At 39.2% G+C, this 285,032-nt stretch overlaps 9 protein-coding genes, 1 long non-coding RNA gene and 1 pseudogene across 15 annotated transcripts; 4 read left to right on the plus strand and 7 right to left on the minus strand.

Moving 5' to 3' along the window:
* Window positions 1-938: 938 nt before the first annotated feature.
* On the minus strand, window positions 939-39,523 carry MMUT (methylmalonyl-CoA mutase). 2 transcript variants are annotated; one of them, XM_055406513.2, is made up of 13 exons: window positions 39,387-39,523; window positions 32,048-32,472; window positions 30,839-31,206; window positions 26,962-27,119; window positions 26,313-26,484; window positions 24,734-24,982; window positions 15,884-15,995; window positions 15,096-15,211; window positions 12,809-12,924; window positions 11,073-11,204; window positions 9,550-9,697; window positions 6,943-7,110; window positions 939-1,407 (listed from the first exon to the last, which is right to left on the minus strand). In XM_055406513.2, exons 2-13 carry the CDS (start codon window positions 32,430-32,432, stop codon window positions 1,279-1,281), a joined length of 2,253 nt encoding a protein of 750 aa, XP_055262488.2. In that variant the 5' UTR covers window positions 32,433-32,472; window positions 39,387-39,523; the 3' UTR covers window positions 939-1,278. The 2 variants fall into 2 exon arrangements, with proteins under 2 accessions (XP_055262488.2, XP_055262487.2); XM_055406512.2 differs by having other exon boundaries at window positions 39,363-39,495.
* Window positions 39,524-39,609: 86 nt separating this feature from the next.
* On the plus strand, window positions 39,610-65,192 carry CENPQ (centromere protein Q). Of its 2 annotated transcripts, XM_088831115.1 has the most exons (10): window positions 39,610-39,735; window positions 45,745-45,884; window positions 46,666-46,720; window positions 47,761-47,887; window positions 51,497-51,565; window positions 55,714-55,843; window positions 59,052-59,171; window positions 59,330-59,404; window positions 60,434-60,568; window positions 62,357-65,192. In XM_088831115.1, exons 2-9 carry the CDS (start codon window positions 45,783-45,785, stop codon window positions 60,563-60,565), a joined length of 810 nt encoding a protein of 269 aa, XP_088687241.1. In that variant the 5' UTR covers window positions 39,610-39,735; window positions 45,745-45,782; the 3' UTR covers window positions 60,566-60,568; window positions 62,357-65,192. The 2 variants fall into 2 exon arrangements, with proteins under 2 accessions (XP_088687241.1, XP_055262774.2); XM_055406799.2 differs by lacking the exon at window positions 62,357-65,192 and having other exon boundaries at window positions 60,434-61,205.
* GLYATL3 (glycine-N-acyltransferase like 3) lies at window positions 60,504-87,240 on the plus strand. The gene is made up of 6 exons (XM_055406874.2): window positions 60,504-60,568; window positions 73,465-73,577; window positions 77,344-77,451; window positions 77,912-78,038; window positions 82,147-82,270; window positions 86,729-87,240. The coding sequence occupies exons 2-6, from the start codon at window positions 73,500-73,502 to the stop codon at window positions 87,153-87,155; spliced, it is 864 nt and encodes a 287-aa protein (XP_055262849.1). The 5' UTR covers window positions 60,504-60,568; window positions 73,465-73,499; the 3' UTR covers window positions 87,156-87,240.
* Window positions 87,241-103,169: 15,929 nt separating this feature from the next.
* Window positions 103,170-107,520, plus strand: C23H6orf141 (chromosome 23 C6orf141 homolog). The gene is made up of 2 exons (XM_055406839.2): window positions 103,170-104,222; window positions 106,960-107,520. Exon 1 carries the CDS (start codon window positions 103,300-103,302, stop codon window positions 103,936-103,938), a length of 639 nt encoding a protein of 212 aa, XP_055262814.2. The 5' UTR covers window positions 103,170-103,299; the 3' UTR covers window positions 103,939-104,222; window positions 106,960-107,520.
* LOC129543353 (cytochrome P450 2K6-like) lies at window positions 104,026-127,206 on the minus strand. The gene is given in 11 exon segments (XM_088831239.1): window positions 104,026-104,134; window positions 104,238-104,280; window positions 107,206-107,375; window positions 115,914-116,253; window positions 117,336-117,477; window positions 118,191-118,375; window positions 118,735-118,876; window positions 119,467-119,640; window positions 121,425-121,573; window positions 123,538-123,684; window positions 127,116-127,206. Coding segments are annotated over 11 exon segments (1,692 nt in total).
* Window positions 127,207-130,604: 3,398 nt separating this feature from the next.
* LOC129543936 (U6 spliceosomal RNA) lies at window positions 130,605-130,700 on the minus strand (annotated as a pseudogene).
* A 3,154-nt stretch (window positions 130,701-133,854) lies between these two features.
* Window positions 133,855-154,065, minus strand: RHAG (Rh associated glycoprotein). Its single transcript, XM_055406843.2, has 10 exons — window positions 153,903-154,065; window positions 142,773-142,956; window positions 142,012-142,162; window positions 140,251-140,398; window positions 139,893-140,059; window positions 137,954-138,091; window positions 137,285-137,406; window positions 135,294-135,367; window positions 135,011-135,084; window positions 133,855-134,292 (listed from the first exon to the last, which is right to left on the minus strand). The coding sequence occupies exons 1-10, from the start codon at window positions 154,063-154,065 to the stop codon at window positions 134,218-134,220; spliced, it is 1,296 nt and encodes a 431-aa protein (XP_055262818.2). The 3' UTR covers window positions 133,855-134,217.
* A 4,959-nt stretch (window positions 154,066-159,024) lies between these two features.
* Window positions 159,025-188,255, plus strand: LOC148774129 (uncharacterized). Its single transcript, XR_016036030.1, has 5 exons — window positions 159,025-159,173; window positions 174,612-174,720; window positions 183,459-183,607; window positions 185,767-185,855; window positions 187,993-188,255. It is a non-coding gene; the product is annotated as an uncharacterized LOC148774129 (long non-coding RNA).
* CRISP2 (cysteine rich secretory protein 2) lies at window positions 174,945-191,716 on the minus strand. Of its 2 annotated transcripts, none has more exons than XM_088831153.1 (8): window positions 191,689-191,716; window positions 188,605-188,675; window positions 185,309-185,425; window positions 184,396-184,483; window positions 180,341-180,486; window positions 179,842-179,939; window positions 177,234-177,322; window positions 174,945-175,072 (listed from the first exon to the last, which is right to left on the minus strand). In XM_088831153.1, exons 2-8 carry the CDS (start codon window positions 188,671-188,673, stop codon window positions 174,945-174,947), a joined length of 735 nt encoding a protein of 244 aa, XP_088687279.1. In that variant the 5' UTR covers window positions 188,674-188,675; window positions 191,689-191,716. The 2 variants fall into 2 exon arrangements, with proteins under 2 accessions (XP_088687279.1, XP_088687278.1); XM_088831152.1 differs by having other exon boundaries at window positions 188,605-188,730.
* Window positions 191,717-202,509: 10,793 nt separating this feature from the next.
* On the minus strand, window positions 202,510-227,017 carry LOC129543776 (cysteine-rich secretory protein 3-like). 3 transcript variants are annotated; one of them, XM_055407072.2, is made up of 9 exons: window positions 226,928-226,963; window positions 217,117-217,188; window positions 216,149-216,219; window positions 211,337-211,453; window positions 209,808-209,895; window positions 208,213-208,361; window positions 207,568-207,662; window positions 206,441-206,529; window positions 202,510-204,391 (listed from the first exon to the last, which is right to left on the minus strand). In XM_055407072.2, the coding sequence occupies exons 3-9, from the start codon at window positions 216,215-216,217 to the stop codon at window positions 204,264-204,266; spliced, it is 735 nt and encodes a 244-aa protein (XP_055263047.2). In that variant the 5' UTR covers window positions 216,218-216,219; window positions 217,117-217,188; window positions 226,928-226,963; the 3' UTR covers window positions 202,510-204,263. The 3 variants fall into 3 exon arrangements, with proteins under 3 accessions (XP_055263047.2, XP_055263046.2, XP_088687340.1); XM_055407071.2 differs by lacking the exon at window positions 217,117-217,188 and having other exon boundaries at window positions 226,928-227,017; XM_088831214.1 differs by lacking the exons at window positions 217,117-217,188; window positions 226,928-226,963 and adding an exon at window positions 222,138-222,764.
* Window positions 227,018-260,754: 33,737 nt separating this feature from the next.
* On the minus strand, window positions 260,755-262,008 carry PGK2 (phosphoglycerate kinase 2). The gene has a single exon (XM_055407207.2). The coding sequence runs from the start codon at window positions 262,006-262,008 to the stop codon at window positions 260,755-260,757; it is 1,254 nt and encodes a 417-aa protein (XP_055263182.1).
* Window positions 262,009-285,032: the final 23,024 nt, after the last annotated feature.

The following is a 285,032-nucleotide window of genomic DNA, read 5'->3' on the forward strand; positions in this document are numbered from 1 at the left end:
ACTTTCACACATTGGAGAAGGAAATGGCAACCCACTGCAGTGTTCTTGCCTGGAGAATCCCAGGGACGGGGGAGCCTGGCAGGCTGCCGTCTATGGGGTCGCACAGAGTCAGACACAACTGAAGCGACTTAGCAGCAGCAGCAGCAGCAGCATGAGATCCACTCTCCTGGGTCTTAAGCCAAGTCCAGAAATAACAGGGTCACATGTTCATAGTCTAAGATGAAAGCAAAGTCACCTGAAGAAGTTCTGTCATTTCTTTCCTGCCTCCCCATTCCAACTTCGGGTCTGACTTAATAACTGTATCAAAATAATTCTGGTAGAATTTGGCTGAGGATCACAATCACAATATATTCCCTTCATAAACACTCCTACTGTTTTTTCCAAAATAGGTATAATTATTTTATTTACATATAGATTATATCTTCTGGTGTTTAAGTCGATTAAAACTAAATTAAAGAATAGGAGTAGTCAAGGCTATGGTTTTTCCAGTAGTCATGTATGAATGTGAGAGTTGGACTACAAAGAAAGCTGGGGGCGAAGAATTGATGCTTTCGAACTGTGGTGTTGAAGACTCTTGAGAGTCCCTTGGACTGCAAGGAGATCCAACCAGTCCATCCTAAAGGAGATCAGTCCTGGGTATTCATTGGAAAGACTGATGCTGAAGCTAAAACTCCAATACTTTGCCCACCTGATGCGAAGAGTTGACTCATTTGAAAAGACCCTGATGCTGGGAAAGACTGAGGGCAGGAGGAGAAGGGGACGACAGAGGATGAGGTGGTTGGATGGCTTCACCCACTCGAAGGACATGAGTTTGGGTGAACTCCGGGAGCTGGTGATGGACAGGGAGGCCTGGTGTGCTGCGGTTCATGGGGTCACAAAGAGTCGGACACAACTGAGCGACTAAACTGAACTAAACTGAAAGAACAGCACTAGTCAGATTGCTTTAGGTATTGTTTAATTCTTAAAATAGAAAGTAAACAGATTTATAAGAAATATTTCAAAGAAATATCACAATTGTTAAAAATAATACCTTTCTCTCGAGTTTCTGACAAAGCATGTATTACAGAGAGTTTTTAAGGATAATGTTAATTTTTTAAAATTAAAATTAAAGTGAAACTATACACACACACATAGCATGACAGCATTCTTAGAAGTCAGGTATTTTAATGTAAAGCTTTCAGGAAAGCACATATTAGGTATTGAATAATCTGAAGACATGGCCTCTTTGATCATTACTGAAAGAACAGATTAGAAAAAAGCTAACCCCAAAATAGGATGTTATATAGACTGTTGCTTCTTTTCCAAACACTTCTCAATATCATCAAGTACTTGAACGGCAGCCTTTGGAATTCGAGTCCCAGGACCAAATACATTGGAAACACCAACTTCAAACAGAAATTCATAATCCTGTTGAAAGAATTTATTTTATTAATAGAAGAGACAATATTTCTATTTCAAGAAAGTGAAACAAAAGGACAATGAATGCTGTCCTTTCTTCTTTATCCGCAGTGCTGCAAACTTCCTCATCTGATACACTATTGGCATTTGGGGCTGAAAAACTCCTCCATGACTGGGCCTGCCCTAACCCTAACCCTGATACTCCAAGATATTAAAAGAATAAAAGACATTCTGCTCATTTCCCAAATACCTCAGGGTACTGTTTGTGGTGGGAAGCTGTATGGTCCACCAGCTGAGAAATTCTGGACCCTACACCATATTACCTTACCTAAATTTTTACTATTGGCCATTATTTGTGTTAAATTTAGTATCACATTATAGGTTCATATTTACAAGGCTATTTATTTCCTCCAAGGTGCTTTGTCTGCAGCTAGTGAACGGCAGTACTTTGAATTTGGCTTCATGCCGGAATTAGATTTTCTCTAAATGAAAATTGTTGTTGTTCGTCACTCAGCTGTGTCCGACTATTTTTGACCCCATGGACTACAGCACGTCAGGCTTCCCTATCCTTCACTGTTTCCTGGAGTTTGTTCAAACTCTTGTTAACTCATTGAAAAAAATTCTCTGTTATTGTTGCTCCTGTTTATTAGTGTGTTTTAAAGGCAAAGTTTGAGTGAAAAGATTCCCAGGGCACAAATATTGTTCCAGGCTTTAGATTGTTTTAACATCAGAGTATTTGTAGCTATAATATCAAGTTTAGGAGATGCTTTAAAGCCCTAATCCTCATTCACTAGGGTGATCATATTTCCAAGACATCCTGGCTTGTGCTTTCTATTGCAATACCTTTTTTTTTCATGAGTCTTTTTTTTTTTTAGCTATAATTGACACTAGTTTCAGGTGTACAATCTAATGATTCAATATGTGTATACATTGTAAGATGATCACTATGGTAGACCTAGTTAACATCTATTACCATAAATAAGTAAAAAAATTTTGTGTGTACACATATGAGTTTAGAACTTTTAAGATTTACTGAAAACTATGTAACAGTGTGAGCTCTTGGTAACTCTCTTAGTGTCTTAGTACTATGTCCTTGAGGGTTTCCCTGGTGGCTCAGTGGTAAAGAATCCCTCTGCCAATGCAGGAGACGTGGGTTCAGTCCCTGGGTTGGGAAGATCTCCTGGAGAAGGAAATGGCAACCCACTCCAGTATTCCTGCCTGAGAAATCTCATGGACAGAGGAGCCTGGAAGTCTACAGTCAAGGGGAAGCAAAAGAATCAGACACTACCTAGCAACCAAACAACAATGTCCTTAGTCCTTGGTCTCTAAGTTACTACTTAGTTACTTAGCTATATACTACTCTTAGTTACTCTCAAATACGCAGTACAGTAATCTTAACCATGGTCACCACACTGCACATATATTCCCAGAACTTATTTATAACTGAAAGTCTGTACCTTTTGGCCCCCTTTGTTCGTTTCACCTACCCTCTACCCACTGCCTCTAACAACCACCAATCTGTTCTTTCACATATAAGTAAGATCATGCCATATTTGTATTTCTCTGTCTGACTTATTTCACTTAGTATAAAGCCCTCAAGGTCCACCCATATTGTTATCAATGGCAAGAATTTTTTATGGCTGAATAATATTCCTCTGTGTACATGCGTGTGTCACATTTTCTTTATTCATTCATCCACTGATGGACATTTAGGTTATTTCCATGTCTTCGCTACTGTAAATAATGCTGCTATGAACATGGGAGGGGGTGAATATATATCAAGCTAGTGTTTTTGTTTTCTTCAGATAAATATCCAGCATTAGAATTGCTGGATCATACGTAGCTCTATTTTTAACTTTTTGAAAAATCTCTGTACTGTTCACCATAGTGGCTGCACCAATTTACACTCCCACCAACAGTGCATAAAAGTTCCCTTTTCTACATATCCTCGACAACACCTGTTATTTCGTGTCTTTTTGATGACAGCTATTCTAACAGATATGAGGTGATATCTCATTGTGGTTTTGATATGCACATCCTTGATAATTAGTAATGCTGAGCATCTTTTCATGTACCTGTTGACCATTTGTCTTCTTTGAAAAAATGTCTATTCAGATCTTCTGCCCAGTTTTTAATTGAATTGTTTGTTTTTGCAACACCCTTTTTAGTAGTATCCATTTTTCATTCTCAAAATTGATCACATGAGATGATAAATTACATGGTCATGCTAATTATCCCCCAACTACTTCTTTTCTGTCTCTATTATTTCCTTGTAATATTTTTATACCATAATTCTGCAGTGACACTTTACATGTCTTATTGCTATAAGCTCCACAATGACAATGGTTAAATCATTTTGATTAACAGTCATACATTAGTGCTCTCTAATTTAAAAGCTAAGAGACTTTCAGTTGAATAATAGCAACATTTTATATATTTACTGAAGACAAGTAATGAGAAAAATGCATGGGTGTTAACTGATATCATTATATTAAAAAATATGCCCATATTAACACACAAGTATGTCATTATAAAAAATGATCCTTAATCTTTAAACTCAAGAGGAAAAGCATGGCAAACAGCTACAGGTGTTCTAGGTAATTTAAATATCCAGAGACTTCCATGATATATACGTCTTGAAAATGTCAGCCCTTTGTATTACAGACTTGCATTTCTTCTCAATTTGTTTTTCCTTAACATTAAAAACATTTTGTATTGGGGTATAACCAATTAAGAATGTTGTGGTAGTTTCAGATGAACAGCAAAGGGACTCAGCCATGCATATACATATATCCATTCTCCCCCAAACCCCCTACCATCCAGGCTGGCATCAATTTGTATTTCAATGCCACTACTTTGTACTGCCTAATTATTTTGAGTCTTACATTTTAATATCATGCCTAAGAGCTTAGGTATTAATATTCTTGGCTCTAAAACTGCAATACAGATAGAAGTGTTCCATAGTCAGACAGTAATAAAGAATTAAAGCCCTTTATATTCTCAAATAATAAACTATATTTATCAAATAAGAGGCAAAGATGCTAACAAAAACAGTTTTGTGTTGACTAATAAATAAAAATTAAATAGTCACTCAGTCGTATCTGACTCTGTGACCCCATGGACTGTGCCCACCAGGCTCGTCTGTCCATGGAATTCTCCAGGCAAGAATACTAGAGAGGGTAGGCATTCTCTTCTCTAGAAATGCTAGAGTGGGTAGGCATTCTCTTCTCCAGAAATACTGGAGTGGGTAGGCATTCTCTTCTCCAGGGGATCTTCCCCATCCAGGGGCTAAACCTGGGTCTCCTGCACTGCAGGTGGACTCTTTACCATTTGAGCCACCAGGGAACAAAACCACTTTTGTGTTGAAGCAGAGACATTACTTTGCCAACCAAGGTCCGTCTAGTCAAGGCAATGGTTTTTCCCGTGGTCATGTATGGATGTGAGAGTTGGACTGTGAAGAAAGCTGATCGCCGAAGAATCGGTGCTTTTGAACTGTGGTGTTGGAGAAGACTCTTGAGAGTCCCTTATACTGCAAGGAGATCCAACCAGTCCATTCTAAAGGAGATCAATCCTGGATGTTCATTGGAGGGACTGATGCTAAAGCTGAAACTGCAATACTTTGGCCACCTCATGCGACGAGTTGACTCACTGGAAAAGACTCTGATGCTGGGAAAGGTTGGGGGCGGGAGGAGAAGGGGACGACAGAGAATGAGATGGCTGGATGGCATCACCGACTCTGTGGACATGAGTCTGAGTGTACTCCGGGAGTTGGTGATGGACAGGGAGGCCTGGCGTGCTGTGATTCATGGGGTCGCGGAGAGTCGGACACGACTGAGCGACTGAACTGAACTGAACTGAACTGATACCACATTAAGTACTGCATTGTTAGAAAGAAATAATATACAGCTTGGTTGCCAGTCCCACGTTATAACCAACCTCACAAGCTCATACATATGTATTTTCTCATTTCATAAGTAATGTATACATTCATTATTTTATATTCTGAATTGTAACAGAAGGAGAAAAACTGTAGACATGGGCACAAGGTCTCATTTCACTGATAGATTCCTGCTTATAGTGGTGGGGCCTTTGTAGTACGTATGGTCATTTACTTAGGAGCAATCCCATATACAGTTCTTGTAACTCAATATTTTTTCCATTCTCAGTAAAAACACAATATGATATTATTAAAAACTGAACTGGAAATAGACTCAGGTTATATCTTAACTATTTTAACTGATTGGTAAGGTCATATATTTGGGTCGGGAAGATCCCCTGGAAAAGGGATAGGCTACCCACTCCAGTATTCACAGGCTTCCCTGGTGACTCAGATGGTGAAGAATCTACCTGCAATGAAGGAGACCTGGGTTTGATCCCTGGGTTGGGAAGATCCCTGGAAGGAGGGTATGGCAACTCACTCCAGTATTCTTGCCTGGAGAATCCCCATGGACAGAGGAGTCTGGTGGGCTACAGTCCACAGGGTCACAGAGTCAGACATGACTGAGCAACTACGCACACACAGCACAAGGTCATATACGGACAGCGTCCCTGTCTCCTTAATAAACTAATTAAATTATTGTTTCCTAGCATCCATTGATCTTTTCCTAAGAGGATCCACATTCTTGTTCTAGAATCCACATCTTCTCCATTCAGCCATAATTTTCAGGACAGGTTGATTCTATTTATGTCTGAATTAGGTGTTTTTGGCTCTCAGAAAACTATATCCCAATTGAATTAGCTTCATGAAAAAGGGGGTTTTATAGGACTATGTAACTGATACAGTGCTAAGTTAGGGCAGCATTCAGGGATGGGGACACAGAGGGAATGAACAAGGTAGCAACTCTGAAACAACAGAAGTAAGTGCTACAGACTGATCAATTAAAGAACTGACTCCACTGCCAGGACGAGGGGTGTTCACTCCTTTCCTGGGGAGGGCTGATATCCTCACTGTGTGTTTACCATTCTTCTCTATTCCAGTTGTGAGATTTTATTACTTTCAGCCTGTTCCTTTTCCATCAGTGCTTACTGAATATGAAGAAGACAGATCTCTATCTAGGTGACTAATTTGTAGGGAGGCAACTCTCTCACAGAAGCATTATATATCATTAAATTATGCATACTGAGGGCTTCCCAGGTGATGCTTGTGGTGAAGAACCCACCTACCAACGCAGGTAGACTTAAGAGACACAGGTTCGATCCCTGGTCGGGAAGATTCCCTGAAGGAGGTAATGGCAACCACTCCAGTGTTCTTGCCTAGAGAATCCCATAGACTACAGTCCACGGGGTTGCAAAAAGTTGGACACGACTGAAGCAACTTAGCATGCATGCATACTGAATTATAATATAGTCTAAAGAGAAAACAACATTGACCACTTTTGTAGAATTTATTTAGTAGAAGCACTAGGAAATAATTTGGCTCTAATTTGGCTCTAACTCTGCAACACATTTTTAGAAAAAATATACAGTAAATTAAATAATTACATACAAACTACTGTTACTCAGCAGTCCCAGTACAGTACTAGAAAATGTAGGAGATGAAAATACCTGCGGTGGTATCACTCCCCCACACATGACAAGAATATCTGGCCGTCCAAGGGCGTTGAGCTCCTTGATGAGCTCAGGAACCAGGGTCTTGTGCCCAGCGGCGAGGGTGCTCACACCCACAGTGTGCACATCTGCATCCACAGCCTGCTGGGCCACCTCCCGGGGAGTCTGAACAGTTACAAAGTAAAGATGCAAATCACCGTTAATCCCAAAAAGTGTTTCTAAAGTGTTATGACTACTTCAGTGGACATTCCAAAATTTTCCTCATTAAAAATCTTGATGTGACTATAACGTCATATTTCACCATTCTCAAATACCACCTCATCCAACTGTTGTAATAAATATCAGTGCTATGTCCGCTTCAAGCTCTACCATTTATCAATTAAGTTATATCAAGATGAAGTTCCCCACAAAACCCTTAAGATAGAGATATAGGCAAAATATAGTATCTCTTCATTATAATTTTTTAAAAAATACATCTGTTGTCTTCATTACCAACATTAACTGAGAGATAACATGTGATAGGATCTAAAGAATTAAAGACTGAACTTACAATGCAACATAAAAAAGTGAACCTTAGGATCAAAAATTGAAAGAAAAGACACAAGATGGTGGACTGCGAAGCACCAGGACCTTGTTCTCCCATGGAAATATGAAATTAATGGTAACATATGGAGCAAAATAGGGCTTCCCTGGTGGCTCAGATAGTAAAAGAATCTGCCTGCAATGCAGGAGATGCACATTCAATCCCTGGGTCAGGAAGATCTCAGGGAGAAGGGAATGGCTACTCACTCTAGTATTCTTGCCTAGAGAATTCCATGGACAGAGGAGCCAGGCAAGCAACAATCCATGGGGTCAAAAAGAGTCAGACACATCTGAGCGACTGACAATCTCACTTTCACTTCATGGAACAAAATAATAGGAGAACTGTAGAAACTAGTTAAGGGGCTATAGCATCCAGGGAAGTGCATAAACAAGAGAAGGGATGGTTCAGGTGAGACCATGTCTCTCATTTATTATCTTAGTTTACTACTTGGATATAAAATTATAAAGGATGTTTTCAAACATTCAATTATGAATTAACAAAGATCATATCTCCTTTGTTATGAGTTCATGACATTGCTTTGATAATGTTCAAGAATTTAAATCATTTCATATTTTAAAATGTCCCTACACGTCTCTGATGGTACATATAATGTAAATCAAGACAACTGGGAAGGATAAGGCCATCTGAGAAACCACTGCATAATTACAAGCAGAAAAAATACTATAAAAATTTGTGAATTTTCTTGGAGTTTGGCAAGATTTTAAGACTCATAATTTTAGTGCAAAAACAAAGGATTCTATACTCATTAATGGAACTACATTTAAGAAGACCCCAAGAAAAGTCATGTAACATATTGGTAAAACCTTGAGTCTGTGAAAAATATTAACATGAAATTAAAACCTTTTAAAAATATGCATATTCTTGCTATTGATTTCTTAAAGATAAGGCATTTAATTTAAGCATGATTTGTTATTCATATCATCCATGCTACCAAAATTTATTAGATTAAAATTCCATTTGAATAATTCAGTTCCATGCCTTATGTTTATATAAGTCAAACTGGAAATTATCAAATGTTGCAGTTTTAAAAATATCAAATCTATTATTTTTATTAAATCAGTCGTCAGAGTACTGCATGATTGTACCTTCAGCCACAGATAACTATAACTATTTTTTTAAATGATGCAGAATTATGGTAACAAAGCTGATGGTACTAAAAGACAAATTAAATTTTTAGATATGGTATTTAATGGGGAAATGAACTTTCAGTTATTTGGAAAATTCCTTTAGGTTCCAATGGCTGACAAAATTTTTTTTTATTTCTTTTGTTTTATGAAAAAAACATTTCCCAAAAGCTAACCACTAAATAATTGCATTATATTTGATCACTATTTAAAATAAGCAAACAAATAAACTAAAGCTAAGGGATAGCAAAGTGTGAGTAAGAAGTAGAATGGAAAATTATTCAACTTAGAAGACTGAAAGTAAACTAAATACATTGTATACGATTTATTTAATCTTAAATATATTTGAGATTCTTAACAAAACTCACCTTAAATGTGTGAGACTCTAAACACATTTACATATTTATCTACCAACACAGTTTAAGAACACATACCCAGAAGAGTCTGATGCTAGGAAGGATTGGGGGTGGGAGGAGTCGGGGACGACAGAGAATGAGATGGCTGGATGGCATCACCGACTCAATGGATATGAGTTTGAATGAACTCTGGGAGTTGGTGATGGACAGGGAGGCCTGGCGTGCTGTGATTCATGGGGTCGCAAAGAGTCGGACACGACTGAGCGACTGAACTGAACTGAACTGAACCCAGAAGTCTGGGCTAACTCTAACGTAAGAATTTTTTCTAGCTTTTCTGAGTAATATCTTAAAATCTGAAATGGGAAAACTCTAATGGGAGACTCTAGAAAGACTGGGCCTCTTGAATAAAGTGTACTTCTTTCCCAGTAAAAATTCAATGAATACTCTTTAGTCTTCATTTCAGTTGACCTATCTGCAGCATATAACAGGACTTGAAATTCCTCCCAACAGTTTTCAATACCTGAAAAAGAGGACCAATATCCACATCAAAACCAAGATCAGCAAATCCTGTAGCAATAACTTTTGCTCCTCTGTCATGTCCATCTTGTCCCATTTTTGCCACAAGAAGACGAGGTCTGCGACCTTCACGTTCCATGAACTTCTCAACCCTAAGGAACATTTTAAAATATATTTTAAGGCTTAAGAGTCCTAAAAAAAAAGAAAAGAAAAGACAGTTTAGTGTTAGCAGGTGTAGGTATCACTTCTAGAAAGAAACCTTCAGGACAGGAAGTCAGTAAAGAAATAGCATCACAGACTTTCAAGATTATGATGTTGTAGAAGAGTTACATTTAAGGGGCTAGCAAATAAAAATGAGAATAAAGGCATTAGATACCAAAAATTAAATAAAATATAACAGTTATACAATAATTGCCCAAAGGTAAGATATAAAACTATAATTTACTTGCAGCAAATCTTTCAAGTTTATATAAAAACACCTAATCTGTTTATTCATATTTTATTAATACCTTTGTTTTACATCAAGAACTCAATTAAAGTCTGAATATGTCTACCAGCTCCCACCCTAGAAGAAAATTTGAAAGACTGTAAGCCTGTAACACTGAGAACATCACAGTGAAGCAAGATGAGAAAACAACTTTACAACTTCTTGAGACAGTCTCCAGAGTATAATATGCAGAAATAGTAAAATATTAACTAAAAAATGCCTTCAGAATTATTTGTACATATACTCGACTCACTAGATGTTTTGGACTGTCCATATCTCACTTACCATTCACAAGTGTTAACTCCTCCAAGTGGCCTCAATGTGATATCTTATGATAATGTATAATCAAAATAGTTTCTTGCTTAAGTCAATAAATGTATGCCCCAGATGAAAAAGCACTAAGAAACAAATTTACTTTTGTTAAAAGAAAAAAACACATTCCATTTTGATGACTTTCACCTTGGTTGCTTTGATATTTATCTCATATATGAGTAGCGACATAATTGTGGAAAATTTATTACAGGCATTGAGGAAACCAATCATCAGGAAAGTACTACTCACTACAGAAACATGATCAATTTATATTAATTCCTATTTCCAACTCATGTTGGACTGTGTTACTTACTGTCAGCTCAGTAACGACTGACTTTAACTTATTCATAGATGACAACCAAATATTTACTTTCAAATAGGAAAAGTAAGGATTTTATAATTATTTGAGTGATTACACAATGTAAATAAAATTTAAGCAAATATAAAAGTGTACCATCTTAAGGAGATTGAAATCTAAGTCCCTGGAGGATGTGAAGCAATATCAACATTAGTTAAACTAACATTTGCTTTAAATGAGAAACTCCTAAACGGGACTATGGTCAAAGTTCAAAATATTATTATAGTAAAGCTACAGATTAAGGAGGAAAGTATAAGTCAAGTATCAATATTTTCCAGTTGTATGTGAGAAAATTAAGCCCAGAGTAGATACATGAGGATTGTGTTAACAGAAAAGATGACATTCTGGTTTAAGAAATCTCACACATTACCTTTTGATAGCAAATGATATCTCTTTACTTTCTCCAAATTCCTGGCGATAGGCTCCACTCACCATACGATCATTAGCTTTATGTTCACCAAATACTTTTTTCATGGCGTCTGTGATTTCTCCAACTGTACATCTAAAATATTAAGTGGAGGTTCTGATAACATCACTATCTGGGATATAACAGTTATCTTAATATTCAATATACTTAGACATATTTTATTACCTCTGTCAAAAATAGGCTGTCAAAATCCTAAATCTGAATGCTCTTTACTTCATTCATGACTGTATCTTTCCTCAGAATACTTATGAAAAAAAAATACTCTGGATGCTTTTATACAATGTGATCTCTTTTCAACATTTGTCAACATAAAAATTACTGAATGACCTAAAAACTACTAATAGACAAGTATGTAAAGGTTACTGAGCAATTCACTGCTTAGCAATATAAATGGGCCAAGAGCAATATTCCCAGTGAGATTTTTTTAACAAAAAGTAAATCTTTTATTAATAGCTTATTCCATTTTTGCTTATTAATTCATTCAACATGTACTGAGTACCTAATATGGGCAAGCACTGGTAAGTGCTAGAGATATAGTGGTAAATACAACCCAAAAAAAAAAAAACAACAACCTACTCTTGCAGAGCATATCAACCAGTCAGAGTATACACACAGAACACTAACAAACAAATAAGATAATTTCATATGGTAATAAGTACTATGAAGACATTAAAATAGGCAAAATAGAATGAGGTGCTTGGGAAAGCTGTTTTAAAGCAGTTGAAAACATGACGATACTGCTTTTGAACTAAGAGCTAAATGAGATGAGAAAGAGAAACTCAAGGGAACTTAAGAGGGAAAAGTGCTTGAAAAGGAAATGCTAAATGAAATGACTCTGAGAAGTAGGAAAATATATTTTATGTGCTAAAAATAGAAAGAAAGAAATTGGGGACACTAATAAAGGAAGCGGGATAAGAAAAGGTCAGAGAAGTAGGCAAGAGTTATGTTCAGCCGTTTTACAAGCCATAGTAAGATTAGGTTTTAATTTAAAAGGAATGGGAGACCATTGAAGGATTTTAAGCAGAGAAGTCACCTTATTTCTTTTAAGAAATTAAAACGGAAAAACAAACAAAAAAGTAACATACTATTCATTCTATCCCTTAAGCAGCTAAAACAACTTAAAAGTTCATTATATTAATTATATTAAGAAATAAACAAAGCAAAACCAATTTCTTTAGTGATATTATCATATATTGGGAGAAAAGATTTTGCGGGTCACTTGCTTTTCTGCATGTTCTGTAAGGCAAAGGACTAACTGCCTTTATTCTAGTCTATCTTTTCAAAGATGTCTACATACTACACAGCTCAGGAAGAGCAAGATACTGTCTACCTTTGACAAAGGGCAGGTTTGCTTACTGTGAGCATAATAATGTCTTCCTATATTTGAAAGAACATCAAATTTGAACCTGTAAATCAGTGACATAGGTTTATGACAAGAGCTTCAAATGTCCTGAGCCACGGGGAAATACAGCTATTAATATACTCCTTGCAAAATGGATGAATATTGTTAAAGCACAGATATTTAAAAAAAAAAAGAATTAATTTTATTTTGGTTTCCAATTATTTTCTTTTAGGTTCACATGGTTTACGGAATCAATCTCTTATTTAAGACTGATTCTGAAAAGCTAAACTGGTCAACTTTTAGTATTTGGAAAACTTCAAACTTACATATCCTTTACCTTGCTCGAGTTGCATCTACAGCAAGAGCGAGAATATTCCCATCTCCACTGGCAGCACATGCAGTCAGAGCATTGAGACACCGTTCAGCCAAAGCCTGATCCCTAGTGGATTTGACCTTACAGAAACAGGTAAGGAAAGGGACAGTTTGTGTGATTAGAAAATAAAACAGAGATCAGATTATACATACACACACACACACACATACACACACATATTTCATATGGAAACTGTTCCAAAATCCTAACTTTAAAAACAAAAGAAAAAAAAAAGAGAGAGAGATAACATATATCCTATATTTGGTATTCATTTCATTTATTCACTCCCTCAACATTTAAGAACTTCCTAAGCAGAGACATTACTTTGCCAACAAAGGTCCATCTAGTCAAGGCTATGGTTTTTCCAGTGGTCATGTATGGATGTGAGAGTTGGACTGTGAAGAAAGCTGATCGCCAAAGAGTTGATGCTTTTGAACTGTGGTGCTGAAGAAGACTCTCCAGAGTCCCTTGGACTGCAAGGAGATCCAACCAGTCCATTCTAAAGGAGATCAGTCCTGGGTGTTCACTGGAAGGACTGATGCTAAAGCTGAAACTCCAATACTTTGGCCACTTCATGTGATGAGCTGACTCACTGGAAAAGACTCTGATGCTGGGAAGGTTTGGGGGTGGGAGGAGAAGGGGACGACAGAGAATGAGATGGCAGGATGGCATCACCGACTCAATGGACATGAGTTTGAGTGAACTCCGGGAGTTGGTGATGGACAGGGAGGTCTGGTGTGCTGTGATTCATGGGGTCGCAAAGAATTGGACACGACTGAGCGACTGAACTGAACTGAACTGAAAGTAATGCCAAATTCTATATAACACTGATAATTCAGAAACAAGCAGGGCAATAATAAATAATAGTGCTGACCCTCCCAGGTACTTAAAAGATCAAACTTAGAAATATCTTAGTTATATAATACTTTATTAGCTCTGGACCCAACCACATGCCTAAACACAGTTACCTAAAATTCAACTTTTTACAAGTTTTCACATTGTATGAATCTAAAATATGATACTGCTTAAGACGCCACTAAAATTTTATATTTATAAGCAGAGGTTGATTAGAAAATTTACATTAAATGCAAAGAACAAACCAAATCCATTATCATTACTGAATTTCTCACTCTCATCTAAAAATGTTATATTATTATTTACGGTAACTGTATGCCCTCAAGCTGTGAGTTTAAGAAAGTTTAAGTACAAGAGAGGAAACAAGGAGTTTTCCAAATATAATAAAAATTGAGATTTTTGGTCACTGGAAATATAATGCTACATCCTAAATAAGACTCTTTTAAAAAAAAGCAAAAATGTGGGAGAGGAACAGTTAACTCCTGAATGAGGGTGTAAAAAGAAATAATATCATTAAACATCGGCCATTAACTCTAATAGAAAAAACAAATGGAAGACGAATGTTGTGCAGTCTAACTGAACAAAGTCTACTAGATTCTTAAAAGAATACTTAAACTGAGGGGGGGAAGTCCTATCTTAATCACAAGGATAGTAAACAGAGAAAATCATCAAGGAACTTAAACTTTCCTGCCTTAGAAATAGCAGTAATTACGAAAGTCAGAGATTATGAGACAAAGTAGCTCCATACAATAGAAATATATAGGTTACAACAAAAAGAATTAATATGTGTTATCTATTTTAGTACTTCATATACTTTAGTTCATCTCAGTAAGAAACTGGAAATAAAAAATTATACCAGTACTCTAGTTCCAATCAAAATAAACATCTTTCATTCTAAATTATATCTTACTGAAACACTATTCAAATATATTTGAATTTTTTTAAAAAATTTGAAAGTAAATAATTCTTTCATAGTAGTATCAGAACACAAAAATAAATTACAGTGAGAAGACCTGGGTTCAAATATGGACTCTGAACTTAATCTTGTTTTTAACTTTGAGCTGTCCAACCATCTAAGCCTTACTTCAAATCAATAAATTATTGATTTATTATTATGGAGCAGTTTTTAATAAGAACATACAAGTTTCACAAAAGTAGATATTATGATTAAAAAGGTGAAAGTTTAATATCAACAGACTTAGATTTGAGTCTTGCTTAATTATTTATCCTGGGCAAGTTTCTCAATCTCCCTTATCTTTAGTTTCTTTATCTCTAAAATGTTAAGAAATAATACACACCTCACATGGTTGTTGTAACAATACAGCAGGACACATGAGGACTTGGACAGTGCCCAGCATACCAAAAAAAACACTCAAAATATGATACCTGTTATTACCTTCTTAAGTTTTTCAATCTGCTTATTACGCACTGAAGTATTATCAATTGCCAAAACGTCCACAGATTCTTCTTTTTCCAACTGGTACTTATTTACTCCAACAATTACTTCAGAACCTGTCAATTTCCCAGAGGAAAATAATATGTAGATTGTATTCACAAATAATTGTCTAACAGTAATGCTCTGACCACATACTTTTCTCATAAGTTTGATTTTTTTTAAGTTTTATTCTTAACTCTTAATAGACATCAATAAAGATCAGCAAATACCAATTTGGAATAGGGGTAGACGGGGAAAAGACAAGTATATATCAGAATATCTGTAAGGGAGGGCTTTTATTACTCTCCCAAACTTTCCCAGAGCTTCTGATAAACTCTCTTCTAACACTACAAAATTAAGACAGTAGTAGCAGCTACCATCTAAGTTTTATAAGGTGGAAGATAAATGTGCAAGAGCTTTTCTAGTAGTTTAATTCCCTTACAGCTAACCACTTTTAAACAACAACAAAATAAAAGAAAACTTTAAAATTTATAAACAATAAACTGGAATTACAAACTCTGTTTTACAATGCCTCCAAATATACTTTATACATGTTTTCTCATGTGTATCCAGGCATGCAAAAATACAACACAGAGATAGATACACATAGATTCATGAGAAACATTTTATGCAAGTTTCACTTATCCATAACTTTTGTTCTATTAACTATATATGCTATCTTCAAATAGAAATTAATATTTCTTTTTAAATACCGCATTTCACATAAAACCTTTTCTACTTTGTCTTACCAGAATCTATTCTAGCCTGTCTTCGGGCAGCACATTCCTCAATTCGAAGCTTAGGTATTCCCTCTGCTACAGCTTTGGCCATTCCACCCATCTCCTCAATTTCATTAATGAGCTAATAAGAAAAACACATTAATAAAACTAGAAGAGAATATGAAATATTTTAATAAATAGTACAAACACATTATACTATGTAAATACTAAAGTTAATAAAATTATAAATTATTTCAGTGGTAAATTTAATGTTTCTTGAGAAAAGAAGTTAACAAGAGCACTGATTAGAAAATCTGCAGAGCTAACAATACTGTGTGATAGATTTGAAAGTTGCTAACAGTGTAGATCTTAAAAGTTCTCATTACAAGCAAAACTATCTGTAACTATGTGTAGTGATGGATGTTAACCAAACTTACTCAGATAACTCTTTAACAATATATACAAATATTAAATCCTTACACTGTACACTTTAAACTAACACAATGCAAATATGCAAATTACATCAATTAAAAAGGACATTCTGCATTTAAAATCATTTAAAAAGACAACAGAAGGGGAGAGAGGACCCAAGATGGTGGAGGAATAGGGCTTTCTCCCCAACAAATTCATCAAAAGATCATTTGAATGCTGAGCAACTTCCACAAAACACCTTCTGAATGCTGGCGGAGGATACCAGGCACCCAGAAAGGCAGCCCATTTTCCTCAAAAGGAGGTAGGACAAACTTTAAAGGACAAAAAGTAAGACAAGAGTTAGGGATGGAGACCGGTCCTAGGGAGGTAGCATGAAGAAGAAATTTCCAAACAGTAAGAAACTCTCTCACAGGCGGGTCTGTGGGGAGTTTTGGAATCTCAGAGAGCAACATAACCGGGAGAAAAAAAAAAACACACAGAATATGCGCCTAACTCCAACTGCCAGTGGAGAAGTAGCCCAGACACTTGCATCTGCCACCACCAAGCGGGGGCTGGACAGGGAGACATGGGCTGCATAATTGGTGCTTAGGTTAAGGACCCGGCATGAATGCCCTGAGGACAATCTGAGGGAGCTAACGTGAGATAGCAACCTAAACTGTGGGATCTCCAGAGAGAAAAAAAAAAAAGAGAGAACTTGACTGCGAAAGGCTCTAACATGCAGACTGGCCCGTTCACACAACAAAGGCTTGAGCGAATACCAAAGGATAGCTAGTCGGCTGGATACAGGCCCCTACCCACTGCCAGAGGCAGAGAGGCAGGCATGCGACAGCCTGAACCAGAAGGCAAGGGGCTGCTGCAACCTCGGCCCCAGAGACTGGCATCCTCCACCAAACTGTGAGCAGGCTCCCAGCTGCTAACCACATCTTCCTGGGATCCTGGACGGTTGACATCTGCCAGGAGGGTCACAGCCTGAGATTAGCTCCCCAGAGGAGACACACAGCACACCTGAGACAATGCTCTGTGGCACACCCAGGAAACCAAGCAGCCAAGACCGGGGAGGTGATTAAGACGCTCGGCCCACCTGGGACAGTGCACTCGCCAAGCACCTGGTCGCCTGAGCTGCTCAGACCTGGGAAGGGCACAAAACACATGCCCAGCCGAGTCTGTGCACTTGCAGAGTACCCCAGAACGTGAGCGGTTTAGACCTGGGAAGCGCACACTGCCTTGAGCTGAAGCAAACCCAGTGTGGTCCATACAGGGCAAGCACTCCCCACACATGCCAGCGATATTTGTTTGCAGTATCCCTCCCTCCCCATAACACAACTGACCACCTTTGCACCCTTGTGTCAGGATGGAATTTAGACACTGAAAAAACTTGCAAACAGAGGAAGCCAAAATAAACAAGAGGGGACCGCTCTGGAAGTGACAGGTGCAGCAGATTAAAACCCTGTAGTTAACACTGACTAAGCACTGGAGGCGGCCTAAAGAACTTGAGAACAAGTGCAAGCTGAACAAGGAACTATCTGAAACTGAACTGACCCCACACTGCTCACAACAGCTCCAAAGAAATCCCTAGATATATTTTTACTATGATCACTTTTTAATTTTTTTAAATTATTTATTACTCCTTTAATTTTCATTTTTATAACCTATAATTACCTTGCAAAAAAAATAAAAAGACCCTATTTTTAAAGCAAGTTTCATATATATATATATACTTTATAATTTTTATGATTGGTTTTGTTTTGTATTTTTGAGAGTCTAACCTCCACTCTTGATTTTTAATCTTTGCTTTTTGGTATTTGTTATCAGTTTTGTACCTTTAAGAATCTAATCTTCAGTACCCATTTTCACTTAGGAATGTGATTAATGCCTTGACTGCTCCCTTGTCTTCTCTGCTTAACTCCGTGAATCTCTCTGGGTGTTCCGGGCTGTGGAGAACACTTAGGGGAGTGATTACTGGCTAGACTGCTCTCTCCCCTTTTGACTACCTCCTTCTCCTCTTGGTCCCCTCTATCTCCCTCCTCCCTCTTCTCTTCTCTATGTAACTCTGAATCTCTCTGGGTGTTCCAGACTGTGGCGAGCACTTAGGGGAGTGATTACTGACTAGACTGCTCTCTCCCCTTTTGACTCCCCCTTTCTCCTCCTGGTCCCCTCTATCTCCCTCCTCCCTCTTCTCTTCTCCATGTAACTCTGTGAACCTCTCTGGGTGTCCCTCACTGTGGAGAATTGTTTTGCCATCAACGTAGACGTTTTATCATCTAGGATTTTTTATCATGTGCTGTATGGATGCAGATGTCTTGAGGCTACTGTAAGAATATGACTGAAAGCCAGAGGCAGGAGGCTTAAATCCAAAACTTGAGAACATCAGAGAACTCCTGACTCCATGGAATACTAATAGACAAGAACTCACCCAAAAGCCTCCAGACCTACACTGAAACCAAACTCCACCCAAGAGCCAACAATTCCAGAGCAAGACATACCATACTAATTCTCCAGCAACAGGAACATAGCCCTGAGCATTAATATACAGGCTGCCAAAGTCACACCAAACCCACAGATACTCCAAAACTCACTACTGAACACTCTATTGCACTTCAGAGAGAAGAGATCCAGCTCCACCCACCAGAACACAGACACAAGCTCCCCTAAACCAGGAAACCTTGACAAGCCACTAGTCCAACCCCGTCCACAGGGAGAAGGCTCCACAATAAAAAGGAACCACAAACTTCCAGCCTACAGAAAGGGCACCACAAACATAGCAATCTAAACAAAATGAAAAGGCAGAGAAATATTCAGCAGGTAAAGGAACATGATAAATGCTCACCAAACCAAATCAAAGAAGAGGAGATAGGGAGTCTACCTGAAAAATAATTCAGAATAATGATAGTAAAGATGATGCAAAATCTTGAAAACAAAATGGAGTTACAGCTAAATAGACTAGAGACAAGGATTGAGAAGATGCAAGAAAGGTTTAACAAGGACCTAGAAGAAATAAAGAAGAGTGGATCGATAAGGAATAATGCAATAACTGAGATCAAAAGCAGTCTGGAGGGAACCAACAGTAGAATAACTGAGGCAAAAGATAAGATAAGTGAGGTGGAAGATATAATGGTGGAAATAAATGAAGTAGAGAGAAAAAAAGAAAAAAGAATTAAAAGAAGTGAGAACAACCTCAGAGACCTCTGGGACAATGTTAAATGCCCCAATATTCAAAACATAGGAGTCCCAGAAGAAATAGACAAAAAGAAAGGGCATGAGAAAATACTTGAGGAGATAATAGTTGAAAATGTCCCTAAAATGGCGAAGGAAATAGCCACCCAAGTCCAAGAAACCCAGAGTCCCCAACAGGATAAACCCAAGGTGAAACACCCCAAGACACACATTAATCAAACTAATGAAGATCAAACAGAAAGAGCAAATATTAAAAGCAGCAAAGGAAAAGCACAAATAACAAACAAGGGAATCCCCATAGGGATAACAGCTGATCTCTCAACAGAAACTCTTCAGGACATAAGGGAATGGCAGGACATATTTAAAGTGATGAAAGAGAAAAACCTACAACCCAGATTATGATACCCAGCAATGATCTCATTCAAATATAAAGGAGAAATCAAAAGCTTTACAGACAAGCAAAAGCTGAGAGAATTCAGCACCACCAAACCAGCTCTTCAACAAATGCTAAAGGACCTTCTCTAGACAGAAAACACAGAAAAGGTTTATAAACTTGAACCCAAAACAACAAAGTAAATGGCAACAGGATCTACTTATCAATAATTACCTTAAATGTAAATGGATTGAATGCCCCAACCAAAAGACAAAGACTCGCTGAATGGATACAAAAACAAGACCCCATATATGTTGTCTACAAGAGACCCACCTGAAACCAAGGGACACATACAGACTGAAAGTGAAGGGCTGGAAAAAGATATTTCATGCAAATGGAGACCAAAAGGAAGCAGGAGTAGCAATACTCATATTAGATAAAATAGACTTTGAAATAACGGCCATGAAAAGAAGGACACTACATAATGATCAAAGGATTAATCCAAGAAGATATAACAATTATAAATATATATGCATCCAACATAGGAGCACCTCAATATGTAAGGCAAATGTTAACAAGTATGAAAGGGGAAATTAACAGTAACACAATAATAATGGGAGACTATATCCCACTCACACCTAAAGATAGATCAACCAAACATAAAATTACCAAGGAAACATAAACTTTAAACGATACAATGGGCCAGTTAGACCTAACTGATATCTATAGGACATTTTACCCCCAAACAATGAATTTCACCTTTTTCTCAAGCACACATGAAATATTCTCCAGTATAGATCACATCCTGGCCTATAAATCTAGCCTTGGTAAATTCAAAAAATTTGAAATCATTTCAAACATCTTTTCTGATTACAATGTGGTAAGATTAGATGTCAACTACAGGAAAAAAAACTATTAAAAATATAAACATGGAGGCTAAACAACATGCTTCTGAATAACCAACAAATCATGGAAAAAATCAAAAAGGAAATCAAAATATCCATAGAAACAAACAAATATGAAAACACAGCAACCCAAAACCTATGGGATTCAATAAAAGCAATGCTAAGGGAAAGGTTCATAGCAATACAAGCTTACTTCAAGAAATAAGAGAAAAATCAAATAAATAACCTAACTTTACACCTAAAGCAACGAGAAAAAGAAGAAATGACAAACCCCAGGGTTAGCAGAAGGAAAGAAATCTGAAAAATTAGAGCAGAAATAAATGAAAAAGAAACAAAGGAGGCTCTAGCAAAAATCAACAAAACTAAAAATTGGTTCTTTGAGACGATAAATAAAATAGACAGACCATTAGCCAGACTCATCAAGGAAAAAAGGAAGAATCAAATCAACAAAATTAGAAGTGAAAATGGAGAAATCACAACAGACAACACAGAAATACAAAGGATCCTAAGAGACTACTATCAGCAACTATATGCCAATAAAAAAATGCCCAGAGATAAATCCACACACCTATGGACACCTTATCTTTGACAAAGGAGGCAAAAACATACAATGGAGAAAAGATAATCTCTTTAACAAGTGGTGCTGGGGAAACTGGTCAACCACCTGTAAAAGAATGAAACTAGAACACTTTCTAACACCATACACAAAAATAAACTCAAAATGGATTAAAGACCTAAATGTAAGACCAGAAACTATAAAACTCCTAGAAGAAAACATAGGCAAAACACTGTCTGACATAAATCACAGCAGGATCCTCCATGACCCACCTCCCAGAGTAATGGAAATAAAAGCAAAAATAAACAAATGAGACCTAATTAAACTTAAAAGTTTTTGCACAACGAAGGAAACTATAAGCAAGTTGAAAAGACAGCCTTCAGAATGGGAGAAAATAATAGCAAATGAAGCAACTGACAAAGAACCAATCACAAAAATATACAAGCAGCTCATGCAACCCAATACCAGAAAAATAAATGACCCAATCAAAAAATGGGCCAAAGAACTGAACAGATATTTATCCAAAGAAGACATAGATGGCTAACAAACACATGAAAAGATGCTCAACATCACTCATTATCAGAGAAATGCAAATCAAAACCACAATGAGGTAACATTTCACGCCAGTCAGAATGGCTGCTATCCAAAAGTCTACAAGCAATAAACACTGGAGAGGGTGTGGAGAAAAGGTAACCCTCTTACACTGTTGGTGGGAATGCAAACTAGTACAGCCACTATGGAGAACAGTGTGGAGATTCCTTAAAAAACTGGAAACAGAACTGCCATACGACCCAGCAATCATACTACTGGGCATACACACCGAGGAAACCAGAATTGAAAGAGACACATGTACCCCAGTGTTCATCGCAGCAATGTTTACAATAGCCAGGACATGGAAGTAACCTAGATATCCATCGGCAGACAAATGGATAAGAAATCTGTGGTACATATACACAATAGAATATTACTCAGCTATTAAAAAAGAATGCATTGAATCAGTTCTAATGAGGTGGATGAAACTGGAGCGTATTATACAGAGTGAAGTCAGAAAGAAAAACACCAATACAGTATATTAATGTATATATATGGTATTTAGAAAGATGGTAACGATGACCCTATATGTGAGACAGCAAAAGAGACACAGATATAAAGAACAGACTTTTGGACCTTTTGGAAGAAGGAAAGGGTGGGATGATTTGAGAGAATAGCATTGAAACATGTATATTACCATATGTGAAATAGATAGATGACCAGTCCAAGTTTGATGCGTGAAACAGGTTACTCAAAGCTGGTGCACTGGGATAACCCAGAGGGATGGGATGGGGAGGGATGTGGGAAGGGGGTTCGGGATGGGGGACACATGTACACCCGTGGCTGATTCATGTCAATGTATGGCAAAAACCACAATATTGTAATTAGCTTCCAATTAAAATAAATTAATTAATTTAAAAAACCGAAACAAAATCAAGAAAAAAACAAAACAAAAAAGACAAGAGAAGAACTAACAAGTCCATTTTGGAAAACATAACCTCTCACTTGTTTTAGAAGCCAACTAAAGATAACACTAATTGTGGAGTCTTTAATTTTAGTTATATAAATAAAGTTTCCATGCTTACATAAATAAAGACTCTAAAAACAATTTCAAAATGCCATTTTATTTTTGATTTGAGGAATAATGATATAACTCTATCTTTACTGACATCAAGAAACATCTAAACCTTCAATCACAGCCTCATATATATCATGAGATAGTGGAAGATGGATGGTGGAATGGGATATGACTTCTTAGAAAGGAGCAAGGTCAAACTGGCTTTCCCCTGACAAATTTAAGACAAAGAAACCTATACTAGATTCAACAGAAGCCGAGAATCTTTTAGGAAGCTAAAAAGACAGAAACTACTTGAGAGTTTGCAACTACCTTTTCCGTTTCTGTCAGGAAAACCGAAACTTACTAGACTAGAGAATCAATGGACTATGAAACATCAAGTACCAGAAGAGGCAAGGGTAAGATGTGTATGAAACAAAACCCTGCATTCTGAATAAAACTACAAACAAAAAGGCGCACAGAGGAAACAGTGACAACATAGGATACGTAAGAAAACTTCAAAAGACGTAATTATCCTCAGAAAAGGAAGAAGAGACTCTGTATTAATGAAATGAACAATGTGACATGCAAGCAGAAAAAGTAGAATATAAAGGTGACCTCTTAGAAATTAAAAACATGATATATGAATTTTAAAGTATTTAAGTAGAAAGATAAAGCTGAGGACTCTTCAAAAAAACAGAAAAAAAACCCTCAAAGATACATTATAGAATGTCAAAATATGATTTCTAAAGTTCTAAAAAAGAGAAACCACAGAAAAATGACAGGAAAGAAATTACCAAAGAGATAACATAGGACAATTTCCCAGAGCCATGAAAACATAAAAAAACAGCCAGGTGAAAAAATGTCCACCTACATTGGACACCCTACATTGTCAAGGACGATGTAGGAAAAAATACACATACCAAAGATAAATCAATACAAAAATAAAGAAGAGATCCTAAAGCTTTCAGAAAGAAAGAGCCTGGGTGAGAATGGCATCCGATTTCTGAACAGAAATATTGGAAGCTGGAATAAAAAGTAGGTGAATGCTTACAGATTTGCTTAAAAAATCCCAAATGAAAAATTCTAAACCCAGACTATCAAATATGAAAGTAGAATAAATAAAGACATTTTCAAGCGTCCAAAATTTCAAATAATTCATTTCCCATGCACCATTTTTAGGAGGTTCTCATAAGATGTGCTTCAGAACAACAAGGGATAATTGACAAAGAGACAGGATTCAGGATACAGATTCAACATATCAGAGGTGAAAAGAATTCCCAGAGTAATGACAAAGGGAAAACCAAGGATAGTAATGGTCCAGAGAGAAACCAGTCTAAATCAAACGAGAATTTAGAGGGCTTCAGGAAGGTTTTACACTGAGATATAATTATAATACATGAGTATCATGGTATGATGGGAAAGAAGGGGCAAGATCCAGCTAAAATACCACACCACCATACTAGCAAAGCAATAGATAAGGTCTAAAACTGACTGAGTTAGGACAAACAGTATACACATGTAATTTTTAAATATGGAGACAAAAACAAACAAAAAATGTAGCTAACTCAAGGAAGCATGAAAACAACAAGTGGAGGACAAAAGATTGCTTATTTTGTTATAGCCTTTTAACATTAGTTGTTTTTTTAACTCTTTGAATAAAATAATATAAACAAAAATACACTTTTAAATTAAATTTCAGTTTTAAATAAAGTCAAATCTAAAATTCCCCTTTTCTCTCACTTTATAAATCCTGATACAAATCTATAAATGATCTCATTTATAAATCAAAAATCTATAAATCTTCATAAATCTGTAAATCTTGAAAGCAAAGTTTCAAAGAGAAGAAACTCACCTTCAAGGCAGCATCATAAATATCATTTGTGAGAGATTCCATCATATATGAACCTCCCCAAGGATCAGCCACTTTGGGAATCCCAGATTCTTCTTGAATAATGATTTGTGTGTTCCTGGCAATTCGAGCACTTTTCACAGTCGGCAAACCCAGGGCTTCATCAAAAGAATTTGTGTGCAAAGACTGAGTACCTCCAAACACCGCTGCCATTGCTTCTATTGTGGTACGAATGATGTTATTGTAAGGATCCTAAAACATTTAGTAAAGCGCAAAACAAGTCAATTGATATATACTGCAGCTGTAAATGATGATACGATTAGGTGTGCCTGATGGATACTTTCTTAGCCAAAATTTGCCTTAGTCTTTAGAATATCAAATAAATTTAAACAAATTAGGAAACAAACTAGACTTAGAATTAAGAGCCCAGGTGCCTCGTCTGTACTTAAGCAATAAAACATTGCCTCTTATAATCACTTGAAATATTAAATATTTGTTGTGCTTATTTTTTATCACCTAAATAATCTTCTATACAAGCATCATGAATGTAATACATTGTCTACCTAGATTATTAATATCCTTCATCTCATAATTCACTATTTCCTAATTACTGTATACCTTTAAGTATCTACTCTAATGAGGTGGCCAAAACTGGCGATGATTTATTAATAAAACAGATAAAGAATGGACTATGAGGCAGGAAATATGACTTCTAGTTTATTCTGTTCCTAACTGTGATCTGGGCAAGTCACTAGATCTTTCTGAACTTTAGTTTACTTAGCTGTAAAAATGAGGGGATTAAGACAAAAATGATTACTGAAATTCTTTCCAACACTGAAATCTGTATTTTTCCACTTATAAGTACCTGAAGTCATATGTAATATGGATACTTCTAGTTTTTATTTGCTTTTAAATGTATAAAAGCAATGTAACTTTAAAGTTATACCTTATTTTTAATATATCAAAATAATTCAATACATTAAGAAAATGCATGTGAAAAAGATCACCACTATGTAATTTTTTAATTAACTAAAATTAAAATAGATTATCCAAGTGACAATAGTTTTTAAGTGGTTTATTTGCATGGATGTTTACTTAAACATATAACATGTACATAAAATGTATAACACCAACTTTAATGAAGTTTTGTGTTAAGAATTTTAATCATTAAAATTACTTAAGATGATATTAAATTATAACTGTACTTCTTCCTCATCATCACTTATTTTTTACTGTTGAAAAAGTAAAACACACAGCCATACAAGTAAGCGCCATACAAGTAAGCTAAGATTTAAATGATTTTATATTGTTAACCACTAGAGGGAGCAAATTTTATTATAATTTGTGTAAAAACAAATACTAAATATGCATTATGGAGTTGGTGATGGACAGGGAGGCCTGGCGTGCTGTGATTCATGGGGTTGCAAAGAGTCGCACATGACTGAGCAACTGAACTGAACTGAACTGATGCTTCAGAACAATTGTGATTTTCAAATATTAGCAGAAAAATTCTTAAATACATTTCTTGCCTAGGTCAAGTTGCTTAGAAGAAAATAAATGACTTCTTAAAATTCATACATACTTGCTCAGTAAGTGACCATCCTGATGTCTGACAATGTGCTCTTAGGAGAAGAGATTTAGAGTTTTTAGGCTGAAACATTTTCTCTATTAAGTGAGCCCAGAGTCTTCTCCCAGCTCTCATTTTTGCTATTTCCATATAAAAGTTCATTCCAATTCCCCAGAAGAAAGACAACCTAAAATAGTAATGTTAAGTCCAAAATCTGATTATAAAATGGAAAATAAAACTAAATGCATTACACACACACACACAGAAGCTCAGATTTTAATTTCAAATAATTTAATTTAGATTAAAATCAAAGCATATGTACTTCAATAACCTTAAATCTATAATAGAAGACTTGTCTTTTAAAAGAACAAAAACAAATCTGTCTTGAAAATTATATTTACATTTTTCAATTATTTTTCAAAATGTGTCAGTTAATTATTTTCAGAATAGCAGAGAACAAAATTCCTCTAATTTACAAAGAAGTATGGTCAAACTTAACTCTGAATTTTATTAATAATTACAAAGTGTACAAGCTTATTCCCTAAAAGAATCTGGTATATTTATATGCACAAATTCATTTTATCAATATATTTTGCTATACACTCATAAAATAGTCCTAAAAACTTTTTAATGTTGAGGTAATATTTGAGTTTAATTCACTCACCTTGGTGCAAATTCATCAATGGTCAGGCCAGCTTGGAGTCCAGTTCTACAGTACTCCAACCCATCTGCTATAGTATAGGCCAGTTCCAGAATAGCATCAGCCCCTGCTTCCTGCATATGGTATCCACTAATTGAAATTGAATTAAATTTTGGCATGTGCTATATAAAATAATAAAAAACACAACTTTAAATAAAAATATTAAAAAGGTTCTATTAAATTTATTTTCTATGAGACAATACTACTTGAAAATGATGTTCAATTCAGATATAACATTAACTGAAAATATTTAATGTTTAGTTCCATTAATTTTTCAATTTAAATGGTTCATCCAATGAACCACAAAGACCATTGATCAGCACCAAAAGTTAAACATTGAAATTAGTTGGCTGAAATTAGGAATGTAACCTTTGGCCCAAGAACTGAATGATAACATCTTTAATTAGAAATTGATGCCTCTGACCTCATAAAAGGTCCTAAGACCTCAAGTCTTTGGGCATATGTGCTGAAGATGTATAAATTTAATTATTGTTAACTAGTTATTAATTATCTCATTTAAACATGAGTAAGTACACAGTGGGAGGAAAAAGAAAATGATTCAGTGCTAGTACTATATATGAAAACTAAACAGGAAAAACGCATGACTTAAAATTCAAAGATTTCAGTTTGATTTACTATGACATTTACTGCTTAGGATATCTCAGACAGGTTCCTTCTACCACAATCACTAATCCACTATTCCCCTAAAATGTCATGTTAGGTAGGGTACATATCACACAGAACCTGCAGAACCAAAAAAAAAAAAACTATTATCCTTCCAAGAATTAATCAAAAATAAATAATAAATACTAAATCACAGACACTCATTACAGCAGGCTCAGAATGTGAACTCAAGTCAGAGTACTCATATTCTAGTCATATCACTTAACTAGCCAGAGGACTGTAGGCAAGTTTCTCAACCTTGTTATCCCTTGGCTTCCTAAAGTATAAAATAGATATCATAATTCTATCTTCCTCATAGAGTTGTAGGATTAAAAGAAATGACTCACCAAAACCACTTAGTATTATGCCTATATATAAAGTATTCAAAAAAAGTTAGTTGTTGGTATGGTATGGATTATCTGTATTTTACACTTGCAAATACTTTTTATAACTAACCAAAAGCCTCTTGATGAAAGTGAAAGAGGAGAGTGAAAAGGTTGGCTTGAAGCTCAACAATCAGAAAACAAAGATCATGGCATCTGGTCCCATCACTTCATGGGAAATAGATGGAAAAACAGTGGAAACAGTGTCAGACTTTATTTTGGGGGGCTCCAAAATCACTGCAGATGCTGATTGCAGCCATGAAATTAAAAGACGCTTACTCCTTGGAAGGAAAGTTATGACCAACCTTGATAGTATATTAAAAAGCAGAGACGTTACTTTGCCAACAAAGGTCCGTCTAGTCAAGGCTATGGTTTTTCCCACGGTCATGTATGGATGTGAGAGTCGGACTGTGAAGAAAGCTGATCGCCGAAGAATTGATGCTTTTGAACTGTGGTGTTAGAGAAGACTCAAGAGTCCCTTGGACTGCAAGGAGATCCAACCAGTCCATCCTAAAGGAGATCAATCCTGGGTGTTCATTGGAAGGACTGATGCTAAAGCTGAAACTGCAATACTTTGGCCACCTCATGCAACGAGTTGACTCACTGGAAAAGACTCTGATGCTAGGAAAGGTTGGGGGCGGGAGGAGAAGGGGACGACAGAGAATGAGATGGCTGGATGGCATCACCGACTCTGTGGACATGAGTTTGAGTGAACTCCGGGAGTTGGTGATGGACAGGGAGGCCTGACATGCTGTGATTCATGGGGTCGCGGACAGTCGGACACGACTGAGCGACTGAACTGAACTGAACAACTCTTGAAAAATGTTCAACACAAAGTAATAAGGGGGCTGAATTACATAGCATTGACAGACTACTTGAGTATATTTAGAGTTACAAAGAAAGCAGCAAGGAAACAAACAGGTGCTTCCCTACTGAGAGCAGTTTAATAGAATTTCTTTAAGAATAACAGAAATACTAGAATCCTGGAATATTATTCAGTCTTAAAAAGGAAGCAAATTCTGACACAAGCTACAATGTAGATGAACCTGGAGGACATTATGCTAAGTGAAATAAGCCAGACACAAAAAGATAAATACTCTATGATTCCACTTATAAGTACAAACAGAAAGTAGAAAGGTGTCTGCCAGAGGCCAAAGGGAGGGGAGAATGGAAAGCATTTAGCAGACACAGAGATTCACTTTTGCAAGATGAAAACAATCCTGGAGATGGATGATGGTGATGGTTACACAACAAAGTGAATGGACTTAAAGCCACTGAATGGTTCATTTGGAAATGATTCAGATGGTAAATTTTATGTTATATGTATTTTGCCACAAGTACATTTTTTTAAAGGAATAACATAAAAGTTTACAAAGTACTTTAATGTAACATATTTCATCAATATCTGAAACTAGTACATTTATCACTTACATGAAGAATTCTGTAAAGCAATTTTGAACTTGCAGGTGACATTAGAGTCTTTCACAAGGTTAAAAGTCCAAGTCCATAATAGCAGATTGCTACTATCTACCCTAAGAACCATTCTCCACTCTACTCTTGGATATGAACCATGCATTCAGAGTGCCAACGTGTTCTACATTTCCAATCTCCTCTCTGTGTGTCCACTGAGATATAAGTGTTTCTTCCAGAAGGAAGAAACCAGAGGGGTGGAGTCCCTCTCCCCAAACAAAGTCCGCCTCCCTACTTCCTTAATCATGAGTTGGCACACTAAAAATAGAGGAGAAAGCCAAATGAAAGGAGACCGGAATCCTTATGGCTGTGGAGCTTCCATATAACCAAGACCTTGACAGCCTACCTTCCAACTTCTCTTAGATGAAAGAGAACTTCTCTTAGTATTTTTATTTACTTAAAGATACTGCTATTTGTGTGTGTGTTTGTCATATACTGCTCCACTAAATCCTCCTATGCATGTTTGTGAAATTGAAAAAAGGTGATAGGCATGTGTAATTCTAAACAATTCACATGGGCAGATGGAATCTATGAAAAATAAATAAAATGGAAAAGTGTAAAGGCTAAACATCAAATGAGGAGAGTAGGCAATACTAGCAAGGGTACTGACAGAATGGCAATTATAAGGGGTAAAGAGATTAAAAAAAAAAAAGATTTGATGACAGAATGATTTGCCCTTTACTGTGAAATAATGGTCTAATTTTAAGGTAGATAAGACAAAAGCATTGTCAGCAAAAAGTAAAGTGTGACTGATGGGGGAAGTATAAATGAATTACTTAGAGGAAATGAAGAAGCTTTATATTTCCCTGTGGAAAGACTGCTGCTAATATAGAAATACTATAAGAACCTTCTTTTCCTACCACTCTGGGGAAAATGAACCTACTTCAGGGGTGAAATATTAGGGTTGCAGATACAAGTGATATCTTCTAATCCAGTTTTCTTGCAGAAACAAAGCTGCTATTTTGATTCCCATCTATCTGACACCAGTTTCTATTCACAACTGATTCTGAAATCTGGAGAGAAAGAAATGTAAATAATGAGCCCTCCCTGATTCTAACAATTATCAGAGAACAAAAATTTTAACAATAAAGAAAATACAATAAAGGCCTACTGTTCAGACTCCTATAGGTAATGACAGACCATAAAACTAGTACATTAAAGACTAAAACATAAAAACTAACAATATACATACAAACACAAATCCCACATCCTGACTATACTATACCCTCTACTCAGACTCAATTACCAAATTCAAATTAGGTTATGGCATTTTATAAAAATTCCTACATTCTAAGTATAGTAAAACCTATAATAACAAAGGATACCTTTGCTGTATATTGGAAGATGTCAGCAATAATTTTCATGGATGGTTCTGGAGGAAAAATATAGGTATTTCTGACCATAAACTCCTTTAGTATATCATTTTGGATTGTACCAGTAAGTTTCTCTTTAGGTACACCTTGCTCTTCTCCAGTTACTATAAAAGTTGCAAGAACTGGAATAACTGCTCCATTCATGGTCATGGAAACTGACATTTTTTCTAAAGGAATTCCATCAAAAAGAATTTTGGTATCTTCCACGGTGTCAATAGCAACTCCAGCCATTCCAACATCACCACGAACTCGAGGGTTGTCTGAATCATAGCCACGATGTGTTGCCAGATCAAAGGCAACTGATAATCCTTGCTGACCAGCTAAATATATAAAGAAAAATAAGGTAGGATTAAACTGTCTGGCATCAAAGTAAACTGATTTTAACACTACTAAAAGTACTGATTCATCTCATCACAGTCTACTTTGATAATAAACAGTCTTTATGCTCAAAACAAACTTACATAAAGATACTTTAATTCCTAAGAGTCTGCTGTTTCCCATGTACTAAAAAACACACAAAGTGAATTCCAGACTTCACTATAATAAAGAATAGAAGGAATAAAACATATTGATCTCATGTCTATCTGAGGATTTTTTTATCTTAACAATTTTTGATAGAAATATTTTTAAGATTCATAGGAAGATATAGCTGTTTATATACAGTTAACATAATTTAGTACTTGTATGCTCATTTATTTTTGCTCTTGTCTTGGCCATTCAAATTTAATGGGAAATAAAATTATAAAAACCAAGCAAAAAACAAAAATCTGTACCACATTATTTGTTTATTCCTTTCTTTGATCGTCTTATAAACCATTTTCCCCTCCCATTCCTATCCTGACAGTTTTAATTAAAAGCTTTTCAGAGGCAAAGCCAATGTCTCAGGATTCTCTTCATATAACTTTACCTAATTCCTTTTCTACAATGTGCATTTAGGTATTGTTTTCTTTCAAGAATTGAGCAGTTTATTCTGGGTTATCTATTTTTTTGACTATGTAAATTAAAAAACATTCTTTTTTTTTTTTTGAGAGGATAGCCTTGACTACTAGATTATAAAGTGACTATTAGCTCTATAGAGATTAACTAGCCTCCCTTCAAAACGCCAAGATGAAGAAGTGTTATGTTTGATCATAAATACTATGTCTCATGTTAAAATCTCACCCTTAATATTGTCCTTATAGAACTTATTGCTCTCTTCCACAGTACTGAAACCAGCATACTGGCGGATGGTCCAGGGCCTAAAAGTGTACATGGTGGGATACGGTCCGCGTGTGAATGGCTTCATTCCTGGAAGTTCCTCAGGGAAGTCTTTGGTATCCCGGCTGGAATATAAGGGCTTTATGGAGATCCCCTCCGGGGTGTGCCACATTAGTTCTTCTGGGTTTTTGCCTTTCAACTGCTTTTTAGCCAGGGCAGCCCATTCTGGATGAAGGGGTTGTTGCTGATGCAGAAGTCGTTGCGAAATAAGCCTGGAGCCTGATGACCCTTTCAGCTGCCTCAGGTGATGAGGTGAAAGCAAAAGAAGCCGAGTCTTAGCCCTCAACATGATGGAACATGGAACACACCAAACAAGAACAAGAACTGACCTAGAAAAAGAAGCACAGTGCATAGGCATTCGAGAGACTGGCAAAACAGGAGCTTACTGGTGAGAAAGGAAAAGAGAAACAAGAGTGTATGAGTATGATTTCATCTCTGCTTTTCTGTTCCCTGCACGTAGTACTTTATAACTTTGGTCCCTCGTGTCCACAGCTACTATCATTGCTCTAGTCTAGTCCTCTTCGTCAAGAGCCTCTCAGTTGGTTGTGCTGACCAGTGCTGGCCTCCTCTCATCCATTCTGCACACTGACACAACAGAGATGATCATGTCACACTTCTTTGAAGATTTTTCAAAGGCTGTGCATCATGTAGATGATGCAGCATAGCCTCCTAATTAATTTTTCACTCAGAAGGTTTTTATTTAACATCTGTATTATGACAGACATTGTATTGGATGCTGGAGAAAAAAAGTGGTGAATAAAACAGACATTTAAGCCCCCTATGCCCTGATCCGTGCTTATCTCAGAATTACCTCTGCCTTTGACCTCTACACATTTTGTAATCTAGAAATTCTGGATTACCTACAGTGCCCTGCATGTGTGAAAGTTCCGTGACTTGCCCTTGCTCTTCCACTGACCTAGAATGCACTACTTTGCCTAAGGCATAACCTCTGGTATGCAGGGCTTTCTATGTGACAGGTACTGTTTAAGGAATTTATGTAGAGCAGCAATTTTAAGCCTCAAAACACCACCAAGAAATAGGAATTTATATTAATATTATCCCCATTATACAGATGAGGAAACTGAGGTACAGAGAGCTACTATGTAATCCTGGAAAGCAAAGCCTTTAACTAATACATTCACAGCCTATCCCTGAAACTACAAGCTGGATTACATGGCCTCTTCAGTATTCCATACCACAGAGCTGTTTCCTTCTTTATAAATCAAATCTATCATCTCCCACACTTCAATAGATTAGAACACTGCTTTTTATGCATATAAGATATATTTCTTTATATGTTTTGTTTATGCAAAATATATATGTATAAAATTTCATATATATATATTCTCTTCTATAAACTGATCTAATATCAGAGCTATATATTCCTGATAATTACTCAGAGTTTTATACTACATAACTAACTCCAATTTCATCATTTTACAGATGTAGAAATTAAAGTCCAAAGAAATACAGAAATAAACAAGATTATCAAAATTCCACACAGAAAAGCAGTACTGAAAGTTCTGAATTATTTAATGCTTATCAGAGTCATACAGTCGCAACATGTAGAGCCTAGTATTTAAAAGGATTTTGAGTGGAAAATTTTATTAATATATTCATGATTCCCTACAATAGGTAAGAAGTATAGTGAGTTCAAAATTCTATTTTCCATACCATTTCTCAACTATCAATTTAGTGAATTTTAAACAAAAATAAGAATACCCAACATTTGTTGCTGCTGCTGCTGCTAAGTCACTTCAGTCGTGTCCGACTCTGTGTGACCCCATAGACGGAAGCCCATCAGGCTCTCCCGTCCCTGGGACTCTCCAGGCAAGAACACTGGAGTGGGTTGCCATTTCCTTCTCCAATGTGTAAAAGTGGAAAGTGAAAAGTGAAAGTGAAGTCGCTCAGCCGCATCCGACCCCTAGCGACCCCACGGACTGCAGCCTACCAGGCTCCTCCACCCATGGGATTTTCTAGGCAAGAGTACTGGAGTGGCTTGCCATTGCCTTCTCCGACCCAACATTTGTAGGGAATTACAAAACAAAAGGGAGTCCAATTGGTGGGAGTATTAACTGAGTTTAACTATTTAAAAAAGCAAATTGGTAACATGCACAAACAATCTCTGAAATGGTCATGCCATTCCACTGAGGATGATTACTCCTGGAAAAATTATTAGATTAAAATACACATTCCCTAGTAGTTTTACTTATAGTTAGGAAAACTCAGAAACATAGTCAATGAAAAAATAAATAAGTTCAGTATTTAAAAATTTAGAATTCTATGTAGCTGTAAAAATTTGTTTAGGAATTAGGCAAAACTAATCTTTGATGTCAGAAGTCAGAAGAGTGGTTATGTGTGGTGACTAGCTGAGAAAGGAAGAAAGAAAGGAGCTCTAGGGTGATGGTCTTGATCTGAATTCCTATTACATAGATGTGTTCAGTTTGTAGAAATTCATCAAATTTTATAATTATGATACATGCACTTACCTATAAGTATATTATACATAATATATTATACATAAGTTAAAATTTAAAATATGCACAGTGTCTTTAAAAAGGAGATAGGCTCAAGAAGCATTAAAAGATAAAAAACTGTAAGTGCAATGTGTCCTAGGTAAAAATTGCACAGAACAAAGTCTAAGCAGAAATACTACAAAAACAATTCCTATTTTTTTAAACTAGTATACCTTTTATTCTATTAAACTCATGGGGTCCTACACATCCATCTTCTGAGCCACAAACTACAGGTACTAGCTTAAAAGGCGGATGAGAAGAAATAATTTATAACTGAACTACTAGGGTAGTAATGCTATAAAAAGTAATCTAATAGAATGGATAAAAAACAAGGTCCTACTGTATAGCACGTGGAACTATTTTCAATATTCTGTGATACACCATAATGAAAAGAAAATAAAAAAATGTACATGTATGTATAACTGACAGGCTTCACTATACAGCAGTTTATTAACACTCAGGGCAACTCTAGTGGTAAAGAATTTGCCTGCCAATGCAGGAGACACAGAAATGTGGGTCTGATCCCTGCAGAAGGAAATGGAACCCATTCCAGGATCTTGCCTGGGAAATCCCATGGACAGAGAAGCCTGGTGGGCTACAATCCATGGCATCACAAATAGTAGGATGCAACTGAGCCCGCATGCAGAGTACACAGTAATTAACATAACATTGTAATTCAACTATACTTCAATAAGAAATACATTTTTAAGAAAGCAATCTGAAAACTGCCTGAGACTAGGTTGCAGAAGATAATATCACACTCATTTCATGCAAAATGCAGGTTCAGTTCAGTCCCTTAGTTGTGTCCAACTCTGCAACCCCATGGACTGCAGCACAGCAGGCCTCCCTGTCCATCACCAATGCCCGGAGCTTACTCAAACTCATGTCCATTGAGTCGGTGATGCCATCCAACCATCTCATCCTCTGTCATCTCCTTGTCCTCCCGCCTTCAATCTTTCCCAGCATCAGGGTCTTTTCAAATGAGTCAGTTCTTCACATCAGGTGGCCAAAGTATTGAAATTTCAGCCTCAGCATCAGTCCTTCCAAAGAATATTCAGGACTGATTTCCCTTAGGATGGAATACTTGGATCTCCTTGCAGTACAAGGCACTCTCAAGAGTCTTCTCCAACACCACAGTTCAAAAGCATCAATTCTTTGATGCTCAGCTTTCTTTATGGTCCAACTCTCACATCCATACATGACTACTGGAAAAACCATAGCTTTGACTAGGTGGACCTTTGTTGGCAGTAATGTCTCTGCTTTTTAAAAGCTGTCTAGGTTGGTCGTAACTTTTCTTCCAAGGAGCAAGCATCTCTTAATTTCATGGCTTCAACCACCATCTGCAGTGATTTTGGAGCCCAAAAAAATAGTCTGTCACTGTTTCCACTGTTGCCCCATCTATTTGCCATGAAGTGATGGGACCTGATGCCATGATCTTAGTTTTCTGAATGTTGAGCTTTAAGCCAACTTTTTCACTCTCCTCTTCCACTTTCATCAAGAGTCTCTTTAGTTCTTCTTCCTTTCTGTCACGAGGGTGTGTCATCTGCATATCTGAGGTTATTGATATTTCTCCCAGAAATCTTGATTCCAGCTTGTGCTTCTTCCAGCCCAGTGTTCCTCATGATGTACTCTGCATAGAAGTTAAATAAGCAGGGTGACAATATACAACCTTGATGCACTCCTTTTCCTATTTAGAACCAGTCTGTTGTTCCATGTCCAGTTCTAACTGTTGCTTCCTGACCTGCATACAGGTTTCTCAAGAGGCAGGTCAGGTGGTCTGGGATTCCCATCTCTTTCAGTATGTTCCACAGTTTATTGTGATCCACACAGTCAAAGGCTTTGGCATAGTCAATGAAGCAGAAATAGATGCTCTTCTGGAACTCTCTTGCTTTCTCCATGATCCAGCGGATGTTGGCAATTTGATCTCTGGTGCCTCTGCCTTTTCTAAAACCTGCTTGAACATCTGGGAGTTCACGGTTCACATATTGCTGAAGCCTGGCTTGGAGAATTTTGAGCATGACTTTACTAGCGTGTGAGATGAGTGCAATTGTGTGGTAGTTTGAGCATTCTTTGGCATTGCCTTTCTTTGGGATTGGAATGAAGACTGACCTCTTCCAGTCCTGTGGCCACTGCTGAGTTTTCCAAATTTGCTGGCAAATTGAGTGCAGTACTTTCACACTATCATCTTTCAGGATCTGAAATAGCTCAACTGGATTCCATCACCTCCACTACTTTTGTTCATAGTGATGCTTCCTAAGGCCCACTTGACTTCACATTCCAGGCTGTCTGGCTCTAGGTGAGTGATCACACCATTGTGATGATCTGGGTCAAGAAGATCTTTTTTGTATAGTCCTTCTGTGTATTACTGCCACCTCTTCTTAATATCTTCTGCTTCTGTTAGGTCCCTATCATTTCTGTCCTTTATTGTGCCCATCTTTGCATGAAATGTTCCCTTAGTATCTCTAATTTTCTTGAAGAGATCTCTAGTCTTTCCTATTCTATTGTTTTCCTCTATTTCTTTGCATTGATCACTTGAGGAAGGCTTTCTTATCTCTCCTTGCTATTCTTTGGAACTTTGCATTCAAATGGGTATATCTTTCCTTTTCTCTTTTGCCTTTAGCTTCTCTTCTTTTCAAAGCTGTTTGTAAGGCCTCCTCAGACAACCATTTTGCCCTTTTGCATTTCTTTTTCTTGGGGATGGTCTTGGTCACTGCCTCCTGCACAATGTCACAAACCTCCAAACCTCCATCCATAGTCCTTCAGGCAACTCTGTCTATCAGATCTAATCCCTTGAATCTATTTGTCACTTCCACTGTAAGGGATTGATTTAGGTCATACCTGAATGGTCTAGTGGTTTCCCCCACTTTCTTCAATTTAAGTCTGAATTTGGCAATAAGGAGTTCATGATTTGAGCCACAGTCAGCTCCTGGTCTTGTTTTTGCTGACTGTATAGAGCTTCATCTTTGGCTTCCAAGAATATAAGCAATCTGATTTTGGTGTTGACCATCTGGTGATGTCCATGTGTAGAGTCTTCCCCTGTGTTGTTGGAAGAGGGTGTTTGCTATGACCAGTGCATTCTCTTGGCAAAACTCTATTAGTCTTTGCCCTGCTTCATTCTGTACTCCAGGGCCAAATTTGCCCGTTACTCCAGGTATTTCTTGACTTCCTACTTTTGCATTCCAGTCCCCTATAATGGAAAGGACATCTTTTTTGGGTGTTAGTTCTAAAAGGTCTTATAGGTCTTCATAGAACCGTTCAGCTTCAGCTTCTTCAGCATTACTGGTTGGGGCATAGACTTGGATCACTGTGATATTGAATGGTTTGCCTTGGAAACAAACAGAGATCATTCTGTCGTTTTTGAGATTGCATCCAAGTACTGCATTTCAGACTCTTTAGTTTACAGTGATGGCTACTCCATTTCTTCTAAGGGATTCTTGCCCACAGCAGTAGACAAAACAGTCATCTGAGTTAAATTCACCCATTCCAGTCCATTTTAGTTCACTATTCCTAAAATGTCGATGTTCACTTTTGCCATCTCCTGTTTGACCACTTCCAATTTACCTTAATTCATGGACCTAACATTCCAGGTTTCTATACAATATATTGCTCTTTACAACATTGCAGGTAGGGCTTTACAAAATGCAGGTAGGGCTTTCCTAAACCTGGATAAGTGATAGGAAAGAGCCCTATTTAGGTGACTTACTGAAAATCACATGGAAAATTTGTAAAGACTGGAAATAGACATCATTTTTAGATAAGAACAGAACTTCAGCTAATGGAAACAGGATTTCTGAATTTTTCTCAAAATATCCATCAAGAGACACTTTCAGCAACCAAAGAACTAACATGCAAAGCAAATATAATAAATTATGGGTGATTAAAAATCTGTGAAAGAGCAACAATGAAGCAACATTTGCCCTAATGATGAAGCAACATCTGCCACACCCTCAAAAAAATATGGGTAAAACACCTATAGTTTTGAATCAAATCACTTTCAAATTTGTTTACACGAGATTCTACTTTAAAAGCGAGCCGCCTCCAACGTTCGGCCAATTTAGGTGAGAGAGGACAACACGGAGCATGCAAATTAAATTTAGTATCAGCATAAATAAGTCATTAAACATAAAACACTGGGAGAAAAATCATCAAGTGATTTAAAATTTGACACACACAAACATATTCCTCAGAGTTTGGTGCGTATAAAAGATTGCTCTCTTTCCAGATAAAAACGAGAACAAGTTAGCAATTTACACTTCCATGTTTTCCACCTGTCACCATCACCTTCATCTGTACACAGAAAGAAACTTCCAATTCCGCCACCTCTCACAAAAAAAACCTCACAACCACCGCGGCCTCGAAGGAGGCAGCTCTGGAGAGGGCACAGTCCTCTGGAATCCTACAATCGCTCTCTGCCCAAAGGAACTTTGGGGTTCCTGGGTAGCCAGGGAAGATGGCAATATGGCCTCTGGGACATTAAAAGCACCTTGTTTTCTGCAGTACCTCCGAACTTCCACGGACCTCACTGAAAGAGAGAGGCCACTGGAGCACCTAAACCTAAGAAGAGGGTAGAGCAGAGTGGGATCCCTTCTCAGCAGTAAAGGAGGAAGTTGGGAGTTGCGAAGACAGAAAGGACAACTTTCTCCGGGGACCACTAAGGGTGGGGAGGAGTCTGAAGAATGGAGGGATCTGAAAGGCAAACGTGCCTCTGGGTGCACGGTCCTACTCACGGGTCGGCCTGTCTCGGACCGAGGCCTTGGAAAAAGACGGCTGGAGCTCAGCACCCCGAGCTCCGCAAGTCAGAAGTCCCCAAAGCAGGGCCAGGGACCAAGCGAGCGCAAAGGCCAATGGGATGGGATGAAATGGGGGCGGCGGCCGACCGCCCCCGTTCCAACCAATCCCGTCACGTTCTCGTGGGCGCGCTCCTGATGACGTTAGGGGGCGTGGATAGCTGCCCGCCACTCCCCATAGGCGTTTCCGGTTTCTCTGTGCTTACTTCCGGGCCTCCGCAGTTTGGGATGGTTTGGGCGCGAAGAGCTCTGAGCGCAGCTCCTGAAAGGATTCAAGGATCAGTTTTTGGTGAGTAGTGAGAGTGCTTCGCTCGCCGGTGGCTCCAGTTTGGCGGATGAGTTTTTCAGCCAACACGTTTGTGGCAGACTTGGCGGCTTGTGTTTGAGGAGTTTCAGGTAGTTTTCTCCCAGGAGGGTGGGAGATCCGAACAGATTTGCCTTTCGCAGCCCGGGATAAACAAAGCACTGTTTGATTCGCCAAGAGGGAGTGAAGCCACGCATGTTTCCTCCCTCCCTTCCCCGAATCATCCTCATCTTCGTCATGCTTCCTAACTCTTTCCCGCAGTCAGTCGTGGAGCGAAGTGCAGCGTTAGTGATGAGTGCCTTTGAACCTTAAGGAAACTGCGGGTTGGCAGCGTCGCTACCGCTAGGCATCAGGCTATGGTTTTTCCCGTGGTCATGTATGGATGTGAGAGTTGGACTGTGAAGAAAGCTAATTGCCAAAGAATTGATGCTTTTGAACTGTGGTGTTGGAGAAGACTCTTGAGAGTCCCTTGGACTGCAAGGAGATCCAACCAGTCCATCCTAAAGGAGATCAATCCTGGGTGTTCATTGGAAGGTCTAATGCTGAAGCTGAAGCTCCAATACTTTGGCCACCTCATGCGACGAGTTAACTCACTGGAAAAAACTCTGATGCTGGGAAAGGTTGTGGGCGGGAGGAGAAGGGGACGACAGAGAATGAAATGGCTGGATGGCATCACCGGCTCTGTGGACATGAGTTTGGGTGAACTCCGGGAGTTGGTGATGGACAGGGAGGCCTGGCGTGCTGTGATTCATGCGGTCGCGGAGAGTCGGACACGACTGAGCGACTGAACTGAAACATTGCGTATTTATAAGTTTTGGCAGACGTCGTGTTCACTTATTGTACCCACATAGAGATTTAGATTGGTGGTTTCCACGAGTTTCAGCAAGCTGACAAAGAAAAACAAGACAACCTAGAATGCTTCCCTGTTTTCTACAGGGTAAAGAGTACATTCTTTACTGCAGTATGTAGTCTGGCCGCAAACCGCAGTTCGGGTCTGTCTTCTGCCCGTTGCTTCTGCACATGTCAAAGCCTCTCTAAATTTTCCCTGAACAGACTGACTTCTTTTCAGCTGTCCTGCCAATGGGCCTTTTCTCCTCTCAGATACTTTACTTCCCTTTCTTCTGGCTAAATATTTCAAAATGTAATTCATATACTACTTTTTTCTCTGAGTACCGTATATCTCCCCATGCACGAACGAGTTTGAGATATGCACTCGTCTAACAGGCAATGGCAAGCCACTCCAGTACTCTTGCCTAGAAAATTCCATGGACGGAGGAGCCTGGTAGGCTGCAGTCCATGGGGTCGCGAGTCAGACACGACTGAGCGACTTCACTTTCACTTTTCACTTTCACACATTGGAGAAGGAAATGGCAACCCACTCCAGTGTTCTTGCCTGGAGAATCCCAGGGACGGGGGAGCCTGGTGGGCTGCCGTCTGTGGGGTCACACAGAGTCGGACACGACTGAAGCGACTTAGCAGCAGCATTTGTTGCACAGTGTGTAACTGACTATGCACGGGAACAGTTTTCATATCTGTGTCTGCCTACTACCACTTGTGGTTGTTACTCAGTCACTAAGTCGTGTCCATCCGACTCTTTAATACCCCAGGGACTGCAGCACACCAGGCTCCCCTGTCCTTCCCTATCTCCTGGAGTTTGCTCAAATTCCTGTCTGTTGAGTCAGTGATGCTATCCAACCATCTCATCCTCTGCCTCCCCCTTCTTCTTTTGCCTTCAGTCTTGCCCAGCATCAGGGTCTTTTCCAATGAATCAGCTCTTCACATTAGGTTGCCAAAGTACTGGAGCTTTAACTTCAGCGTCAGTCCTTCCAATGAATATTAGGGTTGATTTTCTTTAGCATTGACTGGTTGGATCTCCTTGCAGTTCAAGGGACTCTCAAACGTCTTCTTCAACACCACAGTTCAAAAGCATCAGTTCTTCAGTGCTCAACCTTGTGACTACCAGAAAAAACATAGCTTGACTGCACGGACCTTTGTCAGCAAAGTGATGTCTGCTTTTTAATAGGCTGTGTAGGTTTATCATAGCTTTTCTTCCAAGGAGCAAGCATCTTTTAATGTCGTGGCAGGAAAGATCATCCTCAGTGATTTTGGAGCCCAAGAAAATAAAATCTGTCACTGCTTCCATTTTTTCCCCTCTGTTTGCCATAAAGTGATGGGACTAGAAGCCATGATCTTAGTTTTTTGTATGTTGAGTTTCAAACCAACTTTTTCACTCTCCTCTTTTATCCTCATCAGGAAGCTCTTTAGTTTCTTTGCTGTATGGCTTATTGCTTCAAGTATGTATCAATGAAAATAGAGCTTTTCAGATGGTCTGTGGTAAAGGACCAATTTTGTTGTTATTGTTGCTTTAATTTTTAATCAGTCACCACAACTGCTACTTTTGTAAAATAAAATTTAAAAAAATTACTAGTCAAATCCATGAAACATACAAGGGAGAACCTCGGCGTAAGCCATAAATTTTGGGTGATGTGATGTGTCATTGTAGGTTCATGGATTGTAGTAAATGCACTGCTCTGGTAAGGGATATTGATAGTAGGGAAGGTGGGGTGGATATATTCAAATTTTGTATTCAAATTCTGCTTAATTTCTCTAAAACTTATCTTAAGAAGTCTCTTTTTAAATGAATTACCAGAAAAATTAAATTAAAAAAATAATAAAGCCAGTTATTTTTTGACCAGACCTAACATACTTAAAATTGTTGTCAAGTTGCTATAAAAGTTTCTAAATGAATATTTTTAATTTCTGTACTTTAAAAGACTGTAACAGTATGTGAATCAAATTTGGCGTAGCACTGAATTACATGTTATTGAATAAAGAATATCAAGAAAAATGATTAACAAACCCAAACTATAAATAAGTGCCAAATGAGAGAGACCATAAGAGCCCACAGACTTTTAGAGAGCATTGAGGGAAAGTGGTTAGGAAGGTTTTCAGAAGCAGATGGCTCACAATCTGAGGAGGGTGGGCACAGACAGAAGAGTGAAGCTCAGGTAGAACTAATACATTATTCACAGTGTGTTCAGAAAATCAAGTCTAGCTGGTGAGGGAGATTCATTTGAGGAGTCGTGGGAGAGAAATACGGAAAGCTTGGCAAGGCTAGATTGTTGAGGACTGCAAATGTCACGGTAAAGAGTCTGGGTATTATGAGGTCGGTATTATTTAAGGGTTTTTATTTTTTAATTTAAAAACAAATCACTTATTTTCTTCTTGAATTTGGAATTGGAAACAGCTGCTGCTGCTAGGTCGCTTCAGTTGTGTCCGACTCTGTGCGACCCCATAGATGGTAGCCCACCAGGCTCTGCCATCCCTGGGGTTCTCCAGGCAAGAACACTGGAGTGGGTTGCCATTTCCTTCTCCAATGCATGAAAGTGAAAAGCGAAAGTGAAGTTGCTCAATCGTGTCCGACTCTTTACAACCCCATGGACTGCAGCCTACCAGGCTCCTCCTTCCATGGGATTTTCCAGGCAAGAGTACTAGAGTAGGTTGCCATTGCCTTCTCCATTGGAAACAGCTGGTAGCGTTGATTGATGACTTTTCCATGCAGTATCAGCTGCAGCCTGTTGGCTCAGGTATATGCACGAGGCTGGCAAGTTGATGCTAGTTATTGGTTGGAAATTCAGCTGGAGCTTTTGGCTACGTCCTCAGTTCCTCTCCATGTTGACTTTCCTCATAGAGTGTTAGCTGGGTTTCAAGAGCAAATATTCCAAGCAAGGGGTAGTAGCAGCTACTAATCTGTTCATATTTGGCCAGGAAACTAATACAGAATCATTTCCACCATATTCTACCACATAAACTGCTGCAGAGTCTATGAGATTTAAGACAAGGGGACATAGACTTCACCTCTCAATAACAGGAGTGAGAAGGAATTTGTACCATTTTTAGTCTCCTGAATGGAATGAGGAGTAAATCTTAGCCCTCAATAGTTCCTTCACCTGGATGCTTTTTTCCAGTGAACAGCCTGAACTCCTGGACATGGCAGCCTTTCCTAGAGAGGTCCACAAGCAAAGCTGTCATATGGATTGGTTTCTAAGTAGGGGAAGTAAAGGGCATGAGTGTTCAGTTAAGAGAATTAGACATTTCAAGAATGAAGCAGAGGAGACTGGTATAGCATTGTTCAAGAGCAGAGTAAAGTGTACTTTAGTTTGCACTGCATTTTGTGAATGTGAGAGTTGGACCATAAAGAAGGCTGAGTGCCGAAGTGTTGATGCTTTTGAACTGTGGTGTTGTAGAAGACTCTTGAGAGTCCCTTGGACTGCAGGGAGATCAAACTAGTCAATCCTAAAGGATATCAATCCTGAATATTCATTGGAGGGACTGATGCTGAGTCTGAAGCTCCAATACTTTGGTCACTTGATGCAAAGAGTTGACTCACTGTATAAGACCCTGATACTGGGAAAGATTGAAGGCAGGAGAAGGGCGCAACAGAGGACGAGATGCTTGGATGGCATCACCAACTCAATGGACGTGACTTTCAGCAAGCTCCAGGAGATGGTGAAGAACCGGGAAGCCAGGCGTTCTGCAGTCCATGGGGTTGCAAAGAGTCGGACAGGACTGAGCAACTGAACAACAACTGTGTTTTGTAATTGATTTGACGTGTAGTCCCTAAGTATAGTTCATGATCTTTCAGTTGATTCTACCCACCATTTTTGGGGTGGGGGGAAAGCTTGAACTTTTCCTTTTAAAATTTGAGGGAATAGGTTTATTCAGAGTACCTACTTTGTCTGTCGAAGAAAGCTGATCGCCGAAGAATCGATGCTTTTAAACTGTGGTGTTGGAGAAAACTCTTGAGAGTCCCTTATACTGCAAGGAGATCCAACCAGTCCATTCTAAAGGAGATCAATCCTGGATGTTCATTGGAGGGACTGATGCTAAAGCTGAAACTGCAATACTTTGGCCACCTCATGCGACGAGTTGACTCACTGGAAAAGACTCTGATGCTGGGAAAGGTTGGGGGCGGGAGGAGAAGGGGACGGAGGAGAATGAGATGGCTGTATGGCATCACCGACTCTGTGGACATGAATTTGAGTGTACTCCGGGAGTTGGTGATGGACAGGGAGGCCTGGCGTGCTGTGATTCATGGGGTCGCGGAGAGTCGGACACGACTGAGCGACTGAACTGAACTGAACTGAACTGAAATCTACATATATAACTATTAATGTAATTAACTTTGAATTTTTAGAAAAGAAATGGTGACTGATTTATCTGTATATCTAATTGTGTGTCTGTGTGTGTATGTAATGTACACACCACACATATTTAAGGGGGGTGTGTACATATCCACATACTGTTCCTAACAGGTACCTGACTCTAAACTGTCTACTCCTTATGGTCTAATGCAGAAATGAATATTTTATTCCTCTGTTTCTTTTAGCAGAGATGAGTTTGGTGCGAAGAATCTTTGTTATAATTCTTGCAACCTAGCAAGAATTATAGTTTAAATCCTTAAGAGGTTTTATCATATGAAATTTCTACAGTGTAGACTCATGGTATAATCCTAAAAGTTATCTCCTCCCATCTTTGGCATAAATCTGTCTGTGTGTGTGCTGAGTCACATAGAATGATGAATCCATTAAGCCTTAAATAAGAAGACCTGAATGTTACTCTGAGTTGACATTATCTGTGACCAGAAAAAAACAATTCAGCACTTTATTTTCCCTTTTCTTGGATTTAAGCATGGAGATAACATTTCTGTATGGGGGAATATAAAGTAAGAAATGTGAAAGTGGTTTTATATGACTTTTTAAGGCCATACAAATGGTAGAAATTTTTTAATGAAATTGAATTAGACATCTTTAATGAGAACCAACATTATTTATTTTAAAATATGTTTAAATGCTTTAAAAACACACAATACTATCGCAAAACTTCCTGATTATTTAAAGGCAAACTTAGAACACTTATAGGTAGTCCTTTTAACAAATTATTTGTAATAAAACAAATCTTAAGCATTTTTCTGTGTCCTTTTCATCTTTACAGATTTGAAAAACTGTTCCAGTTGTTCTGTTTAAATCAAGATGTCTAGCAAAGCAAATGCTTCCAAGAAAAAGTCTCAACACTTAAAAAGAAATCCAAAAAGAAAAATTGATGATGAAGAAGCAGAATTATCAGAGAAAAAGGTAATCATTCAGGACTCATTCAAAGAATTTGTCATTCAGGACTCTGGTAAAAATGTTCATCTGTTCTGTATAAAGGAGTATGTGAAGACTAAAGGTCAGCTTTACTACAAATTATAGTAATTTATATTCCATATATATGGTTATGTGGGAGCTACTGCAACATGATTTATAAAAACTTGCAGATAAAGATTTTTTACTTTTCTAAAATATTAATCTGAGAATTCTTTAGGGAAGATGCTATGGGACATAGATAAGGTATTCAAATGGCAATACTGGTAATAAAGCATAATAAAGTGAATATGGCATTCGTATATTAAAAGACAAGAGAATCTGTCAGTTAGTGGAAGAGACTTTTATTAACATAGAGAAAAATTAGTCGGAGGGGAATTAGCTTCTTCCTGCCATAATTTTGTGCCTCTCTTATAAAGGAAATAATCAGCATTTTTTTTTCTGTATTAGGTAATGCCTATATTTTTTGTTTTGCAGGAAAAGTATTTAACACTATTTCACAGGCAAATGAGTAATGATTTCTTTAAAACATTCTTTAGTACCATGTGAAATTCTGTTATACATTATCACCATTGTTTGGGAGTTGCTTTAGTGTATCCTCCACTTGTGATAAATACACATCTTTTGCTGCAGAAGTAGCAATATACTTTTTTTCATCTTTCCAGAAGGTTTATTAATTCACTCCAACATACATGACAAATCAATTGCAAAAGCAGTATCTTTTTATCTAGTGCTTAATTGCGTGTGCATGTTTGTGTGTTTTTTTCTCTAGGTTAGAAACACAGTGAAAAAAAATAAAAATCATCCAAAACATCTGTCTTCTGAAGGTATTTCTTGTCTATGTTTTGTTTCACCATATCTTTCTCAAGCTATATCTATTTATAAAAAAGTTCTCAGCATCTTGTTTATGAATTCTGCATAAGCAAAACATGGTAATAAATGGTAGCATTCTCCTTTTTGCACGAATACGAAGTGCTGGTTAGTCAGATACCTAGGTCAGTTGAAATTTTACTTACCACCACTAGCAAAATACTGTGTGGGTTTCTAAACTGAAAGGAACTAGAGAAATTCAAAGTATACAACACTCTGACTTATTCTGATTTGTGATATAGAGATACACCTACTGATTTCTCTTTGAGACAAATACCCTGTTCTGCTACCACTGTTTAGATTAGATTGGAGCTAAGTTTGTCTGGAGTAAATTAGTTTGGAGTGATCATCTTTACTTAAATATCACTTCATCATGGAAGTATTTTCTACCTCCTCACCCAGAAACAGGTTAGGTCATCTGGTTTTATACTTACATAATGAACAGTGCTTTTTCTTTTGTAATGCTTTGTATACCTGTAACTATAATTATTTAATCTCCCTTCTCTCCAAAATAAATTTTCATGTAAGCCAGTAGTGCATCTCCTTTGTTTATTTATTATAAGGAGAACAATGTCAGTAACCTACCAGACACTCGGTATCTGTTCTTGGTTTGGTTAATTGCCTTTGTTCCAGTTGCCGTCCAACGTAATTTTCCTAGTCTTCTCAAGAAGTCCTTTAATTCAGGTCATTTCTGAGAACCAAACTTTTATGCTGAATCCTAATAATTGCAGCTTGGTTCTTCACTTAAAATTGTCTTGCTTTTGTGTCTGCAATATCAATTAATAGTAGTTAAGTTAACACAATAACAACATATTCATATTCAACACCTGGCATTTTATGACTGCAATAAAAAAAGAAATTAAACAGCTAATACAGCTTTATAGTATTGTGGTTTTCATAATTCTATTAGCTCTTTTTAGATAAATTTGTCCTCGAATGATTTTATAAATAAAAATATACATATTTCTAGATTAACCATAGTCTCTTCTTTGACCAGAGACAAGACAAACAAAGCATACTACTCTCAAACAGGTAAAGATAGCATCCAACAAGAGAAAAACCTGGCAACCTCTTTCAAAGAGTAGCAGAGAACATTTGCAAACTATGATGGAATCGGTAGTAATGTGAGTATGAAATTTTCTCCATTTCACTGTTTTCATTTCTACTTATGTTTCCTACAAACAGTATCCTTTTAAATATTTTTGTCTATTTTATGGTGATAATGTTTTTCTCTTTCGCAAGAAGGTTTTTTTAATGTCTTTTGATGGCTTTAGCCTTCAGTTAAAAAAAGCCATTATTAATGTCAGAAACTTAGAATTTTATCACTGAAATAAAAATGAAATCTACATGGCCTAATCTGCTCTCTGTAAACTTATAACGTTTTTCTGTCAAGAGGGATACTTTAGGAAGAAGTTTGCTCAAATTGATACTTTATATGGAAGCAGGGAAGGAATACAGAGATAGGACTCAGCCATCAAGGTGCTGAAATCAATGAGAAGAGGCTTATAAATTGGTTACAATGATATAATGTGAAAAAAGAACTTAGATTTTTCAGTTCAGTTCAGTCACTCAGTCGTGTCCAACTCTTTGCAACCCCGTGAACCGCAGCATGCCAGGCCTCCCTGTCCATCACCAACTCCCGGAGTCCACCCAAACCCATGTCCATTGAGTCGGTGATGCCATCCAACCATCTCATCCTCTGTCGTCCCAATCTCCTCCTGCCCTCAATCTTTCCCAGCATCAGGGTCTTTTCAAATGAGTCAGCTCTTCGCATCAGGTAGTCAAAGTATTGCAGTTTCAGCTTCAACATCAGTCTTTCCAATGAACACCCAGGACTGATCTCCTTTAGGATGGACTGGTTGTATCTACTTGCAGTCCAAGGCACTCTCAAGAGTCTTCTCCAACACCACAGTTCAAAAGCATCGATTCTTCGGCTCTCAGCTTTCTTTATAGTCCAACTCACATCCATACATGACCACGGGAAAAACCATAGCCTTGACTAGATGGACCTTTGTTGGCAAAGTAATGTCTCTGCTTTTTAATATGCTGCCTAGGTTGGTCATAACTTTCCTTCCAAAGAGTAAGCATCCTTTAATTTCATGGCTGCAATCACCATCTGCAGTGATTTTGGAGCCCAGAAAAATAAAGTCAGCCACTGTTTCCACTGTTGCCCCATCTGTTTGCCATGAAGTGATGGGACTGGATGCCATGATCTTAGTTTTCTGAATGTTGAACTTTAAGCTAACTTTTTCACTCTCCTCTTTCACTTTCATCAAGAGGCTCTTTAGTTCTTCTTCCTTTCTGCCATAAGGGTGGTATCATCTGCATATCTGAGGTTATTGATATTTCTCCCAGCAATCTTGATTCCAGCTTGTGCTTCCTCCAACCCAGCGTTTCTTATGATGTTCTCTGCTGCTGGTGCTACTGCTGCTGCTAAGTCACTTCAGTCATGTCCGACTCTGTGTGACCCCATAGATGGAAGCCCACCAGGCTCCCCCGTCCCTGGGATTCTCCAGGCAAGAACACAGGAGTGGGTTGCCATTTCCTTCTCCAATGTGTGAAAGTGAAGTTGCTCAGCCGTGTCTGACCCTCAGCAACCCCACGGACTGCAGCCTACCAGGCTCCTCCATCCATGGGATTTTCTAGGCAACAGTACTGGAGTGGCTTGCCATTGCCTTCTCCGATGATGTTCTCTGCATAGAAGTTAAATAAGCAGATGACAGTATACAGCCTTGACATACTCCTTTTCTTACTTGGAACCAGTCTGTTGTTCCATGTCCAGTTCTAACTGTTGCTTTCTGACCTGCATGCAGGTTTCTCAAGAGGCCGGTCAGGTGGTCTGGCATTCCCATCTCTTTCAGAATTTTCCACAATTTATTGTCATCCACACAGTGAAAGGCTTTGGCATAGTCAATAAAGCAGAGGCAGATGTTTTTCTGGAACTCTCTTGCTTTTTCTATGATCCATCGGATGTTGTCAATTTGATCTCTGGTTCCTCTGCCTTTTCTACAGCCAGCTTGAACATCTGGAAGTTCACGGTTCACGTATTGCTGAAGCCTGGCTTAGAGAATTTTAAGCATTACTTTACTAGTGTGTGAGATGAATGCAATTGTGCGGTTGTTTGAGCATTCTTTGGCATTGCCTTTCTTTGGGATTGGAATGAAAACTGACCTTTTCCAGTCCTGTGGCCACTGCTGAGTTTTCCAAATTTGCTGGCATATTGAGTGCAGCACTTTCACAGCATCATCTTTCAGGATTTGAAATAGCTCAACTGGTATTACATCACCTCCACTAGCTTTGTTTGTAGTGATGCTTTCTAAGGCCCACTTGACTTCACATTCCAGGATGTCTGGCTCTAGGTGAGTCATCACACCATCATGATTTTCTTGGTCGTGAAGATCTTTTTTTTTTTACAGTTCTTCTGTGTATTCTTGCCACCTCTTCTTAATATCTTCTGCTTCTGTTATGTCCATACCATTTCTGTCCTTTATTGAGCCCATCTTTGCAGGAAATATTCCCTTGGCATCTTTAATTTTCTTGAAGAGATCTCTAGTCTTTCCCATTGTATTGTTGTCTTCTATTTCTTTGCATTGATCACTTGAGGAAGGCTTTCTTATCTCTTCCTTGCTATTCTTTGGAACTCTGCGTTCAAATGGGAATATCTTTCCTTTTCTCCTTTGCTTTTCGCTTCCCTTCTTGTCACTTTTTGTAAGGCCTCCTCAGACAGCCATTTTGCTTCTTTGCATTTCTTTTTCTTGGGGATGATCTTGATTCTTGTCTCCTGTACAATGTCATGAACCTCCATCCATAGTTCATCAGGCACTCTATCTATCAAATCTAGTCCCTTAAATCTATTTCTCACTTCCACTGTATAGTCATAAGGGATTTGATTTAGGTCATACCTGAATGGTCTAGTGGTTTTCCCTACTTTCTTCAATTTAAGTCTGAATTTCGCAATAAGGAGTTCATGATCTGAGCCACAGTCAGCTCCTGGTCTTGTTTTTGCTGACTGTATAGAGCTTCTCCATTTTTGGCTGCAAAGAATATAATCAATCTGATTTCGGTGTCGACCATCTGGTATTGTCCATATGTAGAGTCTTCTCTTGTGTTGTTGGAAGAGGGTGTTTGCTATGACCAGTGCGTTCTCTTGGCAGAACTTTATTAGCCTTTGCCCTGCTTCATTCTGTATTCCAAGGCCAAATTTACCTTTTACACCAGGTGTTTCTTGACTTCCTACTTTTGCATTCCAGTCCCCTATAATGAAAAGGACATTTTTTTTAGGTGTTAGTTCTAGAAGGTCTTTTAGGTCTTCATAGAACTGTTCAACTTCAGCTTCTTCAGAATTACTGGTCAGGTCATAGACTTGGATTACCGTGATACTGAATGGTTTGCCTTGGAAACGAACAAAGATCATTCTGTCGTTTTTGAGATTGCATCCAAGTACTGCATTTCAGACTCTTTTGTTGACCATGATGGCTACTCCATTTCTTCTAAGGGATTCCTGCCCACAGTAGTAGATATAATGGTTATCTGAGTTAAATTCACCCATTCCAGTCCATCTTAGTTCACTTAGATTATTCCTCTACTTTAAATATCCTTGACATAAAATAAAGTGATTGATTCTTTCTGGTTAGTAAGAAGGGGCACTTGAAAGAAATTAGAAAAAGTAAACAGATTATATTAGTGATGTTTCAAACTAATATGTATTCAATCCCTCTTTTTTTCTTTTCTAGATCAATTCTGAGTAACAGTATTAGAGAAAATGAACAAATTCAATATCATCTGAATTTCCTAAAGGCAAGGTAATATAGTTACACAATTAAAAAAACAGTTGAAACATAATTGGTAAAAGTCCAGTCTGTTCTTGTGTTACCAGAACAGATATTTATGGAATATAAAAGTTTTTTATTTGGGGTATTCATTCTTTTGTTGTTGTTGTCATTTTAAGAAGATGAATGTTTTGGGAATATGTATTCTACTCTAAGCTGCTGCCGCATGGAATTCTGAAGTAAGTTAAATTTAAGAGAATTTCTAAAGAATCTCAAAATCAAAGAGCCTACTTCCAAAGTTCACTTTTCTGTGTTGAGGTTTGAAAAAAAATTGTCAGCTGTAACACCGCTCAAGTTTGTTTTGAACAATTGCATGTTAACAGTTCACCGCTCTCATTTGAACTTACCCTTTTGCCCTGTTTTCTCCTCACTTCATATTATATAACATCATCTGTAACAAGTATAATTTTCCTGGATACTATTGCTCTTTATTTCTGGCAGGTCACAGATGGAGGTTTCTTTTCAAGTGTTTTTTGTTTTGTTTAAGTAATTTTGTTTATTTATTTATGGCTATGCTGTGCTGGGTCTTCGTTGCTGTGTGGGCTTTTCTCTAGCCATGGCCAGTGGGGGCTACTCTCTAGCTACAGGACATGGGCTTCTCATTGTGGTGGCTTCCCTTGTTGCAGAGCTCATGCTCTAGGGCACACAGGCTTTAGTAGCTGCAGCTCCCAGGCTGTAGAGCACATTCTCAATAGTTGTGGCACAGGAGCTGAGTTGCCCCAAGGCACGTGGGGAATCTTCCCCATCAGGATCAAACCTGCCTCTCCAGCATTGTCAGGCAGATTCTTTACTACTGAGCCACCAGGGAAGCCCCCAAGTGTTCTTTAAAGTCACCACTGCCAATAATTTTCAGTGACTTCTTTCTTCCTACTATCTGCCCTAAGCTGCTGCTGCATGGGGTTTTGAAGTAAGTTAAACTTAAGAGAATTTATAAAGAATCTGAAAATCAAAAGCACCTACTTCCAGCTTTCTTTTTATAGAAGAATGTTCTGCATCTTAGTTTCCTCAGGTTTGCCTGGAAATGTTTGTGACCTAGTACTTTATTCTTGGGAAGTGTGAGCACAAATACTGCTTTTTTAAATATAATTCTCAATGGTATTAATAGTAAGAAAATAGAAAGGGTAAGATGGGATGGAGTGGATGGGTGTGAGAGTTTGTGGAGACAGGTTGAAGAGATTAAAGAAAGACAACTAGTAGTGAACTTGTAAACTGTTTACAGGAATGACAACCTGTTAGTAAAGAAGGAGTGACTAAAACTTTAGTAGATAATACATAATAAAAGTGCAGTAAAAATAAAGTATAGCTATTTATGATCTTTTTAATATGGGGCAGGTAGCCATGTTTGGTGTGTATGAATGAGAATATTTTAGTATGTAATAGCTATTCTTCACAGCGATCACACTGGATCATCAGAAAAGATTAAATTCTGTTCAACAGATAACCTATTGTTTTCACAATACAGCAGCCATGGAGATACATATTTCAAAGACTGCTTATTATTTCCTCATTTTTGCTTTCACAGCTCACTTTCTTTAGTTCCCAAAGTAGCGATACTCAAGATACTTTCCCTTCTACTGATGTGACAGAGTGTAGCCTTACCAAATTGATTCTAATTAGAATCTGAACAAATTTTCCTCTCGCAACATTTCTGTCGGCTTCCCTGGTAGCTCAGCTGGTAAAGAATCCACCTACAGTGCAGGAGACCCCAGTTCTAGCCCTGAGTTGGGAAGATCCCCTGGAGGAGGGCATGACAACCCACTCCAGTATTCTTGCCTGGAGAATCCCCATGGACAGAGGAGCCTGGCAGGGGCTACAGTCCACGAGGTCACTAAGAGTCGGACATGACTGGCAACTAGGCACAGCACAGCATGTCTCCAAATATAGTTGAAACACTTGTGCTTAGAGATACTTTGTGAATAAAAGTGATAGAGAATTATGTTTTCTGATATATTAACATATTAAAATCCCACAGTAAATAAATCTGTTTCATTTTGTTTAACCTGGTGGTAGAGGTTTAGTCACTAAGTCATGTCCAACTCTTGAGACCCTATACACTGTAGCCCGCCAGGCCTCTCTGTCCATGGGATTTCCCAGACAAGAATACTGGAGTGGGTTGCCATTTCCTTCTCCAGGGGATTTTCCCAACCCAGCATCTTCCAAGTTTACCACAGGAACTCTTTATTTTATAATTAGTCTCGTCTCTGCTTCTGTCTGCATGTTGTCTTCATTCTTTTAGACAAGTTGCCCTCAGTAGATTAGAACTGTATATATAGATAGCTTCTTGTTTATCTTTTAAGCCTTGTGAAGAAGCAAAAGAAAGCTCTTAGCCTCTTAGCTTCAGTTAGAATATTCTGGGTGATGGGTTCTGATTGACTTGGGTGATTTGCCTCTCGTTGTACTGATTTTGTGGCAAGAGCTGTTATGATTGATATAGATTGAATCATATAAGATTTTCCTTGTCATGAAACAATAGAGATGCTAGTCAATAAAAATTAGCCACTACAGTTTCTAGAGGAACATATTTTGGGGAATTCTGACTTATGCAATGTTGTAAATGGTGCTTAGATGTTGTTGACATAGTATTATGATAGGTATATTGTAACATGAAAAACACTGGTTATATTTTTAGTTTAATAAGATTTTGTAGAATAACCTACAAATTTAGAACATTTGGAACAGTGAATGACCTTTCTGCAGAACAGGTTTGATAAAGTTTTAGGAAAAAACTGTTTATAAAGGGCATCTTTATTTAACTTAAACCAAAAAATTCAGACAGTTTTTGTGCTTATGGGCTAATGATGATTTGGGGAATAGCTGAAGTTTATCCTGACAGTTTAATGAAAAGTATGATTGAGAGTTTAAACAACCTACTTTTTTCTTTATAAAAATTAATATTTTGAGAAAGATCCTGGGAAGACAAATCTTGGGTTCCACTGTTCTTCTAATTGCGTGCAAATCTCAAGTAGTAGGATTTTTTTAGGATCTAGATACACTGTTATTACACAGAAGGAACCAAATTTAGATTTTGCTTCTTGATTTCTTCCTCTTGGAACTCAAGAATCAAATCTGGGAAAGCTGTATTGCTGTCTGCTGGAAGTGAGTTAGTCATAGGTCAGTTTCTGTTGGTGACTTAACCAGATTTGAAGGGGATTTTTTTTCTTAACTTTTTAAAAAAAACACTCTAATCTCTGTTTTGTTTGTGTTAAACTCCATGGGATTAAGTGTTCTCCGGGAGTTGGTGATGGACAGGGAGGCCTGACGTGCTGTGATTCATGGGGTCGCGGAGAGTCGGACACGACTGAGCAACTGAACTGAACTGAAAATCATTAAGTTAGGAAAAAATCATTAACTTAGAGTAACTGATACAGGCATTCTCTTTTAGTGGTCACACACTGTGAAACAACTGAGAGTCACAGTTAAGACTAACAGAATAATGTTTCATCTCTTACCAGAAATTCACATTAAATGATAGACTTATGTACTGTAATAGTCCAGGAAACACATGCAGAAGATACAAGGAAATTTTTAGTTTATTTTAAACTGTGTATAAATAGTCAATTGTTAAATGTGTAAAATAGAAACTTTCCCTTTTATAAAGCAACCTAGGTACCCCATGTGGAGAAGGCAATGGCAAGCCACTCTAGTACTATTGCCTAGGAAATCCCATGGATGGAGGAGCCTGGTAGGCTGCAGTCCGTGGGGTCGCTAAGGGTCGGACACGACAGAGCGACTTCACTTTCACTTTTCACTTTCACACATTGGAGAAGGAAATGGCAACCCCTCCAGTGTTCTTGCCTGGAGAATCCCAGGGACGGGGGAGCGTGGTGGGCTTCCGTCATGGGGTCACACAGAGTCGGACACGACTGAAGTGACTTAGCAGCAGCAGCAGCAGGTACCCCATGATTTGTGGTAAATCTTAATCAGTCGAAAGACTTAATGAAGACTTGTCAGGGCTTTTGGTGGGGGGGAGGCTTACCGCTAAGATTAGCCACTGTTAATAAAAGAATATTTCAGCCTTTAGAAATATGAGGGAAAGAAAAAGGGGACTACAGTATTTCAAAACAAAAACAATACTAATGGTACTCAAAAATAAGCAGTTATGTTTTTATTCTGTCCCAAAGATTGCTGCAACTGTGTGAAACCCTGAAAGTCCCTCCCAAAAAGCTGCAAGATTTATCTCATGTGTCAAGTCTACTGAAAATGGAAAGGGCACAGCACAGAGCTAATGAGGAAGGTCTGGCATCATTGCAGGTATTAAGTTTGAAAAGGGAATTCATTATTAGGGGAAAGGGGAAGAGATTTAATTTAATTAAAAGTTTTTTAAATTATGTTATTCTTCTAATAACTAGTACTACATCTTGGTGCAGGTTTTTTATTAACTTTTTTTTTTAATCAAAACAAAACCTTTCAATTTTGGTCCTCTAAAGTTAAGACTATTCCTAATATATTTGTAATTAAGTAGCAGCCTTATTTTTTTTTATCAGACTTTAAATATAATGAACTGTCTTCTTATTTTTGATTAGCAAGTTACAGGAATTCATCACTAAATGCAGTAGAATTTAAAAACATTAGTTTTTCTGTCCTTCAGTGCTACTTTATTGACAAGAAGAGCACAATCATTATCATTATTTTTATAATCATTATAGATAACATGTAACAAGAGCCTTCTATGTTCTTCCAGTCACTGTTCTAAGCACTTTACAGTTATAGCCCTTAATGACTTAAAGAGGCCTGCGCTATATTTCATGTTTTACAAATGTGAAAAAGAGAAATATTGGCACTTTTAGCTGAACCTTAGACAGACTGCTCACAGTTATGATGCAGTCCTATTAGTCCAACTTTAGGGCATGTGATTTTTGATCTTTATCCTGTGGAAGATAGTGGGAGATAATATTTGCTATTAGGATAAACAACAGGCTTTTAATTATTGGATACTTTAGCAATTAAGCAATCTTAAGGGGCTTATCCAGAAGAAGGCAATGGCAAGCCACACCAGTACTATTGCCTAGAAAATCCCATGGATGGAGGAGCTGCAGTCCATGGGGTCGCTGAGGGTCGGACACGGCTGAGCAACCTCACTTTCACTTTTCAATTTCACACATTGGAGAAGGAAATGGCAACCCACTCCAGCGTTCTTGCCTGGACAATCCCAGGGACGGGGGAACCTGGTGGGCTTCCGTCTATGGGATCACACAGAGTCGGACACGACTGAAGTGACTTAGCAGCAGTAGCAGCAGCAAGGGGCTTATTAAATAATTATTAAAACTAAAACAGATTGGACCGTATATCCCTTTGTTGTTTTGAAGTAGTTTGTAGATCTGGTCTTTGTCAGCAGGTCAACTTTGTAAAGTAATAAGTCTGTTAATTTGTTACCAGGTGGTGATAGTTTAAACAGGGGATGCATCCCCAATGAGTTCTAATAAGTCAGCATTCACAAATAGGTCATTCCAGCTTTTCCATGTGATTGAAAATAAAAATGGAAGGGTTTATCTGTAAGCAGCAGATCTACTTGTAGATCTGTAAATTACAGATTTATAAATCTGTAATTTATATATTGTAAATATATTGTAAACTTAATATATTTTGTAAATTTATATATATTGTAAATTCACGTTGTTGTTGTTCCGTCACCAAGTCATGTCCTACTCTTGGAGACCCCATGGACTGTAGCACACAAGGATTCCCTTCCTCACCATCTCCCGGAATTTGCCCAGTGATGCCATCCAACCATCTCATCCTCTGTTACCTTCCTCTCCTTCTGCCTTCAGTCTTTCCCAGCACCACAGTCTTTTCCAGTGAGTCAGCTGTTTGCATCAAGTGGCCAAATACTGGAGCTTTAGTTTCAGCATCAGTCCTTCCAAAGAGTATTCAGGGTTGATTTCCTTTAAGATTGACTGGTTTGATCTCCTTGCTTTCCAAGAGACTCTCAAGAGTCTTCTCCAACACCAAAGTTCAAAAGCTCTGCCTTCTTTATTGTCCAGCTTTCACATCCATACATGACTACTGTAAATTTATAGAGTGGTGTTTTTTAGTGGTTTTCTCACTTTCTTCATTGTGTGAGATTATATTTAACTTTCATTTCAGTGTTACTTTGCAAGAGTATATTTTCAGTACTGTCACTTGCTCCCCTACTTAATGAACAGTTGGGCAGCATAATATGGTTTTTTGTTTTTTTTTTAATTTCCGCTTTGTTTGAGATATAAGTAGCAAAATGGTAAGATATCTAAAGTGTCCATCATGGTGATTTAATGTATATATACATTGTGAAAGGATTTCCCCCTATCTTATTAATTAATGCATCTGTCACCTCACTGTTTTTTGTTTTTTCGGTAAGGACATTTAAGTTCGACTTTTAATTATATAATACAAATTTCAGTTATATAATACATTGTTCTCCATGTTTTGTATCAGATCCCATGACCTTGTTTGGCCTAGTAAATGGAGCTCACAGACCTAGAGTTTTGGGTACTCAGGAATCAACACCTTTCTGTAAGGGTCAGATGATAAACATATTGCTCTTTATGAGTCGTGTTGGTTTTCATTGCACGGTCTTTTTTGTTTTTTTAACATCCTTTAGAAATGTAAAAATCATTCATCACTCTTGAAGCAATCAAAAGCAGCCCATGAGCAGTTGCAGACCTCTGCAGATACCCTTTCTAATGGTTTCTAGTAGCCATGATATATTTGTTAAGGAAGATTACTATAATTGACAGTAACAATCCTGCTTTCAGTATTTGGAAAATGATGTTAAATGTAAATACCAACCATATTGCTCATCAGGATTTCAGAGTTATTACTTCATTACTTTTTGCGTGGCTTCTGTGTGGCTTGTTTACTTGTTCCCTGATCCCCAGAGGCCGCACTGTCCTTTGCCGTTGCTAGGACTAGATCTGAAAGCAATGCAGTACTTAATACCATTTAGAAACGCAGAAGTGGGCTGACTCTATGTGTGGCCTGCAGTCAGTACACCCCTGGTATTTCCATATTTATTTCATTCATTTGTTTTCTCTTTTGTTTTCCTCCATACGTTTTATGTTCTTTTTATGTGAGAAACTACCACTCATTTTCTGTTATTATCTTTGCCCTAATGTTCAGCACTTTTTCTTTTGGCAAATGAAAATAGCACTCAGAAGTTCCTAAATTAGAGTTTCTCTGCTATTACATACTGCTTAAGGAATGCTGCTGTACCTGCTGCTGTGAATCCTTGGGTTCTGCTAAGTTCACATAGGTCTTCCAGGATCTCTGATACCAGCAGCTTTGGTAAGTTTTTGAGGAAAGGTTCATGTACATCTTTGTTTCCATTGGTAAATCAATCCCTGGAGAGACTTTTTTGAAAGAAAAATGAAAATTACCGGTTTCTTCCAGAAGTGTTTCAATATGTAAGATGTTTTTTAAAATGTTTGGGTTTTACTTAATAGTAGATTTAATTTAAAACATTAGCTTTCTCTTTCTGATGCAGGAAGAAACAGATAAAATGGTAGCGACTATAGAGTCAATGACAGGAGATATTCACAGCCTAAAGAACAAAGTTCATGTTCTGACAAGTGAGGTGGAAGAAGAAGAAAAGAAGATAAAACAGGTAATTATTCAAAAAAAGAAAAGGTATTACTAGAATCTGGATATAATTTTTCATTATTAGATTTTACCCAGACAACTTTTGAGTATAATAAGAGAAATCAACTTTTTGAAACAGTCTAGCTTTACAAAATAATCTATAGCTTTCTTTTTCTATTTTAGATGTTTCAAATAGATAGTGGGGTACTCTCTCTTCCTGAACTTTCTCAAAAGAGTCTCAGAGCACCCATCCTTCAGGTAAGTACTTACAATTTACCACATTAACTGCATCACCAGTTATAAATTTCATATATGTAAAAACATTATATGCTACTTCTTCTTCTTTTAAACAAATGAAATCTATGATTAAACTGTAAGGGAAAATTATTTTTCTTATATGATGGTATAGTTTGAACATCTGATGCTTGTCAGTTGCTGTATAACATTCCATTATATAGATGTGCCATAATATAATTTGTGGAGATTTTAGAAATAATTTTTCTAGTACAGGTAATGCTATGTACACCTTTGTATATGCATTATTACACATTTGTATAGTCATGGCTATAGGATAGATTTCTGGAAGTAAATTCTGACAGCTGCTTTGTTTATGCTTCTAATAATGGCATGTAACTTTTCCTAAAATAGTATACTATGTCCTGTTCATAGTAGGCTGCACACCAGTAACTTATCTTTTTTCAAAGGACCCCAGTAGATACTGTTGTCACTGTTTACCCTGGTAGAAAGCGTATGTTTTCTCAAAAAGTAACAAAAGTTTTCCTATCTAAAATCTACATAGGGTGAGAGGAATGGGATTGGGCAGAGAGCAAACATAATAATACAGATTTAAAAAAAGAATGGCAATTAGTTGATAGATAATTGCAGTCGAGTGATTATATAAGATTATTATTATTATCATTCTCTCTAAATAACATATCAATACATATAACATTTACCAATTACATGGGTAAAGTCAAAAGGTACACACTTCCAGTTACTTATAAATAAGTCATGGGATGTAATGTATAAGCTGGTGCCTAGAATTAATACTATATTGTATATTTGGAAGTTGCTAAGAAGGTAGATCTGAAAGTTCTCACCACAAGGAAAAAATTTGTAACATGTTTGGTGATAGATGTTAACTAGACTTACTGCAGTGATCATTTTGCAGTGTATGCAAATATCAAATCATTATGTTGTATGCCTGAAGCTAACATAATGTTCATGTTAATTATATATCAATAAAAAATAAAATTTAATAAACGAATTATTCTATCATGCCCACAGAGAGAAATTCTGACGCTAATTCCTAATCAGAACAGTCTTATGAAGGACTTGGAAGTTCTCCATAATTCATCCCAGATGAAGCACATGTTCACCTTCATTGAAGAAGTCTATAAAAGACTGGATGCCTCTTAAAGAGTTGGTTTTTTTTTTTTTTTGGTAGATTTTCCCATATTAATTTAATGTTTATGAATTTGTAAAAATGTTAATCTATGTGATATTGCAGAGGCTGAGGCTCCTTCAGATACGCACTTTAAAATTAACCTGTGTAGATCTACTGTTAGCATCTAATGTAGGCCTTAAAGACTGTTTTTATCAGTTCACAAGTCTAGAAACTCACATTTATGTTACTGTATCTCCAGTTATGTGCCCATAACCATAAAGTGAGAATAGCCACAATCTGATGGTTTGTAATGGCTGGATAGAGCTTATTTATCGTTTAATGCAAAGCAGGTGTGATACTATGATTTAATATATGTAAATTGTTTATAGTGCCTAGCACATAAAAACATAAGCGTTTGCTATCCTTCTTGTTCTTTAGCTGATGACTTGCATTTTCTGTCTGGTCATGTGGAACTGGCAACATCCCCAAATGCCTTTGCTCTTTTACATAACACCCTGGACTTTTTGTGGCATTATTACAATTTGCCAGGTGTCTTTAACTTTAAAGGCAGCATGAATGTTTTGTTTCTTTGTTTACGTTAGTGAATAGATGTTGAATATTTTCTACTCTGATCAGAACATACCTTTACTTAATAAAATTGTTAAAAAGAAACCCAAGCTCATTTACTCCCTTAAAACAAATGCCAAACCAAAAAAAAAAAACTTCTTTCTAAACCTTTCCTCATGATAATAAGCATATACATGTGAAGAAATTATCATTTAAATACATTAAAAATCATTTTTAACCAATCACAGGATATCATCTGGGTTGCTCTTAAGTATTTGTAGAATAAAATAACTAATTTAATTACTTTTCTGTCTAACCTAGGATGTTTAGTCAGTTAATTTAAAAGGTGCAATAATTCTGGTAATGCCCTCCAGGCTGAGACCACCAGGAAGACAGCTTGGGTTAAACAAGTTGGGTTTAGTGCTCACTGTAGTCATTGGGAACCTTGAACAGCTCAGCAAAAGGGTCAGAAGCAATATCCTCTTAGGAAATAATGGTCAAGAAGGACATTAATAGATTTTAAGGGAAGGAAGGTCTTCGAGAAAGGAAACCTGTAGTGCAGCATTTAAAGAGAACATGATTGTATATGCTTTGGACTGTCTACTGTGTGCTAGGAAAAGCAACTAAAAAAGATTTTACAAAACGTCTTAAGACTTAAAAAAACATCACTGAGAAATTTATAATCTTGTGTTTCTTAGAATGCTAGAAGAGCCCCAACTCACTAATTTTTGTCATTAGTCATGATGTTTATAATAGCTTTGGATGGGATGAAGGAGTTACTAAGTCTACTGTTCTGTCAGAACATCTGTTTAACAGATGATTGAACGTCAACAAGAATTTCAGTTCACCATTGTTGCTAAGGGGTAGTTCTTTATTACACATAAACTGGTCATACTACCCTCTTATAGCTTAGAAATGGAGAAGGAAATGGCAACTCACTCCAGTATTCTTCCCTGGAGAATCCCAGGGACAGAGGACCCTGGTGGGCTGCTGTCTATGGAGTCGCACAGGGCCAGACACGACTGAAGCGACTTAGTATGCATGCATGCATGCATAGCTTAAAAAAGTACATGATCTAAATCTACAGTGTCTTCTGGCAGGTAGGCAAAATATACAGTATTTTCTTCAAAGGCTGAATTTTGGTGTACTCTTTGTGAAGAATTTAAGAGTTAGTAACAGACCCAAGTAAAATTGAAATTCAACTACACAAGGTCCCAGTAATGAAGATAGTCATCCGTTGAAATATTCTTGTCTAGATTCTCACATACAACTGCTGCTACTGCTAAGTCACTTCAGTCATGTCCAGCTCTGTGTGACTCCGTAGATGGCAGCCCACCAGGCTCCCCCGTCCCTGGGATACTCCAGGCAAGAACAGTGGAGTGGGTTGCCATTTCCTTCTCCAATGCATGAAAGTGAAAGTGAAGTTGCTCAGTTGTGTCCGACTCCTCGCGACCCCATGGACTGCAGCCTACCAGGCTCCTCCACCCATGGGATTTTCCAGGCAAGAGTACTGAAGTGGGGTGCCATTGCCTTCTCAGATTCTCACATACAGAGGCCATGCCAAATATGATACACGTTCTTTTCAGTGACTGATAAGTACCGATGGCAGAAACTTCTAAAAGATAAATATTTTGGAACAAAGGATATATGGTATAAAAATGTAGCCTGTGTTAAAGATAGCATATCAAATAAAATGTAGAGAAAATATATTCAGTAAATGATCTTGAAGAAACTATCTAACTCCACTGGGGAGAGAGCTAGAACATGGGTGCATACATACTAAGTCACTTCAGTTGTGTCTGACTGTGCAACATATGGACTGTAGCCCATCAGACTCCTCTGTCAAAGGATTCTTCAGGCAAGAATACTGGAGTGGTTGCCTTGCCCTCCTTCAGGGGATCTTCTCGACCCAGGAATCAAACCCATGTCTCTTTACATCTCCTGCATTGACCGGGTGGGGGGGCCAGGGATTCTTTACCACTAGCACCACCTGGAAAGCCCAGGGGGTGGAGGAGTGGTGGTGGTAAATATTCCCACTTTATGACAGAATAGATCCAAAGTAAATAAAATTGAATGAAAAATAGAAACTGAAAAGGATTTATGAATGAATTACTGATGTTCGTGTGTCTAAACCCCTACAGACATACTCCTCTTGTAGTACTTTATTGCATTTTGCAGATACTGCATTTTTTACAAACATTTGTGGCCACCCTGTATCGAGCAATATTGATGCCATTTTCCGAATACCGTTATTTTTTAATTAAGGTGTCTACATTGTTTTTTAAGATATAATACTGTTGTACAGTTAATAGACTTATAATGTAAATGGAACTTTTATATCCGCCATAAAGTAAAAAAATTGGTGTGAAGATTTGCTTTATTGTGATCTGGAACTGAGCCTGCAGAATCTATGAGGTATGCCTGTATTATGCATATAAACAAAGATAAAACCATAAAGGAAAAAAAATCAGTAGATCACTACATAAGATTGAAATTTTTAAGATAAAATTTTTAAAAAAATAAGCCAAAGGCACAGCACAGACTGAAAAATATCTGCAACATATATAAAATATAGTATTTTTATTCATAAAGCTCTAAAATCCAGTAGCAGGTTAAATACCAATAGGGAAATGGGCAGTTCTCAAACGAAATAACCAGTCAATAAGTATCAATACTTGAAAGATTTTTCAACCTTAAAAATCATGTAAATGCAAATGAAGACACAACTTTTTCAGCTATTGGATTGGGAAAGATTGAAAAAGACTTAAGGAAAAGTTGCTGAACATACAGGGAAATGGATACCCAGTAATGCTGCTGAAGGGAGGAGGGCAAATAGTGTCATTTGGCGGGGGCTGGGGGGAGTGCAACCTGCACAGATACGTTAACAGAAATACAGTTTACGGTCAGTCGTTTAAAGTCATTATTTTATATTAATTCTCCCATTCTCACAACTTTCAGTAGGGCATATGTTTAACAAACAGGTTCTGCCTAAATATGACACACCTGCTCAGTGACCTAAAATTAAAGGATTTGCTTTCTTTTATTTGGTTAGATAGAATATCTTGGCATTGTTTACTGAAAATACATGCAGGTGCACCTGTCAAAATTAATACCTGAGTCATTCAGATTGGTGTAGTTTCCAAACAGAAGTCTCCTAAATCCTCTCAGATTTCATTCACTGTCAAGAACTATTCAGCTTTAAGGAAGAAAGAAGGAAAGCAAAAACAGAGAAATTCACATTTCCCATGTGCACTTTATTCTTTCTAAAGTGACTGATGTATTTTTCTGTCCTAACTAGTTTTCTTGTTAAGAGTTGCTGCCCTTTCTTTCTGACTAACTTCACTCTGTAGGACAGTCTCTGGGTCCATCCACGTCTACGAATGACCCAATTTCATTCCTTTTCATTCCATTGTATGTATGTATGACATCTTTACCCATTCTTCTGTTGATGGATGTTTCAGTTGCTTCCATGTTCTGGCTATTGTAAATAGTAATGCAGTGAACTTTGGGGTATGCTCTGTGGTGATCGAAATGGGAAGGAAATGAAAAAGAGAAGGGATATATGTATATATATAGCTGATTGATTCAGTTTATCATACAGGAAAAACTAATACAACATTGCAAAGCAACTATACCCCAATAAAAATTAATTAAAAACATCAAAAAGAGTTGCTGTCCTTGAATGTATTTCTTGCCATTCACTGCCATACAACCACTTTCATTAAAGTGGCTGCTGCTTTTAGAAACCATATCCAAACACTGGTCATATTTGTTAAAATTGGACAAAGAGGAAGATAAAGGAGGGACATTTTCCAAATACAACGAAGTGGGAATTCGTTGGTAGTCCAGTGGTTAAGACTTGGTGCTTTCACAGCCAAGGGCCCAGATTCCATCCTAGGTCTCAGGGGTTTAAGCTACCACAAGCTGCATGGCGAGGCCAAAAAAAAATAAACTATTATACTTTTTTAAAAATGAACTTCTTCTTAACTAATAGAAACAAATGTGCCTTAATATCAGTTTTAATCATTTCCGCCCCAAGGAGTTCCTTAAAATTAAGGTAGATTTTCAAATGGAATGAAAGCTATATAACGAAAATAACAGTGATAAATAATAGTAAACAGTGGCTGATATTTATTGATCTGTGCTACATGCCAGGCACTGTTGTAAGCCCATTACATGTATACATGTATTTATACCAATATTTAATCCTAATTATAGGGATCAAACCCTGTATAATCAGTATTATTCACATCCTGCATAATCTGAGGCAAAGCTAAGTAACTGAGATCACTCAAATAGTAAGTGATAGAGCTAGAACGTGAAAAAGCATTATAATTTTGACTTCTTAGGCATTTGCTGATAAGCTACAAATAGAAGGTAGTGCTAAAACTAATGAGTGAATTCTAATACACCAATGTACAAATATTTGATAATATGTATTATGAATTTGTTCAGTTGGATTTCTAGAAGAAAATCTTAAATTTACATTAGAAACCTTTTCCCCCCTTCTTTTCTTTTTTTCCTTTTAATTTCAAGAGTCAAAAGTTTAGGTTAGGATAGGGAGAGAGGCGGGTCAGCGTTTCAGGATGGGGGGACACATGTGCACCCATGACTGATTCATGTCAATGTATGGCAAGAACCATTACAATATTGTAAAGTAATTAGCCTCCAATTAAATTAATTTTAAAAAATTTCTTTCACTTGGCAATGGATATTTGGTAACCTATCATTCCACTGTAGAATTAAATGTATTTGAAAAAAATTTTCTTTACACCCAAAGATATATATATATATACACCCAAATTCTCACATTTTGTGGGATTTTGTCATCAATGTTTCATTTTGATTTTTTTTTTGTCTTGTTCTACCCATTCTTGTTTCTGATTGTTTCACTTAGCTTCTGCTTCAGATAACTTGCATTAAAATTTGTCTTTAAGTTTCTACTTGCTTAATGACTGTACAGAAATAAAGTAAAAAAAAGTTTAGGTTAACTTGATGAACCTATTTCAACTTTAATTATCCAATGCAGTTTTCCTGGAAAAGGTATATTTTTCCTTTTTAGCTATTTTTCCTATGGCAAAAAGCTACTATTCTAGTTAGTTCAGATGTTTAATAGAGAGCAAAGAACTTTGTAAAAAGAATAGAAGTTCTGTTCTGGAGCATGTACCCTAAACCTGGGACGACAGGTATATGTCCCTCCAAGTCCATAAATAACTTGGCCCCTGACTTTTTGAGGTTTTCTCTGATACTGTACTTCATACCTAAAATAGTTTCTGTTCTATAAATAACAGCTTCTGTTCATTTTTTAAAATCCATTTTCATCAAATAATGTACAAGAAAGATTAGATTTATATAGGCCCCTTAGAACCATGCATGGGTATAGGTTGTCCTGGGTAACATCATTTTTAAAACATTATCAGTATACTAGGATCAAAAATGCTCTTACTTTGACATCCGGTAATTGTCCTCTAAAACAATTTCCTCCAGTCACTTTCAACTACCAACTACCCATTGTATTATTACTTAAACAAACATCTTCAAATAAGAATGCCCTAACATCTAGTTTGCCGACCAAGGTCCGTCTAGTCAAGGCAATGGTTTTTCCCGTGGTCATGTATGGATGTGAGAGTTGGACTGTGAAGAAAGCTGATCGCCGAAGAATCGATGCTTTTGAACTGTGGTGTTGGAGAAGACTCTTGAGAGTCCCTTATACTGCAAGGAGATCCAACCAATCCATTCTAAAGGAGATTAATCCTGGATGTTCATTGGAGGGACTGATGCTAAAGCTGAAACTCCAATACTTTGGCCACCTCATGAGACGAGTTGACTCACTGGAAAAGACTCTGATGCTGGGAAAGGTTGGGGGCGGGAGGAGAAGGGGACGACGGAGAATGAGATGGCTGGATGGCATCACCGACTCTGTGGACATGAGTTTGAGTGTACTCCGGGAGTTAGTGATGGACAGGGAGGGCTGGCGTGCTGTGATTCATGGGGTCGCGGAGAGTCGGACACGACTGAGCGACTGAACTGAACTGAACTGAACATCTCTAGGTTTGATCTTGACTTTGTCAGACTTAAACATGGTAACAGTATCATCCCAAGTGACCACATTCAAACTGAAATTATCTCTCTATACTGCTGAGACATTCGTACTGTTTATTATCCTAAGGCTCAGGTATTGTGTGCTGAGATGCCCATGGTGCTTGAAATTGCAGCCAGTGGAGCCAAGTAAATTCTGAATGAATTTTCATTTGGAAGACCAAGGAAAAGGAATGAAAATTCTCAAAAAATACTCTGTTCCGTGAGGGGCCTCCTTAGAGATCACTCTCTTTCAGACTTGGAAGTTTAGAGCAGCAAAATCATTTTCTTCAGAATAGATAAAAATATATAAACAGTATATATATATATACTGTCTTCCTATTGTATCCTATTTGTCTGGGTCCCATTCCTTTTTATTCTTTTCCATTGCATCCTGTCAGAAAGATAGGTTTTGTGTCTAGAAAACATCCATCTCTAAATCAAGATGGGTATTCAGTGCCTTTTACACCATAAAATAAATGTGGTAGAAAGAGGAGGAATGAAAATACTCATGGTAATTTTTTTCACCTGACGTCATAAACTCCTCCTCTCCTTCTGTTGTGGATACCCTTTCTCTTGCCCTCCTCTTTCTGCGTAGAACTAATTAGGGAAGGTAGGGTTGAAGAATTAACCAGCCTTGGACGGAGAAGGCACTACACTGCCACACGGTTTAAGACCTCAGTTCCAGACTGAACTCTCAACATTAGGTAAGCATTTATTCATTAAAATAACAAGTATCAAGTCATTGGTTATAATTACAAGCAGAAATGGGAGACACAGAAAGAGGAGAGATGAAATACAACATTGTATACGAAGACCAAACTATATTTAGGTTTAGAGGAAAAGATAATTTCTTGCTGTTGTTTTGGGGTTTGGAGGTGCTTTTGTTTCTTTGCTCTCTTAAGTTGTGATATGGAGAAAAAAACCTTACGAAATATAAAATTATTTGCATTGTGACATGGGCACACTAGAGAAACAGACAAGAATCTCTCTAAATCTCTCTAAACAGAAAACCTATCATCTGAAAAATAATCAGTATTATTGGATTACAAGTACTGTAAAAAGTTCTTTATTTCCTCCTTAACAAACATTCACTATTGTATTATAAATGGTGTGTGTTGTGCTAGCCACTCAGTCATGTCCGACTGTTTGTGACTGTAGCATCCCAGGCTCCTCTGTCCATAGGATTCTGCAGGCAAGAATACTGGAGTGGGTTGCCATTCACTTCTCCAGGAGATCTTCCCAACCCAGGGATCAAACCCAGTCTCCCACATTGCAGTCGGATTCTTTACCATCTGAGCCACCAGGGAAGCCCATAAATGGCATGTTACACCATAAAAACAGACTTTATGTTTCATTTATTTATAAGAATGAATTCTAGGAGTGTGTCATGCCTTCCTTGTCTGATTAACATTAATAACATTTTAGCTGCTTGCTGTGTCCTGATGGGCACCCAAATGTCTCAAGAAACCTCAGTTCCTAAAACTTATGTTGGTATAATTATTTTCGTTGAAATGGTGACTCTGCTAGTGATAAAATTTTGGCTAAAGGAGGTACAAACCTTTACTTTCCTATTCAAGAACAGGTGTTTATTCAGAAACAAACTCACAAACAGAACAGACTTGTGATTGCTAAGAGGTGGCGGTGGGGAGGGATGAATTGGGAGTTGGGGATTAGTAGGTACAAGCTATCGTATATAAAACAGATAAACAAAGGTCCTACTGTATAGCACAGGGAACTGTATTCAATATCCTGTGATAAACCATAATGAAAAATAATGTATATATTTATATATATATGTGTGTGTGTAATGAATCACTTTGCTGTACAGCAGAATTTAGCACATTATAATCAACTATACTTCAAAAAAATAATTTTTTAAAGGACATTTGCTTATTATAGGGAATTTATAATTAAGTCATGAGGATATAACATTCTGACCTTACACTTTTCAGATTTAATAGTTGTCATTATGACTTTCTAATGGGATTCCAAATGTTAAAAAATATTTTATGAGACTATTTTTCATTCTTATTCTCTGAGAATTTCTGTCTTCTTTTTTGTGAGCTTTAAAATTTATCTTTGTCTTTAATAAAGGAAAGATCCTTTGAAATTTATCACTGTTTTCACTAAAGGATATTGTCTAGTGTTGTATATTAATTACAATGTCCTCTTTGTGTGAACCCATGGGAGAACTGTCCCTCTGATTTTAATGTCACCAATCTGTGACCCTGCAAAATTTGTGAGTCAAAAAAGCTGCTTAGCCTAGAAGGATAAACTGAAGCCGAAGCAAGTTAGGTTTTGATTATATAGGAGCTAAAGAACTGGACTTAATTTAGAAAGGAATAAGTGAAATTTGAGCAAATGCTCTGGTAAAAAGTATAAAGATAATTTTATGGGCAGTCTAAATCATGTAACTAATCATGTTTATTTCTCTTTGTGTTAGCTTGCTAGAAAGCTTAGAGTAAAATACAGCCTGTTACCTGCAAGTATAGTTGATTTTCATTGTTCGTGGTAAGATTCAAAAAGTCACCTGTGAACACTGTCTTAATTATTTTTGAACCATTGCTCCTAAGGAAAATTCAAGATTAGGTTCCTGCAAGCCTCTGTTCACAAGGTTTTTATCGGCAAATCAATATATAACCTTGTTACATGTGTATTTTCATTTAAAGACACATTACTTAATGTATCTTGTTGATTATCACTGAACTTACAATCAAGAGCATTATAACCCATGCCTAAAAGAAACTTATCCAATATGTGTATTTTCTCTAGGAAGGCACGTGACAGCCTTTTTGCACTTAGGAACACCAAACAGCACTTAAGCATTTGCTTCAGGGCCACTTTAAACAGTGAAATAGCCAACAAAAAGCAAAAATTGCAAAAGAACATGGCACTGGGACTTCCCTGGTGGTCCAATGGTTAAGATTCCACGCTTCCAATGCAGGGGGCTGCAAGTTCCATCCCTGGTGCAGGAACTAAATCCCAACTAAGACTAACCAAAAAAAAACAAAACACGGCACTAACTAGACGTGTAAAGGATTTGTTTGTAGTAGAAGAGCTTGAACAAGAAGTCAGCTTCTTCAGCTTCAACTGACTGAAAATGTGGGCATTGGGAGGCTCCAATTTTTTACTGTCCTGTCCATGTCCACAGATGACCTCAGGATCACTGTCAGTACAGATTTGAAGTTACAAATAAATTTCAACAAGTAGGTGAATTCACAAATATGAAATCCATGAATAAAGAGGATCAACCCTACATGCAAGATTGTACCTCTATATGCCTTGCCTGCCTACTTCACTCGTAACTCCATATTTCTTTTGTATCTTTGTGTTTCTGGTAGCCTGGATTTTTATTTTAATTTCATTTTTTATGTATTTTTCCTGTGTGTATAAGTGGTTTTGAATCCTTCGGGGAACAAACCAAGCAATTAATAAGCAAATCAGCTACAATCATTTTAGAATTCCTCTTCTTTACACTAGCAACCTAACTGCATATTTATCTCTGAACATCAAACCTAGTAAGAGAAACATGATCAACCTCCCATTAAAATCATTTCATTTCATTTTCTCTCAAAAGATGCTGAATTAGAATTAGTGAATGTGTTTAACCTAAGGATTTACTTAGAAGCTAAGATTGCATTTAGAGATGAGGTGAGTGAGTGAAAAGTCAAGCAGATACAAGGATGAGGAGATAGTGGCTATAAGTCTTTCTCTGTTCAACCTCAACTCTGAAAACTTCCTCTTTTCAGTTTCCAATGTTAGCTCAGACTACGAGTATTAAGGCCCAGAAGCCTGATTTGCTGACTGCCTCAGTCCTTCATATCTCTTCCAATTCTTGCTGGGAATGCAAACACCTCAGACATGCCACTTAGTGGACTGGAGCCTAGGGGGCTTGATTATAAGAAACATGCTTCTTAGAAGTTCAGACTCACATAAACTATATGACAGAGTTTTATGATGATGGATTTTAAATAAATCTATGGTCATACATTCTGAGTATCTCATAGCCACACAGAGATGCCGCATAGAGAAGTCGAGTAGCTTTCTCTGTCTGGAAAATGTATTGTAAAGAAATAATCCAGCAGAAGTCCAGGTTCTCAACATATAGTTATCTTTACATCCAAGTGCCTGGCTGCTCAGGGTAGGGAACAAGAGTACGTTGGATAAGCTCTATCACACTATTTTTAAATTTTAAAAATTAAAATTAAAAAAATTAAAAATTTTTTTTTTCTCTAATTCAGTCAAGACCTGATTGGAAATATGGGGAAAAAATTTTCTTGGAAACAAAAAGCCATGGGACAGAGCCCCCAAAATCTACAAAATGCAATTATTTGAGAATGCATGGAGTTGCATATATTACATTTAGGCCCTCTACATCCCTTAATTTTATCAGACTAAAATGAGCCTCAGCCTTAGCTCACATCTGATTCATCTTTAAGCTAGGTATTTCTCTCCTTTTAACCACCTGACCCACTCAAGTTTTTCTCTGGTTTTTGCCCCACATCTTGAAAAGAAGTTTTCCCTTCTTCTTAGGTTAAGAAGAATCTTAACCTAAGACTCTTCCTCTGAGCTTCATATCATTTGTTCAACAACTACTTTCAGCGACCCTTACTGTGCCAGGCCCTGTGGTAGGTGCTGGGCATACAGTGGAGCACAGAGCAGACATGGGTCTTTCTTCATGCAGCTCACAGGCTACTTAAGACAGGCTTCTACCAAAGAAAACACAAATAAATGTAAAGTTACAACTGCTGGCATGTCCTGAAGGAAGAATTCAGAGTACAGTGAGCATGTGTAATGGAAGGCTTAACCCAGTGTAGACACTCACATCTCCCCAGGATCCAGTTTTGTGAACTTTCCATTTCCAGTGGTTCTGATTGACACATCCCAGGGCTTCCTTCTCTCTCTCTTTCTTCCCTCTTCAGAGGAAGATGGCATTCAGAATTAATCTTTAAAAAGAACCATGGTACTGATGAACCTATTTGCAGGGCAGGTCTAGAGACCCAAAGGTAGAAAATAGACATGGAGACACAGCAGGGGGAAGGGAAGGGTGAGATGATTTGGAAGATTAGAATTGACATACACACTGTGCTGTGCTTAGCTACTCAGAGTTGTCTGACTCTTTGTGACCCCATGGACTGTAGGCCGCCAGGCTCCTCTGTCCACGGGGATTCTCCAGGCAAGAATACTGGAGTGGGTTGCCATGCCCTCCTCCAGAGGATCTTCCCAACCCAGGGATTGAACCCAGGTCTCCCGCATTGCAGGCAAATGCTTTACCATCTGAGCCACCAGGGAAGCCCAAGAATACTGGGGTGGGTAGCCTATCCCTTCTCCAGGGGATTTTCCTGACCCAGGAATAGAACTGGGGTCCCCTCCGTTGCAGGCGGATTCTTTACCAGCTGAGCTACCAGGGAAGCCCAACATATATACACTACCATATGTAAATAGATAGCTAGTGGGAACCTGCGGTAGGGCACAGGAAGCTCAGCTCAGTGCTGTGATGACTTAAATGGGTGGGATTGAGGGGTTGAGAGGGAGGTCCAAGAGGGAGGGGATAATGTATACATACAGCTGATTCACTTCATTATATGGCAGAAACTAACACAACATTGTAAAGCAACACTCCAATTAACAAAAGAAAAAAAAAAAAAGAATTACACTCTTATCCCTATGCAGTGAGGCTACTGGGGAGATTGACAACCCCCATACCAACCCTTGCAAGGTGGCTGGCTGCTGTGGCTTTGTCCTGGAGTACCACATCCCTGTCCCCAGTGGCACTAGCATCATCCCAGCCCCTGTGTCTAAGAAGTTACTTGAACTGGTGACTTTCTGTACTTCTGCCAGGGGCTGTACTGCCTCCATGGGCAACTTTCCCAAGGCCTTTTTTTTTTTTGGATGCACTTGCTGAATCTTATTTACCTGAGCAAAGATTGAACCCACATCCTTGGCAGTGAAAGCAGGGAGTTCTAACCACTGAATAACTTTTGATGCCATTTCCAAGACCTATAGCTAGCTCACTCCTAAAAGAGATGGTATTCACCAAGTATTCATATTAAGAATTCACCGACCATCTTAAGACCCACACCAGAGTTTCTCTGCGGAAGACCCCGACTCCAGTTGTAGCCACCGTATCATTTTATATGAGAAAAAGTGAATGAAGCCCAGTTTAAAAAGACAAACAAATGAACAAACCAAAAAGACAAACAAAAAGCTTCAAGGATCTTTCTGGGTAGATTTAAATATTAACAGACAAAAATTAAATACATCCTTTCATGCTTTCAATTAGGGGTGGAATTACTAGCTCTCCACTCTCCAGAGAAGATGCTGATTCTTAACAGTTCTACCAAATTACTGATCCTGGAAAAAATGCTGAAGAGTCACTTTCCTGAATCACTCAAGGTATGAAACATTGACTGGTTCTATCTTCATTTTATTAATCTGTGAAATAGCATCAGACTTATAGCTGTTTCCCAAATTTTCCTGATGGTAAAACTCTGGGAGTACTTTAAAACACAGTTTCCCAGTCCCCTCCTGCTACAGACTGAGTCAATGGATTGGGGATACAATGCAGTTAGTTATATTTTTGACAGCCTTCCTAGGTACCATCTAGGAAAATTCAGGCTGTGCTGGACTGGACTATTTATGAAATAAATTTCAGTTCTAACTTTTATTAAATGGCAGAAGGGTAATTTCTTACTTGTGAAAATTTTATTTTTTAAAGACTTCTAAATTCAGATTAGTTGACTTGGCCTGAATGGTATGTATAATTTTTTTCAAATATCTTTCACATTATCTCATTTGAGCTTCAAAAACATCTAATCAATCCCTCTCTAAAATTAATTCCTCTGTAATATTAAAACCTCTGAATATTTTTACAGATAATATTACTAAATAAATTCCCCATTTCCAGGTGCTAGAATTCAGATTTAAATGCAGATTATCACGTTTCAAATTGAGTGTTCTTTGGAAATGCTTGCCTCTCACAGAACCATCTGAAGTAAGAATTAAGGAAATGAACCGTATAGGCACAGATAGATGCCTTTCTGAGAAATCTCCTCTTTCATAGCTGCTTAGCTCTTTGCTCCTAATTTCTTATTTCTCCTACCATGAGTCTTTTTATCCCTGAATCTCTTTATCCTCCTTTAATGATTTCATTGTTATATAACGTCTGGCTCTGTTCTTTGACCATTGTTTCAAAATACCTTTTTAGTAAACACTAAGTCCTTTAGTGAATAAAAAAAGATAAAGAAAAGATAGTCTCAGTTGTTTCCTCTTCCTCCATCCACTGGAATTAATAGCTGCGCATTTTATAATCTCACTTTAGGCTTAAAGTTTAGTTTAGTCACTCAGTTGTGTCCGACTCTTTGCGACCCCGTGGATTGTAGGCTACCAGGCTCCTTGGTCCATGGGATTTTCCAGGCAAGAGTACTGGAGTGGGTTGCCATTTCCTTCTCCAGAGGATCTTCCTGACCCAGGGATCGAACCCAGGTTTCCCACGCTGTAGGCAGACACTTTACTGTCTGAGCCACCAGGGAGGTCTTCAGGCTTAAATGTTTAAGTATCCTTCCAGATTTCCTTCACAAGCTCTACCTGCTCATTTCTCCAGCATTTTAACTCCCTCCTAGCCACTTTACACAAGCCACTCCAGTACTCTTGCCTAGAAAATCCCATGGACGGAGGAGCCTGGTAGGCTGCAGTCCATGGGGTCGCTACAAGTCAGACATGACTGAGCAACTTCACTTTCACACATTTAGAAGGAAATGGCAACCCACTCCAGTGTTCTTTCCTGGAGAATCCCAAGGACGGGGGAGCCTGGTGGGCTGGCGTCTATGGGGTCGCACAGAGTCGGACACGACTGAAGTGACTTAGCAGTAGCAGCCACTTTACATCTCCTCTCAACACTCACTCTTTGGATAAATAAATTATTGAAAGGATTTATTTGTATTCTTATTGGAGGACAGTTGCTTTACAGAGTTGTGTTGGTGTCTGCCATACAACAACACAAACCAGTCATAGTATAGACTGATTCTGTATTATACAGACTGATTCTTTAGGGGCCCTCCCTGTAAAGCCTTCCTCCCCTATCCCATCCCACACCTCTAGGTTGTCACAGAGCACCAGTATGGGCTCCCTGTGTTACACTGCAGCTTCCCATTAGTTATCTGTTTTACATATGATAACATATATATGTCAATGCTACTTTCTCAATTTATCCTACCCTCTCCTTCCCCCTGTGGTTTCAACCAATGCCAAAGCTTTCAGCTGGTTCTGATCTTTTACAAACTAGTTATTTTTTCGGAATCTGAATACTGTAAAGAGTTTTTTTTTCCTCTTAACCTTGTGAACATTTCAATCATGTTTAAGTTCCATACTTGAATAAGGATTATGCTTTCCTCATGTGAAACCATTTTAATAAATGTATTACGCTGTACACACAAGATCATCAATTCCAGAATTTAATCATGAAGAGAACAAGCATGACCCTTCCAGGTTACTTTAGTTTGTGGATTTTCACTAAGTGTGATCCATGTTGCACATTAGTATTAGACTACATTTGGAAAGGTACAGTCTATGAGAAAATTTGAGTGAGGTCCCCGTTTGGGTAAGACAGAAGAGAGTTGGATCATCTTCTAGGCATTGAGATGAGGGGAGTGATTTGAATTAAGATAGTAATAAAGGAGATAAAATGTAGACTCTGAAGCCCTTATAATTTAACTTTTTTCATTGAAGTATAACACTAGAAGGGGCTTGCCAGGTGGTGCTAGTGGTAAAGAAACTGCCTGCCAATGCAGTAGACATAAGAGACTCTGGGTTGGGAAGATCCCCTGGAGGATTTCTTCACTCCAGTATTCTTGCCTGGAGAATCCCATGGACAGAGGAGCCTGGAGAGCTGTGTCCATAGGGTCACAAAGAGTCAGATAGGACGGAAGCAACTTTGCACACACCCACATAACACTAGAAAGTGCACAAAACATAATGATAGAGCTCGGTGAATTTTCTCAAAGTGAATATCTATGTGACTTCTACTCCATTCGTGAAAGAACAGTACATCAAACACCATTCTTCCCCCACTCCATACTCTTTTCCTGTCAGTATCTTTCCCTGCTCTCCCATAGTAACCACTATCAACTTCTCAAGTCATCATTTAATTCTGACTGTCTTTGACATGTAATATAAATTGAATCACACAGTAAGTATCTTTTTGAACTTAGCTTCTTTGGCTAGACAAGTTAGATACCATGTTGCTCTTTTGTAATCCATGGTAGGAATATGCCACAATTTATTTATTTATTCCACTGTTGCTGGATATTGTTTCCAGTTTCTGTCTACAGTATTATAAAAATGCTGCTGTGAACACTGGTCTATAGCTTAGCTCTCCTCCTTACCATCACAACTTTGTCTTCTCTAAAAGCACAGAGATAACATATGAAAGTTGCTTTGTGGGACAGATATCTTTGATTCTTAGTGGAGAAACAAATGTGAAAAGTCACAGAACAGAATTCTAACGATACTTCAGTATTGTTTAGTCAATAAGCATTTGGTCAGCTCTGTCAGACTCCATGGATATAACGGTGAATAAGACATAGTTACAACCCTCAGGGAATGTTTATACAGACCTGCTCTATCAAGTCTGAAATGCAGGGTGTGCTTTTTGGCTTTTTTTCTGGGAGATAGTATCTCAGTCTCAAGTGATATTTACTTGTAATTCAGGGTTGAAGGAGTAGTTGTACTTCACATATGATTTTAAGATAGTGTAGTAAACTTCAAAAGCAGCTGCACATAAAAATTATCCATAGAACTTTTAAAAGGTATATGAACTCTAAATCTAGATATCAGATGCTGATTCATTAAGTATTACTGACCTATGTTCCAAGTCCCTGTCTGGTAAGCCTATTGATTTGGTACCTCTCGCCATTGTGCTGAAAAAACACTAAGCTTTGGGAGCATTTTCACAGACTCTCATAGACACTTTAACAGTTTTCATGTGCACTGATAAAATATCAAGGGAGAAGTCTATATGCGTGTGGGTTGTGAATATATGTGTATATATTTATAATTTCCCCTCATGGCCATAGCTTTGCAGTAGTACAAGAAATGAAAAGAGCAATAAACATCTTAAATGGTTAATAATATGACTAGCTATTCCTCTGGGTTCTTGCCTCAGGTTTATGGAGCAGTGATGAACATAAATCGTGGGAATCCCTTTCAAAAGGAAGTGGTGTTGGATTCATGGCCTGACTTCAAAGCCATCATCACACGGCGGCAGAAAGAGGTACAGTTTTAAAAGGCAAAAAAGAATTGGTACCAACTGAAATGAAAAGATGAAGTAAAGGGGAAATCGTAACCATCATATAGCTTAACAAGCTATATACCTCACTATTAGCTTCTAATTTGACTGGCTTTGGAGTATCAGACATATGGAAACCTCCAGTCTAAATGTGTTCACTAGGATGATTTCTCTAGTGTTTGATAATCCCTAGAAGCATGAAGCAGATACGCTTGTACATACTAGTTTTCCCACTGGGTTGATGATTCCTTATGATCATTGACTTTGGTCATATGGATAAATATGAAAGAAGATTGAACAAGACAGCATCCTCCCCATTCTGCCTCTGAGACAAAGGAGAGGCTCACGTGATCAAAGCTGGTGTCCTGACCACATTAGGAAAATACTGGAGTTCTCTATCTAGAGGATGTGTTTTATGTGTTTGTGATTATGTCTTCTGTCCTAGACTGAGACAGACAACCTGGACCATTATACTAATGCCTATGCTGTGTTCTACAAAGATGTCAATGCTTACCGACAGCTGTTGGAAGAACATGGTGTTATCAACTGGGACCAAGTTTTTCAAATACAGGGTGGGTCAAGTACAAGACACTAGACAGGCATTTTTTTTCTCCTTTCTGTCATATCTTTCATATATATAAATATGGCACACTTTTCACACATATAAACCCACATATGTACAAATACAGTTACATATATTTTATATATTAACAGCTTATATATCACAGTCTTGTAGCAATACTTTTTTTTTTATTTCTAATGAGGTTTGACCTTTGTGGTTGGCAGAGGCCATTTAAAGGAGGCTGTTTTTAAGCAATTATTTTTCCAAAAAATGGTATCAGTGAATATCATAGGATATTTCTCCTTATTATTTCTAACCCTTTCCTATCATAATCTTTTAAAGTAAATCTAATTTAAGTCTAAGCCAATAGGTAAGCGTTTCTTCTTTCTAAAGCAAATAATTCTCGAAAAAGATAATCAACTGGTCTGCATAGGATAAACTGAAATTATTTTATAAGGAAAGAGTATATGTGGGCTCCAAGGAGATAATTGCATAGCCATCAACGCTTCTGAAAGAACTTTAGGCCAAGACCAAAACAGATTAAGACTTTTGCTTGTTTGGATGGATAGCTTTGGCTTCAGTGTATCACTTGCTCTCTCAACTTTTTATAATGATTGGGAGTTGATATAGGCAATGAAGTTATTGTGTGTAGCTCTTCCAGTGAAATGAGTTCCTTAATCATTTGACTCTGGGAGTTGGTGATGGACAGGGAGGCCTGGCGTGCTGTGATTCATGGGGTCGCAAAGAGTCGGACACGACTGAGCGATTGAACTGAACTGAACTGAACTGAGTCATTTGACAAGAAGGTAGGAACCCCCATGTTAGATATATAAATTCTGGTAATTTTTATCAGCCAGAAGTAGCTGAAGCCCTCTACAAGAAAAGTTTCTGTCCACCTATAATGATTTATGTAAATTCATAACCTAAAAACTTGGGATGTTGTATATATATTAAAAAAAATCCCCTTGCAAATGCTCAAAAAGACTTTATAGAGGCAGTTCTAAACTCTCTCACACATTTACAGATTTACCCCTGTTTTGCTGGTTAGAAGTGAGGCATAATTCAACCATTTGCTTATCTACTTAACAATTCAGAAAAATCTCACCAGGATTACTTTAATGTGGAAATGAGTATATCTCCTCCTTGATGTGAAAAGTCATGGCAGTAACTGGATGGATTTTGGTATTATTGGTTCAGTTCAGTTCAGTTCAGTCACTCAGTTGTGTCTGACTCTTTGCGACCCCATGAATCACAGCACACCAGGCCTCCCTGTCCATCACCAACTCCCGGAGTTCATCCTCAAATCCCCTGAATTCATCATTATGGAGAAACCATCCCTCTAATTGCCAATACTTTCTTTCAGAAGGCTGAGCTATTAGTTGTGAGTTATACTCATTTTAATTGATAGTCATCTTTCCTCAGGGTTTGGTGGGGAGAGATGAGAATAATAGCACCTAGTATAGCTGGAATGGTAAAACCCCTCATTTACCTTGTAGAGCAGTACCGGCTTTTGACTTCTGATGTGGTCTCAAGTGTAGGTTTCTGTGGTAAGAACTGTAATCTCTTTAGGACACTGAATAGCTTCTGTCATCAGGGTCTTTACTATTCTTATTCAGAGAACCTAAAAAGGTGCCATTTCTATAACATCTCTAAATCATGAGCCTCCCTAAAATCCTATCAGCTAGACATAAACAGCCTTTTACTTTCTGCCACAGTGCAGGCTAGGTCAGAACTACTAGTTGGGCTGCTGGATAGATCAGGATTTAGGCAGTGAAGCTGCTTCAGTACTGGGTGTTCAGAGCAAGAACACACCCTGAATGGGAATGCCTTTGTCATTTTTAATCTAAGAACCATCCATAAACAATTTTAAATCAGGGTTAATCCTCTAACAGACTCAGAGGAGCCAAACTCCTTGTGTTTGCGTACCGAAGGCGGGAAACAAAAACATGCATAGTTGCCCAGACAGGCCCTGCTCGCTGCTCACTGACAGCTGCATGGACGAGAGAGCTTGTCTACATGAGCACCAGCCTGAAAGTTTCAAAGGCCTGCTCCCTGGAAACTATGAACCAAAAAAATGTCCCGAGTTCTGGCTTATTCAGTTAGCAACCCTACCCCTTCTAAGGAGGTGGAGTAGTCAGTAGCAGAACGAGAAGTGGAGATTCCTTTCTCCTTGAGAAAGGAGAAAATCATTTGTTAAAAATGATACCCTCTCAGCAGATAGAAGGACATGATCCACAGCACCATGGAGAGATGATTGGCAAAATCTAAACAGCAAATCCTGTTGTTTGGTGGTTAGAGGGGCCTAACCACCAGGATTCTCCGACAAAAGAAGTTTTGAAAGGTGACAGAGAGGAGTTTAGTGGGACTCGAAAGAAGGTCTGTTGATGAAAAGACTCACAAGACAAAAAGTGGGCAAAATCAAACTACGGTGTTTAAGGAGGTAGGCTTGGATAATAAAACTGTAAAGAAAACAAGAAAATGATTATCTTAAAAATTATTATAATGATTATTTTTGGAGGAGAGAGAAGGAATTGTGATTAAAAGATCTGGAGAGTTATACATAGAAGGGAGCTCATCAAATTCTATTATTCTGTGGCTTTAGAAGTAGTTAAAATGTATGTAATTAATTCTAATTAAGCTATCCTTTTTATGCAGTTTTTGTTACCAGTTACATCTTATAAGTCTAAAAGGTTTTGTTTTAACGTTAGGATGACCTTTAGAAAGAACTGACTCAGTCTAAGTTAGAAGAAGTTGGTGATGGACAGGGAGGCCTGGCGTGCTGTGATTCATGGGGTTGCAAAGAGTCAGACATGACTGAGCGACTGAACTGAACTAAACTGAACTGGAGTTAGAAGAAAAAAATTCTGTTGGAACTACCATCCACACCTTGAGTCAGCATAGCTCACTACCACTTAGATGTAACTCAGTGTTTTAATATGGAGTGCTAGCCATAGCATCTATAATTTTAATAGCATTAACTTGAAGACTTGCTTATCTTTTCTGAGACTTAACTCCCTGATGGAGAAACCAAGGCTCAGAGCACAGTCTGTGTTCACTAGGACCTGCCATTCATGTTTTCTTCAGGAGGAAGTGATTTCCTAGGAGAAGGAAACAAGCGATTAGATATGAAATGAAGTAGGAAAGTCAATTTCCAGAGAATTCAAGCAATCAGCAGCCAGAATGGAAAGGACAGAGCAGATCAGGATCTGGAGAAGCAGTCAGTTCTAAGTAAACAAGCCCCTTGTCATGCTGTAATTACTATCAGAACAGAGACCATGCCATTCTGTGTCCCACTCTGAAGCTATGACCAACACACTACTTTACATACAACAAGTACTGAATAAGGGTCTATAAAGAATACAGTATGGCTACGACAAATGAGTGAGTGCTGGATAAGTTAAGTTCGGAATAAACCTCACCAGTCTAAGTTTATATATTGACATTGCCATGATGGGCATTTAGGCAGGAGACTAAAAGACAGTCTTTAAAATAAGATTGCTCTGCCAAATAAACTGAAGCTCTTTCATACTTCCAGAGCATCCCTTACCCTCAGGGGCTTAAGATCAATCTGAGAAGTCAGGAAAATAAAAAGTTCCCATGCTGCTGCTGCTGCTGCTGCTAAGTCGCTTCAGTTGTGTCCGACTCTGTGCGACCCCATAGATGGCAGCCCACCAGGCTCCACCATCCCTGGGATTCTCCAGGCAAGAACACTGGAGTGGGTTGCCATTTCCTTCTCCAATGTGTGAAAGTGAAAAGTGAAAGTGAAGTCGCTCAGTCTTGTCCGACTAGTAGCGACCCCATGGACTATAGCCCACCAGGCTCCTCCATCCATGGGATTTTCTATAAGGCATTACAAATTCTCAAGGGATAGTCCCATCAGAAATTCCCATGGAAGATCATGATCAACATGGAAATTTGAAAATCTCATACAAGACTTGAAAATCAGACAAAGGAGTAGCTCTGATAATATATGTATGAATACAAAGTGGTTAGGATAATACAAGGTGGGAAGCTGGTGGTATTGATGATACCAGTATAAAAATACTATAGCAAATTTCCTTTTGGCATTTTCAGATAAAGCGTCCACTTTTTTTTTCATTGTATGTTTCCACATACAGGGCTGCAGAGTGAATTATATGATGTTTCCAAAGCTGTTGCTGACTCAAAGCAGGTGAATGTAAAGCCAGCTTCCTTCAAGGCCACTTGCATGCCTCTGATTTCAACTGCAGACACCAGTTTATTGTACGTAAACCAAGCTTCTCCTTCTGGGGGAAAACTTATGCTATGGCAGTACAAACTGCAGTACCTGGAGTACTTAACACCATTAAGGAATATTCTGGGATATTGGATTTAGGTGACTGAATCTAAATGTGTCTCTGTGTTAACTCTTTTCGTTTTTGCTGTGTTTGACTGCTCATAATATCCGGCAAAATCAAATCTATATCTCTGTCCATAGTAATTAACTATGGACAGTTTTTTCACAGAATACACAGAAAAATCATTTCTTGGGCATCCTCCTCCTCCAAGTAATTCTAAATAACTTCTGCTGCTTGCGCCCAAGGTGGTTATAATTGTTTTTTGTTGTTTCAGGGATGAAGGTGTTTAACTGACTTACGTGCCTTTTATGCCAGGCACTAAATGTTTTAAAGTTTTAAATACATTGCCTCTTGAATCCTTTCTACAACCCTGTAAAGCAGTACCATTATTATTCCCTTTTTGAACAGAATTGAAATAACACACAGGAGCAAACTTTAGAGCCAGAAACAATCAAAAGAAGTCTAATTCCAGAATCCAGCCCTTCAGAACATGTGTTAGTTTGTATCTGCATTCTTTTACTTTGTGATCCCTGATCTGTCATTCACTAGTTACTTTTCTTTTTGCCTTACCTTTCTCTGTGTGTGTGTGTGTGTGTGTGTGTGTGTGTCGCTCAGTGTGTCTAACTCTTTGCAACCCCATGGACTCTAGCCTGCCAGCCTCCTCTGTCCATGGGATTCTCCAGGCAAGAATACTGGAGAGAGTTGCAGTTTCTTCTCCAGGTTACCCTTCTGAGCCTCAATCAATTTGTAAAAACTAATGTATAATATCTTCTTTGCATGTTTATTGTAAGCAAATGAAACTTGATACCTGAAAAGTAACCACTTCAGTGAATGTTACTTTTCTCCACTTCTGTGACCTATGTTGAAGTAATTATTGAGCAAAACAAGACTAAACCTAGAAAAGAAGGGACACTTTAAGTCACATAAAGCAACTGGATTTTATTGTTACTTTTTCAGTCATGCAAATTTTCAAACATAAGAGTTGATAAACTAGTGTAATTAACCTCCAAAAAAAATATACTTTTAAAAAAATCTTAAGCACCTGCCTCTTTCAATCACAAAATAATGCAGTTCTCAATTTTGTTGGCCTTTGGTCAATTCCAACTGTAACCTTTTCAACAATACATTTTCTTATTAATTGAATTAAAAAAAATATAACCAAGCTCGTGCTCATTAAATATACATGTATATTTTTTAAATGTACAAAAAGTACAAGATTTATTATGTTAGGAATCTTTTATCCAGACCTCTATCTTTCCCATGCCCTGATTTATTCTAAAGGAAATATCTTAGACATTATTCCATTATACTTAAATATTATATCTCCAAAAGAATTATTATTATTATTATTGGCCAGGCCTCACGGCTTGTGGGATCTTATTAATCCCTGGTGATTCAGATGGTAAAGAATCCGCCTGCAATGCGCAAGACCTGGGTTTGATCCCTGGGTTGGGAAGATCCCCTGGAGGAGCACATGGCAACCCACTCCAGTATTCTTGCCTGGAGAATCCCCATGGACAGAGAAGCCTGGTGGGCTACAGTCCATGGGGTCGCAAAGAATCAGACATGACTGAGCAACTAAGCATAGCATTGCATGGCTTGTGGGATCTTATTAATAGCTCCCCCATCAGGCATCAAACCCTGGCCCCAAAAGTGAGCACATTGAATTTACTCAGGGAATTCTCAATAATTTTTTTTATTGAAGTGCTATAGTAACATCACCTCTGTGTCAGGAGTCCCCCAGACCACCCACAAGTTCAGTGATTGGCTAAGAGGACTCACAGGACTCAATATATTTAGTCGTGGCTACCCACTCCAGTACTCTTGCCTGGAGAGTCCCATGGCGGGAGCCTGGTAGGCTCAGTCCATCCGGTCGTTTAGAGTCAGACGCGGCTGAGTGGCTTCACTTTCACTTTTCACTTTCATGCATTGGAGAAGGAAATGGCAACCCAGTCCAGTGTTCTTGCCTGGAGAATCCCAGGGACGGGGGAGCCTGGTGGGCTGCCGTCTATGGGGTCGCACAGAGTCGAACACAACTGAAGCGACTTAGCAGCAGCAGCAGCAGCATAACTTATTATAATGAAAAGATACAAAGCAAAATCAGCACAGAGGGGAAATGGGCTTTGGCAAAATCCCGAGGAAACCAGGCACAAGCTTCCCAGAGGCCTCCCTGAGCAGAGTCACACAGTATGCATTTGATTCCCAGCAATGAGTTGTGACAACACAGATAAGATGTTTTTACTGGAGGTACCGTCTGCCAAGCACACACCAATTTCCTAGACTCCCAGGAGGAAAACAGTTGTTCAGCATAAATTACATCGATTGTACAAACAGGCCAAGCTAACCACTCTTACCAGTTCTGGGAATGGCAGGACTCCTCCAGAAATTCAAATTACCAGACACCTAGCCAAAGGCCAACCTGGCAAGCAGGTTCTCTAAAAACAGTGGCCTCGAGCCTGCTTTGTTAGCTCTTTCCTTAAAATTTGTGAACACTATTTCCTAAATATAAAATGACCTGTTAGTAGTTGCATTTCCCCAATTATCATAAAACTTTTAGCACTTTGTTTTGAATAAGCACCTGATTAGTATATACAACTGGCTAATATCTCTCTTTAAGTTTCTTTTGACAAACAGGTACCCCTTCCATCATTTTTTATTTCTTATGTTACTTTTGGTTGTAAAAAAAAATCATGCTATTTGTCCTTTAGAGTTTCCCGCAGTCTGTCCAATTCAATAGACATAAGTTTGAGCAAAATTCAGGAGATAGTGAACGACAAGGAGGCCTGACATGTTGCAGTCCATGGGGTTGCAAAGAGCCACTCATGACTGAACTACTCAACAAGAAGTCTGTTTGCTGTCATATCCCTGAGATGTTATTTAAAATTTTCTTCAATCCCCCGTCAGACTTTTTTAAATCAAGTTTTTACTTGAATTGCTCCTTTCTGCATAGGAAGTTAGACAATTTGTCTTTAAAACCTAAATCATTGCCCAGATTTGTACACTTTATTTTGGATACCTGCCCTTCACATACAAGGTCATTGTCTCGAATGTCCCTCCTGAAACACGTGGTTTAGTGTTTTTATTTGTAGTGACATCACTACCTGAAGCTTCTTTGACTTTGTTCGAAAGTTTATTTTAGAGAATTAAATGAAAAAAATCCTGTTAAGCCAGTTATTGCTTGCATTTATTTATGTTCTTTCCCCCTGCTTAGTGGTTAGGCGAATGGCTCAGTTCCAGGTCTCACAGAATACCTGAAATATGAGCTAACATTGCCTAACCACTAATAAAAGAAAACACAAACTTGTACTTCATAAAGAAGGACATAGTACAGGATCTCCCTGGTGGTCCAGTGGCTAAGACTTCATGCTCCCAGTTCAGGGTGCCCAGGTTCAATCCCTGCTTGGGAACTAGATCTCACCTGCTGCAACTAAAACATCCAACATGCTGAAACTAAGACTTGGTGCAGTCAAACACATATTTGAAAAAAGGATGTAGTGAGAATGACATCAGTGGCCTCTTCACTGGGGATGATCTTAGGATATTGATAACTTCAAGCATGAAAGAAAATTCAAAACAAACAGCCCCCAGAGACTTGCAACTAAGTAACCTGTCTCAGTTCTTAGAAACTGCAACAATTTCTGTACTTTTTGTTTTTTTGGTCTTAATGCCCATGGATTTTTAAATATTTTTCCGGAATGCTTAGGGAAAGGTCTGAAAGAACTAGCATTTCTTAAGCACCTACAAATGCCTAGAACATTAAGCAGTTTATATTTCTTTTGTGGATGTGGTTGCATAAATGTAGGAGTCCTATCCTAGAACATTTATTGTTATCAAGAAAAAGATTAGGGGCCCAAGTATCTGGACTTGATCAAGGGCTCAGAGAGGGTGTCAGCAGACTCGGGACTTAATAAGAACAAGTCTGAGGTTTGTTTTCCAGAAAAATGAAATCCTTGCCTTCATCTATTCTGAGGACAATAACAAATGGGCATAAATTTTGAAGGAAAGACTTAGACTCAATATAATGATGTTTTGTCCTGTTAGAAATGAAATCCTAAAAAAAAAAAAAGGAAAGAAATGAAATCCTAAAAGATGTTTGTAAGTGGTAAGTGATGGATTCTTATTCGTGGAAAATATTCTAGTATTTGCTAGGCACTATCTCCAGGATGCTTTCTCAGTTTGAATCAATGTAAAAAGAGAACTAGTTGGGGAATTCCCTGGAGGTCTGGTGGTTGGGACGAGGTGCTTTCACTGCTGGGGCCAGGTTTGACCCCTGGTGGGAGAACTAGGATCACCCAAGGTTTGAAGTGAATAAAAAAGAGAGAAATACTTGTTTGTGGTCATGTGATCCCGAGTTCATATTTCTTCCCATGTCATTTTCTTCAAGAATGAATTCTTCCCTACGACTAACCTACCTGAGTGTCGCTGATGTTGACTTACTCAACCAGACTTGGTCTCGGGGTGGCAATGAACAGTGTCGCCGGTACATCGCCAACCTCATCTCCTGCTTCCCCAGTGTGTGTGTCCGTGATGACAAGGGGAACCCTGTGTCGTGGTCTATGATGGACCAGTTTGCCACCATGTGCCATGGCTATACCATGCCTGAGCATCGCAGGAAAGGTTATAATCGGCTGGTGGTCCTCGTATTGGCCAGAAAGTTGCATAGCCGGGGATTCCCCTGTCAAGGCAACATTGTGGATGACAACACGACATCCATTAACCTCGCGAAGAGCATCGACTGCGACTTCTTGCCTTGTCGGTTCCATAGGCTGATTCTCACCCCTTCAGCTTTCTCTGGGCAAGTTCACCTCTAGCCCATTGGAACTCCAGGAGTTCTCTTCCTTTTTCTGAATAGACACACAGTCCTTAGCTGCCAATGAGGGAAAAATTAAAACTAGAATCAGGGGGACTTTAAATTGTTGAAAAAGACTAGAAGACAAACAGGCTTAGGCTGGGAAGCCCTAACTCTCCCTGTCTCAAATTTATATGGTGGTGACAATAGGGGTCAGAAACAGCTGTGACTAGAAACAGGATAACTATCTTCCTTTAGGATCCATTGCAGGAAGAAGGTTCTAAAGCCATCGGTCTTAGCACAGGAGCAGAAATGACTGCATGAGAACAAATGACCAACATGGGAGTACCTGGATACTGCATTCTTATTGCCCTTGGGCTCATGCCCACTTTTCTACAACTGCACTGGCATCCTGCAACCGTAAACAACACTCTCATGCACCTGCCACTGCTCTGCCTCCCCAAATCTCTTCCTACCACCTGTGACTCAGGTTCTCTGTAGACTACCCTGCCTCCCCCGCCCCTTTAATTCCTGTCTCTCCTCTAGCCTATAGTTCTTCCCTGGGAATGTTTGAATGTAGTGGTTCTCACATTTTAGTGCACTTTAGAATCACCTGGAGGGCAGGTTGCAACAAAGATAGCTGAGTCTCTCCCCACAGCTCCCAATTCAGTAAGTTTGAGGATGGGTCTAAGGTCGGGCCTGAAAATTTGTACTTCTAACAAGTTTCCATTTCTCAGTTGCCTTGGATGGAGGAATGAGCACACAAGCATTTTAAAAGCTAGAAGCAGATGCTATCAGCATAAGACTGGACATTGCCTATCACCTATTCCAGCCCCCTTGTTCATTATCAGCTTTCTCAAGGAAAACTAAGAGGCCTGTTTATGTAGGTGTGCATTTGGTATGCAAATATAAACATACATATACATATATTTTCACTTCTTTCTTACCTCTGTATGCATACGTACATACTCAGAGAATTGTGGTAAGATAATAAACTTTAGTTTATTCTCATTACATATGGATATTTGTGGGCCAAAGGAAACAAATGGCTTCTTCAAGATTATATAGATAACCAGTGCTAGAGGTTGAGCCAGAATGGTGTTATGTTGATTTCAAACTGTTTTCTTTTCACTAGACCATGTATCTTTTTAGGAAATGTAAAAGAAATTTAAATGATTAAATAATAAAATCAACATCTCCTTCATCTTTTATTCTTGTCAGTATTTTTTTTTTAATTTGGGTTCCAATTGCTTCTGTCTGTGTATCTTTCAAGGACAGTAAAGGAAGAGTTAAACATCACAAGCTGTGTTCTTCTATCTCCAATAAAAGCTGACACAAACAATGGTTGGATTTGTCTAGTCTGGATAAAGTTGACTTAGCCATATAGAAAATATATGGCTTATATGGTTTCTTATTGTGCGGAGGTCACACAAATCTCAACTACAAAGATAAGAGGAAATCTAAATTTTAGGTGTTTATTCTGAGAAAAGTAATGAAGAAGGAAATGGTAGCCCAGTCCAGTACTCTTGCCTGGAAAATCCCATGGACGGAGGAGCCTGATAGGCTACTGTCCATGGGGTCGCAAAGAGTCGGACACGACCGAGTGACTTCACTTTCACTATTCTGAGAAAAGTAAACTGGCTGAAGGAGAGCTTCAGTTATAATGTAAACGATTCTCTGGGAGTGAATATATGCTTAGGTCATCCTGAGCCAGTGGTTACCTAGAGACTTATCCTTGGGGTCAGAGGGAAGAGTTCTAAGGAACTGGAGTCCGTAAGTGTCTCAGGAGAATGTGATCTAATTTGCTCCCCAGGGACATGCAGTATCTATAGCACTGATGAACGGAGGATTACTCCCACCTGGTACATGGTCTCATTATTACAGCTTTGTGCCTTATTTCCTCCTAATGATAATGTGCTTATTGCTTACTTAATACTTAACTCCATGCTGATAATTGTGCCACATTTTATATATACTTATGTGTCATAAATATATGTGTGTGTTTATTTTATTATGGGGAGTCTGGCTCAGGGGTTTAATGACTCATCAAGAGTTATGCAGATTTTAAGTCATGATCAGAGCCTGGTTTATCAGATTCTGAAGCCTGTACTTTTTTTTTGTGCCCATGACAGGTTTTAGTAGCAGCATGTGAGATCTAGTTTCCCAAACAGGGATTGAACCTGTGCCCCCTGCTTTGGAAGCATGGAGTCTTAACCACTGGATCACCAGGGAAGTCCCATGAGGCCTGTACTTTCAATTCTTATTGGCCTCTCGAGCAGCTTGGAACTCTTTGGGGGACTCAGTAGAGACAACATCCTCAGCTACTGTGAGATGAGTGCTTGTCTGCTCAGGGTGGATGCTGACTGGGTTTTGCAATTGTCTTTGCGTTGAGTGAGGATACGAGTTCTCTCTGCATCAGACCCACTGAGAAGAAATACAGAGGAGGAACGGAGGATTTGGTCCACTCAAACTTTGGGAGCTGGATAAGACAGGGCACTTTGGAGGACATTTATACATCCTCCAGAACAGAATCTCAATCCAACAACACAAGATTTGTTTCTACTCACTTTGCAATTCTGTCACGAATTTTTGTTTGGTGATTAAATTTTGACAAAAACATGAAAGAACTATAAATTACCTGTCTTTCAGTTGTTTGTGATAATACCTGCTGCTGATGCTAAGTCGCTTCAGTCGTGTCCGACTCTGTGCGACCCCATAGACAGCAGCCCACCAGGCTCCGCCGTCCCTGGGATTCTCCAGGCAAGAACCTAATATCTAGTTTTCCCTAATTGCAGTAAACTCTAATGTAACCAAGCAGGATCCCATGGGGCCTTTGGGGGCAGGGGAACAGGCCTTTCCTCACATCCTCTACTTTAGCTCCTCTCTGAAGTACCTAGACATTAGTACTTGATATACATTTCCTGAGTTGTTTTGCAGATATGAAACCACTCCCCTTCCTCACCAAATGGAAAATGCTAAATACTAGACAACCGTGAACACACAGCTCCAGGCCTCCTGGAGCCTAAGGACTGATGTTAACTCATGTGACACCACCCTGTTCCCTCAACATCAGCCAATCAGAGAATTGCACACGAGCTGACCCTGCAACCCACCCCACTTCACCTGACTTTTCAAAGTGCTTTGCTGTGTTTGTTACCCATCTGTATGTCTTCTTTGGAGAAATGTCTGTTTAGTTCTTTGGCCCATTTTTTGATTGGGTCATTTATTTTTCTGGAATTGAGTTGCAGGAGCTGCTTGTATATTTTGGAGATTAATTCTTTGTCAGTTGTTTCATTAGCTATCATTTTCTCCCATTCTGAAGGATGTCTTTTCACCTTGCTTATAGTTTCCTTTGCTGTGCAGAAGCTTTTAATTTTAATTAGGTCCCATTTGTTTATTTTTGCTTTTATTTCCAATATTCTGGGAGGTGGGTCATGGAGGATCCTGCTGTGATTTATGTCGAAGAGTGTTTTGCCTATGTTCTCCTCTAGGAGGTTTATAGTTTCTGGTCTTACATTTAGATCTTTAATCCAAGACATACAGATGGCTAACAAACACATGAAAAAATGCTCAACATCCCTCATAATCAGAGAAATGCAAACCAAAACCACAATGAGATACCATTTCACACCAGTCAGAATGGCTGTTATCCAAAAGTCTACATGCAATAAATGCTGGAGAGGGTGTGGAGAAAAGGGAACCCTCTTACACTGTTGGTGGGAATGCAAACTAGTACAACCACTATGGAAAACAGTGTGGAGATTCCTTAAAAAACTGGAAATAGAACTGCCATACGACCCAGTCAGAGAAGGCAATGGCAAGCCACTCCAGTACTATTGCCTAGAAAATCCCATGGATGGAGGAGCCTGGTAGGCTGCAGTCCGTGGGGTCGCTGAGGGTCGGACACGACTGAGCGACTTCACTTTCACTTTTCACTTTCACACATTGGAGAAGGAAATGGCAACCCACTCCAGTGTTCTTGCCTGGAGAATCCCAGGGAAGGGGGAGCCTGGTGGGCTTCCGTCTATGGGGTCACACAGAGTCGGACACGACTGAAGTGACTTAGCAGCAGCAGCAGCATACAACCCAGCAATTGCACTCATGGGCATACACACCGAGGAAACCAGAGTTGAAAGAAACACATGTACTCCAATGTTCATTGCAGCACTGTTTATAATAGCAAGGACATGGAAGCAACCCAGATGTCCATCTGCAGATGAATGGATAAGAAAGCTTTGGTACATATACACAATGGAGTATTATTCAGCCATTAAAAGGAATACATTTGAGTCAGTTCTAATGAGGTGGATGAAACTGGAGCCTATTATACAGAGTGAAGTAAGCCAGAAAGAAAAACACCAATACAGTATACTAGCGCATATATATGGAATTTAGAAAGATGGCAACCTTAACCCTGTATACGAGACAGCAAAAGAGACACAGGTGTATAGAACAGTCTTTGGGACTCTGTGGGAGAAGGTGAGGGTGGGATGATTTGGGAGAATGGCATTGAAACATGTATATTATCATATGTAAAACGAATCACCAGTCCAGGCTCGACGCATGATACAGGGTGCTCAGGGCTGGTGCACTGGGATGAACCAGAGGGATGAGATGGGGAGGTAGGTGGGAGGGGGGTTCAAGATGGGGAACGCATGTACACCCGGGACAGATTCATGTCAATGTATGGCAAAACCAACCAATATAATATTGTAAAGTAATTAGCCTCCAATAAAAAAAAATTTTAAAAAAAAAGTGCTTTGCTGAAACACTTCAGGGAGCTGGGACCTTTTTAAGGTAAGAACCATCTTGCATGGCCCTGCAGTAAGCCTTTTTCTCCTACAAACTCCCATGTGTCAGTTTGTTTGGTCTCACTAGGAGCAGGGAAAAATTAAAACTGAAAGTAAAACACAACTGATGGAATCACACCTCACCATCTTCAAAGATGATTTCTCCCTTCTAACTGGGATGTTAGCATTGGAATTATTTTGTGCTGTGCTGTGCTTAGTCTTGTCCGACTCTTCGCGACCCCATGGACTGCAGCGTGCCAGGCTCCTCTGTTCATGGGGATTCTCCAGGCAAGAATACTGGAGTGGGTAGCCATTCCCTTCCCCAGGGGATCTTCCCAACCCAGGGATTGATCCCAGGTCCCCTGCAGTGCAGGATTCTTCCCAACAGAGCTGCCAGGGAAGCCCTAAAAAAGAAAATACAGTCTAGCTAGCATCAACAGCCTAGTTCCCTTTCCCCAGGTTTCTAATCACCCATGTTTTCAAATCTCTGGTAGAAATATTGGCTCCAACTATAAAACCCAATTGCTAACAGCACTTTGCTTTTTCTGACCTTACTGTACCTGGCAATGAGAGGGAACGGAAGGCACTCCCAGCCTATCCTTTGTTTCTTTAGCCCCTCCAGCCTCAGCGGTGCTGGTGGCATGTATGTTCCCAGCCCTGTTCCAAGTTTGTTCACTTCCTGAATGAACTTTTGCTCACTCCCCCTTATTCAGGCTCTTGTGATTTTAAAAGTTACAAACAAGAATAGCTAACATTGAGTTACCCTTCTTACTAATTGATGTGGCGCTTTCTCTCTCTCTAACAGATCTATGCATTTACAAGGCTGCTAGAGTATACAGTGTACTGCAAATTGTTAAAAGGCATTATTTATAATGCAATAGGACTGTCAGACGTTAGTTAGTGCCATGCAGTTACCGCACTGAACACTAGATGTCAGATTTTAGCTCTAGATGATTTCTCAAAGAGCTAGCACTTGTTTCTATTTGTTTCATTAGAATTTTTTTTACATTTTGGACTATTTCCTTTTAGCAGATTCCTGGGACTAGGAACATGGAAAATAATATGCAAAAATAACAATACAAATTTTGAAAAAATAGGTTAAAAAGGGAGTTTAACCCCACTAATATTAAAACATACTATGAAACTCACGTAAAGTGTATTCATGGTACATGATTATGCACAACAATGTGTTGGGATGGGAGCGGGGATGTCCAGAAATAACAAGTACATAGGAAAGCTTAAAATAAGATCAAAGTGACATCTCAAGTCACTCGGATAAAGATGGAATTTTAAATAAGTGGCAGTGAAACAAATGGATAGCAATCTGAACAAAAAGTAAAATAAAGTTGTACTCATTCTTCATATCTATACAAGAATGAATTCCAAATTGATCCAAGACACAAATAAATAAAGAAGTCATCCAAATACTAGAAGAAAACATTGGTTGTTTCCTTTATCATCCAGATACAAGAAAAATCTTTCCAAACTCAGAAGTAATAAAACTATTAAGTTGGATCAATAAAATACATATCTATGTGTGCATGTGTGTGATTTCTCAATGGCAAAAGACCAAATCTAGTGTCAAAATACAAATTACAAACTAGGAGAAACTATTTGCAATTTATATTACGAATAGAAAATTATTTTCAGTAAAATATAAAGAGCCCTTAACAGTGAGAGGAAAAAGTACTCAAACCCAATAGAAAAATGAGCAAAAGGCATGATTAATTCACAGAAAAACAAAATGGTCCTAATGCTTTGTTGTTCAGTTGCTCAGTCATGTCCGACTCTTTGTGACTCCATGAACTGCAGCACACCAGGCTTCCCTGTCCTTCACTATCTCCCAGAATTTGCTTAAACTCATGGCCATTGAGTCGATGATACCATCCAACCATCTCATCCTCTGTCGTTCCCTTCTCCTCATGCCCCCAGTCTTTCTCAGCATCAGGGTCTTTTCCAAAGAGTTGGCTCTTCGCATCAGGCAGCCAAAGGATTGGAGCTTCAGCTTTAGCACCAGTCCTTCCAATGAATATTCAGGCTTGGTTTCCTTTAGGATTAACTGGTTTGATCTCCTTGCTGTCCAAGGGACTCTCAAGAGTCTACTCCAGCACCACAGTTCAAAAGCATCAATTCTTCAGTGCTCAGCTTTCCTTATGGTCCAGCTCTCCTATCCATACACAATTACTGGAAAAACCATAGCCTTGACTATACGAAAAAGATGCTTAACTTCACATAAATGAAAAATGCAATTAAACTATCATGTGATATCTCTTCCTATCTATCAGATTGGCAAAAATAAAAAATATTGAGAACAAAATTTGAAGTTATAAAAAATAGGCATATTCATAAACTGATGGGAGCAGTAGGAAAGCTATACCTTCACTGAGGGAATTCAGTAACCTCTAATAAAACACATGTGCATTTCCACAATTCAGCTTCCAGAAATTTAGACTGAGGATTCCTTCACATATCTAAAGCCAATGTTTGCACTGGCTATCCACTCCCATATTACTCTTTGTAATATCAAGCTTTTAGAGACAACCTAAATTTCCATCCTTCAAAGTCAATTTGAATGAATTATGAGACATCTACACAATGAAGTGTTTGTAATCATAAGGAAGTTCTTTGTGATATAACCTGAGGTAATTTCCATGACATGTTTTTAAATGGAAAAAGAAAACTACGTGTACAAAAGTCGATAAGAAAGAATGAGAAAATTAGTGTATATCTAATAGATTTCTGCTAAATTTTCTTACTTTTGCTAACAACAATATGGGAAAATCAAACCAGAAACTAATTTTTAAATGACTTGTAACAGTGGAGTAAGGCATTGCGGAGTCAAACAGTACTGTGCGACTGAACACAAGCAGTGGAGTTAAGGATGGGGCTAACACTTCCCGAATATATCCCTTTCATATTGTTTTGACTTTTGAACAATGTGTGAAACTGGATATGTGTGTGTGTTAGTTGCACAGTCATGTCCGACTCTTTTCAACCCCATGCGCTGCAGCTCACCAGGTTCTTCTGTCCATGGAATTCTCCAGGCGAGAATACTGGAGTGAGTTGTCATTCCCTTCTCCAGGAGATCTTCCCAAAGCAGGGATTGAACCCCGGGTCTCCTATATTGGAGGTAGGTTCTTTACCATCTGAGGCACCAGGGAAACCCCCATAAAACTGAGATTAAAGATACAGTCTTTTTTTTAATTCTGTTGATTGAAAGGCCAACAAATGACCATACTCAATGATCATCCCTGATTATCAGATCTTTGTAAATATCTTTCAGGGAGACTAGAACTCTTAGAGAAAAAAGCTGAAGAACAGGAAAAAGGAAAGGAGAAAAAGAAAGAATACCTTGAGCAAGAAAAAATGAAATCCTCAAGATGAATTTATGCAGCTAATAGATGGCAGGGATAGGAATTATATCCAGGGAGTTTAGCTCCATTAGTCTCTAAAATTCTGCACTATATCACAATAGAAAGGAAGGAAGGAAATGCTTAAAAGACAAAAAAAAAAAAAAATAGGATGAGAAAGGGCAGAGGAGAGGTAAAAGAGACACAAAGCATGGTCAGAGGAAAGTAGGAAAGGCTACATATCAGAGGTTTTAAACTGAAGGAGGGCTAAATCCTATGCCTTTCTTAATGAATGTATGGCATTGAAAATGACATGATTGTCCTTAATAAAAGCGTTGAGAAAGAAGGGGTAGTAGAGAAAAGGAACTCATTAATTCACCCATATTGAGTCAAAAATTGAGTTGAGTTGATCAGCTCAACTTACTATACCATTCTACCCAAGCCTTGCCCTGGAGGGGTGAATTATGAAGTATGAATAAGAGATAATGAGGGATTATTACTAACACTTTCTTTGAGTTCCTGGACATTCCAGATCAACTTGTTTCAGACTTGGTTAACGAGAGACTCGGTGTTTTCTATCCATTCTTGATATAACGTAGCACATTATAATAGATAGATATTTGGGGAATGAAATCTCTCCAGGGGTAAAATATCACTGAGGATTTCTACAACTGTTATACCCAACTGTTATATACAACTGTTATATCAATGTGCACTGATTACGTGCACATTGGTTAATAAAATAACAGTCGCCTTGCCCCATTAAAAATGTTCGATTATAAATGAATCATGATTGGATATGTTAAATCATGACCTTTATTTTACTAATCTAAGTAATTATTTTATTTGAAATATTTCATAAATATTAATTCACCCATATTGAGTCAAAATTGAATTATCTCTGGAATAATACTACAGGCTGCCATAGATGGCTTGGTAGTAAAGAATCCACCTACCAGTGCCAGAGACACAAGAGATCCTTGGGGCTGGGAAAATCACCTGGGGGAGGAAATGGCAACCCACTCCAGAATTCTTGCCTGGAGAATCCCATGGACAGAGGAGTCTGGTGGGTTACAGTCCATGGGATCGCAAAGAGTCAGACACAACTTAGCAACTGAGCGTGCGTGCACTGTTGAACAGGTCAAATTTTGTTTACGCTCAAGATGAAGGTAGGGTATAAACACTGGTTCTTTAATATCATCATAAAATGCCAATTCAATTACTAATGACACAATTTCCTGTTTAATAGATTGCTTATTCACACTCAATGATAGAGCCTGGTCTTACATCCTAATCTCTGACAGGAGAGGATGATGATGAATATACTTTAAAACTTTGGATAATGTAGGCAGCTGACAATGAATTATAGTTTAAAAATCCACTTTAAACGGCTACTATTCAACATGCTACATGCATCATCTCCTGCAGCTAACTGGCACACCTAGCATTCTTTGTCCTTTCAAAGTGCCAAGCAGACATCGTTTAGGGGTCACCACCTCTCTATTGGGCTTCCCTGACGACTCAGCTGGTAAAGAATCCGCCTGCAATGTGGGACACCTGGGTTCGATCCCTGGGTTGAGAAGATCCCCTGGAGAAGGGAACAGCTACCCACTTCCAGTATCCTGGCATGGAGAATTCCATGGACTGTGTAGTCTACAGGGTCGCAAAGAGTTGGACACGACTGAGCGACTTTCACTTTCTTTCTCCTCTCTATGGAGTGAAAAGACAATGTTCTTAAATGTTTCATTCAAAACACATCATGTTTGAATAGCAAATTAGTCTCAGGGCCACATGTTAGGTAAACTAAGTCTCTTTTCTCATAGGAACACAATTTTTGGTAATACAAAATACAGACAAACAAAGATTGCTTTTTTTTTTAAATTGCCTTCAGTTTCTATTTTATTTCAAACCCCTGGGCAAAGCTGCTCGATATCCCCAAAATTGCCATGTTCCCTCTCTTCCTCTTTTCCCTTCAGTTTACAGCTAGTAACTTTAGCTCTTTTATTCTAAAATTATAAGTCTGGTACTTATTCTCTGGCTCTAGACTTCGGCACCTTTCCTTTTAGGACTTCATTAAAAAACAGTTTGAAGAGTTCCCTGGTGGCTGAGTGATTAGCATTCAACACTTTCACAGCCAAGGGCTTGGGTTCAACCCCTGGTCAGGGAAATGAGATCCTGTAAGTCACACAGAGTGATCAAAAATAGCAAAACAGACAAATAAACAAACAAATGAAAACAAAAGCATGCTTTGGGTTCCTAGTTCTAAAAAAAGTCAATAATTACTTTTTAAAAATAAACTTAAAATATTTTGCAAGTGTCATAGTTTTCCAAGTGCTCCTAGAAGAATGGACTCATCTCTTCTCCACCACAACCCTGGGAAGCACACAGGACAGGTGTAATTAACATCTTGCAGATGAGAACATAGGCTTGGCAACATTGGGAGACTTGCTCAAGATAACGTGGCCCATCGAAATCTCCTGACAGTCCAGTGTAGATTTTCTTTGCACAGTCTGAGTTGTCCGAGTCACGAGAATATTAGTTGTCAAAGGAAACATGGTTAGAATCTCTAATAAAAGGCTTGTAGTTTTCAAGGTCCATCCATCATCAGACTGGGTTTTATTTATACACAATAACCTCACCTTGGTCTCAAATCTCTCTGTGTTCATTTAGGTGGCTTTTTTTTTTTTTATTCATTCAGCTGTAAACAGTGACAGGCTGGAGTAGGATTATGAAGATATTTTATGTCATGTCTAAGAGTCTGACTTTATTTTTGAGGCTGTGAGGATTGGAGATGGAGGGACAGACATGTACACACAGACACATATAACAACACTTGGTTAAATATTAGACATGTGCAGTGGGTGTAGCCTCATAGGGAAAGGGAAGATATTAGAATTGTTAGTCAAGCTAACCCTTGAGATAAGGAACACTTGAAAGAGGGGACTGATTTAAGAGAATAAATGATGAGTTCGAATTTAGACATTAGGGGTTTAGAGTGAGTTGGCTGAAAAGAAAAAAGTAGAACCTAAAAGATGAGACAGATGGTTTATTCAGTGGACATTCTTAGAACTTCAAGTCTGGGAGATAGTATCTCAAATACATTGCCCTGAAGAGGAAGGGGGAAGCCAGGACACACAGGACTTTTTTGCAACATAACCAGGTAGTTGAAACATAAAAAGATTACTGTTAATAAAAGAAAACTGAATATCTCAAGTTAAGGAATCTAGTGCTTTTCTATGTTTGGGAGGATGTAAGAGTCTGGGCTCACTTCAGTCATTCCTTTGATATGCTCCTCAGCTATCCAGGGCCAGTATCTTGTATTTTCTCATCCTGAACTTTCTCAGATGCACAGTCTGGTGTGGCTGTAGCAGCTGACTGCTAGATGAGCTTGGCAATGGGCAGCTCCTTTGTATGTATCCTGAACTCCCTTAGGGCTTACCATCCAGGTGGCTCTAAAGTGATGGTTTGATGGCTGCAATATCCTTTGTTTACTGACACGGCAAGCAATATTTAAGTTGTCAAGTGTCAATGAAAAGAAGTGTCAAAAATAGAATAATTTTTCACTAGGTTAGGCTGTGATAAGAAACAACCCTCAAATTTTATTGGTTTACTATAACAAAAGTTTGTTTCTTGCTTAGAATATGTATCAGCTGCTGCAGTTCTGTTTGAGACTACTCAGATCTGTGCCATGTACTTTGTTCATTCCCAGATCACAGCCAAGATGGCAGCTATGATGGGGAAATGCCCTGGGTCAATCTTGCAGTAGCTCTTCCTTTCTGCTCTGCTGCTAAGCTGCTGCTAAGTCACTTCAGTCGTGTCCGACTCTGAGCGACCCCATAGACTGCAGCCCACCAGGCTCCGCCATCCCTGGGATCCTCCAGGCAAGAACACTGGAGTGAGTTGCCATTTCCTTCTCTAATGCATGAAAGTGAAAAGTGAAAGTGAAGTCGCTCAGTCGTGTCCGACTCTGTGCGACCCCATAGACGGAAGCCCACCAGGCTCCCCCGTCCCTGGGATTCTCCAGGCAAGAACAGTGGAGTGGGTAGACATTTCCTTTCTGCTCAGATGCCTCCAATGTCACACCTGTTTAAGCTGAAGCAAGTCACATGGCCAAGGTAACGTCAACATTGGTGGGGTGGAGGAGTCTATTCCCATAAGGAGTATTGCAAGTCACATGGTACACAAGCTGGCGGGCATGACTTTCTTCCAAGATGAGGAAGTAAACAATTTTAGACAATAATACAATCTACCACTTCAAGTCTGAAAATAAGCATCATGGTCTATAATAGAGATATAAATTAGCAAATCATCAGAGGACAGGTTGCAACTGAAGCTATGGGAATGGATGAAATCATGGAAAGTATTTTAGACTTGAGAGAAGAAAATGTCAAAGACAAAACTATTCTCTACATTTGTCTCCATATTCACCATCTCACCGTTGCTCATAATGTTGTTTTATTCAGAATACCCTCCTTATCTGTCATTCCCATATCCAAATTCTGTTTACAGCAGTTAGTTATAAATTATAATTATAATTTATATGTTATGTAGCTATAATTACATAGAAATATATAGTTATAATAGCTAATTATAGTTATAATTAGCAAAATTTTTATAAACCTCTTAACAACACCCTGTCTTCTTTTCTGGAATGCTGACCTATTTCTACAGGACAGTTTTGTTAAGTGGTAAATCCAGTTGTTTGCTTTTCCATTACAGAAGCCAAGGGCTTCTTTGCATCTTTTCTTTTACGGTCCCATATTGTCATGGGATAGGCAGGTTGCATAAACTCAGCCAGGTGGATATTTCTGAGTGGAAAGTTGACTCCTCAGTAAGTGCTACAGGGGCAAGTGTGAGAGTTGGAGTTCAGACAGTCCAGCAAAGAAATCTGTTCCTATTGTACCAGCTCCCTATTCCCCCGGCAACAATTTTGATCTCTACCCATTTTAAAGTCTAGTATTCTCACTTTCCCAACAAATCTGTCAGCTCCTAATATCTTTAGGACAAAGTCTATTTTCCTTCAGTTAGAGTTTGTTGTTGTTTAGTTGCTAAGTCATGTCTGACACTTTGCGACCCCTTGGACTGTGGCACATCAGGCTTTCCAGTCCTTAACTCATGTTCATAGTGTCTATGACGCCATCTGATCATCTCATCCTCTGTCGCCCCCTTCTCTCCCTGCCCTCAGTCTTTCCCAGCACCAGGGACTTTTCCAATGAATTGGCTCTTTGCCTCTGGTGGCCATTCAGAAGGGAAGTAAATGGGTTCAGTTTGTCAGCACCCCTTATCAGGCTTTTATGCACTTTGAGATATTAAAGTACATCAGACACCACTCTCCTGAAGGCAAGCAGCCTATTTCTTTGTTTTATATTCTTTTTAGACATTCTCTCACTGAGGTTTAATTTATTTGACATTTCCTCTTAATATTCTTCTATGCGTTAATACACAACTTCTTGACATCTAGAAATTCAGGTGTTATGTGTGGTGGGTGAGTCAGCTTCACTCCTCAGCAAATAGATTTTCCCTGTTCCCCATCCCCACTGTAATCCCACATCCAATCCCCATCGGCAAGAAAATTTAAAATCTATAAATCTTGTGGTTTACATTATACTTCCCTCAGAATACAGACACCTTCTTTGAATTCTCCCAATACTACTGCAAGGAAGGAAAACACAGTGCTCTTATTGCCACTTGAAAGCAGAAAATTAAAAAAAGTCCTAGAGTTTATCTCTGGTCTAGAGTATTATCTTTGGTAAGGTTTCTCATAATGTTGTTCATGGACCACTAGCATGAGGCTTGCTGAGGGTCTTGGTAAGAGTTCACAGTCTAATTCCTTCCCCAAATAGAATCCTTGAGAATAGTGAAGACATTAACCTGCAGTTGATTTTCACATACATTAAAATTAACTTAATAGATATCTCCTATTTTTGGATAGAGGATTTGATGTATGTAACTCATGTAAAGAATAAAAACTCCAAGAAGGCAAGCAATTGTTTCCTCCATGTTCCCATCACCTAGAAGAGTGGCTGACATTTAGTATAAGCTCAGGGATTGCTGATTAAGCAAATGAACGGAAGAGAACATGAAGTCACAGGTTTAAAACAGGAAAGTATTAATAAAATGGGATCAAGCCTTTACACTTGTGAGAATCCTTACTCTACCGTTTATTAGTGCTTGATTTTTAACCTCTCTGTTCTTCAAAGTTCTCAAGAAAACTATGATAATAGTGCAAATTCCTTAGTTTGTTGTGAAGAATAAATGAGTTTAAATATATAGAGTGCCTAAAACACTCAAAAACTTTAGTTAATTGCAATTTAGCAGTAACTGGCCCCAGGTCAGGCATCAAATCAACCAGGTATGACCCAGGTTTTCTTACTCCTTGTACATTATTGTTTTTAATGACTTGGCAGATCTTAGAAGGTCCTCTCTTTCTAAAATATCTCTTTTACCATACTACTTGGTCCTTCAAATACAGATAGGAATTTCCACCATTGCAGTCATTTTTCTAAAGCAGACAGAAACAGTTAGCACTTTCTAATGAAGCAAGGACCTGGAAACAAAGTTTGAATTGGAAATCAGAAACTAAGTTTATTTTTTCTGTTAGCTGCTGCTGCTGCAGCTGCTGCTGCTAAGTCGCTTCAGTCGTGTCCGACTCTGTGAGACCCCATAGACGGCAGCCCATCAGGCTCCCCCGTCCCTGGGATTCTCCAGGTAAGAACACTGGAGTGGGTTGCCATTTCCTTCTCCAGTGTATGAAAGCAAGCTCTCCCCATTAGCCTTTAGCAAAGTTAAGCGTGTTGGAGGACCTTGTTGTGGTTGTTCAGTGGCTAAGTCATGTCAGACTCTTTGCGATCCTGTGGACTTCACCAAGCCAGGCTCCCCTGTCCCTCACTCTCTCTCAGAGTTTGCTCAGATTCATGTCTGTTGAATCAGTGATGCTATGTAACCATCTCATTCTCTGCCACCCCCTCCTCCTGCCTTCATTCTTTCCCAGCATCAGGATCTTTTCCAATGAATCCACTGTTTACATCAGGTGGCAAGTACTGGTGCTTCAGCATCAGTCCTTCTAATGAACATTCAGGCTTGATTTCCTTTAGGATTGTCTGGTTTGATCTCCTTGCTGTCCAAGAGACGTTCAAGAGTCTTCTCCAGCATCACAATTCAGAGGGCCTGTTAATAATTAGATTCTGAAAGTCTACCCAGAGATTCATATATATGTATTTTAATTTGGGGGGGGTTAAAGAGAAGTGTGTGTGTGTGTGTGTGTGTGTTGCGGGCTGGGGGTGGGGGGAGAGGAGTAGTGAAATGTGAAAATTTAAAAGTTAACACAAAATTTTAAATCCAGAAGTTCTTTTAGTGGTTTGGTTTTATTTATTTCCATTTGATCAAAGGCACTAATGCCCCTTCCTGGAACAAGCAAGATCATAACCAAAATGAAGACCAGTGTGACCACTGTCCTGCTGATTCCCGCATTCCAATGGAAGAACAACAAATACGGCCAAAAGCCATTTCTCAAAGGGTTCCACATTTCTAGCTACTTTCCATAAGCTTGGAAACCTGGTGGGGTGGGTTCGGAGTCAAGGAAACTTTTATCAGAAGAACTTGATTAAATTTTTTTTTTTTTTTACTTCCTTGTTCCTACACTCCAAGGAGAATCCTTGGAAAGAAGGCATACTTTGTGCTTGGCATTTCGAGGAGGAAGTGGGGGTGTGTGTGCAGTCCAAGTGTCTACCGTATCTGGAGACAAACGGACATGGGCTGGAAATTAGTATAGAGCGGAGAAGAAAGAGGGGAGAGACTCGGAAATGAGACCACAGTTGCAGGGCTAGGATCACAGGTAAGAAGACGAAGTGCGATCCGAGGCGGGGGAGGGGAGGCTGTGTCGAGGTGGAAGGGGCGGGATTGGGGGGTGTTTGGGAGCGGAGGCTTTTCGCCTTTAAAGGCCCGGAATACCGGAGAGCGTAGGCGCAGTTCCGTCGCGGGCGTGGCCAGTCCGAGCCCGGGGGGCGGGGCGCGCGAGGCCACGCCCATGGCCGTCGGTCCCGCGCTTTCCCGAGCTCCGCTTGGCGTTCGCTGCAAAATTCCGCGCAAGAACCACCGAATGAATGGCCCTCACACTGGGATGGGGGCCCCGGGTCCCCGCGGCGCTCCGGATCTCGCAGACTCGCCCCGCGGCGAGCAACGCTCCCGGATGTTTGCGCGCGAGGCGGGGCGCGGGGCTCCCTCGGCCCCAGGGGCCCCGAACCCCTCGGCGGCGGAATCGAGCCGCGGGCAGGGCGGCGCCCACGAAGACGGCGCGGCTGGGGGGAACGCGGACTGCGATTCCTGGGTCCGAGATAAAGTGCTCTTTCTTTTGCACCCGGAGAGGTGGTTGGGGACTCAGGGGGACGCCGCGCGGGAAGAGCTTGCCGATAAGGAGGACCTTTTCAAAGCGCAAGGACAAGACCGGGAACCCAACTGCTCTTCTCCTCTCTTTCCGCGGAAAATTAGAATTTCTGGCAGCCGTGTAGACGCTCCCTCTCGAGCTCCCAAACCCCTGCTCGTGCGGGTCTTGGATTATGAGGTGACACAAGAAGTCCTGGAGGTCGCATGGGCGAAGGGCAGCATGACCACGCTGACAGAGGAGCGCTCCATGACCGCGGTCACTTTCCGCACCAACAGGGAGTGAGACGCGTTGCGGGGCGCCAGGATCCCTGGAGAACCCCGCGCTCTCGGCACAAAGAGAAACAGCCGTGTCCACGCAGAGAGGATCGTTTCACGGACCTGACACCCGGACAAGATTCAGTGGGCTAGAGGAGCCCGAGGAATGTTCGGGGACGGTGAAGCAGCGCTTATCAAGAAAATGCGCTTCCGGAAACTCCAACCTGTGATTAACAAAAGAGCAAGAGCCTTTTAAGAGTCTGGCCTTGCTCTCCAGGAAGGCACAGGGCACCCAATGAAGACTGACGAACTGTAAGCAACAAATACCTCCTTAAATGCTGTGGCTTAAATACTGTGACGGTCTGCGGACCTTAGAAGAGGGAAAGAAATATATTTTCAAATTTGTAGAACGGGGGAATTTTGAAATAAGAAAATCTATTGTTAATTCTTATTTTGCAATTCCTCTCAACTGGTCACTTTTCTGCCTCCGCCCCCTTTCTAACTGTGGGACCTGAAAGCAGAAGGGAAGTTTGAGGTCGGCTCTCTGCCAGGGGTGGAGATGGGAATATTTGGGGAGAGAGGCTTGTTTTAAAACTGAAATAGAAAGTGAAAAGAAATGGGAAAATCAAATGTAAAACAAAGCAGTCAGTAAACAAAACCTCTTTCTTGTTTTTACATTTAAGTGTTAAGGCTTCCTCTATGCAGGAGACCAGAGGTCGATCCCTGGGTCGGGACGATCCCTTGGAGAAGGAACTGGCAACCCACTCTAGTATTCCTGCTTGGAGAATCCCAGGATAGAGGAGCCTGGCGGGCTGTAGTCCATGGGGTCGCAAGGAGTCGAACACGACTGACCGACTAACACAAGTGTTGAGAAGAAAAGAGGCGCTAGGAAAAGAAGCGGGGAAAACGGAAGGCAGAACTTTCAACGTGAAATGCCATTTAAAAGGACTTAACCCTGAACCCCAAAGTATCTAATTTAGTTCAGTAAAAATGCCATTAATATGAAAATTTTAGTTATTTTAATGTTTGAAATACTGCAGATAAAGGTAGATAGAAATGTATAGTTTGCCATAAAATGACTATATCTTATTCAGAGTTTCTTATTAAGATTAGTAGTCAAGATCAGATCAGAAATACATCTCTTGATGCTGTTGCGGAAAAAATTTTCTTTTGATGCTATTGAAACAACTCAATTTTATTATTATTATTTTTTAAATTTTTTGTCAAACACCATCTTTATTAACTCTCTAGTAGTGGGGCCTGGTTTGAAGGTGTGTGAGGAGCAAAGCACCCTCTCTAGAGATGATCTGATGAACTGAAGGAGTATCTGGTTACTGCAGGAATTAATGAAACAAGTGGGGACTCTTGAGGAGTAAACTATTGAACATGGCCCCCTCCCAGACTTCTCGTTTTCCCCTTATTTTCAGTTTAGAGCTTGACAGACCCTCAGATGTGGTCTGATCCACCTCTTGCCAAACAAGACAGGTAGGATATGTCCCTGTTTTACAGATGAGCCAACCTAGACCTAGAGGTCAAGTGGTCACACAGCTAGTTACTGCATGTGCTTACTAAGTAGATAATATGATCTGGTCATCTCTCTTGTAAAAGTTTGGGGATGGCCTTTAGGACTTAGTTCTAGGGAATCAGAGATGAGTGAGGGTAGCCTGGGTTTTCTGACTCACATTTATGAGAAATACTAAGATCACCTTGGTGTTCCTGAGTCTGGCCAGGCCTGTAGCCTGGAGACTCACCACTAGCAGTTCTCAGGCCAGTGTGACCCTCACCTGAGTGGAATTAAGTATCTTGAGAGCTCATCTGTGCTCAAAATTGCTTGGTAGGTCAAAAAGGTAATATAGACTCCATGAAATGAATTATCTTTTTACCTAACAATCCTGCCTGGCTCCAATGTGAGGTTTAACTTAGCAGACAAATTTCAGATCTAACTTAATAAGTTGTTGAGAATCAACATGTGCCCCACATGGTTGAGCTTTGAATATAGACAAGAAAAGTTGCTTTTTTTGTTTTTTGTCTGCATGGCGTGCAGGATCTTAGTTCTCCAATCTGGGATCAAACCTGCGGCCTCAGCAGTGAAAACGCTGAGTCCTAACCACTGGATCTCCAAGGAATTCTCAAACAGCCTCTTTAAAGTTGACCCAAAACAGTAGTATCTTTCCATTGCCTTTTCTATGGAGCAAACTCAGGAGGTGAACTATTTGGGTTTGAAACCACTGCACCTCTAACTAACCTTGTGCATTGGGGCAAGTGCTTCACCTCTCTGTGCTTTTGGGTCCTTAACTGTTTAAAATAAGAATAATAAATAGTATCAACCTTACAGGGTTTTTTCCTAGGATTAAGTTAGATGAAAAATATTTTGAGCAGTGCTTGGCATATAGTAAATGCTCAAGGTTAATGATTATTATTGTTTAGTTCACTTTAGGCTTTTATTTAATAAAAAGCATCAGAAGGCACACAACACAAAAGAACTTATAGATCGTAAATGAGTGGTTTTTATGGACTTTTTTCTGCATTCTTGGAAGAAGAGGTTTATTTCTAGCATTTCCCAACATTTAATAGATATAAATACATTCCTTAAATTCCTCAGTAATAGCCCCCCTTCTCCCTAGCTTGTGATAAGATTGATCCTAAGTCTAAGAGGCCTAAGTTGCGCTGCACTTGACAGCCTTTGAAGAGGATTCACAGATGCTTGGTTCTCTGGCAGCTACGAGCTTGGAGTACTTTTAGGACCTGTCAGGTTAGTCTATCTGCCCTCTGGGATTTGAAATCTGGCACCCTTATCATCTCAGAAAAGCAGAATGAGAGAATTTTCATTTCATCTCCTTTCTTTCAAAAATGTATTTATTCTAGTCAGCCAAATTCCTTCAATCCAAATGTTTGGGTTAATTTTCTTTCCTTTAAGTAAAAATTACTTTTAAAGCATTTATCAACCTCCCTGCCAACTGCCTACAATATGCTTATACATTTTCTTTTAAAAGCTGTCTCCCTGATACAGAAAGTAATACGTTGAAGTCCTGTTGGGTTTGCTTCACAGGTGTTCCTGATCCCTGAGCAGAATGCTGTCATGGACGGAAGCTGAGGAATCTCCCAGCTAACAGTGTCCTGGGAGTGAATCCAAATGGAAGCTTGGGCATCCTCAATGCCAACTTGATTTAAAGTCAAGTCTCTGAGAATGACTGGGTCTTGGATCTTTGGTCTTACTTCCACCTCACCAAAAACGTGGTCATCTACAGCTGTCTTATGTGGATGAGTCACAGCAACGACTCTGAAGCCAGCTGACCACGCAGGTGGCCAAAGACACAAATGACAGCCACATAACTGCCGTGCATCAGGCAAGGGTCAGCCTCCTTTAACCTTTGTCCACAGTCTCCATCAGCTTTGAGAGTCATTGCCTTCCACTTGCTGATCTTATTCTTGTTGGCCGTCACTAGCACTTGATGTGCCTTTTTGCTTAAAAAAAAAAAAAAGAGAGAAAGGATAAAGAGAAAAAGCTCTCCATCAACAGAAAAAGTTACATTCACTGCAAACAAAATTTAAGAAAATGTTAGTTTGTGAGGAAAAAGAAAAATGAAATAAAACAAAAACTCACCCGTGACCCCAGATCTCTTTTAATATTTGGTATATTTCCAGTCTGGTTTGATTTTTTTAATGTTGTATATATGTGCATATATACATACAACTTTTCTGAGCATAAACAATATATAAAATCTGAGTACTGTCTTCGTATAAACTAATGCATCAGTTCAGTTCATTTGCTCAGTCGTGTCCGACTCTTTGCGACCCCATGAATCACAGCACGCCAGGCCTCCCTGTCTATCACCAAACCCCGGAGTTCACTCAAACTCATGTCCATCGAGTCGGTGATGCCATCCAGCCATCTCATTCTCTGTCGTCCCCTTCTCCTCCCACCCCCGATCCTTCCCAGCATCAGAGTCTTTTCCAGTGAGTCAACTTGTCGCATAAGGTGGCCAAAGTATTGCAGTTTCAGCTTTAGCATCAGTCCTTCCAATGCTATTCAAGGTATGGTCTGTGAACCAGCAACTTGGGCATCATGAAGAATGGGGTTTTAAGAAATGCAGGATTCTAGGTCCCACTCTTAAGTCTGTTGAATCAGATTTCTCATTTTGTCAAAATCCCTGGGTGATTCACATTAAAGCTTGACAGGTATTGACATATATGCTATATTTACTGCTGTAACCTACTCTGTCACTTACAAAAACTAAAAAAAGGTTTATTTTTTCTATATTCCTCAGTAATTGTTAACAATGTTGTGGAAATAACGCTTTGTAGAATCATGATAACATTTAGAGATTACAAAAGAGTGAAATATGTATTGCTGTGTGAATTGGCAAAGCAATCTCTAAAAAATTTTGTCTTTTTTTTTTTTAAGCCTTATTATTCTAAAGTTTTCCTAATGAAAGACTGATCGGTTATTGAAGGTCAAACTATTTCAGAAATGTGATTCTTTTGTTGTCTAATAATATGAAACAATACTTAAAAATCTCCCTAAGGGAAGTAGGCAGGAAGTCTTTAAAGAAAGCCCAATTACAACACTTACAGGCTGAGTCAGGACTTGCCAGCCACTAGTAATGAATTGGGACGGGGAGGGGGGAAGGTGGAGCCTGAATTTGAATCAACTGATTCAGATAAGAAAACAAAGACGGACTCTTGAACACCCTGACATTCTTATAACTGTGGTCAGGACTTTGCTCTTTAATTAGGGAGGGCGAATCTTTATAACTTTGTTTCTGTAGATGAAGATAAGGAAAGAAACAATCCAGTTTACTTTGGAAAGAGTAAGGAATTATAATCAGTTATTAGGCACAATGTAGCTAATAGTTAACAAAACATAAGACTTGGTTAGTTTCAAAGCAAGGAATTAATTTAAATTCAAACTTAGATTTGTAAGATCCAATGAGTACTTTCAGGAGGCTGCAGCCTTAAAAAATTGGACAAACAGAGGCTGTTCATTCAGAGCTTGGTTATAGAAAGGGAGTCAGCTAATATCACCTGTACTGGACAGGGGAGCGAAGGCAGGCGTGGTAGAGGGAAACTTTTATAGTGACCAAGATGATGTTAACTATTCTCAGCTCAAGCTAAACTTCAGGTTTTTTCCTGACTATAGTCTGAGTGTCTTTTCCTTAGATCATTGTAACTGAAAGTGGGCTCGGGCCGCTGGCCACTCAAATGCCAATTCTGAAGCAAGGTTGGTGGAAAGGACAGTTTGCCTTATTTTAGATGCTGGCCCACTGACAACTCCAGCGGGCTAGAGCTTTTATCGTCAGAGGGTGGTGGCTCCGTGAAGAAACAGCACCATCAGCTCTTGACAGTCATCTTGAAATTGGTCATCGGTGGTCTGATTCGTGTCATCGTGATTAAGTACAGTTAATCTTCAGTTCCAGAGTCAGTTTGTTTCCTTAAGGCCAGTACTTGGAACTGTGGCAGCTTAAGTCATGGCTACAGTCTGGTCATCATGTAGTTAGCTTCTGCCTGGTGGGGATTTCAGTATCTGCAACAACGCTCACAGGATATGGCTCAGAATATTATCTATAACCCTCAAAAAGCAACTAAAGGTCCTTAACTTTGCTTAGTATTAATAGCTAAACTATTATTGTTTGTCCTGCTTTTCTTTGCTTCTGTGTTTTCTCAGTTCTCTGATTAAACTTGTTCTTTGGTTAAAGTTTTTCCACAGATAAAAGGCAGGTGGAGGATGTCGGCGGGAAGACCATAGGATCTTGCTGCATTTCGGCATTACTTGAGAAAACATGCAATTGTAAATTTCTTTCTCTGCCCCTTTGAGATATAAATCTCCTGACTGCTTGCCAGTTTTACAACCCAGGAGCAGGACTGTCTGTCTCAAGGACCAGAAGCAATTCCTTTGAAATATAATCTAGAAAGATGAGGGCCTCAACTCCTAGTTTCTGCAAGGGAGTCAGGACCCAGCTTCATAACTTCAGAGCCCAACTAAACTCAGTGCTTAAAAACTCACTTTTTGTTTTGGAGGACTTGAGGTCAGTCTCTCAAACCAGTGATGTTTACTAAGACTTTTTCTGTCTTTTATTATTATTATTATCACATGTGATTTGACTATTGTCCATTTATATTGTTCATCACTCATCTTGAAAACAGAAGAACTAGAAGACCCAGTTACAGAATTCTGGAAGGTCCAGTCACAGAATTCTTTTTTTTGGAGAAAGTCACATTATAATTCTTAGAATGCAGCATTGCGAGGAGTTTCTTTATGGTGTGAACTATACTCTGGCATAGTTCAGCCCTGACTGTTGACACCCAAAATGCTGTATAATGGATTAGTGCCACCTTACTGAGAGTAAAGTAAGAACTGCACAGCGTCCATGGAGGCTGCTGCTGCTGCTGCTAAGTCACTTCAGTCGTGTCCGACTCTGTGTGACCCCATAGATGGAAGCCCACCAGGCTCCCCTGTCCCTGGGATTCTCCAGGCAAGAACACTGGAGTGGGTTGCCATTTCCTTCTCCAATGTAAAAGTGGAAAGTGAAAAGTGAAAGTGAAGTCGCTCAGCCGCGTCCGACCCCTAGCGACCCCACGGACTGCAGCCTACCAGGCTACTCCACCCATGGGATTTTCTAGGCAAGAGTACTGGAGTGGCTTGCCATTGCCTTCTCCGTCCGTGGAGGCAGAGGGCACAATCCATTGATCACTGAGGCTGTTAAGTGCACCAGCCTAATCCTAAGGCTGATTTGTTGGACACACCTGCCCCAGGCTCAGAACCTTGAGTGTTAAAGCTGATTTGCGTGGCTGTTGTATAATCCTTAGGTCCATGTCTCACTTCTAAAAAATCTTATGACTTTGAGCTTATTTTGAAAGCCTGCTGGGTCCATGAAAAAGTAGAAACAAATGAATACCCTGAATTCAGCTTACTTGGGAGAGAGACAGGGAGGTATACAGGGCACCAGAGGATTTTTAAAGAACTTTAAAGGAGGACTTGTGAACGCAGCCATGTGGAAGGATTCCCTGACCACTGATGTCCACATTTCAGAAAGAAGCCATCTGCCAGCCTATGGACTTCCCAAGCCAGCCTCAACATTGACTAAGATTCCAGAGGTTACAGGCTTTACAATCTTTCCATCCCAGCATCCCAACTGGATGGGAAAATGTACAAACTTAACAAGTGAAGTAATCTTAACATACAGGAGTAGAAGAAAGGAGGTTCTGTGACCTGTATTCAGTGACAGAATTATCTTCAGGCAATGAGCGGGGTTTGCCCCAGGAGTGAAAAGTTAAGCAGTACATCATCTTCAGAGATTTAAAAATAATAGTAATGCTGGACTAAAAGCCTGTCGGCTTTTTTATTATTACTGTGGGCTTAGTAATAAAATACTTGTCTCTGAAGAAACCTATTGTTAATCTAAATTGTAAAAAAACTCCTGTGATTACTGTTTGAAGTTTAACAGTTCAGAGGTAAGCCTCCAATGAGCATATTTTTATTTTCCTTTACTGTTTTTTTCTGGGTGGAAGGTAATATAAGAACTCTCAGTGTTGTCCCCCAATCAATCTCTTCCTCTCTCTCTCAACCACACGTATACATATCCACACACGTACTGTCTCTCTCACAGAATCAGCTACATGATTCATTTAGAGAGCAAGTTCCTAAGACTTCAGAATCTTACTCACTTGGAATGCACTTTGTGTCTCCAACCCCTATATATTCCTGTATTTCAAAAGTAGAGTCAGTATAAGTTTGTAACACAGGAGTTGTAGTGATTAAGAAAGAGAACTCGAGTTACTTCAGTTCTGATATTAGCTGTGACTTATGTATAAAACTTTAGATAAGGAAACAGTGAAATGTAATATTTTTTGTTCAATAAGTGCAAATTTAGTTCACCCATGAATGGTTTTAATGGATTTGGATAATTAACACAAAGTTATTTATTGATATTTTTAAAGAATGAATCAGGAAAAGAAAATATTCCATGAATGGTATAATTTAGTAATTTCTGTTTCTTTTTTAGACATTTCTACTAAATGTAAAAACTAAACAGTTTTACTAAAGTGTATTAGCTGCTTGACAGATGTTCATATATAGTAATTATATCAGACTCACCAAAGGATCAAAATTACTTACTGTATGATTACTATTGAAAATTATTTTTCATATTAATGTTAAAAATCATCTGCTTCTGATGTCACATTCACTAAGTACCCCACTGCCAATATGTAGTCATAAGGTCATAAAAATGGGGAACTGAAAGGATTGGAATTAGAACTCAAATTCCTGATTGTGAATCAAAGCTATTTCTGTTGATCTCTGTAAAAGAAAGCAGTCCATAAATTAATTCTGACTTTAGATTTAGAATTAACTACATATTATTGAATACCAATTATATATTATGGGCAATTCAGAAAATGCAGCTGTCTCTTGAATATGATTAAACAAATTAAAATTAGCAAGCCCCAATTTTTTTTTTTTTTTATCATTTAGTTCCACTGGGAAGCCAGGGTACCTGAATGTTCCCCAGTCTGACTCATCTTTCTTTTTAAATTATTATTTATTTTATTTTCGCTGCTCTGGGTCTTTGCTGCTGCACACAGGCTTTCTCTGGTTGTGGAGAGTGGAGGCTGCCATCTAGTTGCGGTGTGTGGGCTTCTCACTGTGGTGACTTCTCTCGTGTTGGAGCACAGGCTCTAGGACATGGGCTTAGTAGTGATGGTGCATGGGCTTAGTCGCCATGCAGCACATGAGATCTTCCTGGACCAGGGATCAAACCCGTGTCCCCTGTATTGGCAGGTGGATTCTTAACCACTGAACCACCAGGAAAGTCCCCCATCTGACTCATTCTAAAAATTTTTGTGGAGAATGCTGGATTGGGGATGACCAAGGCCTTAGTACTTTTGTCTACTTGATTCACCTTAAGCAGGCTAGTTTCTGACTCTAGACCTTGACCTTCCTTTTCCTTAGAGAATTTACTTGAGAACACTTTTAATTATAAATTATTTCTCTGCCCCGTTAAGATGTAAGTATTTTTCAAAATCTCTTGCCAGTTTTACAATACAGGGATGTCTCAAGGACATGGAAGACATCCCGTGGAAATGTAACCTTTAAGGAACTTACTGTCCCTATCTCCCAGGCTCTGAGGGCGAGTAGGAGCCTAACTTCAGTTGGTAAAAATGAGCAAACTCAGATCTAGAATCAGAGAAAAACATTTGCAAATGAAAGAATAATTCAGTGTGTAGGACACATTGACCACCCTCCGCACTCTAGGACTTTTCCACTAGCTCACAGTTTAGTTCAGTCACTCAGTTGTACCCAACTCTTTGCGACCCAATGGATTGCAGCATGTCAGGCTTCCCTGTCCATCACCAACTCCTGATTCTTGCTCAAACTCACATTCATTGACTTGGTGATACCATCCAACCATTTCATCTTCTGTCGTCCCCTTCTCCTGCCTTCAATCTTTCCCAGCATCAGGATCTTTTCCAATGAGTCAGCTCTTTGCATCAGGTGGCCAAAGTATTGGAGTTTCAGCTTCAACATCAGTCCTTTCAATGAATATTCAGGACTGATTTCCTTTAGGATTGACTGATCTCCTTGCAGTCCAAGGGACTCTCAAGAGTTTTCTCCAACACCACAGTTCAAAACCTCAATTCTTTGGTGGTCAGCCTTCTTTATGGTCCAACTCTACTGGAAATAGCTTTGACTAGATGAACCTATGTCAGCAAAGTAATGTCTCTGCTTTTTAATATGCTATCTAGGTTGGTCATAGCTTTTCTTCCAAGGAGTAAGTGTCTTTTAATTTCATGGCTGCAGTTGCCATCTACAGTGATTTTGGAGCCCAAGAAAATAAAGTCTGTTACTGTTTCCATTGTTTCCCCATCTATTTGCCATGAAGTGATGGGACTGGATACCATGGTCTTAATTTTTTGAATGTTGAATTTTAAGCCAGTTTTTACACTCTCCTCTTTAACTTTCGGGAGGTTCTTTAGTTCCTCTTTGCTTTCTGCCATAAGGGTGGTGTCATCTGCATATCCGAAGTTATTGATATTTCTCCCAGCAGTCTTGATTCCAGCTTGTGCTTCATCCAGCCTGGCATTTTCACATGATGTACTCTGTATAAGTATATATAAGCAGGGTGACAATATACAACTTTGACATACTCCTTTTCCAATTTGTAACCAGTCTGTTTTTCATGTCCAATTCTGACTGTAGGTTCTTAACTTTCATACAGGTTTCTCAGGAGGCAGTTAAGCTGGTCTGGTATTCCCATCTCTCGAACAATTTTCCACAGTTTTTTGTGATTCACACAGTCAAAGGCTTTACCATAGTCAATGAAGCAGAAGTAGATGTTTTTCTGGAATTCTCTTGCTTTTTCGATGATCCAATGGATGTTGGCAATTTGATTTCTGGTTCCTCTGCCGTTTCTGTTTCCAGTTTGAACATCTGGAATTTCATGGTTCAAATACTGTTGAAGCCTAGCTTGGAGAATTTTGAGCAGTGTGTGAGATGAGTGCAATTGTGCAGTGGCTTGAACATTCTTTGGCATTGTCTTTTTTTGGGATTGGAATGGAAACTTTTCCACTCCCATGGCCACTGATGAGTTTTTTCCAAATTTGCTGGCATACTGAGTGCAGCACTTTAACAGCATCATCTTTTAGGATTTGAAATAGCTCAGCTGGAATACTATCACCTCAACTAGCTTTTAGTGATGCTTTCTAAGGCTCACTTGACTTTGTATTCCAGGATGTTTGGCTCTAGGTGAGTGATCACACCATGTGATTATCTGGATTATTAAGATCTTTTTTTATATAGTTCTGTGTATTCTTGCTACCTCTTCTTAATATCTTCTGCTTCTGTTAGGTCCATACTGTTTTTGTCCTTTATTTTGCCCATCTTTGCATGAAATATTCCCTTGATATCTCTAATTTTCTTGAAGAAGTCTCTAGTCTTTCCTATTCTATTGCTTTCCTCTATTTCTTTGCATTGATCACTTAGGAAGGCTTTTTTATCTCTCCTTGCTATTCTTTGGAACTCTGCATTCAGATGCTTATATCTTTCCTTTTCTCCTTTGCCTTTTGCTTCTCTTCTTTTCTCGGCTACCTGTAAGGCCTCCTCAAACAACCATTTGCCTTTTTGCACTCCTTTTTCTTCTGGATGATTTTGATCATTGCCTCCTGTACAATGTTACAAACCTCCATCCTTAGTTCTTCAGGCACTCTGTCTATCAGGTCTAATCCCTTGAGTCACTAGCTCATGTTAGAACTTAAAAACCTTTCCCTCCCTTGTTTCAGTTGAATTGAGCTCAGATTAAATTCTGGCCTCTCTCCCCTATTGCAACAGCCTTAAATAAAACCTTCCTTTACTGTTTATCCCTGTCCATTGCAATTTTGCCTTTGATAGGAATCAGATAAGAGCAGGGGAGAATTGTTTATGTTGATATTAGGGATGTCCATTTGATTTGTAAAGGCTAAAGATGCTTTGTGTCTCATGGGAACTGACAATGATTTCTTTATTCTGCTCATAGGTCCCTTGGGTATGATTTACTGGGACTCAGAGCACTGAACATAGAGAACTGGGGTGGTCTTCAAGTTCCAGTTATGTCAGAAGCAGGAGCCTCATTTTCTAACCTCAGCAAATTGGTCATACTCACAAGCAATGATCTGTTATTAGTCATCCTATATTGATTGAACCAATGAATGAAGCCAATATCTTATGTTTAATGGGACCCTCGCTTAAGAGTTGAATTTTCTTCACTGTAGATTTAAAGATATTCATGAGCATTCTAGACCAAGCATTATACAGCACCCTTCTCCCCTGCCCCAAGCAATTAGAACTAGTAATACATAGATGTTTCATATGCCTTGGAGGAAAAGGACAGTTTCTCGGACTGGAGGGCAAAACCTTAAGGTACTAAGTAAAGGTTCTATTTGTCAAATGTTGTGTTGATGTGTCCTGTCTTGGAGAATGTCAGTAAGGAGGTTTTTGCTACAGAAATTAACAGAGGAACCCAATCTGACTTAACAGTAGAGGCCTCTGGGATGATGTGACTGCCTACTGAAGCAACGCTGAAGGACGTGGCAGAGTACACGGCTGTCAAGATGCAGAACAATGCAGTCAGTCGAAGGACCACAAGATAACACAGAGAACTGGTACGGTAGCTGGATGCAGACCCTAGGCTGGGCAGAGCACATATCCTGTGAGGCATTGGTTGAATGATGACACCAGTATCCTGGGTTAGGTCCAAGTCCAGATGGGAGACCCCAGGGCGTGGCTGGAAGGTGAACTTCTGCAGGAGACTCATGAAGAAAAGCAAAAGCTCCATCTTGGCCAGTGACTCCCCAGCTCACATCCGGGGACCTAGAGAGGTGGATGGTAGTGAAGGGTTATAAGACAGATAAAAAATCTGAAAAAATGGTGTGGACAAAGAGGGAAACAATCCGTGTGTGATTTCTTCTTCAGAATGTGTGAGTCAGTCAACCCCTTGTTTTACAGGCTCTGTCTCCTTGTTGAAGCATTGGAAATAGAAAATTAATTGGGCTCCCCTGAGGGAGAAAATTTTAAGGTTTTAATGTGAACCATGTTATGACAGGTAAAACCAAGTATGTGATGAGAACCCATAGGAAAGTGAGCTAAAGGAGGTCTCACCTTCATATGAAATCTTTGTATCTAAGTTCTGGTATACAGAGAGAAGTGAGCCAGGCACACAGAGAAGATGAATCAGGTGTGGTGATGCATTGGAGGGTGGGGAGAAACTGGAATCTGACTAGAACTCCGACTAGAACTCCAAACATGAGGTCACGAGTCTCAGACTTGAGACTGCATGTGTGACTAGAAACTAGATCATGCCGAAGCACTTAAGACGAGTATTTGGCTAGTACTATTTTTAAAATATGAATTATTGGGGGAAATGCCAAGATGTTTAAAAACTAGAATAAGTTCATATAGCAGTATAGCACAACAAACTATACTCAAATGTAATAACCTATAAGGGAAAAGTATCTGAAAAAGAATAGATATATGTATATATTTAACTGAATCATAGTTCTGTACACTTAAAACTAACAGAACATTGTAAATCAACTATGCTGCAAAAAAAAAGAAGAAATTCTAAAAGAAACACTGGTATTTTCACAATTAAAGCCAGGCTTTTTATAGATGGAGCGAAGTGAATTTGCCCATAGTCGCCCTGCTCAACTTTCTCTTCAAATTCCCAAGGCTCTGCCCTAGGCTTAGCCACAAGGAATCTTCCAGGATTCCTCAAGAAAATGCCATTCCAATGCCCAATGTCCTACAGCCAATTGAAAGCTGGGGGAGAACTCTTTCATTATTTCTGAAGTTTAGTGCCACATGGCAAATTACAGAACCTTAGCCCTGGCCTTGAGCCAGGGCCAAATCTCTCCAGATTTTTTGAATCACCTTTCTAAAGTAAAATGCCTTACCTACTGAAAAGGGTATGAAAGCTTCCTTCTTGATAAGCTTCCCGGTAGAGTCAAGGAAATGCTCAGGGTTAAAGATGTCTGGGTGTTCCCACTGTGTTTGATCTCGAAGTACAGAGGTCAACAAAAAGATGACTTCAGTGCCCTAGAGATGAAAGTGTTATTAGTGACAGAGATGAAATTCCTTCCTAAAAAGGTGGCTCTTAGAGACGTACGATGACCTCGGTTGGCAATTTTAGAGAAGCGGTGTATTCTAGAAGGAACAGGAAGAAGACAAGGGGGAGATGGCACTTGAGACTGGGTGCAGGGTATTCATGTTCTCTGACAAATTTTCATCTGGTACCTGCTGAAAAACACAAACCTTGGATTCAGAACTAGGAACAGATTCTGACTTGGCCATGTATCTGCGGTGTGCTAACAGCATGGTTTTTAACTTTTGATAAATTCATGTGGTGGGCGTTTAAAAGTCCTCATTTGGTGACTGTGAGCCTTCCTGGTGGGTTTGTGGGCTCCAAAAGGCTTGATCTTTCTTTTATCTCCACGGACTGTGACAGCGGACAAACTAAATTTAACAAGCCCATCAAAACAAATCCTCAAAAATAAGCCACCCCAACTTCCTCGGCTATGACATAAAAATTAATAATACGTTATAAAGTCACACTGAGCAAATATCACCTACTGTGTATGTAGACATTCCGTTACCTCTGGTTGAATGGCTGGGGTGAGGGGAGACCGGGAGGGATGGAGGGACCAGTGAGGGCAGAGATTGCCTGACAGTTCATCTCGGCGCTTCTGTGATTTTGAACAGCATTCTGATGTTCTTTCCCTTTCCCCTCATCCCCCTTCTTAAACCCTTGCCTTTGGAATATAGTTGTTTTTAAATATAGTATTTGTGATGGCTGCTCGGGGTAAGCCTGCGGGCAGGATATCAGCAAATTTCTGCACTTCGTGAATGACAGCATCTGTGTATGGCATTTGAGTTCAGTGTGCCATTCAAGGCTGGGTGGACCCCATGACTTTGGCAATCTCATCATGGACCTTTTCTGGATGAAAGAGAGAACGGTTAGGGTCCGTGGTGGGAGGGGGTGTTGGAACAGCCTCTCCACTTTCTTTAAATATGAAAGTCAAACCCAAGTACTCTGAGTTCTGACTCATCTTCACCACACATTGCTTCCACCCCCAGTCCTCTATTCCTAGACTCCTCTGGGGACCCTTCAGATCATCTCAGGATGTTTAGAGAGCAAATCTGCTTTCTTATATCACAAGGAGACTAAAGGTACAAACTCTCCTCAAGGGTACAAATTAAAGGTATCCAGGATGGTTCTAGAATTCTGCATTGTCCAATCCAACAGATTTCTGCTTCCTCTCCTTCAGGCAATGCCCTGAATCTTAGGAGACTTACTCTGGATCTCAGGATATCGTGACATGAACAGAATCCCCCAGCACAGAGTGGAAACCATGCTCTCTGTACCTGCTGCAAACATATCATTAACAAGTACCACCAAAGTATCATCATTGAAATAATCAGTAGATGTATCTTTCTCCTGAGAGAGGAAAAGGAATAATTAATGATGAAATAATCTTATCTGGATGATCATCACAACCTCATGTGAATTTAAGTAATAAAACCTTGCATTCTTCCCTTGATTGAATGGAAATTTTTTGAGACTTGTGCAGAATTTTAGGATAAAGCACATCCCAGATACTAATAAAAAACTAATTCTAAAAACTGGGAAAGTCTGTTTCTCATTTAGGAAAATTGGGAGTAAGTTTTTTGAGTGATTAGAACATTCCTGGCACTGTTTCTTTAAAACAAGATTAAATGATCCCTCAAGTCTGTCAGTTGAAACATATTTTTCAAGATTGCAAAGAAAAAAGAATATTAATTCCACAAGATAACATATCTGAGATCTTCCATATATCTTGTTTTCTTCAGAGAGTGATATGAAAAGAAGTGGAAAATATTTGGGAATGCAAAATGTAATAAGTAATGTTTTTTCGTAGTGTACAAATCTATTATTATTAACTTGAATCCAGTTATCTTTCTTCTCTGAAAGAAGTATTTTTCCTCAAGATGCTACTAACTAAATCAAATAATAATATGCTAAAGTGACCCCTGAAGAAATGCCATTACCTCCTGCTGTCTGACCAAAAAGGCATCAATTAAGCTTCTTGGATCATTTTTGTCAAATTTATGATGGTGATGGAGGAAAGTCATCCTTATAAAGGAAAATAATTCATCTTTATTCCTGAGTATAGTCTTATAAGTTTTTAGGAGGAACCCCAAAACAGGAAACATACTGAAAAGCTCAGAGAGTAAAAAACAACAAAGTAAATTAAATATACTTATGTAATGCTTGGGATAATGGGAATGACACCATTATTTCTACAAGTGTTATAGAAATAGTATCTCCTATAGACTTAGATTTTATCTCAATTAACAGGGGCAGATTGGACTAGACAACAGGATTTCATTTATCAGAATTCAGTTAACATATAATAAATATTAATATGACTTACAATAAATTCTGTGTACCCAAAGTATTTTGCATGTTACACTTCTGGCCATAGATGTATGTACTTAGGGTTTAGATAAGACATAAAAACAATATTGGTTTTATGGTCAGAGTTATAAATCTAAGTGTTTTGCTTGCAAAATCCCAACGAGGTGATTCCAACTCAAACTATTCTGGTTCAATGTACTATGCTAAGGTCTGTCTAGTCAAAGCGATGCCTTTTCCAGTAGTCATGTATAAATGTGAGAATTGGACCATAAAAAAGGCTGAGTGCTAAAGAATTCATTCTTTCAAATTGTGGTGCTGGAGAAGACTCTTGAGAGTCTCTTGGATGGCAAGGAGATCAAACCAGTCAGTCCTAAAGGAAATCAGTCCTGAATATTCATTGGAAGGACTGATGCTGAAGCTGAAACTCCAATACTTTGGCCACCAGATGTTCTAAGAGCTGACTCTTTGGAAAAGACCCTGTTGCTGGGAAAGATTGGGGGTAGGAGGAGAAGGGGACGACAGAGGATAAGATAGATAGCATCACCAACTCAACGGATATGAGTTTGAGCAAACTCTGGGATAGAGAATGACAAGGAAACCAGGCGCGCTGCAGTCCATGGGGGCACAAAGAGTTGGACACGGCTTAGTGACTGAACAGAAACAACAAATTTATGACTATCGTTCCCTTGAAGGATCAGAATAATTCTTTTTAAAATTTGCAACAGGCTGACTTCCACAGGTCTCAGAGAAGTATCTCTTAAGTCCAATATTCCCTGACCCTTACAAAGTTCACTGTTTGTTAAATTTAGTGTTTATCAGTGTATTCATTTTCTGAGAGACATGCTTTATATATTTGATCAGATTCACAAAGGGATTCCTAACCCCTGCTAAATGACTTAATAAATACCAGAGATAAAAAGATCATACTTAAAATTAGTCCTCATTGTTGTCCAACCCTGTGTTCTCTAGCACTTGTGTTTAGAGCAAATCTGCATTTTTATGTTAAGAGTCTAAATTCCAAAATCAAACAATATGGTTGATTGTCCATGGTATTATTGAAAAGGAGAACTAATTGACAAAGCTATTTTTTTCATACAGTCTAGAAGATAGCAACTTAATCTGTAAATGTAAAAAAATTGGATTGCAGAACTATTGTGCATTGACATGGCTCAGAATAAATATTAAGGTTTTATTTAGTGCTTTATAAGTTTTGTGATAACTGACAGTCCTGTTAAAATTCACTTTCCTGAGTGGATTCCACTGAGTGCTCATTGCTCATTAATGGCTTATCCACATTCCATGCATAACTAGTAGGGCAGATCAAAGATGGTCAAGATGGTAAGAATCTACTAAAGCCGTATAATAAACTGTTTATTGGTGTAATCCACAATCCCTACGTCATAGGATACTTGATGCAGTAATCTGTGATGGGAGACCTATTAGATCTCTTAACCAAGCAGGTTAATAATGTTTCAGAAAGGGTATATTTTTGAAATGGTGATTCTCTAATAAGTACTTTTTCATGGTCTCTTGAAAACAGTCAGAAGCAGCTTTGAGGAAATAAAGTGAATGAGAAGGATACAGGTACCGCAGTTGGAGGACTGACAATGAGTTTCACACTTTGATCTATCAAGGTTAAGAGTCTTAGGAATGGGGTGTACCTTTTTCCAAGCAACACGGACACGTTGATGTTAGCCACAGAAGCGTTCATTAGTGTTTTGACCTCAAGGGGCTTTCCTGCAAGATAATTCATTAATCAGATTTGGAATACAGGTGGCCAATTCTCAAAAGTTTGCTTTACGCCACTTCGCTTTAACAGAAGATCTACATTAGTATTTTTTTTTGTAAACCAAAAGAAATCCGAAGATGGTTTTTGCTTTTACACACAAAAAAGCAAAAATCCTTAAGTGGTGTTTCTGTTATTTTGTTGATTTTGTTTTTTGCAGCAAACCCTTGATAATGTAGCTGGAACTTGGATTGAGTGGCGCCACCAAGCGTCTTCCCGAGGAACTACACTCAGCATCAAGCCGCCATAGCTTTGAACGGTGTCTGTGAGCATCTGTGCTTTATCTCGGTATGTTCTGTGCATCCCTTATCAAGATGAATCTCAAGGTATTTACTTCTTCATTTTATGCCATTCTGGCTTACGAAAGACTTAGTAGCAACGGCCTACTTTTTGGTACTAGGAGAAAACTGTATTCACATACAAAGCATTAAACCAATTAGAGACTGATTGGGATAGACTGTTGAATGAAGGATTTCATAGAGAAAAGGGATTATTTGTGACCATGCCCTACAAGGAGAGGTGAGACTACACTGGACCTTGAAAAATACCCAGAATTTGGTTAAAAGGTTGCCACAAGGAAAACTAAAAATTTATGTCAAAGGAAAGCTGCATTTGACTCAAAGAAGTTAGAATGGGCCAGGTGAGAGGCATTTCAGTGTGTGTGCTTGTGTGTGTAGGAGAGTTTTAATACATATTATCTGGGGAAATATTTCAACCTTCTAGGCTGCATTCAATTTTAAAACTTTAAAGTAGGATATCTAGATGGTTAAAATGATCGTATTTTAAAGAACTTCATCCAGAGTAATTCCTTGTTTTAGCCTCTTCTGCTACTGGGTTCTATTTTTGTCAGTATCACTGAAAACTGTTCAGAGTATTAAACATGTATCAGCAGATGTGTATTTATTTTCAGGTGAAGCGCATTCTAGTTGCTAAGATTCACTTTTAACATCAGACCTACCTTAAATGTAAAGCCGAAGGGGAAACTCTTATAGAGAATATGTTTCCTTCTTCAAATACAAACAGAAGGGCACATGGGCTGCTCTGTAGACATAGCCCTGAGAAATTAATGTCTGTTAGGAGCCTTGCACTAGAAAAAGAATAGTGGTTTTTCTGAATGTACTTTCTCCAGACTTCCAAGAGCTTCTGCTAAATGCACAAGGACTGCTAATTTGGCACGTGGGTCCCCGAGGCTTCCGTTTCTCCCCTGCATTCATCTCAGGGTCATCTACCTTTGATAACTTCTCTCCACGTTCATGCTGGCATCAGTGATGATAATATTCAAATGGACTCATTTTTAATAAGGAATGAGCTCAGTTTCTTAAGGAAATGAGAAAACGCTTGACATGAAAATGAGTTTTTGGATTATTTATCCCCTCATATTGATAAAAGTACCCTGGAATTATCTCTACATTCTTTAAAGGGATCAGAAACATACCTGTAACTGAGAGACTGTTCCAGATTAAAGAAAGCAGAAGACATAAAGACTGAATGCCATGTGTGAGCCAGGATTTGTTTAGAACATTCGTGATGAAATCTGAATAAATTCTTCAGATTAATTAATGATTCCATGTTAATGTTAATTTTATGATTTTGGAAAACAGGACTTTGGAAATAGATGGGAATGTCTGCTTATTTTGAGAAAATACATGAATATATTTAAGAATAAAGGGACGGCATTTCTGCAGAATATCTCAAAAAATTCAAAAAATAGGGAGAGAAAAAAATAACAAATGTAACAGGATGGCATTAGGGAATTTTGGAGAAGACTAGAAAGATGTTGTTAATTATTTGTATATTCTTGGAAGTATTTTTTACAGGTCTGAAATTGTGTCAAAATAAATAATTAAAAGTACACCTTTTGTTGACTTCTTTCTCATAAAAAATAAGTTTGTTTTTTTTTTTTTATCCTACACACCTTTGTGAGACTCAAAGTTCCTTATGAGATGCCGGCTTTCCTCTATAATTGTGTCTTCTAGGGCCTCCTTGCCCATTCCAAAGTTCTGTAAGATGGTCAAGGTGAATCTTATAATTTTCAAAGTGTCACCATGAGAAAAGAAAATTCCTTGTAATAAGGAAAATGTTCTTGAGTTATTTCCTCAAAGCTTTTAAAATCTAATTTCCGAGGATAAATAAAAACTAAAAAGAATTACATTCTCTCTATTGAAAGTAAGGGCAGAAGTTTCTCTTTCTCTTGAAATATTTACTTAAGGAAACTTTGTAAGTGCTTTCTCCTCTCTTTGAATTGTATATTTAGCATTTTGAAAATGACATAGGTCTTTGGTCAACTTTATTGTGATCCACACAGTCAAAGGCTTTGGTATAGTCAATGAAGCAGAAATAGATGTTTTTCTGGAACTCTCTTGCTTTCTCCATGATCCAGCGGATGTTGGCAATTTGATCTCTGGTGCCTCTGCCTTTTCTAAAACCTGCTTGAACATCTGGAAGTTCACAGTTCACGTATTGCTGAAGCCTGGCTTGGAGAATTTTGAGCATTACTTTACTAGCATGTGAGATGAGTGCAATTGTGCGGTAGTTTGAGCATTCTTTGGCATTGCCTTTCTTTGGGACTGGAATGAAGACTGACCTTTTCCAGTCCTGTGGCCACTGCTGAGTTTCCCAAATTTGCTGTCATATTGAGTGCAGCACTTTCACAGCACTGTCTTTCAGGATTTGAAATACCTCAACTGGAATTCCATCACCTCCACTAGCTTTGTTGGTAGTGATGCTTTCTGAGGCCCATTTGACTTCACATTCCAGGATGTCTGACTTTGGGTGAATGGTAACTAATTATGCACGCAAAACAGGGATTAGTCTTAAATTTTCAGAGAAATACAGCTTGTTTAATCCTCAATGTGAATTCTACACTTTATAATACAACTACTGGTATTGCTTAGTAACATACATCATGATTTGTTTCTGGTTGGTCAGATAACAATGTCACGTCAAACATTTCAAGGTTGATGGCTCAGTGGTAATGTACCACCTGCCAATGGAGAATACATGGGTTCGATCCCTGGGTTGGGAAGATAGCCTGGAGTAGGAAATGGCAACCCACTCCAGTATTTGCCTGAACAATCTCATGGACAGTGAAGCCTGATGGGTTATAATACATGGGGTTGCAAAGAGTCAGACACAACTAAGCAACTGAGTATGCAATGAGGAACTCATACCTTTTCACTCTCCTAAAAGTGTTTCATGAAAAAAATACTGATTTTTAACTTAATGAGTACTGCATGCAAATCCTAACACATACCTTGAACAAGTTACTCAGCCTCTTAGAGCCTTGAAGTGAAAGTGTTAGTTGCTCAATCACGTCCAACTCTTTGCGACCCATTGATAGTTGGTATGTGAAAGAATTCAAGTTTCTCTGACTCCAGAGCTATTAATCTCTCCAGAATATTGCTGCTTCACAATGCTGATTCACATATCTGGCTCTGATTAATATAGCACTTGGAAATGATGATAAGCTGTGTGAGTGTGTGCTCGGTCGTTTTCAGTTTTGTCTGACTCTTTGCAACCCTATGAACTGTAGCCTGCCAGGCTCCTCTGTCCAAGGGACTCTCGAGGCAAGAATACTGGAGTGAGTTGCCATGCCCTCCTCCAGGGATCTTTCTGACCCTGGGATCAAACTCACGTCTCCTGCATCTCCTGCATTGCAGGCAGATTGTTTAACACTGAGCCACCGGGGAAGCCCCGATGATAAATTGACCAGCAATCAAATGTTTCTTTATAGGCTCTACTTCTGAGTGTGTAAAGAAAATTGCTGGAAATATTCAGCCTTGTGTCCTGAGATTTGAAGGAGAAAACTAGGGATTTCCTGTCTGGATCTATTAACTATTCAGAGAGGGGTAATTTTTTAAAATCATAATTGTGAGTTTACCTATATTTCTTTGCAGTTGTATCCATTTTGCTTCATGTATTTTAAAGTTTTGTTATGAGGGGCATGCATATTTAGAATGGTTATGTTCTCTTGATTGTTTTATTATTATGAAATTACCTTTTTAAATACCTAGCTGTATTTTTTTTCTTGAATCTACTTTGTCTAATATTAACACAACTCTCCCAGCTTTCTGATGACAAGTGTTAGTATGGAATATCTTTTTTTCATCCTTTTGCTTTTAAGCCCATTCTTGTCCTTATATTTAAAGTGTGTTTCTTAAAGACAGCATATATTTGGGTTTTGTATTGTTTATTTAATCTGACAATCTCAGTCTTTTGAGTCCTTAGACCATTTATATTTGATGTGAACTATTTTTTATCTTACATGTTGCTCTTTTTTTCCCCTGTTTTTCTCCATTCTTTTGGATTATCTCTTTTAAAAATATAAATTGATTTTATCTCCTTTGTTATCTTATTAATTATAATCTTATGCCTGTTGATAAAAAATTATGGTATATGTATTGCAATGGACTATTGTTGAGCCATAAAATAGAAAGACATCTTGTAAATTGCGACAACATAGATAGAACTAAGAAGGGTATTATGCTGAGTGATAACAGTCAGAGAAAGACAAATGACACATAATCTCCCCTTGTGTGGAATCTAACGTATATATATTTTTAAAAACTATGCTTATAGATATAGAGGACAGACTGATGGTTGCCAGAAGCAGGGAGTAGGGAGTAGGAGAAATAAGTGAACTATTTGGGGGTATTTTTTATTGTTAGTATTTTTGGTTTAGCTAAACTGAAAAGAAAAAAGGATACAAGAGTTCATCACCAGAAGTATGGCACAACAACAAATGTTAAAGGAAATCTTTCAAGCAAAAAGAAAGTTATACCGGATGGAAATAAAATACATAGAGGGACGAAGAGCACTGGAAATGGTGACTATCTGGGTAAATATCTAAAAATTTTCTTACTATTTAAGTGTCTTAAAAGATAATTAAAATTTTAAACAAAAAGGATGACCATGTACTCTGAGGTTTTTAATGTATAAAGTAAAATGTATAAGAGCAAATACCAGGAAGGAAGGAATGGACATACACTGTTGTGAGTGATAGTTTTTATACTATGAAGAGTGGTGTAATGTCACTAGACAATATAGACTGATAAAGGCTCATGCTGGGGATGGGGGTGGGCTAAGGTTCAGGGCTCTGGAAGAAGGAGAGAAACTTAACCAGTCTTTCTAATAAGTATTTTGTCCTGATTGATAGTGAAACCAGTTGTTCAGGAAATAATTTAGGCAGAGCATGGAAATTTGTGCCTGGCCTTGTTATAGGTAAACAAGGGGCTTTGTGGTTCTTATCTAAACATACAGTGAAAGGCTTTTTTTTTTTTCTTTTTTTTTTTTTCAGTAAACTATTTTGTTTTCTGGAACACAAAATGGTAAGATTCTTTTAAAATTCCTTTAAATTTCCAGAATCACAGGGTTTAGGTAAAATTCAACACGGTCAAATCTCTGTTATCTAATGTCTGGCATATTATTGAAAAAATTGCTTAAAACTAAAAAAAGAATTAGAGAATAAAGACCCAGGCACATGCATTTATTCACCATCCTTTTGTTGGAAGGTGAAGGACTTGCCTTTGTCTGCTGGTCGAAATTTCCTATCTTCTTCCTGGCATAAATTATACAAAAAGTACATTGTCTAAGATGTTCAACTTCACATTCTTCAAGTAAGGCAAAGTAGCTAGACAAGAGCTCTGAATGAAGAAGCTAGATTTTTGTGCTGTTGACTTTCCAGTCTATCACTGTCTTTATTCTATGTGTTGCTTTTGTCCGATACAAGCACAGTTTGTTTCTTTTTGTTGTTGTTGTTTTAGTAACTTGTCTTTACAGTCTTTCTAATATATCCAACCTAGAAATCACCACTTTCATTTACTGCATTTCTAAAACAAGTGAACATTGAATCAGATGTTTTTGAAAGGTGCTATATAGGCAACTTGTTAAAAATGCATCATTCAAGCAAGCGTTAAGTAAACTGATAACATAAAATTGTTTGAGGTCTGGTATTTGCTCTGAACTTCTGGGAGGTAACCCCTACAGCTTGAAATGTCCTGCTTGATAAAGGTGTCTTTGTTTACTGGAAACTTTGGGCCACCTGGACAGTCTCTGGTAATAATGTGATTTATGATGTGGTCTTGGGCTGTGTGGTAACAGCTCAGTCTCTGGAGGGTGAAGACCATGTGGGTGGTCAGTCATGTGTATGTGACCAAGCCTGAATAAGAACTCTGGAAATCAAGGCTGGGTGATCTTGTTGCCAGTACTTCATGCATGTTGCCACAAGTCATTGCTACTAGTAAGTCCAGTTCACTTGACTCCACTGGGAGCAGACAACTGGAAGACTGTCTGGAACTTTCCTAGACATTGTATTATGTGCTGCTTCTTTCACCTGCTTTTAATCTGTATCTTTTTGCTGTAATAAACTGGAGCCACAAGAATAATGGTTTTTCTGATTTGTGTAACTCTTTCTAACAAATTATTGAAACTGAGTGTGGTCTTGGGGACTCCCAAGCTTTTCACTTTCTAATAAATTCAAAATAGAAATTTACCATAGAAATTACTGGCCACATTAAATGTATTTATAAAATATGGCTACGTTTTGAATTGGATGTTTTAGAAAGACTCCTTATTGACAAGTTGCTACAATTGCATTGTTCAATTATTAAGTAAACTGGTAAAATTTATTTGTTGGAATAATATTACAGTAATGGAACAGAGAGCTTGCTTAATTCCATCAGTTGAGTAAAATGGGTGTCAGTAAACAGAACTTCTACTGTATGTTAGTTAAGAAGATGATGGGAAGACCTCTGGCCTTTTTATTTTGTTTTACAAAATAACTAGTCTGTAATTTTCCGAAGTATCAAAGTCATAAAAATCAAAGGCGGATTGAGGAACTATTAGAGATTAGAGACAAATGACAACTGAAGGCAAAAATGTGGTTCTGAACTGGATCCTTCTGCTGTATAGGGCACCCCTGGGACATTTGGTGAAACTTGAATGCTGTTTCAGGACTTGACAGTTTCTATATACTGAATTGTATTTCTCAAATTCATGAACCCTTAGCCACTCCCCCAACCCTCTTCCCAATATGACTGTATTTGTAGATAGAATTTTTAGGAGATAAGGTTAAAGTAGATCATAAGGGTAGGGTCTTTATCTGACAAGACTGGTTGTTTTATAAGAAGACAAAGAGTTTTCTGTTTCTTTCTGTGTGTTCATACACTTTAAAAAAAGCCATGTGAGCACACGAAGGCAGATATCTACGAGCCAGGAAGAAGGTTCTCACTAGAAACCAAACTGACCAACACCTTGATCTTGGACTTCCAGCTTCCTGAGCAGTGAGAAAATAACTTTCTGTTGTTTAAGCCTCCCAATCTATGGTATTTTGTCATGGCAGCCTGAACTAACAATGGTCATAATTCAACCATGTTAATTTCTAGGTTTTGATGGTTTTATTCTGGTTGAGAGATTATTTGCTAATCAGAAATACATTCTAAAGTATTCACAGTTTATGCGACCTAGAAACATAAAAGGTTCAGGAAAAAAACAGCTCTTTGTACTCTACTTATAATGTTTCCTGAAAGCTTGAGGTTATTTTAAAATAAAAACTTGTGGGAAGTATAGTTATTTCAAAAAGGTATTGAGCAAAATTGCCAAAAATTCTGAAGGAGATGGGGATACCAGACCACCTGACTTGCCTCTTGAGAAACCTGTATGCAGGTCAGGAAGCAACAGTTAGAACCAGACATGGAACAACAGACTGGTTCCAAATAGGAAAAGGAGTACGTCAAGGCTGTATATTGTCACCCTGCTTGTTTAACTTATATGCAGAGTACATCATGAGGAATGCTGGGCTGGAAGAAGCACAAGCTGGAATCAAGATTGCCAGGAGAAATATCAATAACCTCAGATATGCAGATAACACCACCCTTATGGCAGAAAGTGAAGAACTAAAGAGCCTCTTGATGAAAATGAAAGAGGAGAGGGAAAAAGTTGGCTTAAAGCTCAACATTCAGAAAACTAAGATTATGGCATCTGGTCCCATCACTTCATGGCAAATAGATGGGGAAACAGTGGAAACAGTGGCTGACTTTATTTTTCTGGGCTCCAAAATCACTGCAGATGCTGATTGCAGCCATGAAATTAAAAGACGCTTACTCCTTGGAAGGAAAGTTTTGACCAACCTAGACATCATATTGAAAAGCAGAGACAATACTTTGTCAACAAAGGTCTGTTTAGTCAAGGCTATGGTTTTTCCAGTAGTCATGTATGAATGTGAGAGTTGGACTATAAAGAAAGCTGAGCACCGAAGAATTGATGCTTTTGAACTGTGGTGTTGGAGAAGACTCTTGAGAGTCCCTTGGACTGCAAGGAGATCCAACCAGTCTATCCTAAAGGAGATCAGTCCTGGGTGTTCATTGGAAGGACTGATGTTGAAGCTGAAACTCCAATTCTTTGACCGCCTCATGCGAAGAGCTGACTCATTTGAAAAGACCCCGATGCTGAGAAAGATTGAGGGCAGATGGAGAAGGGAACAACAGAGTATGAGATGGTTGGATGTCATCACTGACTCAATGGACATAGGTTTGGGTATACTCCAGTAGTTGGTGATGGATAGTTAGGCCTAGCGTGCTGTGATTCATGGGGTCGCAAAGAGTTGGACGTGACTGAGCGACTGGACTAAACTGAATTGATTGAGCAAAATATCCAAGTTATTTTCTGAAGATATTTGGCCATCCTTTAATAGATTTCTTCTCAGGAGGATAGCAATAAAATACACAGAAAGCTGACATTTGGATTTATGTTGATTAAAAAAAGCCTACAAAAATATCAAGGAACAACTTTACTGAAGTATAGCTGGTGCAGAGTATTATGTAAGTCTATCAGTTGATGTAGAATATTATATAATCACAGTATAGTGAATCATAATTGTTAAAGGTTATACTCCACTTATAGTTATTATAAAATATTGGCCACATCTTTGTGTTGTACAATATATCCTTTTAGTTTATTTTATACGTAATCATTTGTATCTTTTTTAAAAATATTGAATACTTCATGAAGTACATTTCATTCTTGGCAGACGCCATGCTAATCTAAACTGTATCGTTTCAATCTTACTATGTGTGCTGCCACTTTATTTATTTATGGCCACACCAAAGGCATGTGAGATCTTAGTTCCCCAATCAAGGCGTGAACCCTTTCCCCTGCATTAGAAGTACAGAGTCTTAACCACTGACCTTCCAGGGAAGTCCCTCAAATAGCCACTTTAGAATAAATGTTTGTGGGTTTGTTTTTTTTTTGAAACCTATTGACTTGCATATCCAAATGAACTCTCTGGAAACCCTCTGAATATTGCCTTATGATCAGCAGGAACAAGGAGGTCTTGGGACATTCTTGTCATGAAGATGATTCTTTGTGATGATCAGCAGGAGAGGGGACAGTGTGCTTTTATAAGTAAGCACACTTCAAAAAGCCCATTTGAAAGAGAAATTGAAGTAGGTTTGAAAAAAGTCACCTATTTGTCTGCAAAATATTTTAAATACAGCTTTTCCAGAGGAATAACATACTAAATAATTCACTGTTATTGTAGCTTTTCAGTTCTGAAGTCCTATTAATTATGAAAAGGCCTCCTTGATGCTTAAGCATGTCCTGGTAAGAGTTCAGTACTCCTGAAGTAGAAGAAAAATCTTCAGAGTTAACAGAAAAAATTTAATGTTATTTCTCTAGAAATGATTTTATATGACTATATTTTATAAGTTGGTTACCTTTACCAATCTCAGTTTTTAAAAACTTATCCTATAACATGAGACATTAACTTGATTTTATTTTAAAAATAGTGACTATATAAGTAAACCATAGTTGTCAAGATGGTGGAGTAGAAGGACGTGCGCTCATCTTCCACAAGAACACCAAAATCGCAATTAGCTGCTGAACAGCCATCAACTGGAGAACATCTGATCCCACCAAGAAAAGACATCCCACATCCAAGGGCAAAGGAGAAGCCTGAACAAGACGGTGGGATGGGAGAAATTGCACTTAGAATTAAACCTCATACCCGCCAGAGATGCTGGGAGTGTGCAAACAAAGCCCTTGTGTGCACCAGGATCCAGGGAAAGGAACAGTGACCTCCACAAGAGACTGAGCCAGTCCTGCCTTTGAGTGTTCGAGGGTCTCCTGTGGGGTCAGCAGTGGCCTGCCGCAGGGACAGGGGCTCTGGCTGCAGCGGACCTGGGAGGTGTTGTGTGCGGCATAAGTCCGCTTGGAGGAGGTCACCATTCACACCACCACAGAGCCACCAAGCAGACGACCCACAAACTGCAGAACAATTATACCAAAGAAGTTCTCACACTGTTGCAAAAGTTCTAGAGCCCACAACAGGTTTCCCAGCCTGCAGATCCAGCAAAGGGACTGAGAAATCCCAGGGAATTTGACTTTGGAGGCCAGTGGGATTTGATTACAGAACTTCCACAGGACTGGGGAAGCAGACTCTTGGATGGCACAAACCAAACCTTTTGCACACGAGGACCCAGGAGAAAGGAGAAGTGACCCACAAAAGACTGATCCAGACTTGCCTGTGAATGTCCAGGAGTCTCTGTTGAGGCATGGGATGACAGTCAGGGGCACTGAATACTACAGTCCTGGGAGCTGCGGCATGCTGGCAAAAGTACTTTTGAAGGAGGTTGTTATTAATGCCATTACCCCTACCATAGCTTGGCCTCAGGCCAAACTACAGGCAGGGAACACAACCCCACCCATTAGGAGAAAATTGAATTAAAGATTTACGGAGCATGCCCCCATCTACCAGAGCAACACCCAGTTTCCCCACAGCCAGTCGCTTCTGTCAGGAAGCTTCTACAAGCCTTTAACCCTCATCCATCAGAGAGCAGACAGAATGAAAACCACAATCACAGAAAACTAACCAAACTGATCACATGGACCACAGCCTTGTCTAATTCAAAGAAACTATGAGCCATGCCATGTAGGGCCACACAAGACGGATGCGTCATGGGGGAGAGTTCTGACAAAATGTGGTCCACTGGAGAAGGGAATGCCAAACCACTTCAGCATTCTTGCCTTGAGAACCCCATGAACAGTATGAAAAGACAAAAAGATATGACACCAAAAGATGAACTTCCCAGGTCAGTAGGTGCCCAATAGGCTACTGGAGAAGACTAGAGAAATAACTTCAGAAAGAATGAAGATGCTGGGCCAAACTGGAAACAACACCCAGGTGCCGATGTGTCTGGTGGTGAAAATAAAGTCCGATGCTGTAAGGAACAATATTGCTTAGGAACCTGGAATGTTAGGTCCATGAATCAAGGCAAATTGGAACTGGTCAAACAGGAGATGGCAAGAATGAACATCAACATTTTAGGAATCAGTGAACTAAAATGGACTGGAATGGGCAAATTTAGTTAAGTTGTTACATAGTAAGTAACAATTTCTTTGAATTGAGTATGGACTAAATATGAAAAACGTGGTGTGTGTGTGGGTGTGTGTGTGTGCAGGTGCTTGTTACTAAAGTGAATTCTAACCACCGAAGAAAAAAGAGCCGAAGACAAACATTTTATTTTTTAATGACATTTAATCCTCTGGCGCTTTATACAAAATAGACTTTGGTCAGATAGCATTTGAGCTCTTGTTTCAAATAGCAAACATGCAAAAGAAGTGAAGTATAAGAATATGCAAACTGTGAATGAAAAATATTGCCTGCCATATCAGAATACAAAGGATGTTGCAGCCATCAGCCACTAAGTCTGGTCCCAAGGGTGAGCCTTGAAGGAACTCAGGATGAAATCACAGAATGCCCACCGTCAAGCCCTCAATCACTGCAGGCACCTTCAACACTGTACCTTGAGGGGACTCAGGAAGGAAAAGAACAAGACTTGACCCTAGAGAGCTAAGGTACAAATCAAATGTCTGATTTCAGTGAGCTCAGACTCTTGCATCTTCCCATACTTAGAAAATAGTTAAATTCATTAACTTGAAATACCTGGTTTTCTTTAATCAGCAGTAATTTTTTGATGTTCTGATCACCTGGTCTTTGTTGCAAAACTCTTATGTATCCTGCCCCCACCCCCACCCCAGCTCCCACACTTTGTAACAGTCCTCAGAGCTATTTCAGAGACTGCCTCCTGAACTTAAATCCTCAGCAAGTCTGCCAAATAAAACACAATTCTTCTGAAATAGACAATTTTTAAAATCCAGAAAGCACTGTCAAAAACAAATCATATTGCTGTTTACATACATACATTTCCTTCTTATTTCTTACATAAATTATTGTTTCATTGGCTTCAGCTATAATCTTTGGGATTGAAGACATAGTATGTACATTAAGGAACTGACATGATTAGAAAGTGCTGGTTTCATTGTAAATCCTCCTCCACGTGGAAAAAAATACAAGAAAATACATGGAATATTCACCCTATAACTACCCACTGGCAAGAATCCATTTGACCATATGTTGTATGAGTCACATTTCTTCAATTAAACAATCACTGATGTGAAGAGACAGCTCCAGATTTTGTTAAAATGTTTTCACACTGGATATGTGGTGCTCAGGATCTATAATTCCATTCCACATACTCATTGGATGCTGCCATTTTGTTTCAAGTCTAGATAATGGGAAAAGAAGTGGAGGCGCAGGCTTTTAGGCTTCACGTTCTAATGGGGTGTAGTCAAGAAGTTCATGGAAACGGTTGTCATATTCTGTCCTCCTAGGAACCTTAAAAAAAAAAATTAAGTACTTTTTTACAGTTTCTTTCACTGGGCTTATCAAAGGTTAGTATTAAAACAAAGATGTTTTCTGTAATTATTATTCAAGTATAGAAATAACTGGGAATAAAAACTGTTTGAGTTGGGAAGAAACAAAAGAACAAAAGTATTTATCCCACCCATCCTGACTACATTCTCTTTCAAAAACCTGTTCTCTTTGAAAATTCCATTTGAACGCATCCAAGTATCTATAACTCTTAGGATTTGCAGGAAATAATTTGGAAGAAAATGTCAATGAAATAAAGAGGTAGAAACCGGAGGATGAAAAGAAGCTAATGTTGCGTGAGTCACAGAACTTCTTGTATCCTCACCAAGATTCTTCAACCCTGCGTGTCCCACCTGCTCGGTCTACTTATATGTGATGTAAAGTCTCACACGGCTGCCCAGGATTTCTATATTTCTATGAGGAGCTTTTTTTTTTTTTTCTCTTGGAGGGGTGAAAGGGTACTTGTCAACTAAAGTCTGTTTTTCCTTCATCTAGTTTCTGCTTTGCAAGATATCATAGCTTCTGATTTTATCTTTCTGGGCACATTGTTTCAATTTCTTTCTATAAGTAGGGAGTTCAACCAATTTTATCATAAGGATGCCACACAGACATCTAGACATGTGGTGGGCAAAACTTTGCCTAGTATAGTCATCATATACATCCTTAGAACACTACACAGTACCTCCCAATAAACAGAATCATCATAGCAGTCCTCATCAGGTGGTTGTGCCCAGATAGGTATCTTTAGAATCACACCTGTGAAAGTGGGGAGAAAATAAGTCATTATGAGGCTGAAAAGGAAAATCAACTTGCTTAGTAATTAAAATACTGTTATAAAGTCATCCCCTAGAGCTTATATGATTACTGTCAGAGGTGTAGAAAAATGTTAAGTTTACTAATGTTTAATAATATCTATTATGCCGAGAGCATGAGATAGAGGGAAATGTTTCTTTTTTTATGCTCACCTGTGATTAGCCCTCCAACAAGTGCTGTTGCAATGGAAGAACCTAGGGCAGCTGCCTGACTGACCACCACAGTCCTAGGAAGCCAAAAATATAGAATTGTTTGTCAAGAATGCCTGGCAATAAAAACCGCATCTCCTGAGGGTGTGCATGCCTGCCACCTTCAGGCCAGAGTGCAGCATGACATACCAGCAAACAGTTTCTACAATTTTTCTTGAATCTCATGTATTTTCTTTGAAACTCTTAATCAATGTTCACAAATTCTTATAAGCACATATACAAGAACCACATTTTTATTCAGAAATGATGAAGATATCTTCCTTAGAAAGGGTTTAGTATTTCTAAAAATGTGACTGGAGATATGATTCAACAAATATTTATTGGGTGCTTGCTCTGTTCCAGCTTCCCTTCTAGGCACCGAGGAAGGAGCAGTGAGCAGAACGAATGGAAGCTGACCTCTCTCCTTACCCCATCCCCCTAAAAACAATTGTGATGAAATTAAAAATCAGAAGAGCTAATTTTAGCATGTAGTGTAGGAACGAGATATTAAAGTGTGTCTCTGTGTCTTAGAACGGCTTCCCAGGTGGCTCAGATGGTCAAGTGTCTGCCCGCGATGTGGGAGACCCGGGTTCGATCCCGGGGTTGGGAAGATCCCCTGAAAAAGGCAATGGCAACCCACTCCAGTACTCTTGCCTGGAAAATTCTATGGACGGAGGAGCCTGGTAGGCTACAGTCCATGGGGCCGCAAAGAGTTGGACACGACTGAACGACTTCACTTTCTTTCTTTCTGTATCTTAGAAGTAGTTACCTTGAAATGAAGTGAATGAAAAACTCCTTATAATTTTGGGAATAGAAGAATAGGATAAAAAGTTACAGAAATGCGTAAAGCTCTCCAAAGAACTAGGAGTGTGGGAACCTCCTTAGCACATGCCTTACTCTTAACAGGCAGTTAACAAATAGTTGAAAGATCAACTAAATGATTGCAGGACAGCAGACTGCTGGAAGAGGAAAGTATGTGTTCTTTATTCCTCATCCTTCAAGGGAAAGAATGTACTAAACTCAGATTTCTTTCTCTCTCTCTCTTTTGATTTAAAGGGTTTAACGTCTTTCTACTGAAGGAAAAGTTGTCCAAGAAATATATGATTATTGTAAAAATATACAAAACCCTTAAGAAAAAGAAGGGGAAAAGTTTAATTTCCCTCCAATCCTATCAGTATAAACATGTAAAATATAAACAAGTATTTTTATAAAAATGTAATCATCATTATACTGGGTTTTCACATTAAATCTTAATGTTCTTTTATGTCAGTAAATGTAGATATGGATCATAGCTTTTATTGCTACACAGTATTACACTATATAAATATACTGCAATTACAGTTCTATAAATTGAATATTTAGATTACTTCTTATGCTTCATATTTTTAAATATGCTGTGAGAATAAATCCTCTTATGAACATGCTTATGGACTTGTCCAATAATTTCCCTTAAATAAAACCTAACTAGAAATGGATTATTTGTAAAAGTTTATATACTTAATAAGGCCTTTTCCAGATAGGAACTTGTACAATTTATATCTCCACTTTGTTACTTTAGCCACCATTCAGTATTATAACCTATAAAATCTTTATCAATATTATATACTGAAAAATGGATAACTTGTTTTAATTTGCATTTGTTTGATTACTAGTGAGGTTGAATATTTAATATATATTTACTCATTTGATTTTCTTCTTTTGTAAGCTGTCTGTTAATTTTACCAGAATTTACCAAGATCTTTTACAAGGTGTTAAAAGATGTTTCTGATGAAAAATATTCCATGATAAAATAGACTTGGAAAATGCTGGATTAGACAAAATTAACAGCATTGTTAAAGTTAGGCTGCCATGATTTGAAAAAATGTCCCCTAAGTATATTGACTTCTCCTTGCTCTATGTTTGCCAATAAACCCATTTTGACCTTGGGGAACAGGAAAACATATCCTTTCACTCACCAGTCAGATTTCTCCAAGGCTATGGTGATGATGCCGGCAAGGCCTCCTATCACACCAGGTAAACCATGTAGGTTATGGACCCCACATGTGTCATGGATCCTCAGTTTAGTAGTGAAAAATGGCTGAAATTGTAAAAAGAGGAAGCCTTATTATATTGTTAGCTATAGAGAGCCCTGTGACTAAAGTAAATGAACATGGAGGAAAATTTTTATCTCCAGGCCAGTTTCCCATCTACATCTGAAACCCACTTATATCAAAGCATCTGAATACACTGGTGGCAAAACTTCTCATTTCAGTCTTAGGTAGATGGATGTGACGGTAAGTGATTTTAAATCCTGCTCATTCTTACCTGCTGATGGGATCTTAAATCCTCTGAAATGGGCTCAGAGTCTTTAATTATACAAAGCAAACATCATCAACAAATGTCAACCGCAACAAAAACCGAGAAAAGTAATACAAGTACTTAGCATTCAGTTCATATTGGTACAAGTAACCGATATCCACAAAAGAAGTCAAGAAACAGTAGAAACCACTGGAACACTGACATGTTGAGTGATCCAAAGAGAGGTGCTTAGGAAAGCACTTTTCCTAGCGTTTCTCTGCTGGTGGGGTATGAGAAGGTGATGGGGCAGATCCAAAGTTTGACTGAGAGTGTCTGTTAATACTTACAGTCAGGAACTTGAACCCAATCACGGAGACCACTCCTGCAATGCTCCCAATGATCATAGCATAATAGGGGGGGATCTCCATGTCCGCACAAGTGCCCACAGCCACTCCTCCAGCCAGAGTTGCATTCTGAATGTGAACCTGTGTGGAGCACAGAAATATGAGTGAGAGGAGGTGGAGTTCAGAAGGACTGTAGCAATCTCGGGTTCGATGGATTCCACACACTTTCTTCAGTTGGAAGGGTTATGGATTCTTTTTTAGGAAGGTTCTTTGTAGTTCCAGAAGGCCTTTCTTCCCAGTAGTTGACCTGTGGTATCTTTCTTGTAGGGTTCCTTGGTTGTGCACAAGAGATTGTAAGACTAGGGTGGGGAGGGATGTGACAGAATCAAGAGAAGTTGTGGGAGGGTGGGAATATGCAGCAGTTATTCTGGCAGTGTTCTGCCTCTTTATGCAGCTTTGGAATGCATTTATCTCAAACAGGCTTATGGCTGAAACAGGCTTATGGCTGCTGTGTGCTTTGCTGAGTCCATGATATTCCACTAATCAAAGACAGGATTTAAAGGCACTGAAATGTACGTATTACACATCAAAGACAACAGCACTTGCAAGTGTCACTGTTCTGAGAACATCTGAGGATAGAGGAAAGAGGAACCAGTTTCCATTTACCAGAATTCCTCAGAAAAATTATATTCTGGCTGTTCTGCCAAAGGAAAAAAGGTTGTCAGTTCTTTTGAAAGAGATCCACTGAGTCATGCATGTTTGTTTCTTTTAATTGTTTTCATTTATTTTTCTCATGAAACAATTTGTAGAGAACTGAAAGACATGTCCTTAGCTATGTTTAGAAATATTTTGATACAATATCTTTTTTCTCTCTCAGCTTAGAAGAGTGGCTGATTTGAGGATTATTCCTTCACTAACATTTCTTTAGCTCATAGGCAAGAAACTAAAAAGACCAGTACGGGGGATTTTTTAAAATGTTTTATTTTGAAATAACTATAGACATGTAAAAGTTGCAAAAATATTGCAGAGGATTTCCATATATACCACATCTAGTTCCCCCAATGTTAACATCGTACATCATCACAGAACTAAGAAATTGGCATTGGTGTACTACTGTTGAAGACTTTATTTGAATTTTACCAATATTCCCACTAATATCCCTTTTCTTTTCCAGAATCCTATTCAGGATCCCTGGAGAAGGAAATGGCAACCCACTCCAGTGTTCTTGCCTGAAGAATCCCATGGACTGTAGCCTGCCAGGCTCCTCTGACATGACTTAGCAACTAAACCACCATTCAGGATCCCACAGTACATTTAGTTGTTATTTCTTGCTGAAATATTTGCTGCTAGAAAATAGAATCAACTTGCATTCTCCCACTCTTTTCCTACTCTTATAGAAAGTGCTGTTTCTAAGAAAGATTTTCTGAAAACTTGGTGACAGTTGGTTCTATCAGTAAAGAAATATGTTTCAGATCTTTGGTTTTTTGCATGATTATATTTCTGTGTGCATCCGTCGCTTCAGTCATGTCCAACTCTTTGCAACCCCATGGACTGTGGCCTGCCAGGCTCCTCTGTCCATGGAATCTTCGAGGTAAGAATACTGGAGTGGGTTGCCATGTCCTCCTCCAGGGGATCTTCCCAACTTGGGGATTGAAACTGTGTTTCCTGCATCTCCTGCATTGCAGGCAGATTCTTTACCCACTAAGCCACCTGGGAAAGCTGACTATATTCCCTGTAAAACTGTAAATTCCTTGATAATATTTTTTTAATTTGTCACAGTACACATTTGAAAAATAAAGGAATGTTATTTTCAGATTATTCTCTAAGGTCTGCAGTGTTGTGATTTGTTCGGGCAGCTCAGCAGTGATGCAGAAGAGTTACTCATCAGAGCAGCCATCAGGGTTGCTTAGCAAAGTTCCATGGGGGTTAACATGGCACTTACCATATTAAGTTTGCCTCGGCTCTCGAGAAGGCTGGAACATGCGTAGGCTGTGACCACGGAGGCAGCGAGAGAGAAGTATGTGTTCACGATGGCCCTGTACTGTTTCTTTGCATCACTAGCGGTGGCAGAATTAAAGCTAGGCCAAAATATCCATAAGAAAAGAGACCCTGCAGTAAGTCACAGAAACGGATATTATTAATAGTTCTGAATATGAAAGACAGTCCAGAGGAAGTCATTTAGGGCACAGACATGCTGTCTTTACTTTTAGGCTTTGTTATCTAAGAGTTAGGGGGAAAGAGAGGCATTCCCTTGTGTCTGACCAAACAGACAAGAATCAGGCAACTTCGTCCCAACTCACCAATCATTGCAAACATGTCCGAGTGGTATACAGACTCTTCATTGGGATGTCCTTCTTTCAATCTTGATCGATACAAGATGCCTGCTACAGCCAAACCAAAATAAGCCCCAAAGGCATGGATGGTCATTGATTCTCCAATATCAGAGGCCTGAGGGGGGAAAGCATTCATGTAAATAGAGGTGACACTCAACACAGGAGGGAGGTCATTAAGGACTGCTTCATGCGTTAAACAAAAAAGATCAAGAGAGAGAATGAATGTGTCAGAGAAAGGGGAATAAAACAGGATCATGTAAAAGAAAAGGCACAGGCATAGGAACAACACAGAATTGACTTTTCAGTCCTAGGTCAGGTACTTCTCTGATGTGACTTTAGACAAATTATTCTACTTCTTTGAATCTCCAGTTGTGTGAAATGGAGAAATGTTACCCAGCCAGTACAGCTGTGGTGGGATATAGATGGGACCCTGTTTTTCAAGGGCTAGGTCCTTAGTAGGCACTCAATACATTTCGGGTTACTTTTTCAGGTTAGACAGATTCTTAGTGAGATATTATGCATTGCACCTGTTACAAAACAAGCATGACCTTGGCATTCATTGACTCTGCTATGATGACATGAAAACCAGTTGAGGCCCAAGATTCATTTGAAGAAATATATTTTGGGTCCCTCTTTAGAATACTGAATGGTTATGATGCAGTTTTCCACAATTCTTGTCTCTAGAGGGAAAGTTCAGGGTGCCAAACCCAAGGCATTGCTGTGTACTTATTAAAGTAGAAAAATGATACCAATTTATTTAAATTTTCATGCTTGATAAACTCTTCCATACCTTTCAGGTCCAGTTTAGCTGTCACTTTCCTCAAAGAAACCTTTCTTGGTTCCACAATCTAAATTAGGTCTTCTAGGCATATTTCCTCAGAGCCCTTCTATTTATTTTTCATAGTATGTGTTGCAATTTATAGTAATAATTGTGTGTGTGTTTGTGATTCTATGGGTAGGTGGTTGAATGTATGAAAATTTGTTGGATGTCTGTCTCCCCCACTAGACCGTAAACTCTATGAAGAGACGTTTGCAACTGAATCACCAACACATGATACCTAGAAATTTGCCAAAGTATTTGTTATCAAGTCACATGTTCAATAGAAGCGTAAATGGACACGAATTTGAGCAAACTCTGGAAGACAGTAGAGGATGGAGAAGCCTGGTGTGCTGTAGTCCGTGAGGTCCCCAAATGAGGGACACAACTTAGCCACTGAACAATAACGAGAATAAATAGAATACTGGAGAGTGCCCAACATATTCAATTTCCCTCTGGGGACTCAATCAGATTTTCATGGAGGGGAAGACATTTGATCTAAGCTTTAATAAAAGATTTTGAAAGGGCAATTCACTTAGTAGTTGAAATATAAATAGGAATTGGTCCTTGATAGAAAGTGTATTTACATAAAAAAAGTTGCAGAGCTAGGAAATTCTGGATTTGAATTGATATTCAGGCAAGTTGGTCATTTAGTATCTGTGATCATCAGCTTCATTGTGTATAAATGAATCATAATAATGCATCATAATACCTGTCTAACACTGTTGTGGTGTCAATGCAATTAGATAATGTTTATAGAATTTCTAGTTTCAATAGTTACTCAAATGATGACTATGATTATTACTTGCTATGGTGTCACAGCCACCAAGGTTTGTCCCTCCTTATTTATGGTGGGCATCTAACGTGTGTTGTGCTGTTCAAAGCTAGATAAGTATCAATTGAACCCTTACCAAAAATATCTCAAAAACCAGAAATTCATTGGCAGCAAAGACAGTAATTTCTATAATTGTCATGATCAGCATCTGGATTGGACTTGTTTTTCCCAGGACAGCTCCAAAAGAAATCAGAACAGTGACTGCACTGAAGTCTGCATGTATCATGCTGAGGGAGGAAGAAAGAAAACATTGTAAAACAATGCACACCTCAATATGTGAGTTGTGATGAACATAGCATCACCTTGTCCAGAGTTCAAGCCCTCTCTCCCCACCTGTTCCCATCAGGTGCTTCTTCCAGACCTACTTTTATCCTCTCACACTTCCTTGCCTACCCCCACCTCCATTCAGCATGCAATCTTTAGTTACTCTCGCATTTCCTTTAGCCTACCTGTTCTTTACTTCTTTTAGGGTTTTACCTTATTTCTGTTGATCTGATAAATGAATTACCTTCTAGAGCCTTGACATGTCAAAAACAGTCTCAGAAAAATGACTAAAGAAGGATTTTTGCTCTCTCTAGCTGAAATGAAAGGAATAATAATTTTATGGAAGGGGATTTCTCATATCCTTACGGTCAAATCAAAGAGGATATAGACATGAATATATGGCCCAGCTCAGTCGAGCAAGGCATTGATTTAGATCCTTGGATCCCAGTGATCTTTGATTCATGGAAGGGAGACAATCTGCAAGCAATTTCAGAGGCTGGCTTTTAAGAGACTAAGCAGAGAAATAAACAACTGCTCTGAAAACACAATGATTGGAAAGTAATGGGTGCTCACTTTTGGATTTCTATCTGGAATTTCTGTCCGTGCTTACGAAAGATCCCCTGTATAAAAGTGCCCCATTGGAGTCCCAGAGCAGCTATGAGTAGATTGATGCCCACACCACTGAAGCCATATTTCCGCAGGAAGGTCATGAGGAAGCCAAACCCAGCAAATACCATAACGTGCACATCTTGGAAGTCTGCAAAAGAGGAGAAAGAAAAAGAAATCTGCATAAGGGGAGCACTGAGAAAGTGTGACATCAAAGTATATTCCATTTACTAAGTGCTGCATCTTTTTCAGAAAACACTACCAAAGGAAAGTTAACTGCACAGCCAAAGGCTGGGTTGCCGTGCCAGTGTGGCTGCTTACCCGCGAGGAGACCTTGGGCAAGTGACTCAGTGCTTGAGCCTTTTCTTGGAAGACTATGCACTATCATCCCAATATGTCTTTCATCCTCTCCCTGAAAAGTTTTCCATTACTTTCCAAGCAAGGACACCTTTGCTAAATACAGTACCGGAATCACTTGTTCTTGCAGACTTTCCCAGTACTCCCAGGGAAAAATAATATTTCTTCCTGTCTTCCCCAAACCTCAGCTTTAGCAGTTGCATTACCATTTATTTACCACGTATCATAATAGTTATTTGATGAGGGGCCCATTACCTGCACTAGATTGTGAGTTTCCTGGTTGAAGGGTTTAGGGCTTTCTCATCTTTTGACCCCCGAATCTGTCACAAAAGCCTGTATATAGAGAATGAAGCCCTATTGACTAAGTGATTGAGATGGTATCTTTATGTCTCAAATGGAAATCTTAACAGATCATTATTTATGTCGTATGGGTTGATGTCTTTGTTTACACTTTCTAAGCCAATGGAAGGAAGGCTGTATCCTCTTGAGGAACAAATTCTTGACTTAGTTCTGCAGACGGAGGCTGAGGTTCCCCCAACAGTGTCACATGACCGTGTGACCTTGGGCAAATCACTTTGGGCAAGTCACTTCTCCTCAAGGCACTTTGGCGTTCTCATTTGCAATACTGAAAAGGCTCTATTTTACATTTTCCAGGGCTGTAGGGAGTGCTGTCGAGTAACAGCTCTCACTTCTCTCTGAGAAAAGCTCTTGTCCAGTCACAGCCCTTCCCTTGGGTCACCTGAACCCAATGACTGGTTCACAACAGCATCCCCTCGCCTTGGGAAAAAAGCCACTTGAAGCTAGACAATCCCAGTCTCAGAGTTTCCTTTGAGGTCACCTGAGGCTTTCTCTCTCTGCCCAAACCCTTCTGCTGCAGGTATTGATCATAAGACACGCCCCAGTAAACTTCCTTCAGGTTAATGCTGCTCTTAGAGTCTATAGCACTTTCCTGGGGGCTCCCCTTATCTCTGTAGAGCTTTCCTGACTTTCTTTCCGACATAACTTGCATATCACATTTTTTTCAAACTTTGCAAGTTAAATCCGATGCACTAATCTGTGGCAGTGATCACACACCTGGAAGTGGATGAAGATGCTGCATTTCTAAGGGTTCCCAGTATTTGAAAAGGGCCGGTTGGAAGTGTGGGAACTCACCCTACAGTCTTATTCCATGACAGATACCAGGACAGACAGAGGTTGCCATCATGTATTGAATCACAAGGGTCTTTTGGGGTCTAGGAGCTAGTCTCATTTGTGCGTGAGTCCAGCAAATGCTGAGAACAAAGACAATGAGAAAACCAGACCCAGACTTCTAATTCAGGCAAACACAGCTTCAGCCTCTTTTCAGCCCTATCCAGGCAGTGAGTCTTTTGATCATTTTATTGTTCATTGGCTCCACCTCCCAAGAGAGTCAGTATGAGGAGGGTGAGAAGGGAAAAAATAAATTTCTGAAGATTCTCTTTCCTCAGCAGCTTTGAAGGAGATCTCAGAGAGGAGAATGCTGCAGTCTTTTTTTCCTAGTGAGATGATGCATACTAGCAACAATTTGACTTATACCCGAATGCCCACCCTCATCTCATTGCATATCCACCCAGAAAACTTCTGAATTGGGATTTTACCTGACTTATCAACAGGCAACTGTAAAATTGTTTGGTTTTGGAAATATAGGCAACTATATATATACACACACATATATAGTCTATGACCTAAATCAAATGTTTACGTTAAAAAGTAGTAAAAACAATTTGTAAATATATATAAATATAATATATATTATATATTTTTAAAATATATATATAAATATAATGTATATAAAATATAAAAATATATTTTAATATATATTTATATATATAAATATTTCTATATATATTTTTTAAAAAATATATTATATATATATATTTTTTTTACAAATTGTTTTTACTACTTTTTAACGTAAACATTTGATTTAGGTCATAGACTAAGTTGGAGTGGAGCTCAGAGAATATGCCTGACTTACTTACTAACTTGCTATGATTTTACTAGACCTTTCTGAAACTCGGTTTTCTCCTCTTTTAAAGAACAGTTTGGATTCGATGAAGTCTAATGTCTTTCCTAGCTCTACAACTTCCTTTGCTGATATTTATTTTATTGATGCATAGTTGATTTATAATATTGTGTTAATTTCAAATGCACCTATAACAAAGCAGTTCATACCTATCTATCCATATTCTTTTTCAGATGTGTTCCCATTATAGGCTATTATAAGGGTTCCTCGTGTTGTACAATAGGTCTCTGCTGTTTGTTTTACTTTGTGTTTAGATCAGACTCTAAGATCCAGAGAAATTAGATAACTTACTTATACTCACAAAGCTAAAATAAGAGTAAGAACCCAGTCTACTGACTTCACTGGGTTTTTTCATTACTTCAAGCTACTTTTCTAAAATTTGTTTCTTTTTTCCCCCTAGGGTGCTCTTGTTCCTCCTATAGTCTGCTGATTTTAAAATATGGAGTAGCCAAGTAATTTAAAAATTGGCTTAGCCAATTTTTAATGTCTCACACTAGGAGTAATAATTCTTCAGATTCCATCCTCCTCCCTCTTTCGTGGTAAATCAGACATTTCTCCGCTTTAATTTTTCTTATACAAATTTTTCATACCTACAGAAAAGTAGAAGAATAGTATAATGGACACAAATATATCTGTCACCTAGATTTAACAGTTAACATTTTACTAAGTGCTTCATCCCCTATTTTTTCTGAAATATTGTGAAGTAAATAACAGACATGACATTTCACTCCTAAATACATGCTGCTGCTGCTGCTAAGTCGCTTCAGTCGTGTCCGACTCTGTGCGACCCCATAGACGGCAGCCCACCAGGCTCCCCAGTCCCTGGGATTCTCCAGGCAAGAACACTGGAGTGGGTTGCCATTTCCTTCTCCAATGCATGAAAGTGAAAAGTGAAAGTGAAGTCGCTCAGTCGTGTACGACTCTTAGCAACCCCACGGACCACAGCCTACCAGGCTCCTCCGTCCATGGGATTTTCCAGGCAAGAGTGCTGGAGTAGGGTGCCATCACCTTCTCCGCCTAAATACTTATGTATCCCTAAAAAATTTAAGGACATTTTTCTACACAATCACAACACCATCATCATTCCTGGGAGAATAATCACAATTTATAATTATAATCTAAGACTTCATATTCAGATTTCCCTAGTTGTCCCCAGAGTAGCTCTTACAGCCAATGGAAAACCAGACATGTTACAGGAGGGAGGGATGTCCTGCATTGACAGTGCTCGTTTTTTTTCTCCTGGAATCTCATGCTTGTTACAGCTTTTCGCCACAAGGGGGCCTAAGAACCTCATCTATTATTTAAATTACTAAAGAGCTTACAAAGTTGACTCAACAGAAAATGATTCTGTATAAAAGGTATGGATAAAAAGGTTTATAAGCAGTTAGGATTATGCATTATCTTTCATCCTGCTCTAGGAACTTATTTGTGGGTAAGCACTAGGGAAAGGGTCATGAAGTCAGTTTTATGGTGCAATTAAATTATGCTGCATTAAAGGAGTTCTTTACAGAAGGAAAAAGGCATTTCTTTACTGGTTGGAACTTCTGTGAAGTACTGTGTCAGGTTTCAAGGACTGCCAAGTCTCATCTAAATCAGATATTCACAATAGCTGGCAATTTTTAAAAATGGAATTATAATTGATTTAAAATATTGTATTGGTTTTAGGTTTAAGGCACTGTGATTCACTTTATTTTTCAGATTATATTCCATTATAGGTTTTTACAAGATATTGAGTCAGAGTCCCTGTGCTTTGTAGTAAATCCTCATTGCTTATTTATTTTAGGTAGAGCAGTTTATGTCTGTTAATTCCATATTCTTAATTTGTCCATTCCTCTCCCCTTCGGTAGCCATAAGTTTGTTTCCTGTGTCTGTGAGTCTGCATCTGTTTTGCATACAGATTCATTTGTATTATTTTTTAGATTCCACACATAAGTGATATCATATAGTATTTGTCTGTTTCTGTCCATTGCAGACAATTTTAGCCTCTAAAGTAAATTTGGCGATGTCTGGTAATTTTATTCTGTATTTTACTGCCACATTTAGCTTGGACCAGGATATCTTTTAAAGCCCTGATAACTTTAAAATGTAATTGATGATTTCAACTCTCCTTTTCCACCACCAACCACAAACAAAATGAAACAGAGCCTTCTTTCCCCTCTACCTCCTGTACATGCCTGCTGCCTAGAATGTCTGCTCCTCCCCACACCCAACATGACTGCGGGGCACTCTGTGTGGCTTGTAGGATCTTAGTTCCCCGACCAGGGAATGAACCTGGGGCGCCAGCAGTGAGAGTGCTGAGTTCTAACCACTGGATCTCCAGGGAATTCCTCCACATCCAACGCTTCTTTACCTGGCCTACTTCTAGATGACTTTCAAGAACCAGGCGCTCTGCATAGCGTTGCTGGGCACAGCTGTAACACTGTGCACGTCCCACTGGTTTTACTTCACTTGTTTATGTGCTTGTCTGTGCCCATTTATCATTTATTCAGATAGACTATTGAATGAGTACTGCCGGTAAGGCATTCTTTCAGGGGAAACAGTGCAAGTGTTAAGGTAGGAGTCTCTAAATGGCTTGTTCCTTGGAGACCCAGCGGAAAGTTTGGCAACTGCAGCTCTTCAGGAGATGCCTCGTTTATGCAGGAATAAATGACTCACAGGTGAGGGCCACTGAGAATTTGCCTCTTTGGGATTCTAGGGCTCTTATTCAGAGAAATGATTCTTCTGGATCAAGTAGTTAAAACTGTTCAACTCACTCTCCAATTAGAAGCTGGTTGGCTGGTTTTGTTTTGGGTTTTTTTTTTTTTAATGACTGCGGGCTGGCAAGCTGTTTGCATGCAGATAGCGATTGGTTCTTAGTGAGTTCCAATCTTTTGAACCATTTGGGGGTTCATTCTGAACTTATCTTTTCTGTAATAAGGGCTAGTAGTAGTATCTTTCCTCCCCTACTTCACATATTCTGTTATTATATATTTCAAATATTTGGAAAAAATAGCACAATGAAGAGCTATGTACTATTTCCCAAGATTTATCAGTTGCTAATATTTTCTGTATTTGTTCTCTCTTTCCAGGTATATCTCTCAAACCATTGAACAGTATGACCTTTTGCCCTAAACCACTTCAGCATGAATCTCCTAAGCAAAAGAGCATTGTTTTAAATAACCACAGTATTATCCTCACATCTCAAAATATAACATGGATACAGTGACATCCGATTTAGAATCTATATTTGAATTTATTTAACTGTTTCCAAATTGTCCTTCTACAGGATTTTTTGACACCCTTTATCTACTCAAGTTTCATATATTTTGTTTGTTATGTGTCTCTGTGTGCATGCTCAGTCGCTCAACTCTTGTGACCCCATGGACTGTAGCCCTCCAGGCTCCTCTGTCCATGGGATTATCCCAGCAATACTGGAGTGGGTTGCCGTCTCGTCTTCCAGGGGATCTTCCCAATCTAGGGATCGAAACTGTGTCTCCTGCATCTCCTACACTGGCAGGTGGATTCTTTACCACTGAGTCACCTGAGAAGCCCTTATGACATGTCTTTAGACTCTTTTAATTTAGAGTCTCTCACCATGCTTTTTTGGGCTTCCCTTGTGGCTCAGCTGGTAAAGAATCCGCCTGCAATGAGGGAGACCTGGTTTCAATCCCAGGGTTGGGAAGATCCCCTGGAGAAGTGAAAGGCTACCCAATCCAGTATTCTGGCCTGGAGATTTCTATGGACTGTATAGTCATGGGGTCGGAAGCAGTCAGGCACGACTGAGTGACTTTCACTTCACTTCACACCATGCTTTTTACTGGTGGTGTTGATTTGCCTTTAGTGTGGAATGTACCACAGTTTGCATTGTTTTTTCACCAAAATTAGAATCAGACTATATATTTTGGCAAGACGATTAATACAGATGGTGTTGTGCAATTGCCATTTCATCATACCAGGTAGCACATAATTTGTCTTACTACTGGTGATGATACATCAGACCACTTGCTTAAGACTGTTCTGCCAGATCGCTCCCTATGGATATACCTTTCATCCTGTGTTGTCCAATCGCTATTTCCCTAATAATTTTAGCAGTCATTGGTGAACCTTGCTAGAGTCAATTGTTACATTTTTTAATTTCAAAATTATAATTTTTTTATCTATTACTTCTTTTGTATTCATTATTTGGCATTTATATATAAAGAACTCCAGTCTGATCCCCTTACCCTGCTTTAGGGTATATTTCTATGGACTCAATGAAGCCTTTTTCCTTTGTTCAGTGTGTTATAATCTATCATCACCACACTATTCTTATTCTTAATCCTCTGTTTGCTCCCAATTCAGCTAATTGGTGTTCTTTCAAGTAGGATCCTGTGTTCTCCTGACACATCCCTGTTAGTGTATACCTTCTTGGTTTACCTTGAGCTCTCTTTGCCCTGACCTGGAATGAGCCCCTCAGTGGAGAAGGTAGTTAGAAGCCAAGGTTTCAGTTCTATTTGTACTCACTGCTTCCAGGACTTTCACGTAAACAAAACTGTTCAACTCAAAGGCAGCATACCAGATGCCAGTATCTTATTGTTAGATTATAAAACACAGCGTGTTAACTCAGTTATTGTAACAATTTCAGATATCATTTAGAATAGAAGCAAATAATTTCCCAGGAATTGTTTTTCCTGCACTTTTAATAACCCTTTGCGTGTAACATATATCTAGCTTGCTGAATCTTTTGTCATAAATGAACTTTCAGGAGGAATTCTCTGGCAGTCCAGTGGTTAGAACTCGACACTTTCACTGCTGTGACCTGGATTCAGTCCCTCGTTGGGAACTAAGGTCCTGCAAGCCTTGTCGTGGCCAAACATAAATAAATAAAATCTGAATAAATATTGGGACTTTCTTAAATGGAGATTTTAAAAATAAATCATTGTGCTAATCTGTTGCTGTATCTTCAGGAATTCTTCAAGTGTGATCAATGTACAATGTAACAAGATCACACGGGGACAAATGATCCACTCAAAGTGACAAGGTAGGCTAACGGATTCCAATGTTTAACAGAGGATGAAGAAGTCATTGATGTGGTTTTAATGTCCCATGAGCATTAAACACCTTGTGTTTGTAGAATTTCTAGCAGCATGTTAACAGTCTTCAAAGAGCCTTCTTAAACTCCACTTTTCTCTAGTCTTTCTACATTAACAAGGATGAGTTCATAGTCGTGTGCATGCGTGCTCAGTCTCTTTGCGGTTCCACGGACTCTAGCCCACCAGACTCCTCTGTCCATGGCTTTTTCCAGACAAGAACACTGGAGTGGGTTGTCGCTTCCTCCTCCAGGGGACTTCCCACTCCAGGGGTTGAACCTGCGTCTCCTGCATTAGCAGGCGGATTCTTTACCAGGGAGCCTCAGTCACAGGCCTCATTTCTTGTCAAATTATTTGCCTCAACAAAGCGGTCAGCTCTTTGCTGGGTGCCAGGAAAGCCGCAGTAGAGCTAGTTTCTCAAATGAGTTTCTCTGGGGTCCGTCATTACGTGCAATGTGATCTCAGGTGAGCCACCCACTGCTGTGGTTGTGTCCTGGGATGGGCTCAGGCCAGGTCTGTGACCTCAGCCCTTTCTCTGCATTGCACAGCTGAATGCGGTAAGTGAGAGGGATCAATGAACTCATATTCAATTGGATTGGTTTAAAATATAAATTAATATCCCACTTGATTTATTTTTAGATCTTCCCTAGTGGCTCAGATGGCAAAGAATCTGCCTGCAATGCTGGAGACCTGGGTTCAAACCCTGAGTTAGGAAGATCCATTGGAGAAAGGCATTGCAACCCGCTCTAGTACTCTTGACTGGAGGATCCCATGGACAGAGAAACCTGCTGGGCTACAGTCACAAAAGAGTCGGACACAACATAGTGACTAACACACTGATTTATTTGTGAAAAATTAATGACTTTCAACATATTGCAATTGAGAACTCTTGTAATGCACTGTGAGATTCTTAGACGGGAACTGAGCCTTTTCTGTCTTGAATCCCTGTGCTTGGCACAGTGCGTGGTGCTAGGCTGCTGCTGCTGCTAAGTCACTTCAGTCGTGTCCGACTCTGTGTGACCCCATAGACGGAAGCCCACCTGGCTCCTCCTTCCCTGGGATTCTCTAGGCAAGAACACTGGAGTGGGTTGCCATTTCCTTCTCCAATGTGTGAAAGTGAAGTCGCTCAGTCGTTTCCGACCCTTAGCGAACCCACGGACTGCAGCCTACCAGGCTCCTCTATCCATGGGATTTTCCAGGCAAGAGTACTGGAGTGGCTTGCCATTGCCTTCTCCGATGGTGCTAGGCAGGCACCCTCAAATATTTGTTGACTTGAACATTGCTTCTTAATTAGTGAATGTTTCATAAACTTTTCTCCAATGACTTATGCTGTTACATAAGTTTGGTGTACATAGGTTGTTTGAAATGTGGAGAAAAATTATATACATAGAATCAGTAAAATCATGTTGTTTCTAGGGCTGTTCTACAAGTGCTTTCACCAGTGATAAGGTAGCTGAACTGGAAGATTAGTACTAGGTGGAACTTTACATCTTGAGAGCCACCTTACTGAAGAGAGAACTTTTTTCTCTTTTGCTTTATGGTTTATTGCAGGATATTGAATATACTTCACTGTGCTAGACGACTAGGACTTTGTTTACCCATTCTATACATAATAGTTTGCACCTGCTAATCCCCAACTCCCAGTCTATCCCTCCCCCACCCCTCTTCCTCGGCAACCACAAGTCTGTTCTCTGTATCTTTGGGCCTGTTAGAAGAGAGAACTTTGAATTGTATATGGACTGGGCTGTGGAGAGCATTTTGAATGCAAGACTGTTTTACATGTAAAATGTTACTCTGTATTCTGCTTACTGCCTTTCTTCTGGGCCCCCAGGGGCCTCTATTGCTTGAATTCTCCCTCCTTTATCCTGCCCCCTGCCTGTGTCCCAGCCTCACTGCCCTTATGGTGAGGAAGAGGCTGTGTGTGTGTGTTGGCTGTTTTAAAGTACATTGATTGTTAATTATTATTATTATTGACAACTGTGACTTGATGTTTCCTCTGTAAAATGAAAAAACATCCTGCCCTAGACATCATTTTTTTTGATTGCTCTCTCATTTTCATGTATGATATAGCTGATATAACAGAAAATCCTGTTAGCAATACTTTCAAGTTAGAGCCAGAAGAATAGACGATGAAATGAAATGTACAAAAGTGCAGAGTTGAACAGAATTCTTTTCTGTTTTGGTGTTCCTGAACTTGCAAACTGTAAAATTCTTGCATCCAGAATCCTTTTGGATGTCTATGTAAAGAGACCTAGATGTGGACCCAGAGCCTCTAACTTACAGCCCTACCTGTGTCCTTTACTTGAGATGGTGCGTTTTGACTCAGCAAGTCTAGGTCATAATTTCTACTCGAGAATACGCTCATTATATATGTTCCCTTAAAAAATGCAGAAATGAGAGAACAGATGTCACATTGTTTTTGAAAAGCTTAGAGATAGGCTGTAGGCAGACGGTTTAACCTCTGAGCCACCAGGGAAACCCAGAACTAAAATAAATATTGCTATTAGAATAATTTAATACAATTTAACATTTATAAATAATAAATTATTTGTACCTCACTAAAAAACCAGTCTATATAATAGGATTATGTTACTACCTCCCTCCCTGGTTAACAAGGTGAGGAGTATGCCTGACTCATAATAGGCAGTCAGTATATGGTAATTATTATTATTGTTATGCTATTTCATAACCTGTTCTTCCAAACTTGAAACTAAATCCTCTTTCTTTCAGTCGCCATTCCCAGGGAAGGGTTCTGCTTTTAAACTATGTTGGGTGCTCACAATTTTATTCTCATCTCAGAGGAACAAACAGTCTTCGTTTCAGAATATTATAAAACCCTCAGTACAGCATTTCCAGGGCTTCCCTGGTGGCTCAGTGGTAAAGAATCTGCCTGCCAATGCATGAGACGTGGGTTCCATCCCTCCTGTGGGAAAATACCCTGGAGAAGGAAATGGCAACCCACTCCAGTATTCTTGCCTAGGAAATCCCGTGGACAGAGGAGAGTTGTGGTCCATGGGGTCACAAAAGAGTCGGACATGACTTAGTGACTAAACAACAACAATATCATTTATATCCTTTATCATCCTTAATACCCCTTCTTATACCTTAGGGCTCTCACATGAAATCCAGGTTCCCTTTCCCTATTACATTTTGTTTCTAGTTTCTCCTCCAAAGTTAACTCTGAGTCTTTTTTTTTTTTGGTAGGGGAGGGATATTTTTATACCTTGCAGAACTAGTAATCAAAGAAAAAACAAGGTCATTTACCTAAATGGGAAGGAAATCTAGAAAAGAGGGGATCCATGTATACATATAACTGATTCACTTTGCCTCACAACAGAAACTAACACAATATTTAAAGCAACTATATGCCAGTAAAAAAACTTTTTAATTAAAAAAAGAAAAAGAAGGTCAAAAACCGATCAATTAATTCAGTTCTCAGCTTCTTGTTCTGATATTTTCATATATACAGATTCTATCCAAACACATGAACCACAGAGACCAAATGTCCCAGCATAAACTTATATACCCTGAGCACTCAGAACTGTCACATAATTCTGCAAGGGGCTCCAAAGTGCTACAGGTCACAATATCCACAGACCTCACATTCGGAGAACCCACAAATGTACAATAAGAAGCAGACGGCTCACTCACGAGGATACGAGTCCATGGATGTGTCCGGGTCCATGGCAGGTAACTCGGTGCTGTTGGGCTTCTGGGAAGTGTTCAGACCTGTTTCATACTGAACAAATAATGCAAATAAAACAATCATGACAACTTCCAGAACAATGGCCAGGAGAGGGAACGTGAACCTCATGTTTGTGGCAAAGTCCAGAGGCACTCTGAGGGCTTCACGGGCTGTGGGAGGCTGATAAGGACAGAGGGGCTGGCTGCGTGTGGAATTAGGCTGTAAGCTCAAGGCACTCCAGTGACACTGCATGCAAAAAAGGGGCAAGACTGGTGAAAACGCCCCATCCACTGGAGAACACTGTGCTCTGTAATCAGATTGCTGTAAATGCTGGTTTGAAGAAAATACCATGTAGATCGACCATAACCAGCTGACAGAAATGATCCTTTGCACACAAGTGGCTAAACTCTTTTTTCTTTCTATTACATTTTAAAATTAAAAATGCTGCACACCAAAATGATTAAGTTATATACATATATGTATATATGTATATGTATATACATGAAAGCATATATAAGTCCCTTGGAGAACAAGGCGATCAAACCAGCCAATCCTAAAGGAAATCAACCCTCAATATTCATTGGAAGTTCAGTTCAGTTCAGTCACTCAGTTGTGTCTGACTCTTTGCGACCCCATGGACTGCAGCACTCCAGGCCTCCCTGTCCATCACCAATTCCCGGAGTTTACTCAAACTCATGTACATTGAGTCAGTGGTGCCATCCAACCACCTCATCCCCTGTCACCCACTTCTCCTCCTGCCCTCAATGTTTCCCAGCATCAGGGTCTTTTCCAATGAGTCAGTTCTTTTCATCAGGTGGCCAAAGTATTGGAGTTTCAGCTTCAGCATCAGTCCTTCCAATGAATATTCAGGACTGATTTCCTTTAGGATGGACTGGTTGGATCTCCTTGCAGTCCAAGGGACCCTCAAGAGTCTTCTCCAACACCACAGTTCAAAAGCGTCAATTCTTTGGCACTCAGCTTTTTTTATAGTCCAACTCTCAGATCCATACATGACTACTGGAAAAACCATAGCCCTGATTAGATGGACCTTTGTTGGCAAAGTAATGTCTCTGCTTTTTGATATTCTATCTAGGTTGGTCATAACTTTCCTTCCAAGTAGTGAGCGTCTTTTAATTTCATGGTTGCAGTCACCATCTGCAGTGATTTTGGAAGGACTGATGCTAAAGCTGAAGCTCCAATACTTTGGCCACCTGATGCATAGAAATGACTCATTGGAAAAGACCCTGATGCTGGGAAACATTGAGGGCAGAAGAAGAAGTGGGTGACAGGGGATGAGGTGGTTGGATGGCATCACTGACTCAATGGACATGAGTTTGAGCAGACTCCAGGAGATAGTGAAGGACAGGGAAGTCTGATGTACTACAGTCCATGGGGTCATAAAGAGTTGGACATGACTGAGCAACTAAACAACAGAAGCAAAATGATTGTTTTATATATATATATATATACACACACATACACACACACATACATTCTTTTTAGATTCATTTCCCATATAGATTGTTACAGAGTATTGATTAGAGGTCCCCTTGTTATACAGTAGGTTCTTATTACTCATCTATTTTATAATAGTAGTGTGTATATGTCAACCCCAATCTCCCAATTTATTCCTCTCCCCTACTTTCTCCCTTAGTAATCATAAGTTTATTTTCTACATTTTTGAAAATGGCTATTTCCACTGTTCCTTCCCAGGAGGCTCTATAAGAGTAGGTTCACAGGTTTAACTTTGGGAACACATAGGTATATTCCCCACTTTGATTTCTGGTTTTGCAGTGGCCCAAAGGGTGCTCAAGATAATTCCAACAGACAATAAATGCCAAGTACTCATGTTGATAAACTCTACATGAGGTTGAAAAACACCAAGTAACAGAGAATTCCCTGCTAGCTCAGTGGTGAGGACTCCATACTTCCACTTCAGGGGGAATCCCTGGTTGGGTTTCCCCAGGTTCAGTCCCTGGTTGGGGAACTAGGACCCCAAATACCACACAGGTGGCCAAAGGAAAAAAAAAAACACAAAAATGAAAAGAAAATGATCGTCCCTCATAAAAAAATACATCAAGTAACAAATTACACATTGCATGGAGATCTAAACAATATCAGAAATCCATGTGGTTTTAAACTATTCCAAAAAATGAAGAATATTGGAGTATTTATTAGACATTGAGAAGTTCAGATTTGTTGCCCTTCTTCTGATTATGGACCTTTGCATTGAAATAAGCTCAGCCATCTATGATCTGGGGAATGTACTTCGGCTTTTCACTCAAGCTGTTCTCTCTTTGCATCTGGAGCATTCTCTCCACACACTCTTTTCCCATACCGCAGGCACATCATTCTTAGTTCTTAAAGTGCTTCTTCCTTCACTCCCACTTTCACCCAGCTTCTCACAATCATCTCTCGTTGAATCACGATCTCTTCTTTCACAGGACTTCTCACAATTAGCTGGTTGAGTGTGCTGTGTTTATGTGGTGTGTGTTATGTAGATGGCACTTTAAACAGCGGCCATCTCCCTGGCTGGCTTGTTGCACTTTGAGGACCAGGGCTGTAGCTTTGTCACACATCACTTGTTGTCTAGAGTCAGCGCCATGCCCACCACGCAGTGGACAATTGATAAATACCATTTAGATGAATTAAGTTCAAGACAGACTTGAAGGGGGCAAAAGCTCAGAAGGCAGTCCGAAGGTATGCAGAAGGGCGATAGAGACAACCTCATTTCACAAACTGCTTTCAAATTATGGTTTGTAGAACTGCAGCTATGACCTTAATACTGTTGTTTGCTCTCTCATTATTCTGGTCAGCGAGGGCTTCTTATTAGGACCTCTGTGGCTTGAACAAAACTGAAGTCAAGCCCAAAGTATGAAGCTTAGAAGGACCAAAGATGGCATAAAAGGTGCATGGCGTGCGATGTGTGTGCACACCCTTCAAGAGTTGAGAACTAGTTGACATCCCCTTTTTAAGGAGGTCACTTCTCGCTACTTTCAGAATTTTCAGACCAACGTTTGACTAATATAAGAAATGCTGCTATGGACATTCATGTACACATTTTTGTTGTAGATATATTAATATGTTTTTATTTCTTTGGGGTATATATAGAGGGGTGGAGTTTCTATGTCACATGATAACTATGACTAATCATTTGAGGAATACTGGGCTGTATTCCAAAGTGGTTGCACCATGGGAACCCACTCCAGTATTCTTGCCTGGAAAATTCCACTGACAGAGGAGCCTGGAGGGCTGCAGTCCACGGAGACACAAAGAGTTGGACGTGGCTGTGCACGACCAAGTGGCTGCACCGTCTTATGTTCCCACCAGAAGCGTGTGAGGATTCTGTTTCTCCACGCCCTCACCAACACTTGCTGTTGTCTGAAGTTCTGACCCAGCCATTCATTCCAGTGGGTATGAGGTGCCATGTCCTTGTGGTTTTGATTTGCATTTCCCTGATAACTAATGATGTTGAACATCTTGTCAAGTGCTTTGACCATTTGCATATCTTAAAAGTCTGCTCAGATCCTTTGCTCATAATTTTTTTGATGTTTTGCACCAATTCAAGTTCTTGACAGAACTCTGTCACTAACTCAGATACCATATAAAGTGAGTCTCAAACTGCCTTTGTCATAATTTTTCTCATCTTTAATGTGGCTGAGGACTCTTTTCCATCTCAAGAAGTTGTAAAGACCAGGTAAGAGAGAATATATGCAGGTACTTTATAAATCAAAACGAGATGAAAAATCTAGGCTATTAAAAAGCTAACTAAGTGGAAAATGTACAGGGCAGTTTGGGGGAAAATTTTGAAACCTTGGTATAAGAACAAGTACACCAATAGAATAAAAGCATGCTATTTAAATTATAAAACTATTAAAGTGTTTGTATCTTATCAACATTAGGAATCAGAAGAGATTTTAAAAGCTTCTATTTTGAATGATTTTAGGTTGAGAATAAAAATTTTAGGTTTATCTCTATCGCAAAGACAAAAGAGTTCCTTATTATCTTTCACTCAGATTCTTCTAAAGTTGACATCTAACATAATCATAATACAATGGTCAAAATCAGGCAGTTAACACTGGGGCAATACTAATGCTCCTCTGTCTGTGGGGATTCTCCAGGCAAGAATACTGGAGTGGGTTGCCATGCCCTCCTCCAGGGGATCTTCCAAACCCAGGGATCAAACCCAGGTCTCCTGCATTGCAAGTGGATTCTTTACCATCTGAGCCACCAGGAAGCCCAAGAATACTGGAGTGGGTAGACTATCCCTTCTCCAGGGGATCTTCCTGACCCCCAGGAATCAAACTGGGGTCTCCTGCACTGCAAGTAGATTCTTTACCAGCTGAGCTACCAAGAAAGCCCACAATACTAACTGTACAACACTATTAGCCCGAGACTTTTTTTGCTAGAGTCTTTTCTGTTCCAAAGTTCAACCCATGTTGCATGTGCTCATCGTGTCTTTTTGAACTTTTCTCACCTACAAGAGTTTCTCAGTTTCTCCCTGTTTCTGATGGTCCTGACATTTTTGAAGAATATTGGTCAGGTGTTTTGCAGAATGGGGTTTGCCAGATGTTTTCTCGTGATTAGATGGGTTATGGATTTTAGGGCTAACTACTCCAGAGGTGAACTGCACTTCTGTTGTATCACAGAGGGAGTGATATGGATATGTTTTACCACTGGGGATGTTAGCTTTGGCTACATGGTTAACGTGGAGAAGACGTTGGATGTTGAGAAATTTTCACCCCCCATAGTCTTGCCAAGAAATATTAGGTCCCAAATATGTTTCCCTAAATTCACTTTTAATAAAATGCAGCAGCTGCTATTCCACTGTACAAAATTAAAAAACAAAAAGAATAAAAGAGAAGGAGGTGGGTGGCAGAGAAATTTGCATCTGCGTTCCAGCGAGATCCCGCCTGATCAGGGCCTTGGCCGTTGGGCACAAGGGAGGGGACAGCTAAAATGAAAGGCAAGTCGACTAAACCAGGCCTGGTGCTGAGCAAGCTGCTTTCCAAAGATAAGGTGAGAACTGAAGAGCCTCCCCGAAAGTATGACTACATTTTTTTATTTCTTCCAGAACTTGGTCCTTTCCCAACTGTGTTTTATCAAGGTGCCTCCGCTTCAGGCCCTAATGTATCTTTCCAGGAAGCATTTAGTGGCCTTTTGGACAACCACTGGTGCCTGAGAGCTGCCAGGATCTTTGCACAGGCTACTTATAATCCTTCAAACTGTCCAACAAGGTAGGTTTGTTTATTACTGCTATCGTAAAATGGGAAAACGGAGAAACTAATAATAAATGACTCCCAAGGTCTAATAGCATTTAGACAAATTCCAGGGCTCAGATTAGAGTGCAGTCTATCTGACTGTTGCTCTTTTTCTTTGGCTAATGGATGTTGATGCTCTCTTACTCTTTTAGGTATTACTGACTTAATGACAAGGATTTCAGAGACATCGGTAGTAAAAGAAACAATGGAGTGGGTTAAGGAGAAAATGGGAAAGCAGAAGTAGAGGAATTAATAAATACAACAATTGGAGCGATCTCCCTGGTGGTCTAGTGGTGAGGCCTCATGCTTCCAAGGCAGGGGGCATGGGTTTGATGCCTGGTTGAGTATTTAAGACCCCCTATCCCCTGCGGTGCGGCAATGAAGCAAAACAAAGCAATTTGAAATTTCCTTGCAAAGGAAAAAAATGAAAAAGTTTATCAAGTGACCAAAATGAATTGGGAACCAGAGAACAGATGCCATGGTTGGCATTGGATGGAGTAAGACAGTTTTCCCATTTGAACAAGAGGGAAGAAATGAATATACATGTATATACAGCTGATGGGTAACATGTTTTTCCACTATAAAAAGGAACAAGGTCTTTAGATAGAGAAAAGATGTTCTTTTTGGCTTCACCAAACCACATTTCACATGACTTTCCATCTTTGCGAAGGAATAATTTGTATTGGCTATAGCATCCCATTTGATGGTAAGAGGTCTATGCCCACAGTGTATTTTTTTAAAATGAAGAATATGAGAGGTGCTGTGTAGCCCACTAACCCTAAATATTTTATGACCCCCACAGTTACAAAAAGTTCCTCAAATAGAAAACAGTCTTCTGGTTGCTAAGGGGAAAGGGGCATGGGGAAGGATTGGCAGTTTGGGGTTAGCAACCGCAAACTATTATACATAGGACGGACAAAAAGCAAGGTCTTCCTATATAACAAACCAGACTGTGCTCAACACTCTGTAACAACGAAAATGAGGAAAGAGTCTGAAGAATAAAATTACGTACACGTGTAACTGAATCAGGTTGTCGTACACTGAAAACAAACTCAACGTTGAAACCCCATTCTGTTTTAATATAAAATAAAAGTTAAATTTAAAAAGAACAGAAAAGAAATGCCAAGGGAATTGCCCTCAGGCTCGTGACTTGGGCCAGTGTCACATCCCTGGAGCCTGAAGAGCTTTGGAACCTAAGACTGGAGTGTGATGGAGCTGAGGGGACTCGGGGAGGCGCCAGCAAACGAACCCCACTTGGACCTGGGGTGCCTGGTCCCCTGTGCATGGCATCCCCGCCTCCAGGTGGGCCCTCCTACAGCTCAGCCACGCCTAGTGCCCTGCGAGGATGATGGACCTTGGAAAGTCGCCTGGCCTCCGTGACTCCCAGTATTGCAGTTCCCTCTGGCAACCGTCTTCCTCAGGGTCCCCCCACCTAAGTAGGGCAGCACCCACGCCTTGAGGTTTTGGCAGGGCTTTGGATTTGTTTGGGCAGGGAGTGAAGTCTAAGGGGGAAAAGCAATGAGCTTCTAGATGTGGCACATTCCAAAAAAAGTCTACAACCCTTGAACACAACTGTGTCTAGGGCTCTTGTTGACCTGGGAATCTGAGTGGGAAATGAAAATGTGCTGCCTCCTTGTGGACATTTTCTGTAACTACAACTATAAAGATAGGGCCTAGGGACACGTCATATTTAAGAAGGCACCTGCCGGGCTGTAAAGACCACCCGCCCTGAAGAATGTCCTGTGGTAGGTAATCAGAAAAGAATTCAAAGAGGCTGTCCTTAAAACAGCCAGTGTCAGAAGGTCATTTTAACTTACAAGGTTTTTCTTTCTGTGTTTGTTTTTTAAAGCATGTAAAAAGATGCTCAATATGGCTCATGACTCAGTTCAGTCGCTCAGTCATGTCCTATTCTTTGCGACCACGTGGACTGCAGCATGCCAGGCTTCCTTGTCCATCACCAACTCCCGGGGCTGGCTCAAACTCATGTCCATTGAGTCGGTGATGCCATCCAAGCATCTCATCCTATGTTGTCCCCTTCTTTTCCTGCCTTCAATCTTTCTCAGCATCAGGGTCTTTTCCAGTGAGTCAGTTCTTTGCATCAGGTGGCCAAAGTAGTGGAGCTTCAGCTTCAGCATCAGTCCTTCCAATGAATATTCAGGACTGATTTCCTTTAGGATTGACCCATGATTAAACAAAAGCAAATCAAACAGCAGTAGGGTAGCACCTCCTACCAGTAAGAATGCCCATCGCCCAAAAGCTTAGAAAAAACAAATGCCAGAGAGGGCATGGAGAAAGGGAACCCTCTTACAGTGTTTTGGGGAATGGAAATTGACAACAGGCAGGATGGAGAACAGAATGTGTTAGCCACTCAGTCGTGTCCAACTCTGTGGGACCCCACGGACTGTAGCCCGCCAGCTCCTCTGTCCATGGAGTTCTCCAGGCAAGAATACTGGAGTGGGTTGCCATTCTCTTCTCCAGGGAATTTTCCCAATCCAGGGATTGAATCCAGGTCTCTTGCATTGCTGACATATTTTTTACCCTCTGAGCCACCAGGGAAGCCCCGTAATACAGTATGGAGGTTCCTTAATCAACTGGAAAGAGACCTACTGCAGGAACTGAGATGCCACTCCTGGGCCTGTATGTGGAGAAAAACCATGATTAGAAAAGAGACTTGCACCACAACCTTCATGGAAGAACGTTTTACAATAGCCTGGATGTGGGAGCAATCATGATCTCCATCTTCAGATGAACAGATTAAAAAGAAGTTATACACATATATACATATATAATACAATATATTCAGCCATTTTAAAAAAATGAATAGTGCCACTCTCAGCAACATGAATGGACCTGGAGATGGTCATAATGGGTGAAGGAAGTCAGAGAGAAAGAGATTTGAATATGGTTTTTAAGCAGAATCTAAAAATCGATGCAAATGAACTCATTTTGAAAACAGAAAGACACTCAAGGACTCAAAAAACAAAATTATGGTTGCCAAAAAGAAGCGATGGAGTAGGGAGAAATGAGGAAACTGAAATTAACATATTCCCAGTAATACACATGAAAAGTGAATCAGCACAGACCTACTGTCTAGCACATGGAAGTCTACTTGGCATTCTGTAATACCTACATGGGAAAAGAATCACACAAGAGTAGACATGCGTTCACGTGTAACTGAGTCAGGTTTCTGAACACCAAAACAAACATGGTGAATCCACTCTATTTTAGTATCAAATAAAACTTATTTTGTTTAAGAGACTGAAAAAGTTGGCTTAAAACTCAACATTCAGAAAACTAAGATCATGGCATCTGGTCCCATCACATCATGGCAAATAGATGGGGAAGCAATGGAAACAGTGTCAGACTTTATTTTTGGGGGCTCCAAAATCACTGCAGATAGTGACTGCAGCCATAAAATTAAAAGACGCTTACTCCTTGGAAGAAAAGTTATGACCAACCTAGACAGCATATTAAAAGGCAGAGACATTACTTTGCCAACAAAAGTCCATCTAGTCAAAGCTATGGTTTTTTCAGTAGTCATGTATATGAGAGTTGGATGTGAGAGTTGGACTATAAAGAAAGCTGAGCTCTGAAGAATTGATGCTTTTGCACTGTGGTGCTGGAGAAGACTCTTGAGAGTCCCTTAGACTGTAAGGAGATCCAACCAGTCCATTCTAAAAGAAATCAGTTCTGAATATTCATCGGAAGGACTGATGTCTAAGTTGAAACTCCAGTACTTTGGCCACCTGATGCAAAGAACTGACTCATTGGAAAAGACCCTGACGCTGGGCAAGATTGAAGACAGGAGAAGGGGACGACAGAAGATGAGATGGTTGGATGGCATCACTGACTCAATGGACATGAGTTTGAGTAAACTCCAGGAGTTGGTGACAGACAGGGAAGCCTGGCGTGCTGGAGTCCATTGGATTGCAAGGAGTCGGACACAGTTGAGCGACTGAACTGAACTGAACTGAAAACTTAAATTTACAAAGAAAAGAGAGAAAGGACAAATGGCGTTCCCCTCAGGCCTTGGTGACCAGGGCTGGTGTCACATGCCTGGAGTGAACAGCCTTGGAACCTCAGGCTGGACTGTGGCAGAGCTGAGGGACCTGGGGAGGAGGTGCCAGCAAAGGAGCCCCTTTGGGACCTGGAGCACCTGGTTCCCTGTGAATGGGACCTCTACCTCCAGACCCAGGTGGGCCCTCTGATAGCTCAGCCACCCTTAGGGCACCCCAAAAAACTGTCGGCCCTATGGGCTGAGAGAGCATTGAATAGTCAACAGGTCACCCCTTCCCCCATGGTGGTGTTGCCACCAGCAGCCTCCCTCCTGGAGGCCCCCACCTAGAGGACGAAGGACAGCACCCTTAGCGTTGCAGTTTGGGCAGGGCCTGGCATTTTTCTTTGGTGGGGCTGAAGGCTAAGCGGGAAGAAGTAATAAGACCCGTGACCTGGCACATCCCACTCTAATCAACAGCCCAGGAACAGGGCTTTCTCAAGGGCTCAACTGGCCAGAGGAATTCCAAGGGCGAAATGGAGACGTGCTGCCGCCTTGTGGACGTTTCTCGCAACTGCGACTGTAAAGCTGATGCTCGGGGCCACTTGCACAAGGCCAGCCTGGCTCTAAAGCATACCTTTCAGTTCAGTCAGTTCAGTTCAGTCGCTCAGTCGTGTCCGACTCTCCGCGACCCCATGAATCACAGCATGCCAGGCCTCCCTGTCCATCACCAACTCCCGCAGTACACTCAAACTCATGTCCACAGAGTCGGTGATGCCATCCAGCCATCTCATTCTCCGTCGTCCCCTTCTCCTCCCGCCCCCAACCTTTCCAAGCATCAGAGTCTTTTCCAGTGAGTCAACTCGTCGCATGAGGTGGCCAAAGTATTGGAGTTTCAGCTTCAGCATCAGTCCTTCCAATGAACACCCAGGATTGATCTCCTTTAGAATGGACTGGTTGGATCTCCTTGCAGTATAAGGGACTCTCAAGAGTCTTCTTCAGCACCACAGTTCAAAAGCATACCTTTAGACATCAAAAAATGTCCGGTGGGGCTTCCGTGGTGGTCTAGTGGTTGGGAATCCGACTTGCCATGCAGGGGACAAGGGTTTGATTCTGGTTCGGGGAAGATTCGCCCGAGCCGAGCCCCTAAGCCCTTGTGCAGCATTTATTGAGCCCGCGCTCTACAGCCAGCAAGCTGCAGAGAGCTTGAACTAGAGAAGCCAGTGGAACCCGGAGCCTGTGCTCCCCAGCCAAAGAAGCCTCTGCAGTACGAAGCCTGCTCCGCACAAACAGAGAAAGCCCTGAGGCACCAAGGAAGACGCAGCCGGGCCAAAAAGAAATCGATAAATTAAACTGAGAAAGAAACACATGTCCTGCGATACGCAGCGGGGAAGTTTTTCAATGCCGCCATCCTTCCGAAAGGCAGACTCCTCCGGAGACTGCTGGAGAACCTGCCTAGATCTGGAGGTCCAAGTCCCAGGGCTTGGCATTTGTCTCGGGGTGGCAGAAGGCTAAAGAGCAAGAAGTAATGAGAACCGAGACCCGGCACATTCGAATCTAATCTCCAGCTGAGCCACTCGCCTTTCTCCAGGACTCTGCGCAACCTTGGAATTGCCGAGGGAAATGAAAACGTGCTGCCGCCTTGTGGACACTTCCTGCAACTGCCGCCTTGGCGCTGCTGCTTGGGACCATTTCCCCTTCTTTCACAAGGCCTGCAGACCTTCAAGAATGGGTTAGGGTTAGGGATCACTGGTCCTCAAGAAATATCTTTTGGGTCTCTCTGGTAACCCAGTGCCTAAGAACCCAACTTGCTATGCCGAGGACAAGTGTTCGACTCCTGGTGGGTGAAGATCTCTTTTGGGAAGGAGCTCCTAAGCCCTTGTGCCACGTGTGCTAAGCCAACGCTCCACAGCCAAGCAGCCCCAACTCCGAGCCAGAGAGCAGAAACTAGCGAAGCCCTTGAATCCTAGAGTCGGAGCGCCCCAGAAATACCAGTGCCATGAGAAGCCTGCTCTACACAAACAGAAACAACCGCAATAAAGTAAGAAAGACACAGCCCAGGCAAACACAGAAACCTATAAAGGAAAATGACAGAGAGTAAGATATTCTTGGGATAGATAGTGGGAAAACTCGGTCTCTGGAGGTCAAGTTAATGCACAGGTCATTTGTTTTGCTGTTTGTAGAAGAACGAGAAAAGATGCTCCACGTGAGTCATTATTATAGAACTGCATACTCAAGCTAGGAGGAGGTATCACTCCACGCAGATCACAATTAGCATCATCTAAGTCTAGGAACTACACGTGGCGTGAGGGCTTGGACAAAAGAGAACTCTCCTACCTGATTTGAGGGAATGCAAAATGGTAACAGCCAGGGTGGAGAACAGTCAGGAAGTGCCTTAAACCCCCAAAACAGAGTTGATTCAGGATCCGGAAATGCCACTCCTGGGCCTTATACGCAGACATAAATCCTCCTTAGAAGAGACACTTGCATCCCATCCTTCATGCGGGGCGTTTACAATAATCAAGATGTGGAAGCAATCAAAATGGGCACCCTCAGAGCCACGGATAAAAGAAAATGTTTAATATATCTATTGACACAGGGCAGTGTTACGCAGGCATCCAGATGAATGACATAATGCCTTCTCCAGCATCATGGATGGACCTGGAGATGGTCATACTGTGTGAGGGCAGTCAGAGAAGGAGGCGGATCCTAGGAGATGACTTATGGGTAGAATATAAAAATCGATTCCACTGAACTCATTTTGAAAAAGAAAACAAAAAGAGACCCCAGGACACAGACGACAATCTTCTGGGTTCCAAAAAGAAAAGATGGGGCCTTAGATAGGAGAAAGAGGAGGCGGGACTTAACGAATGCCGAGTTATAGACATGAAAAGTGAATCAGCAAGGACCTACTCTTGCATGCGAGCATCTCCTCAGCCCTCTGTAATACTTATGTGGGAAAAGAACGCACTCAACAGTAGATTTATGGACCTGTGTAACTGGATCCAGTTGCTGTAGCTTGCAGCATACACAATATCATAAATCTTCTGTATTTTAATCAAACAAAAATTAAATTTAAAAAGAACACAGACGAAACACCAAGCGGATTCCCTTTAGGCCTTGATAACCCTGCCTGGTGTCACATCCCTGGAGCCTGAGGAGCCTTGGAGCCTAAGGCTGGAGAGTGGTGGGGCTGAGGGAACTGGGGCGGGGGCGTTAGCAAAGGAGCCCCTGTGGAAGCTGGAGCACATGGTCTCGTGTTCACGGGACTGGGATTCTAGATCTAGGCGGGTCCTCTGACAGCTCAACCACACTTCGTGCACCCAGAAAACGTGGTCCCTAGGTGGTCCCTATGGGCGGAGAGAGTGTTGAAAAGGCAGCTGGTCACCAAGTCTCTCGGTGGTGGGGTTGCCACCAGCAGCCTTCTTCCTTGGTGTTTTCCCAGCTGGGGAGGAAGAATAGCACCCTCAGCCTCGCAGTTGGGGCACGGCTTGGCATTTGTCCCGGACTGGCAGAAGGCAAAGGGGAAAGAAGCAATGAGACCCGTGACCTGGGACACTCGAGTCTATAATCTACTGCTGAGGAACAGGACTTCCTCGAGGGTTCTGCGGGCCCTAGGAATCCTAGTGGTAAATGAAAAATGCTGCCGCCTCGTGGACATTTCTTGGAACTGCAGCTTTAATGCTGGTGCCGGGGAACTCTTCCCCTTCATTCCCAAGGCCTGCAGAGCTTTAAGGAACACCGGCTTTCTAGAAAGGTCCTGTGGGTCTTTCTGGTAATCCAGGACTGAAGAGCCGAACTCACTACGCAGAGGACAAAGTGTTCTACTGCTGGTCCAGGAAGAATCCCAGGTGTGAGGGAGCTCCTCAGCCCTTGCACCACATCTGCTGATCCCACGCTCTACGACCAGGCAGCTGCAACTCTGAGCCAGGGAGCTGAAGCTAAGGAAGCCCATGAATCCGAGAGCCCACGCACCCCTCTGAGACACGCCAGTGCATGAGAAGCCCGCTGTGCACAAACAGAGACAACCCTGAGACAGTAAGAAAGATGCAGCCCAGGCAAAAACAAACCTATAGAGTGAGACAGAAAGAAAGAAATGTGATGCCCTCAGGAATGCAAAAATATTTTCAAAACACTGTCCTTCCGTAATCTGGTTTCCACAGGTCAAGTTAAGGCTCAGGGCTTTTGTTCTGATGTTTCAAACAATGGAAAAGATGCTCCATGTGGCTCTTTTGTATAGAACTGCATATTGAAACTATAATGAGGTATTCTTAAAAGGTCACAATTGCTATTACACAGAAGTCTAGCAGTTATACCCAGTATGAGAGCATGGAGGGAATAGAATTCTCCTTAGGGATATGAGGGAATTTGAAATGGTATTAGCCAGGATGGAGAACAGTTAGGGAAGTGTCTTAACCCCCCAAACAGGCTTGCTTTGGGATTCAGCAATGCCACGTCTTGGCCTATCCACATAGAAAAATCCTCATTCAAAGACACTTGCATCCTAGCCTTCAGGCAAGATGCTTTTCAAAAACCAAGACATGGAAGCAACCAAAATGGGCACCGTCAGAGGCATGATAAAATATGTTTTATATATTTATATACACAAGACAGTATGACTCAGGCATCCAAATGAATAATATAATGCCTTTTCCAGGGACATGGATAACCCTGGAGATGGTCATACTGAGGGCAGACAGAGCAAGGATGAGAGGGATCCTAGGAGATGACTTACAGATAGAATGGAAAAATTGATTCCAGTGAACTCATTTTGAAAACGAAAAGCAGACTCAAGGACACAGACAAAAAGCTTCTGGTTTCTAAAAAGAAAAGATGGGGCAGGGGAAGAAGGAAAAACGAGGCTGGGCCTCAGGTTCGCCCAGTAATAGATCTGAAAAGTGAATCAGCAAGGCCCTTCCGGCTAGCACAGGGATTTCTACTCACCACTCTGTAATACCGATGTGGGAAAAATCTGGCTGGGAGAGACTGATGTATTCGGTAACCGGATCAGACTGCCCTAGCTCGATACATGCACATCATCTACTTTAATAAAAAATAGAAACGAAATTTAAAAAGAACAGAGGAGAAACACCAAGGGTATGCCCCTCAGGCTTCGATAACCCAGACTGGTGTTACCTCCTTGGAGCCCAGGGTTGGAGTGAGGTGGAGCTGAGGGGCCCGGGGAGGGGGTCCAGCAGAGGAAACCCTTTTTGAGCTGGAGCACCTGGTCTCGCGTGCATGGGACTGCGACCTCTAGATCTAGCCGGGTCCTCCGGGTGGACCCAGAGAACAGTGGTCCCCATGCGCAGAGAGAGAGCTGAAATGTCAGCTGGTCACCCCGGTCCTCATGGGGTGGGGGGGGGTTGCCAGTGCCAGCCTTATTCTCTGGTGGGTCCCTTCCTAAGGAGGAAGAAACTGCACCCTTTGCATCACAATATGGGAATGGCTTGGCATTTGCCGAGGGTTGGCGGAAGGTTAAGGGGGAAGAAGGAATGAGACCCGTTACCTGGCTCACCCGCCTCTAATCTGCAACTAAGGAACAGGACTTTCTCCAGGATTCTGCTGGCTCTAGGAATTCTAGTAATAAATGAAAGTGCTGCCACCTCGTGGACATTTCCTGCAGCTGCAGCTTTAGAGCTGGTGCGGGGGACCACTTCATCTTCATTCCCAAGGCCTGCAGACCTTTAGGGAACATCGGCCTTCAAGAAAGGTGCTGTGGGTCTTTCTGGTGACTCCGGGCTTGAGCGGAGAAGGCAATGGCACCCCACTCCAGTACTCTCGCCTGGAAAATCCCATGGATGGAGGAGCCTGGTGGGCTGCAGTCCATGGGGTCCCTCCGAGTCAGACAGGACTGAGCGACTTCACTTTCACTTTTCTCTTTCACACACTGGAGAAGGAAATGGCAACCCACTCCAGTGTTCTTGCCTGGAGAATCCCAGGGAAGGGGGAGCCTGGTGGGCTGCCGTCTGTGGGGTCGCACAGAGTCGGACACGACTGAAGCGACTTAGCAGTAGCAGCAGCAGCAGCACAACGGCTTGAGAACCCGACTTGCAAGCAGAGGACAAGTGTTCGACTCCTGGCGGGGGAAGATCTCTCGTGGGGAGGAGCTACTAAGTCACTGCTCTACAGCTAGGCGGCCGCAACTACTGAGGCCGAGATCTGAAACTGGTGAAGCCCTCGAATGCCAGCGTCCGTGCGCTCCACCACGAAATGCCAGTCCCACGAGAAGCCTGCTCTACACTAACAGGAACTCGCAGTGCAAAGGACGAAGCTAGATTCCCCATCCGCTGATTCCCGGGTGCAGAGGCCCTCCCCAGCCTTCCTGCCGCATCTGCTGAGGCCAAGCTCTTAGTTCTTCCTCCCCACAGAAACAGTAGTGGTGGGCCATATTTACAGGAGAGGTGGAGATGACAATTATTTTTTTCTTTCTTTTTGTTAAATTAGCAGGCAGACAGCGTTCTTTCACGTACACTTTTAGCAGGAAGTATGTTAATGATTTCTTTGGCAATACACCCTTCTTGGTAAAGAAACCTTTGATGTCTGAACAAATCTATGTCAGTCTCACAAAGAACATTTCTGTAGTAATTTTACGGTTTCTGGAACCGGTTTTTAAAATAATAAAATGGAAGTCAATAGGACTGAGTCATGATGTAATTTTATACAATTCTATGAAGGTATTCTATGTCTGACTACAATTGAACTACAAGTCTTAAATGTCTGATTGTCAAAGGTAAACACATCTCTAAGAATGCAGGACAAAGAAATTTAGGAACGTTGTATAAACATTTGTTTTATTTCATATTAAATCCTCAGTTTGAGTGCATTTTTTAATCTAAACTGTCAATTAGTGTTAGTCTAGATCAGGAAACAGCATTGCATACGGCATAAAAGCCTGAGGGTCGAGTCTGTGCGCTGTTAATGCATGGTTGTCTATATGCAGACCAAAAAATTCTCCTGTCCCTGTTCACTTACCTGCAGAATGGAGACAAAGGACTATTAGGAGGATAAAGTGCAAAAATGACTAAAAGCCAATCAGCATATCACGGGGAATGTAGACTCATTGTTAACTTCAGCAGCATGAAGGAAACACAGAGAAGTAAATTGGAATTTCTTGAGCACTCTAACTGCCAAGTATCTTCCATGCGTTATTTCACTTAAAAAAGAAAAAAAATCATCTCAATTTGAAAAGAGAAATCAGTATCTGGTGACATTTAAAATTTCTATATACCGATCAAACTATATTTTGTAATTGTATTTCCAAGTACCAGTGGTTTTGGTTTTAAAACAACTTTCATTAATTGTTTTCATGTGTGTATTTACATGTATGTGTGTGATGGGGAGAGGGAGTGTTCCCTTCTTCCTGCTATTGAAAGAGCCAGAAATCCTGTTAACCCAAAAGATCCTGGGTACCCCAGGGATTCTCTTACCTGGGTTAACAGGTGCTAGCGCCTCCTTCATATCGCCTGCTCTTTCCCTATGCTTCTGCACCAGCTTCTTTCACAGATCTCTGACTCTAAGGATTCCGATATCTGGGGACTCTCACTGAGCATGTTTACAGTAGCTTCAGATCTCGAAGATGAGTTTGTTTTCTGGACTCCACTGAGCCGTCCGATGGCCACTCATTAGTTACCACCAGCTTTGTGTTCCAGAGAGAAGGATGAATACTTCATGTGGCCAGTCTGAAACCATTTTTTCTGGAACTTTTAAAACTCAAACATACTATGTGTTTCACTGAAAAGTGATTAAGACTGCATTTCTCCCTTTGCTGTTACATTTTATGAATAATTATCATCCAAAATTATCATCCAATAAAGGACAGAAATGGTACGGACCTAACAGAAGCAGAAGATATTAAGAAGAGGTGGCAAGAATACACAGAAGAACTGTACATAAAAGATCTTCACAACCCAGATAATTATGATACTGTGATCACTCACCTAGAGCCAGACATCCCGGAATGTGAAGTCAAGTGGGCCTTAGGAAGCATCACTATGAAGAAAGCTAGTGGAGGTGATGGAATCCCAGTTGAACAATTTCAAATCCTAAAAGATGATGCTGTGAAGGTGCTGCATTCAATTTTCCAGCAAATTTGGAAAATTCAGCAGTGGCCACAGGACTGGAAAAGGTCAGTTTTCATTTCAATCCCAAAGAAAGGCAATGCCAAAGAATGCTCAAACTACCGCACAATTGTACTCATCACACGCTAGTAAAGTAATGCTCAAAATTCTCCAAGCCAGACTTTGACAATACGTGAACTGTGAACTTCCAGATGTTCAAGCTGGTTTTAGAAAAGGCAGAGGAACCAGGGATCAAATTGCCAACATCCGCTGAATCATGGGAAAAGCAAGAGAGTTCCAGAAAAACATCTATTTCTGCTTTATTGACTATGTCAAAGTCTTTGACTGTGTGGATCACAACAAAACTATGGAAAATGTTTCAGGAGATGGGAATACCAGACCACCTGACCTGCCTTCTGAGAAATCTGTATGCAGGTCAGGAAGCAACAGTTAGAACTGAACATGGAACAACAGCTTGGTTCCAAATAGGAAAAGGAGTACGTCAAGACTGCCTATTGTCACCATGCTTATTTAATTTATATGCAGAGTCCATCATGAGAAAAGCTGGGCTGAATGAAGCATAAGCTGGAATCAAGATTGCTGGGAGAAATATCAATAACCTCAGATATGCAGATGACACCACCCTTATGGCAGAAAGTGAAGAAGAACTAAAGAGCCTCTTGATGAAAGTGAAAGAGGAGAGTGAAAAAGTTGGCTTAAAGCTCAACATTCAGAAAACAAAGATCATGGCATTCGGTCCCATCAGTTCTTGGCAAATAGATGGGGAAATGGTGAAAAGAGAGGCAGACTTTAAAATCACTGCAGATGGTGACTGCAGCCATGAATTAAAAGGATGCTTCCTCCTTGAAAGAAAAGTTATGACCAACCTAGACAGCATATTAAAAAATAGAGACATTACTTTGCCAACAAAGGTCCATCTAGTCAAGGCTATGGTTTTTCCAGTAGTCATGTATGGATGTGAGAGTTGGACTATAAAGAAAGCTGAGCGCAGAAGAGTTGATGCTTTTAAACTGTGGTGTTAGAGAAGACTCTTGAGAGTCCTTTGGACTGCAAGGAGAGCCAACCAGTACATCCTAAGGGAAATCAGTCTTGAATGTTCATTGGAAGGACTGATACTGAAGCTGAAACTCCAGTACTTTGGTCACCTCATGCGAAGAGCTGACTCATTGGAAAAGACCCTGATGCTGGGAAAGCTTGAAGGCAGGAGGAGAAGGGGACAACAGAGGATGAGATGGTTGGATGGCATCACTGACTCAATGGACATGAGTTTGAGTAAACTCTGGGAGTTGGTGGTGGACAGGGAGGCCTGGCGTGCTGCAGTCCATGGGGTCGCAAAGAGTCGGACATGACAGAGTGACTGAACTGAATTGATCATCCAAAATTAGCATACCAAATTATGGTTTGCATCCCTAGTGACTCTGGGGACCATTATGTTCTTTTCCAGTTTCAGAGATCAACCATTCAGATTTCAGAAGGGGAGGGATTCCTTCTGCTTCTACCACTGATATTTCTCTAGCATTTCTGTCTCTATATGTGAAAAACTACAAATTCACACCAATACCTCAATTCCAGTACAACACAAGATTGATCCTTTATTTCTATATGTGTAAATCCTTTCTCCAGCAGTGAGAAACCTGGCTTCCATTCTTTTTAATTATTTGTGTTTGTAGGGTACACAGTGGGCTTCCCTGGTAGCTCAGCTGGTAAAGAATCCACTTGCAATGCAGGAGACCCTGGTTTGATTCCTGGGTTGGGAAGTTCCCTTGGAGAAGTCATAAGCTACCCACTCCAATATTCTTGGGCTTCTCTGGTGGCTCAGATGGTAAAGAATCTGCCTGCAATGCGGGAGACCTGGGTTCGATCCCTGGGTTGGGAGGATCCCCTGGAGGAGGGCATGACAACCCACTCCAGTATTCTTATCTGGAGAGTCCCCATGGACAGAGGAGCCTGGAAGGCTATAGTCCATAGGGTCACAAAGAGTTGGACTAAGCACAGCACAGCACAGGGTACATAGTGCTAACTGCAGGAGTTGGTGATGGACAGGGAGGCCTGGCGTGCTGTGATTCATGGGGTTGCAAAGAGTCGGACACGACTGAGCAACCGAACTGAACTGAACTGAACTACTAATCCACGGGTCTATGTTAAAAGCAAAATTTTATTCACTAGAATTGAATATTTGTTTGTATAAATATATAGAAGACACACAGTCTAAATATAGCATTCAAACATTAGTTGAATTCTTTTTCAAATTTTATGGTGATTATTTTATAATCAGTATAGTTTATTCTTATTTCTATTACATTTTAGATTTTCTCTCCATCCTGTTGATTATATTTTATGTTAAAGAGTGTGTGAAATATTAACAAAAATCACAAAATAAAGCTACACAAATGAAGAAGTCACTCCCCCCACACATTTATTCCTACCATTTTGACACTCCCCATCCCGCCCACTCCCTTCTGGGGCCACTTACTCTATGTAACCAATCTCTTTAGTTTTTGTACACTTTTCGTATGTTGCATGTACTTCTGCTGCTGCTGCTAAGTTGCTTCAGTCGTGTCTGACTCTGTGCGACCCCATAGACGTCAGCCCACCAGGCTCCCCTGTCCCTGGGGTTCTCCAGGCAAGAACAGTGGAGTGGGTTGCCATTACATTTTTCCATAAATGTGAAGGTATTGGGTTGGCTAAAACGTTCATTACATAGTACAGAAAAACCCGAACAAACATTTCGGCCAAAGAATACATGTGTTATTTGTATTGACTTTTCTTTTAAACACAAAAAATAGGGTACCAAACCAGTTAAGTGAAAGTGAAGTCGCTCAGTCATGACTCTTTTGAGACCCCATGGACTATAGCCTACCACGCTCCTCCGTCTGTGGGATTTTCCTGGCAAGAGTACTGGAGTGGGTTGCAATTTCCTTCTTCAGAGGATCTTCCTGACCCAAGGATCGAACCCAGATCTCCCACATTGTAAGCGGATCCTTTACGATCTGAGCCACCAGGGAAGTCCTACCAAGCCAGTTAGGAGATCAAAAAGTCAAAAAACAAATGAGAATATAACTAATTCATTTTGTTATTATTATTGTTAAAATTTAATTTTATAGGCAGCTGTTTGCAGAAATTTTGATTTGTCTTATCATTTATCTGGGCTGAGTCTAACTAAGGTTATGTATAAATATTATAAAATATGATTTCATATTTTATTTATTTAAATCACATCCATATGTTTGCTTAGATAAGTTCTTTATTCTTAAAGTTGTTTGCTTTTGTTTAAAGAAGAGGTTGGAAAACAAAGGTAGATGCCAATTTTTGAATTCATTCTAAGAAGTGACAATGTTACAGTCTTCTTTTTTTGGCATGTTGTTTCAGGAAATGTAACAATTTTAATCCAGACTAAGTCCTGTGGTTGTACAGCTTTAAAAAATCTTCAACTTGCTTCAATTAATTAAAGGTAACGTGACAAGTCTGTATCAGTCCAAAGTTGTCATGGTAGACTGTGCTACTTTTGTGAACCGCTGTATGAAAGAGGTCTCTGTAAATATCCAGGAGAATAAAGGTTCATTACTGTTGGAAATCGAATGCATATCTAACATGTCTACAGTCTCCCTCCTGGTATGTGTCACCTAAGTGATGAGCTTTTCTCCATTTAGTCCTACACAATGCAGATTGCGCATTTCAGTAAATTTTGCCTTCACACAGGCAAGTAGCCTTGCACTTTTCCTTGAGCAACTCGTGTTGACAGCCAGCTGTTTTCTTCAGGGAATCACAGTTGCTGAGGAGATCTTCGTACTCGCAAGTATTGGCTGAAACAGAACAGACGAGTTAACGTCATCATCGTTTATCTCAGTAGCAACAAAGCAATCCACACATCCAAAGTGTACACAGGAGGCAGGGAGACTGGATAAGCAAGTCAGGGTCACTCACACCATGAAGGGCCTTTCACTTCTCGAGGGACATACGAGGTGCCTTAGCTGAGTGCACTGATCAACCCACCACGTTTTATTTTGAACTTGGTGATATGTTTCTAGAATGATTTGACCTACTTTGCTCCCTTAAGCAAAGAGTGAAAAATGAAAATACCTGCAGACTCTAATATGGGACATACCAGCCACACAGAGCTATTTAAACTTAAATTACTCTAAATTAGGAGAAATTAAAGATTTAGTTCCTTCATCTTACTAGCCACAGTGTTCAAAGACCACCTGAGACCAGCAGCTGCTGGTCGGCTAGTCTGGTAACACTGGCTATTCTACGTCCTGCCTCTCAGCCCTGTCCACTCTTCCTCATTCACTTTGCCAGAAATGCAGTCAAGACATCTGATTTCTTTATTTGGCTTCGCTGAGACTCAACTGTGGCATGTGGGATCTAATTCCCTGACCAGGGATCGAACCCAGGCCCCCTGCATTGGGAAGTTGGAGTCGCAGCCACTGGGCTACCAGGCAAGTCCCTCAATTTCTTTTTAATTCTTTTTAACAGTTTTTTAACTGACTTCCATCCAATAGTTTCTACACCATTGCTAGAAAGCTCTTTATAAAACATTATTCTGACCCTTGGCACTCTTTTGTTGAAAACCTTTGAGTTGTGTGCTTATTGCTAATAGGATAAATTCCAAGCTCCTTAGCAAATATAGCATTCAGTAGAGGCAGAGATAGTCCACATTTTTTTAAGTTGATAGTTTTCCTCTAGTTGATTTATAGTTCTGACATCATCAACATTCTGAATTCTAGTTCTATAATTCAGTAAGAAAGAATGTGGAGCTATAGATGAATTCATTTGAAGGTAAAAATCTCAGGGAATATGTCAACTCTACTGTTAGTAATAATTTTAATAAAAGTATCCCAACTATAAAAAGCCAACAGCTATTTTTGTTTCAGATCATGACAACTTTAGAAATGACATCTATAACATTTATTTTATTCCTTCCCTTTCAACAATATATTCGTGGACTCTGTGGACCAATATCAAGTACAGATTGGATTTTGTCATTAAAAATGTGCATACAATCATGATTAAATTATAGGACTGTGATCATTTATTATGTTAATCACCATGCTTCCAATTATACTATAGGAAAAAAATGCTAAATCATTATGAGGGACTCATTTGTAAAAAGAGAAATATTTAGTTTGTTGGTGTAGACTGAGCCATAATGTGGTCACACATCCTTAAATTTATACATTTTGCTCTTTCAAAATACAATCTTTGGTGTAACGGTATTAATGTTGATAAAATAAACTATCAGAAGCATGGATGAATAGCTATTAATGAGCTCTCCATGGTCCCAGAAACAAATGAATCCTAGATGTTTCATTTCATCTTACATGCGGTAATATAGGTATACCTGATTTTATTTCATGTCACTTTATTGTGCTTTGCAGATATTGTGTTTTGTTTTTTTAAAAATTGAAGGTTTGTGGTGACCCTGCATCAAGCTAATCTATTAGAGCATTTTTCTGAAAGTACTATTTATGTTAACTTAAATACATTGGTTTTAGACATAATACTATTTCACACTTAATAGGCTACAGGATAGTGTAAAATAGTTTTCATGAGTACTGAGAAACCCCCAAATGTGTGTAACTTTCTGTAGCGTTATCTCTTTCTTATAGTGAGGTATGTCTGTACTCTTTTCATTGAAAAGAATACGAAGGTTATTGAAGTGTGTAAAATATTTACTTATACTCTGTTGAATAATCGTTTTGTCTTTTGCATAAAGACATTATTTAACTTTGCTAGGAGATTTCTTAATCTGTAAAAAGAAAATTAAATACCAGTTCTTTTTTTTTTTAATTAAAAAAAATATTTTGGACCACTCTGTGTGGCATGTGGGATCTTAATTCCTTAACCAGGGATCAAACCCATGTCTCTTGCATTGGAAGCATGGAACCTTAACCACTAGACCACCAGAGAAGTCCCTATATATAAATTCCTGACTATAATACAAGTTAATCATTTCAAACTTACTGCATAATCCATTGTCACAGTTACCAGGACAACTGCCACAAGGTGTTCCTTGTTGGTAAGGGGTATTCTTTTTACTCACGTTATTACCACTGCAATTTAAAATACACAATGTTAAATATTTTTCACTTCGCTGTTTGGTTGCCAAGAGCAACATCAATCACTCAAGGTATGTTAAGTTACTAAATGTTTTTAGTTATGTTAACAAAACTGAAAAATTACAATTCCCAATATGTAGATAATTTAGATAACATCCAAATTAAGGAGACACTTCACACACATTGACCCATCTCCTTGACTCTAATTCTTCAGGCTGAGCAACTAAGTTGGCATAATTAGTTTAAAGCTTTCAGAGTAAATTTTTATGGCAATACACTTTTCATCTCCCAGTTGTTGTTTAGTAGCTAAGTTATGTCTGACTCTTTGTGACCCCATGGACGGTAGCTTGCCAGGCTCCTCTGCCCATGGGATTTCCCAGGCAAGAATACTGGAGTGGGTAGCCTTTCCCTTCTCTAGGGAATCTTCCCAACCCAGGGATTGAGCCCAGGTCTCCTGCATTGCAGGCATATTCTTTACCATATGAGCCACCAGAGAAGTCTCAGTCAAACTGGTAAGGCGCTCACCTCAATGAGCTGACTAGGAGTAAATATATCCCTTACAGAGACAGGGGAAGGTCCTGGTGGTAGGGGGTTGCAGTATTAAAAAGAATACTCAATGTTACAATATAATTTTATATTTAAAAGAGGATAGATACCATAATTTCTCTACTATCAACTAGGGACAACAAAGCTCCCATAAATATATCACATTAAATATACATATATTTAATTTCTAGATGATGTTCTCGTACTTAAGTGGTTTATGATGTGTATGTCTGTGGGCCTGAAAAGTTAGGGAAGGCTTGTGAGTTTCCAGAGGTGGTATGTGAGAGATTTTTACATTTACTAAAACAAGAACGTTAGTTTTAAAGGTTTTGATAAACACCAATATCCTGAGTATAATCAATTACAGTGACTAACTTGTAATTCACTGATGATCATTATCCTATTGACTGTTCATGTAATTCATTGGAAAATACACGGGAATCCAAATCTCAGCAGTGTCAAGGGAGTCAAGGGCCCAAGGCAAGTCTCCCTGCACAGAACACGGCAGTATGCGTGCTGGTGGCCCTTGGAGAAATGATGACGCAGATACAAAAGTGTTCAAGAGGTTCTCTCACACCTGCTTTTCCTCATTATTCACGCCAACTCTCACTTCAAATGCCTGGCTCCAAATGCCTCGTCTCTCACAGCCAGGCGTTGAGTTTGAATACATGCTCCATCTTTCCCCCTGTTTCTACGTGGCCCTTCTATGTACAATAGCTGTTCAATCAGCCCACAAGTCTTCTTCAGGAGGACCTGCTCTGTATGTAGGTGCAGATTCATTGTCTCCAGGGGAGGAGATCAGTTCAACGTCTTCTTAGGCCTCAATTGTCCTTCTCCAAATGACCTACCAATTCTTTCTATTAATACTAAACTCCGATAGGTGTTTGTAGGAAAATGACTTTGGAGGCCATACTCCTCAAAAAGGAAGTTCATGTGCCTGGTCACCTATGGTGGTTTAGTCACTAAGTCGTGTCTGACTCTTGTGACCCTCCATGGACTGTAGCCCCCCAGACTCCTCTGTCCATGGGATTTTCCAGGCAATAATACTGGAGTGGGTTGCCATTTCCTTCTCCAGGGGATCTTCTTGACCCAGGGATTGAACCCAGGTATCCTGCATTGCAGGTGGTCTCTTGCATTGCAGGCAGATTCTTTACTAACTGAACCACCTATAGTATCAAGTAAATCCTGTAGGAGGCTTGGTTTTGGGGACCCCCTGCCTGTAGTAGTAAAGAATTCCAAGTTTTAAAAGAAATCAAGACTAACAGATAGCATAAGGTTAGATCTTCAATGTACTTGTAGGCTTTGTTCTGGATAACTTCAACCATATTGCTTACTGAAAAGCATGTTTCCTGCTATAAATAAAGACATTAAGGATTGTTTATTATAGAGTTTTTTGTGAAGACTTCTGAGAAACAAAAACTTAAGCTGTTATCTTTTTTGGGACTCTGAAATGTATTTAAAACACTCTTGAAAAACCTTTGAGATCCCAAAGAATGAATCATTTCTAATGATAATAATGTGCATGGTTTTTAAGGTAGGTAGGAGTTGGAACATTTTAGCAGAAAGGGCTGAAATCACAATTTACTATCCTTTATTTTCTACTCCACTACTACCTCTTGCTTAGCCAATAAGCTTCCACCATTCCTAAGATGTGACATTAACAAGAATTAATGACACCCAATCTAGAGAAATGTATATAACACGTGCTCAGGGAATAACCTTGAGCTCTAGGGAAAGGGAATTGAGAGAAAAGACATCAACTCACAACTGAGGAAAGTGTTTCAGGAACTGAGAACTCGATCCCTTCTCTGGTGAGTTGAATGTATCTCATTTAAAAAAGTATTTCCAAAACTTTATCCCTTCTCTTGATTGAAATAAGCTTTTTATTTTGATTGGTTAAATATAAGTATTTTGAAATATTAAATTGCCAATGAATTATTGGTCTAAAGTTTAAAGTGTATACTTACGCAGGACAGTATTGACAAACATAGAAGTATTTTAGACTCTCTTGACTGGGACAGTAGGCAATTCCACATCCAACACGGAAAGATGAATACCAGACAAGCTACAAATCCATAAGGGAATATGTGAGAATACATTAAAGAAGAAGGGTAAATATTAAACTGCAAATAACAGCAAATGTAAAACAGTGATTCACTCTAAGCCATATGCCTTATGGAAATATTTAAACTACTGAAACAAAGTCACAAAGTTTGCAAATACTAAATTTCACGTACATTCACTACCTTATCCATTTCTAATGCTGGAAAAGTACAGAATGTACTTCCCTGCTAAGAATTTTGCAGACCATGGTAAAAATGGTTTGAAATGAAATACCAGCCAGATGCCAGGATTCTATTATACACAAGCTCTTCTCCTAAACTGAACATTGGAATTGGTCATCATTTGGAGACGCTTTCTCTGTTAGAGCGTTGGTGGCCGAAGTTTTTCGTTTGTTCTGCTTACCTGAGTATAATGTCCAACAACTGCACTGGCGCTCTTTGGTCCTGCACCATAGACAAAATCGTGGTGCTCGTCAAACCAGCTTTGGATTGCATCTGACCAGGCAGTAGGGTCACTTGACATGTACAGATTCTCACCACATTTTGTACCTAAGGAGGGACAGATCATCATGAAGACAACAATAAAGCATGCCAAGGCAAGAGAAGTCAACTATATGAACACAAGAATGTTACCCTTCAAACTCTGCCTATATGTTCTAACTGTGATACATTAAAAAAGGGCTTCCATTCTGAATCAATTACAAGGGTAAAGAGAAGACAGATCTACCTATCCCGCTGAGACTGGCCACAACGTGCAACCTTTGAAAAGGTCGAGAAGACATTATTCTAACAAGGACCTACGGTCTAGCACAGGGAACGATACTCAATATCTTGTAATAACTTAGAAGAGGATGTAAAAAAAAGAATACATATATTTATATATATGTATATTTGAATCACCTTATTGCACATCTGAAACTAACACAACATTGTAAAACAACTTTATTTCAATAAAAATTAAAACGAAACAAATCCTTCTCCTTCTGGACTGTAGAAGATGCCTTCTTTTTCATTCTAAATCCTTTATATGTAAAATGTGTGTACTTTCGGCTTTGTATTGTAAGCTTGAGTAAGGCAGCAAACAACTTCTATTATTTCTTTCCTCTTACTCACCCTCAGTAGTGATTTTTCACATATAAGAGCTAGAATAAATATGATTATGATTTGTGTAAACTTAGGGGAAAAAATTTTATAGGCAGTCTTTTTTTTTTTTCTTTTGGCTGTGCCACAGGGCATAGCTAAATTTAGTTTTTGGCTGTGCCACAGGGCACAGGGAATCTAGCTCTCCAAACAGGGATTGAACCCAAGCCCCCTACATTGGAAGCTCTGAGTGTTAACCACCAGGGAAGTCCCCAACAGATAGACTTTAAGACCTCTAATCAAGAGGCAACTGACACCAGGAGAAAGACAGCTTTCAAAACTTGTTGATCTTTCCTTAATCAATAAATCATAATGTCTCAAAGCCAAACCCTCCTCAGGGAGTTAGGCAGGAAGGACTTTGCAGAAGGTGACATCAGCAGAATGTTGGGACAGGAAGCTTTGGCCTCTCCTAACCTCAACAGACACACTGACTCAGCAACAATTCATGAACTGATTGCCCTCGTGAGAAATCAAGAAACAAATTTTAAGGCTTCATACTCTGAAGGATATACAATCAGACTCCCTGAAGTCTGTAGGGAAATTGGAAAACCCTCTTGCAAGAGTCCCTACCCTCAGCACAGTGCCATATGATCAGAAGAGACTCCCTAGTTTCCTGCTTCTCCCAGGGGAGGGAAGGAGTTGGTTTATGTGTCCCGCAACCCAAATTTTCCAAGCCACCCCACAGGGCTGGCTTCTGTCTTGCTAGTGTTGGAGCTCAAATAGTCAGATAAAAAGGGAGATGGTGACTGGGTTGATAGATCCAATAACTCCTCCTGGGTCAGTGCCAGAGCAAACAGATGAAAAATCTTAGCTCTGAGCTCTACCCTGGGAGGTAGAGTTGATCAATGTGTGCAATGCTCTAGTTTCTCTGGAGTTACCCAAAGAACTGGCACCTTCCTTGCAGTCCTGGAGCACTGTCTTGCTCCCTGGGGGAGAACAGAGTTGGCAATTTGGATTGAGAGATATCATAACGCTTTTCCATAGCTCAGCATAGGGTAAGCAGAAAAAGACCTCAACTGCCTGCTTCTCCCTGGGGAGGGAAGAAGCTGGTTTGGTTATCTGATGCCACACATTTTCCAGAGGCTGCCTGAAGAACTGCTTCCTGACTTGCCTGTTTTGGAATGCTAACAAGACCTAGCATAAACTCATAGTCTGGGGCCAGTAAGAACAGAGACAGAGATTTGGGCTGGTGGTTGCCATAACTTCCCTTCCTGGTTCAGCAAAGAGTGAGCAAACAAAATACCCTAGTGGCTAGCCTCTCCCTGGGGAGAGAAAGAATTGGATGGAATGTCCAGAAATCCATTTTTTTTTTTTTTTTCTGGGAGCTTCCTGAGGAAATGACTGAGAATCTTTTCTGACCACAATGGACTTGAAGAGGCATTTTTCCAAAGATAATATCCAAATGACCAAAAGGTATACGCAAAGGGACTCAAAAGTCAGTAATCTTCAGGAGAATGCAGATCAAAACCACAGTGAAATATATAACCTTACTCCTGTCAAGATTTTATATATAAAAAAAAGAGACAGCACATGATAGCAAGGATGTGGAGAAATTGGAATCCTTGTATATTCTGTTGGTGAGAATGCAAAATGGTACAGCTGCTGTGAGAAACAGTACGGAGCTTACTCAAAAAATTAAAAGTAGAACTATCAAATGATCAGCAGTCCTGAGTTTGAGTACTATCCACAAGAATTGAAATCAGGATCTTGAGGAGTTATTTGCACTATTATGTTCATTGCAGCACTATTCATGACAGCCAAGATGTGGAAACAACCTGAGGGCCCACCAAAAGATGATGGATAAACAAAATGTGGTCTATACACACAATGGAATATCATTCATCCTTAGAAAAGAAGGAAACATGCAGCAACGTGGATGACCCCTGAGAACATTGTGCTAAGTGAAACCACCTAGTCACAGAAAGACAACTAGTGCCTGATTCCGTCATTGTGAAGTGGCATGGTGGTTAAATTCATAGAATCTAAAAGTGGCATGGTGGTTGCTGGGCTTGGGGGAAGGGAGAATGGGGAGTTACTAAACAATGGGCATAAACTTTCAGGGAAGCTAGATGAGTAAGTTCTAGATATCTGATGGACAACAAGGCATCTGTAGTTAACAGTATTGTATTATACACTGAAACATTTCTTAAGAGGGTAGATCGCATGTTGGATCTTTACTATCATAATATCTTTTTATAAAATTGACAAAATGTGTTACTACAAAAAAGAATTCGAAAAAGAAATAAGTGCCTTGTAGTCCAGAAAATTTTCCCTACCTTTTTTAGCCCTCATTTAATATTTACATTTTGGTGACTTGAAATACAATGTATGTGTGCTGCTTAAAGAGAGTATAAAATGTTTGTGAATATCTCCTTTAATAGGGAAAGACAGAAACTAAGAATCCAACAGTAGACTTGGATTTTTAAGGCCATTTGTTCCAATATTCTACTGAATGCAGTCACTTCTTGTAATTTCATCATAATGCTTGCATCCAACAATATAAACAATAATAATTCTGCTGAAATAACAGGTAAACTATCCACTGCTTTTAAACTGGGCTTGTCTATGTACATATCATACTTGATAATGTAAAATATTTTATGTAACATTTATGCATACAAGTTTTTTCCCCCCATGGCTTTTATGATCTTTGATATGTCTTATAATTTTTTTGAGTCTATTATTCTACACATTATAGGCAATAGTCTATATGAAATGTTTGACAGTTTGTTATCAGAAATTTCTGAAATGAATCAACACACCCAAAATATCGATCCTGATATTAAAAATCTTATATATTTTTAGTGTAAAATTTAGGAATAATTCAACATATTTTAATACATTTTGGGAATGCAAAATAAATGGATTTCAAAACATCAAACAGCTACACAAAAAAGGCAAAGGGTGAGAAATTAGGAAGCCTGGTTAATTTTCCAATGTATGACATTCTTTCCTGTTATGTTTTTGCATAACACATTCCTTCACATCCTTATTTCTTAGTCTTGAAAATTGAAAAAATGATTATGCATGACCTCTTTACCATGAGCTGGTCAAGAGGAACAAATGAGATGCTGCATAAGAAGTAAATCTGCATAATGGAAACAATCAACAAACACAATACAGTACTTTTTTGTTCACTAGTACGTATCTGGTACTAGTATGCATCTCTCTATATACAGACACTTTATTTTAAAAATACAGCCATATATTTATTCGCAAAGTCTTCTTGGTACAATGCCCCAGAGTGGTCTATCCTATTTTATTTGTCCAGTATTTTATTTGCTCATTTACTCATGAAACATTGATTGATTTACGTACTGGTCTTGCGTTCATCTGGATTGCTGTGTTCTAAAGTGCACTTGTTGGCCCACTTCTGGGCATTGGCCGACACTTCTCTGCTCCATTCCTAAATGTCCCAAGAAAAACAAAATACACAAAGATTCAACTCCAGTGAAGTACACGCTTTAAAGTCTGATTGGTAGGCTGATTTTGCACTACTTTAAAATTTCTGTAGATATGCTAGGTTGGCCTAAAAGTTACATTATCAACTAAGTTATAATATTATCTAATTGTCATTGGTATTAAAATATCTTTTTATTTGCATATGTGTCTTTATCTGCCCCAGTGCCAGTTACCATACAAAGACAAGTCCCCAGGTGATATATTTAATGAGAGAAATGCCTAATAGAATATTATCTGACTGTGATAGCATAGCAGCCACACCTAAGATCTTTTAGTAATGGTGCTACTCGTAATACTAATTAACATGTGAGGGAGTGTAACTACATTTCAACAGTAATAAGCAGACGCAGGTCATTGCCAATTCCATTTGTAGCCCACTATGTCCATATGGGAGATGACAGCTTTTATGGACTATTTCCTGGAAAATGGGCTATTATAATATTCACCCTAAAAGGCATTGATCCTGAAAGATAGATTTCTTTATTTTCGACTGAGGAGGATTTGAACAAAATAAAGACTTCACATTTGATGTCTGAGGATTTGGCTTCTAGGTCTGCCTTCCCTATTTTATTGCCTTATAACTTTGACAAACTATTTAACCATTATAAATGGAAACTCATTTCTGCCCTGCCCATGACACAGCTAAATGAAATTTAAAAATAGAGACAGAAATTTGTAAGCCACACAATTTTTAAGACAGGCCAGTTACAAGCTGCCTACTCTTACCAACTTGGGTTCACACTACTTTCTTTATATTCCCGCTTCTTACCATCTTTAGCATGTTGCTGGCAGGTGGAGAGACTGATTTCCTTAGTTCATTGTGTTTATTTACAATTTCTCTTTGGACTTGAGTTTGAGTGGTTATCAGAGACGTAAAGGATGGATCCTAAAGGGAAATAAAAGTAAGGTTATTTTTTAAAACATTTTCTAAAAAATTGCATTTAGGAGGCAATAAGTTAATTTAAGGAACCAAGGATTACTTTACAAAATGTTCCATTCAGGACACTGTGAATTGGTAAGCATTGTCAATGAACTGAGCCAAAGCAACAACAAATAGGAAAGATAGTTTGAAGCTTTGAGAATGGGGATGTAATTCATGTCAGGACAAATTAAAAACTCTTTTGAGGCCACAAATGCCAATTTCGAGTTTCAGGGGAACTCTCGGTGTGATTTTTCTCAATATACGAATGAGAATGCTTTATAATATTTTATAATTTGCCTACAAAGGCATACAACAAGAACATTAAGACAAATTCATCCACACGCTGCGGCAGGGGGATAAGAGCGGGACTCAAGAATCACCCTGGATTTTAAGGGTAAGTTTGACCTGACATGGTATCGGTTCTTAGAGAAGGAATGTTGTTAGATTAAGAATGTTCAGGTTCAGTCAAAGTGCAGTCAATATTCTAGTAAAATGATTCTGTTATAGGTAGATTTTATGGAATCACTCAAAACACCCCATTAAAAAATATCTCCAAGGCTATTTGGAGGAAGCAAAGCCATCCAATCAGTGTACCATTTCTGGCTTTGTTCCTTTTAGTAACAGAAATATAACTGATAAGGTATTAAACCAGGTGCAGATATTCTTGGTGTATCATTGTATGTGTGTGTGTGCTGAGGGTGGGTTGAGTCCTAAACCTGGAGATGGAGTAGGGTGTGTGAATTGTTCCCACAAGGTCTAGCAATTGGATAGCCTAAATTTAGAAAAAAGGCTGATATTACATGAGCATGGGTAAAATTTTAAAGTGTAAGTCTGAACAGATGGGGCCTTTGTTGATTTTCCCTTGACACCTTGGGATAAGTTATTCTCTGCTCCTCTAGTATTGAGTCCCATCAGTTCAGTTCAGTCACTCAGTCATGTCCGACTCTTTGAGACTCCATGGACTGCAGCACACCAGGCCTCCCTGTCACCAACTCCCGGAGTTTACTCAAACTCATGTTCATTGAGTTGTTGATGCCATTCAACCACCTCATCCTTTGTCATCCCCTTCTCCTGCCTTCAATCTTTCCCAGCATCAGCATCTTTTCCAATGATTCAGTTTATCACATCAGGTAGCCAAAGTATTGGAGCTTCAGTTTCAGCATCAGTCCTTCCAATGAATATTCAGGACTGATTTCCTTTGGGATTGACTGGTTTGATCTTCTTGCAGTCCAAGGGACTCTCAAGAGTCTTCTCCAACACCACAGTTCAAAAGCATCAATTCTTTGGTGCTCAGCTTTCTTTATAGTCCAACTCTCACATCCATGCACAACTACTGGAAAAAACCATAGCTTTGACTAGGCGGACCTTCATTGGCAAAGTAATGTCTCTGCTTTTTAGTATGCTATCTAGGTTTGTCATAGCTTTTCTTCCAAGGAGCAAGTGACTTTTAATTTCATGGCTGCAGTCACCATCTGCAGTGATTTTGGAACCACTCCCCACTTCCCTCAAAAATAAAAAATCTGTCACTGTTTCCATTGTTTCCCACATATTTGCCATGAAGTGATGGGACCAGGTGCCATAATCTTAGTTGTTCTGAATGTTGAGTTTTAAGCCAACTTTTCACTCTTCTTTTTCACTTTCATCAAGAGGCTCTTTAGTACTTCTTTACTTTCTGCCATAAGGGTGGTGTCATCTGCATATCTGAGGTTATGGATATTTCTCCTGGCAATCTTGATTCCAGCTTGTGCTTCATCCAGCCCAGCATTTTGCATGATGTACTCCGCATATAAGCTAAAAAGCAGGGTAACAATATACAGCCTTGACATACTCCTCCCCCAATTTGGAATCAGTCTGTTGTTCCATGTCTGATTCTAACTGTTGCTTTTTTACCTGTATACAGATTTCTCAGGAGGCAGGTCAGGTGGTCTTGTATTCCCATATCTTGAAGAATTTTCCACAATTTGTTGTGATCCACACAGTCTAAGGCTTTGACATAGTCAACAAAGCAGAAGTAGATATTTTTCTGAAACTCGCTTGCTTTTTTCGATGATCCAACGGATGTTGGCAATTTGACCTCTGGTTCCTCTGCCTTTTCTAAATCCAGATTGAACATCTGGAAGTTCTTGGTTCATGTACTGTTGAAGCCTGGCTTGGAGAATTTTGAGCATTACTCTGCTATCGTGTGAGATGAAAGTTATGACCAACCTAGACAGCATATTAAAAAGCAGAGACTCATGTTTTTTAATGCCTCACCGACTCAATGGACATGAGTTTGGGTAGGCTCCAGGGTTGGTGTTGGACAGGGAGGCCTGGTGTGCCTCCTAGTTCATGGGGTCACAAAGAGTTGGACACGACTGAGCGACTGAACTGAATTGAACTGAGATGAGTGCAATTGTGCAGTATTTTGAACATTCTTTGGCACTGAATCCTCTGAAAGCTCTACAAATACTGTGAACGTGGGTCTGACTACATTTTATCACCATCGTCTCATCATGCGTCCATTTCTCCTATCTGCTTATTATGTTCCTAAGGACAGGGACCAACAAAAAATGAATCCAATGACACGTGTTTTTATAAGAGACACAAAGAGAAGGTGATGTGAAGATGGAGGCAAAGATTGCAGTGATGCAGCCACAAGCCAAGGACACCAAGGATTGCTAGAAACCACCAGAAGCTAGGAGACACACACCAAACAGACTTCCTCTTTGATCCTCCAGAGGGAGCGTGACCCTGCTGATACCTGGATTTCACGCTATGGCCTTCAGAACTGTGGGAGAATAAATTTCTATGTGCAAAGCCACCAAAATTGTGTTAATTTCTTTACAACAACCCTGAAACCTACTACATTAATTTCCCAGATCATTTCATCATGTACCCAATATAAAAATACTGAAATATTTTTCTTTTTTTTTTTAAATACTAAATCTTTGACATTTGGTCAGTATTTTATCTTGTTATGGAAAAGTCACATTTCAAGTTTTCACAATAGCCTTGTGTGACTGATAGCATCCTTATACTTTCATCTAGATAATTAAGTTCTTTGAGCTATGAGTGATGTGCCAGACACTCACTTTTTCCACTCTCCACCTTCCACTTTTTGCCATCCCAAAGAGTTCTGGGAAGATTTTTGATTTTAACCTTACCTTTCCTTCGGTGGGGAAAGATGGGAGCAGCACAGCGGTCAGAAACAGCACCACTGGGAGTAAAGCCATTGCTAGGAATAAGTCAAAGAGAACACAGATCTGCATCAAAACATGTAGTACAGGGACCTCTGACTAAGATGGAAGAACGAATGTAATGATATTGGTTATTCCAATGGAGCTGTGATTCCAATTCAAAAGTAATGTAACAAGAGAGAATTACCATTTGGTGCCAGAGGAATCACAGTGGATCCACCCCTGTCTCTAAGCTAAAGAACTTGACAGTTGCCTTTGAATTATACCTGTAAAGGCAAGGGACATACTATCTTTTCTCTGCCCAGTTCTATTGCTCCTGAACTCATCAGAAAGAAAATATGGGAAAAGAAAACAGATTTCTTCACAGATAATTACGATCCTGCATTGATTATTGAAGGCAGGAGGAGAAGGGGATGACAGAGGATGAGATGGTTGGATGGCATAACTGACTCAATGGACATGAGCAAGCTTCAGGAGATGGTGAAGGACAGAAAAGCCTGGAATGCTACAGTCCATGTGGTTGAAAGGAGTCAGACACAACTGAGCAACAGAACAATAGCAACAATTGATTATTCAGTTCAATTTTGGGGAAAGCTTATTTTCAGTGTACACCATCTCTTAGTTTCCTCTTCTCTATGAAAACTAGATGTTTGTCCTTTTATTTACAAACAACTCTAATCAAGATTTCAGGGTTGTGACTACACAGAAATAAATGCACAAATACTTTATTAGCAGTTATTTCTCCAATGGAGGCATTAGAAGTGATATTTATTTTTTTTCCTTATACTTGTCCATATTTTCAAATTTCCCAGTATAGAAAAAATGCAAATAGAACAAATGTACTGAAAGTCCAGGCTGTTCAAATCTGCTGAATCCATGATTAGGTAGAAAGGTGGTTTAATATCTTTATTAACTTTTAAAACCATACTTAGTATTGAGTTGCCCAGGTGTCAAGAAACTACATTTTATCACCGTCATCTCATCATGAGTCCACTTCTTTCTCAATGTGTCAAAAAATCCTTTGTCCTTTAGGTGAAGCAGCAAGAACTAAGTTTAGGAAGAACTCATATTCCCTTTCTACTATTAGTCATATCAACTGCTCACTTTGTAAATTAAAGAATGATACCTTGATTAACTCTCTTCCTATGAAATTGGTACTCCCAAATTCTTGGAGGGAAAGAAAATTCTAAAGTATTTATCTGCAGTACTTCTTCTGAAAGTCATTCAGTCATGTCCAACTCTTTGTGACCCCATGGGCTATACGGTCCATGGAGTTCTCCAGGCCTGAATACTGGAGTGGGTAGCATATTCCTTCTCCAGGGGATCGTCCTGATCCAGGAATTGAACAGGGGTCTCCTGCATTGCAGGTGGACTCTTTAGCAACTGAGCTACCAGGGAAGCCAGTACTTTTTAGGTCTTATTAATTTGTAAAGAGTAGACAGTTGATACTTAGTCTGTGTATTGCCTTCCTTCTCAATAATATGATTTTCAAAGGGTGGAGAATGAGCATTTATGGATAGTTTATGGTAAAATGTAATGTCTAATTTCACTCTCATACCTTGGTGGGTATGGCAGTATTTTACCAATGAAAGGATTGAGGCTTAGAAGAGTTAATTGACCTATGCCAATGACAAGTTCTAAAGTAATGTTAGAAATTAGCCATCATCCAATTATGATGTCTAAGTCAATGTACATTGAAAGGAAAATATAGTTTCAACTGGGAAAAATCAATCATTTTGCAGTCTAATGGAGATACTTTATTTTAACAATCTCTGTGTTACATTTCACACCAGTCAGAATGGCTGCTATCCAAAAGTCTACATGCAATAAATGCTGGAGAGGGTGTGGAGAGAAGGGAACCCTCTTACACTGTTGGTGGGAATGCTAACTAGTGCAGCCACTATGGAAAACAGTGTGGAGATTCCTTAAAAAACTGGAAATAGAACTGCCATATGATCCAGCAATCGCACTCCTGGGCATACACACCAAGGAAACCAGAACTGAAAGAGACACATGTACTCCAATGTTCATCCCAGCACTGTTTATAATAGCGAGGACATGGAAGCAACCTAGATGTCCATCTGCAGACGAATGGATAAGAAAGCTGTGGTACATATACACAATGGAGTATTACTCAGCCATTAAAAATAATGCATTTGAGTCAGTTCTAATGAGGTGGATGAAACTGGAGCCTATTATACAGAGTGAAGTAAGCCAGAAAGAAAAACACCAATACAGTATATTAATGCACATATATGGAATTTAGAAAGATGATAATGATAACCCTGTATACAAGACAGCAAAAGAGACACAGATGTATAGAATAGTCTTTTGGACTCTGGGAGAGGGTGAGGGTGGGATGATTGGGGAGAATGGCATTGAAACAGGTATATTATCATATGTGAAATGAATGACCAGTCCAAGTTCGACTCATGATACAGGATGATCAGGGCTGGTGCATGGGGCTGACCCAGAGGGAGGATAAGGAGAGGAGGGAGGTTCAGGAAGGGGAACTCATGTACACCTGGGGCAGATTCATGGCAATGTATGGCAAAACCAACCAATATAATATTGTAAAATAATTAGCCTCCAATTAAAAAAATAGACAGAAAATAAACAAATTAATTATTTTTTAAAAAAATCCCCATGTTAATATATAAACATATATGTTCATAATAAAAATCACTAACATGGAAGGGTATATAATATATACAAATTGTCATATTTTGCATGTTTCTATGAAATATAGTTTTTAGTATAATTGTTTCAAAGTAAAAAATAGATACTTGTATATCCAAAAGTTGGAAACTTTTGGAAAAAAGTTTCCAGAAAAATGGAATATATTATGTATTTTAGAATCAGATGTAAAAAATTCACTTGTTTCAACTTAACATAGTAAGAGTAGAACTGACCCAAGATCATTCTCTCAATAAACATTTATCCATTAAGCTTGAAAATCATGGATACATTTATTAAACGTGTAATTTTACCCCGGCCAAATAAAAATGATTGACAAAATGTTCACATTTAAATAAATGAGTTATACCTTACTGTTGGTTTTCAGAGCAGGATGAAGAGTCTGCTTTGTCTGTACGAAGAAAAAGGTGCAGAGGAGATTAGTGTACAGTATATATTACATCTACTTCTGCTTTAGAACATTCTGGTTTGCAAGTAAATCTAAATCAATACATTTCCAAAATAGAATATTTTTTTACACCAATGGCTTTCAATTTCATTGCCAGTTATCTGATGTTGTTTTTGACATTATTTAGCTTTTAACTTGAGTAAGTAAAGAACAGGGCTTCCCAGGTGGCTCAGTGGTAAAGAATCTGCCTGCCAATGCAGGAAATGCAGGAGACACAGGTTCAATCCCTGGGTAGGGAAGATCCTGTGAAGGAGGAAATGGCAATCCACTCCAATATTCTTGCCAGAAGAATCCCATGGACAGAGCAGCCTGATAAACTACAGTCTATAGGGTCACAAAGAATCAGATATGACTGAGCAACTGAGCATGCACACAAGTAAAGCATATTCTCACTCTTCTTATGTGTACTAAAATCTCAGTTCAGTTCAATTCAGTCGTTCAGTCAAGTCTGACTCTTTGTGACGCCATGAACCGCAGCACTGTAGGCCTCCCTGTCCATCACCAACTCCCAGAGTTTACCGAAACTCATGTCCATTGAGTCGGTGATGCCATCTATCATCACATCCTCTGTCGTCCACTTCTCCTCCTGCTTTCATCTTTCCCAGGTTCAGGTTTTTTTCAAATGAGTCAGCTCTTGGCATCAGGTGGCCAAAATATTGGAGTTTCAGCTTCAACATCAGTCCTCCCAATGAACACCCAGGACTGATCTCCTTTAAGATGGACTGGTTGGATCTCCTTGCAGTCCAAGGGACTCTCAACAGTATTCTCCAACACCACAGTCCAAAAGCAAGAATTTTTCGGTGATCAGCTTTCTTCACAGTCCAACTCTCACATCCATACATGACCACTGGAAAAACCATAGCCTTGACTAGATGGACTTTTGTTGACAAATTGATGTCTCTGCTTTTTAATATGCTGTCTAGGTTGGTCATAACTTTCCTTCCAAGGAGAAAGAGTCTTTTAATTTCATGGCTGCAATCACCATCTGCAGTGATTTTAGAGCCCCAAAATAAAGTCAGCCACTTGTGTCCACTGTTTCCCCATCTATTTGCCATGAAATGAGGGGCTGAATGCCATGATCTTTGTTTTTTGAATGTTGAGCTTTAAGCCAACCTTTTCGCTCTCCTCTTTCACTTTCATCAAGAGGCTCTTTAATTCTTCACTTTCTGCCATAAGAGTGGTGTCATCTGCATATCTGAGGTTATTGATATTTCTCCCTGCAATCTTGATTCCAGCTGTGCTTCTTCCAGCCCAGCGTTTCTCATGATGGACTCTGCATAGAAGTTAAATAAGCAGTGTGACAATATACAGCCTTGACGTACTCCTTTACCTATTTGGAACCAGGCTGTTGTTCCATGTCCAATTCTATCTGTTGCTTCCTGACCTGCATATAGGTTTCTCAAGAGGCAGGTCAGGTGGTCTGGTATTCCCATCTCTTTCAGAATTTTCCAGGGTTTGTTGTGATCCATATAGTCAAAGCCTTTGGCATAGTCAATAAAGCAGAAATAGATGTTTTTCTGGAATTCTCTTGCTTTTTCCATGATCCAGCGGATGTTGGCAATTTGATCTCTGGTTCCTCTGCCTTTTCTAAAACCAGCTTGAACATCTGGAAGTTCACAGTTCACGTATTGCTGAAGCCTGGCTTGGAGAATTTTGAGCATTACTTGTGTGTGAGATGAGTGCCATTGTGCGGTAGTTTGAGCATTCTTTGGCATTGCCTTTCTTGGGGATTGGAATGAAGACTGACCTTTTCCAGTCCTGTGGCCACTGCTGAGTTCTCCAAATTTGCTGACAAATTGAGTGCAGCACTTTCACAGCATCATCTCTTAGGATTTGAAATAGCTCAACTGGAATTCCATCACCTCCACTAGCTTTGTTCATAGTGATACTTTCTAAGGCCCCACTTGACTTCACATTCCAGGATGTCTGGCTCCAGGTGAGTGATCATACCATCATCAGTATCTGGGTTGTGAAGATCTTTTTTGTACAGTTCTTCTGTGTATTCTTGCCACCTCTTCTTAATATCTTCTGCTTAATGTCCCTACCATCTGTCCTTTGTTGAGCCCATCTTTGCATGAAATGTTCCCTTGGTATCTCTAATTTTCTTGAATAGATCTCTAGTCTTTCCTATTCTATTTTTTTCCCTCTATTTCTTTGCATTGATTGCTGAGGAAGACTTTCTTATCTCTCCTGGCTATTCTTTGGAACTCCGCATTCACATGGGTATATCTTTCCTTTTCTCCTTTGTTTTTCACTTCTCTTCTTTTCACAGCTATTTGTAAGGCTTTCTCAGACAGTCATTTTGCTTTTTTGCATTTCTTTTTCTTGGGGATAGATGCTGCCTTTTGGCTGAGTATTTCTATAATAAGCACTGAAGACTGGTTAATCACTGTGGCAGTGACCCAGATCTTACCTTATAGCTGAACATCCATGGCTCAGCTTTCCATGACTTTTACTTCCCAGTTACCAACTTTGTATAGCTTATTGGATAGTCTTTGGAAAGCATCTTTTCCGGGAAATCTTTTCTGAGCTTTAGTTTTCTTTTCTATAAACTGTGGATTGTCATATCATAGGTTTGTTTTGAACACTGAGTGACATAATATACACAAAACACCTAATAGAATGCCTGGTATAGACTACTCAATAAATGGAAATGATTAATAATTTTATTATTATCCTTTGCAATGAGTGGTAGTCTGCTGAAATCATACTCTCTCTCAGTAAATGCACGGTTTGAATTGCTGGTTTTAGTAGTGTTTAGAAAACCTGCATTTACTTCCAGGTGTCAGAGGAAAAAAATCATTATAATCTATTCATATATTCTTATATTCAAGGCCCAGTGCCACTGGAGACTTTCTGGCTAACTGTAGGAAAGTGATCTAACATCTGGGATGTTGTATCCTCATCACTCATTGAAAGACATACACATGAGCCTGACAATTTTGTATAGCTTAATCATGTTATAGGTTTGTATTAGGTAACCCATAATTCCATAATTCAATAGACAAAAGATGCCACATACTCTTCTTTGCCTCGTTCCTCACCCACTCCCTCACTCACCCAGCCTATAATCGTTTTTGTTGCATCAATGAAAGCAATGACACTTTTTGTGAGCATATATTTAAAGAAAAGTTGCTATTTTATTCCTTTAAACCCACATTCATGGATCCCATTATTTTCCTTCAATACCTACAAATGGAAAAGCACTGTGCCCTTTCGTATGTTTTAAGACCAGGGTGACATGGTTCTTCTACAGTTTCTGCAGGAAGAGCATGGTGTATGCTTTCATAATCCTAGAGCAAGGGAAAAGAGAACATTTAATAAAGACAGGAAGAAGAGGTGTGTGTGTGTGAAAGTGTTAGTTGCTCAGCTCTGTCTGACTCTTTGTTACCCCATGGACTATAGCCCACCAGTGTCCTTTGTCCATGGAATTCTCCAAGAAAGAATATTGAGTAGGTAGCCAGTCCCTTCTTCAGGGGATCCTTTCGACCCAGGGATCAAAACTGAGTCTCCTGCACTGCAGGCAGATTCTTTACCATCTGAACCACAAGGGAAGCCGGAAATAGGGATAGGTAGTATCAACAATCTGTCACAAACTTAAAACTTGACTCAATTATTTAGTTGATATTTTCTTTAATAATTTACTGCATTTATTGGATCTTACCTAGTAAGACCATAATCTCCTTCTGAGATCAGATTGTGTTTTGATGTCCTGGTATTTCCTTCACACATTAACAAAGACGTGGTCTTCTTAAAAAAAAATCAGTTAACTGTTGGTTGACTAATTTTCTTGGAATATCACAGTATACTGTGATATTTTGAAGATTTCAAAATATAACATATAAAATATATTTTGAAAACTCCCAACTCCTTATTTATACCTCCAACCCATACACTCTCTAGAAAGTAATTTCTATATATAGTTGGGCATGTATTGAGTGGATCTGGGGAGAGGGTCCCACCTATATTTATTCATATCTTTTCCTGGAAGCCAACAGATTACATAAAATCCAGACGAGTTCACAGCCATAGTTGTTTATAATAAACAGTTTCTAATAACTGTTTATTCAAAAAAATAAAAAAAACCAAAGCTCTTTTAGTTTGATCTCATGAAAAGCCAGAGTTAGAAATGACTTCAGCCTTCTGCTGTCTCAGAGTGTTTCACATACATTGAACGATTTACTTTTCAGATAGGTAAAGAATTTCCATAGTACACCCTGGAGAGGATGTCGAATCTTTGGTGCCTAGGTGTACACTATGTAAGTCGTTTCAGTCGTGTCCGGCTACTTGCGACCCTATGGACCATAGCCCGTCAGGTTCCTCTGTGCTAGGTGCCGAGCAACAAAACTGACCACACTTTTATCTGTTTGAACTGAAACAGCTCATGTACCCACGTGAGAAGAGGCGCGGAGGATGAGAAGATCTCTCATCCCTTCGAACTCATCCCACCTCCCAGCCCTGGGCATTTCCGGTTTTCCAGTCCACTCTAATTCTTACCCTGGTGGGAGAGCCGAGATCTTCTGCTGCAGAGCGGCAGCCAGACACCCCCTGGCTCGCCCCTCCTGCGGTTGTAAAATACCGCACCAGCCACGTGGGGGCGACGTCACCAGGCTTTATGACCTCAGCGCAGTCACAGGCCAATTGAATTATTCGGTCAACTCCCTGGACTCCTTCCAGGGACGCACCGTGAAAACTCTACACATTTACCATCATTACCATCACTTGATGAGGAAAAATAAATGTCTGCTCACACACCTAAACAGAACAGTAGGAGGAGGAGGAGGATGGAGATATGAGGATTCAAAATGCCCAGAAGGTGGCTGAGAAAGGAGGCGCTCCTTTCCAAACAGGATCTCCTGAAGTAACAGAATCTAGGTCACAAAGAGTCGGACACGACTGAGCGACTGAACTGAAATGAACTGAACTGAAAGGGCTGACTGGAAAATTCCATAGATATTTGAGTTTGCTGCTCAATACCAGTGTACTGCCAACCATGCACTCAGATAAAATTGGCATTTTAATGGTTTGCTCACAAACATGTCAGGGTTTCACTCCTCTTTTTCCCTTCCACAACAATTTTGTGATCTAGAAATTCAAGTCTTGGAAAAATGCCCAGAAGTCCTGATCCAAGGCTGCAGGCTTCAAGTTCAGCAGGCCCTGGTTGAAGACATGCCTATCTTCATTGAGGGCAGATGAGTAATAGATGATTTGCTTTCATGCTTAGTTTTCAAGATTTAAAGGAATGAATTAACTCCTTATCTTCAGTTCAGTTCAGGTTGCTCAGTCGTGTCTGACTCTGCAACCCCATGGACCGCAGCATGCCAGGCCTCCCTGTCCATCACCAACTCCCCAGAGTTTACTCAAACTCATATCCATTGAGTCGGTGATGCCATCCAACCATCTCATCCTCTGTTGTCCCCTTCTTCTCCCACCTTCAATCTTTCCCAACGTCAGGGTCTTTTCAAATGAGTCAGTTCTTCACACCAGGTGCCCAAACTATTGAAGTTTCAACTTCAGCATCAGTTCTTCCAATGAATAGTCAGGACTGATCTCCTTTAGGATGGACTGGTTGGATCTCCTTGCAGTCCAAGGGACTCTCAAGAGTTTTGTCCAAAGACACAGTTCAAAAGCTGTGTCAATTCTTCTGCACTCAGCTTTCTTTATAGTCCAACCCTCACATGCATACATGACTACTGGAAAAACCATAGCTTTGACTAGAAGGTTAGGATCCATCACCCAGTAGCTCTCTGTACCCCATACAAAGAGGCTTGACATTTCCCATTCCGACCCTTAGACTCCAGTAGGGACAGCTGTAACTGTGACTGCTGCATGTCCTGATGCTGAGAGCCTGTTTCCCTCGGCAGTGCAAAAATTCCAAGTGGCCGATACGCAGATACTATTTTCTTTCTCCTTTACCACTATTTTAGTTCAAGTACCACTAACTAAAAGGATCTTGGAATTCAGAAGTTTTCCTAGACCGCTTTACTGTTATGGTTACATTCAGTCACAGGTAACTCCTGACAGTTGCCTTCCGAACGTCCTTGAAATCCATCCATGGATCTCTGTTTTTCACTACTATAGTCATGTTTTTGTGTGCATATGCGCTAAGTCTCCTCAGTCGTGTCTGATTCTGTGCATCCCTATGGACTGCAGCCTGCCAGGTTCCTCTGTCCATGGGATTCTCCAGATGAGAATACTGGAGTGGGTTGCCATGCCCTCCTCCAGGAATCTTCCCAGCCCAGGGATCGAACCCACGTCTCATATCTCCTGCATTGGCAGGCAGGCTCTTTAACACTGGTACCACCCAGGAAGCCATTTTCATTTGGATCTTGCTTTAATTACTAATTTAACATTTCAAATACTTGTAGCCACAAAATAGCTGCTCAACTTTTAATAAATAAAATTGCTTAGAACTTTGGTTCTTTTTTAAAATATTTTCTTTATTGATTTATTTTTGGTTGCACTGGGTCTTCCTTGCTGCTTACAGCTTTCTCTAGTTTCAGGGAACGGAGACTACTCTTCATTGGGGTGAATGAACGTCTTAATGCTGAACTTCTCTTGTTGGGGAGCACAGACTTGAGGTCTGTGAGTTTCAGTAGTTGTGGTGCAGGGGCCTAGCTGCCCTGCAGCATGTGGAATCTTCCTGGACCAGGGATGGAACCCATGTCCCCTGCATTGGAAGGCAGATTCTTAACCACTGGATCACCAGGGAAGTCCTGGTTCTTATTTTAGTGCAAAGCAACACATTGCTATCTAGTGATAATCTATAATTACTGTGAATAGCCTGTTTTTCATTCTTGGAGACACCGTACCTGTAATTATTATTTGTTCCCATAGATTATGTCAGAATGGGAGCAGCTTGAGTGTTGCAGTGATTGATACTGTCAGTAAGCACGTATTGAGACAAGATCTCTCTCTTGGTTATTGCTGTATTCCCAAAGCTTAACACACAGGATCAGTTACCTAGGTGGTAGTGTAAATATTTGTAGAGTGAATAAATATTGACCTAGATGCTTAGGGAGTACAGAGAGAAGGACACATCATGGTATTTTTTTCTGAGACTTATAGTATTGAGGGAAAGATACACATATATGAACATTACCAGGTAGTACAGTTTGGTGTCAAGTAATTGGAACAAAGAATATATATTGTAATTGGGAGTTCTGTGCCTTGAGATTATCTGGGTAAAAGATAGATGGTGGAAGTGACATCTAAGTTGCTTTGAAAAATGTATATCACTTGATCAGAAAGAAGGAGTTTGTAACACTTGGTTGGAAGAACAGAAATTTAAATATGCATCAAAAGGCATATTTATCAGAATGATAGGCTGTTGAAAATATTGGGGGAAGTAAAAGTCGCTCAGTCGTGTAAGACTCTTTGTGACCTCATGGCCTATACAGTCCATGGAATTCTCCAGACCAGAATACTGGAGTGGGTAGCCTTTCCCTTCTCCAGGGGATCTTCCCAACCCAGGGATCGAACTCAAGTCTCCTACATGGCAGGTGGATTCTTTATCAGCTGAGCCACAAGGGAAGCACAAGAATACTGGAGTGGGTAACCTATCCCTCCTCCAGTGGATCTTCCTGACCCAGGAACCAAACCAGGGTCTCCTGCACTGCAGGCAGATTCTTTACCAACTGAGCCATCAGGGAAGCCCTATGTTGGGGGAATTGTATAGAAGTCTAAGTAGAGTAGTTTCTTTGCATAACATGGGAAAGCTGATATTTACAGATGGGGGAAATTATATGATTGAATATTATTTTGTGAAAGCTACCTGATATCACTGTGCCAGGTGATTTACAGAGCTGAGAAATTGGTGACAGGGAAAATAGGAGTGTGGTGACAATTTTTCTTTTTAGAGCAGTAGAAGTAGAACAAAAGTTTGGGATGTGAGGAGATAATAAAGCAGTGTTGATGATTAATTTGGTATAAGGGCAAATCCAGAATAGAATAGAGCTTTCCGGATTTCCTGTTTCTAATCCACTTGAGAGCAGATAGAAAGCACATCTCTGTTTCTGAGAGAGAGAGTACAAAGCACTTCTAAATATTCCTGCGAAACCATCAGTTAGCAGCTTTGAAAGGAATGGTGCTAAAAGTGCCTGAGAGTTGGGAGGACTGAGTTCTTGCCTGGATTCTGATGAGAAATTGACTGCAGTTCTTATTCTGTTCCTCTCCATGCAAGATGCTCTCCCTCTCCTTATCATGTGACCTTGCTAAACTCCCTTATTAATTCTTTTTAAAATATTCCTGTGGATCTGTACAAAAAGTATTTTGTTTCTACCTTTCTAATCCACATGCCTTTACTTTATTACATTAGCTGTAAACTTAAAACGTGGACAGAGTGGGGCAAGCTGATATCCCTGCTCTGTTCCTGACAGTAGATCTCAGATTGAAAAGCACTATAATTTTCTAATAAAAAATTTTGAAAATTAATAAAAAATAAATAAATAAAAATAAAAACACTATAATGATGTTTTCACCCATAAAATGATATAATGAGAAAGAATTCATTATTCAGTATACAGTTAGAGGACTTTGTGAGGTGTTCCTCTTTAAAGTGAGGAAGTTACCTTCTTATTGGTGATTTTCTGAAAATTGTTTTCATTAAAGGTTGCTGAATTTTGTCAAGTGTATTTGGAGCATCTTTTGTGATGATCGTATGATGTATTTATTTTCTTAATATGGTATGTCACATTAATTGCCTTTTAGATGTTGAAACAACCTTTTATTCCTGGGATAACCTCATTTTCTCATGGTGAATAATCTTATATGTTACACCTATATTCATGGAGAATAGTAGACTGCAGTTTTCTTTTCTTGTGATGCCTTTGTCTGGCTTTGGCATAGGGTAATAATAATCTGAGTTGGGAATAGTTCTCTTGGGGTTTCTGTCATGATTTAAATAAACCTGTCTTGAAATTGTGCAATATACATGGTAGACACACATGGAGGTATGATATACATTTATAATCTAGTGTAATTTAACTTAATCTCATTTAGTCAATAATCTCTTAACTCATTTCTTGCTTCTACTCTGGTACTCTTACAACATGCATTTCATCATCTCACTGTCTTCTTCAGAATACTCTCATGGCCTGCCATCTTATAATAATATATCAATTATTTACTTGCCCCAGAAGGCACCCTTTGACCCCCTTTTTATTTTTTATTTAATTTTGGCCACCCTGTGGAACATGTGCAGCCTTAGTCCCCTGACCAGGGATCAAACCCATGCCCCTTGTAGTGGAACTGTAGAGTCTTAATTACTGGCCTGCCAGGGAAGTCCTCTGATCCCCTTTTTAAAATAATCTTTACCTTGCTCATTCTGCTCTAGCTATTCTAGGCTCCTTGCCTTTTCTCAAATATGGCAAGCTTTTTCCTCTGTCAACACCTTTGTGCTTACCATTCTCCTTGCTTGAAAGTTGCCTCAATCAAATCATTTTATTTTATTCACTTCTATTACTTTTTCAACCCAGTGCTATCATCTCAGAGAGGACTTACCTGACTATCCTATTTAAATAAACATTTCCCTCTAGAACCAATCCTCATGATACTCTATTCTCTTGCCCATTTTAGTTCATTGCACTTTCACTTCCAACATTAAATTAAGTATTTATTTGCAAAATAGTTTCCTATCTCTCTCCCCTATTTGAATGTGAAATCCATGAAGTTTGGAACTTAATCTGTCTTGTTTATCACTTTGTTTCAAAGTAACTTATTAAATACCTGAGTCATAACTGTTTTAACAAATGTTTGTTGAACACAGGAATTAATTATGACACATTCTGGTGATTAATAACAAAAATGCAGAAAGTTATGTGAAAAAATGAGCAGTGTTCTTCAGATTATTTACACCAAGGTATCTCTTGGATGAAATGACATTTCATAGGAAGGAGCTGTTCTATCAAATAATCAAGTGGTGACTTCTAGACAAAGCTAATAGCATATAAAGTGCCCTAAGGTCAGAAAGATCTTGAGCTGCTTAAGAGAATTTAATGAGACCATTGTACCTGGAGCATAAGAAATAAGGTGGCGAGCAGAATGAATTAACACTAGAAAGCAAGTGTAAAGAAGATTGTTCAGCTTCTTACAGATCAGTTTAAGAGTATGAATATTTTCCGAAGTATTTGAGACGTCTGTAAAAAGGTTTTGAAAGTTGATTAATCTGGAAGTCTGTCACTTTAGGGGTAAAGAAATGTGCTGAGAAGCATCAGGGGGCTGCCTTAAGGACCTTGAGGTCTCCCTGCTGTCCCTTGGCTTTATGGCCATGCCTATCCTTGAAATAATAAGTGAAGCTTGACACTGGATAAACCAGTGAGTCTGATTTGACATTCCAATCATCTGCAGTATCTGAAAGGCCCATAAAAGAAATCATTTAGCAATGGAATAGAGGAATTGAAACTTGATGGTTGGTGGTAGGAGCAATGGGCAATGGCAGTGGGGTGGCGGCGGGGAAAGTCCAAGAAAGAAAAACCAGATAATCTGGAGGAAAAGTATGAAGTGTCATGGAACTAAGGAATAAATAATGTTGTAATGCACCTTTTATTAGGGCTCAGATAGCAAAGAATCTGCCTGCAATATAGGAGACTCATGTTCAGTCTCTGGGTCAGGAAGATCCCCTGGAGAAGGGAATGGCTACCCACTCCAGTATTCTTGCCTGGAGAATCCCACGGACAGAAGAGCTTGGCAGGCTACAGTCCATGGGGTCCCAAAGAGTTTGACAAGACTGAGTAACTAACGTTTTTATTTTGGAGTATTTTTAGGTTTACAGAAATTTAGCTAATATAGTACAGAGAATTTCCATACACTCTCTACCCAGTTACAGTTTAACATTTTACATCTCTCTGGTACATTGATCAAGACGAAGAAATCAACACTGTTGTTAAAAATACCCTGGATCCTTTCCAGATGTCATCAATTTTCCATTAATGTCCTCCTTCTGTTCCAGGATCTGATACGAGGTACCACATTGTATTTAGTTGTTCTGTATCCTTATTCTCCTCTGGTCTGTAATGTTTTCTCAGAATTTCCTTATCGCTCATGATTTTGACAGCTTTGAGGAGCTCTGATCAGGGTATTTTCTATTTAGGTTTGCTTGATATTTTATTGCATAATAAGACTGGGGTTGCAAAGAGCACCACAGAAGTGATATCTCTTCTAATTATATCATATATGGTGGTATGTGAATTCACATGGCTCATTACTGAGTCAGTAATGATGTGGAATTTTGATCACTTAGTTAAGATGCTAATTGCCAGATTTCTTCACTGTTCGTACCTTCCGCTTTGGAAGTGAGTCCCTAAGTTCAGGACAGACTCAATAGCGAGCGTACAAAGTTCTATCTCCTGAAGGAAGAGGTATATTCAAAATATATTATTTTTAACTTTTCTTTAAGGAAGGTTTGTCTAAAAGAAGAGAGACTTAAAAAGGAAGGCATAGTCATATTCACTGTACAATTTATGCAGATGAAGACCCAAAAGTCTTCACTGATTTTGGCAAAATGAAGATGGAGGCTACCTTAGAAAGAATGATTTGAATTTAATTGCAAAAATGGGGGACTTCAGTGGGAAGAGGGTGGCTGGGAGAGGAAGAATTGAAGATAGCATATGTGTCTTTGAAGATGTTTAGCTATAAAGTGGGACTGGGAATGAGGACTGTAGTTCAGGATTCATGAGACACTGGTATTACATTCTGACCTTTTCATATATCTTGTTTTAGAAATATGATTCTTTCTTTCTTTCTTTTGACTTAGCACATCCCCAGTATGGGGTTACCCTCCAGACAAGGGCCCCAAGCCAGGTTTTGAAAGATGGAGGAGAAGCGGGAAGCCTTGGAGCCTGGGAGAACACCCCTAGGCTGGCAGGCGAGCTGGTCTGGGCATTGCCTGTAGGAGCTGAAAAGTGAGTTCTAAATCAGCGCTTCCTCTGTCCCACCTCCCAGGTCTTGGGTCTCCCAAGTTTTCTGCTATAACTCTTTACCTCTTCCTCATGCCTTTTTGAGGTATAATTGATGTACAATATTATATGTTTCAAGTGTACAACATAGTGATTAGCATTTTTAAAGGTTATACTCCATTTATAGTTATTATAGAATATTGGCTACATGCCCTGTGCCATACAAAATATCCTTGTAGCTTGTTTATTTTGTACACAGTTCTCAATTTCAGTTCATATTTCTAGTGATCATATTTGTAAGAGAATATAACTTCAGAATCTTCAACTTGATTAAATTCAATTAAATTTACATCACTCAATTTATATCAAAATCCAAAGTTGTTATCATAGATTAGGCTACATTACATTTTTTTTTGTATGAAAAAAATTCTGTAAAATAAAAAGCAGATCCAGGAGAAAAATACTCATTACTACTTGAAATCAAATTTGTAGCTAACATGTCTGTGATTTCCTTGTTAGTAAATATCAAATCTGAGTAGATGATGCAGCATTCCATCATGTAGCCCTGCTTGGTCAGTACTGGGGATTTAATAAATTTTGCCTTCACAGTTGCAGGCAGCCTTGCAATTGGTCTTCACAAAATCAGAGGCACAGGTCCATGTTTCCTTTAAAGATGCACAGTTAGAATAGGTATCTTCATACTCACAACTATTGGCTGGAACAAAAGCAAAGAAAGCAATCACTTCATTATCATTTTTCTCCATAGCAGCAACACAAACAGTAAATTCAGCGTGAGTGAGAAAGAGAAAATTGAGCAAACATGTCGGCATCATTACACTGTGATGAGCACTTCATAGCTTGAGGGACACATCAGGTCTCTTAGTTAAACTAATCGATTAGCTCATCATTTATTTTAAAATTTTAATCTTTTGAAATGTTTCTAAAATGAATTGGCCTCTTTTCTTTCCTACAATGACTTTAAATGAATCTCTCTAGAACTGCACTGTCCAAAATGATCAGCACTAAACAGGTGATTGCTTACATTTAAACCTAAGTGAATTAAAATAAAATAAAATTAAATTAAAATTTTGGGTCCTCAGTGATACTAGTTATATTCCAAGTGCTCAATAACCAGTGTGGCCAAGGGCTACTTTAAGAGACAGTACAATTATTTAACATTTCCACGAATGCAAAAAGTTATATTGGACTCTGCTGTAGTCTCTAATACTGCTAGTCTTTCTTTCAGGAATAAGAAATTATTTTAAGGTGATGTGGGTGCAAAACTGCAAAACAAAAGGAAATTACACCATGATTGTTGAGCATTTCCATTCAGATGTCCCTCAATGGCCACAGACTCAACACATCTCAAGCCAAGTACATTATCTTACCTACAAGCTTGGCAGTTTTATAGTATTGCTTCCCAACTCTCCCCTCCTTTCACCCCGTCTCAGGGAAGTGGCATGATTTAAACCAGGCACTGGGAATTAACCTGAACTCATTCCCTACTATATTTCTGGTTTCTCTCTCTTTCTTTCTAAACTGAAGTATAGTTGATTAGCAATGCTTTCCCCCAATTTTTCATCAGTGTGCAACAAGCACAGGTAAGAAACACTGGCTCTTCTACATTCTTCCTATTTCTTATCACCGTTCAGTTCTCTTCATTCATTTTGCCCTCATGCAGTAAAGATATTTGTTTTTAAACCCATGTTTTTCAACAGTCTCCAAGCTGGATTCCTATCCAATTGTTTCTGCATGCTATTGCCAGGAGCTCTTTGTAAAACACAATTCTGATTTCATCATTCTTCCATTTGAAATCTCTCAATTGGTTGCTGATTACTACTAGGATAAATTCTGAGCTTTTCAGCAAATAGTATTGAGCCCAGGTGTAATTATTTTCTTCTGTAGTTAATTTATACAAAGCTACGATATTATTATGGCTGACCAATTCTGCCAGAGAGAGTGCTGTAACTCAGTTAGGTGAATGCATTTAAAAGGTAGAAATTTCAGTTGATGGGTTAATTGCATTGTTCATAATAATTTTAAAAACATATACCAACTAAACAAAAACACCAATGCTGTACTTCTATTAACAACAACATTGAATAAGACATTATATGACATTAATTTCACTCCTTTTGCTACAATATTTTTGAAGTTTCTGTGAGCTAATAACACTATAAGCAGATTTGATTGACATTTAGAAAGTATATAAAAACTATTAGCAGACAAAAGTGCAAGTGTTCATTAAACTAAATTTGATGATTAAATTACCCTATGGGAAAAATGAAGAATTTAGTATGATGAACTCATTAACATATAAGGAATTATAATTTTCAATATGCCTGTCCAGGTTAAGTCATATTCTGTGGTAACACATCTTTATATTTGTACATATTTCTCTTTTTAAAATTCTATCTTTGCTATAATGGCATTAACTTGGTTGAAAATAAAGTTTGTATTCAGTTACAATGATTAATTTCCACAGAAAGATTTTCAGATATGCCAATATGTCACAGGTTCAACACAGCTACAAATATACATTGCCGGTAGATGTTTCTTTAGGTTATGTACAGTAACAGATTTCATTGCAAGTAAGAATTCTCATCAGTGTAAACTTTTTGCTTGAAGGCACTCTGTTGAATAATTTTAATTTTGCCTTTTGGAGGAAGGCATTACTTAAGTTGGTTACATTCAGAATATTTTCTAATGCTTAGCCATGTCAGGTCATTTTATTATATTAACAAGTTAATGGTTTCAAACTTACTGCATAGTCCGTTGTCACAATGATTGGGGCAGCTTCCACAAGGTGTTCCCTTTTGGTAAGGGACATGTTGTCTGCCAACAATATTACCACTGAAATTTGAAATACAAAATGTCAAACATTTTTCATTTTTAAAGTTTAATTTATGCTCCAAGGGAAGCATCCATCATCATATGGGCCTAAATATCTTCCAATGTTTTAAATCATGTCAAATGACTGAAAAACTAACATTTCTCAAGTGTACTCAGATTGCAATGCAAAGTAAGAATAATTCACATGTGCACTTACTTTCTTGACCCTAGTCTAACAGCCTGAGCCGGAATGGGCTAATAATAGGCTCTAAAATTTACAGAGTGCATTTCAGTGTGGTAACAGTTTTTCAGTTCAATTCAGTCGCTCAGTCATGTCAGACTTTTTGCGACCCCATGAACAGCAGCACGCCAGGCCTCCCTGTCCATTACCAATTCCTGGAGTCCACCCAAACCCATGTCCATCAAGTCAGTGTTGCCATCCAACCATCTCATCCTCTGTCGTCCCCTTTGCCTCCTGCCCTCAATCTTTCCCAGCATCAGAATCTTTTCAAATGAGTCAGCACTTCGCATGAGGTGGCCAAAGTATCAGAGTTTCAGCTTCAACATCAGTCCTTCCAATGAACACCCTGGACTGATCTCCTTTAGGATGGACTGGTTTGGATCTCCTTGCAGTCCAAGTGACTCTTGAGAGTCTTCTCCAACACCATAGTTCAAAAGCATCAATTCTTCGGTGTTCAGCTTTCTTTATAGTCCAATTCTCACATCCATACATGACCACTGGAAAAACCATAGCCTTGACTAGAGGGACCTTTGTTGGCAAAGTAATGCCTCTAGTTTTTACTGTTTTTACCTCATAGCAAACTTGATGGAATTGGTAAGGCTGTGCACCCCCACATGCTGGCAAGAGGCAAACATATCCCGTCAAGAGACAGGGAGATATTGGTTGTGCCTCAAATTTAAAAATCTCTTCTAAACTTTTATCCCTCTACTGAAAAATTCTTTTTTAAAAGTCTGGTTTGTCCATTAGACGACAATGTTAAAATACTAGACTGCTGATGGCATTCTGTATTGACAACAAGCTTGAAAGTATATACTTACGCAGGACAGTATTGGCAAACATAGAGGTACTTTAGACTTTGTTTGGGACAGTAGGCAACTCCACATCCAATAAGGAAAGATGAGTACCAAACAATCTATGAACACATAAGTGAAGACAGAAGAGTACATTAGAGAAGAAAATATATTTAAAAACTATAATAAGAAATACAAAATCGAAAAGAATGTTACTGATATATTGTGTTTCTGCATACCTTATGAATATATTTAGTTAAATTATTGAGCAGAAGTACCGACCTTTTATTTTTATTTTATTTTAGCCACTCCGTGCAGCTTACAGGATCTGTTTCCCTTCCAGGGATGGAAGCCAGGCTACGGCAGTGTAAGTGTTGAGTGTTAACTGCTGGACTTCCAGGAAGTTCCCTAAAAATCTTTTAAAATACTACATTTCCATGTACATTCACTATTTAATCCATTTAGGCTGTAAGAAAAATACAGGGTATATTTCCCCATTCAAAGTGTGCAGGCTTTTGACAAATGATAGCTCATGTAGTTTTACAACATAGTAAAACTACTCTTTACCCATTTGAGATCTTCCTTTCAGTTCAACATTGGAATCACTCAAAATTTGAAGAAGGCTCCTTTTTAAAGTACTGATGTCAGAATGTTTTTATCTGTTTCCCTTACCTGGGTGAAATGTCCAACTACTGCTTGGGGACTCTTCGGCCCTATTTCAAAAACAAAATCATGGACCTCATCATACCAGTTTTGGATTGCATTAGACCATGTAGAAGGGTAACTTGACATAAAGAGATTCTCGCCACAGTTCCTTGTACCTGAGAAGAAACAGATCATTCATGGGGAAAGCCATAAAACGTGCAGAGTCCCTGTTCTTTGCACCGCTCATAGCTGTTAATCCATGAGGGAGTTTCTCATCAGCTATAAGCTGGAAAGAAGTCAGATGTGTTTAACACCTTAAGAATGGCCTCAACGTGCACAGTTTTGAGTACATCAAGTTGTTTTTTCCTTTAGTATCTGCTCTCCCTAGATTTATTTGTTTACACTTTAAATTTTTCATGAGTGTATGTGTTAACGCATACTCTGCTTTGTATGCTAAAGGCAGAGACCAACTCAATTTCTCTCTGACTATTGCCCGCATTCATCAGAGATTGTTTTATACATAGGACCCTAAATAAATATTTATGATTGCTATTCTGTATGAACTTTGAAAAAAACTAGCACTCAGCCTTTAATTAAAAACCCCAATATGAAGCAAATGGCACTAGAAGAGACAATATTTTCAAAGATTATGAGTCTCCCCTTAATAAGCAAATAAGAGCATCGCAGGCCAAATTATCAAAGAATAAGGAAAAAAGTGCCTTGTAGCACAACAGAAATATTTCAAGATATTTTTCAATATATATCTCAATATATTTTTCAAGTTGAATATTTCAAATTAGATGGCTTTAAATATAATGTCTACATGCTACTTTAAGGGAGTGCAAACTAAATTACTCTTTGATAAATCCCTTAAGAAGGAAAGAAAGAAGCTAAGATTTTAACAGTAGATTGGGATCTTCAAGACAATTTGTTCCAATCTTGTTCTGAATATAGTCATCCCTCTTCCTGATTTCACTAAATTATAGTAAAAAAATACAAATAACAATTTAAAACAGTTCTACATTTAAAACAGGTAAGTCATTTGCTTCTTTCAAATTGGGCTTGCTTAAATCTATGTCATTTTTGATAATTTCAGTAAATGTTTTATCCAATATTTAATAATAAGATATTTCATCTCATTGTTTCTGTGTTTCTTGATGCAGAAGTCATGTCTAACAGGTTATTTTTTAATCTATATAGTAATGATTGTATGGCAGGCACCCAGAATATACAAAAGACTTGACATTCTGTCATCAAAATGATTTAATCAAACATATGTTATAAATGCAAATATAAATAGGTTTAAAACTCACAACTGTTTTCTCTCTGACAGTTTTCTATTCTATAAAATAGAGGAAGAGATGACTCATGACTGCTTTACTTAGGGGATGGTTAAGAGGCACAAATATGATATAGTGTGAGCCAGTTTTTGTAAAATATAAAACATGTAATAAGCACAATGTGGTACTTCTCAGAGTTCTTTCTCCTGCAGAGAGTTTTTAAATTGAAAAAGGCAGCATCAGAATCAATATTTATTCACAAGGCTTTCTTAATGTAAGGTCAAAAATATCCCTCCTGGTCTTGCTTGTTCATGGACTCAACAAATATATTAAATTACATACCTAATGTTCTATCCTCTTTGTTACTGTGTTTGAAAAGGCACTTGTTTGCCCAATTTTGGGCGTTTGCTGCTGCCGTGCTGTTCCATTCCTAAAACAAGAAGAGAAAAAGAAGATGCACTCAATGACTTAAATTACAAAGGAGCATAAGTTTTATGATTAGAATAGTGGACTAGTCTATATGAGTACAAAATTTCTCTATGTGCATCTTCTGCTTATCATGATAGTCACAGGTATCTTTTTCACGTGTCTTTTTCTGCTCCACAAAATCGTACATCTACCCCAGGTAACTGAAAAATCTAAGAGAGTTAATGGTCTATTTTTGATGGCATAGTAGACACATCTCAGTTTTTAGTAATGACCCTCTCTAAATATTGATCAACACATGGAGATGTTGAGATTATTATTTTTCCTACAGTACTGAGCTGGCATACTTTTAGTTCCTTTTTTTCTTTTAGTAAGTACATCTGGGAGACATGTGGCCTTCAGTACTGGACCAGAAAAGTGAGTTGTTATTTACCCTAGATCAAAAGGTAATAACCCTAACAACCTAGGGTTATTAACCCTAAGTTAGAAGAAATACTGAGCAGAAAGACATCTCTCACTGATATCTAAAGATTTGCTTTTACTTCTGCCCCGCCACAATTTAAATAGCCCTTAAAGCTGGACAAGTTGCTTCACTATAATAAAGCAAAATTTAGGAGACTAATGAGACAGTGAGCTAATGAAGGCCACTCACTTGCGTAGGCCCTTTCAGAGTGGCAATAGGGCACCTCAGAAGATGTTTGGCCATTTCTAGGGGGAGGGAGTGGTAACATTTGCAGTGGTAAGATATTTTTATGTTCTCTTCCTTAAAGTTAACAAAACTTAGATTTCTCCTACTAATAACATATCTTCTAGAAAAGGTCTAGGTCATAAATTGCAGCCCAGGTGGAGTGGACATTAATCATGAGGATGGTGTGGGTGATGGTATTGAGTTTATGACTGTACAGAGAGGAAATAGAAGGAAGGGAGCACACAGGCCAGAGAAGTTATGAGAAAGCTGTTTTTATCAAAAACAAGAGAAAAAGTCTAGTGAAAGTATCTAGAAGTCAGCTTATTAATGTCAGAAGCCACATACTAACCTCAGTGGCAGGGTTCATGGAGAGGCTTCAGGGGTTCCATGAACACCCTGAAACTTGATACTGATTGTATATGTATGTATGTAGATGCATTTTTCTTTTTAGGAGGAGAAATTCCACTTTCAAAGATGGTAAACTCTGAAATACACATGATAGATTATAGATTCTGACAGATTAAACTATTCTAGTGAATAGAATATAGAAGAAGGAAGTATGATTTGTAAGCAAAAAATAGTATGTGGAATTTAAAAGAAGAAGAATTTCTTCCTTGTCCATAACACAGTTCAAATGAGATAACAAAGCAGAGCCAGAACTTCGAAAGCTGAAAAGTTTTTAAGAGACGTAATTTACGGGGTGCCAGCTCTTACCACAGCCAGCTCAAGCCACTTTCTTTGTGTGACTGCTTCTTACCATCTTCAGCATGTTACTGGGAGGTGGAGACACTCCTCTCCTTAGGTCATTGTGTTTGTTTACAATCTCAGTTTGGACATTTTCCAGGGAGGTTGACAAATCAGCAAAATGTTGATCCTGAAGGGAAGTCAGTTTAGGATTAATTTTTAAAAGTTTTCAAATTGCATAGAAGAATGCATAAGTTAGTTTAAGAGAAAAAAATATTACTTTCAGACATGTTCAGTTCAAGTCAGTACATGTAAATCTGAGCCCAAACTATAATCTTTAAGAAAGAAAGAAAGAATGTTGAATTTTAAGAGTCGGGCTGTAATTCATGCCATGATAATTAAAAATGCCTCAATGGAAAGTCCCTGTTGGTCCAATGACTCTGTGCTTCTGTTTCAGGGGGCACGGGTTCGACCACTGGTCAGAGAACTAAGATCCCATAAGTTGTGTGGTGCAGTCAAAAAATGAAAACACCTCTGAGGCTATAAACGAAAACACCTCCGAGGCCACTTTCTAGAATGAAGAGACATCTCAGGGTGAGTTTTCTAGACATATGAATGAAAACACAATGACAAAGTTACAAGATCGGAGCCATTAAACATTCTCATTCACACTCAATCAAGCTGCAGAAAGGGAGTGAGAAGGGTGGAGGTAGGTGGCTCCTTTTAGACCACTGGTCCCCCTTTTTGGCACCGGGGACCGGTTTCATGGAAGACAATTTGGACCGGTTTCATGGAAGACAATTTTTCCATGGACCTGGGGGGTAGGAGATGGCTTCAGGATGACTCAAGCATATTACCTTTATTGTGCACTTTATTTCTATTGTTTTTACATCAGCTCCACCTCAGATCATCAAGCATTAGATCCTGGAGGTTGGGAACTTTTGTTTTGGATGTTCAGGGAACCTTGAACTGACACATTGTGTGTATTTAGAGAAAGCATGTTTAGGTGGAGTCCAAGCACACTCAATACTCCAGTAAATAATTCTACCTATTATGTGACAGACTTTATGGGGTCTCTCAAAAGACAGTTCAACAATATTATAAAAAAATCTCCAAAGGAATCTGGAGGGAGCAATGCCATTCCAATTAATGAACTATTGCTGACTTTGTTCCTTTTAGTAACAGAAATATAATTAACAGGGTATTAAAGTCAGGTGCTGATATTTTTGGTGTATCTTCGCATGTATGTTGGGAAGGCTTGAGTCTGGAGGTAGAGTAGGGTGTGTGAATAGTTCTCAGAAAGTCTGAGCAATTTGGTGACTTGAATTTACAGAAGAGTCTGATGCTATATGTACATGAGCAAAATTTTGAAGCGTTAAGCCCAGACAGGGCCTTTTGTTGATTTTCCATGACACCCTGGGATAAGTTATTCTCTCCCTCCCCCAGTGCTAAGTCTCCTCAAAGTTCTACAAATACTCTGAACATGGGTCTACCCACACTTTATTGCATTTATCTCATTATGTGTCCATTTCTCCTGCCTGTTTGTATGTCCCTAAAGATAGGGACCAATATTGAATGCGTGGTACTTCCAGACTGGGCGCTTTCCCAGCTATCGATTCCTAAATTAGCAAGGATGCCAATGTGAAATACCAGTTTCTGTATAAAAGTAACTGTGGTTTCGGACCATGAATTTTAAATCATTATAACTAGGCTCAAACACATCTTTATTAATAAAAATAGGAACCATTGCAATGAACACATTTTTGCCAACAAGAAATAAGTTTGTTTATTCCTATAGCATAAAAATACTTGCTTTGGGATTCCATGAACCCTTGGAAAGTGTTTTCTGCCTGTTTCTGGTTGCAGAAGAATTTTCCCTGCAAAAAAGTTGTCTTGATGCTTGAAATTGTAGTTGGTTGACGACAGGTCAGGTGAATAAGGCAGATGGGGCAAAACTTCATAGCCCAATTTGTTCAACTTTTGAAGTGTTGGTAGTGCAACATGTGGTCACGTGTTGTTGTGGAGAAGAATTGGGTCCTTTCTGTTGACCAGAGTCAGCCACAGGTGTTGCAGTTTTCAGTACATCTGATCGATTTGCTGAGCATACTTCTCAGATGTAATGGTTTTGCTGGGATTCAGAAAGCTGTAGTGTATCAGATGGGAGAAGGCAATGACAACCCACTCCAGTACTCTTGCTTGGAAAATCCCATGGATGGAGGAGCTTGGTGTGCTGTGGTCTACCGGGTCACTAAGAGTTGCACATGACTGAGCGGCTTCACTTTCATTTTTCACTTTCATGCATTGGAGAAGGAAATGGCAACCCACTCCAGTGTTCTTGCCTGGAGAATCCCAGGGACGGGGAAGCCTGGTAGGCTGCCGTCTATGGGGTCGTACAGAGTCGGACACGACTGAAGCGACTTTGCAGCATCAGCAGCAGTGTATCAGATGGTCAGCAGACCACCAGACAGTGACCATGACCTTTTTGGGGTGCAAGTTTGGTTTTGGGAAGTGCTTTGGAGCTTATTCTCAGTCCAACCACTGAGCTGGTCATTGCCAGTTGTATAAAATCCACTTTTTTTGCATGTCACAATTCTATTGAGAAATGGTTTGTTGTTGTTGCATAGAATAAGAGAAGATGACACTTCAAAACGATGATAATTTTATTTTCAGTCAGCTCAAGAGGCACCCATTAACTGAGCTTTTTCATCTTTGCAATTTGCTTCAAATGCTGAATGACCATGGAAGGGTCAATGTTGAGTTCTTTGGCAAATTCTCATGTAGTTTTAAGAGGTTAGCTTTGATTTTACTCTCAATTGGTCAATCAATTTCTGATGGCTGGCCGCTGTGCTCATCTTCAAGGCTCCCGTCTCCTTTGCAAAACTTCTTGAACCATCTCTGCACTGTACATTCTTAGCAGTTCCTGGGCTAAATGCATTGCTGATGATGAGAGTTATCTCCATTGTTTTCCAACCCATTCTGAACTCAAATAAGAAAATTGCTCAAATTTGCTTTTTGTCTAACATTATTTCCCTAGTTTAAAATAAATACAGAATAAACAGCAAGCAATGTCATTAGAAAAAAAATTGATAAATGCATATTAAAATGATGTATACTTAACCATATTTATTTAAGAGTGTATTCCAATATCAAATAGCAAAGTTCAACAATGCAAAACCACAATTACTTTTGCACTAACCTAAATACATCAAATTGTAAAATAGCTCCCTGGATATGTCCTTTTGACCCTGAAAAATGTAGTTTCATTTCAAAGCATACCAAAATTTTGTTTCTGAAAAGTCATTATTTCCCGCTTCTTACCCTATCTTGCTTTGTAGATAAATTCTATTGAAGAACACATGTCTTTTGTTGGTTTGTTTTAAAAATGAGCATCGATAAAGTTTTTATAAGTGGCAGGTGATATGAAAAGTGTTGAGAGTACAATGGATAAAAGGTGGTATCTATTTATCCTTAAAGAGTTTATATTGGATAGGCAAATGACATAAATAGATAATTATGACCTGATAACTGAAATGATAGAAGGGATCTACTAGATATAAAGGGAGGAGGGATTAATTTTTCCTGATTGAGCTTAGAAAAGATTTCACAAAATATGGTCTGGATTAGGATATTGAAAGATAAATTGTGTTTTCTAGGCATCTGGAGAAGATGCTCTGGGCAGAGGGTGTGTAGAGTATCTGATCAAGAGACATTTACTGGTACAAAGGACCCAAATAGTATCTCCCTTTTAAATACTTTTATAAAGACTGGGAGATGGACTGGACACGTAACAGGGGACTGGAAAGGGCCATGTAAGGAATCTTCAGGGAAGAAATTGGGACTACAGCAAATGACTTAAATGAAACCCTAGCTCATGAATATATTGTATTTGGATTGAAATTTTGATTATGGTAACACAATAGCTATATTTGTAAATGCCAAATGAGGTTAAATGCAATGTCAGAAACCTGTGGTCTGAGGAGTCCTAGCTAATCTTGTGTGCCCAGAGTCAAAGGAGGGTGTGGGAACAGACAGCAGTGGCCAAAGCTCCTCACATTCAGAGGTTCTCTGATAAGGAGGTCAATACGTTATATGGGTATCTCCACACCAATCATTGGAGAATATGACTGATCCTGTTTGGGAGATTATTAAAGTGAAGCAGCATATTACAAATAATTAGAACATCTTTACCTACCATATACTAATTGTAAAATTATGGGCGAAATCAAAATATTTAATATCTTCAGTAAATTTTCTTGCCTTTTAATTTAAAATATAGATAAAATTATCCTCACAGGGTAATTATGAAAATTAAATGTGGTGATATGTGGGAAGAAGTTTTGCTAATTTGAGATCATATAAATATGTTGCTAATTTTCTGTGGGAGTCACATTGAAATGTATTAAATAAAAGTAAATCAGAAAAGATCTTGGGACAGGAGAAGTATCACTAGCTTTTAAATCCACAAATCAGTGCTGTCAATAGAAATATAATTAAGGCATCACATATAATTTTAATTTAAAAAAAGAAGAAATAAACATATTAAATTGTTAAGTGTAATATATATCACTTGATGAATATATTACAGTGTTTATTATGTGATCAATATTAAAATTATTAATGAAACTTTTACCTCCATTTTTTTCACTAAATCATACTGTATTGTATTTATGTAGGTCTCAACTCACACTATCCATATATCCAGTATTGCATATCCTTGTGTGGCTAGAAGCTACCATATTGGTTGCCACAGCCTTAGACTTAAGCACAGTGAGCAACTGAGAAGTACTCTGAGATGTACCAGACACTCCGGTCTTTTTTACTTTCACACATTGATCCCTCAAAGTTGCATGAGTTGTTGTGAAAAGATTTTTACCCTTGACCATACCTGTCCCTTTGCAGGAAAGAATGGAAGCCACACAGCAGCCAGGAACAAAACCACCGTGAATAATGCCATTGCTGGGAAAACAAAACAAAAGGAACAAAGACCTGCATTGGAATGTTTAGTGCATGAACTTCTGAGGAACACAGGGGAAAAAACGAAACACACAAAGTAAGGATCTCAGTTACACCAGATTCATTAGTTGACATGAAAGAAAGAGGATGTGTCATCAGGAGTCAGTAGAATGATGATGGATTTGGCCCCAGACCTGAGCCTCCAAAGGGGACAGTAAAGAGCAAATGGAAGGACTGGATTGAAGCCCTTGAAGATCACCTGTAAATGTTGATGATAAATAACTCAATTCTACCCTGTTGTTGTTGTTGCTAAGTTGTATCTGACTCCTGTGACCCCAGGGGCTGTAGCCTGGCAGGCTCCTCTGTCCATAGGATTTCTCAGGCAAGAATATTGGAGTGGGTTGCCATTTCTTTCTCCAGAGCATCTTCCCGACCCAGGGATCCAACCCATGTCTCCTACATTGGCAGGTGGATTCTTCATCACTGAGCCACGAGAGAAGTCCAATTCTGCCCTAGTTCCACAGTTTTTCCATATAACTATTCTCCAGGTGCTAGGAATGCTTCTTCACACTTCCCAACTGTGATAAAACAACACACACATATATATGCAATCTAGAAAGATGGTCCGGAGAAAATTAGTCTCAGGGCAGGGCAGCAGTGGAGACACGCCTGGAGGAGGGCATGGCAACCCACTCCAGTATTCTTGCCTGGACAGAGGAGCCTGGATGGGCTACAGTCTATGGGGTCGCAAAGGGTTGGACATGACTGGAGAGACTTAGCACAAAGCACACAGTGGAGACACAGACACAAAGAAGACGTGTGGACACAGGAGGCGGGTGGGGAGACGGAGGAGGGGGAGGGTGGAGTGTGTGGAAAGAGCAACATGGAAACGTACATTACCATATGTAAATAGACAGCCAATGGGAATTTGCAATATGACTCAGGGAACTCAAACTGGGGCTCTGCAACAGCCTAGAGGGGTGAGATGGGGAGGGAGGTGGGTGGGAGGCTCAGGAGTTTCAGGAGGGAGAGGACATTAAAAAAAAAGAATGACTAGCCCTTGCTGGTTTCCTTACACCTTGCTTAATCCTTTATAACCCCAATTAACATCTCCTCAAATTACTGGTGAACATATGCCACTTCTTTCCTGTCAGAGCTCTGGCTTATATGCTTGCACTTCCTAGAGCCCTAGGTAAATCCACTAAGGAGTAAATGCTTTTCTTTGGTAATTTCAACAGCTCTCTTCAATTCTGTCCAGTGTCCCCATTCATTCCCATTCAAATCTTTCTCTTTATTACAATGTCTTAAATGAATCGCCAGTCCAGGTTTGATGCATGATACAGGATGCTCGGGGCTGGTGTACTGGGATGAACCAGAGGGATGGGATGGGGAGGGAGGTGGGAGGGGGCTTCAAGATGGGGAACACATGTACACCCAGGGCAGATTCATGTCAATGTATGGCAAAACCAATACAATTAAAATAAATAAATTAATTAAAAAACCCCAAAAAACAAAAAAACAAATGAAAAAAAAACCAATGTCTTAAATTCCAAAAAGGCAGCATCCTCTTTCTGGATCTAAAAACAAAAGGTACAGTTCTCACATTTCAAGGTATTATTAATACCAACCCAATCCTATGAACACCCTTAATATATTCACATCATTTGCCTCACTAATTCAACTTCTTGGAATCCCCAGGAAATAATAATATACACTGGTAAAGCTTTAGGCATATTTTTTCATCACATTAATATTTATAAAAGTAAATATTGTAATGAATTAAATATTCAATATCACAGGGGTAAAATGTCTAAATAAATTCAAACACATTCTCTTGCTTAAGCATATTAGACATAAGAGTTATTTTATGATGATTTTGTAACAAGGAAAATGTTTATATTTTGAAGTTAAGTTTTTTTGAAAAAAGTGGAACACCAAATGATACTTGGGAGGTGCTTAGCCTTCTGTGAAAAAGTATGGGCCCTTCCAAAATTTATATATTGAAGCTCTAACCCCCCAGTGTGGCTACATTTATATCAGGGCCCCTAAATAAGTAATTAAGATTAAATGAGGTTATAAGAATGTGTTCTAATTCACAGAATTAGTGTTCAGTTCGGAAGAGACGTTCAAGCCCTCTCTCTGTCTCTCTCTCTCGTCTCCACGAACCCAGAGAAAAGCCCATGTGAGTGAACCATGCAGGTGACTCTCTGCAAGTCAGGAAGAGAAGTCTCACCAGAAACTGACCACACTGGCACCTTGGTCTCAGGTGAGAATTGTGAGAAAATGAATTTCTCTTGTTCAAGTCACCCAATCTGTGGTTTTTTGTAATAGCAGCCCCAGCAGACTGATATACTTTCTCATGTATATTGAGGGTCAGATTACTTTCCAGTGCATTCCGAGGTCCATAACATGTAGTCATTGGAAATCTGTAGCTGCATTTCTCCCTCAAGCATTTACTGACTGCCGCTCATCATCCATATTGCAATATATCTTGGCTTTTCTCATGAATCGACGACAAAAGCTCTATAACACAGGTTTCTTTGGGGTCAGTTTTTTTCCTAATATTTATTTATTTGCCTGTTCTGGGTCTTAGTTGCAGCATGCAAACTCCTGGTTGTGGCCTGTGGCATCTAGTTTCCTGACCAGGGATTGAACCTGGGCCCCCCGTGTTGAGAGCACTGAGTCTTAGCCGTTAACCATCAGGGAATTCCTGGGACTAGTTTTAATATAGGGCAACAGAAGAAATTGTATTGCATAGTGATATTGAGGATCTTGATGCTCAGGAGTTTGGGAATGCAGACATTTATGATTCACCTGGAGGACAGCAGCAAAAATAGAACCTCATACCATTCTCTTACAAAATAAATGATCAGACAAAAAGCTAGGCAAACAGGAAATAAAATTAAACAAAAATACAAAAGAATGAATTCATCCTCATGTGATAAGGTGTTATTTTCTTCTCTGCATTTCCTATAACGAGTCTGTAAAGTGAAAAGTGTGAAAGTACTAGTTGCTCAGTCATGTTTGACTCTTTTTGTGACCCAATTAACTGTAACCTGCCAAGCTCCTCTGTCCATGATACTCTCCAGGCAAGAATACTGGAGTGGGAAGCCACCCCCTTCTCCAGGGGATCTTCTAGGCCCAGGGATCAAACCTGGGTCTCCTGCATTGCAGGAGGATTCTTTACCATCTGAACCAGTCTGCTGCTACTGCTAAGTCACTTCAGTCGTATCCGACTCTGTGTGACCGCATAGACGGAAGCCCACCAATTCGAGTAATTATTGTGAAGGCACTCTTGGAAAAGTGCCTCTGACTTTTGTCAGATTTATTGTCTTAGTTGCTCTTTTTGCCACCTGGTGAATCTAATGGTTTAGGCCTTATGATGTCTCTGTAAGTGAAGAAATGAGGCCCAGAGAAGATGTTAAGTAACCTTCTGACAGACTCATTGCCAGATTGTGGCTATTTGGGATTTTTTTTTAACCTCAAGAACCATTTCCCACGAAATAATATCATACTTTTGGGGGGGTGTGGCGTTCCAGGTAAGAATGTCAAGCATTCTGCCTTGACAGAAATAGTCCTACATGACTATTAATATAAATCTTTTTGCAGCTGATAAATAGCCAGTAAATGACTGAACACATTTGAGAAAATTAGAAAAAAAACTAGAAATATTAACAATTAAGTCAATCATTTTCTGTTGTCTTTCAAATATAAAACTTCTAAGACTTGGTGAGTGCAAATAATATTTTCTTAGGATATCCTTCTTGACTTCAAAACATAGGCCATTATAATAACCCTCATTTATGTAACTTTGTTGAAATAATAGAGCACTTTGTTGGCATTTTAATGAAGTATTTTTGTCTGTTTAATAACTAGAATGAGAAGGGATGTAATTGGATTGAAAATCACAAAACTGATAGCTTATTCCTATAAGGGTTCTATGAAGGATACAAATTATAGAAGTGTATCTACAGTGTTTTGAAATTTTAAGCTGTTCTATACCATTAAAATTTTACTCACAGCAATAGGAAAAGGTTGATTTTGTTTAGATTTTAGGTGGGCAAAAGGAAGAGGTGGGTGAAAGGAATGAACATATGAAGGCAGAAAAGGAAAAATAACGAAAGAAAAATGAACTTATTCCTGTATAAAGCAGATACATAAATTTAATATTAAAAAGAGCCATTTGTATTTTTCAGGGACAGCTGGCCCTTTACCGAGCAAACCTAAACTTTTGTCCTGGTATTGTCATGAAGGAAAGAGAGCACCGTAAGTGTTGACAAGCCTGGGATTTGTTGTTATCATTGGTGATACTGTTTTACCCAGCTCATCTTTAACTAGTTATATAAAATTGAAAATATTTATTTATCCAGTTAGAATATGGTGACATAGGGTCACCTCATAGGGATTTTGTGATGTTTGATAAGATAAATAACATCAAAACAATCTGAAAGCATAAAAAATATCAATATATACCCACACATTGTAGCATTATCATTACTATTTTTATTGTTATTTGGGATTCTTGCTCTCTCAGCAGAAATCTCTCAGCTCTCAGGCTCTTCAGGGATTGGCTTTGCTGAAGGCAGCCTCCTGGCCCAAGGTCATGCTCTCTTCCTAATTCACCCTCATCCTATGGCTGTCAGATGTGGGATATAAAGGCCTGACCTCTTTGATCCAAGAAGAGACAACTCTGAAACATCATCCCAACTTCTGAACTACTCAGAAGTAGTCGACTGACTGAAACCTCCAATAAGACTACATCACACCTTTGCCTAATTTTGCTTCCCTCCGACTACCTCCCGAAGGAATTGATCTCAAATACATTTCCTGATAAAGTTTCCATCTCTCAGATATTGATCCTAGAGGATCCAACCTGTGACATCATTCATTAGATAATCTTTTTTTATTTTCCTTAACTCTAGCCAGGCTTCTTTAGTTATCCTTTGATCACATGCCGTTAACGCCTTAGATCATATTAATCCTCAACCCTGGATTCTAGCCACATCCTTCAAAAACATTTCTAAGTGCCTTTTCCCAAAGAAACTCACAAGTAACTCCAAAAACACTGATCTTGCCACTGGATGGGAGACTTTAAAACTTACCACTTAAAGTTTTGATTATATACTCATTTTCTCTGACCCATCTGCAAGATCTTATTTCTCTCAATTTTTTCATGTACTTTTGACATTTTTTTCTATAATTTGACCATGAGTGTGGAAAGGACAGACTGCCATTTTCATTCTTTTAAATGCCTTATGGCTAAAGACAGCTCCTTCTTTATGTGCTTAGTGGCGGAGCTTCAGAAGCTAAGTCTCCAGAGGACTCTTTCTTAGGTTAGAGTCCCTGGACACGTACATTCCTTGGGCAATGGGCTCCAGTGGGCCTCGAGGAGGCAAGCCAAAAACAGGCCCTTCATTATCTGCAAGCCAGTGACACTCAGTTATTATTTTTTCCTTTACCAGTCATCAAGTTTTACACACTATCCATGACAGCAGGCTAGAATATACTGGACATATTCAAGTTAACAAAATATGATTCTCATCCACTCTCTGACCCTCAGCGTATCATTAGCGTAGCTCATGATTCAAGCACCTAGAATATGAACTTGTTGAACCTTTCCAAAAGGGTGCAAAAGTGGAGGGAAAGGTTTTCTTTTTCTTTTGCTTTGACCCATTCTGGTGCTTTTGGAGAAAGGAAAAAAAAAAAATCCAGCATAGCACAGAGCTCTGGAAATAAGTATGTCAGATGATGTCAATATAATAAAGGTTCATCAGCAACTGTAAGACCAGTGCTTTCAGCTCCATTCAACCTCTCTTCTTCAGCAACCTCCTTAAATGGAAGGTACAGATCAGATATGATTTATTTGCAATTATGTTTGGTACAGTCACACGAAAATCAATGGAAAGAACTAGGAAAAATACCTGATTCTTTCTCTTCTCTGCTTGCATGTAGACAATTTCTAAATGTGTGTAGTTATATGTTTCAGCTGCTATTTCCTTAGTAACAAACTTTAGATTCCTTTTCACTCATTTCCCTTAAAAAGTTATTTTGCTATGTAGAGGTCACTGCAGCTTTCCTTACATGATTTTCCTTCTGCTTTTCATCATTTTCCTTTTCAGGTGATTAGTCATCTCTCCTAAGTGTGACTAGAGAAAAGCAAAATACAGGATCTGAAAAATTTCTAATTCCAAGTGTTGATGTGCATGCTAAGTTACTTCAGTCATGTCTGACTTTTTGTGACCCTGTGGCCTGCAGCCCACCAGGTTTGTCTGTCCATGGGGATTCTCCGGGCAAGAATACTAGAGTGGGGTTGCCATGTCCTCCTCCAGGGGATCTTCCTGACTCAGGAGTTGAACCTGCATTTCTTAACGTCTCCTGCAATGGCAGGTGGGTTCTTTACCATTAGAACTACCTGGGAAGCCCCAATATCTAATGACTAAGAGCAGGACAAGTCTTTTTGAAGTGAAAATATATATAATACAGTTAAACTGTAACATATTATTTCTTTCTTACCTTGATGTCAAGCTCTTTGCTAAGTTTGAAACACTCACTTGAAAAAGAAAATATTATTTTCTCTAATGACATGATGTCACTGCTTATTAGAAGATGAAAGTGAAAGTGAAGTCGCTCAGTCATGTCCGACTCTTTGCGACCCCATGGACTGTAGCCTACCAGGCTTCTTCGTCTGTGGGATTCTCCAGGCAAGAGTACTGGAGTGGGTTGCCGTTTCCTTCTCCAAGAAGATAAAAAGCGCATTTATAAAAATTATGCAAGCAAATATTGCCTTAAAATCCATCTTGTGGAAATAAGAATTTTCAAATTATAAACTAAGGAGAATGTGCTTTGTTCTTAAGAAGAAAGTTCATAAAAGGGTCCATTTACAAAGCAAACTTTTAGGTTTCTATTCCAGTCAGGATGTCAAAATAGGCAGGCTTCTTGTTTCACTCCAACATGGATATGAAAGGAATGACAGAAGCAAAATAGAATCATGACTTTCAAGAAATATGAAAAAGATAGGAAGAAAATCTGGGGAGAAGTAAGTCTCTCATGACCTCTAGTGTGTATGTGTTAATGTGTGTGTGTATGTGTGTGTGATAGGTGTGAAGTGGAGGAAGAGGTTGCATCCTGAGGTAGTAGCTGGCCTGAGTGTGTAGTGATAGCCAAGCCTTTTAATTTTTGCTCTTGCCTCAAGATAATCATTGCTTCCTCATTATTGCAAAATTCTGTAGCAACAGAACTAGCCACCTGTCCTGGGGCCATGTTTTAGCAAGATAGCATCAGGGGAACATAATCTTCATCAGATGCAAAGAAATGTGTGGACTATTCTACGTTACTATTACATTCATACACCTATTCCTTGGACTGCAAGGAGATCCAACCAGTCCATTCTAGAGGAGATCAATCCTGGGTGTTCATTGGAAGGACTGATGCTGAAGCTGAAACTCCAATACTTTGGCCACCTCATGCGACGAGTTGACTCACTGGAAAAGACTCTGATGCTGGGAGGGGTTGGCGGCAGGAGGAGAAGGGGATGACAGAGAATGAGATGGCTGGATGGCATCACCGATTCTGTGGACATGAGTTTGAGTGAACTCCGGGAGTTGGTGATGGACAGGGAGGACTGGCGTGCTGTGATTCATGGGATCACAAAGAGTTGGACACGACTGAGTGACTGAACTGACACCTATTCCATCCCACCCCCTAGGGTTATGTGAGTATGAATTAGTATAACTACTTCCTCTCAATGCTGTTTCTTCCTACAATGAACCTAAGGAGTGGCGGCAAATGGAAAGGATTCTGGGATTAAGCCTGTTCTAGGATATTTTTGCCATATGACCCAAGAAAGCTAGTAAAAGTATGAAAATGAACCAAAATTATTGAATAATGTACCATCTTGTGCAATCTATAGGCTATTGTGAGCAGGCAGGAACCCCCTTGCCCTAAGTGAGCCATATATAACAATGCAATTATATGGCGACTTCCCAGGTGGCACGGTGGTAAAGAGTCTCCCTGTCAATGCAGGAGACATGGCTTCAGTCCCTGGGTCAGGAAGATTCCCTGGAGAAAGAAATGGCAACCCACTCCAGTTCCAGCATTCTTGCCTGGAAAATTCCATGAACAGAGGGGCTGCAGTACATGGGGTTGCCAAAGAGTTGGACACAACTGAGCATGCATGCACATCTTTCTTGTGAAGTACTGGGTTTTTCTTTATGGGCTCACTTTAAACTCACAATAATCTAATCAATACCCTGGCTTACAAATGGGAAGTCCCAGCATCAGAGATTCAATAATGAAGTGCCATAAACTTGCAAGCAGAACTGGGGGATAAAACTAGATATTTTGGGCTCAAAGCTCTTTTTCCTGAAAAAAGAGAATGGAAATGTTTTAAAGAATTATGGAACTAGAAAAAAATGTCATTAAAAGTATTAACACATGTGTACATAATGTGTACATTATAGTTATAGACACATTTATATACCTAACCACAGCTCAGAAAACTACGTGAAGTGAAAGTATTAGTCACTCAGTCATGTCCGACTCTTTGTGACGCCATAGACTGTAGCCCACCAGGCTCCTCTGTCCATGGAATTCTCCAGACAAGAATACTGGAGTGGGTTGCCATTTTCTTCTCCAAGGAATCTTCCCGACCCAGGGATTGAATCTGGGTCTCCTGCATTGCAAGCAGACTCTACTGAGCCACCAGGGAAGACCTCAGAAAACTATAGGATGCATTATTTTTCAAATATAGTTTAATGTAACATTTAATCTTCATTTTAACACATTCTTTCATCTCACCACTTACAGGTGAGATGGAAAGCAGCCTATAAGAGTTTGCAAACCTTTTAGACTTCATCATGTAAGAAATCCACAAAGATATCTAAATAACAACAGCCACATTGACAGTTCCCAGAAAGCAATTATTTTTTCTTCCTAAAGATGAATTCTCTCTTTACTTGAATTTACTGAAAAACATTACTAGAATTCTTAGCACTATGGGGGTTTAAACATTACTCAAGAGTTCTGACACTCCTCCTCATGATTTATCTCTTCCTCTTACAAATCTGACCGCAATTCGGAAGCCCGATCATTGTAGAGTAGCTCCCAGGCTTGAAACTTGAAATCAGTTTAATTTCCTTTGATTCTTCTCCAGAGTGTGAGTCATATAGGTAGACGTTGTAGGTTTTGGTTTTAAATAGCAGAAGTGGGACTACGAAATCTCTGGCAATAGTATGTCTTCCCTAAGCTTCCTGGATGCTGGTTAGCCACAGAGGAGAAAAACATTAATATAAAATATTTTTAAAGCAAAACCTTTCCTCTGTGAAGTAAATAGCTGCTCACAGGTCATCAGAGGCAGGTATGTGGTCTCTTCATATCTGCTTATCTAGGATCACTTCTTATTTGCCAAGGAATATAAAGTTTTATATAGAAATTGCCTCCTTATATAAAATAAATGCAAATGATATTATATTTAAATCACTTATGTAATGCCTGAAAAGGTTGACTTTTGTTGGGAAAGTTTCTAAGTTTTTTTTTTTTTTATTTGACTGAATTTCATAGGAGATATTTTATCTTAGATTGGTAATCTTTAGAATATTTTTGTCTCAAGATCGGTGCTATTACTTTGTTTTGGTGGATTTAAAACTATTAGCAATAGCTTCCCATACTTATTTTAATAATGTCTATATTATATAATGTCCATATATGTTAATATTAGTAAAGTTATTTTATTCATTTACTAAAAATTTTCAATTGGAGGATAATTGCTTTACAATATTGTGTTAGTTTTTGTCATACATCAACATGATCAGCCATAGGTATGCATCTAGCCCCTTCCTCTTGAACCTCCCTCCTACCTCTCATCCCACCCCACAGAGTTGTCACAGAGCATTGAGTTTGAGCTCCCTGTGTTACACAGCAAACTCCCACTGGCTGTCTATTTTACATATGGTAATGTACGTGTTTCAATGTTACTCTTTCAATTCCTCCCTCCCTTTCCTTCTCCCAAGTCTATTCTTTGTATCTACATCTCCATTCAGTTCAGTTCAGTTCAGTTCAGTCGCTCAGTCGTGTCCTCTCCGCGACCCCATGAATCACAGCACGCCAGGCCTCCCTGTCCATCACCAACTCCTGGAGTACACTCAAACTCATGTCCACAGAGTCGGTGATGCCATCCAGCCATCTCATTTGCTGTCCTGCAAATAAGTTCATCAGTACCATCTTTCTAGATTCCATATATATGCATTAATATACAACATCTGCTTTTCTCTTTCTGACTTACTTCACTCTATATAAGGCTCTAGGTTCGTCCACCTCATTAGAACTGACTCAAACGTGTTCCCTAAGTTATTATTGTGGAAGTATGCACACACATATAGCCATAGTTTTTCATTTTTATATTAAAGGAAGTTCTGGTATAATTGTTTCCAAAATTCACAGACATAGGAATTAATTTTATTGCTTATTTTAGCACAAAAGGTAAAAACTAATTTATTACATTAGATAAAAGTGTTTTTGTTAATATTAGAGCTATATGTTACTTTCTTAGCTAAAAAAAAATAGAATAGCTTAAGATCATTACTCTCAATATAGGTTATCAACAGTCTTAAAAACCACAGAGTCATTTACTAGGTATCATTTTTTCACTGACAAGGCATTAAGTACTTTGCCACAAGAAAATGTTCACTTTAAAAATAAAGATATTGCCACTTACTGTTGGTCTTCTGGGCAGGATGAAATTATCTGCTTTATCTGTGGGAAGAAGACAAGTCTGAGAGAACGACGTTAGAGAGGTATATATGCATTGTACCTATTTCCTGCTCTGACAAATTCTGGTTGTGCAAGTAAATCTGTCAACAAGGTTGGAAACCGGATTTGACATAATACCAGTAGTCTCAAATTTCATTGCTGGTTGTCTAACTGAACTTTTGACATTATCTTGTGATTCCCCACGCAACTTTTAAAAATAAATAGCTATTTCACATTTAACTACTGTACACTTATTCTTTGAAGTGCATATCTTGCCACAGTTTATCCACATTTTTGTCAATCAGTATTATGATCGTGCTTAACCAAACTATGCTCTTTACAACATTAGAGTTTTCAAGATTGCTTTTATTTTCTGTAAGAATAAATCTCTGTTTACCATTTTTTTTGTGAACTCTAGAGAATAAAATGCTTTCTTACAGAAATCTAAAATATATTCATTAGTAATTGCTTGAACTTTATTTTGGAGAATAATTTAGTCTTTATCTTTGTAAATGCAAGGTCACAGTATCTTTCAAAACAGAATGGAAAGAGACTCCATAACTTATTGGTATTTTTCAGTTTTAAGTTCTTCTGATATTAACATTTATTTTCTGACTATATGAAATTCAACATACCATTGATCTACATTACATACTAAATTATCATCATTTGATTCTATTTGTCTATGAAAGCTTAATTAGTAATTCTAAGCATGTTTCCACATCTCAGAAAAGAAGAACTGAACAAATAATTTCAGGTTTCCTGTCTCTAAAATGTAAGGATTACAAGTATTGAGTTTGTATAAATGAGGACGTATAAATCAATAAATCACAAGTAGCATATATGTAGCACTGGCAGACATTTCTGCCTGCTTACATTAGCCTATAGATTGTACAAGGTTGTACATAATTCATTAATTTTGGTACATTTTCATGTTTATACTAGGTTTCTTGAGTCATACGTAAAAATACACTAGAACAGACCAATGCCTGATCAAAAGTGACATTATTTAATGACAGCTTGTAAATATTTTAAGTGATTAGGAAAAATAATATTTTATTTAATAGTGCTAAGATGAGAAAACGTGTAAATTGCATGCCACGTAGGAAAACTTTGTAAAGTGTTGGTTCCCTCCTATTTTATGTGCTTCTTTCCCTATATGTCTGGACAAAATTGCCCCTAACACTTTAACCTATGGGACTTCACTTTATTTTTGTGACAGATGCTTTGACTAAGATATAGGTATTTCTGTGAGAGATTACCATAAGAAGTGGATTTTTGTTTAGTTGCTAAGTCATGTCCAACTCTTTTGCAACTCCGTGGACTACAGCGTGCCAGGCTCCTATGTCCATGGGATTTCCTAGTCAAGAATACTGAAGTGAGGTTGACATTTCTTTCTTCAGGAGATTTTCCTGACCCAGGGAGATCAAAACCATGTCTCCTGCAGTGGAAGACAGATTCTGTACCACTGAGCCCCCGGGTGAGCCCAAGAAGTGGATAGAAAATGGTATAAGAAACAGAGTTATGTTTTGACTCGTTAATGCTTAATATAATTTTTCTTATTTTGCATTTGAGAGCTTGTTTGGAGGTTCTAGCAGGGGAGCGCAGCTACTCCTATACCCTTGACCGAAGACCGGTCCTCCTCTAGCAGGGATGGTTGTCCCCTTCGACCAAGCATGCATCTTCAGGAGGGACACACAGGGAGCGGTGAGGGAGGAAGGGGACACCCGCCTAGCCAGCCAGATCAGCCGAATCAACCCTGGCGATCAATGGGGTGACAGATGTCACAACCAGATCGCCCTCACATCCTGCAGATATGGCTTGACAGCAACAAAAAAATGTCCCTCACCATCTAGTTCTGCAAGGATGAAGTCACCAGCCACTGCAGTCACTGACCTTCAACGCATCCTGAAAGGAGTTCAGGGCGGAGATCTGGAGTAAGGCCCTTGGTGTTCCGTGAAGCTGGCGGAACAGGTCTTCAGACAGATATTTTCAGGGGAAATTTTTATAGGTCCATTTGCTTGCATCTTCTCATATCTCGAAAAGCACTGAGATAGTTAATGGAGACTTCTGCCCCTTCTGACTAGCAGTGACTTTCTACTGAGATGTGTGCTTGATTGCATGTATCCCTTCTTCACCAAACATATATATATACTGACCTCCCAGTTATCTCTTTGAAACAGTTCCTTAGAGCTGTCTGAGAGGCTGTATCCCGGGCTACAGTCCTCACAAGTCCTCCAATAAAACTGAACTCACAGATTTGTTGCTGGGTGTGTGTTTTCAGTCAACAATCTAAATGGTCACTAGGTACACAATTAGTTGGAAGATACCTTATTTGTCATATATTAGTACCCCTATTTTTAAGTGACACAAGTATGAAAAAGTATCTGGATCCTTTGAATCATGAAATACCATGCACATATATCAGAATGACAGAATGACCTTGATCTTCCAAAATGGTTGTTTGCAACCATCTTTGCTCCCTCACCTCTCATAGTTTTTCTTTTTCTGTATTTATATCCAACATGGTCATTGTTGATCTTTTGTGACCTATTCCTATCAATTTTGCCAATAAACATCTTCAGCTTATTCTTATTTGTGTATCTAAGTGTGTATATACTGTGTGCTCAACCACTCAATCTTGTCTGACTCTTTGGGACCCTACGGACTGTAGACCCCAAGCTCCTTTTTCCATGGGATTTTCCTCGCAAGAATACTGGAGTCACTGGAGTCGGTTGCCATTTCCTCCTCCAAGGGATTTCCCCTACTCAGGGATTAGACCTGTGTCTCCTGGCCCCTGCATTGGCAGGCAGGTACTTTACCAGTGAACCATCTAGCTAGATTTATGTTAAAAGGGCAGATCATTTGTTTCTGTGTATATAGTTTAATCGGTTCCAACTATCCTAATGGAACTTGTAACTAAGTATTTCAGTGACCGCGACTGTTTTTAAAAAGTTCATCCTGTTTAGGGAATGTTGTTTTTCTTACTTCTTAAAATTAATCTTCTCTTCTTGGGTTTGGACTAGTACACCCTAAGTAGGTTGGCTATAAGACCAAAATACTCTAACCAAATTGGCTATAATATGAATAAATGAAGCAGAGCTTCCTCTTTCCCTAACCAGTCCTCCTCTCAGACACAGTAGGAAATGGACAATGCCTTTTTTGGGCATTTTTGTGCTGATCACTCAAAACTAACTAGTTACTACAAAGGTAAACAGCATCCTTATAATATAGCTGATCTCTCATGGCCCAGCTCTCTATGACTTATAATTCCTAATTGCCAAATACCTATAGTTTACTGTTAAGAGGATCTTCCCTGGTGGTTCAGATGGCAAAGCGTCTGCCTACCCCCCATGTGGGAGACCCGGGTTCAATCCCTGGGTTGGGAAGATCTCCTGGAGAAGGAAATGGCAACCCACTCCAGTATTCTTGCCTGGAAAATCCCATGGATGGTGGAACCTGGTAGGCTACAGTCCATGGGGTTGCAAAGAGTCGGACATGACTGAGTAATTTCACTTTCACTGTTAAGAGCACAGTCTTTGGGAACTGTCAGGTCTGCAAAATGCTTCTGAGCTTCAAACTTCTCTTCTGTAAACAGATTTTAATATCATAGGCTTTCTTTGGTGATTGAAAACTATAATGTACACAAAACTTACAATACCTGGCATATAATACTCAGTACCTGGAGTTAACATCTTTATTATTTTGCAGGGCCTAGTATTTGCTGAGTACATACAGTGTTTCTATGAATGAATTTTGCTGGATTGAATTGCTCATGCTGGAGTGTTTATAATATCTTTTTTTCCTCTTTCATGTCATAGGAAAGAATCAGTATAATTTAATCAGAAGTGCAAGTGTTCAAGGATCTGTTCTATTAAAAACTGTCAGGGTGACCTTCAATAGAATGATTGATCATCTCTGTATCCTCACAAAGAAATTGAAGGGCATAGGCCTAGATGCAGTTTAGAATTAGCATTAATTTAACTAAGATCTCATAAATAAGTTGTATGTCTATAAATGAGTTGTTTTGTTGAAATATTCTTCAATATAATAATTTGATTTAGAGATATTAATTTCCAGGAAAAGGTGGGTTTGAGTGCCAATTTATTGGCATTGTTTTCTCATTTCCTTAGCCCCTACAGTTAATTCACCAATTTCTTCTTTTTTAATTAAGATATATTTGATATGTGATTGTGTAAATTTAAGGTGTACAGCATGTTAATCTGATTTGTATTTGTATATTATAATATTGAATATGATTGCTATTGTACAGCAATTATGTTACATAATTATATTTTCATTTTAGTGGTTGGAATAATTAAGCTCTAGTCTTTTAGGAAGTTTGATGATTATAATATAATACTGTCTGTATTCAATATACTCTGTACAGAACTCCAGGGCTTGTTTACTACTCATTGTAAGTTTGTACCCTTAAAAACAACATCTATCTTATTTTTTCACCTTATATCCCTTGGTAACCTCTATTTCACTGTCTGTTTTCATAGGTTTGGCTTTTTTAGATTCCACATGTGCTATCATAGAAGCTTGTTTTCTTCTTTGTCTGACTTAACATGATGTGATCAAGATCTATCCATGTGGTCACATACAAAAGGATGTCTTTTCTCATGGCTGGATAATATTCCATATATTATCCACTATATGTATATGTATACATATATATATATATATATATGCCACACATTCTCCAGTTTCTTCTTGTATTCATATACTTAATTATGTGAGCAAAATATGTGAATTTTAAGTTAATTATGTACTCTTTCCTTCAGTGTGTGAGCCATTTACATACAAGCGTACCTATGTATATACATGTGTCTTGGGTCAGGTTCCTTAAAAATAGAAGCTGAGGAACAGATTATTGCATGTGGATCATTAAGGAAGTGCCCTTCAGGGAAAAGCTGTGAAGGAGGGATTTCTGGGAAGGGCAAAGAGCTAAGAAAAACTGTGGTCTCCGGTAAAGTCCTGCCTTTCCCGATCAACAGGGGTGGGGTTCCAGACAACCCTTTTCTAACCATGAATCAGGCAGTCATTAGCACTGACGAGATGATGAGACTTCCCAGTAAGGTGAATCCCATAGATCACAGGCAATCCTCTTGAGAAGAGTGGCTATGGATACAGTAATCAACACCTACAGCTGCTGGAGAGCAGAGAATGCCTCTGGGACAGAAGTTGTGTGAGATCTCTCAAGAGCATCTACCACTGTATGGGACAATATTTGCACTATTATAGCTAATGCCTATATGCTTGCAGATGATGTGAACGGTGAAAGTGTTTATCCTCTCTGTAATTCAGCTATCTCGTCTGAAAATTAAGAGGGCATATTAAATAATCTACCAGCCCTTCCCATTCCTAAAATTCTGGGAGTCTCTGTTTTAGGAAAAGAGAAAACAAGGTTCTATCTCCCTTTCTTTCATTATCTAAATGTGTATTTCCATAGGGTCACAAAGAGTTGGACATGAATTAATGGTTATGCAGCAGCAACAACATTTATTTGCTAGGTAACAATTTTACTAGTTTCTGTTTAATCCAGTGTTCAATTTCCTTATCTGTAAAACAAAGATAAAATAATATATACTGATGTGAGGATTAACTATATTTAATGGAAAGCACTTTATAACAATATTTAGCATGTAGTAAGTGTCCCATTAATACTAGCAATTAGAAACATTTCAGTGAGGTTATAGTAAATGGTGTTAAAAGACCTAATCAGCACTAGATTTTTGATTTTGTTAAATGTACTTTAAGTATGATGAAATTTTTATTTATCATTATAAGATTCATAAAACTAATAAATAGCTTAAGGATTATACACTTACATGTCTTAATACCTGTATTACCTGTGTCTTTACCTCTATTTCCTGGTATTTTGCTGAACAGGCAACTCTGCAGAAGGGAAGTTAGTAAAAAGGTATTCAAACTTTGGGAGATGAATTGCTATATTTTGTTAAACAAGCCTTATATTTGGTATTCTAAAATTCAGTGACAACAAATGAAAAATATATATACCAGACAAGATTTTCATAAGACAACTAGATATTTTTCATGGCAGGGACTGAGTCTGATAAGTCAATTCTTAAAATTGTAGTTTATAATAGGGATTTAATAAATATTAGTGTTTTGTTGAACATTTTCTAAGAAAAAAGTAAGATCAGTAGAAGAGATGGAAACAAATTCCCCCCAGTTGAGTACTCCTTGCTCAAACTCCTATGATAAAGCCAGAAATTAACTTCATGGTTATAATTATGATCGCATAGTACACATTCTGAAAATACATCTGAAAGAACATTACTTAAAAAATCATTTAAGATCTTTCCACTCATAAGTAAAAATAGTAAATATTTGGGGTAATTTCTTACAGTCTCTTTTATATTATTTATTTATTTTATAAAACAGAGTCAGCCTTTCCCCTTGCCCTCTCCCTCCTCATGGCAAAGTTAACATAGTTAATACATGACCTATTTGGAAGATGATAAAAAAGACTGGCATTTTGATAATCATCTACCACTGAATGGTTTTTAAAATGAGTTTGCTCTCTTAAAAAAAATAATAGTTTCAGGCAGTTCAGAACAAATTTTAAAGATGCAGAAACTCATGACCCAAATGTATCTAGTATTAATGGCTGCTACTTGCTCCTTGAAATTCTGCCTTTCAGGTGTAGGAGAAAAAAACCCTGAGAAACTTAATATTATTAATCTTCCTTCAGTGTCCAAAATAGGAAACTAGTTTTGGTATTTTTAGAGATTACTCTTCAGATACAGTAGTAAGTATCCCATAAACACTGGGTCTTAAGAATCTCGTTTAAGAGAGTTCCTGGCAAGGAGGAGAAGCAGAATAGTTAACATAAGAATATGCAAAATTTGGATGTTGCAATTGAATGAATAAACTGGAGATTCACAATGTGAAAGAGAACCTCATCTATGTGAATATATTATGATTTCTGCTTACTTAATTTCTTATTTGTATTTTTCTTTTGGGTGGCTTAAGTACAGTACCAAAGAAGTTTTTAAGGAATGAAATGAGGGCCTACAATCCCTTGTACCGGAATCTGTTTTTCTGTGGTTTCTGAACATTAAAAATACTGTAACTTGAAATAATATTCTTAGGGCACACCACTGTTCCCCTAAAGATTGCGTACATATTGGAATTTATTGTTGTGGTTTTAAAAAATAGCTAGCCTAAAATTTTGTCTTCAAAAAATACTGATGCTTGGGATCTACCCACAGAGGTCATGATTTAATTGATCTGGGTATATCCTGAATAAGGTCACTTTTAAAATCTCCCCAGATTGTTAGAATTGAAGATAAAATTGAGAACCACTGTTCTAAAGAATAGAGCCGCTAGAAAACTGAATCAGTTACTCAATGATTATTCATGCAGTATGTACGACATATCCAATATATAGAACTAAGCGCCATGAGGAATGTGAAAAGTTGTCCCTGGGTTGTGGAAGAGAAAAGACTGGCATCTGAAAAAATATAGAACAATATGTTAGTGCACATGATTGGTGACGATATGTGTGGTGCTCATGGCAATGGTTATAAGAATTCAAGAAGAGAGGCACATGTTGTGGGTAAATAACACATACATACACGAAGAAAGTTGAAGGCGAGTTGTCATTAAAGAATGGACAAGTTTTTGAGCACTAACAGAGCTACCAAATCTAGTTGGATTTTTAAAAACTAGCTTTATTGGGGTATAATTGATACAACAAATGGCACATATTTAATATATAGGATCTGATGAGTTTGGACAGATGCAAACATCTATGGTACCATCACCACAATCAAGGTACCAGACATATCAAGGTAAAACAACTTGGATTTTATATTTCAATTTCCCCAGGAAAAATGTGTCTATTTCTATAGAAAACTTGCTACCCCTGCTTGGCTTCCTTATGACAAAATATGACATTACCTATGTGTTTAATTGTTCAGTCATGTCCTACTCTTTGTGGCCCCATGGACTGTGGCACACCAGGATCCTCTGTCCATGGGATTTTTTCCAGACAAGAATACTAGAGTGGATTGCCATTTCCTCCTCCAGGGAATCTCCCTGTCCCAGGGATCGAAACTGTGTACATCATTAATTAATTTCAATATATTTTACACTAGTAGAAACAACATATTTCTAGGCTGATTTGTGATGTTTAATAATTCAGTTTATATGTTTATTGGGTTTAATCAGTTTATGACAATTTTGTTTTTAATATATGATAGTCATATTAATTTAAATTGAACTTGATGTTACTTATTTTGTATAGATCTATGCATGACCCCATCAATTTTAAAATTAGAGCTATGTTTATGCTCAATGCTCTAGACCAAAGTTTTAAAATCTGAGCACTCAATCATTGCTAGAAATGATGGAGTCTTAGAAATTAAGGAATCTGAAGGGCACTATTCAACTGAAGTCCTAACTCCTTTTTTTTCTAAAACTTTTTGTTTTTTGATGTGGACCATTTTTAAAGTTTTTGTCGAATTTATTACAGTATCACTTCTGTTTTTGTTTCTTGGGCTTTGGGATCTTAGCTCCTCCACCAGGGATAAAATCTGCACTCACTGCATTGGAAGGCAAAGTGCTAACCACTGGACCACCGGGAAAGTCTCTGAAGTCCTAATTTCTGGCAAGTGAAAACTAATTTGATCACTCTTTGTAAGTTTTGACCTATATGTTGGAACTGTGCCCATGATCTAAGTATGGATATAACACTCATTGGAATTAAGTAGTGCTCAGTCGTGTCCAACTCTTTGCGACACCATGGATTATAATCCACCAGGCTCCTCTGTCCATGGAATTCTCCAGGCAAGAATACTGGAGTGGGTTGCCATTTCCTTCTCCAGGGGATCTCTCCAACCCAGGGATCAAACTCAGGTCTCCCGCATTGCAGGCAGATTCTTTACCACTAGCACCACCTGGGAATTAGATTTGCAGTAAATGGTTAGATATACAGAAATTACTGTCATACATGGTGGTATCTTCAAATACCAAGGTCATTATAAGTATTTGTGTATCTATGCAACTTATGGATAGAGATTAAAATCTTAATTGTTATTTAAAAAGTATGAGGAAGGGAAATGTATCTTTTGTTACCTGAGGAGGAAGTTAATGCACTAAGAATTTTGCAAGTAGTTAAAAGATGAGTGACATGATTTATGGGGGTGACATATTTTACCTATGGACAATACACAGCACAGTGATTACAAATAAAGCAAGAAAACAGATTAGAAATTAAAGGCAAATAATTTTCAAATGAACTTTTTGGTGATGCTTTTCTGAGAATCTTAACAATATTTTTCAATCAAGATGACTGCCTGTACAACCAACTTGTACAGGTGCTTGTATTGGTATTCTCCCTAAGACCATGTGTAAATTTATAAATTTACATTTATAAATTAATATAAATTTGTTATTGCATTAATACATTTTTACCTAACAAGGCAGGCTGGATATCCTCGTCAATGAAAAGGCCTTGAATTTTACAAGTGACAAGAATGCTTTAATAATTGTTACTTTCTGTTCTCATTCATCTTTCCCTCCTCAGTCGACATTCCAAGATACATTTATCATTAAAAAGCTCATTTTAATCTCAACTTTCGTATTTGTAGCACAAGTTTAACTCCTAGCAGTTGATTTCTATAACCTGAAATTTTTATAGTTATCACTAGTATCTTCTGTGTATTCCCATATGCTTGATCATTTAATGATGCTCAAAGAATTTGTTCTATCCATTCAAATAGTGATATTTTTATTTTAGTGATTGATATATATATATATATACATGACAAAAGATGGTGTGGTGATTTATGATGTCTTCTGTAGCCACTAAAAGTCATAATGTCTTTTGATACCATATCTTTTAAAAGAAGTACAAACAAAGCTTAAACTGATATTTATTATTAATTCAATTCATTTGGTAATTTTCTTTCAGCAATATTAAAATTCTTTTGTAATATATAAACTTTTAAATAATTTTTTTTCCTGGTAGGAGGGAAAACTCTTGGCATGTTTATTGAGATCACATGTGAAGTATAAATTAACTATTGAGATTTCCTATACAAGACCATGTTGTGTCTTTCCATTGACTTGTTTCTAGTGAAGTATTTGACTGTTTATTGCTAAGATTATGTCCATGTTTTATCCTTTTGGTTGTCATTGTAAGCAGTATCCTTTCTTTTCCATCTGCCATTCTAAATACCCATGATAGCACTTCTAAGCTTGTCTTTGTAACCTAAGAAATGGATATTGTTGCAAGCCTAAAACATAATAAAGAAATATCTCCACTCAAATTACAGAGTATATATGAATTTTTCCTCTAAAATGCATGTATTATTTGTCTTGTCTGTCTGGTTGTGACTCTCAACTATCAAGTAATGATAGCAGTTGTATTAATTTTTAGTAATAAATTACTACAGACTTTGTGGCTTAAAAGGGCAGAAATTTATGACTTCATAGTTTCTAAGACAAGAAGTCCAAAATGCATATTACTGCACTGACATCAAATTATCAGTAGGCTGTGCTTTTTCTAGAGGCTCTAGGAAACAATCAATTCCTTGACTCTTCAAGCTTTTTGGGGTTACTTTGCAGCCATGAAATTAAAAGACACTTACTCCTTGGAAGGAAAGTTATGACCAACCTAGATAGCATATTCAAAAGCAGAGACATTACTTTGCCAACCAAGGTCCGTCTAGTCAAGGCTATGGTTTTTCCCGTGGTCATGTATGGATGTGAGAGTTGGACTGTGAAGAAAGCTGATCACCGAAGAACTGATGCTTTTGAACTGTGGTGCTGGAGAAGACTCTTGAGAGTCCCTTGGACTGCAAGGAGATCCAACCAGTCCATTCTAAAGGAGATCAATCCTGGGTGTTCATTGGAAGGACTGATGCTGAAGCTGAAACTGCAATACTTTGGCCACCTCATGTGACGAGTTGACTCAGTGGAAAAGAATCTGATGCTGGGAGGGATTGGGGGTGGGAGGAGACGGGGATGACAGAGAATGAGATGGCTGGATGGCATCACCGACTCGATGGACATGAGTTTGAGTGAACTCCGGGAGTTGGTGATGGACAGGGAGGCCTGGCATGCTGTGATTCATGGGGTCGCAAAGAGTCGGACATGACTGAGCGACTCAACTGAACTGAACTGAACTGAACATGGGCTTCCCTGGTACCTCATCTGATAAAGAATCTCTGTGCAATGTAGGAGACTCAAGTTCAACTCCTGGGTTGGGAAGATCCCCTGGAGAAGGGATAGGCTACCCACTCCAGTGTTCTTGGGTTTCCCAGGTGGCTCAGCCAGTAAAGAATCTACCTGAAATGTGGGAGAACTGGGTTTGATCCCTGGGTTGAGAAGATCCCCTGGAGGAGGGCCTGGCAACTCATTCCAATATTCTTGCCTGGAGAACCTCCATGGACAGGGGAGGCTTTTGGGCTACTGCCCATGAGGTCACAAAGAGTTGGTCACAACTGAGAGACTAACCAAATGGAACACTCTTTGAAACAACTCATTCATTGTATAAGAAAAGCAAGTTGGCAAGAGAATTCTTTGACAAAATATTCGAAGTATTTTATAGGAAAAACATTTTTCTGTCAGGTAAATATGGGACACTGAAAACCATTAGGAATTCAGGAATTATGATTAGGTAGTTTATCTTCTATCAGCCTTGAAAGTTGTATTAAAATCACTTAGCAAAAAATATATTGATATCGCTGTATACTTGGTATTGGACCATCAAAAACAGCACAGAGAATGGTAAATGAAGACCTATGTCACACAGCTGATGATATAGAAACAGTATTATTAATATATTTCAGGAATCACTAGTAACTAAAAGGTCTGGCACAATCTAAGTTAAATTAGAACGATCTTATGTATTTTATCGTAAAACAATGTACGTATATTGGAAAATATCTATAGAAGGAGAGTAGAAAGATTCAATAAATCTTAATGAACTCCATAGATGTAGTCAGAGAAATTAAAAATTTAAGACCGGTATACAAAAAAAATATATTCTAAGGAATGGCAATGAAAGGAAATGAATGAAATTTAATAGCAATGATCTTTTTACATACATAAAAGATAGGACAATAAAACCAAGTCATTGTTAAGATTTTCATGATTCAGTTTAGTCATTGGAGAAGGAAATGGCAACCCACTCCAGTGTTCTTGCCTGGAGAATCCCAGGGACGGCGGAGCCTGGTCGGCTGCCATCTATGGGGTCGCACAGAGTCGGACACGACTGAAGCGACTTAGCAGCAGCAGCAGCAGCAGTGTTCGACTTTTTGTGGCCCATGTACTGCAGCATGCCAGGCTTCCCTGTCCATCACCAACTGCAGGAGCTTGCTCAAACTCATGTCCATCAAGTTGGGGTTGTCATCCAACCATCTCATCCTCTGTCGTCCCCTTCTCTTCCCGCCTTCAATCTTTCCCATCATCAGGGTCTTTTCAGATCAGTCAGTTCTTTGCATCAGGTGGCCAAATATTAGAGTTTCAGCTTCAGCATCAGTCCTTCCAATTCAGGACTGATCTCCTTTAGAATTGACTGGTTAGAACTCTTGCAGTCCAAGAGACTCTCAAGAGTCTTCTCCAACACCACAGTTCAAAAGCATCAGTTCTTCGGTGATCAGCTTTCTTTATGGTCCAGCTCTCACATCCACACATGACTGCTGGAAAAACCATAGCCTTGACCACGCGGACCTTTGTTGGTGAAGTAATGTCTCTGCTTTTTAATATGCTTTCTAGGTTTGTCACAGATTTTTTTTTCAAGGAGCAAATGTCTTTTAATTTCATGGTTGCAGTCACCATCTGCAGTGATTTTGGAGTCCAAGAAAATAAAGTCTGTCACTATTTCCATTGTTCCTCCATATATTTGCCATGGAGTGATGAGACCGGATATAGTGACCTTAGTTTTTAGATTGTTGAGTTTTAAGCCAGCTTTTTTACTCTCCTCTTTCACTTTCATCATGAGGCTCTTTAGTTCCTTTTCTCTTTCTGCCATAAGGGTGGTGTCATCTGCATATCTGAGGTTATTGATATTTTTCCCGGCCATCTTGATTCCAGCTTGTGCTTCCTCCAGCCCAGTGTTTCCCATGATATACTCTGCATATAAGTTAAATAAGCAGAGTGACAATATGCAGCCTTGATGTACTCCTTTTCCTATTTGGAACCAGTCTGTTGTTCCATGTCCAGTTCTAACTGTTGCTTCCTGACCTGCATATAGGTTTCTCAAGAGGCAGGTCAGGTGGTCTGGTATTCCCATCTCTTTCAGAATGTTCCACAGTTTATTGTGATCCACACAGTCAAAGGCTTTGGCATAGTCAATGAAGCAGAAATAGATGTTTTTCTGGAACTCTCTTGCTTTTTCCATGATCCAGCAGATGTTGACAATTTGATCTCTGGTGCCTCTGCCTTTTCTAAAACCAACTTGAACATCTGGAAGTTCACGGTTCACGAATTGCTGAAGCCTGGCTTGGAGAATTTTGAGCATGACTTTACTAGCGTGTGAGATGAGTGCGATTGTGTGGTAGTTTGAGCATTCTTTGGCATTGCCTTTCTTTGGGATTGGAATGAAAACCGACCTTTTCCAGTCCTGTGGCCACTTCTGAGTTCTCCAAATTTACTGGCATATTGAGTGCAGCACTTTCACAGCACCATCTTTCAGGTTTTGAAATAGCTCAACTGGAATTCCATCACCTCCACTACCTTTGTTTGTAGTGATGCTTTCTAAGGCCCACTTGACTTCACATTCCAGGATGTCATCTGCATATATGAGGTTACTGATATTTCTCCCGGCAATCTTGATTTCAGCTTGTGCTTCATCCAGCCCATCATGTTGCGTGATGTATTCTGCATATAAGTTAAATAAGCAGGGTGACAATATACAGCCTTGTTATACTCCTTTCCCAGTTTGGAACCAGTCCCTTGTTCTATGTCTGGTTCTAACTATTGCTTCTTGACCTGCATACAGATTTCTCAGGAGGCAGGTAAGGCAGTCTGGTATTCCCATCTCTCGAAGAATTTTCCAGTTTGTTGTGATCAACACAGTCAAAGACTTTGGTGTAGTCAATAAAGCAGAATTAGATGTTTTTCTGGAACTCTCTTGCTTTTTTGATGATCCAACGAAATGCTGGCAATTTGATCTCTGATTCTTCTGCCTTTTCTAAATTCAGCTTGAGCATCTGGAAGTTCTTGGTTCACGTTTCATTAAAGGATCACTTGAATTTTGAATACTTTGCCAGAATGTGAGATGAGTCCAATTGTTCAGTAGTTTGAACACTTTTTGGCGTTGCCTTTCTTTGAGATTGGAATGAAAACTGACTTTTTCCAGTCCTTATCATTAATATATGAAGCAAAACAAAATCACTTCTTAGCAAGAAAGAAGAATATATTCAAAAACTAAAATCTCATTGCCATGTTGGAATCCAAATGGCTTGCTTAATTCATTTTGTAAATTATATTAGAAATTGAATCATTATAATCTTCAAACAAAAAAAGATCAGACCATTTTTAATCCCACAGACAAACTCCAGTGGAAAACAAATCATGCCATTTATGAAAATCCTGCTAGGAGTTCCCTGGTGGCTGAGTGTTTAGGATTTGGTGCTTTCACTGCCATGGTCTGAATTCAGTCCCTAGTCAGGGAACTGAGATCCTGCAAGATGTGGCATGGGCAAAATAAAAAATAAACAAAAACCAAACTTTGCTACAATTATAAAATTTTAGAGCAAATCAGTTCAGTTCAGTTCAGTTCAGTCGCTCAGTCGTGTCCGACTCTCCGCGACCCCATGAATCACAGCACGCCAGGCCTCCCTGTCCATCACCAACCCCCGGAGTACACTCAAATTCATGTCCACAGAGTCGGTGATGCCATCCAGCCATCTCATTCTCCGTTGTCCCCTTCTCCTCCTGCCCCCAGCCTTTCCCAGCATCACAGTCTTTTCCATTGAGTCAACTCGTCGCATGAGGTGGCCAAAGTATTGCAGTTTCAGCTTTAGCATCAGTCCCTCCAGCAAATAAAGTGTCCTAAACCTTGTAGAGCAAAGATACTTCAATCAGGAGTCAGAATAAGCTTAGAGCAGGAGCAGAGTTGTGCTGAACTGAGCCTTTCATCCATAAAGTGATCAAGTTATATGGAGACTTTTGGTTTTCTGGTATCTTTGGGTGGTTTGGGTAGATAAATGGAGAAAAATAGATCTTTTATGCTAACAAAAACTAGCATGCCTTTTTGACAAATAAGCTTCTTGTTCATCAAGTATCAAGAAAAGTGAAAGTTTCTTTAGCTATTGGTAAATCCACGAAAAAAGTGTCCCACATATCCTAAAGAGTGGAGGATTTGTCATAAATATTGCCCGATCTATCAGGTTTAACTGAAACAGTTTACACAAACCTATGCTCACAGGAAAACATGGGAATATCCTAATAGGTTCAGGTATAAAGATTAGATTCTTGGTCTGAAAAAGCTGGGTATGAAATTTCAAATTCAATTTCTCCACCAAAAAAAAAAAAAATCAGTAATTAACTATACCTAAAACAAGGGGATGCTGATTGCAGCCATGAAATTAAAGGACTCTTATTTCTTGGAAGGAAAGTTATGACCAACCTAGATAGTATATTAAAAAGCAGAGACATTACTTTGCCAACCAAGGTCCGTCTAGTCAAGGCTATGGTTTTTCCCGTGGTCATGTATGGATGTGAGAGTTGGACTGTGAAGAAAGCTGATCGCCGAAGAATTGATGCTTTTGAACTGTGGTGCTGGAGAAGACTCTTGAGAGTCCCTTGGACTGCAAGGAGATCCAACCAGTCCATTCTAAAGGAGATCAATCCTGGGTGTTCATTGAAAGGACTGATGCTAAAGCTGAAACTGCAATACTTTGGCCACCTCACCCGAAGAGGTGACTCACTGGAAAAGACTCTGATGCTGGGAAGGATTGGGGGTGGGAGGAGAAGGGGACGACAGAGAATGAGATGGCTGGATGGCATCACCGACTCGATGGACGTGAGTTTGAGTGAACTCTGGGAGTTGGTGATGGACAGGGAGGCCCGGCATGCTGTGATTCATGGGGTTGCAAAGAGTCGGTCACGACTGAGCGACTGAACTGAACTGAAAACAGGGGGAAGAATTTCTATGCCATGTATTACCTGTTTTCTCTTCCTTTTCAGAGTATATGCTGTTTGACTTTGAGACTGGATCTTGAGGTTGATTTTCAGTGAGAGAGTGTTAGCATGTGAGGTGGAATTGAATGGTTAAGAGCTGGTTTGCTTGCAGGAGCAATGAAAATTCTGTCATGTGACTAATATGCAACATCAGCCATAGAAATATTAGTAGGAACAGGATAGCATGACTGCTAGAGTTAGTTCTTTTAAAAATTGCTTTTGTTGTTCAGTAAATCAGTCACGTCAGACTTTTTGCAACCCCATGGACTGCAGCATGCCAGGCTTTCCTGTCCTTTACCATTTCCCCGAGCCTGCTCAAACTCATGTCCATTGATTGGTGATGCCATCCAACCATCTCATCCTCTGTCGTCCCCTTCTCTTCCTGCCTTCAATTTTTCCCAGCATCAGGATCTTTTTCAGTGAGTCAGTTCTTCCCATCAGGTGGGCAAAGTATTGGAATTTCAGCTTCAACATCAGTCCTTCCAATGAATATTCAGGATTCATTTCCTTTAAGATTGACTGATTTGATCTCCTTGCAGTCCAAGGGACTCTCAAGAGTCTTCTCCAACACCACATTTAAAAGCATTAATTTTTCAGTACTCAGACTTCTTTATGGTCCAACTCTCTCATCCATACATGGCTACCAGAAAAACCATAATTTTGACAAGATGGACCTTTTTCAGCAATGTAATGTCTCTGCTTCTTAATATGCTGTCTAGTTTGGTCATAGCTTTTCTTCCAAGGAGCAAGTGTCTTTTAGTTTCATGGCTGCAGTCACCATCTGCAGTTATTTTGGAGCCCAAGAAAATAAAGTCTGTCACTATTTCCATTGTTTTCCCATCCATGAAATGATGGGACTTGATGCCATGATCTTAGTTTTTTGAATGTTGAATTTTAAGCCAGGTTTTTCATGCTCCTCTTTTACACTCACCAAGAGATTCTTTAGTTCCTCTTCTCTTTCTGCCATAAGGGTGGTGTCATCTACATATCTGAGATTATTGATATTTCTCCCGGCAATCTTGACTCCAACTTGTGCTACATCCAACCCGCCATTTTATATGATGTACTCTGCATTTAAGACTGAGATAGTCTTTAATGGTTCTTCCTAGGTGGCACTAGTGTTAAAGAACCAATCTGCCAATGCAAGAGATGCAAGAGACTCAAGTTCAATCCCTGGGTCAGGAAGATCCCCTGGAGGACGGCATGGTAATCCACTCCAGGATTTTTGCCTGGACAATCCCATGGACAGAGAAGCCTGGTGGGTTATAGTCAAATGAGTCACAAAGAGTCGGACACAACTAAAGTGACTTAGCAGGCACGCAGTCTTTAATGAATAAAGAATGCTTATTTGAAAAAGTTCATTGAAAAAGTTGGTTAAGATTAGTTAGGGGTTCATGAATGTTGATAATTTTTGAGCTGAACTCTGCAGGAGCCATAAACGTGGTTTAATGGAGGTGAGCGATTCCCACTCCCATTGAGGCAAATAACAAAAAAGAAATGGGTACTTACGTGAGTGGAGAAGGGCAGTTTCTGGTAAGTAAGTGACTGACAGAGAAGGAAGAGAATTATTCCAACACACTTTGTGCATTTGAGGAGTTCAGAGCTGTACTACTAGAACAGGTAAATCCAAAGCTTTTTCTTCTCACAATAGCCTTGGCTTTATAACAATTGGCAGTTTGTTCTTCCTTGAGGCCTGCTTCCAACTCCATACAATGTCACTGTGTCCCAGAAAGATGCAAATCCACGTGAAGCATTAACTAATCTTCCTTTGCGTGTACCTTCCCTTAGCTCACCGTGTCCTCCTTTCAAAGGTCAGCTGATGGCTGCTTGGGCCTTGCTGGCTCGTTGTTCTTTAAGCACGTGGTTCTTTGTCAAATCTTAATCCCCCTTAACTTAAGGCCCAAGGAATAAAGATATCAATTTAGTGATGTATGCCCCTAGCACTGGTTCCTTACTCTTTGGCATATGAATTTTTCATGCTAGTTTTAATAATTCATTGATGTTCAAAGGTCATCTCTGACTCAAAAAAAGCCAGTCCTGTGGCTCTGAGACTTATATCTCAATCAGAAAAGCACCTCATCTGCCTTCAATATGGAGTGTGTAGATTAACCACAGAAGGCAATGGCAAGCCACTCCAGTACTCTTGCCTAGAAAATCCCATGGATGGAGGACCCTGGAGGACCCAGGTCGCTACAAGTCAGACATGACTGAGCAACTTCATTTTCCCTTTTCACTTTCACACATTGGAGAAGGAAATGGCAACCCACTCCATTGTTCTTGCCTGGAGAATCCCAGGGAAGGGGGAGCCTGATGGGCTGCCGTCTATGGGGTCACACAGGGTCGGACACGACTGAAGTGACTTAGCAGTAGCAGATTAACCATGGTTGTCTATTTTTATTCCTACCTTTTTAAGATTAACATTTATTCCTAAAATACTCAAAGAATCAAAGCAATCTAGGCCTCATCAGGTTAAATAGTTCTACTCTGGAATTTTATTGTTTAAGTTACACAAAATTGAAAGTAACCCATGTTCATTTCATTTTAATCATGAGCAAAAGAAGGAGTTCTTAAAACACTGGGATCCTTGCCTGGGAAGAGAAAGCAGACTATAATTATAGATTCGTGCATATAGATATCTAGGGCTAATCCCTCTGTGTGGTATGAGATCATGTTATTTACTGAAGGGATATTGTCCTTAGCAAATTTCTTTCTTATATTTGGTAAAGAAGCATCTCTTCTGCCTGATGGATTATATTTATATTTTTAGATATAATCACCACTGCTGTCCTCCAGTCTTGAGTTGACTCTCCAGCTATTCTTGGCTATTTATCCATGTATTTCTATGTCTTGAAGGATACCCTTAGCCTAGGGAAACATTTGAAAGTAGGATACTACTTTTATAGGCATGGATCTCAATGTTAGTACTGAGCCATCTTTAAACTCACCCATTGCTCCTCTTTATTTTATTGCCTAATCTGTTTTTTTTTTTTTATTTTATTTTGTAGACTTTTGCTCTACCAGCTCCAAATTCTAAAGAGTTCTCTTCAACTAATAGTACCTGTGCTTCCTTTAAAAGTAACATCCCTCCTTCTTGGTGATGCTCCAATCACATGGGACTTCCTAATGCTTACCTAATGAAAGCTCTAATAATAGAAAACTATGACTATCTTCATTTCACAAGAATGGAGGCTTAGAAAAGTTAAACATCTCAAGATCATATAGCTAATAGATTTGAAAGTTAAACTCTATTCTTACTTCCAAATTTAATAATTATTGCCACTGTTGCTATTAAAATTATTTTTCATGTTTGCTAAAGATCTTTCCTCTCAAATAAAATATGTTGTTGTTGTTCAGTCACTAAGTCATAGCTGACTCTTTGGGACCCCACTGGCTGCAGCACACCAGGCTTCCCTGTCCTTAAGCATAAAATATGAGGCTGACTTATTTGTAACTAATTTTTTAGGATTTCCATCATTAATTGCAGGGAAGAAGAGTTCTTTATTTTTTGTCTTTAGACCTTTAGTTGAACGTGGCTTGATCCTTGAACCTTTTCTTCTGAGGTTCCAGCCAGCCCTAAACAGGAATTAATAGAATGGAAGTATCTAATTGTTCCTGGATTTGATCTGCGACTATATGTTACAAAAGAATAAAACTTCATTGTGAAATGCATCAGAATTTAATTAGAACCATAATGTATCAGTGATTGAAAGCACATTAAATTTAAGTTTCATCTGATATCTAATTCAAAGCCTAGTATAGAAGAATACACTGTCTTTTGTGTCTCTTTACAGTAAACACAGAGACACTAGAAATTTCCTGCTCTTGGAATTATTTGATACAGTATGGGCTTTGTAATTCCTCATAATTTGCTTTAGTGGGGAAATATTTGCTTTTCTTATTGGCTTAAAACTCAAAAGTTGGCTTAAAACTCAACATTCAGAAAACTAAGATCATGGCATCTGGACATATCACTTTGTGGCAAATAGATGGGGGAACAGTGGAAACAGTGACAGACTTTATTTTGGGGGGCTCAAAAATCACTGCAGATGGTGACTGCAGCTGTGAAATTAAAAGACGCTTGCTCCTTGGATGAAAAGTTATGACCAACTTAGACAACATATTAAAAAGCAGAGACATTACTTTGCCAACAAAAGTCCATCTAGTCAAAGCTATGGTTTTTCCAGTAGTCATGTATGAATGTGAGTTGGACTATAAAGAAAGCTGAGCACTGAAGAATTGATGCTTTTGAACTGTGGTGTTGGAGAAGACTCTTGAGAGTCCCTTGGCTTGTGAGGAGATCCAATCAGTCCATCCTAAAGGAAATCAGTCCCGAATATTTATTGGAAGGACTGATGCTGAAACTGAAGCTCCACTACTTTGGCCACTTGATGCAAAGAACTGACTCATTTGAAAAGACCCTGATGCTGGGCAAGATTGAAGGCAGGAGGAAAAGGGGACGACAGAGGATGAGATGGTTGGATAGCATCACTGACTCAATGGGCATGAATGTGAGTAAACTCTGGGAGTTGGTGATGGACAGGGAGGCCTGGAGTGCTGCAGTTCATGGGACCACAAAGAGTCAGACATTACTGAACGACTGAACCGCACTGGACTGATTTGATTTTCTCTCTTGACATTGCTCCAAAGTAGATTTTACTTATGAATTTTACTAATATGTAAATTATATTTTGAATATAGAGGTCCCAATCAGGAGATTAGATATGCTGGCAGATGTCAATGATGTAAAGGAGAATTCTTTGTCTGTTTCCATGACTTGGCTTCATTTGCAAGGGAATTGCTAGTATTTCTGGCAAGAAGGGAAGAACAGTCAGTGATTATGTTCTTCTTAGAGACTTTGCCCTCAGAAACTTCTTTAGTCTGTGACCTCTCCAGAAATCTTTAATAAGATTGCAGAAATAAGAAGTAATGCCTCCCTGCAAATATTTCAGCAATGTTTATTTAGTCTCATATAATCATTCTCAACCCTATCAAATTTTTTGGTACACTGCCAAATTCCCATGACTTCTTTATTTTATAACTGGAAGTTTATATTTTTCGTACTAGAGTTTCCTTTTTATCACAAGTATTTTTAACACCTTTACTATCTTGAAAATAAATTCAGAGAATAATATATCTAGGGCTTCTCCTGGGGTATGCAAAGCCTTTAGAAAATATATTTTATAGGATCTTTTCCTATGTAAACCATTCAACTCAACTATAATCAGCAAGTAAACACCATTCTGGTGGCCCAATATCTTTTGCTCCTGTTTAAAAAAATACCACACTGACCTGTGGGGGCGATCCATTTACCAGGCAGCCTATCTGGAACTAAATAAAGTCTTGCTAGGCCTGGCGTGCTGTGATTCATGGGGTCGCGGAGAGTCGGTCATGACTGAGTGACTGAACTGAACTGAATGGAGTCCAAGACAGCTTCAAGTTTCAATCATGATTCTTTAGGAGCATCTGGATCCCACTTATGGGTTAGAGGGTTGGACAGTAACTCAAAGGGCAGTAACTAGGGCTGGAACCCACACATATAGGGTCAGGATACACTTCTGAGGGATTTTATATATTTTCAAGAACCTTACTCCAAAACACAGGAGCCTCCTGAAACCTGGGTATGAGGCAAGGACCCTGCTTGCTCATGTCAAAGAATGGTACTGAACATAACATATCTACACATAATTATATTTTAAAAAAATGGATATTAATAATGCCCATGCATAATGTCATAGGGAGCTAAAATTGATTCATAGCAAATTATATATATTTCAATACAGAAATTTTGGTGCACAACTATGCCAGAAGACTTAGTGAAATTGTCAGATGGTTGCAGCTTCTTTTAATGAATATATTTGTATTGAGAAAAATAAGAATGTCACAAACTATTCTGCACAAAAAGTCCAGGAAGATGAAAAGGACAGAGATGTGTATGGACACCAGAAAAAACAAGATTAAGATAGTTCATTAAAGACCAGACATATTTAAATATGATAAGAGAAAGGAGAATAACCTTAAGTGAATTTGGGATTAACTACATGGCAAGGCAAACCAAAGACTGACACATTGAACAAATGAGAAGGTAAGAACTTCTTGTAAATGAGCTCAGCATTATTATACATCAATTGTTAAAATAATTCCTTGTGCTGTGATATGCATTTCAGGGGGCCACTATGCTTTGCATGAAAATTTCTCAAGCTCCTTCTTGTGTCTGGATGGATGAGGGTCCACAGGGCCAACCAGGAAGAGTACTCAAGCCAGCCCGGAACCGGTGTGGGCCCCAGTGCTCATTTCTTTTCTGTCACTCTCCAACCTTCTACAAATGGAGGGATAAAAACCAGCAATAGAGCAGAAAAAAGAAATTAAGACTCTTTTTAGTCTTAAGGTATGATTATCTTTATGACATTAATTATTCTACTGATCGGATAAGTATAAATGGTAGTTATTGAAAGTTCTGTGAAGAAATAAATGAAATAAGGTAGTTTGTTTAACATCACTTTAAAGAGTTGGTTTGAGCCTAATTCTTGTCCCACTTGTTGATGTTGCCCTTCAGCATAGAAGGCTTGTAATTCTTTGGATCGCAATCGTTAATTATTAACCGTGCATAAGAGTTTGTCATCTTTTTGCAAAAAATACAATTTTGTAAGTCCTTCTGACTTTTTCTATGTGTAAGTGAACCCAACAGGATTTTATAGATATTTGAGGACTATCCAAGTTTGACATGGCCTCTCAAAATAACTATTGGTATGACTTTTTTAGACTATTTTGTTTCTGTGGGGTTAGAAATAAGGACACTACAAGCACATATAATTGCAAGTAACCTGCATTTCAAACTATGTAATGGACATTACACCATCTAGTTCATTCCAGTATTGGGTATATAAATTAAATCACACAAAAGGAGGAAATGAGATATAAATGGCATTTCCTCGTCTAGCATAACTGTATTTTCAGATTTGGGTAATAGTGTGGTTCTGCAAAATCATTGTGTAAGTACTTAGTGTGGTTGAATCAGGAAGGAAAATAAAGTTCTGTTTAGTTAATTCCACTTGGATTCTATAATACTAATGAAATATAGACTATGTCCATACCTAAGAAAGGGGATGAAATCTTACCAGCAATATTGACTTTACACATATGTAATACTGTCATTATAGTGTAAAAGATATGCATGTAAAAAGTGTTTGGAATTCAAATCAGGGTGCAATTGCTTATATTATAAATTACTACAGGAATAGGTTCCAAAACACCATTGGGTGCCTCCAAGGAATTCCCAACTCAGACACTGAAGGGTTAGGAGTAAACTCTCTGGCTTCAGTTTTAGGCATATCATCCAAGTTTGCAAGATATTTTTATGTTATTTTCACTGACATCTTTGGTCTGTCGGCAGTACCCCAGTATGTCTAATGCAGTTTGATTCACTTTCCCAGTTTGACCATTCTGAGGAGGGTGAATACGGATTTTTGTTTGGAATATTTTATGCAAAACACAAATTCTATATCACATTTTATTCAAGCTATTTCTGTTTTGTTGGCAAGGTTTTCTGCTAAGTCTCACCTTCCGATTTTAAATTCTCAGTCCTCTTAAACCTTTAAACAAACTTGTATGAGCCCTGGTGGTCTTTCCAACTCAGGAAACCTCAATCATAACATTTTCAGGACCACAGGAAAATATAATTGTGGGAGTTTTTTTGCATTGGCCATTTTTGCACTGTTCAAAAGAGTTTAAGTAGCAATAATTTGTCAGTTTTGGGGAAATAATTCTGATTTCTCAGGCCAACTTCACCTTTCCCTCTGAGAAGACATGCTTTTCCTCCAATTATCTTTTATAGGCCAGTTCTATTAAAAGTGCTTCCTCTAATTCTTTGCTTGTTATAAGCATAATTTGAGGAAGGATCAAAATATTTTTATTAAGGCTTATACCTTTGTTAAATATATATTATTTCATGCAAATGCTTCATCTTTTCAAGGGAACTCTGATCTTGTGAAAATATTCTTAATCCAAAGAGGAACCATTTTTCTACTAGTAATGATATGAGAAGCTTACATACTTAGAACTTTCTGCCAAACACTGTGATGAGTGCTTTAGAAATACTGTCTCCTATCATCTTCACATAAACACACACAACTAATACCTTAATATCATTTCCACTTTGTAGACAAGAGATTCAGTTCAGTTCAGTTCAGTCGCTCAGTCGTGTCCGACTCTCCGCGACCCCATGAATCACAGCACGCCAGGCCTCCCTGTCCATCACCAACTCCCGGAGTTCACTCAAACTCATGTCCATCGAGTCGGTGATGCCATCCAGCCATCTCATTCTCCGTCGTCCCCTTCTCCTCCCGCCCCCAACCTTTCCCAGCATCAGAGTCTTTTCCATTGAGTCAACTCGTCGCATGAGGTGGCCAAAGTATTGCAGTTTCAGCTTTAGCATCAGTCCCTCCAATGAACATCCAGGATTGATCTCCTCTAGAATGGACTGGTTGGATCTCCTTGCAGTATAAGGGACTCTCAAGAGTCTTCTCCAACACCACAGTTCAAAAGCATCGATTCTTCGGCGATCAGCCTTCTTCACAGTCCAACTCTCACATCCATACATGACCACGGGAAAAACCATTGCCTTGACTAGACGGACCTTGGTTGGCAAAGTAATGTCTCTGCTTTTTAATATACTATCAAGGTTGGTCATAACTTTCCTTCCAAGGAGCAAGCGTCTTTTGATTTCATGGCTGCAATCAGCATCTGCAGTGATTTTGGAGCCCAAAAAAACGAAGTCTGACACTGTTTCCACTGTTTTTCCATCTATTTCCCATGAAGTGACGGGACCAGATGCCATGATCTTTGTTTTCTGAATGTTGAGCTTCAGATCACGAACTCCTTATTGCGAAGTTCAGACTTAAATTGAAGAAAGTAGGGAAAACCACTAGACCATTCAGATATGACCTCAATCAAATCCCTTATGATTATACAGTGGAAGTGAGAAATAGATTTAAGGGACTAGATCTGATTGATAGAGTGCCTGATGAACTCTGGACGGAGGTTCGTGACATTGTACAGGAAACAGGGACCAAGACCATCCCCATGGAAAAGAAATGCAAAAGAGCGAAATGGCTGTCTGAGGAGGCCTTACAAATAGCTGTGAAAAGAAGAGAGGCGAAAAGCAAAGGAGAAAAGGAAAGATACAAGCATCTAAATGCAGAGTTCCAAAGAATAGCAAGGAGAGATAAGAAAGCCTTCCTCAGTGATCAATGCAAAGAAATAGAGGAAAACAACAGAATAGGAAAAACAAGAGAGCTCTTCAAGAAAATTAGAGATTCCAAGGGAACATTTCATGCAAAGATGGGCTCGATAAAGGACAGAAATGGTATGGACCTAACAGAAGCAGAAGATATTAAAAAGAGGTGGCAGGAATACACAGAAGAACTGTACAAAAAAGATCTTCACGACCAAGATAGTCACGATAACGTGATCACTGACCTAGAGCCAGACATCTTGGAATGTGAAGTCAAGTGGGCCTTAGAAAGCATCACTACGAACAAAGCTAGTGGAGGTGATGGAATTCCAGTTGAGCTATTTCAAGTCTTGAAAGATGATGCTGTGAAAGTGCTGCACTCAATATGCCAGCAGATTTGGAAAACTCAGCAGTGGCCACAGGACTGGAAGAGGTCAGTCTTCATTCCAATCCCAAAGAAAGGCAATGCCAAAGAATGCTCAAACTACCGCACAATTGCACTCATCTCACACGCTAGTAAAGTCATGCTCAAAATTCTCCAAGCCAGGCTTCAGCAGTATATAAACCGTGAACTCCCAGATGTTCAAGCAGGTTTTAGAAAAGGCAGAGGCACCAGAGATCAAATTGCCAACATCCGCTGGATCATGGAGAAAGCAAGAGAGTTTCAGAAAAACATCTATTTCTGCTTTATTGACTATGCCAAAGCCTTTGACTGTGTCGATCACAATAAACTGTGGAACATTCTGAAAGAGATGGGAATCCCAGACCACCTGACCTGCCTCTTGAGAAACCTGTATGCAGGTCAGGAAGCAACTGTTAGAACTGGACATGGAACAACAGACTGGTTCCAAATAGGAAAAGGTGTACGTCAAGGTTGTATATTGTCACCTTGCTTATTTAACTTACATGCAGAGACAAGAGATTAAGGATGCATATATCTTTTCTCTGGTAAAATATGCAAAATGTTTATTATCGATATCAACTTCTTGTGATTTTCAGTAATGAGTTTTCATTGGTGCTAAGTCGCTTCAGTCTTGTCTGACTCTGTGCGACCCCATGGACTGTAGCCTGCCAGGCTCCTCTGTCCATGGAATTTTCCAGGCAAGAATACTGGAGTAGGTTGCCATTTACTTCTCCAAGTGCTCATTGGTTATACGCAAGTTAAAAATCTTTCTGTTTTTCTCTAGTAATTGATCATTCTGTTTTCTAGCCAGCTTGCTTTCTTTTGTAGCATACTAAGTGGAATATTCAGTTTCTTTTGAAAGTTAAAAAAAACTTCCTGATTGTGAGAGTGAATTTCCTTTTATGTGGCACTGGAAACATTGTTACATTTCTGCTCTCATTGGGCAATTCGTGTTTTACCACTTATTGTGTTTTACCACTTATCTTCAAATATCATGTGAGTTACACTTTCAGTTTATAAAATACAACATGATTGACAGAAACCTTCTATGTGCTAAATACTGTGCTAGGGTACCCTGGAGTAGAGTCTTTGAATAAGATGTAAACTCTGACTGTCCAGAGCTGGGAGAGGTGGTATGTAAACAATAAAAGTCCCAATAATCTTAGTGTGAAACAAGTGGTTTGCATAAACAACCAAAAGTCCCAAGGGTTGATTCCTTCCTGTGGATGTGTGGATTGGGCAGCGGAAATTAAAGTAAGGCTTCTTTTAGTGGTAATATCTAGTCATGTCCAGTTAAATCCATATTTTTCTCAGTTGCAGATGATTTTTCCTAGTTGAAAAGATGATGCATGCACCAACTTAAACTCTAGAGGAGAGCATTCCATGAACACCAAGCCTCTTTCTACTCTATATTTCTATCTTCACAAGCAACCAAATCAGAGCTTTAAACATCCACCAAAGCCAAACAAGAAAAAAAAAAAAAAAAAAGGAAATCCTAAAATGTACAAGTATCCAAGTATCCTCTGTGAATAATCAATTTTCTCCTACAGACATGAACTTTGGACTCATCCTCTCTTTATCTAAATGACTCTAATAAGGCAAAGAGTAATTCAATATATTTCACTATATTTCATTCTATTTGTACTTCACTAAGCTCTCAAGACACTGTAGTTCAGAGGAAATCACTTTCATATACACAAAGTACAGTCAAATTGCAAGGAAATTTATCTTGGGGAGCCAAAGTTCTGATGTTTTTCTCCTTTTCAGTTTAGTGTCTATTAGCTCTTGGTCCTTTCCCCCTCTTTTTCAAAGAGTCTTGTAGTTTCAAATATACCAAAAAGGAACTCAGAGCAATGTAATTTGGGAACTAGAAGGAACCTCAGATAACATACGAATAATATAACATTTTTTTCCAGATATGTACATTCAGAAAAGTGAAATTATTTGCCTCAACTAACATGGACATAGTATGATGACCATGGGTTCCTGTTTCCCCTTTAAAGTGATCTTTATTCTATACTAGTGGTTCTTAGAATAGCTGAGATAGGAACACTGGGGAACTTGTTAAAACACAGATTGCTGGATTCTACCCAAAGCTGGTGATTCAGTAGGTCTGGTGGGTGGCCCAGTAGTCTGCAATTCTAACAAGTTTCTGGGTGTTCTCGCTGCTAGCCTGGGAAGAACACATTTAGAACTTTGTTCTACAGCTTGCATTTTGATTCTTTTAGTTTGTTTGGTCTGCTGCTGCTGCTGCTAAGTCACTTCAGTTGTGTCCGATTCTGTGCGACCCCATAGATGGCAGCCCACCAGTATTCTCAATCACAAGCCTCTGAGAATTTTACTACTAGGTATTTCTCACTGGGCAAGTCGACATTGCCTTATCCCTTTGGTAAAATATCATCTCTCTGCAGTACACTTAAAGGCTTTATTTGCTAATGGCTTATTTTAAGACCTGAAGTTTTTCTGAACAAAAACTTATTTATCTAATTTAAAGCCAGTGGCTGTATGCATGCTTCTTAAAATACTGAATACTAAAATACATTTTATCATATCCTTTACTTCTACTATAGTGGTCAAAATTATTCTCTATCACTATGCATTCTTGCTTATCCATCTCTAACTGGTCAACAACGGTTGCAGATTATTCTGTCACAGTTCCTAATATCCTCCTGACCTCTTCCCACTGCTTCCATATTCCCTTCCCTCCCTCCTTTAGTACCTGAGCTCAGGTGACCTCGCATGTAATAATTATACCTTTTCTTTTCTCTTATTCCACACATATAAGCTTACAAAAATCATGTTTCTTCTAAAGACATCATAGTGTCCAAAATAATTCTAAGGTTTTTTGAATATATAAGAAAATAAATATTAAATACTTTAAGCAAATTAACTGCCTCAGTTAAAAACACATCTTTAAAATATTTTAGGTCATTTTTGCTTTTCTGAATGCAATTTTTAATAAACCACTATAAATAGCACATTTAATTTATGCCTATCATTTTCTGTGAAAAGAACTGTGTGTGTTTTCAGATAAAAAATATCTAAAATATCTATAGAATTTAACTAGAATTCTTGACAGAAATATTCTCAATCAACTCTCTGCTCTGCTCTTCTTTGGACAGACATGAGGGTCCTCAGAGAAAATGAAGACTGTCCTGAGAAGAAACAGTGTTCTGTCTTGGGGACACTGAATGGCATCACGTTCTCTTTTTTGATCTCTTTTTTTTCCTTTTTAGGTAAAGGTAGCAAAGAACCTCTGGAACACATTTTAATGCAAGAAAGGCATCATTACAGAAGCTAACATTGATTTTGTGTGTGTGTACATTTAAACACCTATCCATTCAGAGGCCATATTCAGGTAGAGATTAGTTTCCAGATGAGGTTTATTTTCAGATGATGAGAGGTTATATCTTCTGAAGCATTTTTATGGGCTTTAATTTTTTAAAAAGTTTATTGGACTATAGTTGATTTACAATGTTGTGTTAGCGTCAGGATTCAGTCATACATTTACATATATCCAGGGCTTCCTGGGTAGCTTAGCTGGTAAAGAATCTGCCTGCAATGCAGGAGACCTGGGTTTGATTCCTGAATCAGGAAGATCCCCTGAAGAAGGGATAGGCTACCCACTCCAGTATTCTTGGGCTTCCTTGGTGGCTCAGCTGGTAAAGGTTTGATCCCTGGGTTGGGAAGATCCCTTGGTGGAGCGGATAGTAACCCACTCCAGTATTCTTGCCTGGAGAATCCCCATGGACAAAGGAGCCTGGTGGGCTGCAGTCTATGGGGTCATAAAGAATTTGACACGACTGAGTGACTAAGCACAGAATAGCACGTGTATATATTAATTCTTTTTTGGGTTCTTTCATCATATGGGTGATTATAGAATATTGAGCAGGGTTACTTGTGCTTTTGAGCTTTAATAATTAAGACAGTCTTCAGGAGGGCTTCTGTATGGTTCTTGCTCCCAGAAATGGAGGCCAAGTGCAGCTGATGGCAGTCATGCAGCTAACCTGAGTACTGGGATGAACTCAAGAAGTGTCTACTCACCCATAACCACCCTGGAATGTCACAAGAAGAAGAAAGAAATTTCCATGTTGACATTTTGATATGGAAAGTTCTTTGTTGGGAAGGTTGTCCTATGTCTTGTAGGATGTTTTGTAGCATCATTTTCTGCAATTGCAAGATGCCTACAGCAACATCCCCTCTCCCATTTGTGGCAAACAAAAATGTCTCCATTCTTTGCAAATATGGGGAAAATTGTCCCCAGTTGAAAATCGCTCTTTAGACTGGCTAGCTTAGAAACTGCCTGTAAGAGGGACACTGCCTTAATATAACTCATGAATTATAGCATTCACCTAGGTGGCAGGTAAAGGAAAGCAAGTAAAACAACATGGAGGGCTGGAAGGTGGTGACCATTTCTCTCCCATGGCAATTGGTAAAACCATTGCCCGTGGTACGGAGTAGACCGAACACTTTCTTACAAAGCCTAAAAGCATAGGGAAAGCGTTTAGTAAGAAGCAGAATGTCAGCATGTTTTGGCTGTTACATGCAGTTTTAAGCAAACAATGAGCACAGTCAGGAAATATTGGACAATCCGCTTGTTGTCTGCAACCTAAATTGGCCAATAGACCAGGAAAGGTGAGGAAGGCCAAGAATATGAGAGCACAGTTGAAAAAGCAAACTGTCTCAATATCACAAATAGCAAGAGAAAGAATGTCACTCCTAATTTTTCTGAAAATCTCCCATGTGGACTTTTCAGGTAAAAATATGGGAAGGTCACAGACAAAGACGTGATTATAGGTATTGCGCCCCCATCACTGCCTACATTTTTCAGGGGGCCACGAGTTAACCACGCTTAAAATGAGGGAGAGGGAAATGGACCCAGCAAAGAAGCCAGTGAATTAAAAGCAAAATTCAAAGGATTAAGAACTATAGCTAGAAGAGATTTTGGGGTGAGGTTCTTTTGACGTGAGAGATAGATGGGCTTCTGGGCTGGACAGCTGGGGTTCATCAAATGGAAAAAACTGAAGCTTTGTTCTCACCCAGACACTCTGAGGACAAAGCTAGTGGCAGAAGCTGAGCTCTACTGCAATAAGGAGATAAGATGCCACACCTGAGGTCAAGGAAAACTTCCCTGTTTGCACAAACGCAGGAAGGCTCACTGGGGGTCAAAAAAGGAAGGAGGTGCCGTTCCATGATAAATATGGATATGCACCCATAGACCTCTGCAGTGGGATCTGTCTTAGCAAAAAATTGCTCATGCATTTTTGAGAGAGTCTTAGGACCAGTCAGGTGTGAGAAAAGAAACAATTGGCCAAAGGTAAACAAAAAAATAGAAGGACTGTCCTATGTAAGCGATTTAAATCACCGCCTCACTGCACTCCTCATTCAGGATGCCGACCTTCCTCAACAGGTGTATATTTCTACCCTGCTTCTGACTTCAACTGTTATTCTGTGTGCTCTCCCAGTTGTACTGTATTTCCATTAATAAACTTTGTATCTATTTTTCAGTTTTTGCCTCCTTGAAACATTTTTGCTTTCAAAGAGGGGTAAGAATCACTGGAAAAGACTCTGATGCTTGGAAAGGTTGAGGGCGGGAGGAGAAGGGGACGACGGAGAATGAGATGGCTGGATGGCATCACCGACTCTGTGGACATGAGTTTGAGTGTACTCCGGGAGTTGATGATGGACAGGGAGGCCTGGCGTGCTGTGATTCATGGGGTCGCAGAGAGTCGGACACGACTGAGCGACTGAACTGAACTGAACTGAGGAATCAGGGAATTTTGCTTCTAGCCTCTAGCCTGGTGGTCCACCTGGTAGACTGGTGGCCGGTTCAGTTCCTGGAAAGTGAAATAAGATCCTGCTTCAAGACTATTTGTCCTCCCGAGAACACTTTCACAGGGAATTAAATAGATCAGAAATCTCGATTCTTGAGAAAGCTGAAAAATCACTAGATCTGGTCTTCAAAAGCTTTTAATTGCGTGATTATATAAAGAATTTCTTCGTTTCTTAAACTTCACCAGCAAGGATGATGCTAGGAAAGCTGTACAGTGGTCTAAAGTGACCCAGCTTTCCAATATCTGCTTCAAAAGATGGCATGGAAGATTAGGAAACAAGAAAATTTCCTAGATAATAAAAAACATGGGGCCAAAAATAGACAATGAAGAAGTAACTTCCATCCAAAGAAGAAAATCGGAGTGTGATCAAGGAAATTCTCCTACAGTCAGGTCAAGGAATTCTTGAAATTTCTATCCAGCAAGGTTTATTTCATAAATGTAATGAACCAGTGATTTTTTTTAGATGAAGACCTTTATTGCAGTAATTCCACTTCTTTTCCACTTTTATATTATCTGGTGGGTATGTATGGAGAGGGGCTTTGGACGTGTAAGAAAAAGAAATGACTATACTTTTTTAACTCACCAGACTGTTGGACTTCCCAATGGATCACATAGAAAAGGTTGTGTATCGCCCAGGGATACCCAGTTTTGAGTGGAATGTGGTAACTGAATAAGACATTTGATTGTGCCTCTTGAAGAAGGTATGTTTTCTACATGTAGGAAGGGGGATACATGGATTCTCATACATAGATACTTGGGTGGCCAGTGAAAAAAAAAATCTTGCAAGTTTTTGGTATTTAAAAGAAATACACTGTCTTGTACTAACTTTCCCTTTGGGCCGCCTATCAGGTAATAAAACTCTGATGGACACCTTAGGCACATGAAACTCCCTTATACAGAGGAGCAAGTTTTTTTCACAAGATAACTTCCTGGAGAAGAGAGCACCTATTTAATCCAGACTTCTATGCAAGAGAATAACATGCTATAATCTTGCTTCAAATACTGCAATTGTCAGTGTCTTTATATGTGAGTCTATATCTTAACTCCTTCATGTTCCCTAGAGGTACCATGGCACTATTAATATTGTCCTTAGAACTATGGTAAAATTTCAGGTATATTAAGATTTAATTTTAAACTTAATTATTCAGAACGTTGCATATTTAGACTTGATCAGAGGCTATGGGACAAAGGCCATGACAGCTGGGATAAATTACTGTTCATTTTCACTCCTAATTTGTTAGCATTATTGCCCTGGACTAACTCTTGGTTTACAGAATTAAGCAAAATATTCTCCAATAAGCATTTTCATTTCTTGTACATTTCCTACTATTTTATTACTCTATTTTCTAATATGGAAGTGCTTTTACATCTCTACATTTCCCCATAACTAAACTATATATGCACATATTTTTATTTACCTCAAAAACCCAATTTTAAGATTTAACAGTTGTTATCTGTTTATTAAATAATACCCACTTTAAAAATAAGGCAAGTACTTCTTTATTTGAAATCTGGATTTAATTTTTAGTTCCCATTCTAAAAGACATGTATGTGCACTCTTGTATATCTGCACACACAACTATATTTCTTTCCTTGGGTTTAATTTTTTTCCCTTTTAATTTCTCAGGTTTAATATGTATCTTTCATTTCTCTTTCTTATTTAGTAATATTTCTCTTTAGCAGACCTTTAATGGTACCCACAAGTTCTTAAATGTAATTACTTTTCTCAGTTTATTTGGGCTCTTTAATTGTTTAATGTGTTTAATAATTTGTCAGCTTCTATCCCACCCTTCCTCAGCAAACTTTTTTGTCTTGTTTCCATGGTTCAAGTGGTGAAACAATAATAAAGTTGGTCTAAAATTAAGAGAGAGAGCTTCAGCTTATTCAACTCACTTTAATAAGTAACTCACATTCTATCAATCACAATGGTAAAGTTCAAACGAGAACTTGAAGAGAGTAAGCAAATGCATGACATAACTAAAATGAGTTGTGTTGCTGTGCTGATGTTAAGAGTTTCTGATGGTTGGTCCATCCTTTGGTCATATTGCCTGACTTTTTATTTAAAGGTTCATTTTAACAAAAGTTGAGTTGGGATGTGAAAGCACTAAGTTGACTTAAAGGCTGTGAACAGAAAAGAGTAGGAAGGGACACTTTGTCAACTACAGGTTGCTGAGGGCATTCACTCCAGGAAGGACTTTACCTTCCAGAAGCTCTAGACTGGCACCTCCTCCAGTGCTCACATGACTGACTTTATCTTCAGTGTTCCATTTGGCACAGCAAGTAGCAGTGTCTCCACCTCCTATAATGGTGATACAGCCCTTGGAAGTGGCTTTCACAACTTCATCCATGAGGGCTTTTGTTCCTTTAGCAAAAGCATCCCATTCAAATACCCCTACAGGTCCATTCCACACAATTAACTTGGCTCGCCCCACCACATCTGCATACTTCTTATTGGTCTCAGGACCACAGTCCAAACCCATCCAGCCGGCAGGTATCCCTGAAGCTACAGTGGCTTGGCCAACCTTCGCATTCTCCTCAAACTTGTCAGCAGTGACAAAGTCAACAGGAAAGGTAATGTTCACACCATTTTTTCCAGCTTTGACCATAATTTCTTTGACAATCTTGGCTCCCTCTTCATCGAATAAGGAAGCACCAATCTCCATGTTGTTTAATACTTTAAGGAAGGTGTAAGCCATTCCCCCACCAATAATCATCTCATTGACTTTGTCCAGCATGTTTTTGATGAGTTGGATCTTGTCTGCCACTTTGGCTCCACCAAGTATAGCCAGAAATGGTCTCTCTGGGTTTTCCAAGGCTTTGGCAAAGTAATCTAGCTCCTTTTTCATCAGGAATCCAGATGCCTTCTGGGGAAGATTCACTCCCACCATGGAACTGTGGGCCCGGTGAGCTGTGCCAAAAGCATCGTTGACATACACATCCCCTAGCTTGGAGAGGGATGCTCGGAAGGCTTCTATTTTATCTGGCTCAGCTTTAAGCTTATTTCCAGAAGGATCTTGGCCTTTCCCTTCTTCTTCCACATGAAAGCGCAGATTCTCCAGCAAGATGACTGTACCGGTGGCTGGGCTGGCACAAGCCTTCTCCACTTCCGGACCCACACAGTCCTTTAGGAACAGAACGTCCTTGCCCAATAAGGATTTGAGTTCAGCAGCAACAGGCTCTAAGGAGTATTTATCAGGCATCGGAACACCATCAGGTCTACCTAAATGACTCATAAGAACTACTGACTTGGCTCCATTATCCAGACAGTACTTGATGCTTGGGAGAGAGGCCTTGATTCTTTGGTTGTTTGTAATCTGGTTCTTCTTCATGGGGACATTGAAGTCAACTCTCATGACGACTCGCTTTCCTTTCACATCCACTTTGTCCAAAGTTAACTTCTGAGAAAGAGACATCTTGACGATACAAAGACAGGTTAACACATAGATCCCGGTGTTGAAGAGAACCACTTTACTGCTGGTGAGATGTTGGGTGGGTGGTGTTTTCTAACGCCTTTTCCTTTGGCCTGCCCCTTTCTTCCACTAGCTCGCCCACGAGGCCAGCCATGATTGGACCAGGGAAAGGAAACCAGCTCCGCAATTTGTCAATGGTCCTGTCAGTCTGAATTTGGAGTGTGCTGCGTACTGCAGATTCTAACTGCCAGCGCTGAAGGTGAACCCGGAACGGGCGGCTTGCGGGTGACGGTTGAAGAGGTGAAGAAACTGGAATTAGAACGGTTCTGAGGTATATGCCTCCTCCTCCTTCCCACATGCCTTTTAACAAATGCCCTTACCTCTGTCAAATCCTGATTATATTGAGGGTAAAAACTTGTGCTGCTGCTGCTGCTAAGTTGCTTCAGTCGTGACTGACTCTGTGCGACCCCATAGACGGCAGCCCACCAGGCTCCCCCGTCCCTGGGATTCTCCACGCAAGAATACTGGAGTGCGTTGCCATTTCCTTCTCCACCCCATTAAAGGAAAGATTTGAAATAATGGGTCTCTGACACCTTATTTATTCAAGGCAATATATATGCTTCTGTTTTATTCCTTAACTTGACAAATATCTCTGTTAAGAGCATAGTTTTGTGTTAGACTTTGGCTTTAGATATATTCTCGGTGTCGGATGGGAATAGCATACTATCATTACCTTGCTTCTTCCGTTCTCAGACTACTGTGAGCGAATGATGGTGGCTCCTTCAAGAGAAGCCCGTAAAATCATTGCAAAGAGAGTGCCAGTAAAGCACTCAAGGTAATGGGGACATTTCTTTCAGGCTACAAAATTATGATGAAGCTCCTTACCTTTTTCTCTCCTCTCTCTCTGTTTCACTACCAGCATAACTTTAAAATTCATCTGAAAAGAGCATGGTTTCATGAGGATGAAAACATCTATTTGAATTGAAAATGAGTGAGAGTTTTTATTTTTGGGGAAAGTATATGTGGCTGATTGGTTTAGGTATAAAAACTGTGTAACTTTCTGCTCAGTTCAGAGTGAGTTTGAAAATAACTCATTGAGAGGTTCCCTGGTAGTCTAGTGGTTAGTATTCTGGAATTTCACTGCCACTGCCTGGGTTCAGTCCCTGAGATTCCACAAGCTATAACTCATGCAGTAGCATTATCTATAGATTAGCCAATGAATACATTTTAACAATTGTTAAATGTATGCATTGTAATAATTGGTTGATTTTGAGAACTCAGCATACGAAAATGTTGTGGAAGAATGTATATCAACATATGGCCAGACATCATAACTTCTGTAGAAGAAGGAGATGTTTGCCATAGATGCTGGCTATCTGTCTCTTATCTAGTCTTGGAGATGCCAGTGTGATTAAGTAGATTTCCTTTAGCAGCTACCAAACCTATAGGAGGCCTATGAAAACCTAAGATTATTGAGCTCTTGTGTTTCTTAAGGCAAGGGGTGCGGAAAGGGGGGTCAGAAAGGGAGAAGGAAAGGGAGAAGTCCAAAGCCCAGGAAGAGCTATTGGACTACTGTTGAGGATTTTTGTTGCACTGTTTCTCTTCCTTGTGTCCTGTTGCAGTGAATGTGACCAGGAGAGAATGAATAGAAACAGCAGCAAGCGGGTACAACTCGTGAGCTTTGATGAGTAAGTTCTGGGTTTCCAACTCAGCAAAAAAAAAAAATCAAGTGAGAAAGAAACAGAAAAAAAAGGGAGAAAGAAACCCCACACAAGAAGCATTAAACCAGTGCCTTGGAATTGGTTCTAATTCCCTCTTATTGCAGAAGAATGTGAGGATGGTGCTGGGGTTACACTAAAGTGAAAAGTCAAGAATAGTTATACTTCAGTTTGGCAGGCTCTCCTTTCATATGAGGATACAAGTTATTAAAGTGGATGAACTGTAATATTTCCTAGAGAACAGATAATACCCATAGTGGAAATAGGAATAAGGAAAAGGGAATCACTGCAATGTAAGAGGTTTTTTGCTTGATATTTTCTTCCAGTTTCAACACACACACACACACACACACACACACACACACAAGTGAAATTCACACCTGAGTTTGGCTCACCCTGCTGATGTTAGTAATCAAGGCAAAAAAAAGTACTTGTAGGGGGAAAATTCAATATATCTTAGTGCTCCCACGCTAAAAGAGAAAGGCAGTAAACAGCACAATATACTCAGAAGTCAAATTCATGAGAATTAGACACAAGATGAAAATAAATGGGAAAATAATCTTAAGGCAAAAAAGATAATGTAAGTAGGAAGGGTGATGAAGCAGTTAAAAAGCATAAACACTGGAACACATTGGACATAAAAGATGCTGAAACGTATAACTTGAAGTGATAGCTTGCGTAGTGAAACAGATAAAAATGTAAAGAATGAGTTAGTGATCAGATAATTTGTGGAGGAATCGTTACATAATACATTTAAAAAGGACCAAGAGGAAGAGAGTAAGGACAAAGCCAAGTTGTGTGGGAACTAACAATTGTATACATCACAGAGATGTCGTAAAGGGAGAGAGCATGAAGGTGATGGAACACTTGCAAAAAGTGATATCCTAGAATTGAATAAACATGTTAGGTCTCAGGTTAAAAGAGCCCATAACATAGCACAAACAGACTTGAAACACACACACACTCTGGAAACAACATTTAGGAACATCTACTTCAAGAAACAAATTTTTATAGTTCTAGTTATTGTTTATTTATTTATATTTATATATAATTGACATCTACCGTTGTATTTGTTTCAGGTATACCACATAACGATTCAATATATGGGTATATTGCACAGCGACTGCCACAATGTCTAGTTAACACTCATCCCCGCACATCATTACAAATGTTGTTTTCTTGTGATGAAAACTTTTGTTGTTTATTCTTTAACAACTTTCAAATAGAGAATGGGTAAAGGAGATGTGGTGTATATGTACAATGGAATATTATTCAGACATAGAAAAGAAGGAAATTCTGTCATTTGCTACAACATGGATGACACCTGAGGGTGTTATGCTAAGGGAATTAACTCAGACAGGGAAAGAAAAACCTTTTTTTTGAGGTTTATAGAATGAAAAAACAGATCACATGCAAGGAAAAAGCTTCAGATTGAGAGTCCACTTATCACAATAAGCGAAAGACAACTTTTTACCAAAAAAAAAAGACAACTTTTTACCAAAAAAAAAAGTTGCTTTATATCTAAGCAACATATCATTTAAATAAAGTTAAATAAAGGTATGTTAAGTTCTAAAAAATCAGAATGTTAATCTCACTGAGGCTGTCTTTTTGTAATAAAGTAAAGCAACTCGGGACAGGTTTATTCTACCAGAATATTTGAATGAATTTGGGGAACTAAATAGTATTTCAATCTTAGTAAAACTTGTCTAAATAAGTAATGATCACAATGTCTAGAGTTTTTAGTGTTATTATAAATGGTAACTTGATTTTTGTATTATTCCATAGTTACTTCCAATATTACAAAACATTGTGTATGTTGATAGGTTGATCTTATATTGGATTTCTTTACTGAAGTTTGTTAGTTTAAAGAGAAAACTCAAAAGAAACAACAAACAAATGACTTAAGTGATCATTTAATCTCTAAATAATTAAACCAGTTTCTCTTTCCTTCTTTTTTTAAATCATGTCTTAATCAAATTGTTTTGATAGAAACTTTCAGTAATATTTTGAACACTTGTTAAACTATCAGGCATATTTCAGACATTCTGCTTTCTTCACAATTTATCTTCTTTGAAATTAGGATAATCCTGGTACTGAATACATTTCACAGTAATTTTTTTTTCTTTTTACTTTTTACTGGCTTATACAATAATGATGTATTATACAATTGATAACATCACCTACTAGATGAAAATACTAAAACACCAACATTTACCCCTAGTTGCCATGCTTTATCAGTCAATATACTGGAAAAAGTTGAATTCTTATTTTAATATTAGCAGAAGAAGTTGACAGTGCATGGCAACAAGTATATATTTTTTTAGGGGCTAGCGTGGTGTTTAGTGGGCTTCCCAGGTGGTTCAGTGGGTAAAGAATCTGCCTGCAACACAAGAGACGCAAACAGCCGTGAGTTCAATCCTTGCGTCAGGAAGATCCCCTGGAGGAAGGGGCAGCCCGCTCCAGTATTCTTGCCAGGAGAATCCCATAGACAGAAGATCCTGGTGGCCTGCAGTCTGTGGAGTCACAAAGAGTCAGACATGACTGAAGTGACTGAGCATGCAGGCGTGCACGCATGATGTTTAGTAGTTGTTGATACGAAAGAAAAGTGTAAACAGAGGAGGCCTCCTTGTCACTTTCACTGCTTTTATTCCTGTCATCCCACGTCTAGGTCAACCTGAAATGTGTGTTTTATTGTAGCAAATATTTACCTATGTTTACATAGGTGTGTAGACAATGCTATAACCTGCTGTTGCTCCTGCCCAGAAGTTTTCGGATTTTGTTTGTCGAGATATCCGATAACTTCTTCTCCATCATGTCTATTTTTTCCCCACAGTTTCTTCTCTCTCTTTTTAAAAAATAAAACACTTATTGAGATATGATTGACATACGGAAAGCTGTACATATTTGATGTATACAACCTGATGAGTTGGGAGATACACTCATGTAACCATCATCACAACTTAACGCCATAAGCACACCCATTATCTTCAAAGTTTTCTTCTACCCTTTTCATTTATTATTTTTTATGTGATTAGAACACTTGATAAGATACATCCTCTTAGAAAATTTTTGAGTACACAACACAGTATTGCTAACCATAGGAACAATGGTGTATAGTTGGTCTCTAGGAGAAAATCCCATGGATGGAGAAGCCTGGTAGGCTGCAGTCCATGGGGTCACTCAATCGGACACGACTGAGTGACCTCACTTTCACTTTTCACTTTCACGCATTGGAGAGGGAAATGGCAACCCACTCCAGTGTTCTTGCCTGGAAAATCCCAGGGACGGGGGAGCCTGGTGGGCTGCCGTCTATGGGGTCTCACAGAGTTGGACACGACTGAAGCGACTTAGCAGCAGCAGGACTTATTTGGCGTAACTGAAACTTTGTACCCATTGGTTAGTACCTGCCGGTTACCCTCCTCACCCAGCCTCAGGCACCCTCCTCATAAAGCCAGGTGTCGTCGTTTAGTGACTCCTCAGCTGTTTTTATTTCTCAATGGCTGTTCTTAAATTTTGTAGATGTTGAAAACAAGACTTTGAAGTAAGTCGTAATATATGGATATAACCTATTATTCTATTAATAAGTCATTTAACACATTTTGCTCATTTTAGTTTCATTTAACTTTTCTGTTGACTATATATGTGAAGTATACATTTCACTGTGAAACATACAGAGTTCTGAGTACTGAGGTAAAAATCTATATGGGTATAAGCTAACTGAATCACTTGTTTTATGACCAATATAGACTAATCTCTCAGTAAATATTAGGCTTACATTTTATGAAGCAATTAATCTCTCTTTCAAAAATTCTAGTGAATTGCAAAATTAAAATTTTTTTTTTGCATTCTGAACATTTTTAGTAAGCACTTGGGATTGTTCTTAAAGACAAAGAAGGGGAAGTTATGTGCTTGTAATACATTAGTCACTGTAGAACTAGTTTCAAAAAACTAAAAAATTATGCAATACATTGCAGTTATATGAGCAATGCATGCCTTTTAAAGTTTGTATTTTATCTGCCTATTATTTTATTGACTTCCTTGTTTATTTTCCTTTTCTACAACAGGTGAACATGTGGCCAAAATTAAATGGCTGAATTGCCCACGTCACAAACAGATACTCTTGTAGGACTTTTGCATGCAAATTACCAATCTCTGTTATCAGTTATTGATTAAGGTAAGCCCTGCATAGAAGTAATCTATGATATAAGTCTTAGATAGGGACTTTAATTTTACTAAAATGAAGTAAATAAGAATCATTAAAGGGGCTTCCCTGGTGGTTCAGTGGTGAAGAATCTGCCTGCCAGTACAGGAGACACAACTTTGATCCCTGAGCTGGGAAGATTCCCATGTGCTGCAAAGCAACTAAACCCGTGTGCCATGACTGTTGAACCTGTGACTGGGAGCCACAACTACTGAACCCGTGTGCCACAGCTTCTGAAACCTGCATGTCCTAGAGCTCACGCTCCATAACACGGGAAGCCACTGTAATGAGAAGCCCACGCACTGCCACTGGAGAGTAGCCCCCACTCGTTGCAACTAGAGAAAAGCCCAGGTAGCAATGAAGACCCAGCACAGCCAAAAATAAATTATTTTTTTAAAAAAGAATCATTATAAATAAACAAGATAAACCATTTCTATGTCAAACAAATCCTAGGAGAGGATTGATGTCTTGCTAAGGTTAGGTTGTGTTTTATTTTTTCCAAAAGAACCAAATTGTAGGCAGTCACCTTCTAAAACAAACAAACGAAAAATGTGTTATAAAAACCATTTCAAAATAATATTTCTGAACTGATTCTTGCAGTTAAAATTGTAACCAAATACTGTGTAGAAGCCAGAGGGTCAAACTCATTAACAGATTTATTTTTCAAAAGATGCATTTACGACGTTTAAGAAATTTTACTCTAGGAGTATTTTGATTGTAAGACTAAGGAATTGGTTAACTAAATAAACAGCTCCACAAACCTGTGTAAGTGTCTTACAATTGCACGCCATGGGCCAGGGATCCCAGACTCCCAGAGCTATTACGCTATAACATCAATGGCAAGGCAGACAGCTGTGTGGGCCCTCAGATTTTACTTCCATTTGTCAGGAAGTGACAGTTGTTTGCAGGGAAGATACCTTATGTTATAGATGACACCAACAGGAAGAAAGGAGTGTAGACTGTGCTGGTGGCTAAGAGGAAAATACAAAGGGCTCCCATTTGAGTTAGTCAACACACTTCCTGGCTTTATCAGGGAAACACCCTGCTTCCTGCCCACAGTGTCGGCACGTGCAACTGACTGGCTTCATAATAGCATCCTAAACCCCTGGTTAACAGGTGAATCCATTGGGCAAATGCGAGATGAAAACTGGGCAGTGAGTTTGTCTCCTGGGCACCTGTAAGGTGAGCATACGTGAGCATACATGATGCTGGCATCTGACGTTGTGTGACTTTTTATTTTTTGCAGAGTTCACAATTTTCAGTAGGAAATCCGAGAATGTGACTAGGACAACCAACTACTGAGTGTTCCTAAAACAAACTTTTTCATCATCCCAGGGCTCATGTTAAATCACAGTTGTGATATAGTCAAAAGCAGTCTGCATAATAAAAATCATATATAATTTTTAGAATGTTTATATAACATTTTATAATTAATATTTTATAGAAGTATATTCAATGTCTTAAAAATTTTGCACTATAACATCACATGTGGTTTCATATATCATAGCAAAACAAACACAGAGTTCGGCCTCATTAATTGCAATGTCAGCCAGTACAGTCCTCAGTCATGTCTGACTCTTTGTGACCCCATGGACTACGGTATGCTGGGGTTCCCTGTCCATCACCAGCTCCTGGAGCTTGCTCAAACTCGTGTTCATTGAGTTGGTGATGCCATCCAACCATCTTATCCTCTGTTTTCCACTTCTGCCTTTAATCTTTCCCAGCATCAGGGTCTTTTCCAATGAGTCAGTTCTTCACGTTAGGTGCCTAAAGTACTGAAGCTTCAATTTCAGCATCAGTCATTCCAATGAATATTCAGGACTGATTTCATTTAGGATGGACTGGTTTGATCTCCTTACAATTGCAAGGTAAATATTACTAAGTTGGAAGTGATTCTATATATTCATTATAATTTCTATACACACATGAAAAGCAGAAATAAAAAATATTGTATGCAATTAATTTACAAATATTTGCCCAGTGTTGACTATAAACAAAATGTAATTCTAAATGCATTGGTGTGTTGTATGAATGCATTGTGTACAAAGTTATACTAATTGAGTATAGTACAGGCACCAAAACAGACACACAGATCAGTGGAACTGGATAGAGAGTTGAAAATGATTTTGACAAAGGGGGAAAGAATATAAAATGGAGAGAAGATGGTCTCTTCAGTAATGGTTCTGGGATAACTGGACAGCTGCATGTTAAAGAATGAAATTAGAACATTTTCTCACACTGTATACAAAGTAAATTCAAATTGATTAAAGAATTAAATGGAAGACTGGAAACTATAAAACTCCTAGAAGAAAACAGATGGAACACTCCATGACATAAACCGTAGCAATATAGTTTTGGATCTGCCACCTAATACAAAGGAAATAAAATAAAAAATAAGCAAATAGGACCTAATTAGCCTTAAAAGCTTTTGCACAGCAAAGGAAACCACCAACAAAACTAAAAGATAATCTATAGATATTTGCAAATGTCCAATTCCTGGTGGGCTTCCGTCTATGGGGTCACACAGAGTCGGACACGACTGAAGTGACTTGGCAGCAGCAGCAGCAGCAGCCAAAATATACAAATAGCTCATACAACTCAATATAAAAAACACAAACAACCCAATTAAAAATGTGCAGAAGACCCGGAAAGACCTTTTGACAAAGAAAATGTACACACAGCCAACAGGCACAGGAAAAAATGACCAACATTGCCAGTCATCAGAGAATTCAAAGCCACAAAAAGATATCACCTCACACCTGGCAGAATAATTATCATCAAAAGAGAATGTAATGACATTTGAGGATCTGGACAAGAGGGGACCCTTGTATCCTGCTAAGAGGAATTGTCAGCTGAAACAAGAATGCACTCACTGAGCTGTGAGTTCAGTTTTATTTGGGGCTGATTGAGAGCTATAGTCTGGGAGACAGCCTCTCAGGCAGCTCTGACAAACTGCTCCAAAGAGATGGTGCGGGGACATTAGTATATACACGTAATTCCGGCACATATTTCAGTAGAAGATTGCTGCTAGTCTCAAGGAGCATATATAAGTCTTTGAGAATGATTTTAAAGCTTTTCTAGATATGAGAAAATGCAAGAAATTGGGTCCATAAAATTTTCTCCTGACAATATCTCACTATCTAAAGGCCTGTTCTGCCAGCTTTCCCAGAGCACAGAGTGCCTCATCCCTGATCTCCACCCTGAGCTCCTTTTGGCGTTGAAGGTCAGCAACTACAGTGGCTAATGACTCAATTCTTGCCGAACCAGATGACAACTGACGTTTTCTTAGTTGTCAGAATATAAATTTGCCACAGCCACTATGGAAAACAGTATGGAATTTCCTCTAAAAATATAAATACAATATGATCCAGTAATTCTGGGTATATATCTGAAGAAAACACAAACACAGTCATTGGAAAGGATACATGTATCCAAATATTCAAAGCAGAATTATTTACAGTAGCCAAGATATGGAAGCAACCTCAGAGTTCATGAACAAAGAAGATGTAGTGTATATGTACAATGGAATACTACTCAACCATAAAAAGAATGAAAGTTTGCCATTTGCAGCACCATGGATGGACTTGGAGAGTATTATGCTAAGTGAATAAGTCAACTTATTTGAGAAATGCAACTACCATATGATATCACTTATATATGGAGTCTAAAAAATACAACAAACTAGTGAAGATAACAAAAAAGAAACAGACTCACAGATACTGAGAATAAACTAACGTTTACCAGTCAGGAGAGGAATGCGGGGAGGGACAAGATAGAGTAGGGTGTAAGAGGTACAAACTACAATGTATAAAATAAGCTACAAGGATATATTGTACAGCACAGGTAATATTACTGATATTTTGTAATAACTAAATGAAATGTAAACTTTTAAAATCACTATGTTGTACACTTGAAACTATTATGATATTGCAAATCAACTATATTTCAATAAAAGTTAATAAAAATTAAAAATAAAGGAAATAGTTTGTCAAAAAACAAAAAATTAAAAAATTAAAGCAATGTAGTTTTAACATAAAGACAGGTACATAGTACAATGGAACAGACAGAAAACCCAGAAATAAACCCTTAAAACATGGCAAAATGATTTTCAAGAAGGATCCTACATCATTCAATGCTATGGAGAAAGACAGTCTTCTCAACAAGTGGTTTTGGACAAACTGAATATTCATATGGTAAAGAGTGAAACTGCACCCTCATTTTATACCATATTAAAAATGAACTCAAAATGGACTGAAGACCTGAACATAAGAGCTAAACTGTAAAACTTAAGGGAAAAGCTTCATGGCAGTGGATTTAACAGTGAATTCTTCGATGAGACCTGAAGCACAGGCAAGACAGGAAAAATAGATACATTGACAAGTGAAAAAAGTGAACATGAAGTCGCTCAGTCGTGTCTGACCTTTTGCGACCCCATGGACTTCAGCCCGCCAGGCTCTTCTATCCATGGGGATTCTCCAGGCAAGGATACTAGAGTGAGTTGCCATTTCCTTCTCCAGGGGATCTTCCTGACCCCAGGGATCGAACCCAGGTCTCCCGCACTGCAGGCAGACTCTTTACCCTGTGCGCCACCAGGGAAGCCCCATCAAACCAAAAATTTCTGTGTAGAATGGACATAATAAACAGAGTGAAAAGGCTACTCATGGAATGGAAAACATTATTTGCAAGGCATGTATCTGATGAGAGCATATAAAGAACTACTACAACACAACAAAAATCAAACAACTTGATTAAAAAAATGGGCCAAGGACTTGAATACACATTATTCCATGGAATTTATAAAACTAGCCAATAGGCCCATGAAAAGATGCTCGCTATCAATCTTTAGAAAGTTGTGAATCAAAACCTTAATATTTTGCCATCTCATACCCATAAGAACAGTTACTATTTAAAAAAAAACAACTGCAGAGTATAATAGATATTGGTGAGGATATGTTGAAACTGAAATTTTGTGCACTGTGGGTGCTAATGTAAATCATGCAGTTGCTGTGGAAAAGAGTACAGTTGTTTCCCAAAAAATTAAAAAAAAGAATTACCAATGATCCAGCAAAAAGCAGGAACTCAGAGACATTTGCTCACACATGTTCATAGCGGCATAATCTCAAAGGCCAAAAGGTGTAAACAACCCAAATGGTCATTGACGACAAGTGTATAAACAAAAGGTGGCATATTACCTACAATGGAATTTAATTCTGCATTAAAAAAGATTGATATTCTGATATATGCTATAAAATGAATGAGCATGTATTTGAATGTATTTGCTTTATGAAATAAGCTAATCGCAAAAAGACAAATACTGTATGTTTCCACTTATATGAGGAACTTAGGATAATCAGACGGATAAATACAGAGAGTAGAGTATACATTCCAAGAACTGGGGGAAGGGGAAAACGAATAGTTATTGTTTCCTGGGGACAGATGTTGAGTTTAGGAAGATTAAAATGTTCTATAGATGAATGATCAAGATGGTTGTACAGCGATGGGAACTGACTTTATGCCACTGAACATTCATGCCATATAATGGTAAAAATGGTTTGTTTTATGGGAATCTCTGTACTATAAAGGGCTTGTTGTTTTTGTTCAGTCACTACGTTGTGTCCAACTCTTTGTCACCCCGTGAACTGTAGCCCACCGGGCTCCTCTGTCCAGGGGATTTCCCAGCCAAGAATACTAGAGTGGGTTGCCATTTCCTTCTCCAGAGAATATTCCCAATCCAGGGATCGAACCTGCATCTTCTGCATTGACAGGTGGATTCTTTACCACTGAGCCCCCAGGGAAGCCCCAAGTCATATATTGAGGGAACCATATTTCAACGGATTCCAAATTATAAGTAATTTTAGTTATAAGTAATTCAGCAAGTGTAATTTGCAATAATACGGTGGAATGATTTCAGTTGTTCCCACCTTTTTGTCACATATGCTTGTAGCCACTAAAGCAATGTGTACATTTTCCACTGTACAGTTTGTCTGTTTATAATAGTTAGTGACTATGTTCTCATCTGACGATGTCCGTTCCTCCTTCAAAAAATAGATTCATAGCAACAGCCTTCAATTGCATTTGACCATGAAATTCGATCTGTCCATTTCTAATGACTTCCAAAAATACTCTAAAAACAGGAAATTGGGCTAATTCTACAAAAATTGGGCATATTATTCAAGGATGTTTTCTTGTTTTTATTTAAAAAATGCATCACTGATCTCGTCAATGACATCCTCTAAGAGGAGGCAAACTCAGTTGTATCTGTCCTGGCAATATTCTCTCCTGTCATGAATGAATTTGTGGAACTCATGTTTGGTGAGGAGTTGGCACGCAAACTTTGCGATCAGATCCGTCATTTTAGTCTGTGCCAATTGCAGGCTTCAGTTCAGTTCAGTTCAGTCGCTCAGTCGTGTCCGACTCTCTGCAACCCCGTGAATCACAGCATGCCAGGCTTAGCTGGATGGAAAAAGTTGAAAGCAAACCAGAGAAGCCTATGAGTTGTAAAAAGTGAAGAAGAACTAAAGAGCCTCTTGATGAAAGTGAAGGAGGAGGGTGAGAAAGTTGGCTTAAAGCTCAGCATTCAGAAAACCAAGATCATGGCTTTCAGTCTCATCACTTCATGGCAAGTAGATGGGGAAACAGTGGAAACAGTGGCAGACTTTATTTTTTGGGCTCCAAATTCACTGCAGATGGTGACTGCAGCCAAGAAATTAAAAGACGCTTACTCCTTGGAAGGAAAGTTATGACCAACCTAGACAGCATATTAAAAAGTAGAGACGTTACTTTGCCAACAAAGATCCAACTAGTCAAGACTATGGTTTTTTCAGTAGTCATGTATGGATGCGAGAGTTGGATTATAAAGAAAGCTGATCCTTTACTGACACGAGAACAAAATGAAGAGAGCTTTCTGTTTCTTTTTACTAGTGTATTTTCTCATTCTTTTTCTTGGTAAAGAGTGTACATTCAGCCTAAATGCCCTTGTTCCACAGGGCACTCAGTCAGAGGTTATAAAGTCCGGGGCAGTCAAAAGGGGGCTTGTGGGGCTAACTTATCCCCACCTATCACCTACCTCATTGTCCAGAGTACTGAGAAAGCTGTCAGCCCTTGATAGACAGTCATTCTCAATGAAGTTTGCCTGTAACTGCTATTATTGTGTGGACAAATTAAATACCTTTCTTTTTTTTCTTCAAAAACCAGAAATGTGCAATTATTGCATTGTTTATGACAAAGTGGAAGGTTGGCCAAAATTTATGTTGAGATTCTTCATTGTTTGTACACCAGCATCCCAAAGGCTAGTTAATCGTGGTGATAGAGGTCCTATTACCACTGATAGTCACGTCTCCAGTTCCCTCCTGTATAACTGCGAGACCTGGTCTCTTCCTCACCTAAAAGGGGCCCCAAGTTATTCTGGTGGGAGTCTGGGGTGTCTTGCATAGTTTGCTGAAGTCCTTTCCCACTCAGACCTCTAGAATTCAGAGCCGTTATTTCTGCTCTCCTGGGTGAAAGCTGCTTTCATGCCCTTCTTACTGTTTCCCTCCAAGGCACAAAAAAAAAAAAAAAAAAAGAAAGCTGAGCACCAAAGAATTGATGCTTTTGAACTGTGGTGTTGGAGAAGACTCTTGAGGGTCCCTTGGACCACAAGGAGATCCAACCAGTCCATCCTAAAGGAGATCAGTCCTGAGTGTTCATTGAAAGGACTGTTGTTGAAGCTGAAACTCCAATACTCTGGCCACCTGATGCGAAGAACTGACTCATTTGAAAAGACTCTGATGCTGGGAAAGATTGAAGGCAGGAGGAGAAGGGGATAACAGAGGATGAGATGGTTGGATAGCATCACCGACTCAATGGACATGAGTTTGGGTGAACTCCGGGAGTTGATGATGGATAGGGAGGCCTGGTGTGCTGCAGTCCATGGGGTTGCAAAGAATTGGACACGACTGAGCGACTGAACTGAACTGAACTGATGAGTTGTAACAAGGCCGGTGCCTTGAAACTAGCCACTCAGAGGTGTTCATCATGCATGCCCTTGATAGAAACATTTGTTCAGTTAGCCATCCACTCGTGGTGTGGGCTCCTGAATGAGCATGGTATTCCAGGGTGGTCTGCCTTTCCCTGGGATGAGAAGACCCGCATTGCTAGCTCATAGATCTGAGTCCCACACTGTCTCCCTGGTCTACAGTTGTGCAGTTTCAGTCTCCTCCCTCCATTTCAACCCCAGTCCCCTCCTGCATCTCAGGTTCTCAATGGAGAGTGGCCATGACTGCCAGTTCAGAGTAGTTCAAGGTATGCAGCAGTCAAATCTGGGGAGTCCACCCAACAATTGTCCCCACCTTCATCTTCACAATGTCTGTCTCTTCTCTCAAAAATACTGGAACTCTTATCTGAACTCTCCACACCAAGAACATGAATACAACTTAGAAGAACACAGAAAAGTGTATACATCCCTTGGCTTTAATACGTTTAAACATCTTCAGTGGCCAACTAATGTCATAGAGCTGCTTCTCCATGTCAAGCAATGTAAGTCTTCAGCAACCCAGGCCATGTTGATTTCTGCCTCACATCAGGAGAATATGAATTTGAGTAATTCAGAAGCCTGAGGTGAACACAGTGTGTCACAAGGGATTGTGGAGAGAAGATGAGAAAGAGCATCAAAGTTAAAAGTCAGAGGTATTGTTTCCTGCTTTAATTGTTCCTTCCCTGTCCCTGGCAATATGCCTTCTCTTAAATACAACCAGGATTAGGAATTCATTCCAGTCATTTATAAGCAGTTTTACCTTTTGCATGATTTTTGATCTCTTTGTATTTCAGTTTCTGCATCTGTAAATGTGACCCATTTGTTCATACTCAAAGTTTGCTCCAAAGATTTAATGAGATACCCCATGCAATACAATTGTGAAATGCTAAATGTGATACTACACACACAATTAATAAATGACAGCTTGGATGAGAAGCAAGTATAGTGTTCGTATGTCGATTGACATGTGAAAAGTAAACATTAATAGCGAATACAATACACCAGGATCTGTTATGAATCCTGTATATAAACATTTCCCTTATTTTTTCTTTGCAGCAGCTCTACGAGGGAGGTGCTATTCTCCCCATTTCAAAACAGGAAACTGAGGCTCAGATATGTTATCACGCAGATGTCAGCAACAGCTATTATACAAGATGAAGGAGAGCCTCTTTATCAGCAGGTGTGGGGCAGTTTATCTCCCTAACACTTGTTTTCTCATTGTGTACATCCCCTTAAAGAACTGTCACTATATCACCAACAAAAAGAGGATTTTTCTTTTTAGAATTTTGTGTAAATTATTTAGGTCATCTTCAGAACAACGTTTGGGAGAGAAACTAGCTTAGATTTTCAGTTTTCCCTGGCACCCAAAGAAATTTAACAGTCATGTGTATACACTGCCATCTTTTGGTTATTTCCTATAATTGCCCGTCATGTTAAGGAATTTACTGAGCTATGTGATGAAGAATGTGGTTTGCAGGTTTTAATCTAGTCATACATGAAGATACCTGATTTTGTCTTGGCTTCATCTAACTGAATGTAAAGATATCACAGAACACGCTACATTTAGGGTATAGGATCGCTCAGCTATGGGAATATCATTATAATCATCAGGAGAGAAATCTTGCCTGTTGTGAGCCGGTTACCAGATGAATAGGACTGGAACTTAACTGCCTAACTCTCAGATGATTGCTTGAGTGGATGCTGTGATGTGCCACCCAGGTTCCTTTCTACAATGCAGGACATACTTCCTCAGTAGCTGGGAGTCACCCACAGACAGCCCTACTGTGTGCCTTCTCTGAGAATTAACTTTGCCCATGAACAGAGTCTCCTCTCAGAGCAGCCCACACATAAGAACTGATAGCTGTGTTCTTATGTCAGGCACCCCTCTCCACATTGGGACAACTGTGAAGGGTCATCCCAGTTTTATATTTACCATGGGATTAGCCAAAGACTTTTTTTGTGGCTGCCTTCCAACCCAGGTTCTCCAGGTATACAATCCTGTTTCTCTCCCTATGTCCACCGGGATGTGTAAACCTGGAGATTTTCCCCCAGTAAGACTCTGATGCTGGGAAGGATTGGGGGCGGGAAGAGAAGGGGATGACAGAGAATGAGATGGCTGGATGGCATCACCGACTCGATGGACATGAGTTTGAGTGAACTCCGGGAGTTGGTGATAGACAGGGAGGCCTGGTGTGCTGTGATTCATGGGGTCGCAAAGAGTCGGATACGACTGAGCAACTGAACTGAACTGAACTGAAGTGTCCTGCAAAGGAATCTCCATTCCACGCTCTGCCTACCTACCTGCAACTTGATATATACAATTTTCAGTTCAGACCTCTTTGAGGGAGCTCTCCAGGACATTACCTCTGATTAATATTGGAAGGGTATTCCTGTTTTGTGCGGTAATATCTGATTAAAATCACAAGAGCATGTTCATTGTATTTGCTCCAAAGATGTGAATTCTGGCTTGAACAAATGATTCTGTTTAATCAAGTTTTAATCCTATAAACTTATTTTTCTTTCTTCTTTATTATTTTAGGAGGGGGTGTTTGTGTTTTTCTCTTCACCCCTATTTCTGTTCCTTTAACGTGTTGCTGCTAATTTTATCAGTTCCTTCCCATATAGACCCTATGCATTTTTATGGGCAGCTCACCTCCTATGTTCCTTTTGACATGTTACTTAGTTTTAAGAATGTTTTAATTTTATCATTTTGTTGATCTCTCATACCTGATGCAAAGAGCCATCTCATTGGAAAAGACCCTGATGCTGGGAAAGATTGAAGGCAGGAGGAGAAGGGCACGACAGAAGATGAGATGGTATCACCAACTCAATAAGTTTGAGCAAACTCTGAGAGATGGTGAAGGACAAGGAAGCCTGGTGTGCTGCAGTTCATGGGATCACAAAGAGTCAGACATGACTTAGCAACTGAACAACATACCTTTGCACCTTGGCACTTGGTTTCATAGCACCTAGTTGGCTCACACAGGAGGTTTATAGTGGAAAGACAAGTTCTTTCTTTCTTTATGGGATGCAAGGGAACTGGGAAATAGACTTGCCAACATTTACTTATCTGGTTGCACCAAATGTCTTAGAATCTGGATGTCTTAATTCTCACAGCATCTTAGTCTCTGGGCTACTGCCCAATGAAGATAGCCATGAAATGAATCTTGTTAATCAAAAATAACTTGTTAAACAAAGTTTGATACACGGAAGATACTGACTAGCCTCACATTAGCTGGGAGCATGGCATCGTGTTCACCTTAGATCTCTCAAATGAGGATCCCAGAGAATGGAGGTCAGGAATGTGTGCTTTACCAAGTTCTTCAGTTGATTCTTAAATACATTCAAATTTGAGAAGCACTGTCTAATGAAATTAGACTGTTTGTTGGAATTATTGCTCTGTTATTTGCTAACTGTATGACGTGGGGAAAAGTTACTTATGTCCTCTGGATCTCTGTTTCTTCTGAAATAGCATAGACTGGTCTGTGAGGACCAGACTTTAGTACAGGCATACCTTGGAGATACTGCAGGTTTGGTTCCAGACCGCTGCAATAAAGCAAATATAGCAATATAGTGAGTCATAGGAATTTTTTGGTTTTCTCAGTGCATATAATAGTTATGATTACACAGTGCTATACTTTATTAAGTGTGTAGTATTAGCTTTATGTCTAAACAATGTACTTGTGCATGCATGCTCAATCATGTCTGACTCAGCGACTGTAGCCCACCAAATTCCTCTGTCCATGGAATTTCCCCAGCAAGAATACTGGAGTGGGTTACCATTTACTACTCCAGGGGATCTTCCTGACCCAGGGTTCAAACTGACATCCCCTGTGTCGCCTGTATCTCCTGTACTAGTAGGCAGATTTTTTTTTTTTACCACTGAGCTACATAAAAAATGTACATACCTTAATTAAAAAACATTTTATTGCTAAAAAATGCTAACCATCATCTGAGCCTTCAGTGAGTCATAGTAGTATTGGTACAGATCAGAGTCCTTGGCCTTTCCCCAATCAGTAGAAATTGATAAGTGGCCAGGTAAGAAATTCAAGAAAGTCAAAGTGTTAGTTGCTCAGTTGTGTCTGACTCTTTGTGATCCCATAGACTGTTGTTGCCCACCAGGCTCCTCTGTCCATGGAATTCCCCAGGCAAGAATACTGGAGTGGGTTGCCATGCCCTCCTCTGAGGGATCTTCCCAACCCAGGGATCGAACTCAGGTCCCTTGCATTGCAGGCAGATTCTTTACCATCTGAACCATCAGGGAAGCCCAAGAAATTCAGGCACGGCTTTATTGGGGCCTCTGTTGCAGCAGAGGAGTGAGAACAGACAACAGGTTCCCATGCTTGCTCTGTGAGGTGGGGCAACTTCAATCCTTATAGTGGGTGAGCGTAGGGGTGTGTCGAGGGGTCAGGCTGGAGGAGTGACTTAGGCTGCTTGCTCAACCCTTTGGTGGTATTTTGTGCAGAGGGCATTTTCAGTACCCTGCTTTGGCTCCTGACACCCTGTTTTTGCTCCAGGCTCTTCAGAAGTGGCAGCTGTTTTTTTTTTTTGTTCTTTTTGTATCACGTCATCCGTAATTTTCCCCAACAGTCCATGCACAAAGTTATTTTGCGTACCTCACAGTTTCTTTGTATTTTGTTGCTCAAGGAGACGTGTGACTAGGTGCAGTCACCACAGTAAAGTGTCCCAGGTCCCAGCCTGTCCTGGTGTGCAGCCTGTCCTAGGCCTGGTTGTGTCTGCTGCAGATGTGTTGGTAGGCAGGGTGAGCCCCCAGCAAGGCTGATTCTGAGGCCTGAGCTCTGCAGGTCTGGTGGCCAGGTCCAGCCACAAACTGCTAGGGGTGGTGCCTTGGTGAGCTGGGTTGGACCCCTCTGGGGTAGGAACCGCTTTGAGGAGCATTCTGGTTCATTCTGAGGCTATCCACTGCCAGTCCCAGCTAAGGTTGCCCACTGGGTGTGGCACATGTGCAGAGGAACACCAGGCAAGGCAAGTGATCCTAGCCTGCTGCTGCTGCTGCTAAGTTGATTCAGTCATGTCCAACTCTGTGCAACCCCATAGATGGCAGCCCAGTAGGCTCCCCCGTCCCTGGGATTCTCCAGGCAAGAACACTGGAGTGGGTTGCCATTTCCTTCTCCAATGCATGACAGTGAAAAGTGAAAGTGAAGTGGCTCAGTTGTGTCCGACTCTTCACGACCCCATGGACTGCAGCCTACCAGGCTCCTCCATCCATGGGATTTTCCAGGCAAGAGTACTGGAGTGGGGTGTCATTGCCTTCTCCGCCTGGTAGATGGCAAATGTCAGAAAGGTACCCCCAGAGTGCGACCAGTTAGGCTGAGGGAGAATGAAAGATAAATGGTGCCTGCCAGTTCTTTGATCCCTGGAGATAGCTCCAACAGATCCACACTCCTTAGCACTTTCTGTAAAATGAGTCAATGAATTTCCTTCACGTCTGGTGGAGGTGCTTTTCAAACTGCTGCCTCTGTGCAGGGACTTGCAAAGAGTGAGTTTGAGCAGAGGCTCAGTTGTCTATAGCCCTCAGGCCCTTCTGAACATAAGCCCTGTTGGCTTTCAAAGACCATGTTATAGGGGCTCATCTTTCCACCGCAGGTTCTCAGGGCAGGGGTGCCTAATGTGGGGTGCACACCCTTCCTCCTCGGGGAGGACCCCTACCCTTGTGATATCCCCTCCTGCTTGTGGGAATGGGGTTCTAAGTATATTCTGTCTCTTCCCCTCTTACCTGTCTCAATGTGGTTTTTCTTTTTTATAGAGCCAGTTGTAGAAGAGCTGATAACCATATTTTCAATACTCCTTTGTGATATAAATACTCAGCAAATAGAATAGAAAGAAACCACCTCATCTTAGTAATGGCCATGCATTTTCTTCATTTCCATGAGAGACCCCAGTTCAGTTCAGTTCAGTCGCGCAGTCATGTCCGACTCTTTGTGACCCCATGGACTGCAGCACGCCAGGCCTCCCTCTCCATCACCAACTCTCGGAGTTCACTCAAACTCATGTCCATTGAGTAAGTGATGCCATCCAACCATCTCATCTTCTGTTGTCTCCTTCTCCTGCCTTCAATCTTTCCCAGAGTCAGGGTCTTTTCCAATGAGTCAGTTCTCTGCATCAGGTGGCCAAAATAGTGGAGCTTCAGCTTTAGCATCAGTCCTTCCAATGAATATTCAGGACTGATTTCCTTTAGGATTGACTGGTTTGATCTCCTTGAAGTCCAAGGGACCCTCAAGGGTCTTCTCCAACACCACAGTTCAAAAGCATCAGTTCTTCGGCGCTCAGCTTTCTTTATTGTCCAACTCTCACATCCATACCTGACTACTGGAAAAACCATAGCTTTGACTAGATGAACTTTTGTTGGCAAAGAAATGTCTTTGCTTTTTAATATGCTGTCTAGGTTGGTCATAGCTTTTCTTCCAAGGGGCAAGCGTCTTTTAATTTCGTGGCTGCAGTCACCATCTGTAGTGATCTTGGAGCCCCAAATCAAAGTCTGTCACTGTTTCCATTGTTTCCCCATCTATTGCCATGAAGTGATGGGACCAGATGCTTTGATCTTAGTTTTCTGAGTGTTGAGTTTTAAGCTAACTTTTTCACTCTCCTCTTTCACTTTTATCAAGAGGCTCTTTGGTTCTTCTTCGCTTTCTGCCGTAAGGGTGATGTTATCTGTGTATCTGAGGTTACTGATATTTCTCCCAGCAATCTTAATTCCAGATTGTGCTTCATCCAGTCTGGCATTTTGTATGATGTACTCTGCATATAATTTAAATAAGCAGGGTGACAATATGTAGCCTTGACGTACTCCTTTCTGGATTTGGAACTAGTCTGTTGTTCCATGTCCGGTTTTAACTGTTGCTTCTTTTTTTTCTTTTTAAAAAATTTTTATTTAATAAATGGTACAAAGCACAATGCCAAAAACATTAACAGTTAAAATTTCACCAAATGAAAAAATACTATAGAATACACAGTTGTAAAAAGCTACATTAAGTTATTTTACAACTGCCTCAGGCTGCAAAAAGAAAAAAAAAAAAACCCAATGCCATACCTAAGTTATCCCTCTCTCATAACTGTTGCTTCTTGACCCGCATACAGATTTATCAGGAGGCAGGTCAGGTGGTCTGGTATTCCCACCTCTTGAAGAATTTTCCACAGATTGCTGTGATCCACACAGTCAAAGGCTTTGGTGTAGTCAATAAAGTAAATGTAGTTGTTTTTCTGGAACTCTCTTGCTTTTTCTATGATCCAATGGATATTGGCAATTTGACCTCTGGCTCCTCTGCCTTTTCTAAATCCAACTTGAACAAAAATTGTGAATGATAAAAATAATAAAAATTGATAGCTAACACAACATGTCAGGATCTGTTAAGAATTCTGTATATATTTTCCCATACTTTATCCTCATAGCAGCTCTACAAGGGAAGTGCTATTATTATCCCCATTTGCCAATGAGGAAACTGAGATGCAGATATATTATCAGGTCGATGTCAGCAACAGCTAATCTGTAAGATGAAAGGAAGAACCTCTTTATTAATAGGTGTGGGATGAACAATCTAACTCTGTTAGAGTTATCCTTCTTTGGGTGCATCCACCTAAAACAGTGACCTATTGCCCACAAAGTGTGGAGGCTGTTTTAGTTTGTTTTCATTATAATCTTTTTATGAAAATCATTGAGCTACTTTTTAAAGAATAATTTTAAAATAGCATAACAGTTGCTTTTCCTTGGCTTCAAATGTTTAGTGATCACATGTATATGCTGCCATCTTGTGGTCATTTCCTGGAATTAGTCTTTATGTGAATGAACTTTCTAAACTGGGATTAATACAGCCTGGCGCAGAGAAAAAAACATGGTTCTACAGCTTTTAATTATTACATACCACAAGATATATTTCTATTTTTCCTAGTATGCGTACCTTAAAAAATACATATTTCTATCAAACTACATGTGCCTGAAGGAGTAGAATTGACAGAAAATACCCAAACAGGGGCAAAGAGAATACTAATGCCATGAAGAAATCTTGCTGTTATGACCAGGCTGCCAAATGCTTAGAACAATGACCTCCAAAATAAATACTTGTCTATCTTCATATCTTGGAGCATTTTAAACACATGCCTCCATATACATCTGCATAGAAATGAGTTTTTATTATAGAGGTCTTTAAATTGAGAATGAGGATGTGTTACATTTCCCTGTTGCATTAAGCCAAGACTTTGAGTTTCCTTGTGACTTGAATCCATTTTTGTGCCCATTTGCTCTGCACTAAAAACCCAACAACCTAATTAGGTTTTTGCCATCAAGGATGCTCTTTACTACGTTTGCTTTACAGGGTTTCTGGACATCCATGAGCATATGCGTGCACACACACACACACACACACACACACACACACACACTGCTTGTTTTCTTTTTTTAAGTGAAAGCAAGTATATTTAAAGTTATACACATTCCATAAACAGAGTGTGGGCTCTCTTCACATACATTTGTTTTTAATAGAACAATGTATTTGAATTCCTGAGTCCAGTCTTGACATTCCCCCTGCCATAGACCTTGGGTATACCATGAAATTTCAAGTCTACAGGAAAGAGTGCTGCTGTGTCCACAAACACTCCTGATAAGCTGGGGTCATTGGAGTGATGTTGGGAAGTAGTCAAGAAGTTGCACTTGTGAAAGATTCATAAACAGAAACCTCAATGAAGTAGAGTCAGGAGACGTGGCGAGGGGAGCTTTCGTGCCCTGCAGGGGTAGCAGAGCCCATCAAGAAAAAGAAAGCTCCTGCTTCCTTCCTTCAAAGACTCTCCAATAAAGAGCCATGGACTCTGTTTACTATAGTCCTCCCTAGTTCCTTTCTTCTCTGTAAAGGAATCTTCCTTCCTTGCCAAATGGGGACTTGCTTGTGGCTCCCCATAGCTGCCCACTCCAAATTGCAATTCTCTGCTGATTCTGAATAAACTCATGATTGCTGGAGAAATATCTGGCAGTGTATTTGTTTCAATTCAGCACACTATATGTTTGTGTCACACCTGCTTGGAGATAATTTTGCAGTATGAAGCTCATTTAGGGTAACACAAAAAAATTTCAGCCTTGAAGTAAAAC

The sequence above is a fragment of the Moschus berezovskii genome, chromosome 23, assembly GCF_049115385.1.
Source record: "Moschus berezovskii isolate FMDL1 chromosome 23, NW_MosBer_1.0, whole genome shotgun sequence".
Classification (NCBI taxonomy): Eukaryota; Metazoa; Chordata; class Mammalia; order Artiodactyla; family Moschidae; genus Moschus; species Moschus berezovskii.

Bases quoted from the DNA above. Each gene is read 5' to 3' on its own strand.
- RHAG (XM_055406843.2), bottom strand. From the start codon at position 154,065: ATGAGGTTCACGTTCCCTCTCCTGGCCATTGTTCTGGAAGTTGTCATG. The intron at 138,092-139,892 runs GTAAGTGCCATG...TGCTCCACACAG, and splicing joins GCCGAGGCAAACTTAATATG to GTTCACATTCAGAATGCAAC. The intron at 135,368-137,284 runs GTGAGTGAAAGG...TTGGCTTCCTAG, and splicing joins GCCTTGGAGAAATCTGACTG to GACTGTGGTGGTCAGTCAGG.
- C23H6orf141 (XM_055406839.2), top strand. From the start codon at position 103,300: ATGGCCGTCGGTCCCGCGCTTTCCCGAGCTCCGCTTGGCGTTCGCTGC.
- PGK2 (XM_055407207.2), bottom strand. From the start codon at position 262,008: ATGTCTCTTTCTCAGAAGTTAACTTTGGACAAAGTGGATGTGAAAGGA.
- GLYATL3 (XM_055406874.2), top strand. From the start codon at position 73,500: ATGCTGATTCTTAACAGTTCTACCAAATTACTGATCCTGGAAAAAATG. The intron at 78,039-82,146 runs GTGGGTCAAGTA...TTCCACATACAG, and splicing joins CCAAGTTTTTCAAATACAGG to GGCTGCAGAGTGAATTATAT. The intron at 82,271-86,728 runs GTACGTAAACCA...ATTTTCTTCAAG, and splicing joins ACTGCAGACACCAGTTTATT to AATGAATTCTTCCCTACGAC.
- MMUT (XM_055406513.2), bottom strand. From the start codon at position 32,432: ATGTTGAGGGCTAAGACTCGGCTTCTTTTGCTTTCACCTCATCACCTG. The intron at 24,983-26,312 runs GTATGTATGAAT...TAAATGTTTTAG, and splicing joins GATGGTCACTTACTGAGCAA to GATCCTTACAATAACATCAT. The intron at 1,408-6,942 runs GTATTTTCATCT...TTCTTTCAACAG, and splicing joins GGGGAGTGATACCACCGCAG to GATTATGAATTTCTGTTTGA.
- CENPQ (XM_088831115.1), top strand. From the start codon at position 45,783: ATGTCTAGCAAAGCAAATGCTTCCAAGAAAAAGTCTCAACACTTAAAA. The intron at 45,885-46,665 runs GTAATCATTCAG...TTTTTTCTCTAG, and splicing joins CAGAATTATCAGAGAAAAAG to GTTAGAAACACAGTGAAAAA. The intron at 59,405-60,433 runs GTAAGTACTTAC...TCATGCCCACAG, and splicing joins TCAGAGCACCCATCCTTCAG to AGAGAAATTCTGACGCTAAT.
- LOC129543776 (XM_055407071.2), bottom strand. From the start codon at position 216,217: ATGGCATTATTCACGGTGGTTTTGTTCCTGGCTGCTGTGTGGCTTCCA. The intron at 209,896-211,336 runs GTAAGAAGCAGT...TTCTTGTTTTAG, and splicing joins CCAGTAACATGCTGAAGATG to GAATGGAACAGCACGGCAGC. The intron at 207,663-208,212 runs GTAAGGGAAACA...ATGTGTTCATAG, and splicing joins TAGTTGGACATTTCACCCAG to ATTGTTTGGTACTCATCTTT.
- CRISP2 (XM_088831152.1), bottom strand. From the start codon at position 188,709: ATGCAGATCTGTGTTCTCTTTGACTTATTCCTAGCAATGGCTTTACTC. The intron at 180,487-184,395 runs GTACGTAAATCA...GTCCCTCCTTAG, and splicing joins TCCAGATGAACGCAAGACCA to GTACAAAATGTGGTGAGAAT. The intron at 175,073-177,233 runs GTAAGTTTGAAA...GTTCTGTTTCAG, and splicing joins CTGTGACAATGGATTATGCA to CCAATACTTGCGAGTACGAA.